Genomic DNA, 243,793 nt, shown 5'->3' with positions numbered 1-243,793 from the left:
CTTTAAGAAGATGTTGGATAGCCATTTGTCTGGTGTAGAGTTTCCTGCCTAAGCAGGGGATTGGACTAGAAGATCTCCAAGGTGCCTTCCAACTCTGTTATTCTAAATTCTGACCTCATCTTATCCCAATGCCAGGTGTAAGAGCCTGTTTTAAAGTGCTCTCCAGGATATTGGGGGGGGGGGCGCTTTTGGATTTCATGTGTGTGTGCGTGTGCATGTGCGCCTGCCTTCCATAGGACAGAAACTGCAACAGAAAAAAGATGCTTCTGAGGACTTATAAGATGGCAATGGGAAGTGACCTGGCTACACAGGTGTCTTATCTACTCTGGTGAGATGGACAGATGTCTTCAGGGAAGAGACTTAACAAAAGACTTAAGACAGAATGTGAAAACTATTACACAATAAACTCAATTTCACGTGCTAGCAAAATAACACTTAGGATTGTTTAAGGCAATTAAGATCCAGCCCGATGTGGAAAAGGAGAGGGCAGATACAATGCAATACAATAGCAGAGTTGGAAGGGACCTCAGAGGTCTTCTAGTCCAACCCCCTGCCTAGGCAGGAAACCCTATATCATTTCAGACAAATGGCTATCCAACATCTTCTTAAAGACTTTCAGTGTTGGGGCATTCACAACTTCTGGAGGCAAGCTGTTCCACTGATTAATTGTTCTAACTGTCAGGAAATTTCTCAGTTCTAAGTTGCTTCTCTCCTTGATTAGTTTTCACCCATTGCTTCTTGTTCTACCCTCAGGTGCCTTGGAGAATAGTTCAGGGTGGCTGTTGAAAAGGCCAAGGAACACGAAACATTATTGTTGACGCACACAGAATAACTGAGAAAGCCAAAAGACTACCAAAAAAGAGTCATTATGTGCTTTATTGATAATAGAAAAGCCCTGTCAAGCTCGTCACGTCAAGCTGTGGAATGTGCTTAGAAAAATGGGAATTCCAAAACATCGCATCGACCTCCTATTGCCTAGCAGTAACATAACGTGGACACTGCTGTACCACGCTTGGCGGAACGAGAGAGATTGTACACCTATTGCCGGTCAATAAACAACGAACTGATGCTTCGGAACTGGAAGGCCAGGTAAACAGGAGCACCCAGTGGCCAAACAGGAAAACAGCAGAAATATTTCCCGCTGGAAGTTAGCTTTTCTCGCGAGTCTTCCAAGACAGGCTTATTCGCTTAGTAAACCAGACCCAGCGAGCACGGGGGAAGATTCTTTCCGTCGGCATCGCGTTAGAGTCCGCTTCGCTGGAACGTCTGCGGAAACCCAGGGCCGCCGCCTTCATTGTCACACGATGGTTGGGGAATTCTGGGAGTTGAAGTCCACACAGTGTAAAGTTGTCTAGTTTGAAGAGAGAGAGAAAACAACACTCGGGCTAATCCGAAGAGGAAACGACTCGCCGGCACTTCATTGTCACCGACAGCAGCCGGAGCTGCTTCAATGATTACTTCCGGCCCCTCCCCTCGGCCAGGTCGCTGCTTCCTCAGTTTTGAAAGCCTGGATTTTGCTGCAGTCGCTGCTGGCGCCGGTTTTAAATGTGAACGCAGGCTTATAATAGGGAAGGGGAAACAAACGGCGGCGTTTCGTATCCTCCCGTAGCCAAAGCTCGAAAAAGGTGAACTGAGGAGGTCGCGGCGTTCAGGGAGGTGCATAACGTGGGAACCTCTAGGGCTGCTAGGTTCATGAGAGTTGCTATCCATTTGTTTTGATTCACGCACACAAAAAAGGTTTATTTTCGTTATCCTCACAGGATTTTTTGCTGGTTTATGAAATATCGACTATGAGTGGAACAACTTGCTTCCAGACGTTGTGAATGCTCCAACACTGGACGTTTTTAAGAAGATGTTGGATTTGTCTGAGGAGGTGTAGCGTTTCCTGCCTATGTAGGGGGTTGGACTAGAAGACCTCCAAGGTCCCTTCCAACTCTGTTATTCTATAAAGGAGGAATCTCAGCGCAACCGTGCAACTAGTTCATGGTTCCGTTGCTTTAGAATTGGTTTGTTGAAAGGGAAAGCCTTTCCCTTTGCTAGGTTCAAATTTCCCAGCTGGGGAATATGGGGAAGGATTCAAGGAGCAGCTGCATGAAAGCTTTTTATTTGTTTATCTCAAGAAAGCAAATGGCAGACGGGTCAGCGTTCCTGAGGCTAGTGACTTCAAAACTCTTGAGTAGACCTTTTTACATCCTTCAAGGTGTGTGATTGATTTAAAGTCCTGTTTTTCTGTGATCAGGTTCTGATTTCAAGGTGTTAAATCCTGTTTTCCCTGTCCCGGGGTCATCTTGGCAGGATGGAAGCAGGGGTGAAATCCAGCAGGTTCTGACAGATTCTGGAGAACCAGTAGCGGAGATTTTGAGTAGTTCGGAGAATGCCACCTTTGGCTGGCCCCAGAGTAGAGTGGGAATGGAGATTTTGCAGTATCCTTCCCCTTGAGTTGGGTGGGAATGAAGATTTTGCAGTATCCTTCCCCTGTCACACCTACCAAGCCACGCCCACAGAACTGGTAGTAAAAAAAATTGAATTTCACCATTGGGCAGAATTCAAGTGAATGCTAGCATTTTTGAGTGAGTGATGGTTTTATAGTACGGTCTCCTTTTTTCCTAGCCCTTTGTTGGTGCTTGGGTCTTTTCCTTCATGATCTGCATTTGTCATTTTCCATCTTTATTAGCTTGTTTTGTTATCTGTACCTTTACACACACACACACACACACACACACACACAGAGACTTCAAACTTTGCAATTTCTTAATTTATTTCTTATTTCATTTAAGAAATAAGATATTTCATGTTATCTTCCACAAAATCCAGTGAAATCTGTTAGGCTGAGTTGATGAATGGATATTTAAATTTCTCATATTCTCCATCTAAGACTTTAGACATGGCCTCAGAGCGGTTTTTCTTTGCATACAGCTACTTCTTTCTTGTACATTGATGGTACTAGTGATTACTTAAAGATCCATACACAGACAACATAAAAGATAATGAAAGATAAAGGTACATTGTTCCTATGTATATTACTTTCATATGTGTATAAAATCAGAGCAGATTTTTCAGTTCTGTGACAAATCTGTTGTTGATATATAAAAAATCAGAGCAGATTTTTCAATTCCATGTGTCAAATCTGTTGTTGATACAGATATTCAAGGACGCCTGTTCAAAAATAATAGATTTGCAATTGGCAGCGTCCATCTATATTTTGGCAGTTTCTTAGGAATGGGGGGAAACTCACAGATCAAACTATTTTTCTTTTTTCAGATGTCAGCATTCCCTAAACGGAAAAGAACTGCAATAAAACTAAACATTTCAGAAGATGAACTACCTTCCTTCCTTAAATCGTGAGTTAAACTTTATGATCAGTGTGTTTTATTTCTATTCAATCCTTGTACCTGGATTTGGTACTAGGACAACATCTAGAGATTGTAGCATTTTGGGATTGGTTGAAGTTTAGAGGCATAAGTGTGTACATACACTGGTAATACCTTTTTACCTGGCTTGTTTGACTTGTTAATAAAGCCTAACAAAACTAATAAGTTTGAAAGAAGAGTGAGATTATCAGATAAATCAACAGGATGTTTTGCATACTGCTTCACTACGTTCACCGTTTCTAGGTTTGGCTTCTCCTCTCCTATGAGCTCACGATATAAAAACAAGAAAGGAAAAAATGGATAAACACAAATATGAAATTTATCCAAATTAAAATGCCTGCTATATCCTGGATATGGAATTTAGGGATGGAATTTCAAGAATTGTTCTTTTTGTGCACTTTGTTTTTGTCTAGCCATATTAAACGCTGTTGCTGGTTTTGTTATGTTTTTTATTCTTTTAGTTTGTGAAATCTATGCAGAGAAATTTTGCTATGGATTGACTGCAAAAATGTTTGAATCAATGCAAAGGTCAAAATACAATTGCAAGGTCAAAATACAAAACCAGGCTATGAGTAACTCCTTAAAATTATACAACTTTGTGTAACACTGGAGTGCTTCTCCAGCAAAATTGCTAGTGGCAGTAGCTAACTGCCTACAATTTATCCACAATGCATAGTGGCAATTTCCTTCTAGAACATTATGTGAACTTTGAAAAGACAGGTGCTTCAGGTGTTGGGCAGGATGTTCTAGAGATAGACAATAAAGTCACAGATTAAGTTTCATTGGCATTCTATCACTTGTTATAAATAAAATATAAGTTTTCATTCACCATGAATTTTGATACTTTTCTGTCAAAAATTCATTTGCCGATTGTGAATTGGATTACATAATTGTGAGCTACGCAAGTCTTTTGTCTAGGACAGCGTATACGTTTTAGGGTTTAAATATTGTAATAATAATTGTAATAATAAACAATGCTTGTTTAAATATTGAGGCCTGCATGTTTTAAGGACAGTGCTCTGTATAATTCCATTTATTACAAACTTTCCCATATCTTGGGCAGATCTTCGGAATCAGAAGATGAACAATATGAAGAGGAATGGGAGCCCCCAAAGAAAGTCCCACGTAAGGCCAAAGTGCCAAAACCCAAAGTGCCAAAGGTTGAAAAAAAACCATTGACCAAGAAGAAAACCACTGTAGCTAAGAAAAGTACTAAGAAGCTAATGATAAAAGAGGAGCTGGTAAGTAATTGAAGCTAGGAAGCCATTTAGTTTTCAAAACATTTGAGAGAGTAAGAGAAAGCAAAGATTATATTCTGGAGATTTATCTGTGTTTGTCACTATTCCAAATTCCCCTGATTGGTTCAGTTCTTTTGCATAGATTCAACCACCTGGCTTACCTACTGAAACTTCTAAATTATCTGATTTATTGGAATAGAAAAATAGGAACTCCAGATGCTTGCACACCGTGCTACGTGCAAGAAAGATCTGCCCTATGTTTTTTTTTTCCTGAGTCACGTTAACGTCTGTAATTTATTCAATTTATTGATGCTAAGTTGCTTGGAATATTCATTTATATTTGCATTTGAACCTTTGGGTTGTATGTTGGAGCATCTTATCATAAATCAAATAGAAACAATAACTTGCTCACCTCATACTGTCACACTCTATCAAGGAACAGCAACCAAAATTCAAGTCCTGCTGGAAGGAATTCAAATAGTCCTTGGCTTACAACAGCAGTTGAGGCAAGAATTGCCATTACTAAGCTAAGGGGTGGTAAAGGTGAGTGTCACTTTACCACTCTGCATATCAATGACTATTCCAGCAGTCCTATTTGCCATAGTTAAACCAGGACCAGCTTCCTGTAGGCTTCCCTGTTGATTTCACTTGTGGGAAATCAGTAGGAAATGTCAGAAAACACAATAACACGACCATGGGGCTTCTGTGATGGCCAGAATTCCAAGGACAGATCATGTCCCCTTTGCTCAGCACAATCACAACTTTCCACTGTCGCTGAACAAATGGCCATAAGTGAAGAAAGGATTGTGTGTGCAGCAACAAGAGAAATGGACCACCATTGCCTTTCCTTCTTTCTAAGTAAGAACCCAAAAGGAGCCTTCCCTTCCAGATCTTACTGAATAGGGAAAATACGCTGGGAAGAGGCAGTCCCAAATAACTTTGCTGGAGTTACACATGTGGTGCATAACACTCTTAATTGCAATCTGTTACCATAGAAAGCAAATTTGATTACGGCTAATAATTTTTTGTTCTAACTTTGTGACCGAAAACTGATTCACATTTGATCTTGGATTAAAGGAGAAAATAGGTTGGCTTTAAGAGCAGTTATCTTCAGGTGCTTCTGATTGTTGACCTGTAGGCAGTGACAGTAACAATGGTCTTTCCTGAGGCACTCATGTTTTCTGCACTTACATTTTACTAAGCAGAACATTGTTATCTGTAGTAGCCTTTCCCCTCCTTAATGACATTAGTTCCATTCTTCCACAATCCTAAAGGATATGATGATAGGTAGAAAGTCATTGATGGTGTTTATGTTCATAATAATCTTAATGTGTTTTGGTGGTTTGAGTAGGACTCATATCTGCCTATTGCCATACCTGGAGGAACAGAAAAAATGACAGAGGAAGAGGTCAGTGTGAGATGTTCAACCAAAAAAACCCCAGTGAAGAAAGTTGGCAGCATTAAAGTTGAACCTGGCTTTGTAAATGCAGATAAACCATCCACAAGTGCTACAGTGTCTAATCAAAAAATTAAGGTGGAAGAGTCTGAAGAAGATTTTACATTTGATGAACCTCCCTTAAAAAAAATTAAAACAGGATGTCCGCAGGAGAAATGTGTAAAATATGTGGCAGGTGACAAACTGAATGGGGACCATAAAATGAACTGGGACATTGTAGAGGTATGTAATGCTTTGCTTTTTACAACAAAACTAACATATGTTTAAACTGCAGGAGGAAACTCTCTAGAGCAGGGGTGTCCAAACTTGGCAACTTTAAGACTTGTGGACTTCAACTCCCAGAATTCCTCAGCCAATTCTGGGAGTTGAAGTCCACAAGTCTTAAAGTTGCCAAGTTTGGACACCCCTGCTCTAGAGTGAAGTTGTATGTTCATTTTATTTCTGATGTATATCAGTCTGGATTTATTCCAAAAAGTATTTCGTTGCCTTTATTTTTATAAAAACAAAGCACATTGTCTTCTCTCTTTATAGTGAGAATTTATCCTGAGCATTAGCAATGGAAGATTACATTTAGTATTACTTTTCACAAGAAAATATAAAAAAAAATGTTATTTTGTTATTTGTAAAGAAAAAATTCTGAAAGACTATTTTTTAATGCTGTCTTCAACTTTTGCTGGTGAAAGATTATAAAATATTCCAGATTTTAAACGTGGTAAAAGAAAACATTCCAGGTTAATCGTAGTTTGGTTTATGCTGTACTAAAAATATATTCCAGCTCCAATGAAATATTTTTTATCACACTAAAATGAGATAAATGTCTTTCACTTGCAGGTCTACTCTCCTCCATGCACAAATGTAATTGTCCTTGTTTTTTCGTATGTATGTGTGTCCTATGTGTATTTTATCTTTTTGACTGTACGCCGCCCCGAGTCCTTCGGGAGAGGGTTGCGGCTAATCAAATAAAATTTGATTTGATTTGATTTGAGAGGCACTCAGTTTTTTGAGTGTTTTGGGGAACATATACAGTGTCTTTTAATATTGGGGAAGGAAAGGTTTATCATTATTTTAATCAGATGAATGAAGGGTCCTTCTATTTCTTTTTTGTCTTGTAATTTAAAAGAAAAAAATACTAATCATTGTAGTGGGTGGTGAAGCTGTTTGTTCAGCATCTCACACATTTCCAGGAGCATGGTAGGCAGTTTGATGATATGGTCTCCTATTATATAATAAATGTTTTCCCTCAGTTGCTGAGGGAAAACTTTATTTTTTATTAACTTTATTTTTTACAGTAATTTTTAAAGGAAGCTGCCATTCTAATAAACGTCCTCATCATTGCTTTTATTTATTTCTCCTAGGCTTAAATTCCTCTTTCTCCCTTTTTTTCCATTCTAGCATCTGCTTCAATGATATTCTTTATTTCTAAGAAGCTTCAAATCCTCTTCCCTCCCTCCCTCCCAACATTGATTAGTTACAGTAGGCCAAAGTGCTGGGAAAAAAGAAAATTTAGTGGAAGCTGAAATGTAGACAGTGTATAGAACTGCTCCGCTAGTAAATGGATGGATGCATGCTTGCCCCTGATCACCCAAACTATAACAGACATTTTGTGGGCATGTTAGAATTCTTTCAACTTTTGGATTGTGGCTCTCAATTCAAAAGTCTTACTTTTGAAACTGGATTGATACCTGTGAACATTTTTTTCTATTAGAACTCCAGGAAATGCCGTTAAGATCCTGTGTTAAAAGAGTCACCTGTCATGAGTAACAACCATAGGTTTTTTTTTTCATTCTCTTTTAATGAGGTTAATGATTCAGGCCTAGTTTTCATTTGAATCATTTTGGGGATATGGTTTTAAGAATGAAAAATGAGTAAGGTTTGTAAATAAATAGAGATCGATATTCTTGTATGTTTGTCTTATTAAGTAGATTGCTGTAAGATGATAGCTGCAACCATTTCTTTTCCAAGTTTAACATTTTCAGAAACTTTTGTAAGAAAGTCATACTTGGGCCTTTTTACTGTGGGTTGCAGGTTTTGTCGCAAAGGACTGACATTGAAGCATGGGTGTGTGCCAATATAATCAAGCTTTTCAATGATGATAATACAATCCCTTTTATTGTTCGGTATCGGAAGGAACTTATCAATAATCTGGAAGCTGATGTGCTGCGTGAGGTGCAACAAATAATGGAAGAACTACAGTACGTATTAAAAGCATTGGGATGGGGGTAGAAAGGGAGAGTAAGCAGCACCTTAATCAATTACTGCAGCCTTGCAAATGTTAACAGAGGAATTCATGGAGGAACGCTTACAGATCTCATAACTTGTCTGAATTTCAAACATGGAGAGGCTTCTTTTTAAAATTCCTGGATTGATATAAGAAATTATGATATAAACAGCCAGCTGAAAACTTTGCAGTTATCAGTGAAAATATTGCCTCTCTATATCAGGGAACCCAACTGGGATTTTTTTTTTTTTGAAAGTCTGCCCCAAGGCTGATTCTAAGTAGAAAATTGTTCATCTGCTGGAGATTTTATAACCACATACTTCCTCAATAAATCTTGTCAAAGAGATTCCATGAGAAACTGGTTGGAAAGAATCGCTTTGTTGCTAGGCAGTTGTTAGAGGACTTGACAACCCCTATGCTTTTGCCAACTAAAAAGCAGCCTTTAACAAAATTTGGAAACTTCCTAGCAATTCCGCAATTCTTGGGACAGAGATGTCATCCAATAGTATCTATCAGCAATCCCATCTCCATCTCACTCACTTGCATGGCCAGCATTATCATGAGGGGAGTAAATGCAATAGAGAAAGCAAAACTAGCTTTGATTTTAGTTTTCTTTAAAATTCAAGGAAACTAAAATAAATTTGTTTAAAACTCAATCACAAGATTTGGGCATAACGTGAAACTGAGTAATCATCAGAATCCAAATCTTCCTTTTCTTGTTTGTGACTACACTTGAGAAATGGACAGTTTTAAGTATGTGAGTCCATGGCCTTTCTAATCTTCCCATTGTGACTTTTAATAGCTCTTCATTTTATCTCTTAGGTAAATTTAAATAAAAGAGTACATTATCATTTAAGTGATTGACTTGAAAACTCATTCTCAGTGAAAACTGATTACCTTTACTGTGTTTCTACAAGAAGAAGCTACTCATCCATTGGTTATGATTTTCACTTGAGAGTGCCTTTTCTACTGAGCCAATGGAACTGTTCAGTCTGAGAGTCCTATGAATATATATGGAAGGTTTCACAGTGAGGTGATACTAGCTCAGGGATGCACCAATGTTAGGAATAGTATTTATATAAATGTTTTATTAAATACACATTTTTAATTCTTCTAACTATGCTTGGTTTTAGGACTTTAGCAAAAAAGGTGCATGCCTCAATACAAAAACTTGAAAAAGAAGGAAAGCTGTCAGAAAGTGTTTTAACTGCATTATTAAACTGTAAAACTTTGGAGGAGCTGGATCATGTGGTTAGTATAATATCTTAATGGAAATTTTCATATAACTTATTGTGAGCTGGATTTTTTCCAAACATTGCTAAACCCTTTTATGGAAATGGTGGCCATAACTTCTTAGAAGCCATTTTATAATAGGTTACATCATTACTATATTATCTAATAACAGTTCTACACAATTTAAGGTTTTAATTTTCCCAGTCTTATTGGAATAGCAAAGAACTGGGATCTCTTAATGCAGCACATGTGAAATATGCCACTGAAATATGGCTCGATCCTGGTTCATATATGATACGAGCTATTCTCTCAGGCAAGAGAGAGTTACAAAGGCAGATTACCAAAAGCATAAAAAGCAAGGAAGAGGCAAGGCTCATGGTGGTTACTGGAAGTGCTTTTAATGGACTAATTGTGGAAAGGAAGAATCTGTTATTCAGCAATGTCCATTGAATTAGAGCATAGAGATTTTAGTATTAATGTCATGTATATTATTTTTCCATTTTTGCATCTTTATAACATTATACTAGTGATGAAAAGCACAGTCAAAGTGATCTGTTGCATGTGAAGTCTGTCTCATTAAGCTTTGGTAAATATAGGTTTCACTGTAGTTATTATTATTATTTGTAAAGATGGTTCTTTGAATTTCACCAAGGCATATTTTTAATCCAAAATCTATTATACCAATTGGAACAAAAATAGATCTGAAATAGAAAAAAAGTAAGGCACTTTCTTTGCTATTCCACGTAGTGAAAATCGAGTTAAGACTGCTTCAGTCTTAGCTGAAATATTTCTCTCCTTTCAATCAGCATAGTATGTACAGAAACATGAAAATTCTTTGCCTTTGAAGGAAGCATTTGCTCAAAACATTCTCATTGCATAATTGCTTTTGGTTAGCAGTTTGAAGCTGGCTTTTATAAGTCACATTTTTATTCCCTGTGCACTAAGACTGCTATTCTATTCCCCTCCCTCATAGTATGGGGATTCTCATAAAACTCAGTGTTATATTTTCATAAGTATATAGAATTATGTTATAAACATGTACTCTAAAAATTTGACTTGAAATGTCTAATTTTGGAGTTATGAATCATAGGACAAGATTAAAGAATATGAATGAATTCCTACCTTGGAAATATTGTTAGCAATTATTGACCTTTTTATTAATAAAGACTTCCTAAAGGAAGCCTTGATTTCATTTTCCGGATACATTCTTGGTCTACCTTATTATATAATCCCAACTTTAGAAATAACATTTAGTGGACTTCAGTAGGGTTTACTTCTAGCATTGGAGTCACACAGACACAATAACTATATTTTTAAATAATTATTTTTAAATAAAGCAGTTTAAGGATAAGCTATGGGTATACTGTATATGGCAGGCTTGCTTACTGTGTGGGTCAGGAGGGCTTTGGCTATTTTCACTGGGATGTCCAAAACAATTAAGAGGCAACACTGTAATGTTAGATTTAACAAGGAAGGTTTATGACTGAATGTTAGAAAAAAAACACCCTTGAAATGCTTTATAGTAGTCCTCAACTTACAATCACAATTGAGGCCAAAATTTATATTGTTAAATAAAAAAATTGTTAAGACAATTTGTCCCATTTTATGACTTTACTTGCCACATTTGTTAAATGTATCACTGCAGTTGTTAAATTAGTAACGTGGTTGTAAAGTTAATGTTTGTTGACTTTGCTTGTCAGATGATCACAAAACGATTCCTAAACTCTACAACAGGGGTGTCCAAACTTGGGAACTTTAAGAGTTGTGGACTTCAACTCCCAGAATTCCCCAGCCAGCATGGCTGGCTGGGGAATTCTGGGAGTTGAAGTCCACAACTCTTAAAGTTCCCAAGTTTGGACACCCCTGCTCTACAACCATCATAAATATGAATCCGTGATCAAACACCTGAATGTAAATCATGTGGCCATTGGGATACGGCAATGATCTTAAGTGTGAAAAATGGTCATAAGTCACTATTTGCAGCGCCATTGTAACTTGGAACGGTCACTAAATGAACTGTTGTAAGTCCGGGACTACCTGTATAGGGAATCAATTACCTAGGAGGCCATTGGACCAGTTAATTGATCTCTGATAACTCTGTGATTCTAGATACTAGATATCATCACTTTGTTTTCATCCTGTAGACCAGAGGTGTCCAAACTTGGAAACTTTAAGACTTGTGGACTTCAACTCCCAGAATTCCCCAGCCAGCATGGCTGGCTGGGGAATTCTGGAAGTTGAAGTCCACAAGTCTTAAAGTTCCCAAGTTTGGACACCCCTGCTGTAGACAGACAAAGCATAAACATTTGAAAATTTGTTACAACAAAATTACATACTGTACATACACATGCATGAACAAACACATGCACAATAGTGTTTGTGTGTGTGTGTGTGTATCCATCCCTTATGCTTAGACATATAATATTATCTATTACAGTCTGCACCCTATAAAACTGGAAGCAAAGGAACTAAAGCACAAAGAGCTAAGCAGTTGGGCTTGGAACAGGCAGCCAACTTGCTTATTCAGAATCCGAAGGAACTCAACTTACTCTTTTATGTCAAGTCCAACGTCGAAGGTAAGCATGTATCTTTTATACGCATTAGAGTATATAAACAGAAATACTTTACTGAGTAAGAGTGACTGTGAATATTGTCTGAAGTGGTGTAGGGTTTCCTACCTAAGTAGGGGGTTGGACTAGAAGACCTCCAAGGTCCCTTCCAACTGTTCTGTTCCATTCCGTTCCATTCCACTAGTCCCTTTTGAGAACAGCAAAAGCCTTTGTAGCAGATCTCACCTTTTTCTGAATTATATATTGTCTTGGTTAGAAATTCTGGAGGCCTGGTGATAATCAATAGAAGCAGCATTGGGTAGATTAACTTGGCTTGAGATAATATTCTCTCTATGTCTGTTCTTCAGATGCTTGCTGAATATGAACAGAAACTAATTAGGTGGATGGGAGAAATCTTCCCCCACCCCAATTCACTGAGGTTCCCTTTGTCATTTTAAAATACTGTATATTGTTGGCTCTACAGTATGAAAGCTGCTTGTTCATGTATAACATTTCCATTCCTCACCAATAATCCTCAGGCTTATTCAGGCATACAAACGTTTTTAAATATGCTTAATGCTCTTGAATAAAATGACTGAGATTTACTTTGACAAAGAAGTTAGTTCCAATAAAGCAACATGTTTTCTAGCAGGCTGGTAAAAAAATCATGTGCTGTTTTCTATCATCCCTAGAGATGTCTAGGGTGGAAAGGCTGAGGTAAATCAAGAACGCCTAAATGTCTTTGATCCCAAATGAGCCTCAACAACATCAGTTTCCTCCTGATTAATGAAAATATTTAGAAGATAATGAAGTTTGCATCCCTGTTTTAGTATGCTGCCATAAGTAGATTAAAATAAGGAGTTTCAACACATTGTAATATAAAATATAGAAAGATTAGTGACTGTGCTTCAGAAAGATAAAAAGAGGCAAATCTGCACTTAATCAATAAGGAGATGATTGAAGGAGATAGATGTCAGCTCTTTGAGAAAGATCAGGTTAGGCATAGGCAATGTAAAGATTGCTGGAACTCTAGCCTATTGTTGTAGGCCCAGAAACAGAATCGTGAAAACTTGACGGTTTCCATCTGCCCCGTTTTTTTACCATATAAAATCAGAGTGATTTCATTTTTACACTCATTTATTATCTCTCTCTCTTTTTTTCCTGTTAGTGGTGCTTGGATATCTTTGCTTTATCTCTGTTTTCTTCTATAGTAGGACAGATGGTTTGGGAAGGAGTTAAGGAAAGCGGGTTTGGGTCTGTCATTCATTCCATAACACCATTCCAAGGTTTTCTTTGCATGCAGGAGGGGAGACTGAGTATAATGGAGCACAGATATGACCTTAGGTAAAGAATGCAGTGACTACGAGTAAACATTAATTTAGATCAGAGGAAACAATAATGCTTTGTGGTAACGTGAGAAAAAGAGTGTTATAGACAAGACAATCTCTACATCTGCTTTCTCATAAGCCAGATTGTTCAGGCCTGGGGCCCTAAAGGAGTCATGGACTGTAATAATCATATTATTTACTACTTTCCCCACAGAACAGTTAGCTTGTTAATCATTTTCCGTTAAGATTTTTGTTAATTTATATACTAAGATAATAAAGCTGATGGGCAAGTGTTGTAATTCACTGCTTCTGTCCTCTGAGACAAAGAAAATTAATTTTGAAAGATGATTTTTTTTTGTTTCATATGTTGGAGTATAATGTTTACACAGTACAGTGTAATTATAGATAAATCTGTAGGGGGCAATCTTAGATAGCAAAATGCACTGATTTTCTTTTTAATATGGAAAATGACCTAAAGATATTTTCCAGTTCATTTTTAACAAGATTTTTTTTTGGAAAAAAAAATGCTAATATTTACTAACATTTTGTTAAAAAGAATTCTGTAGCTGGGAGGTACTGTTAACTGAACTTTATGATAGTTTCCACAAGACTTCCTTGTTGATTTTAGCAACAGAAACATTATTGGTTCACACTTTTTGTATAACTCTCTCAATGCCTTGTCATCAGGCTAGGTCTGGCACTCATCAAAAGACAACTAGAGGTGTCTATTCTGAGTGTATTTTAATGGGCAGGAAGTAGGTTTGAAGCCATCAGTTGTTGTTACACATAGGCTGACTGTGAAAGGGGAATTATATGGTTGAGTTAGCTGTGAAATGTTTCAGTTCAGGTGCAGCATAGAAGACAAATGTGCAACATTGTTTTTTGTGGCTGGGAAAAGGATGTGAAGTGCCTGGAACATTTAGGCCTGGTGTAAGTGGAAGTGTGACCTTCTCCTGCTTGACATCAGAACAATTCTTGCTGTGTGTGTTGTATAACTTTCATCTTCAGTTGATTTTTGGATTTTGTAAGCTCCCCTTAAAGCAGTGGTTCTCAACCTTCCCAATGCCCCAACCATAAAATTGGTGTCTTAGTTCGTAAGACCATCGGAAATATGTGTTTTCCGATGGTCCTAGGCGACCCCTGTGAAAGGGTCATTTGACCCCCAAAGGGGTCCCGACCCACAGGTTGAGAACCACTGCCTTAAAGCTTCTTAAAGCCATGTTTGCAGGGTATTCTATTTGGTACTTAAAACCAAGTATTTTCCTTTAGGACTTTCCACCATTGAGGAAGTAAAATCTGGAGTGCAGCATATACTGGCTGACATGGTTGCTAAAGATAAAGAAACCCTGGATTTTATCAGAAATTTGTAAGTAATTTTGTTATAGACATATCCTTTTGTTAGAGATTGGTAACATTGCATTTTCCCAGTCCTGTAGATTTGCTGAAAGTCTTTGGTTTCTGGGTTGAATATATTCTTCCATATGATCAGACAAAATTTTATGAGGAAGGAAGGAAGACTTTTGATATTTATTGCCAGCTTCCCACAAGGAAATTCAACAGGGAAGCCGACAGGAAGTCGGGAGTTTTTCCCATTCCCACTAATTTTTTGCATGCCTGTGGTCATTCTGTTTCTCTACTTAGGAAAGGAAGGAAGAAACAGGAATAAAGGGATGGAAGAAGTGGACGGGAGCGAGCAAGAAAGGACAGGGAGGGAGGGAGGGAGGGAGGGAGGTTTCCAATCTCCCTGCCAGATTTCCACAAGGAAATGCAATGGAGAAGCTGGTAAGGTAGTCAGATGTTGCTCCCACTGCTTTTCCCCCCCTGCCTGTGAATATTATGTTTCTCTATTTAGGTAAGGAAATAGCTCTGAAATGATGACCCAGTGAAACACCAATTGTCTAGTTCTTCCTAAAAGTTAGAACAATTAATCAGTGGAACAGCTTGCCTCCAGAAGTTGTGAATGCTCCAACACTGGAAGTTTTTAAGAAGTTATTGGATAACCATTTGTCTGAAGTGGTTTAGGGTTGGGGGTAGGCAGGGGGTTGGACTGGAGGACCTCCAAGGTCCCTTCCAACTCTGTTATTCTGTAAAAAAGATCAAGTTGCCTTAAAATGAACTACAGTATTGAATGGCATTTAGCCAATGCAGAATCTCCCCTCCCCTGCCCTCCCTTCCCCTCTTTCATCATAGTATAGTCTCAGTCATACCTTGTACCAAAATTCTCTTTCGCATTTCCTCTATCATTTCCTCTCCCTGAATTCGCCAATAAACTAAGAGACTTTATTGGTTCTGCATTTTGCCCACTTCGTTGCAATCCAGTCCAATGATCTTTATTCCACTGGGCAACCAGACCCTTGGTCAAACTGCCCACTAGATTCTCAAGAAACTCCCCAAAAAGTCCTCTGAAAGCCGACAGGATATATTGGAAAACATTACAAATGACGTCTCACATCTATCTATGAAGAAGCATCTTTTGAAGAGCCATGGTGGCGCAGTGGTTAGAATGCAGTATTGCAGGCTAATTCTGCCCACAGCCAGGAGTTCGACTGGCTCAAGGTTGACTTAGCCTTCCATCCTTCCAAAGTTGGTAAAATGAGGACCCAGATTGTTGCAAGCAATATGATGACTCTGTAAAGTGGAGCTATTCATCCCTCCAATACCAAATCTGAAACCTAAGTAGGCAGATTTCTGAGATTGGAACTCTTTCCTCCTCAACCAGCCAGTTTTCAGTAACATAAGGCAGGCAGTCTTGCCCTTCAGTCTATAATTAAATTGTGGCTGTCCCAAAGTCAGGAGACTTGAAGGCCTAGGATTATTCCAAACTCCCCACGGGATCCAAGGCAGGTGAGATCTCCAAATACTTTTGCACGAAGCCATGATATATATAGATTGACTTTGTCTTACTATACTATTAAAAACTATTTTGTTTGATTTGTATTTTTTTTTTCTTGGAGAGACTTTAAGCTAAGACAAAAGCAACAATCCACAAGATCATTTGGCACAGGGGACCTTTTTTGGAATGAAAACAGTCCTCCGATTATAAGGGCCATATCAAAAGAGTCTATTCCAAAGACTAATATGTAGGATCAGAATGAAAAAAATTAAAATCAATTTCCTTCATTTATATGTAATTAAAGTTAAATGTAATAGGCATTAAATAAAGCCATGCTTTTAATAATGTATCCTTTTATGGCATTAAAATTTCTATTTTGATATCAAATGTCTATAGAGATTCTCAATCATCCAGGTCATGGTTGTCCCAAAGGTGCTTTTCAAAAGACAACTGGACTTTCTTGTTTGTTTGTTTTTGAAAATGTTTCACTGCTCATCCAGTAAGCTTCTTCAGTTCTGACTGAATGATGGGAAACGGAAAGATTTATATTCCTTAGCAGTCATCTGGTCATTAAATTATTATTTTTTTGGGGGGGGGATCAGTTTTTGGAAAGCACGTAACACATTTCTAACTTGGCATTATGAGTGAAATATATCAAATTAATGTTGTAAAATAACTTTGTTTTAATCTACTATGAAATTTAGAATATAATGAAGTCATTTTTATTAATGTTGCTATCATTCAGATGAAATTTTCTTGACTAAAGGATTTTTTTGTTTTAAACATGCAGATGTCAAAGAAGATATATTTGCATTCAGTCATCTCTAGCAAAAGTGACTTCTAAAAACGTCAATGAAAAAAATGTGAACAAATTTCATTTGTACCAAAATTTTTCTTGCAACATAAAAAGCATTCACCATCACCAGGTATGTTTGCAAATTGTCCAAAGAAGTACCTCTTAAATAAATAAATAAAAAGACATGTTTCTTGTAAGAAATTTATGTGCTATTGTAATCAAAGTGTTGACTATTAGTGGGATAACCTGGGATCTAGTCCATTCTCAGCCATGGAAACGTACAAAGCAGGCTCTGTGGCCCTTAAGGCAACACAATAGGAATAAAAGAAGATAGAATCCCCTCCCAACTGTCCAATGTGGATTTAGCCAATCCGCAGGTGTGAAGATGTTGTTTGTAAGGGGCGCTCTGGGAAAATAATAAGACTTTCTCAGGCTTGCTTCCTGAATGATGCAGTCCACATGGCTCTCCCTCCCTATCCATTCCCCAAAAGGTGAGAAAGTGCCCGGCCTCTAGGCCCCAGGCTAGCAGTTATAAAGCGATTAATTACATGGTATTGGATATATTGGAAAGAAGGGTAGAAAGGTTAAAGGTAGTCTGGGGTCCCCCTCTTCCCCCGAAGAATGGCAGATTCACGGATCTGACATAGTCACTCTCCGGCAGTCCAGCCTACTTCAAAGAGTTGCTGTCTTACGGAGAAAAGGAGCGGGGGAGTGAGTACTGTACCTGTAAACTTGCGGTCCTGAATGAAAGGCCAGATATAAATACAGTAGATAAAATAAACAATCTAGTTCTTGAACTATTTTCCTGTTGCCTAGGCAGTCTTGTGCATGGAAAAGAAAACATGTTTTGTTTCAAACCTAAAGCAAGAAAATTGTGGCTTAGAAGTTTCCCTATATTCTTCTGGATCTATCCCAGCTGGTCAAACCAATATTTGGTACATTTGGATTCTTCCAGATTTTAACTGTAACAAATTGTGGACAAGTCTTAAGGAGTGAGTAGAGATGAGTTGGTGTGCCTTGCCTCTCTCTTCTCCTTGCCAACCTGCTCTTTGTTCCTGCTAATGCCCTCCTTTCCTGCTTCTTCGGCCTCCATGCATCATTTTTGAAGTCAAGCCTGATATGTGCATGGAGAAGACTGGATGGAAGTAAAGTAAAGTACCTTGTTTGGGGGGAGGGGTAAGCCAGTGGCTATGCCCCGTGGGTTTCAGGTCATGGTAATACAATAAACCGTGATTTGTTTTTATTGTATTTTATAGAATAAGCCATAGAGGCTCAGTAAGCTATACAAACCACAATGACTGGGATCTCATGTGATAGTAATGTAAATATGAATGGAGGGAAACTCTTCGGGAGTACTTTATTGTGCTCTCCTCAGATTGGCCATGTTCCCGTTGCTCTAGGTAGAGAGAGATCCCCCTTATTTAGTTATTTACTGCCTTTTTTCTCTTACACTGTAGTGCAGCCCAGCCCTAGGTGCCAGAGATGTAGCTCTTTGACAGGAATCAGAAGTAAATGGCAAAAAGTAAAAGTAAAGTTCTGGCAATCAGGGTCTGGAACAGCCAATGCCAACCAAGAGGCTCTTGTGGCTTCACAATGAAGGGATAAATTGAATCTGTCATTCAAAGAATTTCCAAACTCACTGCCTCCTGTCAGCTGAGTTCCTAAATGAGGGATGTAAATGGAAGGGATTGACTTCCAAGAATCACTGTGGGAGGGAATTGGGCTTTGGGTAGAAGAAGGGCGGATAGAGTGAAGTTCTGCTTTCTTACCCAAGTACATCTTTCTGCAATCTGAATGAATGGTTTAAAGCAAGCTCCTCCAGAAGAAGTGAACCATTACTCTTATCTTTACAGATAGACAAAAGGCTGCGCTCTCTAATCTCTAGTCCTTGTTATAGCTATGGTAAATAAGCTCCTTGCAAAAATACTGCCTTGCTATTCTTACAGCACTATGGTAGAGATTTTTTTAAAAATAGAAGTAGGTTATCATCAAAATGTCTTCAGAAAAATATGGGGACTTTGCTGCTGAATTTTAGTTTGAATTCCTATTGTACATATATGTATGACAATATAGTGTGCATATCTTGTATCTTATTGAGAAGGTGTAGTATCAGAGATACAGTAATCATACCTCCATTTTTCACCTCTAAAATGATCATATATATGTTTCTTTGTTGAGATTTGTGACTGAAGGAATATAAATTATCCAATCCAAGCCCAAATTGTAAACTTCATTGGATTTTTCAAATTTGCTGTTTAGTCTTTCTCAGCCCCTACATGAGTTGCTCCTAAGATCAACCTGTGCTGTCTAAGGATTTTGGAAATTGACTTATTTTTCAGTAAGTCACTTGACCATTTTGAAACATATCTAGCCTATGGACATCAAACAATGAAGGAGAAAGTGCAGCTGTGGTCTAAAAGGGGTAGATTTTCCTGTTAAGAGTTGTGGCCATTAGCCAGGTGAAAAAGAGTTGCATTAGGCCTTTTCAAAAAGGGAAAGTGTTTTCTCCAGAGATAAAAGTGAGCTTGTACCTTTTATTCTAAGATAATGGCTGAGGAAGATGGAAACATTGTAGATTTCCCCTTGGGACTGACAAGAGTTCAAAATGTTTTCTTTGCTCTTTCTGCCCATGTTTAATCCCATACAAAGTTCACAATTGTTTCACTCTTTTCTACATGGGACCATATGGAATCATATTATTTGGTCTTGCCTCCCTTCAAGGTTTCATGGAACACCAATAGGAAGGGGGCTACATGGATTTTAGAGGGGACCTCATTCCAAAGAAAGGTACCATAACAAGGCAGGCATGCTTCTTGGTAAATAACACTGTTTAATGAAAGAAACCCAGAACATACCAACTCTGCCAACATGTCCTGACTGGGCAAAGGCCATAGGAGATAGGCAGTCTTTCAAATAACCTGCTTTTATGCCATATAGGGCTCTCAGGAATATAAGAGTCAGCAGCAATCAGTATGTTCACTGCCTTGAGTTCACCAAATATATTTTTAAAAAGGTTAATAGTAATAATAATAATAACAACAACAAAAACACTTTGAATCACACCTGGAAACATACTGGCAGCTCATAGAGTAGAAGTGTCTTGTGGGCATATTGAGGGATGCCCATCACTGTACATGTACTGTATTCTGTACAGGTTGAAGGCTTCTGAAATGTTTTCCAGGGCAGTCCCATGTAGAACAGATTGTTGTTGTTTTTTTGAAAAAAAATTATTGGTTTTTACAAATTTTTTAAAGGAAAAGGGGTAAAAAAAGGTATAAAATTTTTTGACAGCTACATCATGCGGGAGGTGGTAATCCCCCCAAATCTCGCAACTTTTACAAAGAAAAATAGGAAAACATCAACATTTGAATAAACATTGGCAGCTTTTGATTTTACATTAAATCATCAGTATATTCAATCATTTTTTGTATCACTTCCAACAATTACATTATAACAACAATTGCAATAATGTTTCAGCTCATTTTTGTGACCTGAGTCTTCTCAGTGTTGGATCCTCCCCCCTGTCTGCTGGCAGAGCCTCGGCCCCTCCCTCCTTCATATCTTGTGTACTGTCCCCTGTTTCGGCTAGGAGGGCATTGTGTTTTTTAATGAAAGCCTCCGCCTCCACAACTGTATTAATTCTAATTCTGCTGCCCTCCCAGAAAATCAGCATACCTTCTGGCGATAACCATCTAAACCAGATTCCTTTATTATATAATTTCTTTGCTAAAGAGGAATATTTCTTCCTCTTATCTCTTACTTTCTTCGGAATCTGTTTAGGAATGGTTATTTCTTTGTCTTTATATTTTAGTGGTTCCCCCCTTTGAGCTCCTAGGACCTCATCTCTTGTGGTCTTTCTAAGAAATTTAACATGGATTTCCCTTGGAACATTGTGTGTTCTAGCGTATGCTGAGTTGATCCTATAAATCAGGTCAATATCCCTCCACAGCTGTTGTTTATCTCTTTTAATGTATTCTGCTAAGATTGTAGTCATAATCTCCTTAAGATCTTCATTCTTCGTTTCTGGCAGGTTTTGGAATCTAAGGAAAAAAGACATCCTTTCAAATTCCATCTTTATCATATAGTTTTCAAATTCTATATTCTCCTTCTGAATTGTCTTAACCTCCTCCCTCATCCCAGCCACGCCCTCCTCCAGTACACCTATTCTCTGTTTATTTTGTGTAGCTTGTTGTTGCGCTTCTCTGAGCTGGTCATTTAGATCTGTCAGTTGTTTTTTCAATTCATCCTGTCCCTTTAAAAGAGTTTGAAGCATTTGGTAAACAGATAAATCTTTGGATTCTCTTCGGGAGCTTTAGGTTGTAGAAATGACACCAGTTGTGTCTGTTGGGTGATCGGGCTGGACGCAGAGGATGTCGGGGCCGAGGATGCCTTACCAGGCAGTAATTTTTTAGGGCCCATTATGAAACTCAGAGATAGCTATAAGTCTGTGCAGAGAAATGGCGTCTGTGGAAAAGCACAATCGGGAGAGATCGCAATGCAGGCAAGCCCAGAAGAGAATGTTAGTCTTCCTGTGCAGCACCAAGCCAAATAATTGAATCAAGTATTCCAAATCCAAGAGAAATACGTGGTAGGAGAGGCTCCTGGAGGTCTCTGGGGTGTAAAATAGTACAAAGCCAGAAAATCTTTCAAGAGAGGAATCTCATTCGTAAAGGCAAGGAAGAAGGAGGAAGTTGGCCGTCTTGGCTCAGCCTTCACAGGAGGTCAGAAAGCAAAAGTCAAAAGTTCCCATAAATAGTTTAAAGGAATCAACTCAGCTATCCTTTCTCTCGCAATTGTACTAAAAAGTCATTCTCCCATTGCTTAAAGGAAGTGAAAGTAAGTTTTTAACTCTCTCTCTCTCCTCCGAGAGAGAGAGATATTACGAATGCCACTTTTCCAAGGGGGGGTGGAACCCCCTCTCCAATCTTAACTCTTCCAGAGATTGAAACAAAGCTTTAAAAAGACTGCTGTTCATCAATTGGATAGATTAGCAAGAGATTTGGGGAGACTTCCCACCTCACCGCACTTCAACTGTAGCCTTCAATTAGTTGTTTCCTTCCAGGCTCCGCTCGGCGAAGACGCGCGGTGACATGACAGCGCCGCTGCGCACCCCCCACGCTTCCCGGCTCCTGGGGCGAAGCTGGAGACCCCCCCTTGCGGCCGCCGCCAATCCAGGGGGTCCCAACAAGCCGCCCTGTGGCAGGGAGCCCCTACAAGGCCCCCTGTGCTCCCAGAGGAAGCCCACCGAAAAGACGAGTAGCGGACGCGCCCATCCGTCGCCTTCGGGGACTGGAAGTCATCTCATAGAACAGATTGTTGAACCTTGAGGTGATTGATTAAAGGGCCTCCCAATCTAGGAAGACGTGCAACTGATACACCTGATGGAGCTGTGCAAAAGCTTCTTTGTGCATAATGCCATCAGCTCATCAAGACAGAACATCAAAAGCCTGTTAACCAACCTGAAATAGAAAGGTATAATTGGTACCATCAGCATGTGGACAATACCAAATCCCAGATTGGCATATGACCTCACCTGGCAGCTTATTGTAAATGTTAAATATGAAAGGAGAGAGCATTGAACCTTGCAGCATCTCACATAAGGGTTTGATGCGCATCTCTCCTTCACACCTGCCAATGCCAACTGGTACTAGCCATTGAAAAAGGATTGGAGCCACATAAAAAGCCATAGAAGAAACATTGGAGCCAGTACTGAAGGCTACTGAGAGATAAAAGAACACTAGGACGGATGCCCTACCTCTATTCTGGATCCATCAAAGTCATCAACAAGTACAACCAAGGCTATCTCAGTACCCATATCCATTTGATTTGGGTCTAATAATCTATTCCAAGATTCCTTACAACTGCAGACTGCAGACTGTCTTCTTAACAACATTCTCCCAAAAGGGAAGGTTAGAGAAAAGTCAATAGTTGTCTAACATAGTTGTCTAAAATCTAAAACAGGAGAGGGTGCACTTCTGCTTTCTTCAAGACCAAAGGCACCACCCTTTCTCTCAGTGAAGCCAACACTATAGTCACCAATGTATTTAATCTCAACTGCCTTTGAAAAACCAGTGCACAAAGTAATAATATCTAACCAATAATGAATTACAGATAGACAGCCGCTGTGACACATGTATCCAGGATCTGTCACATTTATTGTAGCTCCAGCATATAAACGATGAGAGTGAACCTTTTATAAATGTTCTCAATGAATGTTCCAAAGACTACAGAATATTTTTTTCTTGCTGAACTAGTTGGTTTTAAGTCATACAAAACAGATATATTATTCTTTAAAACTGAAACCAAGTTAATAGAAGATAGACCAAATCTGTATTTCACATGTTATTGTTGCATGTTGTTCATATTTATTTTTGATGGTTTTTTTAAAAAAATCTAATAAAACATTGCTAATGTTACTTCAGTGGAGGCTTTCTCCAGCAGTCTTAATGTCTCTGAGATTTCAGAGGCTGGTGATGCCTATGAATTGCGTCTGATGATCTGTTTTGTCTTAAAATGCAACTTCGATGTCACTTGAGGGAGATATTTTAGTTTTCATCCCTTGTCACAATGGATAAACCTGGCAGCTCTTTGCTTGTGAATGTGCCTCCTCTTCCTCAAACTTGCCCTTTGTTTTGGCAGTCAGGGTACCTGATGTTAAAATATTTCACATGCAATTTTTATTGTTTGCTGTACTGTTCAGTGATATGTCAAGCCTCTTATGTCAACAAGCACCAGAAAAGCTGAAGAATATAATTTGGTGTGATGTCTTCAGGTCACTTTTAGACCATTGTGTTTAACATATGTGGCATGTCTGAGTTAGCTAGTGATTGAATTAATGTTCATGATGGACAGGGAATGCTTGCTTGTGACAGGCAGAGGCCTATAGCATCCATCAATGTGTGCAATGACATGGGGTATGTCAACTTTTAACAGCTTTTTAATGGTTTTTGCAAGTCTAATGTATTAAAAATGCATGGTTTTGTTAACATTTAGGCGCACATGGACAGCAAGTGTACATAGCAATCATCTGCTTTCTCTCTCTTGGCAGTTTAAATGCATGTTTGTTTTATTTAATGGAAATCTCCCATCAAGTGAATCAGAAAGTGAACATAGAGAGCAACCTTATACAATTTTACACATTCTAAATGTTTTGGACAGCAGTTCTCATTATCACTAGTCAGCGTGGCCATTGGGATGATGTTAGTTGTAGTGTGACATATCTGGAGGATACTGGTTAGGGAATACATGTAGAATAGTGGTTAGCTTGCTGAACAAGGTCTAGACAGACTTTTTCTCAGAGCAACTAGGCGGAGGTGTTCTTTGTGACAGTCACACTATCTCAGCTGGAACCAACAATTTATGATTGTTCTGAGGGAAAACGGGGAAAAAATCTTGACAGAATTAGTAAAAATAACTATTACATTTTAGTCTACGGAGATTCTCAGTCATATTACATGTTAGCAATTTCTTTGAACATGCAGTGTTGTAGAGGATACCAGGTACAAAATGTAAGAAAATTAATGATAAATTATCAACTGAATATCTGGAAAAGAATCAAAATATGTTTAAAGAAACACTGTACAGCTTTGGGGAATATGATTGATCTTGCTTGCTCAAGTATCCGTTCAAACATGAGATATGAGTATTTGAATATTAAGACTAGAAAACTATAAAAGGAAAATTTATATTGAAGTCAATGAATGCACAATTTAGAGATTTCTTTTTTTAATTGTGTGATTGAGAAAGATCTGCTGACCAGTAATATTGCAATGTTATAGAAATAATTATTTGAATATATGAATTCTATACTGAACTCACTTGGAATCCTTTGATACAATTTTTGCCTTTGTAACCTGGAATAGAATTTTGCTATTCTACTATTTAATTATTTAATTAATAATCTTTATATTTTATATTCTATATTATTTATAATCTCAAGATGACATGTCCCCAGAATTTAGCAGTGTCCTTAGCTGCTTAATTACATCTGATTATTCAGTACCTCAGTTAAAGGAGATACATACAAAGGAATGTGTCTGTTTGTTTAAATATTACTAATCTCTATCTTTCTCACATACTGAGTTAAATGCCAATAGTCTGCATAAAATCAGTCTAGTATTTAATTTTTACAATGTGATTTATCTCTATCTCAGACTGAAAGGAGATAGAGATAACAAAGTTTAATAAAACATTAATAAACATTATTAAATTACAATAATAAGTCATAATAAGGAGTCCCTGGTACTCTCTGAGCATGGGTGTTTGCTTGTAGATGTTTCATCATCCAACTATTACCTAATCAGATGACGAAACAACAAGTTCAGACAGGGCAAAGGAGTCCACAGTTCAACTTTGGACCTCATACATTTTCTTTTATTGAAATAAGTCATAATGCTTTATCTAATATAGATATGGCTCCCCAGCTAATCCCCCAAAGCCCTTGAAAGAGCCAGCTTTTTTATTAGCTTCCAGAAAGCTATATCCATTGGTGCCATCCTTTTCTCAGGAGTAGGTTGTTCCTTAAGAGAGAAACCCCTACAGCCCCCTCCTGCTGCAAAGGTGAGAACCCTCGGTAGATATTCCCAGGTATCTAAATAAGGTGGATAAAACTATCTGGAAAAAACAATCTCAGAGATACCAAGATCCTCAGTCATAGAGGTCTTTAAAAAGCAGCACTATAATTTGCACTCAGAAACAAGTTAATCAGTGACCTCCGGTTCCGGCGGCTGATGGCGACGGGCAAATCTTTGCTCGCTCCGGCTCCCCGGTGGGCTTCCCCACTCCTTAGGGGGCACAGGATGCCCCGTAGAGGCGTCCTGCCGGAGGGGCGGCACCGCGGGGGATCCCTAGATCGGCGGCGGCCGGCGGGAGATCCCCCGCATCGCCCAAGGCACCGGGGAGCAGATCGGAGGGCGCGTGGGCGTCTTCGCTGAGAGGCTGTGCGGAGAATGACCAAGCAGAAGGACGCGGCTGCGGTGCGGTGAGGCGCAGATCCCCCTCCATCCCCTTTACTGAGCTGAAGAATTTGCCAGCAGTTTAAAACTTTTTCTTTTGGCTGATTTGAGAGGCACTGCTGGAGGGAGGGGGATTTCCCCCCCCCTCGGACAGGCGGCTTGGAACAATTCTGCTCTCAGCCCCAGGGGAAGGAGGAGGGGGGAGAGCCAACCATTGACGCCACACCCTTTCTTAAAGTGATTTTTTTTGAACTTAACCCCATAATATATTGATGATCTGAGAACTTTGGGAACTTTGAACTCTGAAAATTTTGTTATGCCTCTAAACCCGAAGCTGATAGGGCAAGATGGCACACTTCCGTTGTCTTCGTGAACTGTGAAACCTGACTCTACCTTTAACAATTCAGCCTTCCGGTCTTTGTCTCCGTGCTACTCAGATAAATCTCTTGTGGATTGCTACTCTTTGAGCTCTCTGGAGTGAAAAATTTTGCTCTACTGCCAGGGTGATTAGAGAAACTCTCTTCTGCCTGGACCCTCTGCCTTCTGGACTCTTCTGGCTGCTCTGCCACTCTGACTGTCCATTCTCTACACTGACTGAACTCTTTATTCTATAAACAATGTCTCCTAAAAGACCACCCCCTGGAAAGCCTGGCTTTGCTACCTCTGCCCCGACATCAGCAACTTCCAGCCCTGGTACACAATCAACGATAACAGCCCTGATGCAACCTAAAAGTACAGAGATGGACTTCCAACAAATGTTTCAACAATTACTACAGGGACAAGAGGAAATCAAGAAACAGCTAAAAGAGATGAAAGAAGATATTAAAGAGAATCAAGCTCAAATTAATAAGAATTCACAGAGACTGGACCTCTTGGAGGGTGTGGCGGCTGAGATGAGGGAGGGGGTGGAGGGGGTGCAGAAGGGAAACAAAGAACTTGATACCCAACAGATGAAAATAGAGTTTGAGAGAATGTCCTTTTATCTTAGATTCCAAAATGTGGAAGCAGATGATGAAAACATAAGGGACATAATGACAAGTATTTTGGCTGAATACATCCATAAAGAAAAACAACAGATGGGGTGGGAGATAGACCTGGTTTATAGAGTGAATTCAGCTTATGCTAGAACACACAACATACCCAGGGAGATACACATTAAATTCCTTAGAAAAAGCACAAGAGATGAAATTCTGAGTGCACAAAGGGGGCAAGCCTTGACATACCAAGAAAGGGAAATAACCATTCTGAAGCAGATTCCCAAGAAAGTGAGGGAAAAAAGAAAAAATTATTCGCAATTAGCGAATAAATTATACCAGAAGGGGGTGTGGTTCAGATGGTTGATGCCTGAAGGTATGTTAATATTCTGGGAGGAGACAAGAATTAGAATCAATACACCCATAGAGGCACAGGCCTTTATGGAAAAAAACAAAACACACCTAGAAAAAACAGAAGATCCTATAACAGACATGCAGGACACGGGAGGGGCCGGAGCCCTGTCGGCGGGGGGAGATGGGGCAATACCAAGAAAGCTCAGATCACAAAAATGAATAAGAAAATCTTTTTGACATAAACTGACCGAAAGTACTAATGGAATTAATATGCTGACTATATACTACTATGTATTAATGATTTTTATCTAGATGTATACTATGAGTTTGGAGGGAGAGGGCGCCTACCGCACATTGCAACTGCCAAAATTTGTATACCTTTTCCACTACCTTTTTCCTTGTAAATTAAAAAAAAAAAAACCAATAAAACTTTGTTTAAAAAAAAAAAGAAACAGTTAATCAGTGTAGCTACTGCAACAATGCTATAATGTGGCAGTATCTTCCCTGTGACCACGTTGAGCCATTGAATTCTGGACCAACTGAAATCAACAAGAATAGCAATTACAACAATATAACTGGCAAGGGCAAAAGTGACTGTATCACAACATCCTAGTTCAGATAAATAACAGGTGCACCAGCTATGACTGATCATTACACTAATAGTTGCAATTTTGCCTGTTCTTTGGGCAGAAGATAAGAATCTAAAAAGATTGTGAGCCTGCTCTTCCTGGAAAAGCACAAATCCATTGAGGAGTAAAGTTGGTACAATCCTGGAATTGGTAGATTTTTGAATTAAAATCGTCATTCTATTTTGCTTGGGTTGAGTCTGTTTTGGCCACTCAAGATTCTGACAATCTCCAGACACTGAATGAGGACTTCTCATTAGGTTTGGGATGAGGTTAAACAGCACTTTGACACTTCAACACAAACCAACAAATGACTACTTCCAACAGCCTCCTGATGTTAACTGATAGAAGAAAAGTTCAAGCCCGGAGTCACCCCATAACAAGGTGCTTGTTGGTATTTCCTCTTAACTCCTGAAGAATTGCTAACTGCACTTTCCACTCAAAATGGTACCTCCAATCCCTAATCCTCACAAGGAGTCCAGAACAATACTATGGTTGATAGTATCAAAGGTTGCTTAGAATTCTAGGAGGAAATGTTCCTTGCTTCCCTCCAAGTTCCATCATAGGTCATCTATGAGAGTGACCAATACAGTTTCCATGCTGTGCCCAAAACCAGACTGCCACAGGTGTAAATGTTCCATATTTTTCAGAGGTATAATTGCCATTTCTTCCATAGTTACAGTCCCCTGAATGGAGAAGTTGGAGATTGGAGGACAATTATCTAGGTCCCTTGGATCAAGGATTAACAGCTGCAATTATGCCATGGATATATGTCCATATAAAGCCTGCAATCTAAGCATCACAGACTCTATTCCAAGAAAAATTGGATCCTGCCATTTATACATGTTATACAAATTCAGCTGTACAGTTAATCTTTATTTGTCAAAGTTTTATTTTGCAATTTTGTTGTGGGAGAAATGATAACTAAGGATATCATCTCTGAGTCCAAATGAATATTTTTCTTTAGTTTATCCTGTAATACAGATTTATAGGATTAGGAATTCAGAAATATTGATTGGCTGATACTTTTAATCTTTTATTTATTTATTTATTTATTTATTTATTCTTCGCATTTCTAAACCGCCCCCTCTCCCAAAAAGGGACTCGAGGCGGTGTACAGTCCATACAACAAATAACAGATAAAATACAAATATAAATATAACTATAAATATACGTATATATGTGGAGGAGGTTAAAATTAAGAGTACTGTACAGAAGAATAAATATGGGTCTATAAGTGTATATCTCTATCACTATATGTCATAAATTCTCTCTGTTTATTTTTGGGATTTAGATCCTGGCTATTAACCGAGGAGAGAATCTGAAAATCTTGAAAGTAAAGGTCAACGTTCCTGATGGAGTGAAGAATGAATTTTCTAGGTGGTGTGTAAATGAAAGGTTTGTGTAGGGATATAAATATATCCATGTCAATATTCTGTTGTTGTTCTCATTAATGAAGCATACTGAATGCATTTTTAAAAATTTCATCTGAATTTGAGTTTTTCAAAATGAGGATAGGCAATTGTATTTTGGCTATCTGCATGGTAGGAGTTCTGGCTTCCCAAATGGAATAGGGAGTTGTCCAGCATTAATTCTACCCTGTGTACACATAGTCCTCAACGTATGAGTATAATTGAGCCTGAAGTTACAGTTGTAACTTCTTGTGGTTGTAAAGCAAGGCATCATGTGATCAGACCCGATTTTTGGGAGGAGTCAATGAAGCAAATGCTGCAGTCATTAACTGAATGTAGAAGTTGTTAAGCGAATACATCAGTTATCCAATTTCCCCCAATGGGCTTTTTTTTTTGCCAGAAGCCAAAAGTAAACCAGAACCAGAAGTTGGCAAAAAACATCACATATTGCAATCATGTGACTGTGGGACACTCAAAGGGCTGTAAAAGTGGCACCCAAGATATAATCATGTGACTATGGGGTCAAGATGCACATTTTCTGTGTAAGATTTCCTATCTACTTGATTCTAGTATCAAATATTAAAGTGCCAAGAATTAGATACTTTTTGGGTGTCAAAAAGTGGATGTTCTGAAAACATTATTTCAGAATTTCAAATTATGAGGTTTCATTTTGTAAATACTGTTTAGTTGTCAACTCATTGATTTGTCTTTTTAAAGGAAAGAAGTTCCACTAATTACAGGGTTTTGAGTTATATGTTGCTTATTCTTTATTTATTAGCTCTTCTGCAAATATTTACATATCTTAGTTCGTGAATCATTGACATTTGTATGTGATACATCATTAACAGACAAATTATTTTCTTCATTCCCCAATTTACTATTTATGAATGTTTTTTGTTATTTAAGGTTGACTTTTGGGCCAATGAGAAATAAGTGTAAACCAGTTATTTTTCAAATGTAGTAAAAAAAATTCTAATGAATGCTTGAATTAGCAGAAATTAGAACTAAAACTCATGGCCACATTCATGTACTATCTCAATATCAAATGAGGAAGAAGAGTAGTATTAGGGCTGATAATGGAATGGGATAGGGACAGAGATAACAATAGGGATAAAAGAGACCCTCAATTATACCCATAGGGAGGTTGGTCAAGATCTGACCTGGAAACTGCTAGCTCACAAGGCTACCCATACTGGGTATTATAATGATTGACAGTTGTCATGGACATTATGTGGAAAAGCACTTCTTAAGTTCACTTAGTGGGTTTACCTATTTACCTATTGTTATTGATGTTTTTGACATGGCTTGATTTAAAAGATTACCAGAGTGACTACAGTTTAAAAAAAAACCTAATTTACAGATGGAGACCAAAGGCCTTTGCCAACCCTGAATTAATGGAACTACTGCGCTACTCAATAGAAGATTCATATAAGCGTCTTATTTATCCCCTGCTCTGCAGAGAATTCAGGTAAAGCAATATATCCTCATTATTAAAAGTAAAACTAAGTAAAAACTTAGTAGTCCTTAATAGTCAGACTACAAACCTAGCAAATCTAGCATTCTGTTTTTCAGAGGGGCTAAATCTTGTCTTCCAAAAATGATGTTCAGTGACATACTGCCTCTTGGCTATGAGCTTTGGATAACTTACACATACCAATTTCTCTAATTTTAAAATAATTGAAGCTGGATAGTTTTGACTGAAATGCACTGAAAGTGACAACCCCGTGTATTGCTGGTGGTCCATGCAACCATGCAAAGGTGTATTGTCTGTTTGACTTTAACTTAGGAGATCTTGAAATAGATGCTGAGAGATACCATACCAAAGTTCCATATGTCTGTTTAATCCAGATTTTGCTATAATACCGTATTCTCACCAATAGTAAATTGATATATGTTATACTTTCCCCAAGTTTATCCAGACACTCAAAGTTACATGTTAATGTTCACTAAAATCCATAGGATTTATTTCCAAGAAGGTTTGTAGGACTGAGATAGCAGAAGGTTTTTTGACGCATGTTGTTTTTCCAGGAACAGTTTCATACTTTGCTCTTCAGACACTAAGAATTGCAAGCATTAACAAGTTGAAGACATTTTTTTCTTGATAGTTCAAAGGGTAAAGGCGAACGTGGAAATGGAAAATGGGGAAATGGGAAATGTTGACAGTTTGTATATCCAAACTGCAATTTGCTTATGTTTTTAATGATCATGCCATACTGTGTATTTTTTTCACCTCCGCTATCATTGAGTAAGATTGTTCTAATGGTCTAATGGTCTTGATGCAGACTGCTGAGCTACTAAAATTATTTTCATTATATCCATTTTACAATCGCTATTTCAGTAGTGCTCTCCATGTCGATCTAATCCCATTTGTCATACTTCTTTTAAGAGAAGTGGGGAGACTAATTGCTCCTGCTATAAATATCTTTGTGTCTGTCATTTTTTATTCTTAGATTAACAATCTAATTGGCATAATATTGGGCTCAACTTTGCTATGTAATGACTACAGAGTAAGAAGCCATTCTGTTTTATCAGTGATAATATAATGGCTTCTTTTTACTAGCTGAAATTGCAATTTTTGATATTGTAGGAATAAATTGTGATTTCAGGTTCAAACATGTAAATTCAAAATACATTTATGGGCAGCGGTGTTTTTGTGAGTCCTTCTCCCAGATAAGTGGAAATTAAAATAAAGCTTCACTTGAGTCAAGTTCAAGAATCAAATGTCTCTTACGTGACTATGGCCAGGTGTATTCGTTTATGAAATAAACTAAGAGAAAAGTCATAGAAAATGGCCTGGGAACTTTTCAGTGAAAATTTAAAAAAATACCATTTTGCATATTTATGAAAAACTGGACTTTTTTTGCTCCCTTATCAGATCAAAACTAACTTCAGATGCTGAAAAGGAATCAGTAATGATGTTTGGAAGGAATCTTCGTCAGTTGCTTCTAACAAGCCCTGTGAGAGGGCGGACAATGATGGGAGTTGATCCTGGGTATAAACACGGCTGCAAACTAGCAATTATTTCACCAACCAGTAAGTCTTCTGTGCCATCTGAGAGAAGTGCTACTTGTCATATAGGATATAAAACATCTTTCTTCAACAGATGTTCTCCAGATTTATTTGAACCTGGCATCTTCCATTCACACATAGAAACTTATATCTTTGATATGGGAAACTAAATATAATGCACTAAGGCTATCCATATTAAAGCTGACAGTTTTTAGACTTGCACATGTTAAAGAGATATTTTGAATGATATTCAGTAAATGTGGCTACTGTGAACTTCTTGAGAGAAAAAGAGGTTTGATAACAAATGAAGACTTATCTCACTTCCCTTTTTTTTGATAATGAAATTGCTAATATAAAACCTTTGCTCATGAGTCTACCAATGGCAGTTTGAGTCAGACAGCATCTCTCATTGTTACTGGGAGAAAGGTCTGTGGCACCTTCTTAAATCATTCTGTAGTAGAAACCAATGAATAATCATAATTACTACTTGCTCCCAGCATTTTTATCAGCTAGGCTGCCTTCCTGGAACAGAATGAAAGCACATGCAATATATTTGAAAAATTCATATGAGTGTGATTTAGGCAACAACTGGTTCTAATGATATTTCTTCATGCTTGCTTTTCCAAATAAGAAATTTCATAGTTGTTAAGCATATTACAACAATTTGTGGTATGTGATAGGAGTTTTCACCCTGCTGGCCTTAAAGAAGGCATTAGAAGCCTTGTTTTTTTTCCCCCTTGGCATTTCAGCCTGGATATTAGCTCTGCCCATCTTGGGAGGTAGTATGATGTGTTTGATAGCCAGAATGCATATATGTTTTTATTTCCATTATTGTTGTTAGCGTTTCATGTTAGCTACCTAGAATTGCTTTAGGGAATTAGGCAGCTATGGAAATTAAATAAAACTAGAATTCATATTTCTAAAACTTGAATATTTCAACAAAAAATGTGATTCACAACAGTATTAGTAGCAGGGATACTTAAAACCTGTAGTGTCCTTTACCTTTACCTTTATTTTCGATTTTTATACCGCCCCCTCTCCCCAAAGGGACTCGTCACCAAAAAAAATCAAGTAAGTTTGCCCTTTCTTATCACCTCAATATCACACATTCAGGACTCAACTTTAAATAATAACATTTAACTAAATTGCCACTGTTGAGAGATGATGGACAACATCTTGCACATAAAGCTGGATAGCATTTCTTGAAAATAAAAGGTTGGAAAAATGTTCTCGTTGCTTTTCTCAGAGAACTGAAGACACAAGAAAAATAGTTTGATACCCAATGGATGTAGATAGTAAAGAATGAGGAGTATGTCATCCTTACATCCTTAATTTCCTGACAGTGAGAACAATTAATCAGTGGAACAGCTTGCCTCCAGAAGTTGTGAATGCCCCAACACTGGAAGTCTTTAAGAAGATGTTGGATAGCTATTTGTCTGAAACGGTATAGGGTTTCCTGCCTAGGCAGGGGGTTGGACTAGAAGACCTCCAAGGTCCCTTCCAACTCTACTATTGTATTATTGTATTACTTAACTCCTCCCATTTCTAATATCGCTGGCACTTTACACAATCAAATAATTAAAATAATTTAAAAGATTTTATTAGTTGACGAGGCATTGGCTGCAGTCCTAAAACTGTGGCCACACTTCTGTTGAGAATGCCAGCCTGTTGATGCCACTCAGTCCTTTTCCTCAGCTTCTTCTGAACTAAACAGGTACATGTATCCATAAAATATTGGGAGAAATTGTCATGCATAATCCACAGTCATTGCACATTTCCCTTTCTCTCCCCACGCCTTCTCATTCTCATACAACTGGATGAGTTGACTAGATAACACCCTTGGTAACAATATCAAACAAAAAACTACACGTGAACAAAAACTTGGTATCTTGATGATATGATGCCAACTCCCATTAAATTTATCTGTATTGGTTTGGTTGAGGAAGGTGATATAAATTATTTGATTGCTTTTGATTCATTGAATAATAAAGTGGGAGGTGGGGAACTGGGGAACATAGATGCCCAAGGCTCTTGTTTGTTCCCGCCATGTTAAACCATAGCTGTTATTGATTGTAGGAAAATAAATGTACATTTCTTTTATTCTCACCTTAGGTCAGATACTCCATACAGATATTGTCTATTTGCATTCTGGTAAAGGAATTCATGAAGCTGAGAAGATCCGGAGACTTCTATTGGATCACAAGTATGTTCTTCATAATGTTGCTTTTCCCTATACAGTATGTTTTACTGCTGATCAGCAGCATCAAAGACAAATTAGGTTGCTCTCGATATTTTAGAATTTTTATTGGAATATTTGGAAAAATATAAATGCGTTAATGAGGTAGTGAGGGCTACTGTTCGGTGTCAGGCTCTGCTAATTTCCTAGAGGGAGTAAAATGGTAAAGTCTAATTAGAGCCTTCTGTATATATTTCAGGAATGCCACAAATGAAAGAGAAACGTGATTATAAATGAAGGCAAAAGGCCTGTTTATATTTCATTTGAACCAGAATAGTGAGTTTGGTCCTTTGTAAAGGAGGTACTACATTTCCTCCCTACTTCAAAGCAGAAAGTTTTCAAATTGCTCCATTAATTTGGGGGTCTAGCCAGGTAGAACACATTTGATACATCTGTGGTTATGAGAGTAGCAGGTCTCATATTCCACTTCCTTCTGTAATGTAAATTTTCCATATTAACAAAGCAGCTTCTAGTTGCAGGAGTTCACCTGCAACATGTATTAGGTCTGTGTGTCAGATGTGGTCAGCTACTAGCTACTTTATCTTTAATGTGACGTGTCAAGAATTAGATGTAAGTGCATTTGGGTTTCATTTCCATTACATGCTCATACATATGTCTCATACCTTCTTCACTTATGTTCTATGAGTACTTTAATGAGAAAAGGAAAAAGTACATACAACTCTTTTTGGAAGAATGCAAAGCCTCCATATTTTTTAAGGCAAGCAGATTTCCTTTTCGATATTAGAATTGGAAGAGGTTTTGTGGGAAGGGAAACAAAAATGGAAGACGGAGGATATGATGGCCTTAGATGACCTTAATTTTAAATGCTAATTCTTTCTCTCCCTCCCTTCCTCCCTCTCTCTCCTAAAAGCTGTGTCACTATTGTGATTGGCAATGGAACAGCTTGTAGGGAAACTGAAGCTTACTTTGCTGACTTAATTATGAAGAAATACTTTGCACCTTTGGATGTCACTTACTGGTAAGAAAATACAAAAAATAGTATTTCATTATTTTAATTGGAGTCCAGTAGAATGTGTTTTTATAGACATGTTTTGGGATGATAAATCCTTTACATATCGTATCACCATCTACTCCGCTGGGCTGTTTTCAGATCTAACCCATAATCCCAGGTAAATGAAATACTATTCTTGTGCTCATATAACATGCCATAACTGGACAATTACACCAAAATAAGACATCCCCTAATAGCTTGATTGACATAACAGTGGGCCAGTTCCTATAACATACTGAACACAAACAATTCTGGAAAATGTATGGACACATTCTTTATGTTTAAAGATAAATATATGTCTAAGTAATACCAAATCAGGTTTTTTTTCTTTCTCATGCTTTTTGAAATATCCTTTTTATTAAAAGACTTTGAAAAAAAAAGTACATTTCTTGTGACTTTTGAAACAGCCAGATAAAGAGGTTGTTCATACAAAATTCATATTAAGATAAAATTAAATATAAAGGCCATGTTTGTTTGTTTTTAGAATGTATTGTATTATTTGGTGTAGGATAGCATAAAGGCTATATTTGGTGATGCTATTTGGTGGAATTCCTTAGATTTTGGGACAGATTTATTAAAGTAGACCTACCAACTATTGCCAGCATTTCTCCCTTATTCCAGAGTAAGTCATAGCAGAATTTAGTTTCTCTTCCAAGAAGAATCAGAGAAAAAAAAATAGCAGCTATCGCAGGCATTGATGGTGATTATTGTGTTTTCTACAGAGTGTCTAGTGTGGGTGATAGCCCTGCTAGAATGTTTGCCCCCCCAGCCAAGAACTTCCTGATTGTTATCATCACCTTGTATTAGAGCTAGTGCTGGAACCCCAAAAGGAGGAAGACTTGCACACTGGATATTTGGCATGTAAAGTCTGTCTCAGCCCAAGGGAGTATATGAAGCATTTCAGAAGGCCCCCTCCTCTAATTTTCCAGAGAGTAAAAGAAGAGGAGGGAGAGTTAGTTTGGTGTAAAGGTTAAGGCATAAAGCTAGAAATTGGGAGACTCTGAGTTGTGGTCCTGTTTTAGGCATGAAATCAGCTGGGTGACTAACTCGGTCCTAGGAATAAGGCAATGGTGCAAACCACTTCTGAAAAACCTTTCCAAGAAAACTGCAGGGACTTATCCAGGCAGTTGTCAGGAGTCAGAGTTGACTTGAAGATTCACACAAAGGAAAAGGAGAGGAGAAATATTTTCAGTCTTGCAAGATTCTGTTCATGTAAGCTTATAATAAAAAAAGAGTATTCATTGTTACGCTTCTTGCCTGTACTCTTTCGAAGGGCAAGGAATAACACTGATGGTTGCAGAGGACAAGCGACATACAAACTTTCTTGCTTTTATTTCTTTTGTTCGTTTGATATAAGCTAAATTCTTAGTTTATGAATCTGGTTTTCATAATTGTTAATAGTTTTAAGGTCCTGAGCATAACAATAAAGTATGTGTCACTAAAAAAATAGATGTAAAGCTTTTGACACTGTGGTTAAGGAAAAGACTAGGGGGAAGCAGACAAGGTTACTGAAAAGACCAAATGCAGTTTTTAAAAAAACAGAAAGTTGAATGTTTAAGATGGCAGTCTGTGCTTTCAAGATATCTTGAATTATTAATCCCATAATCCTTGTTGTGTATACTGAAATTTGTGGCAGCAGAAGTCACAAACATCTACCTCCCCTTCTGCATATATGTTCTGAATTAGCTCCCATTGATCTCAGTGGACATTCTTAGATAGATGAGTCTAGATTTACAGTCTGAAATAAATAATTATGTATAAATATTTATTTTAAATAACAATGAATCACATGTACCATGATTTAAAAGATATTAAGCTTCTTCCTAGATACACTCAATGGTTTCTATGGTGCATTTAAATAAATATTTTTCTTGGCTTATAATTGATTAAAACAATGTTAAAGTGTATTTATTTACTTTATTTATTCAATTTGTATGTTGAATAAACATGCTAATTCTGGGCAGCTCGCAACAATAAATTACATAAAAACATAACATAAAAACAGCACAGTACAAAAAATGATTCAAGTACAAAAATAACTACAAAAAAATATCACAAAGCAAATATTAAAAAAATACTAAACAAGGGAGTCCCATCTCCCTGTTATAGGCTTATATGCCAGACCCTGAGTGACTTATACATCCTATTTAAAGATATAAAAATTAAATTATGTAAGGTTAAAAATTGCAGAACTTAAAATACAATATTTATATATTTATTTAAAATATAACTCTTCTACTCTGGACATCATACAATATTAAATATTAAAAAATAAAAGAATAGTATACTATCAGATGAACAGTTAGCTAGCTGTTATAAATCCTGTGGGAGCATGGTGCTCATCAAAGCCTAAAGCTTAAGGAAAGACTTTGTAGCTGGTTTTCCTGTCACCTTTTCTAATTTGAGATGATTTTTGTTGTGCTATTAATTTTAGATTTTGGTCAAACTTCCTTTTCCTCCCAGCCCCCCACTTCTCTAGAAATGGGCAGCTATTGATCATCTTTTATGTTGCCAAAATTGAGAAAACTGCACCTGAGATCTAATTTCCAATAAACTGTATTCAGTTGCTGAAGCAACTGGAATATCAATAATAAATGCTTTGGGCTTTCCTAATGGGGTTGTATTTTAGCTTTCATTTGTGAACACTTTGGTTTAATGTTCTAATTCTCCGACATTTCATAGTTTCCTGTGTAAATCTCTATGCTCTAATTTTGACTCTAATCTGTGCTATATTGCTGAAGATCTGCCTTATTCTCTCTGGATTTTTTTAAGAAATGCCACTTTCGAGTCTTCTTGCTCCCTCTATAATATATCTAGTATTTCACCTCGCCTAATTACCTTTACTTTTCTGCTTCACAGCACTCTCTCCGTTTGAAGGGCAACTTAACATTTAGGTTCACATTATGATAATTATATTTCAAGACCATGGTTGGAGGGATTAAGAGGTCTTTGCTCTGGTTGCAGATAAAAAGGGTTCAGATCCACTTGTAAAACTAGATTGGTTAACAGCCCATAGTTTTCATTATGTTTGCTACTCATGCGGCATTAATTCTTAATTCATCAGGTACCCAGGGTGCTGTAACTCTAGAGGTGACCTTGGGACTTGATTTACCTCCGCTCAGTTTTCTTTGTTAATGTACCATGAAAGAAATACATGAAAGATAGCCAACTTCAAAGCTCCGTTTAAAGTAAAATGGCTGATACAAATCCCCTCGCGTTTAATGATGTCTGTCAAATATTTCAGCTGTCTTATATTCTTTTACAAGCTTTTGCTTGCTACAACTAAATCAGTTTGTTTCATGTTTGGTTGGAAGTATAAAAGGATCGAAGGGTGGAGGGTTTTTTTGTTTGTTTTATATTTTCAAAATTATGGTGAAAATTCATTAAGAGTACAGTCTCTTTATCATTGCCTAGAAATGAACTCCACTGAATTTAATGGGGCTTACTTGCAAGTAAGTGTGTATGAGATTGCAGCCTAAGATTTACTTCACAGTAAATATCCGGTAGATGTTGCAGTCAACATTATTTGTCCTTCTGTAGGAAGCCATGTTAGATGTACAAAAATGGGCAATTAAATAAATGCATTAGTAAGATTTTTTAAAACTGGAAATAGATTATTATAAATCAGTGGTCCCCCAAGGACCACTCGCACCAGAGTCTGGTTTCATGGAGGACAATTTTTCCACGGATCGGGGGAATGGTTTTGGTTTCATTTGCTGACCTGCCGCTCATTTCCAGCTGTGCAGCCCTGTTCCTGGTACCTGTCTGTGGCCTGGGGGGAGTCGGAGCCCCCTGTTATAAATGTCAGCAAACCTTAAATACAGATTTTGCTTATCAGTATTTAGGAAGTTTTGGAATATTTTTCAACCTTGCATGATAAGGTGCACCCCCAAATTCTCTGTTCAGAGTTAGAGTTATTAAAAACAACATTTGCCATTCTTTTCCTTTCAGCCTAATTATTTAAAAGTATATATGAGGAAAGCAGCCACAACAAAATTTTTGCACATATAGAAATAAAGAAATAAAATCAAATAAAAACTGGCACAAGGTTATAAAACAACAGCCCTGGGCTTCAGCCCTGCTAACAGCTGTATGTTTTGAGCTCCTTGGGTCCCAGAACTGATATACAACTACTTGAGATTCAGGTGGTAGCTAAGTCCACAGGGTCCTTCGTATAATTTAATAAGCCAGTTGTGCCCATTTCAGGATTTGTATGCCTGCTCATAGTCATTCCACTTTAGTCACTTCCCAATTAGATTACTGTAGTATGTATATATAGGGGCTGCCCTTAAAGACCATCCAGAAGGTACAATTGTTCCAAAATTCAGCAGTACACATTGCTATGGCCACTACTTTCTATGTCTATATGACACCACCATTCTGCAAGCTGCACTAGATCATAATTGGCTTCTGGATAGGTACAGGTTATCTCCTTTAAAACCCTACATACAACCAGTTACTTGAAGCCCACCTCTTCAGAGGACCTATACACTGTGATAAGGAAAGCAACTTCCATTATTGAAACAATGTCCTCTTGTAACCAGGAGGACCAGACCCTAATTTATGGAATTACCTTCCTCCTGATACAGTATATGTTGGTCTCAACCATTTTCTCTTTAGAAAAGCTATTGATAATCTTGCTGTCTTGAGGTCAGTGTAGTGAGTCATTGAGAAGATCTTAGACCAGAAAGTTGTTAGCTTAGCAACAGATATTGAAATAGGCTTTAAGATGAGGAAAGTATAAGAAACTCAAGATTGATGCCTCCCTGATGAGTGTGGGTATAAGTGAGAGGGAAGGAAAACACATATTTTCAAGATTCTGTCACTATAACCTATCTCAAGAAAGAATAGTCTTTCTTGTGCAGCTTGTCGAATGGTGGTGTCATATAGACAAAGCAAGAAGTGTCCATAGCAACCTGGACTGCTGCATTATGGAACAACTATAGCTTGTCTTTTGGTGAAGTCAGTTTCCTGATTAGGTCTATGTTGTAGGGCTGACTGTGATGTGTTGGGGCCCTGATTAGATGATGATGCTATATATGTTTGGATTGCCACTATATTTTTTTATTGTTTAACTATTTTTATAAGTTCGTATACTATGGTTTTGTGTTTTTTAAATTAGGGTGGGTTTTTTTTGTAAATTGTTCGAAGTCACTTTGGTAGAATTTGACAATCAAAAATCAACTATTTTAAATGGTTGACCTACTACAAAGAACTTTCTATAAAATGGGTACCATCAGTGAAAAGTCACTGTTACATACGTTCAGTTTACAAAACCTCTTAGTTTAGTAAGACAAAAATAGATGAGGAAGGATGCGGGGACTATATTGTACTTGAGTGTCGAATTTGAGACTAAGGGCCCGAGTCTCTATGATAATGATAGCAGAGAACTTAATGTGCTATTCTTAAAAGATTTCACATACCAGGCTATTTGAAAGTCTATGGAGATTCTCCATCATCCAGGTCATGGTTGTCCCAAAGGTGCTTTTTCAAGAGGCAACTGGACTTTCTGATTTTTCTTTGAAGACGTTTCACTTCTCATCTAAGAAGCTTCTTCACCTCTGACTCTCCCACCATCCGGTCAGAGCTGAAGAAGCTTCTTGGATGAGAAGTGAAATGTCTTCAAAGAAAAACCAAAAAGTCCAGTTTCCTCTTGAAAAAAACCACCTTTAGGCTATTTGAAAGTGTGTCTGCATACGTGCTGTAAGAAAGATAGAGGCTTTTTACTTATTTCACAAAATAGCTAAGTAGGTCATATATAGGATATGAGTTTTGCCGTTCAGCAGTTGATTTTTGACTGGTAGCTGTTTCACTGCAAGATTTATTATTATTTTTTAAATACTGCTATACCGTGGAAGAACTATCAGAATTATTTTTGTAATGTGTATATCAAATATGAGGTCAACTTCCCACAACCTGGCACCCTCCACTTATACTGCTATAACAAATTTCCCAGAATTAGATATTCTGGTTAAGTATCTGAAAACCCTTGGTAAATATCAGGGTGATAGAGGTTGGATACAACTATGGTCATGATAGATATTGCTTTGGAATGACATAAAATCTTTGGTGGAGATAAAATCAAAATCAAAGTGTCTTTGGCTCTTCCTCCAGGTCATGATAGAGTTGGATAGTCTTATAAGTTTATTAAATAATGCTTTGGTTTGAATCAGTCTGAGCCTTATATTTCAACCTGTTTTTGGAACTTTCTCTTTTTGGATCAAAAAAGACATATAATTTTACTTATTTATTTATTTTATTTTGGTTTGTCAAGCATGTATGAGAAAACAAGTATGAGTATAACATATAAACATATAAATATAACAGAGTCAGGTAGTGCATTCCAGGCATTGAGCACTCTGTTGCTGAAGTCATATTTTCTGCAATCGAGTTTGGAGCGGTTTACTTTGAGTTTGTATCTATTGTTTGCCTATGTATTATTGCGGTTGAAGCTGAAGGAGTGGTTGACAGGTAGGACGTTGTAGCAGACAATTTTGTGTACCAAGCTTAGGTTAGATTATAGGCAGCTTAGTTCTAGGTTGTTCAGATCCAAAATTTCAAGCCTAGTGGCATAAGGTATTTTAAGTAAATGTGACATGGGAATTTTTTAAATTAGTATTTCCATGTAGTTGTTTTAAAAATCTGAAGAAATAACTAATTACAGCTTGCCTCGAGTTTAAAAGATTCTTAAACATGATCCTCCATGATGCCTGATCACCATTACAAATTTCTTGCAGTTCTCTGAGTAATGCCATGATGTAGGGCAATATAGCCATGTGGAAAATCTTTAAATGGTGGGTCGATAAGTATCACCCTAAGTAATATGTCTATCTGGAGTTCATGGTCCCGATTGATGTTGGCTTATGTTGTGTTGTGATGTTATGTTGGACTATGTTGGGTGTTAATATTTTTCTTCCAATCCAGTTCCCTAGTCTAAATCTCTGGTAGTATTGTTGTTTATATAAGTGAAGCAATAGGGAAAAGATACTTAAATTTGAGAGGGCATGGGAAGAAATAATCAAATGACCTACCTAGAATCAATTCTGATTGACTGCAAGACATTAAATAAAAAAATAAATAGAAACGTGGAGATCTTAATCATGGATTTTACATGTCATGTTTTGGTGGGGGTGGAGTGGCTGATCTAGCCCAATATGGCATTGTTCTATTCCCAGGCATATCTGCTTAGGCCTCATGTTTGTCATTTCCTAAGATGCCTTAAAAGAATGTCTGAAGATCTACCCGATTACAGTAAATGTATGATGTCATTGAAACAACCTGGGCTAATTTTATTAACTTTAATTTGAATCTCCCAAAGCAAGGTTATATCTCTGCTGTTGTGTCTTGGAAATCAGGGCAGTAAGGATTCTCAGATTACGTGATATTTGAGGCCAGTTTGGATTCAAATCTGGATCTATCATGACAGATGCTGAGCATATGTAAGTGGGGAAAATATTTGGTATTGTGACAATGATACAACAATGAGAAATAGCAGAGAAGACAAGGAAAGATGCTGCATATTTTCAGAGCTTTTCATAAGATCCGTGTATCTAAAATTTGGCTGATGGGGAGGTGGTGACAATAGGTTGTCTATCGGGTTGATGAGAAATGCTTCAAGTTCTGCTTTAAGCAAGTATTTTTAAATATGTGCTTGGAGGTTGGCTGTCCATCAGTTAACTGTCTATTGATGTAAGCTTCAATGTTATTTTTTCCCTTCAGCTTTACAGTAATATATTCTAGCTGAAGATGCAATTTGAATTTTGAGCCTGGTATTCAATTGCTGTTCTGCTGACTGTTAAATATATTGACTGGATATGCTCAGTCCCATTACTGCCTACAACTAAACAGCAATATTTTTATGAGACAAGAGGGTTTTTTAAAAAAGAAAATCAGTGATATACACATGCTATAAGCAATAAAAGAGCTATTATATTGTCTTTTTAGCATTCAGTGAGCAAAAGAATGTAAAGAATGTAAAATGCGAAATGCATACTACATATCTCTCTCTCTCTCTCTCTCTCTCTCTCTCTCTCTCTCACACACACACACACACACACACACACACATACACCACACACACAAACACACACACACACACACACATATCTATATATCTATATCTATATCTATATCTATATCTATATCTATATCTATATCTATATCTATATCTATATCTATATCTATATCTATCTATCTATATATATATATATATATATATATATGTTGTAATTGTACTGATAAATAAATAAAGACAGTACAAATGCAACACAAATATAACAAAGACAACATTAAAAACATGGTTTTCTGCCTGCATGGTCTCCTGGAGTGAGCCGAAGGACAGAAAGGGGAAGCAGTGTGTTCCCTCCCATATTTGGGCATACCAGGGTTGTGACACAATACATACATACATACATACATACATACATACATACATACATACATACATACATACATACAATGAAAGAGAGAGATATACAGAGACTTTGGAATGCATGGGAACACCTATGCAGCACCTGTTTTCAAATTATTCAAACAATGGTGCTTTTTCCAGGCTGGTGTGGTTCCTTAGGAAATTGTCCCTATGTGTATAGGCAGAGCCACATAGCTTTGCCGATAAAAATGTGCAAGTGGAGATAGCCAGGAGCAACTTTCAAACTAGTTGCGTGAGCCTGAAAAAAAGACACTTCTTCACATTACAAATTTTCTCTTTCAAAGGATTCACATAGCCCTATTAAATATCACATTTTAAAGTTATAGCACCAGAACTTTTATTTTGCAGATTCTTTTGCAAGAAGCATTGCCAGAACCAGCTTTGTTATGATAACAGCATCTGGCCCCAACTGATTTAACAGATTCTGAGATTTGCTCTTTTCAGATATGTATTTGTACAGCAACCAGTGTGCCATTCTGACATGGCCACATACTGCTGGTGGTTTTTCTGCCTCTGAGCACCACATGTGAAGCTAATGCTCTGTGACACCTGCCATTTGCACCCCTTTCTTACAAGATGAAGACAGATATCTGACCGTTCTTCTCTTTACAAATACATGCTGAGGGCATGGTTCATAGATGAATGGATAAAGGGTTCCAGTGTCACAGTTGCACAGTTTGTTTTTATGTGGTAGAGCTGAAGAACTTATGGGAGAGGTTTAGTTTGATAATACTACTGAAATTGTTCTGCTGTTTCCACTTATTTGTCTGAGAATAAATAATTAACAGTGTGAAAACTGTAGCTTTATTACACTGTCTCTTAAAAGAAGAATGGAGTCAATGAAATCCTGTAATGTTTTTGTAATAGTCATGTTACAGCTTAATAAGCTGGATATTATGAATGAGCTTTTTATTAGACCTTGCAGTTCCTTTCTTCTTTTCTTTAAAGAGAGGCCAAAAAATAAAACCAAATAGCTTCTATCATGGTTTGAAATTAAAATATCGTGGCTGACCTATTTTTGAGGAAGAGAAAAATTATGGTTAACTAAAAGCTTCAATTTCATTTTTAATAATGACCCATATGAAAAGAGTAGCTATGAATTTGGAGGCTTGGAGGAATGGATTCATACCTCAGTTTGTTAAGGAAAAATATTATTTTTTGAGCTGAAAATTATCTGTCATAGTATAAAGTGCCCATTGTGCTTTCTCTCACGCCTGGAAGAGATGAGAAACTGATTTCACTCTGGCTGCAGTCTCGCATGAATATCCCATGTGGAGCATGGCTGTTACTGGTTAACAATCAGTGAACTATTAAAACAAAAACATACAATGTCAGCATCACTCATTTTGTAAATTTATGCTTTGTACATAACAAGAATTTGCAAACTGCTTGACAGTTGCTAGGGCTTCTTTAACACTTAAAAGCAACAGATCAATTATGCAGGGCATATTTTAGACGTGCAAAGCAGGCTTGCTATTCGTCTTGGTGCAATGAAGGGAGACAATGCAAATCCTTGTGAAGGACTGCAGCTTGTTTATTGTTTCTTTAACCCAATGATGGTTCCAATATTTAAATTTTGCTTTTGTTGTTGTTATTTGTTTCAGGTTTTTTTTTTAATATTGTTAATTGCTTTTCTTTCTGTTTCTTTTCAGAAAACCTGTTGTATCTGAAAATACTATTTTATTTGTTTAATGTTATATTAGAAGATTTTTTGCTTATCATACATTATTGAATCATTGAATCATAGGGATAGATTCAATGGTACCTTGGAGGTCTTCCAACCCCGCCCTTAGCAGAAATTGGACCATCCTAGATAAATGTCTATAAAACCTTTGTTTGAAACGTCAGTGATTAAGCATCCTCTATTCCAGGAGGCAAGTGTTTTGCTGCTTAACAGTTTATTTTAATCAATTACTACTTAGTTTAAATTAACTACTTATTTAGCGTTCAGATCTTTCTTCGAAAAGCTTCCAGACATTGGTTCTAGCCCTAGGCTGAGGCATTACAAAGAATGAATGAATCACTCACCCATAATGTATTGCACGTGCGACTCTCCCCCTCGTCCTGTACCTGCGTGTGTGACCCCCCTGTGCTCCCCCACCCCTGCACATGCACGCACCCCCCACATATGCGCATGAGATATCCTGCCCAAGCACCTGTGTCTCACACATGTGCCTTGCGAATGTGCAGCAGAGACCCGAAAACCAGCTGGCCAGCAGGAGGTACATGCGGGCATGCATGGTGACCTGAGCTGGGGCGATGGTTCACATGTTCGCAGAGAGGGCTCTCTGTGCCATCTGTGGCACGTGTGCCATAGGTTCGCCATCACAGCATTAGAATATTGTGATGATATATGTCCTTAGACTACTCTTTTTTTAGGCTATCCCGTTCCTTTAACTATTTTTCATAAGATTTTACCTCCAAGCTGTTTATCATCTCTTTGCTCTTCTTTTTCCTGTTCCTTGGGATTCTTCTTATGTTGTGGCAACCAAACCTACACACAGTATCCCGGGTATAATATGACCAGTGCAGTATAGAGCAGAACTGTCATTTCCTACGATCTGAACATTTTGATTTAGCTCAACATTGCATTTGCTCTTTTGGCAGCTACAGTGTATTGCTGGCTCATGTTTAATAATATGTAGTCCTCAAGGATACTAGATCCTTCTCACAAATCTAACTAAACCAGGTGCTTATTTTGTACATGTACATCTGATTTTTCCTATCTAAGTGCAGAAATCTACATTACTGGCTAACAAACTGCATTTTCTTGGATAAAGTCCATTGTACAAGCCTGTCAAGAGCCCTTGCAACCCACATCCTGTCTTTGGAAGTTTTAACAATCTCCACACACAGCCCAGCTTACTTTCATCTGTAAATTTATTGAGCATCCCTTCTATGTCATGCAAGTCATGTATAATCATGTTGAAAGTTCTGGACCCAGGACAGAATTTTGAGCTATTCCGCTTCATATCTCTGTGTAGCCATACATCCATTAAGTCCCATGCATTATCAATGGATTTTTTAAATAAGAACTTGAATATCTTCTTGCCTAAACTGAACGGCGTCCAATACATTATTATTCCTTGTAGGACCAGAAATAATAAGGATATTAGAAAAAAATCATTCTGTAGTGACTGACCTACAGCCTAACCAGCATGGTTGGAAAGTCTATTTGTCTGGTTCTCTTTTGATAATATGATGCTTTTTTAGCCCCATTCTGACCATTTTGTGTTATTTGGAAGTCGGACTGTAGTTAGCAAACTTAGTGTTCAATAATGGAGCAATATATTCTCATAACTAAGCAGGACCAAGACAAAGAAGACTAAAAAATACTTTCATGTTGGTTTAATTAAATCTTAAACAATGAAAATAGATATGTTATGTATACAGTTTAAGTCAATTAAATATTGTGATAATTTGTGACATTAATTAATTATTATTTTTGCAAGGACTTTAGCTTGTTTTTAAACTAGCTTTCTATAGAAAGGTGAAAATATCATTTTGAAACCTACCACCACATGGGTAGTGTTGTGCTTTGTTTCTGTATACAGTACATATTTCTATATTATGTCATGACCCACCATAACATTAATCTAACCATTGCTCAAATATTAAAACCAAACAGTGATAACAGTATTGATATAAATTCATGACATAACGTTTTTCAATTCCTTTTATTATTATTATTATTATTATTAGCACTTATATACCGCCCCCTCTCCCGAAAGGGACTCGGGGCGGTGTACAGTCCGTATTAAAAAACACCAAATAAAATACATGTATGCATAGGAGGAGGATAAAATAGACCAAAACTGTACAGCTAATAAATAAACAATATAAAATTTAAAATATCATACAATTTATACACTATCCCTCTAAAAGCCAGTAAAAAGTATATGCCAGGGGGGGGTAGACGTTGTAAATTATGCCAAACCAGCCAGTCGGAACAGGTGTGTCTTCAGTTTCTGTCGGAAGGAGCGGAGGTCAGTAGTGGTTCTAATGTCGGGGGGGAGGTCATTCCAGAGGGTTGGGCCCATCACAGAGAAGGATCTACTCCTAGGTGTCGCCCGCTGGCATTGCCTAGCGGACGGCACCAGGAGAAGGCCCTCCCTGTGTGAGCGGATAGGTCGCAGGGACGTGTGTGGTAGGATGCGATCCTGCAGATAACTAGGTCCTCCGCCATGGAGCGCTTTAAAGATGGTGATCAATACCTTGAAACGCACCCGAAAGGCTACAGGTAGCCAGTGCAGCTCGCGCAGGAGAGGTGTTACGTGGGAGTAACGGCTTCCGACCCGGGCACAGCACGGAGACGGCCTTGGTCGCATTGGTCGATGATCTCTGGAGGGCCAGAGATAGGGGTTGTTCCTCTATCCTGGTCCTATTAGATCTCTCGGCGGCGTTCGATACCATCGACCATGGTATCCTGTTGCACCGGCTAGAGGGGCTGGGAGTCAGAGGCACCGTTTTACGGTGGTTTGGCTCCTACCTCTCTGGTCGGACGCAACGTGTGTTGACAGGGGAGCAGAGTTCGACCCGGAGGCCACTCACATGTGGAGTGCCACAGGGATCGGTGCTCTCGCCCCTCCTGTTCAACACATATATGAAACCGCTGGGCGAGATCATCCGTGGTTTTGGAGTGGGATATCATCTGTATGCTGATGATACTCAGCTATACATTTCCACTCCGAACCACCCCAATGAGGCCGTTGAAATGATGTCCCGGTGCCTGGAGGCCGTACGGGTCTGGATGGATGGCAACCGACTAAAACTCAACCCTTCCAAGACGGAGTGGCTGTGGCTTCCGGCCTCCCGGTTCAACCAGGTGCTTCCATCTCTGGCCATCGGGGGCGTCCAACTAGCCCCCATGGAACAGGTGCGCAATTTGGGCGTCCTCCTGGATACCCGGCTGTCCATGGATAACCATGTAACAGCCGTGGCAAGGGGGGCGTTCCATCAGGTTCGCCTGATGCGCCAATTGCGCCCCTTATTGGACCGGGATGCCCTACGCACAGTCACCCATGCGCTAGTGACGTCTCGCCTGGATTACTGCAATGCTCTCTACATGGGGCTTCCCTTGAGATGCACTCGGAGACTACAGTTGGTCCAGAACGCGGCCGCGCGGGTGATTATGGGGAGGACCAGATACTCCCCTGTAACACCTCTCCTGCGCGAGCTGCACTGGCTGCCTGTGGTCTACCGAGTGCGTTTCAAGGTTTTGATTATGATCTTTAAAGCGCTCCATGGCACAGGGCCTAGTTATATGCAGGATCGCATCCTGCCCCACACATCCCTACGACCAATTCGCTCACACAGAGAGGGACTTCTCCGGGTGCCGTCCGCCAAACAGTGTCGGGGGGCGACACCCAGGAGCAGAGCCTTCTCTGTGATGGGCCCAGCCCTATGGAATGACCTCCCCCGTGACATCAGGATTACTTCCGATCTCCGCTCCTTCCGTGTACAGCTGAAGACCCACCTCTTTCAATTATCCGGCCTGGCTCAATCGCAATCGTAATTTTCCCATTCCTCCAAACTGTTTTTAAATTGTTCTTAAATATTAATTTTATTGGGTTTTTACAATTGGGGTATTTTAAAGTAGATTTTTAACTGTCTATTGATGTAATTTGTTTCCTCCTCCGTGTATATGTATATGTGTTGTGTATGTATGTACGTTTGGTGTTGTTATGTATTTTATGTTATATGCTCCATTGTACGCCGCCCCGAGTCCTACTTGGAAAGGGAGCGGCTAATAAATCCAAATTTATTATTATTATTATTATTATTACTTCCCATAATAACCCGCACGGCTGCGTTCTGAACTAGCTGCAGTCTCCGGACGCGTCCCAAGGGAAGCCCCATGTAGAGGGCGTTGCAGTAGTCCAGGCGAGACGTCACCAGCGCATGAGTGACCGTGCGCAAGGCACTCCGGTCCAGTAGGGGGCGCAATTGGCGCACCAGGCGAACCTGGTGGAATGCCCCCCTTGCCACGGCTGCCACATGGTCCTCCATTGACAGCCGGGCATCAAGGAGGACACCCAAATTGCGCGCCCGCTCCACAGGGGACAACTGTTCGCCCCCTATGGCCAGCGATGGAGTCAGCTGGCTGAACCGTGGTGCCGGCAACCACAGCCACTCGGTCTTGGAGGGGTTGAGTTTGAGTCTGTTGTCCCCCATCCAGACCCCGACGGCCTCCAAACACCGGGACATCACTTCGACAGCCTCGTTGGGGTGGTTTGGGGTTGAAATATACAGCTGAGTATCATCAGCGTAGAGATGGTACTCAACCCCAAAACCACGGATGATCTCACCCAGCGGCTTCACATATGCGTTGAACAGGAGAGGCGAGAGGACCGACCCCTGTGGCACCCCACAAGTGAGTGGCCTCAGGGACGACCTCTGTCCCCCTGTCAACACACATTGCTTCCGGTCGGAGAGGTAGGAGCCGAACCACCGCAAAACGGTGCCTCCGACTCCCATCCCCTCCAACCGGCGCAATAGGATACCATGGTCGATGGTATCAAAAGCCGCCGAGAGGTCTAATAGGACCAGGATAGAGGAGCAACCCCTATCTCTGGCCCTCCAGAGATCATCGACCAACGCGACCAAGGCTGTCTCGGTGCTGTGCCCGGGTCGGAAGCCGGACTGGCGTGGGTCTAGATAATCGGATTCGTCTAGGTGTCGCGGGAGCTGCTGCGCCACCACATTCTCAACAACCTTCGCCACGAAGGGGAGGTTGGAGACTGGACGATAGTTAGCTAGCTCCATTGGGTCGAGCGAAGGCCTCTTGAGCAAGGGTCTCACCACCGCCTCTTTCAAGGCGGTTGGTAAGTATCCCTCACCCAGTGATGCGCTCACCAGGCCCAGGAGCCAGCCTCGTGTCACCTCCCAGGCTGCCAGTACCAGCCAGGAGGGGCACGGGTCCGTTAAACAAGTGGTGGGTCGCAGCCGTCCACGTAACCTGTCCAAATCCTCGGGGGCAACAGAGTCAAACTCCTCCCAGAGTGGTCTCTCAAGACTCGCTGTTGGCGGCTCGTCTGGTCCACTGACGGAGGTCCACCCGCTCCGGATCTGATCGATTTTGTCTTGCAGATATTCTCCAAACTCCTCTGCTCTTCCCTGCAAGGGCGCCTCCCGCGTCTCCTGGAACAGGAGAGAGCGGGTCACCCTAAACAGGGCGGCAGGGCGGTTATCCGCAGACGCAATGAGAGCGGCACAATGCCTACGTTTGGCCGCTTTCAATGCCACAAGGTAAGTCCGTAAAAAGGCTCTTACCTGTGTTCGGTCAGATTCGGAGCGTGAGGACCTCCACCTGCTCTCTAGACGTCTCCTATGGCGCTTCATCACCCTGAGCTCCTCGGTATACCAAGGGGCCCGGGTGGCTCGCTGCCGCAGGAGAGGTCGCAGAGGCGCGACCCGGTCTAAGGCCCCCGCCGTCGCCCTATTCCAGGCGTCGACTAGGTCCTCCGACCGAGCGCGGGTTAGGGCTACAGGTAACGGCCCAAGCTCCGCCTGGAACCTATCCGGTTCCATCAAGTGCTTGGGGCGGTACCAGCTTGAACATACTGGTTCCGCCTCCTCGCGGTGGAGGGTAGCGCCAGGGAAGTCGAGCTGGAGATATGAGTGATCTGACCATGACAGGGGCATAATCTCTAAATCCCCTATTCCCAGATCACTCGTCCACTGTTCAGATACAAAGATAAGGTCCAGTGTGTGGCCGCCTTCATGTGTGGGGCCCTGAATTAGTTGGGTCAGGCCCATGGCTGTCATGGAAGCCATGAACTCCCGAGCCACCTCAGACGCTGCTCCCGTCGACGGCAGGTTGAAATCCCCCATAACCAAGAGTCTGGGAATCTCAACCGCCGTCTCCGAGACCAGCTCGAGGAGCTCGGGCAGGGCCGCTGACGTATAGCGAGGAGCCAAGTATACAATCAGCAGACCCCACTGCCTCCCTGGGCCCCATTTCATACCCAGCGACTCACACCCGGGTATCTGAGGAACAGTGAACTCCCTCGGCTCTAGACAATCCCGTATAACTACCGCCACCCCACCACCCTTTTGACTTAAAATATAATCAAAGAACTATGATAGATTGGCCATCACCCCATCTTTCTGTTATTTGATAAGGGCTAAGATCTACATAGTTGGATTTTTCTCCATCACCTCCTCTGAAGCAATTTATTTTTCTGTGAAAATAAAAAGGAATCAAATGTTATTTGTGATTCTTAGATATAGCAAAGACATAAGACATTTGTTTCCATCACTGGGTACAAATGTTGTTGAGACATTATGTGCATTTTATTATTTACAGTAAGTATGCAAGCTGAATTTAAGCTATATACATTCAAATTCATAAATTTATTGCTTTGAATGGCTTACGTAGACTGAGAATCCAGATGTTAACTGCAATTTAGATCAACCACAATCATGATTAATAAACGTAATAAGAATTATTGATTAAAACTTTTGGCAGGCTAAATGTGGTAAAGTTTGCTTTGGAGATTCGTTGGTGCATTGCTTTTATGATGGTACCTAAGGATGTATAGAAGGGGACATGGTGGCTCAGTGGCTAAGACGCTGAGCTTGTCAATCAGAAAGGTTGGCAGTTCGGCGGTTTGAATCCTTAGTGCCACATAACGGAGTGAGCTCCCGTTACTTGTTCCAGCTTCTGCCTACCAGTTCAAAAGCATGTAAAAAATGCAAGTAGAAAAATAAGGACCACTTTGGTGGGAAGGTAACAGCATTTCGTTAGCCTTTGGCATTTAGTTATGCCGGCCACGGAGACGTCTTTGGACAGGGCTGGCTTTTTGGCTCTGAAACGGAGATGAGCACCACCCCTAAAGCCAGAAATGACTAGCACATATGTGCGAGGGGAACCTTTACCTTTAAGGATGTATTGCCTTAAATCTTTTGTTCCTCCATGGTAAGCTGATCCTACGTCAATTTTGAACAATTATCCTTCCTTGGTCTCCCCAAAGTAGAATGAGTTTATTTCAAAGTTAGTGTCAAATATTGATGTTTTTGTCCCATGATGAAAGTAAATGCATATTTTTTTGTTGTTTGGAAAGTTACCAAAGATTTTGACAGCTCAGTGGAGCTGTCAAGTGGGGAAGAGAAGGAATGGGAAGATTGGATGACAGTAGGGTGTGCCACATAGAAACATTGACCATGGCTGAGGAGGGATACTGGGAGGAAATGGGGAAGCTGGTAGGCCAGGTGAAAGCAAGGAGAGGCTGAGAGAGAAGATGACGTACATACTGACTTTGCCTTACTCACTTTAACCAAATTCTGAAACCTGGAACAACTGAAGCATTGGTGTCAGGAAACCTGTTCATAAAAATTTACCATTCACTTCCAGCCTATGCAATTCACAGTTTACAACGTTTACAAAAACAAACGCTGTTGCATTACATAAAGGTTGCCACCACTGTGAGTACTGGCACTGAGAAGTTTAAACAAATGGTTATTTTCTTTTCAACCATCTTGCAGAATCCTAGTTGAGAAAGACTGTACTAGAAAATCTGGAGAAAGAAAAGATGTCCCAGGCATTCAGGGGCCAGTCATTCCCTACTCCCTGTGTCTGGCTCTATAGGTACAATGGCTTTCCGAGTCACTTTGGCTCAACCTCCTTAGAAGAATAAGCCATCTGAAAGGACCATGACATTAATAGGTCATCTTGTTGAAATTGACATTTATCATGATGTTCAGATGTGTGTTGGGCTGCTATTTTTTTAATCCAATGCATTTTGAATTCTGATTGCATCTGATGGATTTTTACCTTACACACACCATGTTTTAATTTATGGTGAAAGCTTTATCATCTTCTGTGCTTTGTGAGAATTGTTCACAATGGAAAGCAGCAGCATTAGAAATAAGCTCTACGTTATTGCAGTTTTCATGTTGCTTTTGACGGAGGGTAATACTGAAAATCTGTCCTCCTTTTGTGTATGCGTGGCGATACATAGTTGCAAATGTGTGTTCTTTTCACTCACCTGCACAACATTTACAGGGCATAATCCCGAAAACATGTTTTCGCAAAGCGTTTGTATTGCTTTATGGGAAGAATAATGAAAAGTGATGAGTGAGCTCAAGTAGGGATTTAAATCCAGTTGAGCACTATATGGAGTGCATTTGTTTCATAAGAGGGATTTTCTTTTTTAATTTAAAGCTTTGAGAATGCACTCCCCCCCCAAAAAAAAAAGATGAATGAGATGCAGTGATATTTTGGCATGTGCACGGAGAATGGTTCTAAAATGGAGGCTGATTTTTGGCCAAGCAAATGTGCTTATTAGGGGTAGCCGAAATAGATTGAAATGAGAAGTGCTATAGCAAAACACAGTAAAAGAGTAAGATGTTGGGGCACTGAATGGATATCAAAATTCAGTATATATGGTGTTTAATTTACCTTGTAAACAGTGGTAGGATTCACTTACCTTCCCCACCGGTTTGTGAATGTGAGCGCACACGCAGAAGGTCGTGCATTACATTGGGGCGGGTGGGTGTAGCCTCCCACAACCACTGCTACCGGTTCGCCCGAACCGGAGAGAACTGGCTGAATACCACCTCTGCTTGTATATAAAAGGGGTGTTGTTTTCTCAACAACAGCTGTTTCAACAGCTGTTGAAAACTACCTGGAAACTAAATTGATGCAGAATGCTGTAACCTGCTTGCTAGCGGCCATCATTCTGCAGGACAGTACATATACTGCAGGCTCTGAATGGAGTGCCAATTGGGAGGAGGTGTATGTGAGAGTTTATTGGCTTTGTCTTAATTCATGGCAATTGCCTGGACAAATCTCTTCAGTTTTCTTGACAAGGTTTTTGGAAATTGCCATTGACTTCTTCCTAGGATTGAGAGAAAGCAACCGGCCTATAGTCTTTTAGATGGCTTTGTGCCTGAGGGACCAGGATTCACAATTTTCTGGTTTCTGTCCAGTGCCTTGAACCAGAGTTTCCCAATCTTTCCAGCTTTACAAACTGGCACGGAGTGGGGGAGAGGGGATGGTTTTGTGTGAGTGGCCGGCAAGTGCATGCATGCGCAGCTCCATTTGCATGAGCAGCGGACATGCACACCCGCTGCTTGTGCAAATGAGGATGCGTGCATGCATGAACACACTCACCCGCTGCTTCCGCTGCCGGTTCTGAAGAGCTCATGGCCCAGTAAAGGGTTTGGCCTAGTAGTTGGGGACCTCTGCCTTAAGCCATAATGCCAAACTGTTTACTGAGTATAATTAAAATTATTGGTATAAACTTTTGTAAATCTTGATGGGCCAGTTTCGTGTTATCTGAATGGTTCTCTTCTCCAACCAGAGCTTGCCTATGCTCTGCATTTATCGTGTGAAAGACACTTTAGATTTAATCTCCATAGAATGGTAGGAGAGTGGAAGCCTCATAATGCTTTCTTGGTAGCAGCAATTTTGGAGAATGCCTTGCTTCTTGAGGTGCTGATGAGATATAAAATCCATTGCTGTCTTTTAGGAAGATTATGAAGATGGTGTTTCTTTGCTGAGTATTCTAAACTTTCTTAACTGATTATGGGTTTACTTGTTTCATGAGGTTGTTATTTTGGTTCATTGCACTGTGAGCCAGATGTGTAGACTGGATTTGGCATCCATCTGTTGAGTCCTTCACAAGGATCTGGGATAGGCAGATGTTGTTTGATGGTGTAAAGTTCCCTTTTGCAATTGATTGATGGTGATTTATATTCTTTTGCCATAATCTATTTCTATTTGCAGGTTTTCATATTTTGTGTTCCAGTTCTTTCTCTTCTTTCTTTCTTTTTAATTTTTCTTCTCAACAATTATGTCTGGGGTGTTATGTTGGAGGTGTTTGTCTGTTTGAATTCTAAAATCCTTCAGCTTAAATTTAAATCAGCTTAAATTTAGCTTCTTTATTTTCTATTACTTTGCCTATTTTGTGGTCCCACCAGCTCTTGCTTGCAGGCAAATGGTATTTCTTGCAAATATTCCAATCACCTTTGTTGCTACTTTGTCATCCCGTTGTTTGTAGTAGTCTGTGCAATCTTCTTGCAGCAGCTTATCAGGAGGTCCACTGTTCCTTTAGCTTCTTTGCAGAGGTGGCATTTGCTGTTTGTTTCTACCTTCTCAATTCTGGCTTTGTTCTTAAGGCTTGGTTTTGTGCAGCCAGAATTAGCTCCTCTGTCTTTTTCTTCAAATTTCCTGCTTTCAGCTTTTACCAGATCTTCTTGTTATCTGCTTGCCTATTTTTTATGTATTTTATATATTGGCATGTAATAATAATATTTTGCCTTGCCATGTCCCTTTTCTATTCTCCATTTGATCTTTCTTTTACACTAATTTGGTTTCTCCATTATTTAGTAATCCTTCGTGATACACTAGCTGCAATGCATCTTTTTCACCATCCTTCATACATTCTTCAAATGCTCTTTTTTTCTTCTTCAGCTATCTGGTTCATTTGCAAAATGCCAACCTATTTTCTCCATTGTGTTTGGATTTTAAGATTTTCTTCACTCTCATGATATATTTATTTCTAACCTTCTTGGTGCAGTGGTGAGAATGCAGAATTGCAGGCTAACTTTGCCACAACCAGGAGTTTGATTCTGACCAGTTCAAGATTGACTCAACCTTCAATTTTTCTGAAGTCAGTAAAATGAGAATTCAGATTGTTGGGGGCAATGTGCTGACTATGTAAAATGCTTAGCAAAAGCTCTAAAGCACTATGAAGTGGTATATAAGTCTAACTTATATACCTATAAGCTATTGCTATTACTATTCTTCTTGATTTCAGTGTTTTTGATGTTGTCCTCCAGACTTGATGGTATTTCCATAGGATACTTGGTTCCCTTCAGTTTTCACTGTTTTTCCCTGGTTGATGGTAAGAGGACCCCTTTTTTTCCCAGTCCAAACTCCTTTGAATATTTTGTCTGTATGTCCAGTTTTGAGCAGCAACTTTCTTTCAGATCGTATTTTCCCATAAAGCCACAGATCTTCCATGTAAAGGATGTGAGATAGCCTGGCAGGTGTTTTTGTGTTTAACAGCTAAGGACTGACCTTTCAGTATTGTTGATAGAGGGATCAGGGCAGCTGCGACCAGTAATGGTGAGAGTGAGTCTGAAAAGACAAATTTATGTACATTAGTTAATTAAATTATGGTTTCATAAAAAATATTCAGCATTTGGATGGGTGCAAATTAGAACCAAAACTTACGGTCAAAAAATGTAGATGGGGGTGCAAGTTAATCTAAAATAGGATGTCCATATTTAACAAAGCATAATATAAAATTACATCAGTTGCTAGAAATAAGATTTATACAAATGATGATAAAAAATAGTATGTTGCTGCAACATGCAAATATGGACATTGAGATCTGCATTCTTTATAGAATATAAATTTTTACTTATAGAATGAAACGTTTTGATACCATTCCTATATATGGCAAAGATTTAAAGCAATGAAAGTGATAAAGGATGATTTCGATTGATAAATTTAGCTTAAAAGCAGTTTGATGGAGTGTAAACGGCATTAGTTTGATAGTTCATGTATTTATAAGCGAATTTGTCCAATGTCTGTTGAAGCACTCCATATTTTTGCAGTATTGTAGATAAGTCACCAGATGGTGCCAAAACAACACTTTTAGACATCTAAACTCTGACATAACCATTTACTTCGTTTTAGTTCATACCAGTATTCTTTGATTTAGCTTCTTTATGCATTATTCAAAAGGAAATTCTGTGTCGGTATTTGAATGATATTTGGTGGTACAACGTGAAAATATGACTTTGAACTCTTGTATGGGTAACAAGTCAAATGATGCAGAGGATGTCATATATGAAGCATTTCAAGTAAAGTTATCTTGCATTGAATAGCCTTAATTGAATTGTATTTAGATCTATATTATCAGAAAATTATTTAGGATGGAAAGGGGATTAATCCTTTTCATTGCTTGAATTATACTTGTCAAAAGCACCTGTATTTGTGGGTAACAAATAAATGTTTATTCTTTAAAGAAAAATACAAGGGCTCCAATATTGTATGGGTGTAATAATTTTGTATCTCTGGAATATATTTTAAGAAGAAAACAGGAAGAACTAATTGCCTTAATACACACTGAATGAAATCCAATAGCACATTAGAGTTCTGGGCATGATTTTTTCTTCTCCGGCTTTCCTTAAATCCTGGCCCTGAAGGATTCATAGAGAAAGTAGACAGTATAGTTACAATGATGTGTAATAACTTTTTATTTTGTGTTTAAGTAGTACTGTTACTACATCACCCAGATGTTTTGTGAGCTTTATAGAGAACATATTGATTACATTTTTCTCACTACTGTTATAAAATATATCTCACACAGGAAAGTTACAGCTAACAAATAGCTTTTTGTTTTCTTTTTTCCCCTTTCTTTAAGCACGCGTATCTTTGATTTCCACACAAATGCATTTCTACATCTGTAGGAAACTTTTTTTTTTTTTGGTAAAATGTTTTTCAAAGCTATTTTAATTCCTTAGGTCAATTTTTAATGCCACACATATTGCCATTTGAGGACTTACCTGAGAGAGCAAACCCAGAAAATATATGCATTAGTTTTTATCCATACTTTTCAGTGGGATACTAGCATTATACTTTGTTTACAAAATTCTCAACTAGCATGACCTTTGAATAATAATTTTGAATAACTTTTATGTAATACAAAACTTATTTATTCCATACAGTGAAACTGGTTTCAATAAATATTTTCTACTTCACCTGTTTTATATATTTTCACTTTGTTTAATTCTAAGACATACAGAGAATGCCAAATTCATCCTCATTTTTTTTGCCATTTTTAAACAGATTAAAATCCAGATGATACACACTTTTTCTTGTATTATTTCTAAAATTTGATTTAAAACCATTGTCTTCCACTTATTGAACTTTAAAGTTAAAATATAAGGATTGCATTAATTCTAGAAACCTGAAGACGTTTATCTTTCCTGAATTTGTTTTTAAAAATTATCTTAAAGTCTAAGCTGTTTATTATTGTTTGTTTATCACTTGTATCGATCTGTTAATGTGTGAAGTGCTTTACTTTTATCTCATTCCAATGAACTGCAGTATCGTCTTTATTAATATCTCTCTGCTTGAGGGCAAGCCATATTCCAAATACAAGATTCTGTACTTGTATTTCTCAGACCAGATATATTGATAGCTCAATACAGAAAATCATCCTTTACTTCCAGCAGTTTAATGCCTTGAACACAAAATCGGTGTTGCCTGATCATCTCTTTCTGGTGGAGAAAGAGAGCTTTCCACAGTGATTATAATAATTTAGTACAGATTGATCCTGTTCTTCCTCCAAAGAGCTCTGATTATAAATCTGAGTTTGCCACACCCTGTTTCCAATTAATCCCACTATCAAGTAGAACTGGATCAGGATGACATAAAAAAATGTTAAGTGTGGATGAGGATTCAGTATCATGATTCCCCAACTGGATAGTCTCCAGATGTTAGAACCACAATTCTCAAAATTCCCAGCCTAGTTAGCCAATGGCATGTTTATTAAGAATTGGAAGAATGATAATCCTAATAAACACAAAGGGGTACAAGCTGAGGAAGATTGCTCCGGATACTGTCCCAAAGTGCTTTCTCCAAAAGGTAACTGGACTTTCTTGGGTTTTTTCTTTGAAAACATTTCACTTATCATTCAAGAAGGTTCCTCAGCTCAGTTCAGAACTAAAGAAGCTTCTTGGATGATAAGTCTGATGTTTTTAAAGAAAAACAAACAAGCAAGAAAGTTTAGTTGTTTTTGGGAAAGAAGCACCTTTGGGATAACCATGACCTGAATCATTGAGAATCTCCATAGACATTTCGCTCTGGAGACTGCTGCTTACTAGTAATAATTTTTATAATGGCATTCTATGATTTTAATGTTCTGCAAAGTTTGTCATTTTATGATGAGGAATCAAAACTTTTGAAATACAGCAGTAAAGTATTCTTATAATTTATCATAAGAATATATTTGTTCTTTGATACAGTTTTCCTGATCCTTTTTTTATTCAGTTCAGTTCTGAATGTTTCTAATAACTAATTTCTAATTTCTAATAATTTTTTTTAGAAGAGATGGTGTAATTTCCAGTTAGATTTAGTTGTATCCATTGAAAAAAAAATCAAAATGTCTTAAGTCCCAAGTTTCATCCTTTCCATGTTTTATTCCACTTTAAGCATTACCGAGGATCAAAAGATTGCCATCTGTGACTGCTGGTATGTTGCTAGAAACATGTGTAATTGATAACTGTAATCAAGAATAGTTAGACCCTCCTTCTCTCTCCCACCCCCATCCCTGCCTCAGTTCACATGGGCCGGCTTGCCTACGCGGTTTGGAAATAAATCATAGTAAGCCAGTAAAATCTTGGCTAAGAGGGGATGAAATTAATACATATGTTTTTATAAAGGTGCCTGTTCACAGTATCGTCCAGTTTCACAGGAGAGTTTTCAAATTTGTGCAGTAATAAATGTAATTATTTTGGGGCACGGCATAATTTTCATCAAAAATTATGAAGATTCCTGCTCAGTATTATTTTTATTTTTCCTGCTAGTAATTGGGTGAAATAATTAACATTTCTAGACTGCATTTGCTACCGTGTATTTTGATATACCAGTTGCATGTTATGGATGTTTTGCAGAATACAATAAAAATCGCATTTCTAGATTAGAGTATTTTAAAATAATGTACATTCTTTGCTTGAAAGTATGTTCCATTTGCATCTTGGACTGTTCTAATGTTTCACAGCTGAAAAATTGTAAGATTCAATATGATGCAATTAGGAAACTTAGTATAAGTTTTATATAGATATATAATGGAAATATAAACAATGTGTATCTCCATTTAAACAGTCCCCTGTTCTTCTATTTTCTAATTCTATTAATGTTTGTTTTGAAATTTAATTAATTTTCCATAAATAATAAAATAACATTTTTAGATTGAATAACTTCATTATGTAGATTTAGAATAACATGTCATCTTTATAAAGTAAAGTGGCTTTTGTATACTGGTTTTGTTTTGAATGTAAAGCATTCACAAGTAAGCACATCTGTGGCAATAATGATTTGAGGATAAAAGGACCTTATTGTGAGGAATAGTGATTTGATTATTTTTTTTGCTACTGCGACAGAAACACTATTAATCTATGGATGCTCTTTTTATATGCTTTGTTTAAAAGAAAGTGCACTTTTATCAGTTGTTCAGAAATAATTGACAGTACGCTGGGAGAAATTACCCGAAAGGTAATTCCTTTTAGACTTCCTAAAGAAAATATTAGGACAAATTTTCTATGCAATAGTTTTAATACTGCCGTGTGGGCTCAATTAAAGCCCTCTTTATTCATCACAATTTAACAGAAGTAACCTGGGGTTGTAGCAGTCTTAGGGTAATTTTAAATGTGATACTAGAAACAGCTTGTTTCTAAATCATAGCTTGTAGAAAAAGGATTTTCTGAAACATAGTAAATGCTTTCACCAATGCTGATTTCATATTTTAATTAGCAACTTGGAAAGGCAAAAGCAAAACAGGCAATTTAAATTAATTAGATTAATGACAATAGCTAATTATTTCGGTAACTTGTAAAAGTTAATTTTTCATGTATTTTTTTTAACCAGGATAAAATGTAAGGTAGCTGGGTCATATTCCTTGGGTATCTTCTTAATTAAACTTTGCTATTCAGAACAGTTTCATACACACACATATATATACATTTTTTTCTTTAAAAAATAATATTTTAGTTTTTTTTCCATGCCATACCTCTGTAATTTTTATATAACTTTATATATTTTTGTTTGGAGGCAGCTTTTAATATTTATTCCTAAAATACTTTACGATAAATGCTTCTTTATCAATAGAAGCAATTGTATTCAAGTTGCCTTTTCAGTAAATGGATAAAATTGAATCCAATTGCCTCTGACCCATAGATTTTGAAGGGGCTGGTTCTTTTCTATGAACAGAAATGCCATTGTTTTCTTTCCCGTGCATTTAGCCTGAAAGTTTGCACTAGTAGGTGAAAAGGAATTCATTTTCTCTGAGCCAATCCCCTCTTCTGAATTTCTGTGTTAATCTTTTAAAATAAGATTCAGTTCTGATCCTTATTTCAGTTCCCCTTTGCATCTGCCTCTGTTTAAAGCTTTAGAGGCATTTGAAGGCATCTCAGCAGTGGATAACTGATACTCCTGCCATGTAAGTTTGCATTTTGTGTTTGTAACTTCAGTTATTAAGGCTGGCCTTCAGTGATGCTGTAATTCGGATAGCTTTCAGAAGAGATTTGGTTAGCTTTTGAAGGAGATAATGGTGGGGATTATTGAGACCAAGTAGTTGGTTTTATCCAAATTTAGGAAAGTCATGTTTAATTTTATATTGAGGAATGCTGTAACATAAATATAAGATACATTTGTATAACCTTGTTATATGGATGCATACTGCCTTTTTGGAGTGACAGGCATGTTATTGCTGCAGATGAGTAGCTGCTGTTAAAACTACAGTTACCTACAATTTCAGAACCATAGTTCAAAATGCTAAATGTATCAAATAAGAAACTCACTCATTAAATGTTCTGGTGAAAAGGGACAATCACAATCATGTCACAATCATGCCATACTGGCTTTTATACAATGGCCTAAATCTATAAAAATAATACAACTTGAATTTTGTTAATGTTTGTCTGCTGCTGTTTTGTTCTTTTCATCTAAATATCTATATTTCTTTGACCTCTTTTACTTCAATTACAGCTACATACTTGATGTGTTCCAAATAAAATGTTCAATTACAAATAGTATAAGAGTTATATAGTGCAAGATATTTCAAAGCAGGATGTAGCGTTGTCAGGTTTATTCACAAAGGCCAAATAAGGCCATCTACACAAGTGAAAGTATTCTAAATAGGTGGCCTTCACATAAGTTTAGTGTTTGGTATTCAGATTGTAAAGAGTGGAAATATACCACATACATTTAAATTTGAGAATACACATACAAACGTACAATCTTGCCAAGTTTCTCTTTTAGATAATGGTTGATGCCTTTTTGTCTCTACGAGCACTCTGTTTTTATCAACCTTTGGTTTTTGTTGCTCATTTTTTAAATCATTTTTATTAAAATATAAGATATATTCTGTGTTTTTTTATTTTACAGCATTACCAATGAAGCAGGAGCCTCCATATACAGTGTTAGTCCAGAAGCTTGTAAAGAGATGCCTGATTTAGATCCTAACCTACGAAGTGCAGGTAACTCTTGCTTATATTCTTACTCCTTTCAGAAATAGAATATATGTGTGTTATAACCATTAAAAAAGTGACTTGAGCTTTAGACAGGGAGATGTTCTCCTTTTGTGAATATTTACTGAATGTGAAATTCTGAACAGTTTTATAAAGCCATACAAATAAATTATAGGAAATTATATATAATTTCTTTGTTTATAGATCTTGAGTACATTTGTTGGCTAATCCAACATATGCTTGAGAGAAAAATTTGCTCATTATTTACATGCTGTTACATGCCATTTACAAATAGAAAACTGTATCTAATCCTATTATACATAGCCTAGCATACCTTCTGTCTCTCATTGTATAGGGCTTAGTATACAATATTTTTATCTTTGTTTTATTTTATTATACCTGTTTCTTAAATGAGAATAACTAGAATAGGGAAATTAATAGAGGAAGGATGAATGATGAGAGATACACTTTTCTTTCTGTTTTAATAAAGGCACTTGAGACCCACATACTTTTATAATGATAGAAAATTTTCAGTCTTCCATTCTTTTTTTGTTTAATCTGCTTTCCTAGAAATTTTAGCAGATTTACATCAGAATAAATAGACAATATGGAATGAGCTGAGGAATAAATGAGCTGTAGGTTTTGTAAATCAATTTCAACTTGAGTAAAGAAAGTTTCGTAGGACTCTCCTTTACATAAGCACACATTCGTTCTTAGTATTTCCATTGGCAGTCAGAAACATACGTGATCTTACATAATGTTATTGAAAATGTGGTTGCAACTCTATATCATTGAAGTTTTACAATTTGTTTCTACATTTTTCATGATCTGTCTCTAGACCTATCGCTTTCCGCAGTTTTCTAAAATGGAAATGTATATCTTTCATTATATTTTTCTTTTCCAAATTGACTAAAAATTCCCATACTAATCAATCTAAGGAGCATCAAGTTGGAGAAAACTACTTATCCTCTTGTTGTCAGTTACTTTGTTACTCTTAAACTACATGTTAACTTTGTGTATTTCTCTCCTTTTTCTTATTAATTCATATCTGAAAAATATTTTCATACAGTATGTAGTCTTTTTGGGAAGGTATTTAATTCTCTTCTAAATCAAGGTGCTGTCAATCTTTTGGTTTTGGTTCAAGTAACTTCTCTTCTGGCCAACTATATTACTCTTCTTTGATATATGTTTTTTTTTAATGTTTCAATTTTAAACAACCCAGTGTTGGCCAGCCTTGATTAATTGATTCTTTGATTCATTGAATGAATGAGTGAATGAATGAATGAATGAATGAATGAGGCATTACTTCATAACAGAGACCAAAATGGAATCTGCTATGACATCTGTTATCAGAGAGATTGGAAAGAAGTCCAGAAGTTATGTTTAGCATACTTTTCCTACCTTATGTATTGAGCTATAATGAATATGCATGCCTGGCTTGAATTTGCTTGCAGATATGTGAATAATTTAATCACAAATATAGTCTTTACCATGTGTTTAATTAAAACTGAATGAATATAGAATATATTAGAATATATGAGTTGTTTAGTTCTATTGATTTATCTCTCTTCACGAAAATTTAATAAATGGAGCTTAAGTTGTTTAAGTCAAAATATCAGTTTATTTGAGCTCAACCAATCTCATTGTACATACGTTGTGCACTGACAATAAAGAACTATTATTATTATTATTATTCGATTGTATCACAGCGGCCAGTTGTTTCGCCGGATTTGGCATTAATTACTAGTCGGGCCCCACCCAGGGGCCTAGGACGTCGTAACGTATATTATTATTATTATTATTATTATTATTATTATTATTATTATTATTATTATTTATCCTGCCAGATAATCTGATACATACGTATTCAAATGATTTATATTATTAATAATCCAGAAGGTTCTGTTTCAGTCCCATTTTTTCTGTTTCAGTAGTTCAAACCTGATTGCTGGCTAGGAATCCAGCTAACAGGTGTAATATACATTGAATATTAGAGTCTGAATGCTTCTTGTAACAATTAGGGAGAAGCAAGTATGGTGGGAGAATGCTCCTTTACCAAGCAAATAACACATGCCTTATCTAGGCAGAGCTGAATGCTGATCAAAGATAAACAGACAAATTCTATGACCTAAAGAACCCGGAGATACTATTTTAATGTTGGTAGACTTGTGAGAAGAGATAGAAGAAAAGAGAAGATGAATAATTAATAGTTGTAGAAAACTGGCTTGAAAATTATTATTTTAGTAAAATGTACAGTATATGCCAAATGTTTTTGTTCACAGATTTGTAAATTTCTGAAAGAGAATGAAATGTGCACTAATTTGAAACCGTATAGATGACTGTGCTATAATACCAAACAGCTGTTATTTGAGAGTAGCAAATATGGGAATTTCTTCCTATATCATTTCTGAAATCTTAATCAGCATCTTTCTTCCAGATGCTAGTGACTGCTCTTACCTGAAAATAAAATAATCAGTTTTTTAAAATCTAGAAGTAGTTAATAAGTAGGTTTGAACAAAGAAATTCCTAATGGCTTGTTTTAATTTAGTTGAATTAATTACCCTGAAACTGCTTGCTTGCTTGCTTGCTTGCTTCCTTCCTTCCTTCCTTCCTTCCTTCCTTCCTTCCTTCCTTCCTTCCTTCCTTCCTTCCTTCTTTCTTTCTTTCTTTCTTTCTTTCTTTCTTTCTTTCTTTTTTCTTCAGAACCAGTGGAAAGAATAGATGTAAACCACATTCTTAAAATCTCAGTATGATTCAGAGAGGTGAACAGTAATCAGAAAAATCATAGTCTTGGCCATTCTTTGTCCAGTCTCCTGCATTCCCCAATTTTTTTCTTTAAAGATAAGTTCATTTTCTTGATAGGAACTTGGGTCTCATTTCAAATTGCTGTTACCAAGATCCTAATATTTCAACCAAGATCTTTGCTCCTTTGATTAATATCATTAGTTGTAGTTCTGCTTTTTAGAGAATGAGATATATCTATTCAGATACTGGAGGTGAAGATACAAATACTAGGTAACTCTTCAGCTACTTGATGAATGCTGTTGTGTCTGTCTGTGTCAGGGTTCCTCTTTTCATGAAAAATATAGTTGGTGCCTTCAGCCTGTCCTACAGGATTTGGTTTCCATACACCAGACAATATTTAATTGTATCTTCGGCCTATATTCTATGTCACCTATGCCACAGTTTTCAGCATAAGGTAATGAAAACATTTCCATTGTTTAAAATGTCATGTTTTCATTTAAGAATGTCTAAAATTACATTAGCCTTTTTCGTAGCCATGTGCACTATTTTGTGTATAGTTTATGATTAATTGTAATATCACAGTAATAAGGCAGGGTCATAAATGCATACACACTCCCATCATCCTCTGTAATCCAGTCTTCATACCTACAGGACAAATGAGAAAACTTATCCCCAAAAGTCAAGCTTGTGCACTGCAAAATAATAATTTGAGGTCAACACTTGTCCTGATCCACTTGTGTGCTAGTCCAACATACAACTTATTTAAAATATATTTTCAGCATTAGTACATTTATACGACTGTTTGAAAAATTAGAATGGCTCCCAAGTTTTATTTTAAACATTCCATGATTGCTTCTCTTGAGAAAAATCTAATATATTTGCAAGCACTGCATAGTATGTGTTTGGTTCTATAGGATAGAGATCAGAAATATAGTGAAGTGACTTCTCTGCTTGCATAATTTCAGCAGCAACTTATTAAGTGGTGCATTTGTTTTAGCTACTGAATAGAGGAGAGAACTTTTTTAAAAAAATTCTTTTATTTTTATAATAACCTGAAGCAGTTGTACTGCTGCCAAATCATGGAGATGAGCTGCCTTAAAACTGAATGTGGTAATGGCTGTTATGAATTAGTAAAATTATTGAAAAATTGCCCTGTGTGTTTTGATTGGCAGTTTCTGCATTGGTTTAAGAATTCTTGCTATTTGAAGGGTATTTCGGTACAGTTTTCAATTTTGTTTCACAGAATAACAAATGCCTCCCTTTCCACAAATTTCTGTGTGTGCTTCTTTTAATATATATAAAAGAGACCAAGCTAGCAGCTCTGTGCTTCATTGCACTAAATCATAGAAAATAATATGGACAAGCCACAGTACAAAATTTTCTTCAGACTTGGATAGGAAAGGACATTTCCTCTTAGTGACAGTGACATTTATGCTGGCCTGTCTCAAAAATAACTCCTTGGTAAAGCTTGTCTATGTAACTTGTATAAGTCAGTGCAATGAAGCACAGGGAAATACTTTCATTTTAATTTCCATTTCACTAGTTACATCAGAGATTGTACTGTACACTTTTCCCCCTTTGTTTCCCAACTGTGAGGCCTGCAAGATGAACTATTTTTAAAAGCTAATAATGAGAACTGAGATGTTTAGGTCAGGTATTAAAACAGTGTATTGTCTTACCATGTCTTTTTGCTGATATACCTTCTTTTCTGATAAGTAATACTCTTCCAGTTGTCTTGGAACTGTGTCCAAAATTTACCCAGCATGCTTGTTATTAAGAAAATGTGTGTTTTGTTTAAAATAATTATGCTTGGATGAAGTATGCAATATCTAGGATGTGGCAATTATAACAACAACAATAACAATGTATTACTACTAAATGCAAATTTGAAACCTACTCTCCCTGATCCTTGTTTTGTATGTTTTTAACTGATTTGCATGTGCATTTGGAAACATCATGTGAACATATGACAGAAACAGTTTGATAGAAACATAGGTCATCTTCTGGAAACATCATGTGAACATATGACAGAAACAGTTTGATAGAAACATAGGTCATATTCTGGTCAAGCTTCTTGCTCAACTGAGTTTTGCAATGCAATTTGTTTTGTCCAGGGCACTTTCAGTTATGTGGGGTCCCAGAATTTTCCATCCTAGATTTTGGCCAGATAGAGGGCACCCATGGTGGATAAGGGTGACCTTCCTCTTTCTGATGTTTCCCCTTCAGAATCCCATTGTAAATACCCGTAAAGAAGAGCTCTCCGCCTTCCATGGTAGGAAATGATTCGAAAACATTCCGCAAAATCATTTTTCTTCCAATTTTATATTAATCCTATGAATTAATTAAAACTGCTCATCTTCTTCATACTAACCCTCAGATATATGACAGTGTTTGTCTTGTCTCTTGCTTGTGCCCGAAGTCAGTGTAGGTATCAGTATCTGAAATCACAATTGCAAATGATGAGAGGCAGTTTTGGTCTATTGACTAAGGGACCAGGCTAGAAAGTAGGAGAATGTGAGCTCAAGTCCTGCCTTAGGCATGAAAACCAGCTGGGTGACTTTGGGCCAGCCATTTTCTCTCAGCCCAATCCACCTCACAGGGTGGTTGTGGAAAAAATAGGAGTAGGAAGGTATGTTGGAAAAGTTTGCCACTTTGAGTTACTTATAAAAATAATATAAATGAGATATAAACAAACAAACACATACATACATACATAGCAGTTTGCCCAATAATTGCTTCATGAATATACTCCACCACATAGAATTACATAATGTTAGCTGGAGACATTTTTACTAATCTGCCCTTTCCTGCATTTTGGGCAAATGTTTCTTAGCAAGTTTCCTTAAAAAATAATCTTTTTTTATAATCTAGCAGTTCTGATTAAGAGACACTTTTATTTTAATTCTTCTGGCAGGGTGTGTTCATTTCATTCTAACCCTATAGACTTGCAGTTACCAGGTATCTTAAAGTTTTCATTCATGTAAGATTTTGTTTTTGTTTTACTATGCCACTATAATATTTTCTACCTTTCTGTTTCTGCACCTATAGGGATTGACTGCATATTCAGTTGCAATGTTTTAAAACTAGAGAGCAATGTGTGTGTCAAAAATAAGTCAAAAATACCACATGAGTCTTATGAATTAGAAACATTTGAAAAGTGGGAGAAATTAGGAAAAGTGAAAAGTATAATGTACATAATCGGTAGAATTCTTTACCATGAGACATAGTGATGACCAGTAACATCAATAATTTTAAGAAAATATTGGGTAAATGTTATTGAGGTCATGCTTATCTGGGAGTATTAGTCTTGAAAATTCTATACAACTTTCTGATTGAGGACACTTTGCCTCCAAATTTCATTTGCAAGGGAACTATTTTTGAGTACAACAGAGGTGAGGTTCTGGTCACTATGATACGCAAAAGATGTTGAAACCCTGGAAAGTGTACAGAGAAGAGTGACAAAGATAATAAAGAAGCTAAATCATACGATGAATAGTTGAGGGAGCTAATGAGGTCTATTGAAGAGGAGGATTAGAAAGACATGATACCTTTCTTCCAGTACTTGAGGGGCTGTTATGAAAAGGAAATTATATTTATTCTCTAAGAAACTAGAAGGCAAGGACAAGAAGTAATGGGTGGAAGCTTGTTAAAGAGAAATTCAGCCTAGAAATAAGGAAAAATTTTCTGATGGTGAGAACAATACAATAATACAATGCAATGCAATAGTAGAGTTGGAAGGGACCTTGGAGGTCTTCTAGTCCAACCCCCTGCCTAGGCAGGAAACCCTATACCGTTTCAGACACATGGCTGAACAATTAATCAATGGAATAGATTGCCTCCTGGGGTTGTGAGTGCTCCATCATTGGACGTTTTCAAAAATAGACTGAACAACCATTTGATTGGGATGACATAAGGCTCCTGCTTTGAGCAAGGGGTTGGACTAGAAGACCTCCAAGTTCCCTTCCAGTCCTAAGATTCTGTGGTAACATCATACAGCTAGAGATTTAGGTGAGAGTTTTTGCAGTTTAAAAAGCAGCTTTTGAATGAAAGAAAAAAAAAGGAGAGCAAAAGGTCACACAAGACAGCTTTGCTTAGGATTGTCAAGTCCCATCTGCTTGTCTTCTCTCCACAGGGCAGAATTCATTGGATTATTGTACACTCAAAAGTTCAGCAAACCACTTGTACTTTTCATTGCAAGAAAATGCCTTTTAGGTATTTGAGGCTTGTTGGGACTTTAAGACTGTCATGCTACAGGGGCTTATACCCTTGGGTGCTTCTACAGATAGAGACACACTGTTCAGAGCTGTCACAATGCCCCCAAAATGGAAAGAAAAGATAGGAGACAATATAATTTCTTCTGACTATCTCAGATAAAGTAAAATTGTTTGATGATTAGATGTGTGGAACATAGTGCCTTTATGTCTACTTGAGCTAATTTCTTTAGCTTCTTTCAAAGATCATTGGTCCCCTTTGGCTGCTCCAAAGCGAAGGTCACTTTTAGAAGACTTTATCACTGAAAAAGCCAGAGACTTAACATCAAACTCTGGAGATGGGTTGTTATAAGTGGATAAAACTTGTAGGTAACTGTAGAGCGCCAGTATGAATTAATGCAGGATTAGAAATACATTACCAGGATTTAAAAATATTATTATACAAAAACCTGAATAACTTGCTGTCATGTGCTGTCAAGCATTTTCAACAGAAGTGCAAAAGTTTCTCTGAAGAGTAGATGTAGCATTTTAATACAGAAACAGGAAAACCAAATTGCAGCCACAAACGAATATTCACATCATATTTTGATGGAAATGGTTCCTTAGCTTAGAATATAATTTATTCATCGTTACTTTTGAGTGTCCATTTATTTACTTACTGGGTATATATGTTCAATCATGACTGAGCATCTAACTTTTTAAAAAAAAAAACCCATAACATGCAAAAATACCCATCAGACAAAGATGAAAAAAAAAATCACACATTTTAGCACAACTAAGAAACAATCTCCATTACACACTCTGAGGTTGTGGGCTTGAGCACAGAGTCAGATTTTCAAAGCCTTGCAGAACGCCAGCAGAGTCAGGCCAAATCAGATCTCTAAACAACTGATATTCCAAGGGAGGGTGGCACAATAGGAAAGGCTCTCCTCCAAGGCCCTGCAAAGAACATTTGTAGGGGACAGGATTGGGGTGGGGTGGGGTGGGGGCTAGAGACGACCAGTCCTGTAAATAATTTAGCCCAAGACACAAAGGGCTTTAAAGGTAAATACCAACACCTTGAACTGTACCCAGAAGCATACTGATAGCTACATAAGCCAAATGACAGGCACCCCAACTGCCTGTGCAGCTACGTTCTGCACTGAATGAAACTTCTGAATGCCTTTTAAAAATAGTCCCATGTGCAGTGCATTGCAGTATTCTAATCGTGAGATCACTAGAGCATGGATGACTATTGCAGAGCCTCCCCATCTGGGAACAGGCACAATTGATGCACAACCCATAACTGTGTAAGGGCTCTCCTAGCCAAAGCATGAGCCCAAGACCAGGAAGACCTCTAGATTGTGCACTAGTTTTGTCTGAAGCAGTGCAACACCATTCAGAACCAAAGATGGAAGGTCCTGTCAGCTTTTTCAGATAGAGCAGACGGGGAAACAAATCATTGTCATCTACATTAGCAATCTTGAAAGTCTGAAAATAGAGATCCCCCACTATTTTACAGCCTGATAGGTTAGGGAACATCCTTTCCGAATTTCTTTCTCTGCCCATTATGCAGCTGTGAATTCCCCCCTCTTTCCATCTGATTGTTCCCTAGGCAGCATCTCTTCCCCAAACCTCCCTCTTGTTCCATTAGAGGTTTCCAGAACTGTACAAAACCTGGTTTTATTCAGTTTCCAAGGGTTGTGGGGTTAGGCTATAGCCAGTTGTGCCCCATCCAAACCCCCACAGCTTCCAGGCACTTAGACAGAACCTCCACAGCATCTGTCAGATGACTTGGGGCAGAGATAGAAAGCTTGATATCTCTGCCCCAAGGAGAATGTTCCACCTTTTCCGAAATGTTGGCTCAGATAGACTTTACAGGAAAAATATTTACAAGCTTGAAATATACAAGTAGTCCTCGACTTACAACCATAATTGAGCCCCGAATATAGGTTGCCAACTCCAAGTGAGAAATTGTACAACTTTTCTTGCCACATTTGTTAAGCGAATCAGCGCAGCTGTTAAATTAGTAACATGGTTGTTAAGTGAACCTGGCTTCTCCGTTGACTTTGCTTGTCAGAGGATCACAAAAGCTGATCACGTGACCCCCAGGACCCCGCAACCGTCATAAATGTGAGTCGGTTGTCAAGCCTCCAAATGTAAATCACATGACCATGAGGAGGCTGCAATGGTCATAAGTGTGAAAAATGTCATAAGTCACTTTTTAGTGCCATTGTAACTTCCAACGGTCACTAAGTGAACTGTTGTAAGTCGAGGACTACCTGAACGGTGAAGCTTAGATCAATAATAATGTCTATATCCCTTAAAGTACACTGCTTTTTTGAAGATTTAGATAGTTAGCCCATTGTTGCTGGACTATACAGAGACTATAGTACATTTACTCCAGCCTGACATCCCTCAGCTATGCTAGAATTACGATTCCTGAATATTCACCCTGCTTACCTAGAACTCTGTGGGCTGACCATAGTACGAATTGCAATGCCAGGTTGGAGAAAGATTAAGTATTCTGAAATCTTATCACACATTAACTATTTAGAATCTTTGAGATTGTGGTGGTAGATAAATTGCATAACTCAAGCTAGCCAGTTCAGCTTGAGTCCAAAGAACAATGAGCAAATTCTGTTAGCATAATACAGCTTCTTTGTTACTCTTGCAGCCCTAAAATTCTGCTTTCAGGATAGCTTGTGGTGCAGTGCCTTTAATTAAACCTTGGCAGCAACTGTTGGAATTCTGTTCCTCCATCCATTGCACAAACAAGAATGTACGCTGCTTTTTAAAGGAACTTTCTGGGCCCAAGCCATTGTATATATTCAATAAGCTGCAGTGTAAAGACATTCTTACTTGAGTGAGACTAGTATCATCCAACTAAGCATCTGGTTTCTGCCATGCTGTATCTAAGTTCCTTGGACTCAAAAGCAGAAGTTTATACCCTTCAGCCAGCACTGGAGGTTATCAAGACTAATTGGAATATTGCAGTGTATTAACATTAGTTGTGGTACATTTGTATATAACTAAGCGAATGAGGTTGATTTTAAACTGAATGCTCCCTTCAGACAAATTAAATGGGAAATCATTGTGTGTCCTGAAGCAAAAGCTTAATCCAAATCATATGAGGCAGCTCTCATTCTGAAAATAGAGTTTTGAATTAAAGTCTGTTGTGATTAAATTTGCATTTCCTTGGAATTCATGAGAGTTTTTCCTATGGTTCCATTGGGTAGAGTCTGTTCTGCATAATTATTAGAAAACCTCAGAGGGAGTCAAAATATTGGGTATAATTTACACTTATGGTGGGGAGAAATAAGGCAAGAATCTCTGACAAAATAAAATTAAATGATCCTGGTAATAGGATAAGTAATTTGCATATGCTACTATTCCCAGTATTGCAGTCTGCCACAAACTCTGTAAACGTTGTAAAAGGGTGTTCAGTTTTTAGATTAATTTTACTGATAATTTTGTCCTGAGTTAACAAAACTTACCTAACTTGAATTTAACTTTGGATGTATTTCATACTTGTGATATTTAGATGGTTACCAAGAACAACAAATATCACCAGTATGTTGCAAGATGTTTAAAACTCGGCTCTGTCAGCTCTATTCCTGCTAACTGCAGAACATCTGATTGGTACACTAGGTTGAACATTAGCCTCAGTCAGCTCACAAAATTCCAGAAAAAATAACAATTGGCTCCTGCAAGCTGGTGAACGCTGGCTCCAGCAACTAGTGACCAATATTATATACATATGTTGTTCCAATTACATTTTATTCTGCCAAAATATTATGCTAGAAAATTAGAATTAGCTCCATTTAATTGGGATGACCATCTTCAAATGTTGAACTTCAGTTCATGTCAGCATTTGCCAATGTGTCCATTGGTGAAAGATAACGGCAGCTGCAATCCCTGCCAGAAAATATTCATAATAATTCTGAGTCAGTATGGAGCATAAATGCCCACATGTCATTGATTTATAACTCCAGCATTCTTCAATCCCATTACTATGGCTGGGATTGCCATTTAACAGCGCTTGAAGGACCATAGTTCTCCATTCTTACATTAAATTTACAGATCCTTGGATACTGAGAGGAAAAATGATTTCTAAACATAATAATTAATTAACTATGAAACAAGTACAAAAAACCACTTTGGAATCAAAATGAAAATGGTACATTAATAATGTGCTAAAAGTAAATTAAGATGATCAGTATTATCTATGAAAGAATCTGAAAAAACCTATTACCAAACCATGTACATATTTACTTGAAAATCCAATGTTTTCAGTAGGAGTTATTCAGCATTATCTCTTGAAATTAAATAACAAGGAGAAATAATATTTTAGTTGGCACAAGTCAGAGGGATTGCTAAATTTAAATTTTCCACATTATAATTCATCTTTAAAATGCATTGTGATCACTTTGTTGAGAATGCTTAAATGTCAATGTTTCATTTTTAAACCAAGATTAAAAATACACATTTTAGAGAGTTTTGCTTTAAAACATATGGTTTACATTTGTACAAAAACATTTCAAAGTTTACATAATAGTTTTGTGTATTACATTTTTATTTGTGACTGTTTGTATTTTATTCAGTTTTTTTCTCTAGTCCAAATCAAGAAAAGACTACTTGCTTAAGCCATAGTCATATTATATGTTATTGATTTTATCATGTAAGAGATCATCCAGATGTTTAATCTTTTCACAATAGAAACTTAACAATTGCTATAGAATTTTGGACAAGCTATAGCTGTTGGGCAGCTGCTTAAATTAAGTCTATTTGGTACACTAGAATTCAGATTTGTTTCTACAATCCTAACATATAGAGAAAAAAGTTCTTAAGATGAAAACTACTATATTCTTCTATATACTATGTTGAAATGCAGGTCTACAGAAATTCAGAATTCTGGTTCATAAGATGTTTGAACAATAAATAGTGATACAATATCACATATATACCATTGTGCTAGCAAAAAATTCCCTGAAAATTGACAAATAAGAAGAGAAGCTGTGATGTATGCCACATCATTCTGGTCCATATCATATCAGCTCTCAGATCCCATTTGGAAAGCTATATATTTGTGGTCTTTCTTTTCACAGAATTCTCCCAGCCTTGCCTTGGTCTTGTTGTATTTGGGTCTTTTCCCATGTAAGATTGAGATTGTCTTGGCAACATTTCGGTGAGGTCTCACTCGCAATCCTCAGGCTGGTGTTTTCGGCTTAAAGCTCCTGAAGAGAGTACAAAGGACTTATCTATTCACCAGATGCTTCAGTCTATCTTAAAGGGACAGGACGAAATGAAAAAAACAACTGAAAGACTTAAATGATCAGCTCAGAGAAATGAAACAACAAGCCACACAGAATGAACAGAGAATAGATGTACTGGAGGAGGGTGCAGTTGGGATGAGGGACGAGGTTAAGACAATCCAAAGGGGGAATGTAGAATTTGAAAACCACATGATAAAAATGGAATTTGAAAGGATGTCTTTTTTCCTTAGCTTCCAAAACTTGCCAGAGGTTGAGAACGAAGATCTTAAGGAGATTATGACCACAATACTAGCAGAATACATTAATAGAGATAAACAACAGCTGTGGTGGGATATAGACTTGATTTATAGGATTAATTCAGCATATGCAAGAACACACGATGTTCCAAGGGAAGTTCATGTTAAATTTCTTAGAAAGACTACAAGAGATGAGGTTCTAGGAGCTCAAAGGGGAGGACCACTAAAATATAAAGATAAAGAAATAACCATTCTTAAACAGATTCCAAAGAAAGTAAGAGATAAGAGGAAGAAATATTCCTCTTTAGCAAAAAAAATTATATAATAAAGGGGTCTGGTTTAGGTGGTTATTACCAGAAGGCATGTTGATTTTCTGGGAGGGCAGCAGAATTAGAATCAATGCAGTTGTGGAGACGGAGGCTTTCACTAAAAAACATAGTGCTCTCCTAGATGAAATGGGGGATGTTACACAAGAGATGAGGGAGGGAGAGGCTGAGGCTCTGCCAGTGGACGGGGGGGAGGACTCAGATCACAAAAGTGACTTGAAACATTATTGCAATTGTTGTTATAATGTACCTTTACGGAAGTGATACAAAAAAAATGATTGAAATATACGGATGACTTAGTGTTAAACTTAAAACTGCTAATCTCTATTCAAATGTTGATGTATTTCTATTCTTGTCTGTAAAGGTTGTGAGACTTGGGAGGATTGCTCTCCCCCGCACGATGTAGCTGTCAAAAAAATTTATACTCTTTTTAACCCCTTTTCGCTGAAAAAAATTGTAAAAACCAATAAAACTTGTTTTAAAAAATGCACACACACACACACACACACACACACACACACATCACCCCGAAAATAAGACCTCCCCCGATAATCAGGCTTTTGAGCGCATGTGCTAAAATAAGCCATCCCACAAAAATAAGTCCTACCTGAAAATATTGCAACACAGCAGCAGCCATGAGGTGACCACACCCTCCACCTCAAAAATAAGCACCTTATTTTTGCACCTCAAAAATAATAAAACCTCCCAGTTTTTGGTGTTGCCCTTTAAGATGTCTATAAATGCATTAGAATGTTTATATCATATAAGCACAAGCTTAAGGAATTAAATGGAAGCGAGGCTTACCCAGGAGGACTCAGGAGAGTCTAAAAAGAGAGGACACATTTTTTCATGAAAGAAGGCAAGCACTTGTTTTGTCTTGCTATAAGTAACAAAACTAAACCTCCCCCTTAAGAACACATGTCACATAAACATTAAAATAAATTATGAATGAGAACCTGTCTTATTTTGATACCAATAATCGAAAGGATGTTAGTCCATTGTTTGTCATTGCTTCAAATAACCTGCCAATAAATATACTTAATTTATTTATATAATCAGTTAGAAGTCACTTTCCTTCATAATGAAACAAATCTAATCAGTAATTGAAATGAAATAACATTGAATATTTCATGGATGAATTGAGATGAATTTGATTCCAAAGGCCCCCCCCCCCCCCAAATCACAGTCCTTTAGGTGACAAATTCATTATGGATAAGTGCGGGATTTCATTGGTAGGGAACTTCTGCTAAAGTTTATATAAATGAAAATAATTGTCCCAGCTCTTGAGAACCATTTGGAATACTGGGTTCGTATCTCTCCTTATTTATTCATTTCAGTCCCAAGTAGTACTATCTAAAATTATATGGAATTAAAATATTTTCTGCAAAATGTATTTACTACTTTAAAAAAAATGGTGTGCCCAGCTCCGAAGACGTTGGGCAGTTTATATGATGTACATAACTGTTCTTTTTTTCTATCCCTTCTTTGTATTTATATAGTTATTTTAAAATTCTTTTAATGGCACCTTTTAAAAATATCAAGCTAGGTTTTTAAAATCAAGGGAATATAATCTACAAGCAGTGAACATATATTCTGTACTGGAACACTTCAGCATAAAAAATTCAAGATTTAAAAAAATATAGAATATTCTTCTTTAGGGGAAGATTGAGGTTGAACTAATTATATCCTAATAGCTTGTGGTTGACATATATTTGTTTATATGTTCATTTGTAAAAAAAAATATGCTCATTCTGCTAGCATCTGGAAATCTCATAATATTTAAAATACGCAGTTCTTGTTGTGTTAAACCGTTGAAGCCATTTTGATGTTGCTTGGAAAATAGAGTGATTATGTTTAGAGCATTTGGTTTATGAAAAAGCAGAAATCAGGAAGATACGTGATTGCAAACATTTTATCTGTCCAGAAGAATTAATAGAGGGGAGAAAAAAAATAAACTGACACTGTTTCTTCCTATGGAAACTCTTTGCTGTGCTTGTCTTAAATACCCTAATATTTTAAAAGGAAATCTTATTATTTGTTTATTTGTTTGAATTTACTGGTGCTTCAACTTCGTGAATTCTGGGCAGCGTGCAATATTAGGGGGAAAAACTTTTAAAATGGCTAAAATGTAAAATCAGACAGGTAGCCCAGATCATTTTTCCTAAAATGATCTAAGAAAATGTTATTTTAAAAGGTATAATGCTATTTATTTATGTGTTTAATTTCTTAGCATTTTACGATAAATCAAATCCATGCTATTATAGTAAAAATGTTCTTTATTCTTCCCCCACCTATATATTTGCAGTTACTCTTCCAGTTATGTTAGTATTTCATATATTGTTTGGGGGGGGGGGGGGATTTGGCTATTTCTTTTCTATCTCATAAAATGACGTACATTTAGTTTTTTTAATGTATCATGCATTTTAGAATCAGTTTTGTTCTCTTTTTGTTTTGTTTGTGTTTGTGCTTGCGTGCTATTTGGTATCATTTGGCTTGATTTTCTTGGTAGCCCTGAATGGTTTAATGAAATAACAGCTTTACTGTTGACAAATAGTGCTCTAAACAACTTGGAACCAGAGTATATCTGGGTTCATTATAGGAAAAAACCCACAGCAATTTGCAGGAACTCCTCTTTATGTAGCACCCATACTTGGAAATATGTTCTTCCTTGAAATAAATGAGGGACCTACAATTGCCTCTTTCAGTCAACTGTTGACTATTGGATGAATGTGTCCCTTTGGTCTTTGTGTCTGCCAACATTTTTAATGAACATATTTTTACATTGTTTTGATTTATTATTATTATTATTTTGTATTTCAAATTATTTTATTGAAAACTCTTTTGAATGGAAATGTGTATAGATGGCCAAATAAATGGGTAACTTTAAGCCAGCAGTCCCCCTCCCTCGGTTCCCCAGTGCCCTCCAGATGTGCAGGGTTTCAATTCCCAGAATTCTAGTCCACGACAACTGCAAGAATTTTAACAAGCAGTCATCTCTAATTTAAATCTCCAGCACCGACATTGGTGTCATTAAAATTCTTCCTGAACAAAATACACTGGATGTACTGTACCTGTTGCTCAATTCTCCTAATTACTAGAAAACTCTTCAAATAGAAATTAAAATTGGTATGGCTTCTCTTCCCCACTCCAAGATGTCAGAAATGCAGTCAATTTAAAAATAATATATAACACAAATGAATAATGAAAGTTTCTGCTTTGGGTGCTCCAAGGCGTTTCATATGGTAGGCTAGGTAAGGTCTCTAACAGTTGCCACTGAAGCAGCTCAGGTAAATGACTCTGTCTCACAACAAAATGCCAGGGAGTGCTGAAGATGCCAGAATCAAAAAATGCATTTAGAAACCATGTATATGCCACATGCACATCGGATATGCAATATTGGTGATATTTATTTATTTTTTCTCTTTACCATCAGCAGCATCATAACTGTCTGAAAACAAACATACTGCAAACTAGGTAATGAGATTAACAGTGACAAAGCCTTGCCTGCAGCTAAACCATCTGATCGAATGTATAATGGAAAGGAAGGAAGGGGGAATGCTGGCAAAGCAGGGTGGTGAGAGCAATTCTTCCATTAATAATTAAAAGTTGGCAGTCAGAAATTTAAAGTTATTAATTAATGCCATGTGAGCTATGAGAACATTTGCGGTTTTTGTGATGGTTTTCGTATTCTTGATTGTAAGGTATTTCGTAGGATCCGTTACTGTTATTGTAAAAAAAAAAAAGTTAAAATATTAATCTATATTGTTGTGGTTAAGTAGCACTTTGGGAAAGAAGAATCTAAATTAATTTGATGATGGTCATAACAGACATAAACAGCCAATATTGTTTGGCTTGGTTTGGGTTTAGGGTTTTTTGCTTTTTATATAAAACAGCTTCTGCCCCTGCCCACTTCTTCCTATTTCCTACAGCAGTGTCATTGCACTTTACTGTTTATTGGCAAAAGCATTATGCTAGATAGTGGCTTTGTCATATCAGATTTGCAGCAGGAAGTGGGCTGAGACCACCATACTGTAGTGAATTGCTTATTTGAAAGGTGCCCCAAGCACACCAGGAGATAAGAGGATTCTTGCTGAAAATCTGCATCGTATGCCAGAGATGCCAAGGTGAAAAGTGTGTGCATGAAAGTAGCTTTGCCACTTGATTCCTCCCCTTTCTTCCAGCTAAGAAGATGTAAACAGACTTCCTGCCTGACAGGACAATATGTTGTTGTCATACCAGATGCTGCAGTTGTGCCCTATTCCTAATTGATGACCTAAACGATTTTGCCTCAATTTGATAGGAAAGGTCTTCGGGTGATGTTTCCTAAATAAACTGAATTAACCTTGCATAAAAGTCAAGGAACTGCATCAGTCTCGCTTTGTGTTTTTTAGAAATAGTGAATAAAATCTTTTTTGAGCTTTCATTATTCTTTTTGTTTTCATCCCATTAGTCAAAAACATCTTATTTGAACAATAGTATTTTTTTTTAAAAAAAATATGAATAATCCTAAATGTTTGACTTGGATTTAAAAGAACATTAGAAATTCTGATACATACATACTTAATTATTATTTGTATCCTGTAGCCAGAAAAATAAAGTATTTGAAAATATATTTGAGAGTATTATAAAAAATGAAAAGTGTGTGTGGGTGTGTGTGGGTGTGACTATCATAAAGTTATTGTAGAGTGTTTCATTTCATTCCCTTTTTATGTACTTATGTATTTTAAAACTTTTAATATTTATTGTACTTTTTATTAATTTGTTTTTATGTTTACAGTGACAAATAATGTTCTGTTCTTCAAAAAGAAAGATCTCTGATATAAATTCCAGAAGCATAAAGATCTTATTCCTTAAGAAATAGTAATGAGAAATTATGTCTCCTAGTATTATATGATATTAATGATATTAATTGTTAAAATATTGTTTCCAACTCTTAGCAACCCCACTAAATATATACATATATATAGTACATGCTATATCTGTGATGGCAAACCTATGCCACGTGTGCCACAGGTGGCACATGGAGCCATTTGTTAGGGCACATGGGGCGTTGCCTGTCAGCTCCAGGACGCATGCATGCGCTGGCCAGCTGACTTTGGCCTTCTTTTAAGGCTGTTTTTTGTCCTCCAAAGGCTTCCGCCTGCGCTCCCCTCGTTTTTGGCATGCATTGGGGAAAAAGTTACTGTGCATATCACTGTGATATGTTAGCGAGGTACTCCCACTAAATCATGATTTAGTCTTTATTTTTTTCATCATCCACTTTCGTCAGCTTTGTTCTTGATTGGCAAACAATGCAGTAGTTCTCAACCGGTGGTGGGTTCGAATGGGCGTGGGGCGCACGCATGTGTTGTAGCTTCAAATGACGCTTCCGCAAGCTTCCATAATGCTCCAGCTGCTCAGCAGAGCGTCGTGCAGATGCTGAATGAGCCATGCACGTGTGTGGAAGCGCCAACAGCTTTAAACCACGGTAAGGAGCACGGCCGGGTGGGCCCTCTGGAGCACCTTACTGGAATGGTACCTGGTGCTCCAGGCAGGCTCCGGTACGCCCGTACCAGGGCATACCGCCTGAAACCCACCACTGTTCTCAACTGACAATTGGGACTAAAAAATGTGTTGTTAAGCAGTGCAATAGTTAAGTGAGGCATGATTGAACCAAACTTTACGACCTTTTTTGCTACAGTTGTTAAGCAGCTTTGTTCTTGATTGGCAAACAATATAATGATTCTCAACTGATAATTAGGACTGAAAAATGTATTGTTAAGCAGTGCAATAGTTAAGTGAGACATGATTGAACCAGATTTTACAACCTTTTTTCTACAGTTATTAAGCAAATTGTCACAGTTGTTAAGTGAGACATCGCAGCCCCCTACTGACTTTGCATGTTGCAAAACAGCTGGAAAGCTCACAAATCGCAATCATGTGAGCACAGAACCATAGTACACGTGGGCCAGTTGTCAAGTGCTAGAATCACGACTATGTGAACGTGGAAGTGATCCAATTACGTGGAAGTCGTAATTTTGAGGATGAGTCTCATAAGTCACTCAATGCACTAAAGTATTCATATTACCTTATAGTTTGCTGTGTCTTGTTTGAGGGCTTCCTTATGTTTGAGTTTGCATGTGCAAGCATGTGCTCAGAAGATCAGCAAAGGATTTTAAGTTGTACTTTTGAGAACCATGACTAATTCAGCACTGTGAAGATTAAGAGTTGTGATTTGCACAGACCTACTTGATATAGAATTCCAACTTTGTATACATATCTTGCCTGTTAGAGTTATGCTTTGTGTTCTGATTCTTTGTGCTATTTTATTCCTTTTTGGTTTCTTTCTGCATATTCTGCTGAGCATAGTCATGGAATATGGCACTGCTATTTAGATCAGTCCTCTCAACCTGGTGTTTTCCAGATACGATGAGCTTCAATTTATCATGGGATTTAAAATCTAATCTACTTTGACGGATGCTACATTGGGGAAGATTACTTTAGATAGTAACTTCATTTTGTATGCTCAAGTAAATTCATTTTGCAATTCTGCTTTTCCTTCTATTGTATATGTTCCTCTTATTGTTAACTTCACCCATCATTCTTTTCCTCTCGTTCTTTCCTAGTAAAAAAATACTATCTTTTAAAAGTTGTCCTTGATCCATATTATCAGAGTTCCAATTGGTAATTATAAGAGAGTTTATTATAGGAAAGCATTTCTTTTGTAGGCTATAGTACTGTACTTGTACTGATTAAGCTTTTGTGATTTTGACAAGAAATGCATATGCGAAGTCTTTGAATTCACAAGTTCTCTGTTATAGAAGCCGACAGATCAGATGTCACTAGCATAGTTGTTTCTAAGTCAGGCTGGAAGCTGCCATTGTTCATGTATGTTCAAACTTGTATTAAAGGATGTGAAACCTTGTGTGTGACCGAGCCATGAACTTTAAATTTTAGTATATAACATTTCCTTTTACAAAGGAAGAATATGCAGACCTTTGGAATAAGAGATAGGTCATGGCATGTATTAGTTGCATCTGAATGTGTGGCTTATGTTCTGGCATTTGAAATATTTCAGATAAACAACTGAGTGTTATGTCCTATATTGTAAAGCACCTATGAACCACTCTAAGAATATAAATCAATAATAGTAGGTATTCTTCAGGTACTGTAAATTTATGTCATCAACATAATAGAATGACAGCATGTAATTTTCCCCTGATTCTTTATTTTCCATCACTATCTCTCCCATCACTCCACTTCTGAGATTTCTGAGGCATAGAATGAGGATATTTGTGGAGGTAGATTTCATATTTATTTATCACTTTTAAAACCACCCATTTCCCTCACAAAGGGATTCTGTGCAACATATATTAGCCCTATAGCTGAGTGATGAGAACAGGAATGTGAGACAATTAGCATACTCATTTTCTCTCTCTCTTCTTTCTCCTTTCCTCCTTCACACATCATTTGTGTGCTTTTGGTAGTTAGGCTTGAATGATGGGCAACCAAATGTAAGCAAACTGACTCTTAGTGTGCCAGTCCTGTCATTTTTACTATCTTTAAAGCGCTCCATGGCACAGGACCTAGTTACCTGCGGGATCGCATCCTACCTCATACATCCCTGCGACCAATTAGCTCTCACAGGGAGGGACTCCTCCAGGTGCCGTCCACTAAGCAATGCCAACGGGCGACGCCCAGGAGTAGAGCCTTCTCTGTGATGGGCCCAACCCTCTGGAATGACCTCCCCCCCGATATCAGAACCACTACCGACCTCCGCTCCTTCCGACAAAAACTCAAGACCCACCTGTTCCAATTAGCTGGCCTGGCCCATTTATAGTCCCATTTTTAAACCTCCTGGCAAACATTTTATTCTGGGGTAGTTTTTAGGGGTAGTTTTTAATGCATTTCTAATTTTAATTTTAACTACTATTGTACAGTTTATATGCTACCTCCTCCATCTATATTTATATTTATGTTTACTTAACTATATCTGTATGTATTTATATTATGTTTTTAATATGACTGTACACCACCCTGAGTCCCTTCTGGGAGAGGGCACGGTTTATAAATTAAATAAAAGTTAAAAGTTAAAGTTTTAAAAACTGTTTTATAGCTTATACTTAGGAACTTGGAAGCTGACATTATTTGAATTTTCTTTTTCTTCAGAATCCTGGTTCTTTCTTTTGATTGCTGGGAATTGTTAACACTGAACTAGAAACCTTCGGTTATGGTTGTAGATTGTAAGGGTCAGGCAGGAATGTGTGATTCTCAGACCATAGAAAACTGTTTTGCAATGGATAGCATAAACCTTCAAGGCTAGGAAACAAGTAGACGTAAACAAGTAAAATCAGCAAGGGAGAAGGAGATCCAGAATTCAAGCTTTCATACCAGCATATGCATATAGGATAACATTTCTTGGTGTTGTTAAATAGAGAGCATCTTATAAGTACGACTTGATAAATTTTTTACTATCTACTCATTCTGAGTCACTTTGGAATTGTGGAATCTAATTGTTCTATCTGGTATCAAACCTTGATATAGATGCTCCATACTATGAGTATAGAACATGATTTGGTTGTATAGTGCTCAGACTCTTGGCTGGCTCTAGTAATTCAAGCTGGCCGCTGAACTTTCTTTGTCAGAAGGGACTATCCAAGTGTTCCTATTTGGTCCTGGAGTAACTGTAATATGCTATACTCTTTCTCAGAGTCTGTAAATTACAATGATTTCCAAATGACCTCTCCAAACATTGTTTTGATAATCTTATCAAGATGCATCCAAGTACAGCCCAGTTCAAAGTGAATGTGACAGATTTTATCAGTAGGATACTTAGCGGACATCTCTCATTGGCCTGTTGCCAGATCATCCTACCTGCCCCTCCCCAACAACAAACAGACTACCCTAATTACTGATGCCAGACAGTGTGTGAAAAATTGTAAACTTTTGCTGTTCTTATTGCTCATGGTGCAGGCCTGAACATGAGCGCTTAGCAGTATTAGTTCACATTCATTCCTTGTCTTTCTCCTCAGAAGCCCTAGGTATCAGTTCTGTTGCATCATCTATTGCAGTCCTTTAGTAAAACAAGCAACTTCCTGGGATAGGCACAGAAAGAGAAGCTATTTGGAAATCATTACTGAGTATGTGGTGGAATAGTCACAATCCCCAACACCATTATTCCTCCAACACAAGTTAGAACAATAGGCATGCAAGGCCAGATCTACCAGGCCAGTAGGTTCCCAAACAAACTCTTTCCCTCCCGCAGTTGCAATTACAGGAAAGGAGACTTGCAATATTGATGTCAGACCAGACAGGAAACATGACAAGATGGACTAATTCTATCTTATTCTAAGCTACATTTGTCTATGCAATTATTTATTTATTAGATTTTCCCCCGCCTTTAGTACTTTATAAGTAACTCAAGACAGTGAACATACGTATATTTCTTCCTCTTCCTATTTTCTCCACAACAACAACCTTGGGAGGTGGGTTGAACTCAGAGAGAATAACTGGCTCCCTTTTTGCCCCTTCTCACAACATGAGAACAGTTGTGTTCAACTCTTTTTCACAAATTTCTATGCCTCTTGTCTATACCCTATTATATCTTATTGTCATCCTGCTCTCCTCTCTCTCTTTCTTTCCACTCTCTTATCACTCATTTCTGTTCCTTCCCCTCCTTGTCACTTTGTTTCTCTGATCACCACTCTCAGGTTTTCCACCTTGTTCATCTTCTACCTTCTTCACGCTCTGAAAACAAGAGTGACTGCAAACTATAACCTCTAACCTAACTGATGTAAAAACAACGAATCCACAGTATCTTCCTGAATCCCCAAGTGATTGCCAGTCACAAAAAGAAAAGAAAACCTACTCAGGACATCCTTGTCACTTAGGGGACCTGTCCACAACCCTTGCAGCTTGACAGCCTGGTGGATGGGGGAGGGGAACTGGGCCATGCAAGCGGCAGGCCAGTGCATGAGCTCAACTTGTGTGAGTGGCGAAATGGCTTGTGTATGCATGTGTACACCAACCTACCATTCACGGTTTTGAATAGGCCATGGCCTGGTAGTGGGCCACAGCCCGGGGGTTGGGGATCCCTGACCTAGCGTTATATTTATTTGCTATAATGCAAATGAGAATACACTTAAACAATTTAAGCTAAAAAAAGTAGTTTTTCAAAAGCATAATTGTTGTATACTTTGTGTTGCTTAAAATGAATAACTGGGGCATCCTTTATCAATCTAGTACCCTTCAGGTACTTTAGAATCAAAGATTTGATGCACTAATTTTAAGAACCCTGGACATGTTTGTAGTATTTCCATAATTCAACCTGAAAGTCAAATTTGTAATTAACATTGAATATGAAAGGAGTTAATTTCTTAGAATTTGCTTGTTTATTTATTGAATCAATAACTATACCTGACTCCCAACAACCCTTTGTACTGACTGAAACTTTTTTAAAAAAAATTTCTAGTGATCTACTGTTATGTTGTATGGCCATACAGCACAGATTTTTCAGTGCTGTTTTTCTGTAAAGATTACTTTACATAAAAATTTGGCCTCTGCCTTTGTGGCATTTATGTTGGTATTTTGTAAGCTGTTTTGAGTTGAGGAAACAGGGACCGAGAGAAAATATATGGCAATAGAGGCAATGAGAAAACACAAAAATTCCAACTGTTTATATAATTTGTCTAACCTAATTAATGTTAATACTTGATTACTCTGGCATGTGGTCCTCTTAATGTGTTGTTTGCATTCTTACAGTATAATCACTCTATTTTTCACTGTATATGCCTGGTAAGATTTTTTTCAAGTTAAATTAATGAAAACATGCTGCTCGCGTTCACCACAATATGTATTTTCTCATTTGAGAGTTAATTTTAACTTACACTACAGCTTTATTTTCTGTGCAGTTAAAAAACAGAATGAAAATTCATTCCACTAAGTAAACCTAATGAAAAAGTACAGTGATTGTCTTTGTCTTGCATTTCACATAATACCATTTCTTGCTCTGTTTTTCCCACTCAGTTTCCATTGCCAGACGTGTACAAGATCCCTTAGCTGAGCTAGTGAAAATTGAGCCCAAACATATTGGAATTGGAATGTACCAGGTAAGGCAATGTCAAGTATTTTAGTTGAAGGACTGTTGGACTAGTCTTTAGTTCAATATGATATGAAATCAGTGCTTGGTAATTGTCAGCTAGTTATACGTCTCTTTTAAAAGTTTCATAGAATATTAATACATATTCTTTCTAGGATTAAATATGAAAGTTTAGGATTGCAGCCAGATTAATTGCCTATTAAAAACATCAAATCAGACTTCTAACTTGATCTGCAAATCTTTCTCTCATTTACATAGGTGCAATGGTCATTTTGAATTTTTTTAAATGTCTTTTTGGAAAATGCTGTAAGATTCAAAGTTCAGACAATTGGCCTCTGTCCTTTTTTGCAGTTTTTTTTTTCAGAAGCACTTACTATACTTTGTTATTTTCATTAATTAAATGGCAAATTAATTCATTAATTAAATTTCATTAATTAAATGGAAAGCTTTTAGATTTTATATCTAAAAGATATAGATATTTATAGATATCTGACTGACTGCAAGGCTGATCTGTGTACACACACACACATACACACACACATACAGATTAGATAGATAGATGGTGGGTGGGTGGGTGGGTGGATGGATGGATGGATGGATGGATAGATAGATAGATACAATACAATACAATACAATACAATACAATACAATACAATACAATAGTAGATTTGGAAGGGACCTTGGAGGTCTTCTAGTCCAACCCCCTGCCTAGGCAGGAAACCCTATACCAGTGATGGCGAACCTTTTTCGCCTCGGGTGCCAAAAGCACATACGTGCGCGCTATCACACGAACTCGAGTGCCGACCCACATAACGTAATGTCCCCGCTCACCTGTGTGGACCGTGCATTTTTGCACAAGGCTTCCTCGCCACTCCCTGCTCTAGCTGCTTCCCCTTGGATAACACCCAGTGAGGGGAGAAGTTGCTCTGCCACTAACAGCAGAGATTGGGGTGGGGGTGGGGGGATGCTCAAGTGTGCTCCTGTGTCAAAAAACCTTCCCTTATCATTTTCCTGTGTAAAGATTGGGCCCTTTTTACAATGGCAGGTGTGAGTCCAGTTGCTAAATTCTCCCCTTCTATTAAAGAGGATCCTGGGCACTACAGTCAATAGACAAATGAGGAAGGGAGCTGCTGGCACAGGGGAAAGAAAAGCAGCAAGGAAATAAGGAAAAGCAGCTTTTTCCCCTCAAGGTGGCTGCTCTGTTTCCTGCTGGCAACTCTCCTAATTTCCCTGTGGATTCAAGCGATCGGGCAGGATCCTTTTTAGTAGCAGGGGAGGGAGGGGGGAACAGAGCAGCCAGCACGAGTGAAAGAAGCCTCTTTCCTTGCCGCTTGCCTTCTCCCCCCCCCCCTTGCTGGCAACTCTACTCATTTCTCTGTGGATTCAAGCGATCGGGCAGGATCCTTTTTAGTAGCAGGGGAGGAGGGGGGAACAGAGCAGCCAGCACGAGTGAAAGAAGCCTCTTTCCTTGCCGCTTGTCTTCTCCCCCCCCCCCCCCCGCTGGCAACTCTACTCATTTCTCTGTGGATTCAAGCGATCGGGCAGGATCCTTTTTAGTAGCAGGGGAGGAGGAGGAACAGAGCAGCCAGCACGAGTGAAAGAAGCCTCTTTCCTTGCCGCTTGTCTTCTCCCCCCCCCCTTTGCTGGCAACTCTACTCATTTCTCTGTGGATTCAAGCGATCGGGCAGGATCCTTTTTAGTAGCAGGGGAGGAGGGGGGAACAGAGCAGCCAGCACGAGTGAAAGAAGCCTCTTTCCTTGCCGCTTGTCTTCTCCCCCCCCCTGCTGGCAACTCTACTCATTTCCCTGTGGATTCAAGCGATCGGGCAGGATCCTTTTTAGTAGCAGGGGAGGAGGGGGGAACAGAGCAGCCAACACGAGTGAAAGAAGCCTCTTTCCTTGCCGCTTGTCTTCTCCCCCTCCCCCCTGCTGGCAACTCTACTCATTTCTCTGTGGATTCAAGCGATCGGGCAGGATCCTTTTTAGTAGCAGGGGAGGGAGGGTGGAACAGAGCAGCCAGCACGAGTGAAAGAAGCCTCTTGCCGCTTGTCTTTCCCCCGTTCCGGCAGCTCTCTCCTCATTTCTGGTTTGCATTGGGCTGTTTTTCGCCCTTTGGAGGCTTCAGGGAATCCTCCGAAGATTTTTAAAAAAACTATCGAAAATCAGCTGTCCAGCGGGCGCATGCGCACTGGAGCTGACAGGGCAATGCCTCGCGTGCCCTCAGAAATGGCTCTGCGTGTCGCCTGTGGCACGCGTGCCATAGGTTCGCCATCACGGCCCTATACCGTTCCAGACAAATGGCTATCCAACATCTTCTTAAAGACTTCCAGTGTTGGGGCATTCACAACTTCTGGAGGCAAGCTGTTCTACTGATTAATTGTTCTAACTGTCAGGAAGTTTCTCCTCAGTTCTAAGTTGCTTCTCTCCTTGATTAGTTTCCACCCATTGCTTCTTGTTCTGTCCTCAGGTGCCTTGGAGAATAGCTTGACTCCCTCTTCTTTGTGGCAACCCCTGAGATAGATAGATAGATAGATAGATAGATAGATAGATAGATAGATAGATAGATAGATAGATAGATAGATAGATAGATGATAGATAGATAGATAGACGATAGATAGATAGATAGATAGATAGATAGATAGATAGATAGATAGATGATAAATATCCAGTGATTTTTGAAATTGGATGTTGAAAATTATATGTGCCATAAGTATATATGATATAAAGCCACTGATATGTAACACACATTAAAAGATAATTAAAAACAAACAAACTAGAAAGATAAATTTTTCAAACATATGAAATCTGATAAGGGGCTCAATGCCCATCCTAACCCAGGGTGTACGGGAACAGAGATTCCCTGGAGATTATCAAGATGGGAGTCATATAATCTATTGATATGTCTTACCAAGATATCAATACCAATTGCCATATTTTAAGGCAATTTTCTGTTATTTATTGCTGTGCAGACTCTTAGAATTTACTGTTGTGTAAATGTTGAGGCATGCAAATACACACATATGCATATTAATACACACCATAAGCTATAAGCAAATATTTGATGAAAAATAGTTTCAATTAGTGCCACAGAATTGAGGCCTTTAAACTATGGTGCTGGAGAAGACACCTGTGAGTCCCTTGGACTGCAAAACGATCAAACCGGTCAGTTCTAGAGGTCAACCCTAACTTTTCTTTAGAAGGCCAGATCCTGAAGATGAAATTCAAATACTTTGGCCACCTAATGAGAAGGAAGGATTCATTGGAGAAGAGCCTAATACTGGGAACAATTGAGGGCAAAAGAAGAAAGGGATGGTAGAGAATGAGGTGGATGGATGGAGTCACCGAAGCAGTAGGTGTGAGCTTAAATGGACTCCAGAGGATAGTAGAGGACAGGAAGGCCTGAGGGAACCTTGTCCATGATTAATATTAGTTAAAAATGGAAACGTAATCATTTTGAAAAACACTTTGAAGAGCTCCACCATCAAATGGACAGGGTGCTACTTTATCCCCCTCATAAATTGGATCCTGTTTAGCCACTTGCTAATTTCTAAACAAACAGAATACCAGGTTGCCTGTGACTTCTTCAGCATTATATTAAGTTTACTTGTGAGCCTGAGAGAACAGAGCTTGCTCTTGAATATGACATTGCATATGTTATCCAGAAATGACAAAAACAATGGTAATCCTTCCGAGGAAGGGAGTTACATAGTCAGTTATTACAGTAACTGACCAGAATTGTAAACAAAAACACATTAAAAATAAAGTAAAAGCTAGATAAAATATTACAATTAGCAGTGGGTTTATCAGTGGACCATAAAAGTCTGCCTAGTTGTACTTGAGCCTGAGTATAATTTTAGTGCTGGTGGGATAGGCTCTGTATTCTGCAATGCAAAGATTGAATTGCAGCTGCTTTTTTGGAGCAATTTGTTTAACAATAATTTTGGTGTGTATGCTGTTTGATTCAGCTATATTTAAAAGATTTCACTTTTGCCATTTATTCTTCAGGCATGCAGTTTAGGTCTTGGGATCTTAGTTTTACTACAGTTTTACTCTGTTCCAAAACTGGAGTAGATTCTGTTTCCAAAAAGCCATAGTTGTATGCTTTTATAACTAATACAGGGAAGATGGTCAGTATCAAGTTGATTCTCTAGATTAAATTTCTATACAAGGGTAATTAAATTCCATTGAAATTAAAGTGTAATCAATCAGGGAAGACCTTGAGCCAACCCAGTGGGAGAATTCATCGGGCAAATCACTATTGATAGATCCATTCAATAGATATAAAGTTTGGTAATGAACCCTGCCCCTTCTAATCCACTTTTGAATTTTTAGATTGCTGGCTTTGTAGAGGGGAATGCAACTATTTCTGAAGTATTGATGGGATTGAGTAAAAAGCATCTTATTGTTTGCCCTGCCTTTGCATTTAGATAGTATAGCCTTTATTGTCATTGTACAAAATAAATACAACGAAATTGGTTTTAGCAATCACATGACAACAAATACAAACAACATAAATAGTAAAAAAGAATAATCCCAATGCAAGTAATTAGGTGAAAAGAAAAAAGAAAAAGAAAGAAAAAGAAAAACTAGTCATACATTTCCGCATGTGCGTGGTGTGATTGTGGTTGTGTTTAAGAGTCTGACCGCCCAAGAATAGAAACTATTTTTAAGCCTATTTGTTCGGCTGGCTATGCTTTGATGTCTTCTGCCCAATGGTAGAAGTGCAAAGAGACACTGACCAGAGTGTGAATCATCTCTGAGTATCTTCCTTACTCTGCTAAAGCAGCGAGACCTGGTGATGTCATCCAATGGCGATAGAGGGCAGCCAATGGTTACTTGTGCAGAATTGATCACTGTACTGCCTTCCTGTCCGCAGGATCACCAGAAACTATTACATATTGTAAGAAGATGAGTTATTAATCATAAGGCTACTAAGGTATGCTTCAGATTTGGTACATAAGTAATAGAACATTATTAAATGTTAGCAGCACAGACATTGCATAGCACTCCCATTGGGTTTTAACTGTATAATTTTTAATTGTAGTTTACTTAAAGTTAGTATACTTAAGCCACCATCCAAGAGCTGCTAAAAGAGAGACCAACTTCCCTCCCTGCTTGTAAATCAGCTGTTTTCTTGCCAGGTGTCTTGTGTGTAATAATATCAATATCAGAAGAATATATTCCAGGGATAGCATAAGGCCCAAAGCCAGACTTCTCTCTGTAAGTAGTAGATAATAGCTGGGATAAGGGTTCTTTTCCTTTGTCAGTTTGATCTTCAGCATCTCCATCTAGCTGCCTTAGTAATTTAAAAGTAGTTTCAGTGGAATATAATTGGAGAGCTACACTATGGGAGGTATTGGTGTTGAAAAACATGTCTGGATCAGATGAAGGCGATAAATTAGCTTTTTTTCCATGTTCTGTGTAGATTCTGTCATTGAAGTAACACTTTGTCAAGCTGAAGATTGTCAGGATTAGACATTAAAAGTTCTCCATTAGTGGTCAGTGTACCCAGGCTTTTTGTGGTTGTGGCAGCATTAGCAATTTGTTGATTGACAGTCCTGAATACATGATAGGATAAAATTAATTAATGGTTTTGCTATAGAAACTATTGTCACCAATGTTTCTGTTAATTTATCCAATCTCTGTGTGATGTCTGCTTGCTCTGAATCTGGCAGTGTACCAAATGAGTCAATCATCTTTTCTTCCAGTGAGTCCTTGGCAGACTCTCTAGCTGTACATAATGCAGTCTGTTGATTAGAGCTCTTCTTTATTAAGGTCACTGCTAGTGAAAGATCCCTGAAATTATATGGATTCAAATTGTTAGATTTAAAGTGGCAATATCCTTTTGGGAAAATGGATACAAAATTGGGCTAGCATGTACTGGGAATATTGAGAAAGTGCTCAAGAAGGGCTTTATGTTAAAAAGCATGCTGTGGATTTTAAATTGCTTAAATGTGAGCAGAAATCTCATGCACTCTCTTTTATATGGCAGCCATTGGGGTGTAGTAGATCTGTCAAAGAGCAGCTGGGTCAGTCAAGGCTAGAATATCTACCTTTTTGAAATCCTTATCACCCTCTATTCACTGTATTGGAAATCTGCAGAGTGGTCTGATTAGTCTATAAGTGATAATTGCACTTATTTCATCTCTGCCTTTTTTGACTTGAGATTTAAGACCTTCTCAGGTATTTCTTTCTCTCCTAGTATATTCAGGAGTGGAGTTAGCTCTAAATTTCCGTTAGCTGCTTGTTGCCATGAGCAGCAGGTGTCTTTACAGCTTCTGCTGCTTTATTTGGGTGACTGTGAGTATACTTTACAAAGGACTCTTCTAGTAGTCTTATTTTTGACTGAAGTCAAGGGTTCAAAGATTATGATGACAGTTTGTGTTCTGATCAGGCATTGCCATCAACAGTTATGAACTGTTACATTTCCCCTTTTTAAGTTCATATCATCCCCATCTTGCATAAGCAATGCAGCTGTTGAATAAACAGCAGCAATCTGGGGAGGGGAGAGTATTCTCCACCAGTGAAGAAGAAAATTTTCTAGCAGATATTTCATTACCCTAATTAGGTAACATCATCAGTGCTGGTAGGAGAGTGACTTACCCTCAATTTATATTCTAGTGGTTTGCCTGCCCTGTCAGTACTTTGAAGTTTTCTATATGGCCAAACAGACTGTAAATTAATAAAGAATTTAATGTAGAAACTGAGCATTTGATGGGTCAGAAAGATGAATATTTGGTCTCTGTTCAACATCAGCATCTACAATCTATGTTAGTTAGTAGATACTGATTTAGTGTTAGGAGATTCACAATCTTACAGGAATAGATGAATCAAAAAATGATAGGAAGAATCTTTCTACTCCTGATGGTTGCTCTAATGTTGATGAGAAACTCGTCAGAACATTTTCCCTTGTGATAAAGGTTATATAGGGTCTTTTTGAGAGGAGAATGTGTTGAAATGAAATAAATGTTCTGATGTAGGCATGATGACAAGTGCGCCTTGTGGTTTATTTTTAATCCTGCAGTGACAAAACGGAATAAATAATAGCTTTAGGTAACCCAAATTGCTTGCTTGTCAGAAGTTTTTAAACAAAGCATCACCCTAGAAGATATGTAAGATGCATGTTCAGTGATGTAAAGGAATTGTGAACCAATGGAGCATTCAGCACAATGACACTTTCACAGACAAATTGTTGAACTTGTGTGTCAAAGGAGTGATTATCCTTGGGCACAGAACAAATCTAAAAAGAAAAAGGATTAAGTGATTGTGACCTTTCTTCCTTTAATATAGTTAGGTATTTGTTTTAACAGAAAAGTTTAAGGGCAAATAAAGAAGGAAGGCTTGTAGAAATCTGGGTAGAAGCAAAAATTCTCTATTTAATAGTTGCTGTTTAGTTCCAAACTTTTTCTTTCCAATTTTGATGAGAATTACAGAAATTTCACTTGATCCAACATAGGAGACTCATGGAGTAGGAAACCAGATATTCTGCCACTGATGGTGTTCTAAAAAAAAGACCGGTGATGTATGTGCCAAAGGGTTTATTTATTACAATAAAACTACTTAATTGAAATGGAAAGGAGAAGCATTATGGTGCTTTGTATACCATCGATGTAACATGAGTAATAATATTCACTATTTTAGATTTTATTGTCAGACCATGTATAAACAAAATATACATTCTTTTAGCAATACATTCCTTCATGTTCTGTATACTGATATATATATTTTCTCCTTGGTGCATTTGGGAAATTGGCATCTTTTAAATATATGAGAGATAAAATTCATAGTTTTTTAACACTAGAAGGGAAACATAGTTCATTCCAGATGTAACTACAGCATTTTGTGTCAAATAAAATCTGTGAATAATGCTTCAAAACATAGGCCTCTTAAAATGAAACAGTTACACAGACACATACCTTCCTGGTTCTATGTATTGCTTCAGGATCCTGATCAAATAAGAATTTTATGATGTATAATAGGAATGCTTTATATGAATGCAAGGTTCATAGAAGGTTCTGCTATACCTTCTCTTGATTTTTCTTTTGCCTGCTTGTCTTCTCTTGGTGGTTTAATGTGTATGATATTTTTACCCTTACTTCTTTCACTCTAATTTTAGACATTTTGTTCTGCAACAATAACTATTGTAAAATAAAACTGGATATTACATAGAAATGCTTTTGAAATGGATGGATGGATGGATGGATGGATGGATGGATAGATAGATAGATGATAGATAGATAGATAGATAGATAGATAGATAGATAGATAGATAGATAGCCAAGAACACGTTAGCCAAAATGAATGAATGAATCAAGTGTTCTCACTCAAGGCACAAATGGCCAGGCTAAAATTATCCTACTTTGGGCATATTATGTGAAGACCTAGCTCTCTGGATAAGGATCTAATGTTGGCAAAAGTAAGAGAAAAGAGAATCTATGTGGTCACTAAGAGTTGACACTGACTTGATGTCACATAATGGATCAATCAGAGAGAACAAATATGAATGGTAAAGGGTCAGAAAGCTATTAAAATGTAAAGATATACCATTTTTCCTTTAACTGGCTTTTGGGAGATTTAATTGCCTCTAATTTTTTACATATTTCATGACCATAGGGTAATTAAAGTGGCATGAGATCACACTGAGAAGTCTTGAATTTTTTACTCCTAAGAAACAAAAGTTTTCTAACATCCAATATAAAATGAAGTGCTAGTGCCAAGCCAGGGATAGACAATTAGGATTTGCATGACATTCCTCCCATGTAACAACATTTTTCCTTATTTTATACATTTCTTTCTTTTATTAAATAAACTTTCTCAAGAAAAAATTATAAAAAAACAAATGGCTATATTCCTCTTTTCTTAATTATTAGTTGTCACACCCAGCTCTTTATAGACTTGTTAAGCATTCTTTCATATCCTTCATTTAAGTCAATGATACAGAAGCTGAAGAGCTGAGGACCCAAGGATTGTGACACTCTATACCATCTCTTCTAAATTTGATAAGGAATATTCTTGGAATATGATTTTTTTTGGTTACTATTACTCTATACTTAGCTGAAGTGCTAATCAGAATATCTTTTCATATTCTTGGAATATGATTTTTTTTGGTTACTATTACTCTATACTTAGCTGAAGTGCTAATCAGAATATCTTTTCATGAAGTAGTATAGAGCCCCAGTTTGATGGTATTTGAATCTTCACTCTGATAAAGAATAAAAGTAAAAACAAAAATATAATTACACATAAATAAATTCAGCCTGAAAGAGCTTTGGTTATTTTAAGAGTCATAGTAATTTTAATAGATTAATTGATAGAGGGTGGTACAGTGGTTAGAATGCAATATTGCAGAGCTAACTCACTGCTCACTCCAGGAGTTCAATTCTGAATGGCTTAAGGTTCACTTGGCTATTTCTTAAAGGACCATCATTTTTTTCCAGTTAATGCAAAAACAATAAAAAACACTAGTTATTTCAGTAAATATCAGAGAGATTCTGTGCTCACTCAAGGTCAAAAACACTTTCAGAATCATTATCAATATTTTCACAGCCATATTTATTTTACCATCCCCATTTGTATTAAATGTCACTATCTTATAGTACCCAATATAATACATCTATCAAATGTTTTTATAAAGCATACATTTTCTTTTTCTTTTGGGTATGCATTATTATACGATGATTATCATTGTTGATCTTTACAGCAACAAAAATAGGCATTTTTTAATCAGTCAATCTTTAAAATTTCATTTTTATTCTGCTTTTCATTACATACCATGAATTATATTAAATTAAATTAATGTCTATTTTAAACAAAAATTAAATATACCCTAATGCAGAATTACGTTGTTTGCTTTTACAACTGTAAGTCATAAGCAATTCATTCTCCTTGGAATTAATTTACCATTCCCAGTAGCATCATATGTTGATACTGGGTTAAAGATAGTTTAGTGTTTTTCTTCAGTGAGTTGGGCTCAACTTTGGAAGATTTCAATTTAAAGGAAATTTTGAATATTCTTAACAGCCTACATACAAGATTATTTAAGATGAATGCTGCCATTCTTACTGTCATCCAGATGATTGTTCTAAATCTGTATTCAAGATTTTTTTTAAAATGTAAAGAGAATCAACAATTCTTTCTGTTTCATTTTACATATTTTCCAATGTTTCGTTCAACAAAGGTTGACTATATAGTTAAGTAGGGGATCTTAGTTTTCATTTTAAAAAAGTAAAAAAAACCTTTGAATCAAGCTCATCATGTTTCAACCTTTAAATTATATTCATGCCCCTTTGATAGAATTCAACAGTTTATTGATGCTTGTATATTGACAAGTATTTGTGGGAAATAAACAAATGAATCTGAATAAGTAGAAAAATACTCAATAGTAGATATACTTTAATGAAAGCATTTTTGTTGCTTAGACTGCAGCAACCATGCTTTTGTCAATTCTCCTACTTACTGCTCTAGTCTAGAAGCATCACAATGTTTACTTAAGGACAAAGTTCACAAAAGTAGAGTTGTGGAAGTGATATAAGGCCTAAGTAGTAATACCGTAGCAAATATTTGGTGATCCAACTTTCTGTTAAGATAAATCACTTTTTTCAATAGTTTCTCTATTAAATATTAATGGATGATAACTTGGATATAACAAAATAAAATGCTAGATTCTTTAAAAGCATGTTGAAAATGCTGATCATATAACCGTATTTTTTGGAGTATAAGACACACCTAGCTTTTGGGGAGGAAAACAAGGGGGGGGGAATGTGCCTTTGCCTCCTTACAGCAAACAGTACAGACGATATACACTGTTTGTGGTGTTACATTTCAGACTATACTTGTACAGATGCTGTTAAAATAGATGTGGCTTTCTGGAATTACACATTATTCTCTGCTATTTAAAAGAAGATATAATAGCACTGGGCCTCTTCAGATCAAGCATTTATTTTAAAAAGCTTCTTAAAAGCTTTTTAAAAAGCTTCTAAAAGCTTTGTTAAGTTGTCTACAACAATAATAAAGCAGTCTTTAAAAAATAAGTCTAATAATTTGAACATTCTATAGACATTTATAGTTATTGACTTAGGTCCTTGCAGCAAACAACTCGTTTCACTTTCAATTTCAGTTTTAGCATGGGCTTCCCGATGATCAGCTGTTTCAGGCTGCAGGGATTGCCATAGCCTATTGCCGCCCCTGCAAGTCCCATTTTCCTGTTTGCTGCAAGGAGGTAAATTGCTGGGAGGCAGAGGCCAAAGGGTGGGGGTCAGTGGGTGGGTGGGGCTCCCTTTGCTGTAGAAGATGCACCCAAATTTTCACCCTCTTTTAGGGGGAGAAAAGGTGCTTCTTATGCTCTGAAAAATACAGAAGTTTCGTTTAAGTTTGTCTTGGCTTGGATATTAGAAAAAGTCTTGGTTGTTTATTCCAATTTATTATTCAGATTTCATAGTTATGATGTACACTTTTAAGCGAAAATGATATGTATTACAAGAATAACAACTGGAATGGAATAATGTGCCATATTATTTGTGCCACACTAATTTTTTATAACAACATACAAGTCTTAGAATACCACTTAACAAGACTCGGGTTTAGAAGTACTAGATTTGGGGGATTTGATATGGCTTTATCCAGGCAGTCATGTTTCTTTAATTGTGCATTTTAAATGTTGTAAGCTGCCCAGAATCTTTTTGGAGTTGGATGGCATCAAAAATCCAACAAATTAAATTAAACTAATTATAGCTTAAGGCTCATGTTAGATTTCATGTGTGATAAATTTCCTCACTGATAAAGACTTTTTAGAGCCAATTTAAAATTTTTCAGAATTGAGACTACCTCCCAGACTGAATCTTTGAGAAAAATATTCATATATAAGGACTTTTTTTCTTTACCCACTGCCCAGTTTTCTAAATCTTTTTCATTTATTTTACCTCCGCTACTTGTTTAGGAAAGTCTTCATTATTGAAACATCTGTCTCTTATATTCCTTTACTCCATCTGAATCAGTCTCCAGTATAATTTATATTGCATTCTCTGCAATTTGGTCTCACCAGCTGTTCTTAATGTTCTGCCATGGTGTTATCTCCATAATAAAATAATTATTTTTAGATGATGTAATTCTGGCATCAGGCTTTCTCCCTATGCATAATATCACATAAAATCATAGATAATATGGGCACCACTTTTCCTACAGTCACTTCCTTCGTTGCCTACCAGTCTCTGTATCTCATCTAACTTTAATTTGTTTTTAAATTCTTCTAATTATTTTTTAAAATTACAAACTAATAAAAGGTTTTTGTGCTAGAAAATGAAATGCCAGCCAAAGTAATAACCAACTACTTAAGGAACTCACAGCTGATGGTGAAGAAATAATGATGCTAGTTTATTTATTTTTTTAGAATCAAGAATAAAGATGATAATGTGCTGGAAAAGTAAAGAAAAGCTTAATAGAGAGGAAGGCAATTACAGAATTACGCAGCACCATGAAGTATAAAAATACCAAAAAAATTGTGGGGTGTTTTTTTTTTTTTTTTGCAATAGTAATGTACAGCTATACCAGCTAAACACCGAAAAATAGCAAGATAAAGAAAATAGATTTCTTCAAATTACAGATCTGGAGACCCTTACAAAAGTACCAGAGACATCATGAAGAATTATTCAATGGATTCTGGTTAAAATAAAGACTGACTGTTCCCTTTAAGGCAAGGATGGCAAGCAGAAACCTCTGTCCTTTGGTCATGTGGTATAAGCAGACCATAGCCTTAAAAAGGATGGCATTCCTGGCAAGAGTAAGTAAAGTAGAATACAGTAGAGAGGCACCATTGGTCATGCCTGATGAGGCATGGGATGAAGATGGTGCATTAATCTTGATACTCCTTGATCTCTCCGTGGTTTTCATGCCATTGATTATGGTATCCTGTTGGATCATCTTCAGGGATTAGAATGGAAGCCTTGTTTTGCTGTGGCTTTCCTCCTTTCTACAGTGGCTGAATTCAGTGGCATTGTAGGAAATTGCATCCTTGGCTCCACACTTGTGGGATGCCAGTGGGGTCAAGTCTTTCTGCCCTGTTATTTAACATCTACATGAAACCACTGGTAAGGTCAACTGTCAGTTTGTAATCAGGTATCATCAATATGTTTATGATACCCTTATATATAGTATATCTTAACCCCAGGCTGATGAAATCCTGACCCAGTGCTTGGAGGCTGTGCAGGTCTGAATGGAAAAAAAAAACCAGAGCTGCTTCCAAAAATAGTTTGCTTCCTAGGACTTATCAAATGTTTTGGCCTTCTTTGCCTAGAGCAGGGCTGTCAAACTCACGGCCCGTGGGCCGAATACATTACGTACTGGCCATGCCCATGCCCAGTTTAGGGAAGAGGAAAAAAGTCATACTACGTCACATGACAATGCTGGTACGACACAAGTTTGACACCCTTGACCTAGAGGATAGCTCTTAAATATTTTTGTCAAGGTTATCTCTCATACTATCTATCCTTCAGACAACCACTTATGCCTTGATCACCTCACCATTGGATTAGGATAATGCTCCATCCATGGTATTGCCAATGACAATTACGTGGAAGCTACAGCTGCAGAATGGCAGTGGAATGGGCTGTCATGGGTATGCTATAGTATGCAGTTGTGTCCTCACTGTTTTATAAGATGCACTAGTTACCAGTTGGCCTCCAGATGTAATTTAAGGAGTTGGCTCATCTGTAAATCCACTAAAATAAATAAATAATAAATAAATAAATAAATAAATACAAATATCGGTTTAAACCAAAAAGCCAGTATTATTTATTTAAATCATAATCACAAAAAGCTGTCCTCAACTGTCCCCTTAAAAATGTGCTCTGGAATTGTCATGACGGGGGAGGGGTGCAACGATTTAATTCTACATTTAAGCACCATCCCTGGAAACACTTATTTTAGCTTGGCTTGCTTTAAAAAAGAAAGAAAGCAAAGCAAAGCAAGACAAATGGTCTTAAAATATTATTTCTGCCTGTTGAAAACACTACTTTATTTTGTTAATGTATTATTGTATGAGTAGCGTATTGAATTCTTAATGATTTTTAATAGAAAACTGCGATGAGATTAAATGCAGTTGGTTTTATTACTTAGTAAACAAACCTGGTATTGTCCTGCATATTTCTTAACCCATAAAAAGGAATCAAACATCATGGCCTGTAAAGAGAATCATAAAAAAGTCAAGATTAATAAGTCATAACTTAAATTCCTTTAAAACACTTATGTGGCCTTTTAAAATATACTGCAGAATCACAGTCTATTGAAACTATAAGGATAGGTATCAGATCTCTGTTTAAAACAAAAACACATGCTACTGCTTTTACATCTGCATTTATACAAAGTCCTCAATTTACGACTATAATGGTGCCCCGAATTTATGTTTTTAAGTGAGATATTTGTTAAGTGAGTTTTGCCCCATTTTACGATCTTTCTTGCCACAGTTGTAAAGTGAATCGCTGCAGTTGATGAGTTAGTAACCCGGTTGTTAAGTGAATCTGGTTTTCCCATTGACTTTGCTTGTCAGAAGGTCATCAAAGATGATCACATGACCTTGGGACAATGCAATCGGTGGTGGGATTGACCCAGATCAGCTGAACCGGTAGTAGCAGCAGCAGGAGAGTCCACCCACCCGCCCGGACAAATGCGCGCAGGAGGATGCCCAAACCGGTAGTGAAAAAAATTGGCAACCCACCACTGACTGCAATGGTTATAAATATGAACCAGTTGCCAAGCATCTGAACTTTGAACAATGATCATGGGGATGCTACAAACAGTAACTGAAAAACAGTCATAAGTCACTTTTTTCAGTGCTGCTGTAACTTTGAACAGTTACTAAATGAACTGTTGTAAGTCAAGAACTATCTGTACTTGAAATAGAACTGCATCATAAGCAGAGCAATCCTGTGAATTTATAAGAATTACAAATTGTGACAGAAGAGCAGCCATACTCAAAATGCTACTGTTTTGTTGTCAAAACAGAAAAGAAGGAGGAACGTTTTCCTTTCTTTTTTCTTCTCAACTTTTTTTCTTTGCCAAATGTTCTTTGTAAATTGTTAGTCCTAAGACAATATGTACATATACATCTGTAGCCTTTTCCTTTCCATAACAATTTATACACAATGCCAAAATTATAGAACAATTTCAAGTTGCCTGTAAAACAGCCATGAATAGTGCAAGAAGATAGGAATGTGGAATGAATTCCTTCAAAAGATAATAAAATCACTACAAAGCTACTAAGATAAAATCGCTACTAAGGAAAACATACTTGAATAGCCCTACGGAAAACCCTCTTTCCCCAACAATCAATCAATCAATCACTCACCCACCCAGCCTCTGAAGACAAAAATATTTGAAAGCCGTATATATTTGCTTAATATTCCTTTTTCTATATTTTTCAGTACAATGCAATACAATAGCAGAGTTGGAAGGGACCTTGGAGGTCTTCTAGTCCAACCCCTTGCGTAGGCAGGAAACCCTATACCGTTTCAGACAAATGGCTATCCAACATCTTCTTAAAGACTTCCAGTGTTGGGGCATTCACAACTTTGGAGGCAAGATGTTCCACTGATTAATTGTTCTAACTGTCAGGAAATTTCTCCTCAGTTCTAAGTTGCTTCTCTCCTTGATTAGTTTCCACCCATTGCTTCTGGTTCTACCCTCAGGTGCCTTGGAGAATAGTTTGACTCCCTCTTCTTTGTGGCAACCCCTGAGATATTGCAACACTACTATCATGTTTCCCCTATTTCTTTCTATTAAACTAGAATACCCAGTTCCTGCAACCGTTCTTCACATGTTTTAGTCTCCAGTCCCCTAATCATCTTTGTTGCTCTTCTCTGCACTCTTTCTAGAGTCTCCACATCTTTTCTACATTGTGGTGACCAAAACTGAATGCAGTATTCCAAGTGTGGCCTTACCAAGGCCTTATAAAGTGGTGTTAACACTTCAGGTGATCTTGATTCTATCCCTCTGTTGATGCAGCCTAGAACTGTGTTGGCTTTTTTGGCAGCTGCTGCACACTGCTGGCTCATATTTAAATGGTTGTCAACTAGAACTCCAAGATCCTTTTCACAGTTACTACTGTTGAGCAAGGTACCACCTATACTGTACCTGTGCATTTTGTTTTTGTTGCCTAAATGTAGAACCTTACTCTTTTCACCATTTTTGGGAGAGGGGGCGGTTTAGAAATGCGAAGAATAAAATAAAAATAAAATAAATTGAATTTCATTTTATTAGATAGTGCCCAATGTTCAACTTTGTCAAGATCCTTCTGTATCTTAAGCCTGTCTTCTGGAGTGTTGGCTATTCCTGCCAGCTTGGTGTCATCTGCAAATTTGATGAGCTCCCCATTTATTCCCTCATTCAAATCATTGATGAAAATGTTGAAGAGTACTGGGCCCAAAACAGAGCCTTGGGGTACTCCACTGCATACTTCCCTCCATGTAGATGCAGTTCCATTGAGGACTACACGTTGAGTGCGGTTGGTCAGCCAGTTACGAATCCATCTGGTGGTGATGCTGTCTAACCCACATTCTTCTACTTTATCTAGTAGTAGGTTATGGTCTACCTTATCAAATGCCTTACTGAAGTCCAAGTAAACTATATCGACAGCATTCCTCTGATCCACTAATTTTGTCACATTATCAAAGAATGCAATAAGATTAGTCTGGCATGATCTGTTTTTGACAAACCCATGTTGCCTTTTGGCTATTACTTTGTTTGCTTCTAGGTGTTCGCTAATTCGTTGCTTGATTATCTTTTCCAGAATCTTTCCTGGTATTGAGGTCAGGCTGATAGGTCTGTAGTTTCCTGGATCTGTTTTTTCCCCCATTTTTTGAAGATGGGAACTACATCAGCTCTTTTCCAGTCCTCTGGTAGTTCCCCAGTGCTCCAGGATCTCTGAAAGATATAATTCAGTGGTTCTGAGATCTCGTCTGCCAGTTCCTTCAGAACCCTGGGGTGTAATCAATCCGGTCCTGGTGATTTGAACTCGTCTAGGGTAGACAGGCGCTCCCTTACCATTTTCTTCCCTATTTCAACTTGTGTTCCTAATCTGATTTTTGTGGTGCTGTTTTTGATAGGTTGGACTGTTTTATCCCTTTGTGTAAAGACAGATGCAAAACATGAGTTAAATAGTTCTGCTTTCTCCCTGTTGCTTGTCACCTTCTTGCCACTTTCTCCCAGCAATGGACCAATTGTTTCCTTAACTTTTTTTCTCGTTTTTAACATGTTGGAAGAAGCTTTTTTTGTTATTTTTTACTTCTTCACATTCACATTCTTTACATTCTTCATTATTGTGCATGATACCAGGCTCAAGTAAATTGCCTCTTCTAGATCAGGTTGTATTCCTTTTCCAAAACAGGTGTTTTGGTCTACAGGTGCTTGCAAATAGTTGCTACTAGTAGCCCAGTTGCAGATAACACAGCAAGTGTTATCCTGTGGTGGTGCAATAATTGAAATCCAGTATTGCAAGCTAACTCACTGCTCACCATCAGGAGTTCAATTCTGACTGGGTCAAGGTTGACGCAGCCTTCCATTCTGCCAAGGTTGAGGGGCAATATGCTGACTCTGTAAACTGCTTAGAGAGGGTTGCAAAAGCACTGAAGAGGAGTCTAAGTCTAAGTACTACTACTACTGCTATTTGAACCACTCTTCTGAACAAGTATGGCCTTATGTATTGGTTCAAACTGCTGTAATACATTTTATGTAGGGCAGCCCTTGGGAATTCTTTCCAAGCTCTAAGTACTGCAGAATATAATACTTAGGCTGAGTAAGATATCTTTACCACACATTAGAATGTCTACTCCAAAAGACCAACAGTGCCTGCCAAAAAGTGTCATTTTGGTTTATAAGGTTATAAATGACTCAGAATTAGATTATTGAAGAACTGACTTTTTCCATATGGCCTTGCCTAGTCTTTATAGACTACAGAATATGATTGGACACAGTCTGTTCTTACTTCTTTAGTAATTGGTGCCCCATTATGTAAAATTGTGTCTAAAGTAATATTATAAATGTCCCTAATGTGATGTGCTTCCTCTAGCAATGTTTGGGTGTTCCCCTGAAATCTCACTGCAATAATCCATAGTATTTAATTGTTTACATTTCATTTTGCTACAATATATTGTATTTTTGCTGAGTTAATTTCAACTCTTTGTAATATAGTAATTTTATTAAATAATTACAATTTCAAACAATAAAAACAACTAATACAAAGTATGAAAAAAGATTTTAAAAAATAGTACAGAAATGGAAAAAACAGAAAAAGAAAAATGGAAAAATAAATATAGCATGGTAAAGAAAAATAAATACATAAAGTTTCATATTGTAAATCTTGTTGATCCAAAGATTCCTGTTAACTGAGAAGCAATTTTTTAAAATGCTAAGGAAAGGAAGTATATGGCACTGAGGCACTTAGTGTGTGAGTGGGGGAGGCACTCTGTATGACAAGTTTCAGCACCATAGTCATTCCCTTGTCTTCCAGAGCTCTAAACTGCCAGGGATCACTGTCTTACGCGCTTCTTGTAGGAAGCAACTGTGTGGAGCACCTGTGGGTAAACTCAAGTTCTCCTCTTGTCCAGAAGTGAATTCTTTAGAGCTGGTTTACTTCCAAGTTCTTTATTTTGCTGTGGATAGGTTTGTTTTCTGTAGAATTGTGTTTCAGTTCAGCATTTCACGAAGTCTCATTTAATTATAACACTCACACAACAATATGAACAGTAGTTCAACACTACAATTAAATGAGACTTGGTGAAATGCGTGTGTGTGTGTAAATCACAATCAGCAAGTCAACCAAATACAAACTCTCATAGGCTTTTTTGACCTTCAGCTTTAAATAAAATATCTTTGTATTAAGAACACAGCATATTAAATAGAGATATTGAGGATCCCAAATGCATTTGTAAAAGTTTCATACACAGAAGTTTTATGATGCTTTTGTTCTGTTGCATCTGACGAAGTCTGATGAAACTTGACTAACAATTGTAATAATTATGTACATTTTAAAATAAAAATAAACATTATAATATTACAATAGCTTTTTCATATCCCCCACCGAATAAAAGACATGACTATGATTACTAATTTATTCATTCATGCAAATACAACACTATTTCTCAAAGGCACATTTATAAAATAAGCAGTGGCTTTTTTGAATTGCAACGTTGCTGCCACTGGAGTTTCGCCTTAGAGACTTAAATATAAATAAGTTAAAGTAATAAGGGTAATATGTTTTATGGAGATGTATGAACCTGAAAAAATTCTTCTCCAGGCTAACAACATTTTGGCAAGTGAAAAGAAGAAGAAAATAATAATTTTGAATTCCCTAGCAGCCAGAAAGAGACAAAAGGCAAAACTGAAGTCCTTGCATTTGTAATATTTTATGTCAGTGATCCATGTTATTATATGAGCGTAAGGGGTACAGTTTTGTGTTGAAGACACATGTAGACTAGACTGATCAGTATGAAAAGAAATGAGGTTAGCAGATTAACCATCACACGGAGCTTAGAGAAATATACTCCTTCCTTCCTTCCGTCCGTCCGTCCGTCCGTCCGTCCTTCCTTCCGTCCTTCCTTCCTTGGAGGGAAAAATCATATCTAGGAGATGTTTTTATAGTACCGGTTCCAAACAACAGAATAATTTCAATGAGTCCAATTCAGTGAAACATGCTGTAATATGTGTATTAGATGCTTCCCTCTGAACCATCAGACTTTCACATGTTGCGTAGGAATTCTGAGAATTGTGGTAACAACACATTTGGAAGGCATCAAGTTGGGGGGAAGCTAGCATGGCCCTGACTATAAATGCCAAAATCTAATTATTTCCAAGCAATTTCTACATTTTAAGAATGTCTTACAATATACTACTGTTAGTGCAAAATATTAATTAGATATTAATTGGCATTTTTAAATGACCTTTAAAAATGAAGGCTGTGAATTCCCTGATTTGAAGAAAAAGGCCTTTTACTTCTGTGCTGAATCAGTTCTCACTTTTTATGCAGCTTCACTTTGCATCTTTTAAAAATGCATTAAAGATTGCATTTAGCAATGAAATTGAACTCATGCATGATTCATCCATGGATTTAAATGCTTTAGGGTTGTTTACTTATTTTTGTTACTTGAATCATGCAAAGAAAAAAGAAAAGGTATTCCACTAAATAAAATCAGGGTTGGGGGTTAACAGTGGCTTGAATTTGCAAATCAAAATGCTCTTTGAGATGGCATGACTGAATTGGTGATCGCTTTTGAAATAAACACGGGAGATGTAAACTCTAATAGAAGGAAAACATAGAGGAAAAATGAACAAATAACATACAGTGTCTCTTGAATGCCTCTGCAGAGGCCACCAAGAAGCCTGAAGTGATTGACAGTCATCCTGGTTAGTATTTTTTTTCCCCTGAGGCAGCACTGAAGTCAGTTAAGTCTATAGACAAAGTGAAGTGAATACCAGTTTCCCCAGTACAAGGGCTATTTTTTTTAAAGAAGTCTAACTGAAAGCAGATGTCTTGCCTAGACTTAGAGTTTGTTTCTGCCAAGCTTCTCATCAGAGGTCAGAGTTCTGGACTCAGGGCTCTGCTAGAATTCTTTCACAAATTGCTATTCGGTGAGGTTTTAATCCTAATGGAAGGAATAATGCGCTTGTAAAATATGCAGTTATTACAAACAAAATATACATATTGTGGACTTCAAATGACTACATATTTCACTCCCATAAACATGGAATGCAGATGAATGCTAAATATAGCAACTTTGGACCTTCAAACCAAAACCAAGTTTATACCACTCTTATCTTTAACACTCAAAACAGTATGGTAATAGCTTAAAAAAAACATGTTCTGTGTTCAATCTTGTATGTAATATTTTGAAGTATATATTGTTTACATTTTTTAAAATTGGAAATTTGCTATTAGGTTGACAAGTATTCTTAAAGTATGTCAATTTATTTTTATAATACATGCTTGAAACACACAGCAGAAACAGCTGATAGCATTTTAAGAAAAAAGATTCTTTCTTTAAAAAAAAAAAGCAACAACACAACCAAAAATGCTTTGCTCCCTTTGCAGGCTTCAGTCAAGTGAAGCCACATATTATCCAAAGTCAGATAGGTTATATTGATGCATATATCCAGAAACTCTTGCGGTAATAATAAATAATGGTAACCTTATGTTCTTTCATAACACTTTCATCCTAGTCCTAGAACTACAGGTAGTCGTCAACTTACAACACACCTGAGCCCTGAATTTATGTTGCTAAGTGATAAATTTATTAAGTGAGTTTTGTCCCATTTTACAACTTTTCTTGCCGCATTTGTTAAGTGAATCACTGCAGTTGTCAAATTAGTAACATGGTTGTTAAGTGAATCTGGCTTCCCCATTGACTTTGCTTATTAGAAGGTTGCAAAAGGTGATCACGTGAACCTGGGACATTGCAACCATCATAAATATGAGCCAGTTGTCAAGCATCCGAATGTACATCATGTGGAAAATTGTTATAAGTCACTTTTTTCAGTACCATTGTAACTTTGAATAGTCACGAAATGATATTTAGGTTTAAAGATAGTTTCTATCCTTGGGATGTCAGGCTTTTAAATACAATCACAATCACTCCATGCACATGCTAGTTTTCTTTTTCTTTCTTTTTTTTTTTTGTTTCTGCTATAAATTTGCACCAGTGAGGTTAAAACCAATTTCGTTGTATTTAAGTACAATGACAATAAAGATTATACTTATATTGTAATGAAATGAAATTGTAAGTTGAGAACTACCTGTAATTTTGTATATGTTTTTTTAAAAAAATCTGTATAGCATGCCACATTTAAAATATGTATTTTGCTTTATTAAGCAAACCAAAGAAGAATAGTTGTAACAATATAATTGTGGAAAAAATACAAATATCAGATTTTCATGTTAAAGTTACATATTTAAAAACTGTAGATCGAAGTAACATCAATATTAACACCTACAGTAAAATGAATGGGAAATCAAGGCCTGGAAACTTGCGTCATAGAAGAACTTGATTACATTGTTCATAAGTTAAAAATTTTGAAAGATCCACTGCCAACGTATATCAGCACAGAGCTAGTGTGGTACTGGTTAAATGTTGGATTAAAACCAGGAAGACCCACGTTTCTTCAGCTATGAAAACACATTGTATGACTAAGCAGTCATTATCTCATTCAACCTACATCAGTGGGAAGTGAGGGCTACATTTAATTTTTTTTAAAAAGGAGATGAAGGCAGCAACGCATTGGCCAGAGGTTGGTAGAACTGAGATTTGTAGGAGGCAGTGTGAGAGAAAGTGACTGTTCTTTATTTTGTAAACTATATTCTGACTATTTTAGTTTCCCTGCACAAAACGGTGGGAATCTCCATTGCCAATTTTCATCTGCAAAAATGGCTTTAGGATTGTAACTTGTTCACTCCTACTGTAATGCCTCAGTCCAGGAACAAAGACTATCTCTCTTTGTAGAGCTCTAAACTATACCAAGAGTTTATAAAATTGAAAATAAAGTTTTAATATATTGTATTTTATACAATAAATCTGCCTCCTGCTTTTATATAGCAAAACTGTTTAGCATGGATTATGGCAGGACTGAATTCAGTCTTTAAGTGAATTGAGTTCCATCATAGCTGTCAAATTTTTCACAACCGGTGCCATGTTTTTTTTAAAATCCCTATATTTTGTATAATAGTGGGTGCCAGTCAAATGTATAGATCTCTGATTTTGACAGAAATGTCCTTAGTGATATATCATTATCTTAACAAAGCCATCACAATCAGATTAAGTTCTGCTTATTAGTATTTTAATTATCTGCAGCAGCAGATAATTGCTGCTGGTTTTCTCTTTCACTGAATGTTTATCTTATGACTAAAAAACAGCTTCTTCTGCCATATTGCTTGTGGTCCTACTAATCCCATCCTGCTTTGTAGCTTCCTGTTCATCATCATAATCTTCCAACCTTCACATGAAAGAAAAATAAAAGCAATCTCAGAGTGGTAATTTATTGCTGATGTCTTAGATTACGAGGAGCTGATATTTAATGTATACTTATTTATTTGTTTGTTTTAGATTTTTAATCTCACATTTATGATTATAAATAATGATTTATGTTTAAAGAGCAATTTATATTTTCATCTTCAATCTGAAATGGTATTTTATTTAATTTATTAGATTTGATATGGTCTCACATTGGCAGCTTACCAATCTGCCCACAAACCCAGTAAAAACAATTAACAAAGTTAAAAGCCACATAAACTGACAGCCCTGACTAAAAGTACAAAAAATGCAAGAACCCTGCCACTTCATAACCACAATTAACCCCAGGCCTGGAAACAGAATCAAGGCTTAAGGGCTTTCTGGAACCCTAAGACATTGGGCACCATTTGTATCTCTGGGAGAGGTGTGTGTATCACAAAAAAAAAGCTGAAATATGCAGAAATACATAAAACAAATATTAAATAATTAGAAACTGATCAGTGTCAAAATTTATCCACTTGCCTGTTCAATACTAGTAATTCTTTGGGAACATTTTTTAAAAAATTGAAGCTATTTAGTTTTTGTTGACATTTAAACCAATATGATATGTAATACATTTTTTTTGCCTCCAGTACCATTTTATAAAAAGATTTTTGATGTTTTTATTCATATTATTGAATTTCCATTTGCTTGGCAACTGGAATTCACCACTTCTCAAACAGTACTTTTTAAAGCATGAGCAACTTTGTTTTGTATTTTTGCTCTTGGTGTTGCTATTGATCTTGTTCTACAGTTACAGGACTGAAAAGAGATCCCATTCAGATATCTTTTATTTTTTTCCACTTTCAACAAAGAAGATGAAAAAATGTTTTTCAAACCTGCAGCTAGTTATTTCTGCAGGAGTTCCCACTTATATTCCATCTTGATTGACATTTTGAAATGGCAGCTTTTCACAAAAAGCTGTTAACTTGTAGAATTTGGTTATGGTACTAAGACAGACTGACTTTGTTCTACTGTTGGGACTTGTCCAATCTAAACAGAATATGCATTTGAATTTAATAGTGCTGCTCAGTTTAGACTGTGAGTGCCTAACACTGGTCTTTCTGATTCATTCTTATACATGACCCACTGGATATTCTTTTGGAAAATCTTTAGCTTTATAATTACTGTAATTTGATTTTCTTCTTTCTTTGCCTTTCATTGAGCAGATAATTTTTCCAAAGTTTGCCTAAACAATAGAAGATACATAATATGTCTTGGCAAATAATGTCTTAAATGTACTGTTTCTATACATCACTCTTAAAACATTAAATATACACAAATCCTGGTAGCTTTTTTTCCAATCTATTTCAGATATGCTAAACAAAACAAAAAAGGTTATACTCTTAACCAATCATTTTAACATGATTACATTTTAATTTACAGTTGAAAACTGGAGATCTAGTGAGCACTATATCATAATTTTCTCTTAAATTGTTGCCAATCATTTCTTTAATGGCTTGCCAGCTGTTTGAAAGTCAAGCATATAAAGAAGGAGTTTGATCCAAATTCTCAGTTTTCTTTTTACATCTTCTCTTGCTCAAAATACAGAATGCATGGATGTATATTTTGAACATCAATTTGCTTGATATATGGCAATGTCTAACCTGCAATTTAAGGCAAATGTCTACAAATACTAACTCTATTGCTATGCCATATGCAGTTACCTTTCTTTGAGTTTTACAGTTTCTCATATGTTAATACCATGTAATGGTTAAGCTTTTAGATTTATAATTGATGACAAAATGGGGAATATTGTGGTTTGAGAGGGTTATCATTTTCATTTTTATATTTTTATTGCTGTTGTTTTAATTGATATTAGTTTCTGATAGACAAAAACTAGATACCTAGGAATTTTCATGGTAAGTTTGTTTTGTATAATCCATGTGCAGCTCAGTCTGCGGCTATGGATATTTCTGATTTTGTACATTTTATTTCTTCTTGTTTCTCTCAAAAGCAGTGATATTATTTTTGAAAGTACTTCCAGTTCTTATGAGCATCTATCATATCATGAAATCCTTACTTCCCAGTATGTTACGCTGGTGTGCTGACACCACATTTCCAAAGAATACTTAGATTAGAAAACATTCAGAGGAGGGTGACAAAGATAACACAGGGTCTTGAGGACATGGCTCATAAAGACAAGCTGCTTCTATATTCTGAAAAAAAGAAAACTGGAAAACACATTACTGTTCAGATAAATAAAAGTGTTATATGGAACATAGTCAGGAACTACTTTTGTTTGCTATAGAAATTACACCAAAATAATGAATATAAGTTGCAAATTCCTAGATTTTGTTTAAATGTAAGGGATAATTGGTAAGACGGACAGATGGTGTGAGGACCAGTATGGAGTTTGTAGGTTCTTCATCTCTTGATGAATTTTATGGTCCCTTCTACAAACAGTGGAGAACTGTGATCTCCACAGTTGTGTGATTTTATGGCTACAAAAAGTTATGTTTAGACCCACTCCAGTCAAGTACACAAGAATTCCCATTCAGATCTTTCCATCCACATAGGCAAAGTTCTTTTCACTGAAGAAAACACCACTATGCACAAGTCCTTTGATGTGCATTTAATCCTTAACCAGAGTTACTGATCATTCTTACTGTGAGCAAGAATTCCAAGTTCTAATATCTGTTACAATCTTTTTGCAATTACCTTCACTGTAATATAAATGCGAATTTTTGCATTACCATTGAAAAGAATCAAATTAATCTTGTTACAATACTTCTATCTTGCCTAATGATATGTAAAATATTATAATCTATCACTAACTGAGACCAAGATATATATTACTGCTATTTTTCAAAGAGCATCCACTGCTGGCATTGCATTCCACATACAGGATTGAAGAACAACACAGTTCAGCTTGAAAATTAGAAAAATGCTGGTTAGCTCCAGACGTCCCCTCATATATCCCCTCACCAGCTGGGAAAACAAAATATACAGGGTCCCTGCTAACAGATGGAGCTATTGTCTTAAAAGTACATTACCTCAATATAATTATTGGTTTTCTAGTTTAGACATATTTTGCTATATATCAGAGAACCTTTCAATTATTCACCATATTTTCTCTTCCTATTAAAATGGCAAATTATGTACTGATACAAATATTTCTAGCAAAAATAATGTATTTCATTATTTCTAAAAATTGTAACAGAAGAGACTTGGGTAAAGTAAGAAAAAAATAGCTCTGTACTTTAGAGCAATATTTAGAATATTCATCTATTGTAATGTTATTTGCTTCTTTCTAAATATATATGGGTTTACAATCTTAAAACTTAATTGATTTTTTTACAATTTGGGTGAGGATACATTACTCCAATGACTTAAATTGTTTCCATGATTATTTCATAATAGTTTTATTTTGATTGTTGTTTTAAATAAAGAAAATTTCAACCTGAAGTAATTACTGGAAGCAAATTCACAAATTACACGAAATTAATCAAAATCAGGATATTCTGTTTGTAGTTTTCATATACAACAATATTCCTACATTCAATTTTACATTCATTTTCCTTTGTTTTTATTATTCTCCCATTATATGCATTTCTCTCTGTGTGTGTGTGTCAGACTTTCATAAATATATTTTGTACAATTTTTATTCATGAACTGATTTTTTAAAATTCTGAAATCTGCAGTTTATCCTGAGTGTATCATATATTACATAATTTTAAAAATACAAGAATAATTTGTCTATCATCCTTAGTTCAAAGTGCAGTTAAGTGTGCTTCTAAACCTGCAAATGTTACATCTGTGAGCTGCCAATTAACTTCTTCAATTCAAAGTGCTGGTTATGATTTTTAAAAACCTGTATGGCATGGAGCCAGGTTATCTAAGGGACTACCCCTCCTGAGATATATCTCCCATCTCATTTGAAAAAAGGAGTATGATGTGTGTCCCATTGACCAAGAAGCTTCATTTGGTGGGACTCAGGAAGAGAGCCTTTTCTACTGTGGTACCTGCCCTCTGGAACATCAGTCTCCCTGAGAGAAAATTGGCCTCCAATATATTGGCCTTAGGGGACGCGGTGTCTCAGTGGCTAAGACGCTGTTGATCAGAGAGGTCAGCGATTCAGCGGTTTGAATCCCTAGAGCCGCGTAACGGAGTGAGCTCCCGTTACTTGTCCCACCTTCTGCCAACCTGGCAGTTAGAAAGCATGTAAAAATGCAAGTAGAAAAATACCTTTGGTGGGAAAGTAACAGTGTTCCGTGTGCCTTTGACATTTAGTCATGCTGGCTACATGATTATGAACACGTCTTTGGATAGCGCTGGCTCTTCGGCTTTGAAACAGAGATGAGCACTGCCCCCTAGAGTCGTGAACAACTAGCATATATGTGCGAGGGGAACCTTTACCTTTACCTACCTGCCTTAGAGAAAGCTTTTAAAAATATGGTTCTGCATCAGGCCTAGGGATCCCAGTACGAGACCTGTTAAATGCTGTACTGAATGTACACTTAGAGTGCAGGCACCTCTATCTTTTTTGTTATTATAGCTTTGAACCATTTTAACTGCATTTTAATGTTATATTTTAATAATGGCTTTATGTTCTTATTTGTATGTGCTGCATGAGATGGTCAGCTACATATATTAAACAAGCAAACATGAAAAGAGAGAAAAGTAAAGAGACCACGTAGAGACCTATCATTGTAGGAAGAGTCTTCTTTTAACCATATAGAATTTTCATACATTTTAGCTTGCTAGAAAATCAGGATTCTGAATAGTGCAGATTTTTTTTTATAAAAAGAAGAATGGATGGAAGCCTCTGAAGATGAATGGGCAAAGGGCAACAATAGTATGCTTTTCTCCCTCCATTTGTGCCGACACTTAAAAAAAGGTCATTGTCTTTCCTCATAACCTAAACCAGTGTTTCTCAAACTTGGCGACTTTAAGTCCTGTGGACTTCAACTCCCAGAATTCCCCAGCCAGCTATGCTGGCTGGGGGATTCTGGGAGTTGAAGTCCACAGGACTTAAAGTCGCCAAGTTTGAGAAACACTGACCTAAACCATGGCAGCTTCTACTATTTTGCTAAGGCACCATTAATAAAGATTTCTTTCTTGGCATATATAAACACTTAAAAGTTTTTTCTGGACCAGTCTATTAGGCTTCTTTCTGAGTGGATGGATAATGAGTCAACCCCTCTGCCAGTGCTCTTGAATATTTCTGTGATTCTATTGCTGAGTGGAAAATTTTTACTTCCAAAATAGGCAGTTATTAAAAGAGGAAGAAAGGGGACAAAGATAAATAAGCACTTTACTGTTAGTTTCCATAAAATTTAAGCCAGTTCTACTTTTCTATTAAAGAAGGTTGGAGAACAAGATGCGCCTAGAGGTAGGCATGATTACAGGAATATATAAAAGTGACTTTGGATGTACTTTAATGGTGAAACATCATGACAGACATTTTACATATTCTTTTAATAGGCTCATCTGTTTAGCTACAGGCCTAAGGTGCCAAGAATTGTTGAAATAGACATATTAGCAATTATTTTAGTGTTATTTAGTTCCAGGACACATTTGGCTAAGCCAAACAGACATTGTTGCATTAGATTTTGCCTTTTAGCAGTGTGGTAGAGTTCAAATTTTGGCAGGAAAAATGTTTTAGAATCATTTTTATAAGGAAAGAAGATATGAAACTTAAGAAATAAAATAGCCAATATTTTTATGCATTTGTGGACATGGCTGATATAATGAAAATTCACAATTTTTCCTAGCCTAGAAAATATTATTTAGCGCTACTTCTGTAAAATGCTTAGTCTCAAATGATATATTAGTGTTGTGGCCCAGCAGGAGCTGTTGCCGCTGCCACCAGACTCCGAGAGTGAGGGTCCCTATGAGTCGGCTCAGGAGGATGTGGAGGACCCTGGAACGGGTTCTGACTCTGAGCAGGGATCGAAGAGTCTGGTCGGCCACCAGGAGGCGCCTGAGGCATGGAGCAGTGGTGAGAGCCAGAGGAGGAGGGATCCTGATGCCATGCCTTGGAGTCACGAGACAGTGAGTCAGAGATTAACAGGGAGTTCCTGGACGCCCGTTACCGCCGCGCCCATAGACGCAAGGAGCGAGGGCGTAATTATCGGCGGTAAGGGCTCTCAGCTGTTGATCAGGAGACTCCTCTTCAGGCTATAAAAGGGTTGACTTTGCATACGCCCTTTGCAGCAGTCAACAAAGAACTCCTGCAAGAAGTTTTGGTCTTGAAACGTAGCAGGCTGGATAGCTGCTTTTGTGTCTTGTATTTGTGAGCTTTGTCGTGGTGGTTTACTGCCACGGAACTTTCTTTCTGTCTATAAAATAAGCCCTGTTCATTTGTATTGTTCCGGAGCGTGTTCTGTGTGGGCGAAGGAGGAGGAAGGGGGGGGGGGTCAGAACATATTAGAATATGAAATGGGTTATTAACAATATCAATGGCTATCTTTCATAATGGCTGTATGATTATTGGGTACCCTGGTATACCCTTACCAGTCCATCCATCCCCCGCCCCCACAGAGAATTGGGTATAAGAGACATAGATGACAAGGTATTTTGGGAGTTCCAAACCAAAATATCTGAACTGCATTAGGTTGCCACCAGTGGTGGGTTACGCCCGGTACACCCTAGTATGGGCATACAGTGCCTGCTTGGAGCACCAAGGACCGTTCTGGTGCTCCGGAGGGCCCGCCTGCCCGCTGTCCTACCTGTTTTTGACTCAACTGGGCCATTTGCGCATGGAGCATATGGCGCCTGCACGATGCTCCGCGAGCAGCTGGAGTATCGTGGGCTGTGGGTACGCATGCACGCTCAGTGTACGTGATGGAAGCCCGGCCCTGTTGCAGCGTAAGGGTTGCAACGGGATCCGGAACCCACCACTGGTTGCCACTCACACTTTATATAATCCCATGGTTTACCGAAGGTGTGCCATTGAGTATTGATTGATGGGGATCAACATCAGAACAGATTGTTTTCTTTCATTAGTTGGGCTGCCATTGGCACGTTATTAATTAAGATGGAGAAGCAGGATGCCAAGTGAGATGAACTTTTGTTTTTAGCTTCATACTGAATACTATGGTAGGATAAATAGTGACCTTCTCATGGACTGCCTAGAGTATTTCACCATTCACTATGTAATTATTTAGAGAAAAACCTCTATATCGTAGCATTTTCATTCTATAATAATTAGCAAATTAACAAGGATAAATCTAAAATATTACAATCAATGAAATAAAAATGCATATTATCTAAAATAAAATAACGAACGCATAATAAACCTGAACTGATGAATAAAATAGAAGTAGTTATTTCTATGTCCAATGCTTTATTTTCATTGTGGCAACACAGAATTGGACTGCTGCACAAGTGATAAAAGGATTTCAAATCTTCACATACTGTCTGGAAAAACCGGACAGTTTCCCCCATGAATTTACATATTAGGGACAAAATATAAGCAGAATTAACATCCCTGTAGAATTTACAGTGCAATAATGTGTGAGAAACAAATTAGATCACATGGCCAGGTACTCTTGTATCTGCCTTGCAGAAAATGCAGTTGTCAAGATATTATGCCTGGCTTTGAAGAATGCTAACCTCAACTTGGAGAACGTTAGATTTTATTTAAGTATTTTACTGGTTCCCCAGAACTATATTTATTCTGCCACATTGGAATGACTAGTTTTTAAGCCTTAATAATAGGCTTAAAGGGGATATATTTTCAACAATGAGGAGTTGTTTAACTTACCCTAAATAAATTAGGAATGCATGGGAAACCTGTATAATGCCAACTTCTGCTCCATGGTCCATTTCCAGGGAAAAGGAAAATTGAACCTTAAAGGTGTCGGGCCAACTGGAAATAATGTTTAATAATTTATCATCATCCTCCAGGCTCTTACCCAGGAGTGTGGGTGTTTCTGTCTCAAGCCTTTATGGTGTGTTTGTTGTTGCACTGGATGCAGTGAGGATCAGTCTGAAGAATTTGGTTTCTCCTGATTCCAATGCATCCTTTCGGCATAGGATTTGTACATTATAAAGGATTGGATCAATGATTTGGCCTCAGAAATTTTAAATGCTGGGTGGATTAATTGTTCTCTGCTTATGTAGAAGAAGTGCTTAAATAATAGAACTTCTTGCCATTGCTCTTTTCAGCCGTATAGTGGAATAATAAATAATGGCGGCGGCGGCAGCATAGAGGAGTATAAAGATTTTGCATCCTGCTTGTTTAGGAGTGTGGCAGTCTAAAGAAGTGTAAAGTAGGTCCATCATTGAAGAGAGGGGTTTGAATATTTACTGTAATTGAGAGAGACCCTTGGCGATTGTACTTCATTCTTATGGTGGTGTTGGAATATAATTTCTATATCAGAAAAAAAATGAGTTGCCTATCAAGAGGTTTTTTTTTTAATTTTTCACATTTCTGGAAACTGAATTGAGAGTATATTTAAAATTTAGAAAGGTCACAAAGTTGGAAGAATATTTTTATGGGTGATTTTTGTGTGTGAAAGACAAGGTAGAGCACCAATATATGGTCTATTGTTGACCTCCCTATTCTTAATCCTGTCTACTTCTCTTGAATTATACCCTCTGCCTTTATCCAGTTTTGCAGTTTATGATTTAAATGTTTAGCACATAATTTGCTAATTCACTCAAAACTATAGGTATTGTAACCATTGCATAATAAGGAAGCTCTTGAACAAAGACTTAGAAGGCTTAATTTCTCTACTATTACTAGAGTTTAGTAGATTTGATTTTGGAAGCAGCTGTAAGAAGATATTTATTTTCTACAGCTGCCAGGTCTTTAAACTTCTGGAATACTATTTAATATTCTTCCCTTCCAGAACATTACATTCAGAAGCCTGAAGGGGATAACACAGTTATGACTTAATTGAACTTGCCTGGAAGAAAAAAAAAGTAAATCTTAAAAGTAGAAAATGAAACATAAATTTTATCACTGAAATGTATATTTAGGCAAAATTGGAAGAAGATGAGAGGGTTATAACTAACCTATTTTATCATGTGTTTCTGGGTAAGCTAATGGTTTATGAGAAGGCTTCCTAACGAAACTCTAGCTTTCCCATTCATTGTTCAAAACAATTTCATTCAAATTGGTGTGTGTCAGAGGTGGTATTCAGCAAGATCTGACCAGTTCTGGAGAATTGGTAGCGGAAATTTTGAGTAGCTTGGAGAACCAGTAAATACCACCTCTGTCTGGTCCGCCCCCATCTATACTTTGCTTCCCAAGTCCCAGCTGATCGGGAGGGAATGGGGATTTTTCATTAATCTTCCCCTGGAGTGAGGAGGGAATGGAGATTTTACAGTAACCTTCCCTGCCATGCCTGCCAAGCCACACCAAGTCATGTCCACAGAACCGGTAGTAAAAAAAATTGAATACCACCACTAGTGTGTGTGTGTGTGTGTGTGTGTGTGTGTGTGTGTGTGTGTGCGCGCGCGCGCGAACGCACATTGCAAGCCAATCAGCAATGAATGGAAATCTATTCCTATTATATATTAAGATGATGCTGGGGATTTCAAGCTCTTCAGAAACACAATGCTCACACAAGACTTCAGTTGGATGCAATTTATTAATGATAGCACAGATGGTATTTCAAGTGTGTTTATTAACATTGCATTTACTTTTACTTTTTCCTTTAAAATTCATGAAAGTATGAATTAAAATTAAAACTACAATCCTGTAGAGATTGTATAAAATTCCATCAATAAAAACATGCAGGTATTTTTTGTGAAAAAATATGCATATTACCGTGTTTCCCCGAAAATAAGACAGGGTTTTATTTTCTTTTGACCCCCGGAATAAGCACTTGGCCTTATTTTTGGGGAGGTCTTATTAATTTTTTAGGTGCAGGAAGCAGCGAGCATGGTCACCTCATAACCGCTGCTGTGTTGCAATATTTTCAGGGAGGGTTTAATTTCAGGGGAGGACTTATTTTAGCACATGCGCTCAAAAGCCTGATTGGGCTTATTATCTGGGAAGGTCTTATTGACAGGAAAACAGGGTACTTTTATGTCTGCTCTTAATTAGAAAAACAATTTTATTTCACAATATTATTTTTAGATTGTTAAAGTGATCAAAGCAAGCAAACAATAAAAACTAAGATATAATAGAGCAGAAGAGGAAAGGTTTTTTTTAATAAATATATGCTGCTGTTAAAACATGCTTTATATGATTTTTTTTCAGCTCCCATTGCAGGTAAATCTAAGGTTCTTATGATGAGTCTGATCACTAATCTGTCTTCAGTTTGCTATTCTCCTTCATGGATCCAAATAGGTTTTTTTTCTAACTCTTGTTTTTAGATGTAACCAACCTGAATCTGCATCTTCATTCAAATAAAATCTTTGCACTACCAATAAATAATTTTCTGTTCTCAAAATACAAAAGTGTGTAGTCATTGCAATTAGTTTTAGACATTTTAAATCCTTAGCACTTAATCAGAGTTTCTTCTATGATAGAAAACATCATTCTCCAGAATCAGAGGTGTGAAACTGGTGGCCCGTGGGCCGGATGCATCATGCACAGACCAGGCCCAACCCAGCTCCACAAAGGAAAAAAATGTCAAAATACGTTGTGTGACATCAATGTGACACGGCGAGTTTGTCACCTTTGCTCTAGATGCTATTGGATAGTTTCTTCTATCTTTTCTTCTCATGGTCTCTCTTTTACTACACCCCCCCCAAATAAATAATAAGAATTACTTAAATAGGAACAGAACAAAGAAATGATGCCACCTTTGAAGATTTACATATATTACTAAATATGTAGGAATCCTTTCCTTTCTTTCATATAACAGATGAGGCTTAGAACCAGAAACTCTGTCATTAAGTAATTGACATAACTGCCCACCAGTTTCAAGGTGCTGAAATCTCAATCACATTATTGTATGGATGCTGTGATGGTTTTAAGTGCAAGGACCGATCATAAGGTTACTTTTCCAGCATCATAGTATCTTTGAATGTTTGCTAAGCAGTCATTAAGACAACTGAATGTTTCGGAGGATCACTATTTGATCTTTTAAAAATACTTCTTAAGAAAACTAAACTTGAATTGTATGTGTAGGTTTCGCTGGATTCTAGCCATTACAATGTTTAAAAAATTAGTGAGCTATATATTTGAACTCTATGTTCCTTTTATGTAGAAAACCTCAGAACTCCAGGCAGTATCATATATGGTTGTTCTTGATACTGTCTTTGAAAGAGGCAAGCTGTGACTTGATCACAAACTTTAGATATATTATTTGAACTCAGATCTTTTCTGAACTGTTACAACATGATGCTGCTAAATACTATAGATAAATAAGAAAGGACTAATCTCTTGCTCCAAAAGACCATGTGGGACTGTTAATCTAATCTACTGAAGCTAAAGCACATATATACTCACAACTGAAGAGTCAACTTAATCAGCATTTTATCTTCCCTTAAATTTACCCCAGAAAGATGCTTGCATTCCAGTTGCAGTTAAAGCATACTGTTGTTAATTAAACATTATGAGTTGAATACTTTTGATCAAACTGTATGTTCTCCTCAGAGAAACTTCAAATTTCTTTGTCCTACTTTTACCTTTCAGTTCACACTATTCTTCTTAAGACATATTGTAATTCAAGCCAGGGAGTAAGAGATATATTTATTTGGGAATTAAGGGTCAGATATAGTTTGATGTTCTCTTGAAAGTTTTCTGTAGAGAAAATAGGAGGTGGAAACATTATGTATACCATCTGGAATTGTACAAAAATAAATGGGTGTAAATCAAATAAATATTCATTTTCAGTTTTTTAGTGTCAAGAGCTTACAGTATATGCATATTATATAATAATTACAGATGATCAATAAAATATGGGTTCACTACAAATCCCATTATCCCTAAACATTGGCCATTCTGGCTGGGGCCAATGGTATCTGCATTGAAAAACGGTTTGGCTGGAGATATGAGAGAAGGATCCAAAGTTTGGCTAAAGATTGGCTTGAAGATGTTGTACTGCAGTCTTTTCCCCTCAAATCATTTTTTGATTCTAGAAAGCATATTTTGGTTGGGTCTTCTAAAACATTCTGACTTGCCAGTAAGATTACTTTCTTGCCGTGAAACAGAAAACAATTAAAAAACAGTCATATTACTTAATGGATGTTGCAATTATGAGTTATTAGACTGAACAGACTAGGTCCATGAAACAAATTGTCTAATTAGATAACTGGCTCATCAGCAGCCTGAAATGGTTGTGGGTTATTACCTGAATGTAGTGATATACTTCTCACCTGCACAAGGAACATAGAATGTATAATATATGTTTTGTGCAGTCATTCACATCTTTATGTGACAGGCAGAATGCGGGCACTACTGCAAGACTTTCCTGCTTGGATTTGTACAGTACAGGAACAAATACCGTATTTTTCAGAGTATAAGACACACCTTTTCTCATCAAAAAAGAGGCTGAAAATCTGGCTGCGTCTTATACATCCAATGCAGCATTTTTTTGCCTCCTGAAGCCCTGCCCCCTTTGAGAAGGAATGGAAAGTTTCCCTTCCACCTTCGATTGAGGTGCGGACCGTCACCCCTCCTTGTTAGCATATCTCAGATAAAAAATAAAATAAGACCCGAGAACATGTTCTAATGAAAACAAAATTTAATATGAAAATAAAAATAAACAAAATCTTACTATCTAAATTAATTACATCTCTGCAGAGCTATGTGCCTGCCTTGGCAGGCGAACAGAAGATCAGAAGTCTCTGGAATGTGTGAGCAGGCGCAGTACATCACTTGGTGATAAGGCCTATGACCTGCGCAGTAAATCTCAGCACGGCTAGCAAACAATTAACGCAGTGACACCCTTCGCCCAAATGGCCGTGCATAGCCTTATGGAGGCTTTCAGAGAGCTCCTGGGGGCTGGGGAGGACAGAAATGAGCCACAAATAGGCCTTTTTTGTCCTCCCCCCCGGCCCCCAGCAGCACTCTGCAAGCCCCCCCAAGACTATTCATGCCTTTTATTTGAAAAAAAGGGCCATTTTTTAGAGGTTTGCAGAGTGCAAAAACTTTTTTTTCCCTTTTGGAAAGCTCTTTAACTGATGAGAATTACATTGATCAAGTGCTGTGCCAGCAGAAACAATGTCTTAAGGTTTGTCAGTGATTTCCTTCTCCAGCACATGGATAAATACATCTACCTACCTACCTATCTACTCTCTCTCTCCCTAGCTACCTACTGTATTTCTCTCTCTCTATCCCTCTATCTACCTACCTACTCTCTCTCCCTACCTATCTACTGTATTTCTGTCTCTCTCTTTCTATTTCTCTCTCTCTATCCCTCTACCTACCTACACACGCTCTCTCTCTCCCTACCTACCTACTGTATTTCTCTCTCTCTCTATCCCTCTATCTACCTACCTACCTACTCTCTCTCTCCCTACCTATCTACTGTATTTCTGTCTCTCTCTTTCTATTTCTCTCTCTCTCTCCCTCTACCTACCTACACACACTCTCTCTCCTTACCTACCTACTGTATTTTTCTCTCTCTCTGTCCCTCTACCTACCTATCTACCTACCTACTCTCTCTCTCCCCCTACCTATTTACTGTATTTCTCTCTCTCTATCCCTCTACCTACCTACCTACACACACACTCCCTACCTACCTATTGTATTTCTCTCTCTCTCTATCCCTTTATCTACCTACCTACACACTCTCTCTCTCCCTACCTACCTACTGTATTTCTCTCTCTCTGTCCCTCTACCTACCTATCTACCTACCTACTCTCTCCCCCTACCTATCTACTGTATTTCTGTCTCTCTCTTTCTATTTCTCTCTCTCTATCCCACTACCTACCTACCTACACACACTCTCTCTCCCCTACCTATCTACTGTATTTCTCTCTATCCCACTACCTACCTACACACTCTCTCTCCCTCCCTCCCTATTGTATTTCTCTCTCTCTCTCTCTCTCTCTCTCTCTCTCTCTCTCTCTCTCTCTCTCTCTCTCTCCCTTTATCTATCTACCTACCTACCTACTGTATTTCTCTTTCTTACTCTCCCTCTCTATCCCTCTATCTACCTACCTACTTTTTTTAAAATTTGCCTCTTCAAAACCTTGGTGCGTCTTATACTCTGAAAAATATGGTAAATACTGTGGTAGAAAATTAGTGGATGCCTTATACTGCAGAAATGTTTCTGTAATTAAGAAAGGTTTAAGTGCACAAAAACCGTTCATTTGGAATGCTATTCTTTTCTACAAATTTAGAGCTAACATTGTCTATACATATAAATATGTATATGTATTAACCATAAAAAAATAACGAATACTTTTGTTTTTCCAGATATATCTCCAGGGATCATATATTTAGATAAATCTTTCTTAATAAGATTAATTTGAGATAATATGTCTGTGCACTTGAAACTTTGAGGGAGCGAGCGATGATTAATTGTATTTGTATATTTTAATTTTTAAAAATGCAAACGTTCAAATTATATTTTAGACAATATGTGTTTGATCAAATAAGTAGTTCATTTATATTTTAAATTTCATGTTACCAATTTTCTAATATGTATGTTACTTATTTAAATATATTGTGTAACTATTTGAATATGACCGTGTGTATGTTTAGGCATGTAGTGTGTGTGTGTGTGTGTGTGTGTGTGTGTGTGTGTGTGTGTGTGTACAGAGAAGGAGCATATTTTTATATACCCATAAAATGTATAAACCCAATTAAAGTTATACTGATGTTTATACAGTATTGTATATGTCTCTAAAAAAAACCACAAGGTTCTGCATGATTGGTTGCTTCTCAGTGATAGCTCTCCCCCATTCAGACTGATCTAAAATGGGAAAGCAAGAGTCGTTTGGCAGGATGGAAAAAATATTGGCTGCAATTAGAACAGATTCTTGAACTGATATGATAAAGGATGCCAGTAGATTGGAAGTTATTGATTAAAATTAAACAAGAAATGGAAAGTGTATAGCAAAATTTTGTACAAAGAAATGTCAACATCCTAGATAATATAGACAGAATTCTCTATTTACAAGAACCTTTAGTGCCAGAAGATAAAGTTAGACTAGCATTCTGTCACTACCAAGTTGGAAAGCTACAGGAATTGATGGAATATCTACAGAAATACATCAGACAACATAAAAAAGAAATAATAAATGTTCTAATGAAACTTTGCCAGCTAGTCTAGAGAATTCATTGCCTGGAGGCTGTCAGGCTCGAGATATTGATTCAGGTTCAGTCTATGCAAAATGGACTAGCTGCTTGATTCCAGGACACCTCCGGTATTGACTCTAGATAAGGTTGTGCTGTCCCTGAAAGAACAGACTAGCAATCTGGGGATATTCCTGAACTCATGGCTCTAACTAAAAGAACAGGTGGAAGACATTTCACCTGCTTTAGCTGCAGATTCATGCCCAGGTTATCTCTCAATATGACTACTACAATTCATTCTACATGGAGATATTCTTAAATACCTAGACATTCCTAACAAGTGCAGAATATTGTTGTTGGCTTTTTAAGAGGTCAAACCCATTACTGCTCTATTACATGTACATAACAGAAGTCTCACTTGCTGCTAGCTAGTTTCCAGGTGCAAATCAAAATGTTGTTTGTTATAATATAAAGCCACTTTGGGATCCGATGGCTTCTTACTCCCCATGGAATCTGTATGCCTTGTAAGAAGATGTAAAGAGACTACTCATCTGTTGGAAAATCCAAGAACAGGTTTTAAAATAAGTATATTCTATAGGTTCCAATTCTATTGGATAATTTTCCCCCAGAGATAAGATTATTCCAATCTCTAATGGTATTTAAGAAGCAGGTGAACTTCAGAAACCTCGTGACCTTGGGATATTTGTCTTGAATATAAACAATGATATGGTTTGACGATATTGTAATTATCATATTTTTCGGAGTATAAGATTCTCCAAAGTATAAGATGCACCTAGATTTTGGGAAGGAAAACAAGGGGGAAATATCTGCCTCTGCCTCCCAGCAATTTGCCTCCTTGCAACAAACAGTAGAGACAATATACACTGTTTTTAGTGTTATATTTCAGACTATACTTGTACAGATGCTGTTAAAATATACTTTCTAGAAGTATAGTTATTATCTGCTATTTAAAAGAATAGAACTTTTTAAAACAATAGCACTGGACCTCTTCAGATCAAGCATTTATTTTAAAAAGCATCTTCATTTTGTTAAATTGTCTAGAACAATAATATTTACCTCCTTGCAGCAAACAGCCTGATTAGCACAAGAAAAAATAATCTGCCTCCCAGCAATTTGCCATGTGGAGCAAACAGCTAGTTTCACTTTCAATTTCTCCCTATCATCAGCTGTTAGAGGCTGCATGGATTGCTATAGCTTATTGAAGCTTCCGCAAGTCCCCCTTTGCTGCAAAGAGGTAACTTCCTGGGAGGCAGTGGCCAAAGAGTGGGGGCCAATGGGTGGGTGCGGCTACATTCGGTGTATAAGACGCACCCAAATTTTCACCCTCTTTTAAGGGGGAAAAAGGTGCGTAAAAATACGGGTATTGTGATTGTTTTCCCTTGTTACATTGATTTTGTTGGTTGCATTTTTTTATCCACTATTTTGATTTTAAGCTGTTCATCATTGGTCAAATTGAAGCAGCATGAAAATCATAGAAATAAATCAATTCAAATGATATGAGTGCTCTATTGTTTTATATTGTCTACTTTGATAGGCAACAGCTCTCTGGGATTACCATCCTTCTTGGTGTATCTAGAGATGGCTAGCATTGTCAAAAGGTAATTGACTATTGACCACACCTGGAGATTGACATTGAATTGACAAAGAAGATATCAAAGTGGTGGATATCTTCTACCTTTTAGGATTAACCATTAAAAGTCAAGAAATAATAGTCAAGAAATATACCAAATTAGAAGTTAGTACTGCAAATATAAAGGCCTTGGGAAAGATACTCAAATGCTGCCTCTAAACCTGAAATACCAGATTGAGGATAGATTCTCATAGTTGACAACAATTTGATGGCACAAAATTAGTACTTGGGGATACAGAACAAAAATCTTTCTAAAGTGGCAATGAGTTGGAGCACCAATTGAGTGTTAGGAGCTGAAAAAATGGCTGAATACAATATCATTGTCATCAGAATGCTTGTCCATTTTGCTTAAAGTCAGATTTTCTAATAGTATAGGTAGCAGTTAGAATATTTTTCCCATCACATTTATCCTTTGTTTACCTAGAAATGCCAAGGACTAAATCTGGCACTCTGTAAATCAAATCTTCTACAGTTGACTTTGTGTATACGTTTGTTGTTGTTTAAATTATCCTTAGTGGTAAGGTCATCAGTCACAATTTTACAGTGCCAACAAATTTACAATGAATAACAAGTAGGAATTAAAAATATTTAACAAAGATGATGAAACTGTTTGAATAGTCTCTTTCCCTCTCGCCTTCTTAGAATGGTACATCAAATATACATTTATATAGTAGTATAGTATTTGAATTTGAATTCAATTCCACTGCTTATTTTGTAAGCAGCAAATGCAGTTATACTCAAGACATATGGATTGATAGTGTTTCATTTTGTTTCAAATAAATGGTTAAGGTAAATTCAACAGAGATTAATAATCCAGAACACAATTTAAAATGTAATAGTATTTTCAGGTTTGTCAAAAGTTTTGATTGATTGAAATAAAAATTGATTTTTTTATTTTGGCCTCGGGGGATATTTTCAGGTATCAACACTAGAAGCATTGCTACAAGAAACAACCAGGAATTTACTTTGAAAAGCCAGCAAATGAAGCAGTAAAAGTACAAACTGGGGGGGGGGGGGGATCCCTAATTTGCCCCCTTCTGTGTATTTTTAAAAAAATCTTCAAAGGGGAATGTTGAAGTAAAACTCTTTTATCAAACATCAGAGGACTATATATTGCAGGAGTTTTTTTCCAAGAAAAACCAAATATTCCCATTAATTAAAATTTATAGTCTGAATTTTCAGTAGTGTATTCTTTGAAATGTACAGTTCTTCCCATCCCTCGCCCATTGATTAATTCCACATGAAAGTGTGGAAAATGTTTGTTGTCCACCATTCAGTCCACTCAAGGGGTAGGTTCCTACCAGTTCTAACCTCTTCTATAGAAGAGGTTCCATAAATCTACCATGCTGTTTAGAACCGGTTCCAGCTCCCTCCCCCTGCCCGTCCGCACCATGCTTGCCCCGCCCACCGCTCACTGATTGGCTGGCTCACCAATCGCCCCGCCCGCCTCTAAGAGTCCTATTTAAACCTTAAAGTCTTAAAGCTGTCAAGTTTGAACACTCCTGGGGTTTGTTTCTAAAGGGTTAGGGGTGCAAGGGTCTTGTAACTTGACAGCTTTAAGACTTGGGTGCTTCAAATGCCAGAGTTTCTGAGCCAACATTTTGGTTGCTAAGCAAGAGCATTGTTAAGTGAGTTTCATCACATTTTACAAGTTGGCCACGCCCACCCAGTTACATGACAAGCCACTCCCACTCAGTCACATGGCCGGCAAGCAACTCTCACAAAGCAGGCCACACCTACAGAAGAGGTTCTAAAAAAATTTGAAACCCGTCACTGGTCCATTCATATGCAAAATTTCATGTATTGACTAAACTTCATGCATCAGTAGCCATTATGTCCTTCACCTGGTGAATTGCCTTATATTTCTATTTAAATTCTAATCTTCATGTGTATTCGTAAAGTTATTGCAAATATATATATTCCACTTTATCATACAAGTATGAGAGAATAAGATGATATTTCTTCACTCTCTGAAGGTCAACACACTCTGACTCTGTCTTCAAATTTTGTCTGGAAGATGGCTAATATAACAATATTTTATTCACTACTTTATGTATAAGTTATCAAGAATGGAATGGAATAGAATAGAATAGAATAGAATAACAGAGTTCAAAAGGACCTTAGAGGTCTTCTAGTCCAACCTCCTGCTTAGGCAGGAAACTTAGGCTGAATTAAGCATGGATGTTTACCTTGTGGTTTGTGAACACAGATTCATCATCCCCATTTTACGTATTAAGATGGCAGATTTGTCATGGAAATAATGTAAAGCAGTATCGATGCAACCCAAAATGTCTTACAGTATTTCTAACTTCAAAGGAAAACAAGAATAAAACCAGGTTTACAAGCTGCTAGTTATATAGCTTAAGGGTTAAAGTGTAATTCTAAAATCTGGTCCCTTTGATGATTAATCACAATATATAACACTGTTGTTTTTATTGCTGCAATTGTAAGCAGATATTTCAGTGATCTGCCCTTCAAGATTCCCTGTTTTGCTTAGGATAGCCTTAAAATATACGAAAGCCCAAATCTTATGTGCAACCAAACTTAGAAAATGTGTTGTTGGCATAACAATATATTCTGGATATTGCCTTTTTTAAAATCATTTTTTTAAAGATACATAATTCCACTGTCAGAAAGTCACATGTATTATGTTCCATTATTTTGCAACATTTGACATTTTGGAAATGGAAGATCATCTCCAAGATTGTCATCATTGTTCTTTTAGTTGTTTAGTATATGTGACTTCCTAACTTTAGCATTTCTCATTTAAGATAATTGATAACAATTTGGAAGGTGGCTAAGTCTCTCCATTCGCATCTAACTTGACTATGAAACTATAAATTATGATTATTATTCACATGTATACCCAACTACATAACAACTATAAGCAGTTTACAACCCTAAAAAGAAAAACAATATAATACAAATCAATGATGTGTGGACATAGCAATGAAATATACATATGTCTATAACACCCACCCTAGCCCAAAGCCTGAGGGAAAATCCACATTTTAAGCAACCATTTCAACAAAGGTGGAAAAGAGGGTGTACACTTTCAGAGAGCAAGTGCTGCGTTAGAGAAGGCCTGTTTCCTGAGTCCCATTAAATGACACTATTTGATCGAGAGGACCTGGAGCAAACTGACAATCATGATCAGGATAGGCCCCAGGAGACAGATGGTCCCTCAGATAGCCAGGGCCTATGCACTGAATGACTTTAAAGGTGCTCTTCTAGATAGTTAACATCTGGACTTGCACCCAGAAGGAGATTGGCAACCAGGGCAACCAATGAAGCATGCTCATTATTACCCGTGCTGGTCCATTTTAAATTAGCTGCAATTTGAGTGATCTTTAAGGGCAGCCCCACATAGTTACATTGCAGTAGAATACAGATGATGCTTTTATCTTCCATTTAATGAATTACTCTTCACAGTTCTTTCAGAATTTTGGATCATGTGTTTTAAATGTGTTTACTCTGGAAATGCTAGGGTAGAATTTGGCAATTATCATTACAACAGACATTTTAAAATCTCAAAAAGTTTGAGGGGACATCATTTGTGTGTGGGTGGGGGGGACTAGCCTTAATTGTATGGGCATATAAAAATGTTCATGTTTTGTGGACAATAGGCCTCTACCTCACTGAGGTATTATAGAGGGTTGATGTGTTTAAGAAACTGCAACTGATTTATAACAATTCTATTTTGTGGGAAGTAGTCAGTTTTGCCCTTCCAAACTAATTTCATATTCTTTGAGTATATTCAGCTTCCAGTTCCTTTTTATGTCATAATAATACACTTCTTTCTTAAGATGTACAGGAAAATTGCTTCTATCAAGTCAAGTACCCCACTGTGTGGTATAAACTCAGGGGAATTTATTGTCAAAAACCTTCATTTCTGTTTCAGAAGGTAAATAGAAAGTTGATTCAAGATATTTTGTTAGGCACATTTATGGCCAATAAAAATCCCTTTCTATTCTGATAGAAAAGCTAAGGGTGTCTATGCAGAGCTCCCTAATGAGAGGGATAAAAATAGTTCTGACTTTTTCTTTATTCTTTTATTGTTTTTAAAATCATGATGAAAACAAACAAGAACAAAATGCATTTAAAACTAAAAAGATGATCAAAGAAAGAAACCATTAAAAAGTGCATTCAAATATTGTACATTTTTTTAAAAAAGCTAAGTACAAGAGTTGCATGACAGTGAGATGGGTGGCATATAAATTTAATATAATAAAACAAAAAGTACAATATATCACAACAGTTAATAGCTACATAGCCATCTAAAGTCATTATTATTCAAATACATGTATATATTTCATAGATTTATATAACTATCATTTTTAAACCTGTGTTTTGTATAAATGCACCCAATATTTCATTATATTTGCCCATGCAAAGCTCTTCCTAAGGGCACTCCACTCATAGGTGGCAAGTGCAATCAGGCTTCAATCCATTGAGTAAAAGGACCCATAGGTTTATCTTTGCAATGTTGCAATATCAGTCTTTTGGCCACAGTAAGGGCATGGAGAGTCCATTTACATTGTCGGGTTGTCAGATTCAAAGTACTAGGTATATAATACAAATAATGCCATCTGAAAAGTGTAGCTTTTGTTTCACAGTTATATTTATATAGCCCATTATTTCCTCCCAAAACAATTATCTATTTTTTTAGCTTTAAAAGATTTAAAAAGTTGTCATCTCAGATATCTCGGAAGCTGAAAATGCTGCTTTTTCAAACAATGTTGTTAGCAAATGTAATTGTAATGCCACTGTGTTATATTTGGTAGATAATAATGGCCTCTTAACACAAAATATGATAAAAAATTGTCATCATGATCTATCAGTTGACCCAAGGTCAATATCCCAAATAATTTCTTACTAGCTCCAGAAGTTGTCAGAATTTGAATATTCTCACATTATTATTATATTTGTTGTATTTTAGATTTGGAAACTGTAATATGCAGGTTTTTACTGTACATTTCAAGATAAAATTACACAAAGTGGCCTCAGAGATAAATAATATATATTAGATCCATGAGTCAATTGATGTAAAGGAGAGATGCATAACTCAGAGAGAATGTGATATCCTAAAAATGCCTTTTTTGTGTGAGCTCTGCTAAACTCTTCAAGATTATGCACATGTCTTCAGTATTGGTGAAGAGATTTCTTATAAGTGATAAGAAGTTAGATACACAGTCATGTGCCGTATTTTTCAGAGTATAAGGTGCCCCAGTGTATAAAACGCACCAAGATTTTGAAGAGGCAAATTTTTTAAAAAAGTTTTTGCACTTGCACTCTGCAGAAGAGCCGTTTTTGGGAAAACAGGCCCTTTTTTTTTTTTTCAAAAAAGGGGCATGAATAGGAGGCTTGTAGAGTGCTCCTGGAGGGTGCCCCCCCATGAGCAAAAAATGGCCCATGTTTTGAAAAATGGGCCCGTTTTGTGTCAAATGAAGGGCATACATAGCCTTTAGGAGGCTTATAGAGTGCTCCTGGAGGCTGGGGGGGGATAGAACTGAGCAAATAATGGCCCATTTTCTGCTCGTTTCTGCGCTCCCCAGCCCCCAGGAGCACTCTGAAAGCCTCCTAAAGCCTCTGCACGGCCATTTTAGTGAAGGGGTAGGGTTTCGGGAGGCAAAAATACTGTATTCCGTGTATAAGATGCACCCAGATTATCAGCCTCTTTTTTGAGGGAAAAATGTGCATCTTTTACTCCAAAAAATACGATAGTTTTAGCATTCCTAGAATAGAAAGACAAAACAGACTTCCACCAATTGGCTATGTCCACTTGTGTGATTTTTCAAAAAGCATGAAGTCATAGTGATGGGAGATTTTAATTACACTGGCATCTGTTGCAAAAGAAACTTTGCCAAGGATGAATCTGCCAGGAAATCCCTATATTATCTAGCTGATTACTCTTGCCCTTAGAAAATGGAGTATGGCATAAGAGTTAATCTGAGTTAATACTAACCAACAGGGAAGAGGCAGTGGAGGAAAAGAGATAAGGGGAAAAGATGGCTATTGAGTTATTGGTATTAAGAGCAAAAGCTAAATATCAAAAGCATACTTTGGACTTTAAAAAAGGAGATTTTAATAAATAGGATTCAATGGTGGAAGAAACTAACTGGAAAAAGATTGGTGGGAGTAACTAAAGAAGAAAATATGAAAAACATAATTACAAATATAATCAGAGCTGAAGTAGCTTCTTGAATGAGAAGCAAAACGACTTCAAAGAAAAATCAGAAAGTCCAGATGCCTCTTGAAAAAGCACCTTTGGGACATAATTAGAAACAGTTCCAATGAGAGAAAAATGGAGGACAGCTAAATAAAAAATTTAACTATATAAAAGTGTAGAAAGAATCTGAAAACAACAAATATAGAAAAGGGAATGAAGGTAAAGTTACCAAGGAAGTGCCCAGAACAGATGTCATGGAATTCTAAAGTGTGTCTTAGGAAAGCTAGGTTCATAATGAGTTGAGATTATCAAACAACCAAAAATTATTTATTTAGATATATTTATAATCAAATAAGCATCCAATTATTTAGCTTTCGGTAAGATTTGATTCAGATTACTCTTCTAAAGCTTTTGAAATGAATGAATAGGCACAGACTATATTAATAATATATGGTGCAGAAGTGGAAAACAGATTAAAGTGGGCAAATGATTTTGGTAATCTATACATTATTTTTAAACCCCAACCCCTGCTACCTTATATTTAGCAGATATTACTGTTACAAGATTTCAGTTTTTATATGCTGTTAACACTGAGAATTTGTTTTCTCACATTTTCTTTTTAATGTTTTTTATGAAGCTATTGTGTATTCTTACCATAAAGCTTTAATATAAATCTATTTGCTATCATCTGCAGAATGCAAAACTTTGTAATATAAATACTCTCTTAAATACTTTGCTGCAAATTGATATCATAATATGAACATTAGAGGAAACTGGCATGTGCAAAACCAACACTTCATTTCCTCTTTTTCATTCTTAGAGAAAATTGCATAAAATAGGCATGTGTCTGGCCCTGTTATGAGTCTCTGTTTCTAATGGAAACATGATAGGCTGTATGTCACATATATGGTGCCTATCTGAAGTTCTTGCAAACTGGTTAGAGTATGCAATTTAAAAATAAATTCAAATGAGTTCAACCAGTTCCACAATACAAACAGTGGCAGTATATCAGATATTCATCTCTTGAGTTCTTTTATGTGTCAATATTCTACCCACAAATGTTTTATTAATACTGCCTCTCTCTGGAATTCCCATTTCTGAATAGTTTCCATCATACAGTAATCAAATACTACTCAAGTGTTATTGGATTTCTCTTTCCCTCCCCCTCCCAATTTACAGCATGATGTATCTCAGACACTACTCAAAGCAACCCTGGACAGTGTGGTGGAGGAATGTGTCAGCTTCGTAGGAGTCGATATTAACATCTGCTCAGAAACTTTATTAAGGTGAGCTTGAAAACGTTCACTTAGATAGTTTCAAAACTCAAGTAATTCATACAGTGGTTCTATATCTTTGGACTAGTGCCTTGGACCCTACTTTTATTTTTATTCCTATGACTGCAACATTTATTCTGTAAATAGAATCACCTTCCACAAGTAGAGCCAAAGTTACGTCTGCATCCACAGATAACGTCAAACCTTTCTTTATTACTTAGCGGTGAGTGTGCACATCTGAATGTTCTCCCACTCCCTTTCACCAACAGCACAGGCAAAACAGAAATAGCCATTTGCGGTTTGTCTATGGCCTAGAGTTTACAAAATGCATTTCTTTGTTTCAGGGTTTATATCCTCCCCTCGTTCACAACAGTATGGATAGCTATCAGACCAACAAATCCAGCCAAATATATAATAAGTTCAAAATACATATAAAATAAAAATACTAAAAAATAATAGCCTGATGAGACATGGCCCATGACAGGAAAAGACCATCTTTGTCTCTTTACAAGCTAGTAATGTAGGAAGTGGGGCATCAATACTTTGGGAGGGAAACTGCCATTAAAAAGGTCTCTGTTCTGTGTGTTTTGCTCAGATAATGCAAGTAAGTCAGAAAGAAGCTATTTCCAAAGTGGTCAATAGGACAATTTATTGAGGCAGAAGTTTTGTGGGATTCGGATCTTGTTTCTTTGACTGCTTCGTTGTTGTTTTTTCTTTGATTCCTATTTCTATCCTTGGGGAGAGGGGGCGGTCTATAAATTTAATAAAATAATAATAATAATAGTAGGAAAAAGTTATCACATTCTAAAAGATTTCTTCTACATACCAGTCTGACTCTCTAAACATTTGTAGCTTAACCACTTTGGTTTCAAGGGAACTGACTTGTTTCCTAAGATCCAGGGCTTACTGCACCAGTCACAAGCCCATGATCTAAGGCCCAATAGGCAGATAGTCCTGGGTTTAATACTCTGCATTGATTGGGAAATCCTTTACCTCCTGCTGGTTTTCTTTGTTCATGTTGTTATGTTTACTGGCTTGGTTTTGTTTTTTTGAGTTTGGCACTATAAGATAGTTGTATGTTTCAGTTTTACAGGATGAGGCTTCCTCACATAGTCACTAAACATACTCTGAAGCTTAGTTTTATAGTTGGGAAGTCATTGTGCTCCTCACCTGCTAAAGTCCTCTATTTTCGATTCCCCTACTGGCTACTATCTCTCAAGTATTTTTCCTCCTTCTCCGCTGTGTTTTTCTTAAACATAAGTGTGGTAAAGTTTCATAAGTATGAAACCTTATAAGGAAACCAACCAACGCTTATGCTTTTAGTATTAGTAAAACTGCACCATTCTGTATTATTAACTGAAGAAGCCATTGTTTGAGTGGAGATCTCTGGATTTGTCACTTCTATAGTAGAGCAACTACAATGAAGCTTTTTTTCAATCCTCCTAGAGCAGGGATGTCAAACTCGTGACCCATGGGCCGGATGCTTCACACGCTGGCCATCCCCATCCCTGCTTTAGTGAAGGGAAAAAGTTGTGATACGGCACATGATGATAACAAGACGACACAAGTTTGACATTCCTGTCCTAGGGCAAGCAGTATCTGTATTATGTTGCTTTGATAGTACTTACTGCTTCCTTTTATGAAATGTGATTCCAAATCTCCTTTTTATTATGCTTGTTAGACATATCGCAGGACTTAATGCCAACAGGGCTAAAAATATCATTGAATGGCGACAGAAAAATGGACCATTTATCAGTCGGGAACAGCTTAAAGATGTCAAAGGATTGGGACCAAAATCCTTTCAACAATGTGCTGGCTTTATCAGGATCAATCAAGAATACATCAGATCATTCTGCAGGTAATATAAAAAGGGTGTGAGGTTGATTACTTATTTGCCACATGTAAGTAGAGATTTGAAAAAATAAAAACTCCAGTATGTAATAGGTCAGAATCCTTGACTTAAGAGTCTGCGTTTAGGGTGAAGAGTAATTTGTAGTCTGCTGATTAGTCAATTATAGCATAAGAGGGGTCATAGAAGGGCAATGTGATTTAGGGAGTAGAGTCATAGATTCACAGCTATGAAGTTCATAACTCAGCTTTAGAGATATTAATTACTATCTCTTAACATAATGAAATAAACATTCAGATGGAGACACCGATCCCGCTAATCTTCCACTACTCTAACCTCCCATCCATCCTCATCAACTGCCATATGGGAAGACATGCTGAGTTTTTATATGTTGATACCATTTGTTTTGGATTTATAAAATAGTAAATGTTGCTTATGAATAACCTTGGAAGGATTTGTGTCATACAAGTTAAGATACTGATCCATCTAACTTTAATAGATATTGTTTCCTCTGACAAAGAAACTATCAAATGTAATAAATCAAATTAAATTTGAGATGGTGGTCTAATATTATAGACATTTTATTGGGAGTATAGAAGGAGAATAAGCAGAGTCTCTTCTTTCCTCTCTTCTTTTTCCACATTATCCCACCCATATGTTGCAGCCCTCAATAGTAATAACTACCCTAGACATATTTGCATTATATAATGTCTTACGATGCCAATTTGACTTTGACCCAATGATGAATATTCTCTGGCAAGTAAAGACTGTATGTCATAATAAAGTTTCTCATCATTTCCAAGGAAAGAAACTCCAAATGACAGTTCAATTAAATTTTAAGCAGAACAGAAATATAATAGCAATTTGATTGAACACGGTGCAACAAAGCACAAAGACCCATTTCAGAAGCCGAAGGTTGACCCAATTTTGGATCTGGAGATATCTTAAATACCACCACCACCCCAGTATTAATAACTTTGAACTTGCCAGCCTTAGATATCTTAGGAAGCTGTAGCTACATTTGAGTCTCAGTTGGTATAGTCTACACAAAAGAGGGAAAAACACATTGTAAGATAGTGCAAGGAATTCTGGCTCTCATATTGATACACATGTTTTTAATATATGGAGTCATATCTTCCGATCTACAATTGGTCTTGGAATTCAATGAAAACCCATAAAAACTAAATAAAAATATAAGTTGATAACAGTTCTATGCATAGACCACTGTGCAATAGTACGTTTATGAGTGAGGTTTTCTTTGGCATATAGGACGGGATATAAGATACAATGACTATGCACAATTTACAAAAACCCACTGATTTAACATATTAAGATTTAAGCAAACACACTCACCCACACAAAAGCAGGGAAAAAGAAAAGAGATCTCAGTTTAATGTCTGAACTCTTTATAGGAATCATATGAATCAGTGTTAAAACAGTTCTAACCATAGCCTATTAATTAAGCATTAGCTATGCAGACCAGCAATATCATTTCAAGATTTTTCTCAGAAATTTGCCAGAAATTGAATCTGGTGCCCTCAAACTACAAGCCATGTGTTCTACAATTGCGTTGTGCTTCATGAGTGAAGCTATTTACACTATTTTCTGTGATTGAAATATTGAATCTGTGTTTTTTTTTTAAAAAAATGCTCAATTTCAATGGAGCTTGACAGAAATACAGATAATTAAATTAGAGCATTTCAGGTCCACTATATGCAGAATTTTTGAGGATTTGATAATTATAATGCTATTTGTTAGCAATGTTTGCAGAATCTGTATATAGAATTTGAGGTTTTGCAGTTTTGCCCATTGGGCAGAAACAGAAAAGATGCATATGATATTCACTGCTTTAATGATAACTACATCCTTTTCTTTCATGATTTTGGATCTCAGTCAACAAAGTGAGCTTGCAGCTGGGAGTCATAAAGCAGTCACAAATGAGAAACGGTGTAAAAAGAAAACCAAAGCTGCAGCAAATGTCATTCAGCAGCCAAATCCTTTGGATCAAACATGTATCCACCCTGAATCATATAATATTGCAATGAGGTAAGCAGTGAAAAAATGAATATGCAGTTAGCTCTTTTAGTTTTTAGTCTGGGAAGTAATATTTCTTCCAGATTACAAAAAAAAAACCTCTTGGAAGCAGGGCGCTGAGTATACTAATGCTGATCTTAGAACAATGGTTAAATGAGTTCTAGATACTGCAGGCTTGTTCTCAACTCTATGTGAGACGTGTGTGCGTGTGTATGTAGATATGTTCAATTACACTTGTAATTATAATTATATGTGTAGGCTGCATTATTAGCTGTCCGGGATCACATGTGACCTGTGGGCCACAGGTTAGACATGCCTGAACTAAATGGAAGAGAAGGAAATTTAACCCAGAATTGTTACTAGCATTTGTTTAAAAATGACCTGTGCCTGTGTCAGGAATATATATAATATAAACTATTTCAAGTGAAGCTCGTTTTGCAATGGTGATTTTGTCAATGGTGTTCAAGTGATGTGCCAGTTGTTTTAGGATAGTACCCAGGTTCCTATTATTAGTGGTATTACTTTGGTCTCTTTAGCCATTGTCATTCTATTTCTGTTTGCAGGTCTTTGTATTTTGTAATCTTCTCCAATTCTTTCTCTTCTACTCTTTTGTCTCCAGGTAATGCCATGCACACTATCCACACCTCTCGTCTTTCTTATCAACATTTGTTAAGCCTGTGGTGTAATGTGACAGATGCTTGTCTGTTTGAATTCTAAAGATCCACAACACTTTAGCTTCTTCATTTTTTTATTATTTTCTTTCTTTTATGCTCCCACCAGTTCTTGCTTGCATCAAATGATGTTTCTTGCAGATTTTCCAATGCACCACTGTTGCAATTTTGTTGTCCCATTGCTTGCAATCAGTCTGAGTGATCTTGCAGCAGCTAACCAGGTGGTCCACTGGTTCTTCAGTTTCTTTGCATAGGCAACTCTTACTGTCTGTTGTTGTCTTCCCAGTTCGGACTTTGTATGCATTTGTTCTTATCAAATGGATTTGTGTAGCCAGAATTAGCCCCTTGATCTCTTTCTTCAAATTTTCTGCTCCTAACCATTGCCAGGTCCTGTTATTATCTGCTTTCCCTGCTACTTGTTTAATATATTGACCATGTAATGCTTTGTCTTCCCACGCCGCCATTCTCTGTTTCACTTGGTTTTTCTTGTAGGTCAGTTTGGTCTCTCCAGTACAAAGTAAGCCCTCCTGATTTACTTGCTGATGTAATTATTATTTGCATCCACTTAGCAAGCTTTTTTGTCTTCTGATAGCTGAATCACTGTCGGTTTGGAAGCAAAATGGATTTTTCCAAAATTAAGATGATTAAATTAGTTGAGATATAACTATCTGTGAATAAAATCTTTATTTAAACATCAAAAAAATGCTTGATGAGAATAAATAACTTTATACTTTATGCTGATTGCAGACAGAGAAGGATAAAACCTGAAGAGTAAAAGCAGAACAATTGGCTTTAATGGATTAGTCCCTTGTGCAGGACCATAATCCTTAGCATGTTTACACAGAAGTAAAGATATTTGAGTGAAACGGGAATTTTTGACTGATATCAATTTCCTCTTAATGATTTTAGAACTAGAAATGGAAGCAGAAATATTTTCATCAGGATTACAGCAGGAGATTTAGGGTTAAATTCCCTTTCCTATGCTTATTCTGATCATATTCATTATCAATTAATATTAGATGCAAATACTCACTTAATGCCAGATGTCATCTTGCCTTCTAAGCAGGCATGTTTAGAATTACATAACGTGTCCTTCAGGGATCAGTTGTTGCAACTTTTTCCATACACACTGTCATAGATATGTCATTTTAACTCTGCCAGAAAGGGTGGGAGGGGAGACTTTAACACTTTTTTGTATGCAGCATAATCCTCAAAGCATCTTCTTGTCAACACCCACTATGTTTCTGACATGTCTCAAGTAAGTAGGAGAAATAACCAACTAGAACTTATGGCATCTGGCAAACAACGTGTGCCTAATTATTATATTATGCTCTTCCCCCAAAAAAAATTCTAGTTAATTTCAGTTTATAAAGATTAAATCTAACATAATAATGGATGCAACAATTAACTGTCCTTAACTGAGTACTGTAGAGGATCCCTTTATCCTTTGACTTCAATGCAAATGTAATACAATTTTGAGCTAAACTGAAATCTTGTGGAATAAATAGTATTTTAAATTTTGTTTAATTTAAAAAAAAAGCCTCCCCAAACCCTTTCAAGACAGTGGCTTAAATCAGGGTTCCTCTTCCAATCTTTTCCCATGTCTGCGTGGAGAATATCAGACTGTAAAAAGCTATCTTAAAGAGTAGTGCCAAAGCCGTATTCTCCATTTCATATTCTAGAATAGTCTGCATAGCTCTGGGTCCTACTGTGAATATTCTAAGATCTATGTGATGATATATGTTCTTTGGTCGCTTATGTCTATTTCCGTACTTTTAATCTACCACCCTTCTTTTCTTGAAGCACAAACTGTAAACCTCTTTGGATTCAGCCTATCTTACTTTATTTCTTAAGGCTAAAGCAGTATGCATATTAACTGTCTAATAAAAATTGTAGTAATAGCAACCAATGGGCTGATTACAAGGATTACATTTTTTTAAAAAAATCCTTGCAGGAAGCACCTGCAAGGTATCGCTTGGTATCGGCTTTCTGGAGTTTCAGCAAAGCAGCCATTTTTTCCACTTAAAATAATATTATTAAAATAAGGGAATCTTTCTCTATTTCATGACTACCTAGTGATAGTAACATTTGTTTGGTATCAGTACATTTAAATAAGATGTATTTCAGCACCATTTATTATGATAATAGGCAACATCCAGTTGATTCATTCAGCAAAAGCAAGGCTTCCTATTTCCCTCTGTCTACCTTGCCTCCTACAAGAGCTAAAAGGCTAGGTACAGTTAGAGGCAGATATAGTTCATCCTTGGACAGAAAAGTACCTTTACCTATATCAGATTTGCTCTTCTTTCACTGCAATCCAAAAACTAGATCTCAAGCCTCCTACGGAGTCACTCTAATACTCAAGAAATTCTTTTCTGAGAGGCTGAGGGACATGAAAGAGGAAAAGTAGGAAGGTTTGCATTCTATATCTTATCTACAGAGCAAACAGAAATGCGATCATATAGTATGGGATATAAGTGAAGACATTTGCTTTTTTGTTATTTTAATTGTAGCTAGTAAGTTAGTCTTTGGAATAGATTGGTTGTACCTTTTGCATAGTTTTAGACATAGTGTTTAAACCAAGGAAATTTGCAAAGTATGTCTTACACTATTCTCTTAGCAGTCAGTATTTATTTAGATATTTGGAACTCTAATATTAGCTGCATTCAGATCCTTACTCTACCAGAACAATTAGCCTATTTGCTGTATCAAACATGGTCATTTGTTAGCAGATCTTTAACTTACGCTATTCAAACTTCTGGAAAAAGTAATTTTTATTCATCCCAATTGATGTTCAAGCGTATTCATGATCTTTAAAAATTGTAACATGAACTGGCATTTCCTTTTATTATTGAAGCTTCAGCAAATTCACTTAGAATGCGGGTAACATCATGAATTATGAAAATAAATATTAACTTGCAGATTACAATGACTGTCCAAAATATGATGAATGCTGACGTTTGCATGATAATATTGACACTCTCAAGTAAAGTTTTCAAAGTTGGAGTCCTTTAATAACTTACTTAAAATAAACACTAGCAGTGTTATGTGTCTACTGTTACATTCCTAAGAATTAACTTCTGTATCTACCTATTGAAAAGTTAGCTCTGTTTGATTCAATAGGGCTTACGTCTACATAATAGGAAGTAGAACTGTAGCCTAAGTATCTAAACCTCCAACATGCATCAGTGAATTTTTCAATACACTTAATTATGAATGTCAGCCAAAATGGGAAGGTGAGAGAGATACCAGGTGTTTTCTCCATTATTGCATTTTCATGTGAGATCATCCGTATTAATAAAATTAGAATATTTCTTGAGCATTCGATAAAAAGATTTTACTATTTAACTTCTAACACTGATCTTTTAATTTGTATTTTGGCATTTAACATATACTTTCATAAACTTTAAATATTTATTTGCATAGTATGTCTTAATTTTGTGCATGTGTGCATTTTTTTTCAAATAGTTTGAAAATAAATTATTAAATATAATTTATTATTAGCAATCACGTACAAATTGTGTTGTAAAAAAAGAGATAGTTATTTATTACAATTCCTATCATTTGCTTTTAAAATATTGCAAGCTGGAAGTTTTCCATTAGTGCTCTTTTGTCGACTCCAGTATATCAGTTGTTCCACCCAACAAAAAATAAATAAAGACAGAAAGAAATAGTTGCTTATAGCATTATTCTTCCTTCCGCATAGCGTAGCATAATGATACTATGCTGTTATTCCATTTTCTGTGACCTTGGTATAATCGCGGATGTTTTTCCATACCCAAAAGGATTTGCTTTGTTCTTAGCAATGACATTTAAAAATAGAGGAGATCAATATGCATTACTGCTAAGATGGAGTTTTGTCTTTAATATTGATTTCTCTTCCAAGTACCCGTCAAGGCTGTTTATTTGGGTGAAAATGAGCCATGGGAAGGAAGGAAGGAAGGAAGGGCTTTCACTAAGAACACGGTTTATTCGGAAATGACTATATCATATCATATCCTATAACTCTAAATCAGATGTAGCTCTAAAAGTATACAATGAAATGGAATTGTTTCTTTGAGTATAAATTTATAAGATTGACTGTAAATTCTGAGGTTGGCTGTTGGATTTTTCCACAGATTTGCATTCTCCTCCTTAGATGGGCAAATTGGTTAGAAACACCCAATTAATTTTAATTTGCTGCAATAAATTGGAATTTTGCCATGAAAAGATATCAACACATAACAAAGAAAGAGCTGTTAAATCAAATCTAATTTTCCATTAACTTAATAAAGGTAAAGGTTTCCCCTGTTTCTTGTCTGACTCTAGGGGTCAGTGCTCATCTCCATTTTTAGCATTGTCCAAACACATTTCTATGGTAATCTGGCCAGCATGACTGAACGCCAAGGAACACGGAATGCTGTTACCTTCCCACTGAAGTGGTACCTATTTATCTGCTTGCATTTGCATGCCTTCGAACTGCTAAGTGGGCAAGAGCTGGGACAAATAATGGAAGCTCACCCGGTCCTGCAGTGTTCAAGTCTTGAACCTGAGCTGTTAACTTTCCAGCTGACCAGCTCAGCATCTTTTACCACTGAACCACCAAACTAACCTAATCAAAGTAAATATTTTATTTGATTAAACAGATTAAATTTAATCCCTCTCTGAGGCTGAGAGTTCAGGTACTCTTTGATGGTAACTAAAATTGGGAGTGCCAACTCTGTCATTAAGTGTAGTGGTCAGTAAGTGAAACTGACAATATGTTTACAATATTTCAGCTTTCTTTTGCTTTACAAACCTGCAAATGTCATAAATGCAGGCTATTTCCTTTTTTTTGTTTTTAAGGCAACCTACAACTTACCTCAACTAATTGAATAAAGAAAAGCTTATTTTGGAACTTATATGAGCAAAAGCATGTATTAAACTTTGGAGATTGTGATGTAGAGAAATTGTTTGCTGCACTTTTCTTCAAAGTCAATGACAATTCATCTGGCTAATTCTTGTTGCTTTGTAAATGACCTAGCCAATATTCAGAAGGCAGGAAATAAATTTCAGAGTGATTTTGCTAGGTTAGAGATATGGGATGAAAATAGAAAAAAGTAGTGGATACATGTGCTTTTCATTTTGAAAAACGAAATCAAATGCCTTGAGAAATGATAACTGGAAGAGATAATAGAAATCTTCAATTAATGAAGAGGTGTCATGTTGTGTACAATGTGTACCAGGCTTTTTTTGTTCTTATTGTTGCTACTCTTGCTGCTGTCCCAAAGTACAGGACACAGATTAATGGATTTCAGTTAGATGAAGGCAGATCTGAATCAATTTCCAACAGTAACAGTCTTTCAGCAATGGAATCACCTACCCACAGAGGCAATATTGAACTCCTTTCACTGGATGTGTTCAGGCTGAAGTAGAAAAACCATCTTGCAGAATAGTACAGAGTTTCAGCTCAAATGCAAACAGCCACCGCCACTGCTGCGGGCATTTGTTCCTGGTGCCAAGTAATTGTTCACAAGGTCACAATGTGATTTTGAGAGGGGAATTAGTTGCTCGTCATTCTTTGCATGCCGAAATCCACGCACAAAGGTATCCCCTAAACTTTTCCCAAATAATTCATTTTGCATTGGAAAAGTTGCTTAACATTTGCCAAAGACAAGCGCTAGGGAATACACCAGAGTTGGAGCCATAAAAGTAAAAATATAAGGGTCCTTTGTAACAATGAGATGGGTAGCATAGGAATGTAATAATAAAAAATAGGAGCAGGAGAAGCCATCTATTATTCCTTCTTCCTCACTAATAGTGAAACCTTTAGAAGTATGTGGAGTGGAATCCTTGGCTACTCTTAACACGCCCCTCAGTAAGGCAGAAGCAATACAGTAGTAGCAGCTTTAGCCCTCTTCTGCCTCCATTGCTCTTATCCTCTGCAGTGTAGGGCAGTGGCAGAGGCTAAATTAGCATGGTCTTATTAATGGGAGAAGACTATTGCCTAATTTTATAACTGAGGGGGACCAAAGATTCCAGCCATGCCTCGGAATGAAACCCATTGAATCTATAGGATTTATTAGCCCGTCCCACCCATGCTGGCAGAGGTGGCATGCTGCAGGCCCCGTCAGCCAGGATAGTCCAGCTGAGGGGAGGTCCAGGAGAAGAGCCTTATCTGTCATTGCGAGAGCCCTCTAGAACCGTGATGGCGAACCTATGGCACACTTGCCAGAGGTGGCACGCAGTGCCCTCTCTGATGGCACGCAAGCCACCACCCCAGTTCAGCTCTGACACGCATGCACGTGCACCTCTTATGGGCCAACTGGCCTTTGGGTCTCTGCTGTGCAGGGGGGGGCAGGGGGCATGGGGGGTGTCAGGTGCATATGCTTGGGGGGGTGGAGCACGTGCAAGGGGGTCACACACACATGCGTGGAGATTACACATGTATGTGTTGGGGCAAGGCATGTGTGGGGGCGTTCACATGCATGGGGTGGGGCACATGCATGGGGGGCACATTGCATTTTGGGGGTTCCGGCACACACACACACACACACTTTCATACACATTCACCCACATCCACACTTTGGCTACTCAGCCCAGAAAAGGTTAGCCATCACTGCTCTGGAATATCTTACACACACACACACACACACACACACACACAATGTGAGATCAGCTCCAACCTCCTAACTTTCTGTAAGAGACCTGGCTCTGCCATTTGTCTTGGGACACCAACGGAGGGGCTTCATGTTGTGGGGAAGGTAGCTTGATCAACAACAGATTCCACCTTGTTCCACTCTCATCATATTCCCTCTCCATTTTTAGGTAAGTTGATTTTAGGTAGGTTGATTTTATAGTATTGTATTTATAGCATGTATTTCTGTATGTATGTATGTGCATCAAAAGTTATTCCAGCTAAAACCTGTTATTATCTAAAGGATGAGATGCAGATGGAGACAGAGAGGAAAAAATATTATTTGTGCTATATATTTATGCTGCCTATTTAAGCTTTTCTTCCATGTACTATGCTTCTATTTTATACATAAGGTTTTTAACACTTGTTGGAGAAAGTCAGTGCAATATAGGAAAGTCAAAAATGCATCAGAAAGTGAATTCAATAATTGAAAGAGAAGGGATGGATGGAATTACAAAAAAATTGAATACAACGGAACAAACACTACAAATAATAATTGATGGGTTGACTCAGCCAGAAAGTTTTGACATTCGGAAAGGTAAGAGGTTTGATGATGTTCTTTTGCCTTTGATATGTCAGTTTTTGTTTATCATTTTAGTGACATTTCAGTTGGATAGGTACATGCTCTTTAAGCTGTCTGGGAGCAGAAAAGTATTGGACTGCTTTGTGTAGTAGGTAACAAAAATTAGTTTTATCTTTAAGAAATTTTATCCCTATTCTAAATTATGATACTTCAAAACCATAGAAGTATGGTCCTGGTTAAGTTCATGATCCCTGACTAGTAGTTTGCTCTACTGTTCCACCTGACTTTGAAAATGAGTTGTAAATCTTTTCCATTATTCCTGCTTGAGTAGTGTGGAGAAAAAATGAATCTAGCATTATGTTTTGTGGGGATCCTGAAGCGTAGATGAACCAGAGAACATATTTTAGGCTTAGATGTTTGTTGCAAACCATGTTTATTTGTTTAAACTGTCATTATACTAAATTTTTCTAAAGTCACAGATACTTTTACAATGGTAAAACGGTAAAAAGAATGGCAAAAATGTATTTCAGAAAATGCAGTGAGGCTGGTCGGAAGTGATTGATATGGGTTTTACAAACTGGTTGCTAAGATATACAGTATTTATTTATTTATTGGAATCCTATAGCTTCCCTGTCCAACATACAGTTGATGCAGCATACATTATTGGTTTTTTAAATATTAATATTATTTTTTAAAGTATATTCAATGGCTAAAGTTCTCTGGAAACTTTACAATAAAACACACTAAAAATATGCTCTGAGTAAAAACATGTATGATACAATCCACTAAAAATACAAAATACAAACACCATATAAAGTAGACAGCAGCACACTAATCATTTGGAAACTAAAACAATATGAATTAAAAGCCATGTCAAAAGCTTGGGGAAATAGGAAATGTCTTCATTTGTCATCGTAATGATCCTCCTGCCCATGCCAGTTGAGCTTCTGTACAGAAATATATTTAATATAGTATAAGTTAGGGAAGGAATTCCATAAATGGGATGGCACAGACTTCACTTACTTACTTAGTGAAAAGACTTTTAATGAAGGACATCATTAGATAAACTTAAATCCCAAGGGCTACATATGGAAAAGATATTACTTCAGGTATGGAAAAGATATTACTTCAGGTAACCTGGCTCTAAGTTGTTTAAGGCTTTAAAAGTCGAAGCCAAAACTTTAGCAATAGCGGTTAGATGTTTATAACAGTCCATAGTGCTTTGCAGCACTCTCTGAGCGATTTACAAATGTCAGCAAATTGCCCCCAACAGCCTGGGTGTCTATTTTACTGACTTTGGAAGGATGGAACACTGAGTCAACCTGGAGTCAGTCAGGATTGAACTCCTGGCTGCGGGCAGTTTTAGCCTGCATTCTAACCACTATGCCACTATGGCTCCTTTGAATTGTATCTGGAGACAGACTGGCAACCAACATAGATGGGGAAGAACAGGCATAATCTGTTCAATCAGCCAGTCCCAGAGAGCAATCTTGATGTTCTACTTTGGATTCATTGAAATTCATCCATACTGTTTTCAAAGGCAACCTCCTGTACTATGCATTGCAATTATCAAACTGGTAATAGTTAAATCAATTCATTTGCAGCTCATATTACAATTTATTACCCCATAAGTTTATTTTCTTCTTTTTATGCAATAATTGGGGACTTATGGTTTTTTCTAAACAATTTTCCATTTAAGGAAATGACATTTAAATATATATTTCTAAAATACCTCATCTAAAACATGAACTTATTCTATATTAAATATATTTTCTTTCTAAATATGGATCTTAAAACATATTTTGTTACACTATCATTTAACTACTGAAATGTTTAGTAAGTGTGGAAGCTAGTGGTTCTCAGGCATTCTTTCAGGTCACTTCATATCCAAATTCCTCAAACATCCCTAGTGAAGTGTTGACTGCTTTTAATAGACTCAAAAAGCTTTCAGGATCAGATTAACATTGACAATAGGATGCTGTGAACTGGACCATATCTTTAATTAAATTGCACTGAAATTAGGAGCAGCTGTATTCTCGAAACAGGTTTTTGCAGTGTTGCACTCAACTACAACATAGATTATGGCAGTAACAGTTGCTTTAGGAAGTCATGCAAGTAGATTGCATCAGACTGTGGAGATTCATAGGAACTCAACAATTAAAATAAAAACAATTCTGGGATTGAATAGGCGCTGGCTAACTAAATGTATTTTTTAAAAACAGTGGTAGAAAATAAAGCAGGCACCTTTCAGAATGGGGGGAGGTCACAAGAGGAATAAAGGTCAGATTTCAATGCCCTGTTTTTCTAGCACAGTAGCAAGAAGTATGGAAGTTTTTCTTTCATTTTTTAGAAGCCATTGCTGTACTATTTAACTGTTGTTTGAAACGAGCAAACATCAATCTGTAGGTTATAAAACTGACTTGTTTAAACAATCTATGTTTCTTATTAACTGTAGTTCAAATGACATTGTTAATGAATCGTGGAAGCAAAAGTTTTTGAACTCAGAAGCAGAGAAGCCAGAGGATATATATCTTAGTTTCAGTCTAGTTTGTATTTGTCACACTAATTTATGAGCCAGTCCACCAACCCTGGTGACTTCTAGATGTATCACATTACAACAACAACACCCCACCCCTGTATTTCGCCAGCCTAATATAACAATTGACAGTGCTGGTTTGGAGATGGTGAGAATTATAGTCTAATATATCTGGATGATGCAGGATAGGGAATTAGTCTAACTGTGCAATTATAACTGTATTTCATCTCTTTTCCACAGCCATCAATGCACACAAAAACACCTTGGGAGAAATCTGTAAAAGCCCTTGGCTACCCGTTCATATCACCCTTAGACCCAGTACCTGAGCGGAAAAGCAAGTCTTTAATGCCTCCCAAAAGGGCTGGGATTAAATTAATCTGGGTGTGGAAAAATATTATGTCAAGCCTATTGAGGATTTTATTTATTAAATTTTTATGCCTGCCGTCCCCTTTATAAGGTGAAATTAATCTCGATAAATTTCAGATCGTTACTAACAGATAATATGGTTCAATTGACCATGACTTACAACTCTTTCAGAACCGGCCATAAGCGTGTGACGTAAATAAAAAACACATCAGTTTATATTTGAAAAGATGGTTAGATGACATTTGACCTGCCAGCACCAGTGAAAAGAAATAATAGAAGTAATATATGGTAGCAATATATGATTATACAGCAGAAATTTTAATTATGCAGTGGATTGCTCTGTAGCCTGGAGGCCCTCTGTACTTCATTTAACAACTCTCAAGTTCATTTAATAGCTGCATCAAGGAAAGCAGGGAGTCTGGTCTTTAAGCCAGGCTTTTTCGGCTGTTGCAACTTATGACCATAATGGGCAGACTCATACTTCTCATAAAAATAATGGGCAGACTCATACTTCTCATAAAAAACTTGGTCACTGTGTGGACACAATGCCGATCTGATGTACCACTCTGTTAATCTGTTAAATCTGTTATATTCTCATAGTCTTAATGCCATCTAGCATGAAATAAAATTACCCCTCAGAATACCCAGCTACCGTACATTAGACATTAATGATTATGTTTCATCGGACAAAATATTTTAACCATCAGTTCAGGGTGCTTTTCATTTGTGGGAATCCGAACAAATATATAATGAAATTGTGGGTCTCAAAAATAAAACTGAGGTCATCTGTAGATTGCCTAAACTAGAATTTAGAAAGTTCTCTTTCCAAAGTTTTATTTTAAAATCATTTTAAAATCATTTTTATTTTGGTTTTTTCTTTCATACAGATTTTGATCAACCTGATTTCAAAAAAAGCATTGTTTGTCCTGAAGATTTAAGAGTTGGAACTATTCTCACAGGAAGAGTTGAAAATGCTACTCTCTTTGGAGTTTTTGTTGACATTGGAGTTGGTAAAGCAGGATTAATTCCAATTCGTAGCATAACAGAAGACAAACTTTCAAAAGCGAAGAAAAGAAGAAGTCTTGGTCTTGGCCCAGGAGAAAAAGTTGAAGTCAGAGTGCGTGAAATTGATCTTCCACGGTCCAGAATAAGTTTAGAGTTGATTCGTGTATTGTGAGCAATTTTTCATTTTTCATAGTAAGGGCTACAATCTCAACATTGATGAGCATATAGTATAAAAAGGAGGAGCAAGTTAGAATCTTTATTCAAACTACAGCTAAAAGGGCATGTTAGCTATTGACAAAAAAAGCAAAAAAAAAAAATTCTAGTTGTATGAATGACTGTAATCATCTAGGGTGCAAAGGCTATCAACTTAGCTATAGCTGTTTGTAGTGGTTTTATACAACAGTTGTGAAAGTCACTTATTTCTGAACATCCAGCCTTTGACTTCCATGAAATGTATTAAAAGATAGAATACTTTCATAGGCATTTGTGAAACATGTATATGGGTTAATAAGTGCCTGAAACAAACCATCATTCCTCAAGCAAACAAAATGATTAAATCTCAATAATCAAAATGATCCAGTCAAGCTTTAACCTACTACATTTTATCAAGAGTGTACTTGATTTCTAGGATTTTTTTAAACTCCTATTTCCATAGTTCTACATTTCAAATTTAACTTTAAAAAGTAACAAAAATATATTCCTATGTTTAAGTGAGTATTATGAAACTTTGTATCTCCAATTGTAGTTGACAATTTTGTTATGATAGTTCTGACTATTTTCCCCATCCACAATCTTTCATTCTTACTAATGTAAAAAGTCATATTAGAAAAAAATCTTTGATCTGAAATCCTCTATGGTAAACTTGTGCCTGGGCTGTATAAAACATTATCTGCATATAAGAATGTCAGAAAAAAAATAATTCCTTGCTGTTTCTGTAGCAGCTTTAATGTTCTATGAGGAAGGATTTTGTCTGCATGAAGGAATATTCAGCCATCTTATTCCATTACTATAATGTGAAATAACGCAGGCCTGACCTAGTTTTTTTTAATAAAATTGTTTAAATTTCAAGGGTAACTTGAGAAATTAACTCCAGCTCTTACCTTATGTGTAAAATTTTATTAGCTTCCATGTAACTATTGTTCGTTTTTGTTATAGAGAGAATCTGTCCTTTCCTTTGCAGTCTCACCTCAGTAGTATGGATCTGTTCCTAAAAATGTTTCTTTAAAAGGTTTTAATTTACACTTATTTTACTTTTTGCTAGCTGACCCTTTTTAAAAGAGAATAGTAATTATGGAAAGCAAGTTTGTTTAGATCCCAAATTACAGTGTTATATTTTATTATCTCAACCTGGAAAAAATTAACAGCAGGTACTGATTTTTTTTATATATGCATTGAGTTACACAATACATTGTAATTTTGATAAACAGCATTTTCATTTAGAAGAAAATTGACCAATGTTTCCTTGAAAAACATGTTTATTAAAAAATGCATTTGCCTGAAAGTTCTTTTTGTCTTAATTATTATTGGAAATCAGCACGTAAATATTTTTGTGCAAACATTTTTAGAACTAGTTTTGCTAGATAACCATTTTGTGAACTCTGCTGTGGGAACAGTTTTACCAACTGTGATTGTTTTTATTATTCATGCTTCTTTCACATTCCTCATTTATGATTAGTATCAGGGAGACTAAATACCATAGGCATGCACAAGGGGCAGCTGATGATGATACAATACAATAGCAGAGTTGGAAGGGACCTTGGAGGTCTTCTAGTCAAACTCCCTGCCCAGGCAGGAAACCCTATACAGTTTCAGACAAATGACTATGATAATGATGTTCAATATATGATTCCTGCGATGAGATTACTTAGGCCCACAGATGGAAAGATTTGAGACTACCCCCTATGGAGGAATGGTGGTAAAGTTGACAAATGTTACCGAAATGGATAAATTGGCTTCTTTGATTAGAGAAAAAAACATTTACATTTATTGATGACTAGAAGGGTCTTATGGACTTTATGGGTAAAAATGAAAAAAAAAGTAAGGGCAGTGGTTTTTTTTTTCTATTTCTCAGTTCTTTTTGTGTCCAGAGAGAGCCAGGGGGTGGCCATTTCAGTGTGCCCAATCATTTGGTAAGGAGAGGCTGTGGAAATATATGTAGGGCCTCTATGAGGACCATTATGTAGTCATCTGTTGGGTAAACTCACATACATTCATTTTGGAGTTGGAATCAGTGGTACAGTTGAAGTTTGAAGTTGCTTGAAGCTTATGTGGCCCAGTTATCTGGGAAGAATTCAAACATGAATTCATGTTTGAATTCAGCCATGAAGAAATGGGACAGGATCCTGGTTGCTATGAATATATTCTCCTTTGTTGTAGATCCCTGTCCCGCCTGACTGACCACGTTCCGCCAGAAGTGATTGATAGTTGGGTCCAGATGGTAGTGAATGTTTCAGTGTGGGAGAGGATGTAATTGTCACTCCTCCTTAAGAGATCATCATTGGACCCTCTCCAGTGGAACCCCTCGTGGTCTCTATGATCTGTTATTGCTGACTGGAATTTTTGAACGTTATATGTTTTCTTTGTTTTTATTGTATAATCTTTGTTTTGTTTTGTTTTGTGCTGTTAGCTATCCAGAGTTGATATGGAATCAGGTAGCATAAACAATTTCATTGTCAGTTCTGAACCTGGTTGTTGTATCTGTTATCATTAATTTGGTCATCTTAATATTTAGTCCCATTTTTTACTTGTGTTTCTTGGCTTTAATCACAATTGCCTTTTCAGCTATGCGAGTAATGCCATCAGCGTAGTGCAGGTGATTAATGTTTCTTTCTTCAGTTTTAAAACCACACTCATCTTCTTCCAATCCAGTTTCCCTCAATATATATTCATTACTTGACTCCTAACCATATGGTGAGACATAATTTTATGTGGGCTTACAAAGTATGGTTTACGTAAATTATGATCAGTGTTATTCAGGGGCCAGTCCTAATTTTACTTGAGAGTTGGTTAATACCGTTCACTTAACCATAGTGATTTATTTGTCTTTGGCTCTAACTTAACACAGAAACCCATCTACTGTGACTTAGAGTTATTCTGTATTTTAGATCTTGCTGCCCAAGACTAAGCATTTCTTCCATATGCAACAAGATAACTTACTTTATCACATGAGTTGGCAAAGTTATCAACCAATCATTCATTATTACAAACCTATTAAATCCTTTACCACATAGCACATGCCCCTGTCTATAATAAAAGTAAGATGGAATAAATTGAATTTCAATAATACACAGCTGATTTTTAAAAGCTTTATCTCAAAGAAGTGAACTTCTAAATGAACTGGGATGGCTGCTAAAGCTATCTGGTCCGTAGGAAAAAGTCATTTTTTTCATATCATTTACATATACTTAGGGATCAGTCATATAGATTAAGTTTGAGGTCATGATAATAAAATTGCATGAAAAATGTACTAACTGCATTTAAGATGAATAAAATAATGGTTTTGTTAGCCCTTCACTTTCATAGCTCATGAAAAGCTGCAACTGAGAATATGATTTGCTTAAAAAAAAGATATGCGAACACTTCATAATTTGCAAATTTTACACAAAACATGGCAAAAATGTGTTGGAGGCTTTACTTAGATGTTTATCTCGTTCATTTTAAGATACGTTTAATTGTTTTTAAGAAAAGTCCTGAGATGATTTGCGAACATAGGCTACTATGAGAAATAACCAAAGACAACTAGAGCTCTTTTGACGTGTAAAATAACTTACACATAAAAGGTTCAGCTTACCTGAGAAAATATCATCTACTGCAAAGATTCACCTATAAAAAGGTCCAGTCTTTTCAGTAGCTACCATAGCTCTCTGGAAGGCCCTTGTTGCACAGGTGAAGGGCACTATCTTTGAGATGGCTTTTTAAAAAAAAAATCTTGTAAACATCTCTCTTTGGGCAGGTTTTTCTTTGTTGATCTCCTAAATTCATGTTTAATGTTCTTGGTTTTGACTTTTTTTAGATTTTGTAAATGGTGAGATCACAATATTTGAATTGGCAATATTTGAAATCAACCAATAACATTAAAAAACAATACTTTGGCCAGTTGTTAACCCATCTGATGTACAGCCTATCAAATGTGCTGGACTAGGATTTGTGTTATGGATGGGTAGATAGATGGGTAGAGGGGGAGAGAAAGAGAGAGAGAGATGATAGGCAGGCAGGCAGGCAGACAGACTGACCTAGGCATACAGATAGGCAGGAAGATAACTTGTTACTGAGAGATTTAGATAGTTACGGTGCCAGTTGGATTGGATTGGATGTGATGGGATAGAATAGAATAGAATAGAATAACTTTATTGTCACTTTGAATGTACACTAATCGATATACATTATTATTATTATTTTGCATACAGGTCTCAAAGGGTCACCATCGCCAATATACACTACATAAACATGACAAAATAAATAAATACAAAATTATGCATATACTCACCTATATTATATGATCAAGAGAAATAACACATCTAGTTCGGATATATATATGAACATGGCGCAAAAAACAAATCTTGCGAATTTACCAAACAGATGGCATAGGGAACAAAGCTGTTACAGAATCTGGTAGTCCTGCTAGAAATACTTAATAGCCTTAATAACCTTAATAGCTACTATAAACAGCTCTACAGGAAGCTACTTCCAAAACTGAAAGCAGTATGGTTGAGTGAGTTTACTCCTGTGTATAGACCTTGCCTGCAGGGCTTCTGTGGATAGCAAGAATATATATTTATAGGCATAGGTTACCTAGCCCAGCAGGAAGGAAGTGTTCTCTGTGGCAGCATACTTTCTTTGGAATAATCTCTTCCTCACAGGTATAATAATATGCCTTCTTCAAGTCAGCAAAAAACTAATATAAATTGTACTCCCCTAATGGCTGAATCCTACTCTGCTTTAGTGATGATGTTTTTACATTTTTGATGTGGGACACCATAATATCAGTAATTGACAGATTCCCCCAGTTGCATCCCTCCCAACAACATCATTTTCCAGGGTGAAAAACGAGCCAAATGCTGTATTTCACAGGACAGGCTTGCCTGGCTGTGGGCAAATTTTCGCACAAAGGTTCCAGCTACTTTTAAATTGCCTGAAAGACATATTATTGGTGTGGTGACATATTATTGGGTTAGCACTGGAATTGCTAACCCGTTAAGCTATCTCTGACCACAGTTCTAACACTCTTGTGAAAGTATTGGGCTATTTATTCAAACCCTTGGCCAATCCTCTTCTGGAAAACCGCTGAAGACATACTGTATATGAAAGAACCTATGCAATGCCAAAGCTCTTTCTGATCTGCCAGTCAGCCATTACACCAGTAGACAAAATGCCCATAAAAGGCAGTGTCTAGTGATTGAGATCCCAGTCTCTCTAACATCATCAAAGAGGCATGACAGATCATTTGTTGCAGGGGTGTCCAAACTCAAGGGTGCTTAGATCTGGCCCACAGTGCCTCTGCCAGTAAAAATGGAGCTCAGGCTGGCCCAAGCTCCATTTTCGTTGGCAGTGGGTTGCAGGAGGCCGTCCCAGCCAAAAACGGAGCTCGTGAGGACTGAGTGCAGCCTCCTGAGCTCTGTTTTCACTGGCAGAGGGTTGCAGGAGGCCACTGCAGCCAAAAATGGAGCTTGGGACCCCCGCAGAGCACTCAGGTCACCATAGATGCTGCCTGCCATGAGTGATGTCAAGCTGGCCATGCCCACCCTGGTTCCCTGAAGTCAAACAACCCTGATGTGGCCCTCAATGAAATTGAGTTTGACACCCCTGGTTTGTAGGGAGAAAAAACTTGCATTGGGAAGAGAGGGAAAGCAATATTTGGAACAATAATAATGCTGAAGGTAACAATTCTTTTCCTTTTCCCTTCAGCTTTTAAATGTTTTTATACTATTTTATATTTATATTTTATATTATTTATTTCACTCAGGATGAATAGTTTTGGTGATGGAGGACCTCTATCAGAGGGTTTGCAGCATGACTACTATTAGGAGACAACCCAGGAGCAAAACACAGCGCACAGAGACTTAGACATTTAACAGTGGTTTATATACAACATATACAGAAATACACGTGGTAGCAAATACCTCACAAGTAATCAATCTTCTTAACTCCAGACGGAGAACTTAGCAATGGATACCGGACACAAGGAGAGAGAAATAAGTCCTCTCCTGGCTGCCTTATATAAACACCACCTAAAGTGATAAAGACTTTTGTGGACCCCTTCATAGTCTTCAACTGGCTATACCAATGCTGATTCATCTTCTTTGCATCAGCCTTACATTTCATCAGCTTTACAGTTGCATTAGCTTTTCAGCTGGTCAGCTCTTAAATCTCATTACCTTAACAACTTCATTTAAAGTTTCTTGACTTTGAATGAGTTCTTGAAGCAGCAAGGGCGAGACTAGACAGTAGGATGATGCAAAATATGTCAGCTATGTCCAAATATAAGAGTCAGTTTGGAATTATCCATTTTTTCCTGAGTTTTTGGTAGAATTTGTGAGGGGTTTCTTTCTTTCTTAGAACATTAGGTCAGCTTAAACTTAAAATAGTGGGAAATAGTCAATTTCTCACCAACAAGGATAAGAAATAAATCTCTACAGCACTTCAGATCTGAAGACAAAAAGTGTTTGGGGAATGTTCACATGGAACCTGTCCTTTATGCATCCTTTCCTGGTATCTCACAGCTGCCCCCTGTAGCTATGTTTTTTCTTTAAGGAAAAATGTAGTTGGCTCAAGGAGTTGCGAAAATATTTTTTTATGTGCTCTGAAACAGCTTTCCCCCCCTTTCGGTCCAGAATGTCATTGCACATTAGAGGTGGGTTGCAAATCCCAGCACTGGTGCTCGCACACACAGAAGTGTCTGGGCAGGTGGGCGGAGCCTCCCACTGCCACTACCGGTTCGCCCAATCCGGGCCGAACCAGGAGCAACCCACCTCTGCTGCACATCCCTAGTAAGGAGGAAAGGGGCTTACCTAAAAGAGGAGCTTGGTCTTATGGAAATAGTCCAAAGGAGCACTGCACTTCTCCAAACCTGCAGTCACTGCATTTCTCCAGATCTGAAGGCATGGTCTCAGGCTTTCAGTAGGTTCCCTCGTTACCTGCACATTCGTGTGTCTGCATAGAAAACGCATCCATTGAGATATCCACACAGGCAAAGGCAAAGCTGCAGAATTAGAAACAGAAGATGAAAACAAGTCCTCAATGAGAAACAAGCTCTCTATGTCAGAAGAGAGGCATTAGGATATGTGTAATCTTTAGTCCTCCCCAATGCTGCCTGGTACAGGAAGTGTATTTCCCTGCTCCCTCCTCAGTTCGGACACCTATGGCTTGTAGGGGTGGGACAACTGAGATGTGAGGATATCCAAAGATAAGAGGGGAACAAGACTCCTGCTTTAGATAGTTGCCACACCGCTTCTATTATGTCTAGGTGCTGGGCCAAAAGGTCTTTTATTGGAACATGATTTCACCTCGCCTGTCTAGGACACATGTTGTGACTATATGGGACAATACATTTAGCGCTGTTGTTACTACTGTGCTTCTTTCATTCCTTGAATGAGATCATCAGCTGAATGAAGACAAGCTGGCTGGAGCTAAGCTCAGACAATGGGGGTGGGAGGGAAGGTGGGAGAGAGGAAAGGGGAATAATGACTATTTTTATGGCCAGTCTCATTTTCACTAGACAGCCTCTATCCACTATTCAGCTCCAGCGATTCTACATTCTCAAGATCCTTCTGGATTTGTCTTCGATTCTGCTACCTAATCAGCAACAGCTGCTAAAAGCATTTTCTGATTTTTGTGGCCAAACTGCAGCCTATCCTGGCAAGATGCAGCGGTAGTCACATTGAGGTCTGTCTTTATGATTTCCAGGACTGTTTAGCAGAAATGTTTCTTCCCTGGAAAGAAAACCATTGAAAGTGAAGAAGCATCACTTTGGCTGCAGCTAAATTAGTCCTCTCCTTCACAAGCTTTGATTGGGACTGGCTGTGTGGTGCTATTCTATAAGATAACAATTAGAAAATAAACATGTGGAGCTGAGCACCCTTCAGTTCTCTAAAAAAAGTAAAAAGAGACTTGCTCGAAGCTTCCTACTTCTGTATCACGTTTTCAGCAATGCCTAGTCAATTCCTTTTAGGAAGCTCAAAGTCAGGATGCAACACGTATTACATTTGCCTAGTAGTTACTCTCTAGCAGATAGGATTTAGACCAGTGGGGGGTTATGGATCCCGTTGCAACCGGTACATTTCAACGAGGCCAGGCATCCACCACATGAACGTGTGCATCACACATGCACACGCGGGCAGCATGTGCATGCGTACTTACCGCCCATGATGCTCCAGCTCCTCAGTGGAGCATCTTGCAGGCGGCGTATGCTCCGTGCGCATGCGCGGAAGCCCCGAACAGCTCAAATACAGGTAAGGAGTGCAGGTGGGCCCTCCAGAGCACCGGAACGGAACGGTACCTAGTGCTCCCAGCAGGCACCGGTACACCTGTACCGGGGCATACCGGTCGTATCCCACCACTGATTTAGATATATAATGCTGTTGAACTAAAAATTTCAATCAGAATACTATTTCACATTGACTCTTTGTACAAAGCAACACTCACAAGAGGACGATCTCAATTGGTTTGGGTGAACTCTAAGTTATTCACCTTCTATGGAGAGTCAAGAATGAATAAGCACTGAATGAAAAAGATGGAAATCTGTCAGTTTCAGACCAAGAATGACATAGAACAATCCAGCAAATTTCAATTCTTTATTTGCTCACACCATATAAACAGAATTTTGCCAGAGTAAACTTAACTACTCTCACCATAATGGATACATCCTGGGAAATTCTAGGGAGTGGCTCTCTTATATCTCTTCCTCTGGCTCCTATCCAGCTGCCTCTTGTCTCTCCTCTCTCCTTGGAATGTCCTCCCTCCTTTCTGCTTCTATAGACCACCGCACCTCTCCCCTCATAGACACCATCCATCACATATGGAAAAGTAAGTAACCAGTTGGAGAGAGGTGATTTGGTCAGCAAAGAAAGGATGAATAAAATCAGTATATAAAGAGTGATTCTCTCAGGGAGATGAGAAAACTAAGAAAGCTTCGGTTAAATGGAATTGATGCAATTTTCAGCAGGGGTATTTGCAGGTGTAATAATACTGTATGTAAGAATGACCTTGGGAGACAGGGAAAGCCATATCCATGGAAACAGTTAAACAAGAGGCAGCTTAGGCTACAAAAGGATTGTAGGTGAGGCAAATATGTTTAGTTTCTTGGGTTGTAAAGATGAAGACTTTTAGTCTGCTTTAGTCTGATAAGATTCTGTCTGCAGGTGAAGAACAATAAACAAAACTACTCAGAAGTAACTCCATGTGTTGTTCTTGGTTCTTGGGACCTGACAATGGGTAAGGAACAATAAGGAAATCAGCTTGGAAGAATCATAATATGCCTGATGGTGCAGTGCTTAAAGTGCTGTATTGTAGACAAACTTGGCCCAGAGGCTGGAATTCGATCCTGACAGGGCTCAAGGATGAGTCAACCTTCCATCCTTCTTAGGTTGATAAAATGAGGACCCAAATTGTTGGGGGAACTAAGCACTAAGTAGCAGTATATAAGTCTAGATGCTATTGCTATGCTTGGTTTATGGAACCTGATGGCAAATATCATTCTCAGCAAGGGAGAGATCGGAAGTGTAAAGAGCAAAAGAATGTATGAAGTGATGAATGGATATGATCAAAATATGTCTGGTTTACAAGGTGTGGAAAGGTATCATAAATGGTTTAATCTCAACTAGATTTAGCTATTCGTTGCCTCAAACTGCGAAATGGGCAGCCTATAAATTTAAAAAATAAAATAAAAAAGTTTTCTTTTCCTTATCTCATGCTTTAATTAGTTTGGCTCCCTATTTCATACCTTTTCTATAATTTGCATAGCTTCACTTACTACCAAGAAAATGACAGTATTAGTATATGGCATATGATGTAAAGCGAGAGAGAAAGAATGGTTCAGTTCAAGCCAGACAAGAATTTGGAGACCCTAAAGGTCTTTCCTTTTCTTTTCCATTACATTAGAAGATCAATTCGTACAATTTGTCCCAAACTTTGTTAGCTCTCACAGCTCACCCATATTGCCTGCATTTCATCTTTTAACAAACTTTCTTCTTGTCAAAAGGGCAAGGGCAATGTAGTCTTCCACTTACGACCAGAATTGAGACCAAAATTTCTATTGTTAAGTGAGACATTTGTTAAGTGAGTTTTTCCCCATTTTACAAACTTTCTTGCCACGGTTGTTGCGTGAATCCCTGAAGTTGATAAGTTAGTAACCTGGTTATTAAGGGAATCTGGCTTCCCCATTGACTCTGCTGGTCAGACGGTCACAAAAGGGGATCACATGACCTTAGGATACCGCAATAGTCATAAATATAAACTAGTTGCCAAGCATCTGAATTTTGAACATATGATTATGGACATTGGTCACTTTTTTCAGTGTCGTCGTAACTTCAGTCACTAAATGAACTAAACGTTGCAAGTTGAGGATTACCTGTAGCTAGCTTTGGTGGAGAAACCAGAGACAGTCCTCTTTGCTGTCTGCTCTCTCTTTCTTTGTCTAAGAAGACAAGTCTTAATTTCTTCAGGTGAACAGAAGAACTTTCAAGATTTCTTTTTAACTTGGACCTGTGGAAGAACCACATACAGTTTGGCCAAAAAGAATGGTACCATGAGTTTTAAAGTTGCTATTCGATTTGCTTTTATCCTTATCTATAGGCAGTTTTAGCCGGCTTCTATTTCCATTTTAGGAAGGATTTAGTTTGAGATTAAGATAACAAAAATAGTAGTAGTAGAATGGATTACATTTAAATCAGAGATAGAGTAGCTGGAGTAGGGATTGTACTGGAGTTGCTGGGAAGATTGCAGGGGGAAGATGAAGATTAATGTGTGGGAAACGGACCACAGGAGCCCCACTAACCTCTCTCTAGGATTAAGGATTACATTAAATAGAGTTTGGTGCCTAGGGATCTTGTATTAGGTTTAAAACTAAGATAATAATAATAATAATAAAATTTTATTTGTTAGCCGCACCCTCTCCCGAAGGAATCGGGGCGGCGTACAGTAAAAAACACATAAAATACAAATATAGACAATACATACACAAAAATATAGACGTATACATGGAGGAGGTAGCTGAGATGAGGTAGCTGTACACATCCCAATCTGAAAACAGTAGTGGAAGAAAATGTTACAAGTGATATACTCAGAGCTTTGTTTTGGCTTTTCTCTGGCAGAAGAGTCTTAACAATCAGTCACAGCATCCTAGGTCTGAAGCTCTTTTGAGTTTTCTAGTACATCCACAGCCTATTTATTATTATTTACATAATAGAAGTCCATGCAGGCAAATCAGTTTTGTTTTCCTTTTCCCTCCTCTTCTCCTTTTCCTTTTGTGTGATGTCTTTTTAAAAAATAAGATACAATTACTATTTGTAATTTTTGCTTAGGAACACTGAAAAAATTAATGCAAATGTTTTAAGCAAATGAAGAAGCAAGTGAAACAAAGAAGCAAGCTAACAGATGGAGGAGCCATTTTCTTTTATGTCCTGCTTATAATATTTCATCCTGAAGGCATCTGGTTATGGTTAACAAATACGTGAACTAGCTGAAGGTCTAGATGGATGCTTTGATCCATCAGCACTCCTTATCTTCTCATTTCTGATCAGATCTCCAAATTTAAAGAACCAAATGAAGCCCAGGGAATTCCAATACAAATTAAAATAGTTTATGTTAGAGAAAAGGAATCTGGTCTATTCCCAGGGTACATTCCGTGTATCTTTGTTTCATTACAGGACAATTCAAATGAAAGGAATAATGTGGCAAAAATTATGAAAACATTTCCTTCAACTGGAGTTGGCACTGGAGTTTCTATTAGCAGTGAAAGGACAATCTATTGAAATTAAGTTCAGCATTATGGATATTCCCTTATTGTTTTCTTTACAACAGTGCAGAAGAGATTTGCCTTCCCTCTGACTTCCCACCACAACCTGGAACTCTGGAATTTCCTGGTCATCTCCCATCCAAACGTGTGTAGCTTTTTTATATCAGTCAGGTTAACTAGGAATTCTCTAGCTGAGCAATCCCACAAGAGCAGTTCTACCTCTTCCAGTACAGCCCAGCTCCAGCCTGTTCTGCATGCAGCTCACCATTCTCTGTTGCAGTAGAACTATGGGGAGCAGTGGTGGGTTCTGGACCCGTTGTAACCGGTACGGTTGCAACGGGGCCCGGCATCCTCCACATGAATGTGTGCAGCGTGTGCATGGATCTTATCATCCAGCAATGCCTCTGCAAGCCTCTGTGATGCTCCAGTTGCTCGGCGTAGTGTCGCACAGGTGCTGTAGGTGCAATGCGCATGCACAGAAGTGCCAAAAGGTTTAAAGACAGGTAAGGAGCACGGCGGGCAGGCAGGCCCTCTGGAGCACCATACAGGAAGGTACCCAGTGCTCTGGGCAGGCTCTGGTACGCCCGTACTGGGGCGTACCGGCTGCAACCCCCAACTCATGGGGAGACTTTGTTCTCTTTGTCCTACATGTTTACTTGAGTCAGAAGTAGAAATACTATTTTAGACAATGTGGTTGAGACTGAATTCCAGCTTCTGAAGCTCTGGATGAGATGGATTCTTCAGATTCTTTTCAGTTGAGTTCAAATTCACATTAAATGAAATTTAATGCAGAGAAAAGCAAGGTTTTATACTTAGGCATGGAAAACCAAAGGTAAAAATGCAGATTAGGCAAAACAAAGCTCAAAAACAGTAATTGTGAGAGGAACCTTGGAGTCCTAGTGGACGATCACTTAAATATGAGCCAGCAGTATGCATCAGCAGCAACAAAAAAGCTTAGAAGGCATAGAATCAAAATCATGTGAAGTATTTGTACCACTTTATAAAGCCTTAGTAAGGCCACACCTGGAATACAGCATCCAGTTTTGGTCACCACATTACTTAAAAGATGTTGAGGCTTTGGAAAAATTGCAAAGAAGGGCAACTAAGATGATTAAGGGCCTGGAGACTAAAACATATGAAGAACGGTTGCTAGTCTAGAGAAAAGAAGGACTAGGAGTGACATGATAGCAGTATTCCAATATTTGAAGGGTTGCCACAAAGAGCAGAGGGTCAACTTATTATCCAGAGTACCAGAGGGCCGGACAAGAAACAATGGATGAAAACTACCCAAGGAGAGAAGCAAACTGTGGAATTAAGGAGAAACATCCTAATAGTGAGGACAATTAACCAGAGGAACTGCTTACCTTCAGAAGTTGTAGATGTTTCATCACTGGAGATTTTAAGAAGAAACTGGACAATCACTTGTTTGGTCTCCTGCTTGAGCAGGAGGTTGGACTAGGGTCTTCTGCTTGAGCAGGAGGTTGGACTAGAAGTCCCCCAAGGTCCCTTCCAGCTCTATTCTGGAAGCTTGTTTCAAGCCCGGCTTCTTGGTGGAAGCCACATTGCCTGCTCTTGTGGATAATGTGTAACAAGAAATTAGGGAAATAGTGTAGCCAATCCTCTTGTTAGATCTGTCAGAAGATCAGATAGCAGCAATCAGATCTAATAGGACAGGAGATTGGACTTACATCATCTCCACCTGCCTGGTTCTAACCCGTTCAGTCGAATATCATCTGTTTCGTAGGAGCTGTACTGGTTGCCACTAGGCAAACCAGTTCAAAGTACTGTAAAGCCTTTTACAGCTTGATTGCCTTATCTCCAGGTAGGAATTTCCTTGTGTCTAAACTGTCCAGTGTAGAGAGGATGCAGAGGAAATAAACCTGAGTGGTTTGCCTTATCTTAAGCATGGCACTCTTATCCTGTCACTTTGAAAAAAAGAATTTCTATAAAAAAGCACACAGTTGCTGCCAATTTAGTTTTCCAGATAGCTAATAGGCTTCAAATGGAGAAAATTTCCCTCTGAAACCACTTCCAGTACCTCTATTTGGAAAAGAGTCCTGGTTTTGAAGCTATTTAGTGTCCTACTCTCACTCTTCCTCCTGTCTCAAATAAAATTGGGTGGATGCTCTTCCAGACAGCACTGGGTGAGGGTAAAATGGCTCAGAAACCACTCAAACTCTGCTGGTCCTCTTATCTTCCAGGCATGGTGATTAAAAGAACTTCTCAGCCATAGTAGGAGAGTAGTAACTGCTTGGAGTCTATTTATGGGGACAACAATATTTATTGGCATAAAACTAGTCTTTTGTACACTAGATTTATGTACAGTTTTTGTACATTTCTTTTCTTTTCTTCCTACTGGACAGCCACCTATATGAAATGGTGTGTGGTCTCCTGCTTGAACAGAGGGTTGGACAAGAAGACCCCCAAGGTCCCTTCCATCTCTATTCTGATTGGTTGATTGATTGATTGATTAACTTTCTATCTTGTCAACAGCTTTGCTATGAATTCAAATATATTCTAAAAACACTTGTAAATGACTTCAAAGAACACAGCACCCTAGCTTTGAAGAGAGTAAATCCCAACCAACATCCACAGCATTATAGCCATAAATATTAATCAATGAACATAGAATTTCATTAGCTGTTAAGAAATAGTGCCTGGTGTTTATCTGTAATCCCATCATTCCTTAGATAAAATCTGGAAAATGGAACATGTGAATGGTTTAGGAAGGGCTGAAACGGAAATCAATCCAAGCTGCCCAAAAGAGTTCAGTGGATTCTTTTTTCAGGTGGAGCAGGAAGGCAGTGAATTGGATCCTAAATCTCTTATCGAAGACCAGAAAGCCTTAGAAAAGAATTTGTCAACTCCTTAGGTTGTCCAAGGTTCCAATTATTGCTTAAGCCAGGGGTGTCCAAACTTGGGAACTTTAAGACTTGTGGACTTCAACTCCCAGAATTCCCCAGCCAGCAAGTTTGGACACCCCTGGCTTAAGCAAAGATGTTCATTAATTATTTTGCTTGCTGTTTCATTTTCCTTTTATATTCTGATTCGTTTCATGGCTAGTTGCAAGGTTTATCTGTTGCATGCTTAATTTTTTTTTAACACCATGGGAATAAAGTTTCTTCCTATGGGAGAAGCAGAATGCCCAGAATTCTGAATATGGCCTTGTTGCAATTTAACCAGATGCACTTAAATCATTTTTATGACATCAGTTTATGTAAGGAAAAATAGTTGCGAAGTCGGGATTTCACTAACACTTCCATGCAGAGCATTGCTCAGGGAGCAACGGAAATGCTGTCAGTGGACTGTTCCAGTTTATATGGCTGACTCTATATTGCTTTGTGTTAGTATTTGCCCCCATGAGCTTCACAATTGTGACTTCTCCAAAGATCCTCCCTGCAAGGGACTGATTGAGACTCTGTAGGCAGATGCACTTGCCAGATTCCAATAAAGATGGCACCATGGGGAAAACCTAAGTCAATTATTGATGGGCAGCAGTCCATTAATCAGACAATCTCAAAATTAATCCCATATTCCCTCATTGTATTAGCGTGCCTTCATCCTTAGGTGTTACTGAGGAAATTCACAATTTGAGAAGAAATTCCCTCTGGCCTACTTATGCCCTTTTGAGAGTATTACATTAAGAAGAGGCGATGTATTGAAGATGGCTTGCCATTAGTTTCTGGAGAGGTAGGGCAGGCACTTTGGTGTCAACGTATGATTCATAATCATAAAACTCAGTGCCATTCCTATCAGTCTTGGCTGAATGAGGCAGGGGGAACTTTAGACTCTTTTGCAAAGTTAGAAAGCATGTAATGTGTTGGAGAAAGATGTCTAATTTTGGAGATTTTATCAGTGCTTTTCTTCTTCTTTTTCTTCTTTTCTTTCAGGCGTCTTAGAAGCCTGGGAGTAAGAACTTAAAAAAAGTATGTGAACTCTATTTTAGGAAACTAACCAGAGGTGGGTTGCTCCCTGTTCGGCCTGGATCGGCGAACCGGTAGTAGCAGTGAGCTCTGCCCACTCGCCCGGACGCTTCTATGCATGCGCAGAAATGTCGTAAATGCTCATGAGCACGCACAGGAGTGCGCCTGAATCGGTAGTGAAAAATTGGCAACCCACCACTGAAACCAACTCAAGAGTCTTAATGATGAGTTTGCCTCTAATGGATCCCACTCTGGTACCAGTACTGAGGATTAAGTCCTATGATAGCCTTTGTCAAGCATCTCCTCTGTATGCAAATAACATAGCTACAGAACTGCACACACCAGGTACTTATGATAACTGAACTGCTGTTGGGAGAGAGAAAAAATGCTTTCCAAAAAGTAAAGTAATAAATGGGTTGACATGGCATGTTAAGTCATGCCAGCTGATTAGTATGGATATATGGGCATCCTTCAGATATGTTGGAACTACAGTTCCCATGATCGATGGCCATGCTATTTGGAAAACATGGATTTTATAGCAGGAGATGATATGCCCTTAATTAATTTCATTTTTGGTCTGTGGGTTCATATCTGAGAACTGGTTAAACAATGCATAAAGGAATTAATTTTAAAGAGAACACTAGGAAACCAGAGGCAACCGCAAAGCTTACATGAGAGGCAAATTCATAGATCTTGTAGCAAACAGGAAAAAAGGGGAAACAATAGATGAAAAGCACAACTGGGAGAATAAACACATATAAAGGTAAAGGTTCCTCTCACACATCTGTGCTAGTCGTTCCCAACTCTAGGGGGCAGTGCTCATCTTCGTTTCAAAGCTGAAGAGCCAGCATTATCCAAAGACATCTCCATGGTCACGTGGCCGGCATGACTAAATGCTAAAGGCACATGGAACATTGTTACCTTCCCACCAAAGGTGATTCCTATTTTTCTACTTGCATTTTCACATGCTTTCGAACTGCTAGGTTGGCAGAAACTGGGACAAGTAACAGGAGCTCACTCCATTATGTGGTGCTAGGGATTTGAACCGCTGAAATGCCAACCTTTCTGATCGACAAGCTCAGTGTCTTAGCCACTGAATCACCATGTCCCTTAAACACATATAATTAATCCAAAAAGACAAGTCTAGAAAGAATTGAATAAGGTTAAACCACAACTAGATTAATTGACATGAAGAACTCCAAAAGTAGATACTCTGAAATGTTTAAACAAAATCATTTTGAGAATCCAAATGAATGAGGTAAATTTTGGGCATATCAGGTTAGAAAAGAAAAAGGATGGACAGCAAAAAAGAAAGGAAACAAGTTTCTGTACATAAAACTGGAAATCATAAAATCCTATAATGTTTTTCAAGAAATATTCTATGTCTAATATTGGAAAAACATGTTTGAAAAAAGTGTATTGAAGGGTCAGCATTTATAAAATTTAATGAATAGCACAGATAAATACAAAGTAAACCCATAACCATTAAATAACTAAATAAACAGTTAAAAATATAATAGAATTGGAAAGCCAACAGGCCCAAGAAGGCTGACAGTACAATATTACCAAGGGTTAGAAGAAGTAGTGGTAGAATCATTGACAAAAACAACGGATTAAAAACAAATCAAACATACATACCACAAACATAGGAAGAAGCATTATCTTGATTCAACAAGAAGGGAATGATCCAGAAAAACTTCAGTGATTTAGACCACTTCCTTTATTCAAAATTCCCTATAAACATTTCCTGACAGTATTAGCTAACGTTTAAGGAACTGTTTGCAGAAATAATTCATGTAGATCAAAGAAGTTATATTCACAAGAGGAGAATGGAGGATAACCACAGAATTATAATACTATAAACACATTGGAATATATTAATAAGGAAAAAAAGCAGTGCTAATCTTGTTAAATCTAATTGCGTTTGACAACATGGCAGGGCCATTTTTACTAGCAGTATGAAATAAAATGAATCCTGGAGATTAATATAAAACCCAGGTAGAAAAACATGTAGCACCAGCAAACGTCACAGCTAACTGCAAACTTTTCTGTAAACAAAATACTGGACAAGGAAATCCAATCTGTCTTTTGCTATTTGTGATTGCTTTAGAAATATTACCAGGCAAGATTAGAAAGAGCAAACAAATATCAGGTATTAAAATTCAAGGTGAGCAATGTAAATAGAACTATGCAGATGATGCAACACTATTATGCAACTACAAACCACAGATGATTAAAAACAATTAAAGTTTTCTGGAAACAAAAATTAACATAAAAAAACTAAGCATGTACAGAAAAAGTTTGGTTGCCAAATTACAAAAGACTCTATAAAGGGTATAAAGAAGAGGAACAAAGATGATTAGGGGACTGGAGGCTAAAACATATAAAGAACTGTTGATGGAATTGGGTATGTCTAGTTTAATGAAAAGAAGCACTAGTGGTAACATGATAGCAGCGCTCCAATACCTACAGAGTTGCCACAAAGAAGAGGGAGTTACCCTATTTTCCAAAGCACCTGAAGGGACAAGAAGTAATGGATGAAAATTAATCAAGGAAAGAAGCAGCCTAGAAGAAGAAACCTAGGAGAAATTTCCTGACAGTTAGAACAATTAATCAGTGGAACAACTTGCCTACAGGCATTGTGGGTGGAAGTTTTAAAAAGGATATTGGACAACCATTTGTCTGAAATATTATAAGATCTCCTGCCTGGGTTGGACTAGAAGAAAAACAAAATGTTTGTTGAAAAAGAAAATACTTGATGTCCTCACTGCTGACATTGAGAAGTCTTTTACTGTAACTTTCTCTCAAGGACACCCTGGAGTAGGCTTAGCCCCAAAGACAAATACAGGAAGGTTTTTCCTTGTTAAATATAGCACCAATCTAAATTTTTGACCTTTCTCCAAGCATTTCAGGGCAAATAACTGCATACTTGTCAAACTTAGAAATGTCTCTTATGCATCAGTGGAGGACCATATTACATCAGGAGGACAATTCAAAAAAAAAAAAAAAACAACCCAGAATATATGGCCTTCCCCCAACCCCCAGAATAAGGGTGCAGAACAAAAATGTTTCCAAAATGAACATTTGTGGACTTGCTTTGCCTGCCACAGCTTTTCATATGTGTTTTTCTATTGTGCTACCTAAAGAGCAACACTCATTTGCTCTTTAGTAAATACTGCATTATCTGTATTGCTTAAGAAAAACGCTCACGTTACAGACCAACATTAATGAAGTCCCTGAGCAGTCAGCAGAGTACCCCAGCCATGATTGAAATGCAAAACCCAGCCTTGTTATTTTTATGAAACTGAGAATAATATAAGTATCCAATTGATAAAATGTTATTAAAGCTGACAGCCCTTAAGTGATCTAAGTGGTAAATATTGAAATTAAGTTTCTGAATGCAGCACTAGGCAAGAGAAGCCTAGGGCAGTAATAAGGATTAAACAATGATTTAATGTTCTACGAGGGGTAAAGATTGTGATTTCTATGGAGAGCAAAAGCTCACTCTGTTTAAATAATTAAACTGTGATTTAAGAAATTGATTGGAGAGAGTTGTAGTGGTTTGTTAAAAGTCCGAATGAGTGAAATGAAAGAAATCTATGCTAGAGCAGCTGAAAGCCAAGGGAAGGAACAATTTGAGGTTCCTGATATAATCCTCAGACGGGGTGGCTAACTGCAACAAGCATATTTTATCATCTCTTTTCTAATGTAAACAGACTTTTGTCGCCAGAGGGTGGATCATAGCTAATGAGCAGAGGGGATTCCACAGGGTGCAGATTTTATTAACAAGGCTTATAAGAAATGGAGAGAAATTAAAAATGCAACATCTTTGAGATAATGTGATAATCAGAGTCCCCCAGGAGGAGAGCTTTGCCTATCCACAGCAGAGGGTTGCAAAGCTTAATCACATGTGAGCATAGAAATCTGTAAATTATTTCCTTAGCTACATTTGACAGTTATACAGATGGAAAGAGGGGGGGGAGGAAAGGAAGGGTTAAAAGGAATGTTATTTTTCTAGAAGAATGCTCACACCTCTTAATGATTTTTGCACCTTTAAAAAAATTAATGCTTGGGAAGATTCCACTATGTTTTCTTAGAACAGATGTGCTGGAATGGAGGATGGATTAAGTTCTGATCCAGAATGCAGGTTTGCACTTACTTTGATATAGAAATAAGTGTCATGTCCAAAGGGAAGAGCTTTATTCCAAGGGGGTGGGCAAAACTCCTTTAAAAACTAAGCAATTCTTTGTTGCGTAAATTTTCATTCATTTGATCAAAGGAAAAAATCAATAGCTTCTACACATTGAATCTAAGCAGTATCTAAACCATTGCTTCACAAAGGATATTTAAAATGTGTGCAAAGGTAGTTCATCTTTGCCTCCCTTACTCTCTCCTCCATCCACAACAAGGTCATCTGAAGGAGGGTGTCAAAAAGTCATGGTGACAGTTGTGACTGTACAACCAAAGCCCAACTCCATGGAAACATGCTAGCCAGTCATACATGGGGTATGTGAAAAAGCTGTGTGTCTTTGGTGCAGATTCACAGTTCCATTTTGACTGTTTTGACACAATCCTTGTGGATGACCTATCTCCAAATTTGCCATTTTGACAGCTATCTCTACCATAGGAGAATTGGAATCTACTCTTGTTTAATCATAACATATAGCTCTATAATGAACAAAATGAATCCAGCTGTTGAGTACATGCAACTGTTCAATCAAGTGGATTTTATCAATCAGTTAAAAAACAGTAATTCAAAGAAAATGAGAAAATGTTTTTTTAAATGCTTTTTTGGGGTACCTATTTTTGCCTTCTAAAACCTGAACAAGTACAGGCACAAGAGGAGTATGAAAATGTTACAGGAACAATATATATATTGTGAATATATAACAAAATGACTCTGGATGGTTTCCAGCTTGTATCAGTGGTAGGTTCCTACCAGTTTGGACCGGTTCAGCTGAACCAATAGTGGTTTGGCGGCCTAGTTCCAGGTTTGCCACCCCCAAACCGGTTCTCCAGGTAGCGCCATAGGCACCACCATCTTGTTTTTTGTTTCTGCGCATGCACAGAACAATTTTTATTACACTGCACATGTGCACGTAGTACACATCAAATATGTGTGCGTGCAAAGCACGCCCATGAGCAAACTGGCAGTAGTGACTGCCAGAACCCACCCCTGGCTTGTATGTATGTATGTATGTATGTATGTATGTATGTATGTATGTATGTATGTATGTATGTTTCAATGCTGGAAACCACCCAGAGTCAGTGTGTGTGTGTGTGTGTGTGTGTGTGTGTGTGTGCGTGCGTGCGTGCGTATGTGTGTGAATGTGTATATGACTATGGTAAGGTGTATGTATGTATCTGTATATATATATATATGTGCGTGTGTATGTGTGTATATACATACATATACACACATGACTCTGGGTAGTTTCCAGCATTGAAACATTAAAATCCTGAAAATTAAATATTCTTTAAAAAGAATAAAAATAGAAAGATTTAATATACTATTAAAGTAATATTCCATTGCTATTTCATATTACTAACCCAAAAAGAATCAAAGTAAAGAAATGGGCTCACTCATTGTTTTCCTTTGTGATGGGAAATATATGATCCCTGATTAATGCTAACATCAGGAACATCTACAGAAGGAGGGAGTCAAAATCTGCAACATCTGCAAAATCTTCACGATGTAACAGATTGCAGTTGAAGCCCCACCTCTAGGCACACATGCACATTTGACCACAATGCTTCATATACACTTTGCAGACTTTGACTCATAAATGTCCAAGGGGAGGGACAAATATGTAAAAGGTGTATGTAAAAGAGGCCAGGGCTTTCATAATTGGTTGTGGCCACCATCTTGACTTTTTGAGACATACAACTCATGGATACCTCTACAAGGAATGTTCAAATGAAAGAAATGGATGCATTTTTTTCTTTTTCTTGAGCTTTGAAGACTTAGAAATGTGGTCGCTACAGTTTGAAACATAGTTTCCAGCAGAGCACTTAAAATCATGCGGCCTGTTTCCAAAGGGGAGGGGACCCTGCTTTTCTTTCTTTAGGTCACAGTGACTAGGATTAGTTTATGGGGTTGTCTATTGCGGTGTGGTATTTCATCATGCTCTTTCATGATTTGGAGGAGTCAGAGGTGGAGCAGACCGGACCATCAGCATACTAGCCTCAAGATTAATTAATTAATTAATTAATTAATTAATTAATTAATTAATTAATTAATTCTTAGCGCTTATAGACCGCCCCCTCTCCCGAAAGGGACTCGGGGCGGTGTACAGTCCATATCAAAATACATCATAATAAACAATTAAAATATTAAGTAGATAAATGCATAAATAAGAGGAGGATAAAAAGATATACAGAACTGTTCTGCTAAGTAAATAATTTAAAATGTACAGCATTTAAAATCCCAAAATCCTATAAAATTAACTTTAAAAGAGCATTCCCCTTAAAAAACCAGTAAGAAATATGTATGCCAGGAGGTCGACGTTAAAATTATGCCAGGCCAGCCAGTCGGAACAGGTGTGTCTTCAATTTCTGTCGGAAGGAGCGGAAGTCAGTAGTGGTTCTAATGTCGGTGGGGAGGTCATTCCAGAGGGTTGGGCCCATCACAGAGAAGGCCCTACTCCTTGGTGTCGCCCGTTGGCATTGCCTAGTGGACGGCACCAGGAGAAGCCCCTCCCTGTGAGAGCGAATTGGCCGCAGGGATGTGTGTGGGAGGATGCGATCCCGCAGATAGCTAGGCCCTATGCCATGGAGCGCTTTAAAGATGGTAGTCAGAACCTATTCAGAAAACAAGTCTCTTGAGGCTGATTCCATCAGCAATCAACCAAAGCAGAGATAGGACAGATCAAAGGACAAAAATCCCAATTTCGGAGAACGAGCCAGATGTCGCGATGACACAACGTGCGGTCTCGACAGTCCGAGACCGCCGTTGATTCTTTTACCTGCTGCACGGTCCGTAGGGACCTAAACCATCCTGGATAGACGGTGACAGGGAGACAAATCCTTGCTGGTCTCAGGGACACCGCAAAGTCCCTGATTGACCCAAGGGAAGTTCTCCAAGCCGGCGGTAAACAGACAGTCCCCAGGCTGACAAAGTCAGAGACGGCTCCGGAAAGAAGGTGAAAGTGAGTCCAGCTGGTGAGGTTTTTTTTTCTTTGAGAATGATTGCCCAAAGAATTTTTTTTTAAAAGATAAATTAGTCCTTTAAGCAAAAGAATAAAGCGGCAAAATTTATCTTTATTGGACTGCCTTAGAAAGTTTTTTTTCTCCTCTTCTATGTAACAGCATTTTGTGGATTGAAGTGATTGGAATGCTTCCTGTTTCTCCTCTTAAGTGAATGAATTGATTTTTCCTCCTAATTTGTGCTACCTTTATTTTTTGGCTGATCTGAAACCTTTTTCACTTTAATAATCCTTCCTCTTTCTGACTATTAAATTTTATTAAAGACACTTAAAGATCTTTGTTCTCCTGAAGCTTGATACGAATAAGAGAAAGTTGAATCTGCCATTTGGAAGCCAGAACTTGGTTTTTTTTTCTCCTTTTGAAACAAAGTATCCTTTGCTCTATTTTCTTTGAGTGTGTTGACATTGTAACTAGAGGGTTTGCAGCTTGTCTGTAGAGACTGATACTGGCTCAAGGACATGAACTGTTTTTTTTGCAGATGTCCATGTGGAATATTTTGGACAAGGGAAGGGAAAGAAAAGAAAAGATAGAACCCTCATTTCTTTTTTCTTCTTGAAAAAATTAAAAGGATCTTATGTTTAAGCAATTTTAAAACAAAAAAAAATTATACATAAAAGAGATATTGAAGGCGAGAGTGGCAGTGGATTTTAAACTTTTTCTTTTCTTCTGGGAAATATGCATTTATATACAGATGAAAAAACCCTAAGCTACCAGGATTTTTTGGATGGAATTTTAAAGATATTGGAAGGATTTGAGAGGTTTGATAAGAAGCTAGATAGATTATTGTCTGGCTCAACAAAAGATGAAGGGACTGGAGCCTCAAAAATATATAGAAGATAAAGACAAGATAATAGATGAACCCAATAATGGAGCACCTAAGAGTGAAAGTGGAAAGAAGGGAACATGGAAAAGTGAATTTGACTATTATTACATACTTGAAGATTTGGAGCTCTACACACCCGCCCCCCTGTCAAGATATGGATTTGATGATGGAATTAAGAAGAGAAACAGCCTTAAAAAGACATTGGACAATTAAAGACATGCCAATTTTAATACTAATTCAAGGGCAACAAGACTTTATGAGAGATCTTTCAAGCAAAAAAGTGGAGAGAGAAGTTTTTTAAAACTTTATAAAGAGGTTTATAAGAGAATTGATACAGCAACTGGCTAAAGAGATAAGGCAGTTTTGTTCTTGGAAAGACACAGGCTGATGATGAAGGTTGATAACTCAAAACTTAGTTAACTTTTGGTGATTAATTAGGATTTTCTAGACACTTTTAGAATGTTTTCTTTCAAAAAAATTTTTGTTAATTAATAATTCGTTATGATATTATTATTATTATTATTATTATTATTATTATTATTATTATTATTATTATTATTATTATTATTATTATTATTATTAATAATAATAATAATAATAATAATAATAATAATAATAATAATAATAATAATGTTAACTGGACACAAGCTGATTTGGACATTTTAGACCGAAAAACCAGGAAACTAATGACAATGCACTACAGTTTACATCCACGTGGTGATATTGATAGACTATACCTACCCCGGAAATCAGGTGGCAGAGGATTATTACAAGTGAAGCAAATAGTTGAAGAAGAAAAACATGCACTGGCTGATTATTTAAAAGAAAGTCAAGAACATCTATTGATCGAAGTAAAGAACAAAAATCTATTGAAGGCCCAACAGACGAAACAAGAATACAAAATAGATGTGATAAAATTAAGAATGGAGAGTTGGCAGAACAAAGCATTGCATGGCCAATTTCTGGAAAAAATAAAAGATAAAGTGGACAGTGAAAAAACTTGGTTATGGTTAACAGCAGGTACATTAAAGAAAGAAACAGAGTCACTAATCCTGGCTGCGCAAGAACAAGCTATCCGCACAAATGCCATTAAGACCAAAATCGAAAAATCCTCTGATGATGCCAAATGTAGACTTTGCAAAGAGGCTGATGAAACTGTTGACCACATACTCAGCTGCTGTAAAAAAATCGCGCAGACTGACTATAAAATGCGGCACAATTCAGTGGCACAAATGATCCACTGGAATTTGTGCAAAAATTATAACATTAAAACAGCAACAAACTGGTGGGAACATAAGCCTGAAAAAGTCGTCGAGGGTCAGATGGTCAAGATCTTGTGGGATTTTCGCATACAAACGGATAAAATACTGGCGCATAATACACCAGACATCACACTGGTTGAGAAAAATAAGGTTACAATCATAGACATCGCAATACCAGGTGATAGCAGGGTCGCCGAGAAGGAATATGAAAAAATCGCAAAATACCAGGACTTAAAAATTGAAATTCAATGATTATGGTACAAACCAGCAGTGGTAATTCCAGTGGTAATTGGCACACTGGGTGCTATTCCAAAAGCACTGGAATTACATTTAAAACAGTTAAAAATTGACAAAATCACCATCAGTCAAATGCAAAAGGCCGCACTGCTTGGATCCGCACACATATTACGAAAATACGTTACGACGTCCTAGGCCCCTGGGTGGGGCCCGACTAGTAATCAATGCCAAATCCGGCGAAACAACTGGCCGCTGTGATACAATTCTGTTGATGCAATAATAATAATAATGTAAAAATCTCAATTAGTAAAAATAATTTGGATATAAACTGTAAATTGCGACCTGGGGAAACGATTTATCAATTCCACTAATATATTTTTGTTTAGATTTTATTATAAAGATGCAATTTTTCTTGGGCACTTATAAACTCTACTAACAAACTTTTGGTTAGAGTTTATTATAAAGATGTAATTTTTCTTGGGTCGGTGGGGAGGAGATGTGATACAAAAGGCAAAAAAATCTTTTTTTTAAAGATAACTATAATTTATTTATTATTCATGCTTCTAGACCGCCCCCTCTCCCAAAAGGGACTCGGGGCGGTGTACAGTCCATGCAAAATATATCAAGATACAATAAAAATTGAATATGTACAGTTGGAATGGAGGAGGTTAAAAATGGAATTAAAAGAACTGTACAAAGCAATATATATAAATATAGGATTTTGAACCCCTAAAACACACACAATAAGTTAAAAACAATACCCCTAAAATAACCAGTTAATACATTTACCAGGAGGGACAGTTGTAATTATGCCAGGCCTGCTAATAATAAGAAAATGTTAATGGATAATGTTTAATGATTTTTATATGTCTTGGCATTGGTAAAAGCAATTAGATAGTGAGTTGGAAAAAAAGGGAATATGCTATAAAGGGGTAATTATTGGAGGTTTGTAGGAATAGCTAATGAATGCCAGTAGATGGTTGTGTCTTCAAGTGCAAATGATTCTAGATAAAAACATATTTAAATAATTATAGCTAAATGAGAATGATGGTATATTGATGGTAAAATACATAAAGATCTTCAATTTTAAAATGTAAATTAAAAATATGAAGGATGAATAGTAACGCACGAAATTCATTTGTAACCAATCGACATGTTTTCTACAAGATGTAATGAAGAATGTTTTTTTTTGTATTTTTGTTTAATTAAAACAATAAAAAAAATTCAAAAAAAAATCCCAATTTCAGGCACCACAAGCTGACGTCGTGGTGACACAATGGTCAATCTCGGGGCTCCGATACCACCTCCAAAATTCCAGCCACAGGACACTCCAACTGGACCTAAACCGTCCCGAAGAGACGGTGGTAGGAAGGGGCATATCCTGCTGATACCAGAGACACCTGCAAAGTCTCTGGTCATCCAAGAATAGCCCTTTTGCCAGCAGCTAGGAAGCAGCCATTAAGGCTGGTGAAACTGCTGACAGCTTCGGAAGTGAAAGTGCAGGAGAGAGCGTGTCGTTATGGGGAGAATTTTATCTTTTTTCTGATGTATGAGAAATCCTAAATGAAGAGAACTAATCTAAGATAAAGACTGATGAGAGAGAGTAAGCGGTGAACATAAGGCTACAGTCAAAGTGAAAGTTTTTCCCCTCTCCTTTTTATTGTTGGAAGCCTGACTGGAGTTTTTAATCAGCGCAGTGTTAAATGAAGCAGGCTTTTTTTCTTTTTCGATTTCCTGCATTTTACTTTTTGGACTGTTTGATAACTAAGTTCTATTGTTCCACTGTTTAGGAGTCTTTTTATATACAGCGTTTCTCATTTGGCTTTTTCTTTTTTTTCTTTTCTCTTAATAAGGCAGAAAATGCAATACAGAGGGAAAGCTTTGGATAAGTAATACTGCCACCTAGAGGCTGTGAAACTTTGTTTCTATTTTTTGTCTGAATGAATGTTTGGAAAAGGTTGCTCTCCAAGGTTACTGGCTTAGCCAGGACTGATAGGAGAAGAGTTATTTACACAGGTGCTCACACTGAAATTTTCAGTCCTTGAAATTTTGCCTGGAGAGAATAGATGACAACTGTAAGAGTAAGCCTGGAGTGATTTTGAAAGGCTTTCATTTTATAAAAAATTTGAATTTATTTTTTCTTTTGTTTAGAGAGCTTTAACTGTACAAGAAGCCTTGAAACTATTTCTCTTTCTTTCTTTTTCTTTTCTTCTTTTTTGCTGGTGGCAGTGTTTACTTCTTTTTGCTGTGAAGTTGGGTTCCATATCTGGTTGTTTTCAATTTTTGGTTTTTTTCAATTGGATTATGGCATAGAAAAGATTGAAGATTTTTATTCTCTTTTATGGGTTTTTCTTTTTCCTTTTCACATTTTTGATAGTAGATTTACCTACTATCTCTGTTTTGCTTTCTTGTTTTACTCTTGGCTTTCCCCCCCACAGAATCTGCTTCCCTTTTTCCTCGGCCTTTTTGTTTTCTTCTTCTTTTACCTTTTTTCTTTTTTTAGCCTTTGATCACCTTATGGTCACTCTGGATTACAATTGATTTTTATACCAAGTGGATTATAATATAGGAAAATTTGAAGATGAGTAAAATAATAATAACCACCGGCTCTGCAACAACAACACCCTCCTCCTCACCAGCAGGAGGACAAAGATCAATACAGACAACATTACAACAGGAAAAAGAAAAGGGAGAGAAGGCAGTTACCTTAGAGATGATTATGCAAGGAATTCAGAATTTGCAAGTAAAAAAGATACCATTGAAAAGAGAACAGAAAATATGGAAAAAAGAATTGAGACAATAGAACAATGAACGGGAAACATTGAACAACGAACGGAGAACAACAGAATAAAAATATGTTAAAACTGATGAAAAAATTGATAGTATTCAACAAATGATGAAATATGAAGATAGACTACAAAAAAATGAAGAAAAAGATGACCAAAGAGAGAAGAAAATTGGGGAGATTGATGATAGACTGAGTGTGGTTGAAAAAGATAATATTGGAATACTGAATTGGGAGATTGAATTTTTTCTAAGATTCCAAAACATAGAAGAAGAAGAAAAAGGTAAAAACCTGTTACAAATAATGTTAGGAATCTTGACAAATGTCCTCGAGCTAACCCAAGAGAAGATGGCCGATGCTATAGATGAAACATTTCGAGTTTATACAAGATATGCAGCGAGAAATGACTTGCCAAGAGAAGTTCATGTAAGGTTTACCAAGAAAGCAATTAGGATGCAAATACTTCAAAAAGCAAGAGATAGAAAACTGGAATACTAAGGCAAGGAGATTGTAGTTTTGAAGCAAATACCAAGAAGAGTGAGAGAATCAAGAAGAAAATATCAATTTTTGACATTTTAAAATTCTACTCAAAAAAGGTGTTAATTACAGATGGTTGATACCAGAAGGTTTAATGTTTGTATGGCAAGGACAAAGATATAGACTAGATTCAATTGAAAAAGCAGAAGCATTTTTCGAAGAACATCTCAGAGAGAAGGCTGAGGAGACTGCACATAAAGAAAAAAAATCCCAATTTCAGAATGACCACCCAATCTGAGGTCATTCCAAGAATACCAGATAGTCCTCAAGAACAAAAGTGTTTATGGCTTTAATTTCAGCTGGTAGAAAACTACTCAGTGACTGGTGCCCCAGTTGGAACAACTGCTTCAACCCTGGCCCTATGATCATATCCATGATACCCACGCACTTCCTGAATTTTATTCCTTTAATCCCAGACAGGCTGACTAGACTTTTGTGACATCTGAACCTCGGAGTATCTCCAGGATTACCTTTAGATCAGCTATCCGTATGCTGATTTGTTTTTGTGTTCAACCAATTAGATTCTCCTGTAAACATTGCTTGTCTGTGCGTGCTGTGTCTGCACTCTGCGTGTCTTTTCCTCTAACTGTTCGAGAACTCAAGATTGAATAACTTACTACTCTGAATCAGGACAGTTTTGGTCCAAGACTTTCTCTCTACAGAAGCTTCCAAAAGTTCGTTTTGACCAAACACCTTCAGTTCTATCTGATCGATAATGAGAAAAACAAAGCACTGATATATATATATTTGCATTAAAGATGTTTCTCCTTCTAATATGTGTGTCATGAGACATACTCTTCAATTTATTGTCCTTTTGAAGTGGCATCCCAAATTATTTTACATAGAAAGAAGCATGCAGCGGTATACCCAAGATTCTGCTTAGGCTCAGTACTTTTCAACATCTTTATAAATGAAAGGATAGAAGGGGAACTCATCAAATTTGCAGATGACACCAAGCTGGGGGGAATAGCCAACACCTTAACAAAAGGATCTTGGCAGATTTGAACATTGGGCCCTATCCAGCAAAAGGCAATTCAGGGGTGACAAAAGTAAGATTTTACACTTATGCAAGAAAAATCAAATAAACAAGTATAGGGTGATCTCTGGCTCAACAGCAGTGACTGTGAGAGGGATCCTGGAGTTCTAGTGGACAATCACTTAAAAATGAGCCATTTTTGTGCCAATGTGCCAATGTCAAAAAAGCCAATGCAGTCCTAGGCTGCATCAACAGAGAAATAATATCAAAAATATGTGAAGTGTTAGTACTGCTTTATACTTCATATATTAGAAGTATGCAGTGGCTCAGTGGCTAAGACATTGAGCTTGTTGATCAGAAAGGTCAGCAGGTCAGCGGTTCAAATCCCAGTGCCGCGTAACGGGGTCAGCTCCCGTTACTTGTCCCAGCTTCTGCCAACCTAGCAGTTTGAAAGCACATAAAAAATGCAAGTAGAAAAATAGGGACCACCTTTGGTGGGAATGTAACAATGTTCCGTGTGCCTTCGGCGTTTAGTCATGGCAGCCACATGACCACAGAGACGTCTTCAGACAGCACTGGATCTTTGGTTTTGAAACGGAGATGAGTACCAGCCCCTAGAGTCGGGAATCACTAGCACACATGTGGAAGGAGAACCTTTATCTTTACCTATACTTCATTGGTAGAGCCACACTTGGAATACTGTATTTAGTTTTTTTCACTGTGATACAATGATGTTGAGACTCTAGAAAGAGTGTAAAGAAGAGCAACAAAGATGATTAGGGGACTGAAGTCTAAACTGTATTATGAACAGTTGTGAAAAGTGGGTGTGTCTAGTCTCACAAAGAGAAGGACTAGGGGTGACATGATAGCAATTTTCCAAAATCTAAGGGGCTGCCACAAAGAAGAGGGTGTGTCAATCTATTTTCCAAAGCACCTGAAAGCAGGATGGTAAGATTTGCTGGGCAGCCTGATGGGAAAAGATAGGCCAATAATTTATTAGACTCTGAGTTGGAGGAGATTGTGTGAGGATGTGGGATTGTGTGAGCTCTTGGTCTACCCAGAAATGAGTTCCTTTCTGTGAATTACTGGTTTATGAGAATGAGAAGTTACATTGTCATGTAGCACAAAATGCTTGTAATGGAGAAGAACTATTGTTTCTTATATTTGCTGCATCAACCCCACTTCCCCTAAAAGTCTGAGCTCTTCATCTGTTTATTATTGTAACGAAGCATTTCAGGTACGTCTAAATGCACCATCTTTCAAATTAATTCTGATAGCAGCTTTCAAGCTGCATTTTATCTCTTGCTGCATCAGTTTGAACACACTTATTGCATTTGCAGAATTTATGTGTTTTATAAAGCAAACAGAATGCCTCGTGTAGTGATTGATGGGAAATCAGTTGCTCAGTTGCCAGAAAATGATTGATTTTCCAACACAGCTGCTCCAGCTGTGCTACAGATGCACTTTTCTACAAATATTACAGAGTTGGTATGGCAAACCATTTGATTCGGCCCCCCTAATTCTAATGGTCTCTGGGGAGTTGGTTGTTTAACAGATAATTTGGATAAATGGACCATATGGTACAAGTCCACTATTTTGTTATATTGAATAGGTATGACCATTTCTTTTATAAAACCAACCTTTGCAGTACAATAATTAATTAATTCAAAGTTCAGAGATGAGAACTGTGCCATTCCTTCCATCTACCAGAATAACCTCTGGGTTTTCTTTCCTTAGAAAGTAAGTAAATAGAAACTAAAGAAAGTTACATACCGTAGTTCTGATTCTTTTTAGTAACTGGATATACTATGTTGTATTACGCTAGAGAAATAGGATGAATGAAAAAATATTTTGCTCTGAATCTCTTCCAAGCCTCTAGCTGAATGTTATTCACCCACATTAGATTACAGTGCTTACAGTATTCCATAGTGAATAGATAATAATATCTACCTGAATATTATTTTAATAGATGACAGGCAGTAACCCTTCTGATTTGTGATGCCAAATTTACAGGCTTGACTATTAAGATCATCTGTCAGTCCTCTATAGCAGGGGTGTCCAAACTTGGGAACTTTAAGATTGTGGACTTCAACTCTTAGCTGGCTGGGGAATTCTGGGAGTTGAAGTCCACAAGTCTTAAAGTTGCCAAGTTTGGACACCCCTGCTCTATAGTTTTGTGATCAAAGAGCTGCACATAACACAGGAGACCAATATTGATATAGCAGGCTAGCTCCATGTTGCTGGTTCATACCTGAGATATGGTGGCTGGCCATTTTATAATTCCAAAACAGCTGTGAAAGAAAGTCCATGCTTTAGATTTTGAGGAAAGCGAACAATTAAAAAATAAGCAGGTGATGGAACAGCATTGCCAAAATGCACAACCCCCATGTTGGTATTTTTGAAAAGGGCTTCTAGAACTTTGATATGAGAGGGCATCTCCCTTAATCAGCTTTCCTGAAGCCTTTGACTCCCTTGTACCAAACCTGCAGCTGAACTGGGCAGTTACCAGATGCACCAGATAATCGCATTGTCTTTCTCATTGTCTCCCCTATTGTCTCAGGCTAGAAAATCACCCTACGGCAGGGGTGTCAAACTCAAGGCCCACGGGCCAGATCTGGCCTGTGAGGTGCTTAGATCTGGCTAAGTGGCTAAGACCCTGAACTTGTTGATCAGAAAGGTTGACAGTTCGGCCGTTCGAATCCCTAATGTTGCATAACAGAGTGACCTCCCTTTACTTGTCCCAGCTTCTGCCAACCTAGCAGTTCGAAAGCATGTAAAAATGCAAGTAGAAAAATAGGAACCATCTTTGGTGGGAAGGTAACAGCATTCCGTGCGCCTTCAGCGTTTAGTCATTCCAGCCACATGACCAAGGAGACATCTTCGGTCAGCGCTGGCTCTTCAGCTTTAAAATTGAGATGAGCACCACCCCCTAGAATCAGGAATGACTAGCACATATGTGCAAGGGGAACCTTTACCTAAGAAGGGGAAAGATACCATTTTGCAAGTTTTAGGGGAGGATTTAAGCCATTAATAAATCTGATATTAGTAGCTTAAACTGACTTGTAAAGCAAATATGCATATTTCTGGCAAGTTTTTCAGGTTTTGTAAATTGGGGAAACAGTTTTGGTAAATTGTTTTGACTATATGTATAGAAATTTAAACCAGGTTCATGTACATTTCTTTTTCTTTTTTTAAAAAAAGACTGTTTTAACCCAGCATTCTGGAACTGCAGCTACAAATTCCCTTCATTTTTCATCCACAATATCAAAATCCTATGTCACATTTCACAAAAATGGAATTAGATTAAAAAAAAGTAAACGATGAGATGTATAGTTTTAAAACATTTCTGAATTAATAATGTATTTAAGCTGTAGGAATAGTTACATATGGGTTTTCTTTAAATACAAGACAGAGCAGCCACAGTGATAGAATCACAACTTTGCAGTGTTCTGCTTCCATTTTAACATTTAAATTAATTTTTTACACTTTTGTTGAAATGCAGTAGCCAATGAAGAAATTAGTGATATTGGGGAAACTTTTCTACATTCTGAGGAAAAGGTGACAAATAGAAATCCATCTGTACTGAAGAAACTACTGTGATTTATCCTTTTAAATCAAGAAATAATTTGACACATTTATTGGTTAAAACAGTGCTCTGTTAGAACTGAGGGCATCCCTGAAATTTTAAACTTGAACAGATTTAAGTAAAAAGAAAGGCAGACATTTTTATTCTCCCAAGTCGGGTCTATAACAGGCATAATTCTTTACAAATGGTTCCTTTTAGATGAGGACGTAAGAGGTATTGTATTAGTAAATATTGCATTAGATGATGCTGTTGAGCTGAGTTTGATATGAAACTGACACAACCCATTAATACACTCCAATATTATTTGTTAAAACATTTTCAAAATGATGCAATTATAAAAGGAGATATCCAGACTATATATTACTGCATTATATGTTTCTCCAAGTTGATGGGATATGTTGTCAGAGTTCCAAGTAACATCCCTAACGAAAGAAGACTCTGAAGCCTGAGTTTCCTCAAAGTTCCATTTTATTAGAGATGTCATATTGGCACATCTGGGAAAATCCGAATCTGAAAGTTTTCAGGTTTTCCTCATCCAAAAGAAAGTTCAAGTCCCTGCCCAGCACCCACATGCCCATCACGTGGTCCAATCCAGCACCATCCGAACTGGAGATGCCTCCCAGTCACGTCATTGCAGCTGCAGGGCCAGTTGACCTTGACTTTCTGAGAAAGAGTGTTATTATGGATACGTAGCACCAACACTCTGTATAATCCTCTCTCCCATTTTCTCACAGTAGAAAATGTGGCACTCCTGAAGCCTAAAAGGTAAAAGATGGCTTCCAGATCTGTCAAATGTTGGATTGCAAGATAGTATCTGAATTAACAATCCTAGTTTGCACAGAATAGTGTATCACAATTGGGATAGAATGAGGTTTTGGTTTCACTTCTAGTATAATGGCTAAAATGTCCAGAACTGACTGACACCTGCCAGAGGATGTTGCATGTGGCAGGATATAACTAAACTTATTACATCTTCATCTTATTAAAAAGTAGAGTATTAAGTTAATTGGCCAAAGAAATGTAGACATGTATGGCCCCTTCTGGTGATGATCATGGTGTATAGAAAATTGGAAGGTAAGAGGAGAAAATGTTAAAGAACATATTTAAACAAAAGAAAACATTTTACAGCATGTATCTGTGCATCTAAGAAAAAGAAAAAGGATGAAATAAATCTGAATGAAGATAATCTGATATTATGGAATCAAAGGGATAAATACATGCAAAAATGTGAAGAAGTGATTATGTATGGAGAAGGCAGAAAAGTATGATGGAAAGAATGAACTAATTGCCGTGGGTGTAAATGAAAATATAAATCCATAGGCTAATGATAGCTGTATGTTATGCTTTAGTAAATAGTGATAATGGAAGAACCAAAGGCAAGCTTTGAGAAATATTGTAGAACCGTTTGAATGAATGTAATCCAGGGTAAACATAATTTCCTATATGAGATGAAATAGATAGGTCAACTTATGACCGCAATTGAGCCCCAAATTTCTGTTGTTAAGTGAGGCATTTGTTAAGTGAGTTTTGTCCCAGATTACAATTTTCCTTGCCACAGTTGTTAAGTGAATCACCGCAGTTGTTAAATTAGGTACATATTCCTTAAGTGTATCTGGCTTCCCATTGATTCTGCTTGTTAAAAAGTTGCAAAAGGTGATTGCATGACCTTGGAGCACAGCGACGGTCAGAAGTGTGAATCAGTTGCCAAGCACTTGAATTTTTATCACATGATCATGGAGACGTTACAAAGGTGGTGAGTGTGAAAAACGGTCATAAGTCACTTTTTTCAGTGCCGTTGTAACTTTGAATGGCCACTAAATGAATTTTAAGTTGAGGACTACCTATATAGAGATAAAGCGATTGGTAGGAGATCTAAGAATAAAGAATAATGGTGGCTATGAGTATCTGCTTAGAAAAAAATTCTCCTTGTTTTAGATATAACTTTTAAGCATGGTTCTATTCATAGGTACACATGACAAATACGGTACATATGTATAAATCTAAAACCATTATCAGTTTGACTGCTTATGATGAAGGATTTAGTGATGGATACAAGGATGATGAGAGGTTATGTGCTGTGGTATGAAGATTATGTCATGCTGCTGGCTGAGAAACCTCATGAATTGAAGCGAATGTTACTAGACTGCATAATGGAAACAAGAAGGAATGGGCTGGTCTTTGATAACTTGATAATGTATCAAGCGCCGGGATAGTTTGTGTTTGACAGGGAAAACAAAATGAATGACCACAGATTATATGTAAGTGGCAGTAAACTCAAACAAGTGGATGGATGTGTGTACCTTAATAGGAAGTTTACTATTAATAGGAAATGGATGGATAAATGTAAAAACGTGTGAATAGTGATAAAAGGGTAGTGGATAATAAGTGGTCAATTGTGGGGCATGATTACAGCATTTCTTTTCTCCCTCTAGTTCCTAAAACAACCTTCCTTAGCAGTCTGATCTTGGAACTTTTACTGGACTCTTTCCTACCTGGGTCTCTGATTAACATGGTACTTTGGTTATCTCAACTTAGCACAAGAGACTGAGGTTGGGAGGGCCTCCCCAGGAGGAGAAAAGAAATTAAAGGTACTGCAGATCATTATTTTAAACATTTTTGAATAGCCTTATTAACTCAGGTCCAATTATTTCCCCCCTCCCCATCAGATTACCCAATCCCCATATTAATACCACTGCAGTGGTGGGATTCAAAATTTTTTACTTATACCACGGTGGCCCAGTGATTAGAGTACAGTACTGTAGGCTACGTCTGCTGATCACCACCTTCCAGCAGTTTGGCAGACTGAATCTCATCAGGCTCAAGGTTGACTCAGCTTTCCATCCTTCTGAGGTTGATAAAAATGAGGACCCAGATTGTTGGGGGCAATAGGCTGACTCTGTAAACCGCTTAGAGAGGGTTGTAAAAGCACTGTGAAGCGGTATATAAGTCTAAGTGCTATTGCTATTGCTACTACTGGTTCTGTGGGCATGTCTATGTGGGCGTGGCATGTCCTGGTGGGCGTGGCATGTCCTGGTGGGCGTGGCTTGGTGGGCATGGCAGGGGAAAGATACGGTGAAATCTCCATTCCCTCCCTAGTCCAGGGGAAGGTTACTGCAAAATCCCCATTTCCTCCAGTTCAGCTGGGACTCAGGAGGCAGAGAATAGATGGGGGCGGTGCCAATCAGAGGTGGTATTTACTGGTTCTCCAAACTACTCAAAATTTTCACTACCGGTTCTCCAGAACTGGTCAAAACTGCTGAATACCACCTCTGTATCACTCACTCATCTAACATGCCTCCTTGGTCTTAGGTATCTGGAGCGGTCCATTTTTCAGCTTCTTTTTAGGAGTTTTGCTTTTGTTTTACTATCCTTTCCCAAAAAAAAACCCTTATGTTTCCCACTTAGGGAAAAGTTCATTTTGATAGCCTTATCCTTCTAGTCCTCCTCAGAGAACTCTCTGGCCTCTGAATACTAAGTGTTTCTTTTTTTTCTTATCTCATGCCTTTAATGTTTATTATTTCTATCTTCTTTTTTTCCTCCTTTGAATGTTATTTACCCCCAAGAAGGAATAGTGTGTTGAGTATGTGAGTATGAATAAAGAAGATGAGGAAGGACATGTTTATTTTAATTTATTTTCATCAAGTAATTTGGAGTAGACGGTAAAGGTGAACAGAAGTCATAAGTGATAAATAGCTAACTTGAGAGAAGGAATAGCATTTGGCATAAACACATCTCATACAAATAATAAACTGACTTATAAAGAATTATTTTTAATAAATATAGGCCCTATATTTTATTCCTTTAAAGGGGTTGGGTTGGTTTATTGACCGCATAAAAAAGGCAAAATAAAATAAAGTATAGGATGTACAAATTCATGATGTTTTGCTTAAGTCTCAGAAATATAAAAACAACAGTAGAGACATTAGAGTTTGGAGGACCAGCTGCATTTTTATTGGTGGTCTATAACTTCAAAGATTTTTTTTCTTCAGAAGCTCAGCCAGGTAGCTAGGCTGCCCCAGGTAGCTAGGCTGCTCTTGCTGACTTACTGTTTCTCAGTGTGTTTTTCTTTCTTTTTTCACACGCTATGGCTTTCAGGCTGAATTTAAGCAGCATTTTAAGAGCTATTTTCTCTCTATTCATTTGTCTTTTAAGGTTTAAGTTGTGGAATCCTCAGTGCTCTCTGAGCTTGGTTCGCTTGCAGATGTTTCATTACCAAACTAGGTAAGCAGCATCAATGCCGGCAGGTTTAAAGTGTTCATCTGTTGGAGGGGTTTGAAAATTTTTTAGAAGAATCCTGACCACTCACCCCTAAAGGTACAGTTTTCAAGATCCAGTCTGACCTAATTGTAAAGAAGTCATATCCATCCTAAACATATATCAGATAGCCATTGTTGAAAATTATGGGGACTGATCCACAATGTTTAATGATGGTCAGGTCCAGCGATACTAAGGTTAGGGGAAACTGTTCTGTATATTTTATTTAGTTATTAAATTTATTGGCCACCCTTCTTACCACAAAACAACTCTAAAAGGTAAAGATAAAGGTTCCCCTCGCACATATGTGCTAGTCGTTCCCGACTCTAGGGGACAGTGCTCATCTCCGTTTCAAAGCTGAAGAGCCAACACTGTCCAAAGACATCTCCATGGTCATGTGGCTGGCATGACTAAACGCCGAAGATGCATGGAACACCATTTGTCCCACCAAAGGTGATCCCTTTTTTTCTACTTGCATTTTTACATGCTTTTAGACTGCTAGGTTGGCAGAAACTGGGACAAGTAATGGGAGCTCACTTTGTTACACGGCAACTCTACAGAATACCTTTTCAAAAGATGAAGAGAATGAGGCACTTTGTCTGGACTTCCTTCTCCTGGATAGGGCCTATTCTAAGAGACTTTACCTATCTTCAAGAGCCCTTTCAAATTCAGTCCAGTCACCCCTGAGCTCTCATTCCTCCTGCCTTGTTATGTTGCTCTTCAAAGATTCAACTGAGGTTAGCTCAGTAGGAATTTCAGTAGTGAAAGTGATAAAGTGAATATTAAGATTCAAATAGTAACCGTGATGAACAGTTAGTGCATCCTTCAACACCGTATCTAACCCTAAAGCTATTAATTATTCACCACATTTGGAGAAATGTGGCAGGACTTTCGATGTCTGAAAGCCATAAGAAACTTGTAAACCTTGATGTTTAGTAATGATGGAGCTCTGAATATCAGGACGTTACCTGTCCTGTGATCCCACCGGAATGGGAGCAGTAGAAATTCTCAGGCCTTTTTGCTAGAATATTCATGACTGGGAGAAACATGGTAACAAGGTCAGCCAATGAATAGGCATAGCAACTAAGTCAGCCAATGGGAGCTTAAACAGATCTGAATCTGTGCTGAGAATCAAAACTGAAATTACTCTATCTGATCTGAACGCTGAACTAAAAACTCCTCTCTGCTGTATACTGTTGCCTGTGTTTGCTTGTAACGACTATTACGTTGGAGAAAACCTATATTGGTATTGTGCATTTATCGTCAAGTGTTAATATGTATATAAAGAAGTTAATGAATCCAGTTGAATCAGTTATCTATATACATGCTTTCTGGAATTGATTTTCTGCAACAAACTCTTGACACTTTTAAAGTTTTTCTCCTTTGGGAAAGAAAAGCCCTAAAAAATATAAAAGAAGTCCTCAGTTTTTAAGGATGCTATGGAAGCTCACCCCATTCCCCAATCAACTGTAGGAACTGCAAATGGAAAAGAAGCCATATATGAAGCACAGATTGTGAATTGCATACCCCTGAATTAAACAAAGTAAATGTAAACCTCTCATTGTCCTAATGCTGCCAATCATCCAGTACCTAAAATTCATGGCTGTTTTGCTGAAAATAACCCTGGTAATTAGATCGAAGTGTTTGTTGTTTGAAAGCTCTATCTGAACATCATAATACATGGACAGACTCTTTGGGAAGAAGACAACTCTTAGTTTCCAGCTGTACAAGTTTCATTTGGACTGGGATATGAAATGGGAATCAGGGTATAACTTGCAGCAAAAGACATGCTGGCTTCTGAAATAGGAAACCTGTAAGCAGACATCTTGAGATATCCAAAAACTTTCAGAATTTCACACCAATACATTTTTGAGTCATATTAGCATGTCATCACTTAACTTTCAAAGAAGAATTAGTAGGCTGTACTAAAATGGTCACCTTTAAAGTGTGTCAATTTGCTTTATTGATTACCAATATATTTTACTATGCGGCATTACTTCCTCCAAATTTCCTCCCAGACAACCATCTTTGGGGTAGATTGGCCTAAGACAGTGTTTCTCAACCTTGGCGACTTTAAGTCTCATGGACTTCAACTCCCAGAATCCCCCAGCCAGCTGGGGAATTCTGGGAGTTGAAGTGCCCAGGACTTAAAGTCGCCAAGGTTGAGAAACACTGGCCTAAGAGAAACTTACAAAGTGAGTTTCTATAGCTGAAGGTGGACCTGACTCTGAGTCTTCTTGGTCCAAATCCAACATTTTTAACTATCCCTCCTTACTAGACAGATAGCTGCATTTCAGTTGGCTTTAAAGAGTAAATAAACACCAGCCTAGTATCAGATTAACATATATTTATTTTTATGATTTGGCATAATAAATCTAGTGAATGTTTTTATTCTATGTATTTTAGGAACACATTTTAAAAATCCGAAATAAATACCACAACTGGAAAATCTGTATCCTTTTTAATTCTCTGTTTTCTATATAAAAAAAAATAGCAACAGCCAAAATCTTGGCTTTAAATTCTGTAGGAAAATGGCAAACCCAGGTGATAAGATCTATGAAAAACAAAAAACAAAAGATTGCAAATCTGTACAGTAGAAGCATAATAAACTAGCGTGCTTGTTTAAGCAGACAGGCAATGGGGAGGTGGACACTTTGAAGTTTCAGACTGCCTATAAAAATGCAGATGGCATTCAGAAATTTAACATATCTAGCATTAAGCTTTTCCACATCTGTTCTCTAATTGTAGAACATATTTTTCCCCAAGTCAGGTTCTACAAAAAAAAGATATTTCTTACACTTGGCACATTTAGATTAGACATACATTGCTGCACCTTTGGAGATCCTGAGAAACTTTTAAACTAATAAAACTGTCTTTATCAGAGAAGGCAGGTGACCGTCTGACCCAATAGTACACCCCAACATAACCCTGCATAGAGGGTTTTCAATTATACTACATGAAGCCCTAGGAGCTGGAGCTGCCAGGAAACTGCCATTTTGCCACAAGCTATAGAGCAGAGCAGAATTTGCTATGTGCAACATGGAATAAGGCAACAAACAAGAAAACCAATATAATGAAGTCAAAATAGTGTATTCGTACCATAGATTAGACAAGCATTTCCCACTTTCATTGCAGCTGTCAAGTGTCCCTAGAGCAATGATGGCAAACCTATGGCACGCGTGCCACAGGTGGTACGCGGAGCCATTTGTCAGGGCACGCGAGGCGCTGCCCTGTCAGCTGGCTAGCGCGCATGTGTGCGCTGGCCAGCTGAATTCACCCTTTTTAAAAGCCATTTTTCGCCCTCCCCAGGCTCCAGAGGCTTTATAGGAGCCTGGGGAGGGCGAAAAGAGCCTCCCCTCCCCTCCCCTGGAGCTTCCCTGAAGCCTCCAGAGTGCAAAAAAATGGCCCTACAGGCAAACCGGAAGTTTGGGAACCGACTTCCTGTTTGCTCAGAGGGTCGTTTTGACTGCTCCGGAGGCTTCAGGGAAGCCTCTTGAAGGTCCCTGAAGCCTTCAGAGCACTTAAAACGACCCTCTGAGCAAACCGGAAGAGACATCCGGTTTGCTCCAAGGGTCATTTTGACTGCTTTGGAAACTTCGGGGAAGCCTCCTGAAGGTCCCTGAAGTCTCGGGAGGGCTTCCGTGGGGGTGGGGGAGGCTGTCTTCACCCTCCCCATGCTCCTATATAGCCTCTGGAGCTTGGGGAGGGTGAAAAAAGAATGCAAAAATGGTCGGTCGCGCCTGTAGTGCACGCATGCAAACTGGGGGGTCGCACATTGCATTATGGGTGCAGCATGCCTGCACATGATCCCCCTGCGCTCCCCCCATTTATGGCACGTGAGCCAAAAAAGGTTCGCCATCACTGTCCTAGAGAAAGAAAGATGATGATGATCTCCAAAGAGAGTATTGAAGCAATGAATGCAAAATGGTGAAAAGGTTGGTGGCAGTGGTGATGGTTGAATTTTATACCGTGCAGTGATTGTCAGATAGGCCAGGTCAGGAAACAGACTCCATAAGGCTGATTATAACTGTACTTTATTGATATAGGTTAAAGGTAAAGGTAAAGGTTCCCCTTGCACATATGTGTTAGTCATTCCCAACTCTAGGGGGCAGTGCTCATCTCCGTTTCAAAGCTGAAGAGCCAGCTCTGTCGGAAGATGTTTCTGTGGTCATGTGGCTGGAATGACTAAACGCCAAAGGCACCTGGAAGGCTGTTACCTTCCCACCAAGGTGGTCCCTATTTTTCTACTTGCATTTTTGCGTGCTTTCGAACTGCTAGGTTGGCAGAAGCTGGGACAAATAACGGGAGCTCACTCCATTACGTGGTGCTAAGAATTCAAACTGCCGAACTGCCGACCTTTCTGATTGACAAGCTCAGCGTCTTAGCCACTGAGCCACCGCGGCCCTAGTTTATAGGTCAACAGAACCTTAAAAGCCTGAGTTTTCTTCTCCTCAAGTGAATTAAGAGGGGGAGACAGTCTTAGCTTCTTTCTTAAGGCTTTTCTCTTTCCCATGTTTAATGATTCATTTGTCCAAGGTGGTCATCTTGGCTCCCTACAATAGTGAAGGTTATCTGAGAAAAGTTCTAAATGAAACGATTCAATGAGACAGATAGCATAAAGAAAGGCAATTTGATCCCCAGTTAGGACCATCTCATCATCTCATCTCCTTCTATCTCATCTCATATTCCTTTTTTTAGGGAAGTGGTTGTGGTGGTACAGAGAATGAAGGAAGTAAACTTTCATACTAAGCTCACATCCAGCTACTGGCCTAGAGTTACTTCACTTCCCCCAAAAGACTGCATCAGGTCTTCTTGAATAACATCCTGTACTGGTATTGTAATTTTTGCATGTTTTGAATTGTTTCTCTTCTAAAACTAATATTTGAGTAAATATCCTCAGAAACCATTCTGAATCAATCCAAATTATAGTGATCAGAATGAATGCATTGATCATTCATTGGATTAAGAGCATAGAAAATCTGATATAGTCAGATTTTAAGCTCATCATAATTGTATGTACCCCAAAGTGTTTAAAATCTGTTACTAGGAATGAGCACATCCATTTGCTAGTTAAACAATCTAACCTGTTTCATTTTTTATGCATGTGGCAGGGGAAGAGAGCACATTAAAAATGTTAAACACACTGACATGTTTACAATGTGTTGCAAGAAAGTGTTTAACTTCTTGTGCTCCAAAACTAAACACTTTTGAATTAGAGGGTTTGCTACCTCTCTATTTATTCAGTACAGCTATCACTTACTTATGCTTATTGGTTTAAGTTTAAATTGGTTTGGAGCAGGCAGTAAGTCATACAAACAAGGAGATAATTTTGATTTCAGAACCATATGGGCAAAATTGCATTCACAGCTTCCAGTGAAATAGGTCTCACCAAATGCGTTTCATAAAGAAGCTGGTTATATTTATGGCCTGTGCTTTTTCTTACTCGTGTTATGGTTGAGGATTTTATCACAGATCACCTTCTAATTCATATTCATTTTAAGGGCTGATTAAGAGCATATAAAACCAATTATCTATGTTCTTTTTAAACTACTCATAACAGCTCAATCCAATAGATTGAATTAGGATTCATGTTTGGAGAACACCATGGATAGCCGAGAAAATAAGCACATGCAAATGGATCAATGAAACCCATGATCAGGTAGTAGCACATAGCCAACTTCAGCTGATCTTAAAAGACAGGACAGACTTAACACCACTGCAGATTAGTCTGAGAAATAGAAAAAAAACATAGAAGAAGAAAGCAATAGAAACCATAACTATACAGAGCTCTTGTCAAGAAAATTACATCAACCTGTCGATATAATTATCATGGACAACATGAGGTCAAGTTGGGCTTAAAGAATCTTTACTTTTATTCTGTGCAAAATGGTTTTGCTTGTGTGGGTTGAGAATTGACTAGCGATGTAATGAGTGATGGGAAAGCTTACATTGTTCTCCAAATATATTTAATTCACTTCTGTGGAATGAGACAAATCAGGCTGGCTCTAACCAAAGGACAATTCCTTCTTTCTATGAACAAATTGAATGTCTGTTACCAATAGCTGGAAAGTAGGGAAATTTCTCCTGCTTCCCTCAATTCCATGGCTGAAAAGCAAGGAAGCATCATTTTGGCTACTATCATTCATATGGCTGTGAAGATCATAGGTGGATGATACCTTCAAAGTCCACCAGAACTTTACATGTGCACCACTCCTTTGAAGCCACTCTTGAGAGACAGCAGACGTCTCCAAGATTCTCCCATTTGCTTGGCTAATAGAAACAACATCCAGGAAACTCACCAGCTTCATTGACATGGAGCCTCATAGATTATCTTTTTAAATTAGCTTCACTACCCAAGGTGTATATAATAGCATTGGTGTGAATTTAATTAACACACACCTTTGCCCTGTCAGAGTAAATTATATACATATTTGGCTTACACTTCATTTCTAATGCTCAAATTATGTACTGTGTATTATCTTCTTCTACATTTCTGTCAAGTAAGGCCACATTTTAGTAGTTATTTCTTCATAGAGTATTTCTCAGTTTCAGTTTTTGTATGAATTATGCTGGTTCTTATACAGTAATTTATTCACTTGTGCACAAAAATCACACACTATTAAATATTGGAAGACTTTAATTTAGTTTAGTGATTTATTGATGCCCGTCTAAAGTGTTTTCCCAGTAGAGTTCAGGGTAAGTAAAATCAGAATATTTGTATGTGTGCGTCTGTGTACAATCCACATGTATATAGTCCTGGTGGATTATTGCTTTCAAATATTGGATGGGCTCCAAATTAGAACTATGATCATGTTACAATATGGATTGCCCAAAGCACTTTCATTACTAATTATGCTTATAAAACCCCAGAAAATATATTACCTGCTACATTTTCCAAGCATACACATTACTTTAGATCTAGTGTAGTATTTTAGAATGGAGGCAGTCTAGATGACTGCAAAAAATCAAGTCTTTGATTTTTTTAAAAAAAAATAGACAAAGCATTTAATCTCCCAATTTGGGACATTAAGAATCTACCTTAATTTTCCTTGGCCAGTAGAATTTTTCTTTTTTTTCCCCTTTGCCTGAGTGCTATTTCCACACCCAAGTTTAATCTGCTGTTAAAAGGTGGCATAAGAAGCTCAGGAAGAGACGGAGTTTTGCTTGTTTTTCAAACCTGGCACTTCCAGAGAATTGTTGGCAGGTTGCCTGTACAAAAAGAAGAATATGAGTCAGTGTTATGCTGTGTTCAGATTGGAAAGATAGACTCTGTAAGAGGAAAGCATGTCTGTGAAGGATTTTCCATTGCTGCAAAGCAAAACCATTCCCTCTGCAGCTCTGCAAATCCAGCCGTTGCAGGCAACATGAAACCAGGGTCATGGGGGAAAAAAAAAAGACTACTCACAGGTTTCTGTGTTACAGGTTTGTATTATTATTTTTTTTGGTACTACTTTCCACAGAGCCACTTGAAATGGCCCAGTAGAGAAATGTCAGTCATAAATAAATAACATTCCTGTTGATTATATAACTTTCGAACCAATATTTCTGAAGTAGTTACGTTTAGATTTCTTGAACCACCAAAATATAACTGTAAGTTCCATGCCTATTTCATTCTTCATCTCTGTAACACTATTTCAATCCTAAGGGTTGAGTTGTACCCATTTCTAATTCAGGAGGCCTTGTTTTTGTCACTCGGGCTTTAGCCACCTCCCAGTTGGATAAATTGAGAACGGACAGGAAACAACAGCCTGGAATCAGTTTTAATAAAGACCTGGAAAATGTCAATATGTTCGTGATCTCTTACTAACCGACTAATGGCAAAATGATCATGTTTATATACAGTAGAGAATATTCGTAGTTTGGTTGTAGATTTTGGCAGTAGTTTGTTTTCCAAGCTTCCTGTTTACATTGGAAGAGGTCGCCAGGCTACTGCAACCCCTAGGAATAACAATAGCTCACAAACCCATAGTTACACTCAGACGAGAACTAACAAGGATCAAAGACAGAAAATGGAATGAAGACAGCATCAATGTAATATACAAAATGAATTGCAACACTTGCAACCAATTCTATGTTGGACAAACAGGACTACAATTAAAACCAGAATTCATGAACACCAGATCACAGTTAAGCAGAATGACCTGAAGTGCTTGATTGCTAGTCACATCAAAAATGAACAACACTGATTCGACTGGGACAAAGCCAAAGTCATCAACTATGCCAAAACCTGTCATGCACACAAATTCATAGAATCCTGGAAATCCACAAATGGATCCGCCAACAAAGAAGTTAACTTACAACCAGCATATGAACCTATAAGAAAATGGACCATCCAAATGACCAATCAACATTGGAACCAACCACCTTCTCACCAGCTGAATTTCACACCTCACAAACACAACCAACTGATCACAACACCAGGCAGGACCTATGTAAACAGAGAAGAAATCAAACAAGACACTTCACCCAAAACCTGGCTGAAGATGTTCAGTTACCTAGCTAGGTAACAAAACGTCTGGCAGCCAAACAGCAAATTCTGATAACAAACCATTGTGAAAATATTTATACACAGTATTTGGACAACATAAATACTAATATGTACAATATTCTTGGAAAATAGCAATACATATATAGAGATGCAAACATATTTTAGTACTTAGAAGACATTGTGGTTTCCAGATCTTATAGAAACAAGATGCTTAAGAAAATCAGCAGTGGCTGCAACATTTGTAGGTCAGTGGGCCAACCAGTTCAGTATAGTGAAAGGTGGGGAAAGATTCTGTGTGTATAGATAAAATATGGCTAGGTGTAGCTTCAAAGGGATGGCTTTATTCAAAAAAGATTCCCCCCTCCCCCGTGACTTCTGCATTAATTAATTTCTGAAGGAAAATGTTAGATTGGGTAATGAAAGGCACAAAAGGCTAAGATAACAACAGCTCTTTATTTGGTCAAGTGAGAGGCATCCACTGAGTGAGAGGTCTGGCAGCTCCCTTTTTAAAGGGGAGCTGTCCAGTGCCTCAGCCAATCAGGTCTCTCTATGTTCCCGCCTGAAAAGAGAGGACCTGACTGGAAACTACTATTGTCCTCGCAACAACTAGAGGGGGAGTATCTAACAGAAAAGGATTTTGAAATCAATTGAGAGCTTGAATATTTTGTGAAGTTCATGAGAATATAAGGATAATGAATTTCAGTATGCCTACCACCATTGGAAAAATATACTTATTTTATTTAGAATTTTATTTTATAATTTTATACCCTCTTTTGCTGTAGCATATATGCTATTCATTTGACATTTACAGTAGATTTAGAATTGCTATTATTTTTCTGTAGAAGAAAAGAAGAAGAAGAATGAAAATAATCTCTGAATAACCATTTTTCCCATGCTGGAAAATTTGCTGGTGTCGTAACCACTACACCAAACTGATTTTTGTGTGGGGTCTATGTGTCTTTAAGTTAATGTTGAATCCTGAGAACTCTCTGGACAAATCCTTGAAGTTTTTTGGAAGTGATTTGCCATTGCCTCTTTCCAAGTGTTGAAAAAGAATGGCTGGCCCAAGGACACTGGACCTAAAGCAAGACAAAAGAAGATAGGAAAATAAACAATGAATTCTAGTTACAAAGATGTAAATTTTAGTTGGTCATCAAGCACAATTCCCAAGAGTAAAACCTGTTCAACAATTGAACAGACTGCATTGGGAAATTGTGACTTCTCCTTCCTTGTTTAAACAGAAGTTTGGTTAGCATATATGAGAGATGCTGCAGTTGTGACATACACTGGTTAAGAGATTGGAATATATGGTCTACAAAGTCCCTTTAAACTTTTAAAGTGCATGATTCTGTGAATGAATACTTAGTTGTTTAACATAAAATGTGATCTATGAATTTAATTTCTCTTAAGACTTGTGTTCAGATATGTAGAAATGAAACAAGTGAAATGTATTCAGAATCTGAAGCGCAAAACAGAAGCATTGGAAATTACTCATTGTTACTCCTTAGTAGCCAGAAGCACATAAATCAGTAGCTCAGCTCATTTCATTCAAAGCAATTTCAAGACTTTAGACAATTATATTGCATATCAGCATAGTTGGCTGCAGATCACATTTTCTTCCGTATTTTATACCTTCAGGTCCCTCATTGCTGCATATGTTTCCTGGTCTGTAGAAACTGTTAATAGGTTCCTCAGGTGTAGCATGCCCTTGACTAGAAAACCATGGGAAACACCTGCCTTCTCAACCTTGCCAGATTTTTCATGCACTATTCATTGCTTTGTGCTTATGTCATTTGTAATTATATAAGAAGATTTTTGGCAGCTGTCATCAAACAATAATAGAACTCCAGCTAATACTTTTAAAGCCCACATTTTGGTATGTCAGTGGTTCATAATGTGTGTATTCTGTAATGTTGCTTTTGATTTTTTTTAAAAAAAACTTAATTGGATGAAAAAAAAACCAAACCTAAACTACATTAAATCATTGTCTTTGTAGTCTTTGGATTTGTGCCCATTACTACTTCTTTAGATGCACTGGTTCCTTATAGACTTCCAGGTGCAATTCAAAGTGCTGGTTATTACTTACAAAGTCTTTCATGGCACATGACTTGATTGTTTGTAGGGCCACTTCTCCCCAGTGGCATCTGCTTGTCCACCGTCTTCCAGGGGAGAGGGAGGGAGGGAGGGAGGGAGAGGGAGAGGGAGAGGGAGAGGGAGGGAGAGGGAGAGGGAGAGAGAGAGAGAGAGAGAGAGAGAGAGAGAGAGAGAGAGAGAACAATTGACCTAAGGCCACTTAGCTGGCTTTATATTAAAATTGGCACTAGAACTCATGGTCTCATGGCTTCTAGCCTGGCGCCTTAACCAATACACCAAATTTGCTTTCTACTGTTGATAAATCCAGATCCAGAAGCCCTGCCCAGGTAGAGGACAAGAGAAGCAATGCCTTTTGGTACTAGAAAAGTGTATTTTCCTCAATTATACTTTTGATGGATCTAATCCATCACAGGTATAGAATCACACAAATAAAAACATGATATTTGTATGGTTTTTAATTTGGTACCTGTACACCGCCCCGAGTCCCTTCGGGGAGAGGGGGCGGTCTAGAAATCAAATAAAATAAAATAAATAAATAAATATCCTGTCCAAGCAAAAGCATCACACCCTTGAGACCCAAACTCCAGGTTTTCAACAAAACTAATTTAATTTGTAAGAAAATATCTTCTAATGGTTATGGTGAAAACATTATAGTTCATACCCCTGAAGGTAAAAACTGGACAATCAATCAGAATTGTTAGCAGCAAACATTAATATGGAGAATCCATCCAACAACTCCTTCATCAAGATGGGTGCCAGAACCCCCCCCCACCCCATTATTTCCCTCTAATAACCAGGAAAGCCACAATATTATTATTAAGAAACTGCCCTCCATAAAATTATGTAAGGTTAACTCTGTAACCTGACCTTATTCTGTAACTAAAACTAGCCTGTATAGGCAATACAATTTATGTGGCTTTGCCTTTTTGCTGGATCTAAAATGGGAGGAATTGTGTGACTTCATAACTTATCATGCTTGTTGAGGTTCTTTTTTTCTGTTTCTGGCTAAACTCTGGTGTCTTATCCAAATAACAACTCTACTATTTCCCGATTTGAGAAGGCATAACTGTATCATCTCTTTCAACATTCAAAAATAGCTGGCGGTTTCAAGACTAATCCTTACCTTCAAGACTTAGAAACAAAACTGCTCTTGTTCTGCCTTAGCAGAGTGAGAAAATAATTCTTTGCAAAAGGCAAATACCTCCTGTTGAAATTTTATTGAATATTTTAGTCAAAACATTTCTTTGAAGAAATGTTTCATGTGTGGATTGATGGCCAGAGAGGCTAGAGCAGGGGGAGATGTGAAACAATGAAAGAGGGAGAGATCTGAAGTATAAAAGCACCTCTTTCTGGAGTAAGCCACCTTCCCATTTTGATTAATTGCTTAGCACCAGAAGTTGGGGTGAAGTCCATGGCGGAAATGAACTCACTGGGAATCTCAAAGGCAAAGCAAAAAAGATTTAAAATTGAGGCAAAGGAGACAGCCTTGCCTTGGTATTTGTAGGGTGGGGAAGAAGGGACACGCCATAATGGAAGCCACAGAACGGACACTTTAGAAATATGGAACATTCCAGTTTATCTTAAATCAAAGCTGTTCTTTCACATTACTTCCCAATAGAAGACAAAGCCAGGCATAATGATGAATGCAGAACATTTCTGACCATGGATTATGTTTCCTTTCCTTGTTATTGCTTAGGCAGGGGATAAAGAGACAGGGCAGAGAAAAGTGGAGACGCCGTCTCATATATTTTCATAGCAATGGATCATAGACAGAGGAGAAGTAGCTCAAGGTGGAATCACCATTTTTGTAGCAGTCTTATTTTTGACGACATATCAAGTTCCATCCAGAGAGCAGGACTAGACTTTTCCTTTACCATAACAAGAGGTTGGCATTATGATATAGGCTGGAGCTAGTAGAAGGAAATTCCACAACTTTGCCCTTCCTAAAATTGTTTGTCAAGGAGAACTCTCTGAGGAATGATGTTAATGTTTGGCATATTTGTGAAGAGTTTATGGTATATAATAAGAGTCATTTTTTCTGAGCTGTGGTTTTTATATGCATAGGTAATAGAATGCTATGAAAAAGTGATGGAATGCTATGTTTCTGCCATAATATCATATATTTCTAGCATTTAGCATTATGAATCCATATATATTAAAAGCACTTAATGGAATAGATTAAACACAGAGGTACCCTGCCATTGAAAAGCACTCTTCATCAATGTTGAAAAAATATCACATTGAGCTTATAAGGTTTGAGCAAGTCCTACTGATGTCACTAGAACTATTTTCTAATAATAGAATTGTGGCCTGCAAAAATATAGTTTTGTTATTTTTTTATTGTTATTTTTGGGAGTATGAGGTGTTATTTTTTTATTGCTGCCCAATTTCTCTGAGACACCAGGGAGACTTGTATTGATAAAAACAAGGAAGTTAATTGGCCATGTGTTTCATTCAACCTTGTTAGGTGTTAATACTTAGTTTGAAAAAGGCAATTTAAAATGTTTATTAAATCAATGGTAATTAAGACTCTATATGAAAAATGCCTCCACCACTTTGACAGATATTGTGACCTGAGTGTTTAGGGTTTGGATACCTGGAAGGTGTTATTTACCTAAACCGTATCCAGAATTTTCATATTTAGCTAATTTGTTGAAATCAATGTGATTTAAATTAGATAAGACATTAAGTTAATTCATATGGATTTGATTTGCTCTAAATATTCCAGTCAAAAATTAATTCATTTTATTGAGTCTGCTTTAAGTATAATTAAATCTAAACACCTAGGATACATTTTTCATTCAAAGAAAAATAGGACAAAGGGGGGGGGGGGGAGATAATGTGGATAATGCTATTCTTTTGGATCAGGATTTAACCACTTTTTTTTATTTTAGGGAGACTTCTAGTTTATCTCTTTTTAAAAAAAATGAAAATGAAATAGATATTTCAGGCTTATCCAAGACATCATTATTTCATCATCAGTGTGATGATGCTACCTAGTTGGGTAATGAGACATCTGCAAGCAAGCCACTAAGCTCAGAGAGCACAAAAGACTTGCAGTTCAACCCTGACCTACAAATACTCTCCTCTATTGAAACTTCATCTTCCTAAAGCAGAAAATTACATCTCCATAATCTGGTGGTTTGCTGTTGAATACCAGAAGTATAATATACCAGAAGACCCACCTCCTACATCCTGTCAAATGTAATTACCCAGTAGATAGGACATATAGGATGCTTTCTCTGCCAGACCTGATGGGAGGGGCAGATGTAATCAGGAAGAACTATTCCTAGAGGGCTTTAAAGGTCAAAAACAGCACCTTGGATTGGACTTGGAAGCAAACAGGCAACTGATGCAGTTCATGGAGCAGTGGGGCAACATGTACCACTCTAGGGGCACACATAACTGCTCATGCTTCTGCATTTTGTACCAGCTAAAGCTTCTGGACACTCTTCAAGAGCAATCCCATGTAGAGTGCATTAAAGAAAAACAAACAGAATAGGGAACGAATGAAAGTAAGCAGAGCTCCTCAAACTAGGAACGGCACAGGAATTGAGCAAGAATTGCAAGTCCATGAGGATCTCCACATTGCCCTTTCTAGGGCAGTGTTATCCCATCTAGCATCAAAGTTGGAATAGACTGAGAACTGCAGAGACATTTTTAAAAAGAGCAAGAATAGATGCACAATCCCCATCCTGCTCTTACCAGAGATCATCCAAAACCCCAAGCAATGCTATTTCTGTTCCATATTCAGGTCTGAATCCTGACTGAAAGGAATCCAGGTAATTTACCTCATCCAAAGTCCTCGAAAGCTATTGCACAACCACTTTCTCAATCAGAGGAGGTTAGATACTGACTGAAAATTGTCTGGTATGGTGAGGTCCAGCGATGACTTCTTGAGAAGGGGGCAAACCAAAGTCTATTTAAGATGCAAACCCTCTCATTTAATCAAGAATTAACCATTGCAAAAGCACTCAGACTACCCTCCCTGGGCTGTTTTAACCAGCCAGGAGTGGCATGCATCTGAAGAGCAGATGGCTGAGCTCATGACTCTAAGGACCCTGTCCTGAGGAAGGATATTTCACCCACATCTGAAGATATATTTTTTTCTGCTGTGCAATTCAAAGACTTCATTGATACAGCTTGATTGATTAAAAACTATAATAACCTATTCTTTCCAACTCTGATTCTGCCGCCTTTTTCAGTCTATCACTAGGTTTTATTTATTTTTTCTTATTAAACCGATCAACAAAATGATGCACTTTTGCTTATATCACTTATCAACACTTTCAGAGAGAGTTTTTTGTGAACTAGAGGGGCCATGGTTTCGTTTGCTGCCAGCATCCTGTGGATAAGGCTTCGTTTGTTTGCGCAGCCTGGTTTCAGGCATGCCGCAGCACAGTGCCGGTCCACAGACTGTGGGTTGGGGACCCATGGACTAAAAGAACTTCAAGAAGAACTTCCAGCCCTATAAGTCTATGAAATTAAGTTTAATAGATAGGAGCTACTGAGTTTGTTGGGGAGATGGAATCCGACCTCCCAATTTGCTATATTCTATGGTTTCCAACTTGAAAAGGATAAATAAAGATATAGTTTGGTGAATATTTTTTTTGCACAATTGTGCACAATGCACAATTAATATATTCATCTTTAAAGGGTCAGAAGGTTCAGTTACTTTAGATGCTAATGCTAACCACAAAATGCTGTAATGGAGGTTTTAAAAAATCAGTGTTCGCAGGTCATCGTTTTAAGCATCTTCAAAGAGTGAAACAAATTCATAATTGGAAGAAAATTATATGGCAGATGATTCACACGGACAGCTTCAGTCAAACAGAGCATATGTCTGTCAAAAGGAACAAAAGCACCTGGAAGGTTATTGTAAAAGGGCTTTAGAAAAACAAGAAAGGAAAGTCCCCAAAGACAGTGATTACAGTTGTGAATGGCTTTGAACAAAATAAATAAAATGACCATGGTCTGAAAGACCAGCTATTATATCCCTCCTTCCTTTCCAGGGAGACACCTGTGTGTGTGCTTTTGTTGAGGGTTGTCTGGTATGAGGCTAAGCCAGTCACATCAAAGCCACCTAAGCAGTGAAACAAGTGAGGTGAGTTGATGAGCCCAGGTGACATAAGTCATCTGATATCCTGGGGAGGATCGCAGAGTGGGGAGTGGGCTGATTCACAGGGTCAAGGTGAAAGTGACAGAATATAATGAGTCCAGATGATAGATTTGCTCTAGCGATTTGCATTCCACAAACAGGGAAGTCTTTTAATTCCTGTGTAAGAAAAGAGAAACTCATTTGAAGTGGGAACATTCAAAAATCAAGGGGGATACACATGTCAGGCTTTGGAGGCAAAGTGTTGTAATCCACTTTGATGGTTGCCAAGAAGCGGATGTCTGAGCAATTGGGCTCCTGTTCTGCGCTCTGCCTGGTTTGTTTGATGCTGGAAAGTGCATCTCTTGCTTTGAAAGAACATGTTTTCTCTGTGCCAGCTGCAACTTGGGGGAGGGGTTTGGGGGAGCCTCTCCTAGATTAATCTTACTTCCTCCTTGCTATTGCCATTCAATTGCTTTCTGTCCATAATCCACCCAATTACCTAGCAGGAGACTGCAAGGTAATTAGAGAGCGCTCCTGCAACACTTAAGTCCTTGCTGTGGGCAGGAGAAAAGATATTGACAGTAAGGAAGAAGAGCCAGGAGATTAATTTAGGCTTCAGCAGATGCTTGCTGGTATACTTTCCTGATGCCAGTCTTACATTTGTCTATGAAAAATATCTAGTTTATTTAAGATCTGGAAGCATGGAGAGTAGTGTAACCCAAGAGAACAGCATCAGAATAACTGGTGTAAATAATTTACAGTACATGGATTACAAGACTACATCATAATGGGAATGACACCTTTTGTTCTGATCCTTAAAATAAATATTTGGACCAGCATTGCTGACAATAGTAAATGCGGCAATGTTTTGGAGCGAGCAATAAGAGAACAGATCTACAGCACAACATAGAAAATAAAACAAAATGCACACATTCAACTATACTTCTTTTAGAGGCATGGAAAGCTATTGGCCCCTGTAAACTTTTTGAGCAGCTCTCCAAAAAGGCTGCTTTGGCAGTCTTTGAGAATACAAATGCTATTCTTTAGGCATGAGTGTGTATGCATCCAGATTTGCACAGAGCTATTTCTTCATTGGAGCCAATGATGTAGATCTATGGCACAGAGTCAGAACCACAAGGCTGCATAGATTCTTTTACAGATTCTGTCTGCCCAATCCAGAAACAAAAATGCCTGGAGAAGTTCTTTCACTGTTGAGAGGAAAAGGACGTGGGCATTCTCTGTGGGACTTCCTTCTCTGGAACAACTTCTCTCTTCTCCTCCCCTGACAAGGGTGGTTTTCACCATTTCACCTCCGGTCCTTCCGATGCGCCCTAAAAAGTTGGCTTTTCCAGCAAGCCGGCCTGGCCTGTTAATGTTAATGTTAATTTTAATTTATTTTAAATGTACTGTTTCTTTTTTTAAAAAAAAATCGGTTTGGTCTTTTTGGAATTGGGTTTAATCTTTTTTTAACTTTTGTGATGTGTGTTTTTAATGTTGTACGCCGCCCTGAGTCCTTTGGAGAAGGGCGGCATATAAATCCAAATAAACCTTAAGCCTTAAACCTTAAACCATTACAGTCTTCCAGCAGTTTTATAAAGAGCCAGACTGTTGTAGAAGCAGAGATGTAATTGATATAATATTAGAGGTTTGTGCTGATTGTATTATATTTATTGTTCTGCATTGGCTTGTGTTGCTGTTGCTCTTGTACATTGCTTCAAGTCTTTTGAGATAGCAGCTGCTTATAAATTACATTAAACAAACAAACAAACGAATAGTTTTAAGTTCACGTTATCCATCCATGGTGGTTAGCATTCAAAGCTAGTTTTATTTGCCCTTTCGAACATCAGCATTGGTAGTTGTCAAGACTGATTCCCTGTTTGTATTGCTAGTAAAATCTAGCATTTTTATCTTTTATTTGATAGTGTGAGTGGCTTTCACAGCTAAGTCTGTAACAGTTTTACATATAATAATCAATTTAAAAAGTAACAAAGGGACTAGGTATATCACCTATACTAAACATCATGAAAGAATGGCAATACAGAATACATCCTCTTTAAAGAATTGTATTTTTCCCTTGCCTAAAATCCCAAAGCAAACCATATATTAGGACTATTCCACATCAAAATCCAGTATATAAAAGAACTGAATTGACATCAGGATATCAATTATGCCATCTTACAGGCATTTATACCCTGCAAATTAAAACAGAAATGTGAGAAAACCTAATGCCAGATGAAATCAATGGTCCACCAAGCTTCAGCTATCAGAGCTGCCCAAGACGCCAAAGATGGCACTCAAGATCTTTCTCATTGAATTATATCCTTTCTCATGAAGAGAAGAAGAAACTAGCACCAAATCATGGCAAGTATCAGGATATGATCTAAAAGCCTCACTAAATAGAATGTAAATTATTTCTGCCCAAATTGATATCATAGGATTGTCTTCTCCAAAAGAAGAAAAGAAAAGCTGATCTGTAAGATAAAGTAGATTCAAGAATATCCCAGGATCAAAGCGGTTCTGCATAACTTTTGGCAAATGTCAACTCACCTGGAGCCTGAAGCCCATTCTGTGGCTGTTAAGTCAGCAACATTTCGCCTTGACCTTTCAGGTAAAAATTGAATTGGGGAACATCCTGTAGCTGACTGAAATCCAATACTTCCTTCCTGGCAGGATTACAGTCATATTGTCAATATCATGTCAATGTGAAATGGAAACAGCAATGCTTACAAAATTAACAAATGGACTTCAAGTTAAACACTGAGCAATTTGTGAGACAGTGTTGACCAGTCTCAAGGGATTGTTTGCAGGTGAATATGCTGTTTTTCTTTCTGGATTGACTTACATTAACATCATGTCATTTTAAATTGCTTTCCTTGAGAAAATAGACTGGCGGCATCATTTCATTACCCTGAGTGCTCTTAGTGAGGTTTCACCCTCATTTCTGCTCTGATTACAATAAAGAGGGGGGGGGGGTTGTCACAATGATACATTTTATGTAGCCAGTTAGCAAAAGAAGAATGGGAGTCTATTGCAGACAGTATACACCAGTGATGGTGAACCTTTTTTGGCTTGCGTGCCATAAGTGGAGAGAGCGCAGGGGGGACGTGTGCAGGCGTGCCGCACCCATAATGCAATGCGTGACCCCCCCAGTGCGCATGCGTGCACTACAGGCGCGACCTTCCATTTTTGCATGCTTTTTTCGCTGTCCCCAGGCTCCAGAGGCTTTAAAGGAGCTTGGGGATAGCGGAAACAGCCTCCCCCGCCCCCCCCCCGGGAAGCCCTTCGGAGGCTTCAGGGACCTTCAGGAGGCTTCCCTGAAGTCTCCAAAGCAGTCAAAATGACCCTCGGAGCAAACCGGAAGTCTCTTCTGGTTTGCTCGGAGGGTCGTTTTAAGCGCTCTGAAGCCTTTGGAGCGCTCAAAACAACCCTCCTAGCAAACCGGAAATTCATTCCCAAACTTCCGGTTTGCCTGTAGGGCTGTTTTTTTGTGCTCCGGAGGCTTCAGGCTCATGAAGCCTCCGGAGGGCCTCCGGGGGCGGGGGCGGGAGGAGCTCTTTTCACCCTCCCTAGGCTCCTATAAAGCCTCTGGAGCCTGGGGAGAGCAAAAAAAGCATGCGCGCTGGCCAGCTGACACGGCAGCGCCTCGTGTGCCCTGACAAATTGCTCCGCATGCCACCTGTGGCACACGTCCCATAGGTTCGCCATCACTGGTATACACCATAGATTTTAAAAATACTTCTAACTACGTATGAATTTATTTTAGGTGGAAGAAAAAAAATCAATAGCCAGGTTTGTGGTTAGGCTGCTTTGGGAAAAGGGTGAAAAAAATGAATGGGCCAGGACTCCATTTGAATTTAAAATGGGTAGAGAATGTTCTGCATTTCAAATTCCATAGGCCTCAGTCAGCAAAGACAATGGCAAGGGACTATAGGAGCAGCAGATTCAGCACTCCAGAAGACATCAAGTTGACCACCACTAAAGGGTATTTCAGGAACTACCTGGGCAAGGATGAGTCTTTTCTTTCCTGCTTTAATAGAGGACTGTAGAATGTAATTTATTGAAAAGCCAGACAGTTTCTATCCAAGTTGCTCTAGGAGAAAAAAAAATACAATTTATTAGTGTTACCAATAAGTGATAACACCAGCTATTGTTTCTTGAGTAGCAAGAAACCTCTAGGCTATGAAAGGGTCATCTGGCTGCATTGGGATTTCAAACTATTATCAAAAGAAAACCTTCTCAATCCATTCTTTCTCCTAGCCAACTGACAATCCTACCTTTTACTTGTTTCAACATGTGGCAATTTTTTTTAAAAAAAAGTCAATGCAGGAGCTGACCAGGCTCATGCCCATTATCTCAAAATTATGCTTTGGGGATTAATGTGACATCCTGGAACTGTATTAAAAGATCCTTGCCTTGTTTGTTTACGTTCACATTTTCCTATGATCTTACTTGCTTGAATTTAATCAAGTGATTTTCTAGCTTTTGTCACTCATTTTCCACTCTTTTATCTCTGTGCCATAAATTTTCAAAAATCCAATCCATCAGCAACTGGAGAGTTTCTACAAGAGATCATGTAGTGTCTAGAAAACTAATCTCTCAGACAGACTTGTTGTGTGCACATATTTTGTTAATAAATACGTTCAGGCATGAATTTTGGCAGGGCTTCTTCAAATCTTTCTTGAACTTTACTTGACACATCTAATGGCATGTAATATATCTGAGAAACAATATTTGGGAAGACTTTAATTTTTTATTATTATTATAAATCCAAGGATTCTTTCTGTAAATATTGTTGGAGGACACCATACCCAAAGCACAGATATAAGCTGCAGGAATTCAGGACTATATTGATTTCTCTTGTGGCTTTGGTCAATGCATAGTGTTGGAAAGTCTGGAAAGCTTGGAATATCACAAAACAATGACAAAAAGACATATTTCTGAAAGAATCGGAAACTTGCACACAATTAACTAAAAGGTATTGCTATTCCTAATTCATGGCTGGCTGGGGAATTCTGGGAGTTGAAGTCCACAAGTCTTAAAGTTCCCAATTTTGGACACCCCTGTCCTAATTAAATGTGAATCCTGCTCATTTAAAGGAATATATTAGTCAAGTTCAGCCATCACAGTTACAGTTACAATTAAGAAATCAGATGTAAATGAGGTCTGACCTTGTTCTGTCTCTTCATTGGATGAAGTTCATAAGATTCTAGCAGTGGTATATAATCACCCAGGTATGACATGTTAGGAATTCCTACTATAAATTAAAAGATGAGATCTATAGTTCAGATGGATAAACTTAATGCCACAATGCACAACACAAAGGCTCATGGTAGCAGCCAATATATTAACACTTAGCAAGCTACGTTGCACACAAGTTGGGAATACATTTGGTGGACATTTTGAATTGACCCCAGATGTAAGAAGATTTAAGAGAGAATTTACAGGAATTATAGGATAACTTAAACCAAAGCTCAGAGTTAGATCACTGAGCTACTTGTTGAGTTGTAGTTATGAGCAAGTCACAGACTTACACCTAGTGTTTCTCTTTTTGTACATAGCTTCCATTTCCTATTCTTTCTTCACTCCAACTATTTTTTCTGGGATTCTTGGTTTGAATTAATACTTGACCTCTAATCTAAAATCAGAAACATACTTGTTTTGTCTAAAAACAGGAAAACGGAAGACTTTGGGATCTCATAATATTTCAAACAATCCACAGGGGGAAGGGAGGGACTTCTGTGGATAACCAGAATTGCACTTATATTTGCAGATTGCAAGCTGGATATATAAGCACCTTATATAACAAAGAATAAAAATTTCATTCTCTCTCTCTCCCTCCCTCCCTCCCTCCCTCCCTCCCTCCCTCCTCCCCTCTCTCTTTCTCTCCCTCCCCCTCCCTCCCTCTCTCTCTATATATGAATGAATAGTTAGGCTAACTCTGTTCAGTGCAGATGAAAGTCTCTTAATGTAAGGGTTTGAGTCAGGTCTGAAAATATCAGCCTAATATTGCTATTATCCAGGATTAGTCTGCTGTATGATTAGTGAGATTGTTGTTTTCTTTGGAATCAGGTCCTGAGAATTGGGATAAGGGGTAAAGGTGAAATTTATTCATTTACATAATTATCCATCTCAAATATGTAACTCCAGGAAGATCACAATATAAAAAGCATAAAACACAATTATCATAAAACAATATTACAATATAACCAAGACCCCTAAACACAGTCTTATTTATAAATTTTACATGCATTTTGTACTCGTTATAATTATGATTCATGGTGCATTTTAAACAAAGTTTCAGCAACGTGTATTCACTTAGACTTCTGGATCCATCTAGTTTTTGTATAACTAGCTGAGAACTATTGGTTTTGAGTACCAAGCTACTTTAGGTTGCTGTCCTTCAGTGTAAAAAAAAAACAATATTAAGTAGAAATTAGACTGAGCTATCGCTGTAGCCAACTTCCAAAAAACAGTATGCTACTTCCAACTAATGTAACCCCGTCTATTACTTCTAGCCTCAACAGCAACTATTGCCTAGTAATTTTATATGTTGTTGCATCTATTAGTAGCAATTCTTTGAAGTTAATTCTGGCTTACTCACTCTTTATCACACACAGGCACTGGGATCTAACGAAACAAGGAGTTTTGGAAAGGAAATGGGTTATAGCAGAGATCTTCCTTTCTTTTCCTACTATAGTTCTGTGTTCATATTTGTTTGTTTATTCCGTGCCTTGAATCTAGATTAGCAAATTGGTTTGATCTGATAAAAAGCAAGAAGACCAAGTTCATACAATTATGGATATACTGTAAGTTGGATGTTTATTTTCTAAATTTCTTACTGTATGAGCATGTTTTGTTATATTTTTTTATATTTATGAAAGACTATTGAAACAATAAAGCATGGTTTTTTCTAAAAATAGATGATGATTAAAAGACATAGACAGACAAACAGACATCAAAACGACAACAAAAATGGGCTCTCATTAATATAAATATACAGAGTTTATGGCATGGTTCTGTTAGATACAAATGCAAAATGTGAGTTAAGAAAAGTATATTTGAAGAGACGATTGAAGAAAGATTTATCAGGAATGGTACTGTTGCCCCCTTAAGTGCCTTAGTTACAATCATGAACATTATATTGTGCAAAATCCACAAAAGTGCTACTGTTTATAGTGCTCAACACATCTCTTGAAGAAAAATGTCCCCTTTCGCTCTAGTTTTCCTTTCATCCTTGGCATGAGACTGCCAGCCTCCCTTCCTCTTTGTTGCCCCCTGTTTTTCAGGGCACAAACGATGAAGAAGGTATAAGAGGAACCATTCACTTTCAGGATCTGAAACGGAGAAGCTTCTTGATAGATTTATTGTAAAGTGCTTTGTGCACTTTCAAAACTACATAGAAATGATATCCTACCTTTCTTTTTGAAACTGAAACAGAAAGGTCAGAGATTAATGAGAGATTCACCATGGCAATGGCAAACAGTGAGGTTTAATGTTTCCTATAAAACTAGGAGAAGAGATTGCATATTTATTGGAGTTCTATAAAGTGTTAGTTTCTGCTCATGTAAAACAAGCAATGCCATTTATTTTATAATGGGAAAGGAATGGAAGACACAGAAACAAGAAAAAATGTAATAAATACGCAGTAGATTTTCTGCATTTGTGGGGTTATTGAACCTGGGTTAATTAGCAATCATTCAACATGACCTACAAGAACAGTTTGTGGGTAAGTGATTGCAAAGGATACTATGTGTACTGCATTCACTTTCACATTCCCAGAACAGATCAGTATTATATAGCTATGGCTGGCATCCTCTGGATCTGTAGGTTTCAATCAACTGTTTTCCCCCATGCTTGGATCCTGTAGACATGCCATACTGTTCACTGTTAAAGGGAAAGAATAAACAAATGTAATAAATCTCCACCCTCCACCCCCGGAGCTTTTTCTTCTACACCATCTGTAATATAAGCAATAATAACACTGGCTTGCTGGAAAGATAACTCAATAATGCTCCTGAGCAGTATCATCTATCAATAATTTCGTTTCCTTTTTAAAAATATTGTAGAAAATGCTACGCTTAAGAAAATAACATATAAATCAAATGCATATTGAAAAACACAGCTGGCAGTTGTCCTAGGTAGTCCACAGCTAAAACATGGGTATGCAATTAACACTCCTATTTATGTAAACATCTGATTATCCAGATGTTTTGGAGGCCACACAGGCTGTGCAAGTTACTTAGAAATCATTCGGGCTGGAAAGTACTTACATCAACTGCAGCAAAGGAGATGAGAGTCTTTGTGTGTTATCCTGCAAAGCCCATGTCCATTCAACATAAATGAAGGCAATGTAGTCCTTTAGACATTATATTGTATACATTAGTCAACTTCTAGACATACTAACCTAACAGGCTACTTATGATATACAAACAATATAGCAATCAAGACATTTTGTGCCAAGAGGAAGGAAAGTTCAAATTCTTTCCTCTTATTTTGTCTATTTATAAAATGTCACTGACTTAATGAAGTTGCATTTATCACCACAATTGTTAAAAGCATTGTCCAATCTTATATCCGGAACTGAACACATCCAATGTGGGGAGGGAGGGGGATACAGTATAGATTTTAATTACTTGCTTTTTCCTAAAAAAGAGAATATATGGTAACTTTAGATTATCATCTAGTTCATATTTTTAATTACTGAATTCTAGGGACGACATTACCAGAATAATGTTTTTGACTATCTGTTCATCTAACCTTGCTACTCCTGACTCATAATGGTAATGTTAAGTAGTTGACTTCTGGTTTGAGCAGGCAACACTATTTTGCAAAGGACTTCGTCTCAGCTTTCTGGAAAAAGAAGATCGTGAAAGGTATTCTTAAAAAGCTTCTCTGCAAATCATGTCAAATTATTGGTATCACAAATTATTGTCATTTTCACAGAGATGCTCATTTGGGTGGTTACCACACTCTGAAATCTCCTGGACAACTTTTTGAGTTATTTTAGTCTGGTTTCTGGCTTGAAATTTAAACATCTTGGTTCAGTCTTAGCCAATCAACAATTTTATTTTTCTCCACGGTGTATCTGTAACATTGAATTGAGCCTATTGTGCCTTAACAGTTTCATTCTGATGCAAATGATCTTTTAGATGGAAAGCATGCTTCAGCCTTGTTAATATTAAATGCTGACATGAGTTTCACAAAACAGCTATCATCAATTGAGTCATATCAGGGGTGGGTTGCTACTGGCATTATTGTCGGTTCGGTGCTTGCTTTGCTTGCGCGCACGTCAAATGTGCGCTTTGTGCATGTGTGCATTTACACCAAAAAAAATCTGTGCATACGCAGAACATTAGAAAAGAGGAAGAAATTACAATTTTGCAATGGAGATTGTTTTGTGCATGCGCAGAAGCAAAAATCAAGATGGCGCCGCTGACAATAGAACCGATTCAGGTGCGTGGGTGGCCTAGTTACTACCTACTCGGCTGAACCGGGCCGAACTGATAGGAACCCACCTCTGAGCCATATGTATCAACTGCAAAATCATCTAGAAAGTTATAATCTGACTCCTTTAAGGCAAACATGTTGTCAAATCTGGTTTATCAGAATGTGTATGTGGAGCTACCTTTGAAAGATTATTCTGAAATTAAATTTAGCACTAAAACGAGTAGTTAGGATACTAACTGAGCTCAGGTGTTTATAACAGTGTTTAATACTCCTCCCAAACTTTTTCATCTGTAAAGCTTTAAATAATAATAATGCACAGAGACAGAACAATAGAAGAGAAGGAATTGAAGAAAATAACAAAATACAAAAACCTGCAATCAGAAGTATAACAATTGTGGCAATTGAAAGCAAAGGTAGTACCAATAGTAATAGGTGTCTTGGGTGCAATCCCAAAATATCTAGAGCATCACTTGACTATCATTGGCATTGACACCATCACCATCAATCAATTGCAAAATGCAGTTTTACTTGGAACAGCTTACATCCTGCTATGATGTAAGCTTAAGATCATCAAATATTGGGAAGGACTTGATAGATGGATTTAAAAAGTCAAATCCAATCTGAACATGTGACTGACCCTGTAACCAGCCATAATAATAATCATTATCATTATTATCCATGGATTGCCCTTTTTATAGGGGAGGTGCTTGTGATGTTCTGATGAGGTTGAAAGCTTTGCTGATGGTAGTATATTTTACCAAAAAGGTCACCCATGCCAGACAGGTGTTAGCAGAAGGACCAGACTAAATGTATCCATCCATTTAATATGGTGAGAAAAAAGAAAAAGAATCCTATACCGTATTGGTTATTGCCCAGATCAATGAGAACTGCATTAGATGTTAGAGTTCCTGGACACCTATCAACAATTGGGCAATGGGATTCAGGAACTATCACTGAGCAACCAGGGATAGGCCTGTAGGATTACTGGAAGAAGAAGAACAAGACACAAGGCAAAAATATACAGGATTTGAAAATCCCACTGTTGTGGTCTGCTATTATAAATTGGAACCAACAAAGTGGGGATATTTAAAGCAAATGTCCCAACAGTGGAAAATAATTTATCCAGAGTCAAATATCCCTGAACAAGAATTAGCAGATCAAAGGAGATTCATTACCAGAAATAAAACATTGAGGGATGAAGAACTGGAAAAGATTCAGTAAAATTGTGAAAACAGAAGACCCCAAACAATAGTAGAATATTAAAATGAATTCAGATAAAAACAATTAAAAATTTAAAGAAAGCATTTGATATGAAGTAGAGAAATGATAATTTAGAAGTAATAACATAAGAACTAGTATAGGCCAGCACTGAATCAACTTATAAATTGACCCACACGCCAACAACAAGAAAAACCTAAAGAGAAAATTATGGAATACACAAAATTGCCAGTAGAAAGATAAAAACTGCCAGCATTGAAAGTAGTGCCTAAGAAAAACCTGGCATCTGTAAAGAAGAATACAAATAAGACACTTGCAATGATAAAAATAATGTCTACTGAACAAACCAATCAGCTTGCCTAATGTATGGCAGTTGTAGTTACAGAAGAACTGGTGATCTGTACTTGTTCCTGGTTCTTCAAGCAACAAGCCCTTATGCCATAGAGAGTTTGATAAGTGCCTTGAATCTACCAGGAAGCAAACTGGCAACCAGTGCAGCTTGGAAAGTAAAAATGTTATATGTGGGCATACCATGGAATGACTATCATCACTCATACTGCAGCATTCTGGACCAGCTGAATGTTCTAGGTGGCCTTCAAGGGTAGCCCCATGTAGACTACATTGCTGACTGAGTAGCCATCATTTAAAAGTATTTATACAGAGCAACTTTCCCCAGTCTGATAGTGCCTCCAGATAATATTTTTTATTATACATAGGCAGCATCCATTATATAAATACTTCTCAAATCTTGGTCCCAAACATGTATGATTTCAGAACACTTATCAATTTTATTTGCATATGGATAAAACTTAAAAAGAACTTATTTTTTAAATAAACTAGCATACTGATAGATGCATTCTAAAATATCATAGAAAGATATAGCTGCTGCTCTGTCTCCGTATTTCTACAAGATTTTCTCCTGTTTCCCCCTTGATTCTAAATGCTCAGGTGCAACATAAAAACCTAAGATTGAGTTAGTTCTAGCCAGAGACGCTATGATGTCAAGAAAGTTTAATGATTAGATTCGCTGTGATCTTTACAGAACATGTCATGCAGAAGCTGCTGCTTTTATTTCAGATTATTGAAACGAGATCACTTACAAGCTATCACCTATTGCTCTAATAGCCTGACATTGTTCAAATAATCCCATTGTTCACAGGAAACCTGTCAGCAGAAATAAACATATTGAAGGAGGTGTTTTGAAATGAAAAGGTATGGATATATTGCACAAGTCTAATATGTAAAAAAATCATTTGGAACAAATCCATGCTTTTTTGCCTTCCCACTTTTGGAAAAATGCACAATACATTCATCTGAAGATACATTTAAAGCATACACAAAATCAAGATCTCTAAATTGTGCTGAAACTCTTGTACTAACTAATTTAAAAGATTTGATAACTGGAAGTATCTTAGCAATGAATAGTGGAAAAATTTTTAAAGTATTTTTTTTAATTCTTTGAAATTGCAGTTGCTACAATTGAAGATTAAAATATATGCACCTTTTAAAATACTTTTTAAAATCATAAAAGAATATTTTTATCAATGGAACTTTCACTTTCAGATGTATTTATTTTTTTTAAAAAAATCCCATTTCTGATGTAAGCCACAGGAAAGGTAGCCTTTTCTATTTATGTAAGCACAAAGAGTACAATGAATTACTTTTTGTCATACTTTCAAATGAGTAACGATCTACTAGCCTTTTAGGATGTAATTTAAAAATCATTTGTCTTGTGTGAATAATTAGAACTCTACTTCCTCTTCAGGTAAAGTATAGTCTTCAAGAAAAGAAAGCTGCTAACTATAGTTGTGTTATACTATTTCATTGAGACTGGGAAGAATGTAATCTAACACCTCCTATTTGGCAAATTCATAGTTCAGGCTAAACAAGTGTTGGAATTTTACAGCTGGTTGGATCATTTAAATGGCATACTGTTGCTACGGATATAGCCTATAAGGGCATAGTGTGGGAAAAGTTTGCTCCATTGGGGTGGTTCTGTGCAAAGGTCCTTGCTTATTTCTCCCCAAGTTATATGGATAGTCTGTGAAAGACACAGACCATGATATATTGGTTTTATTTTATTTTTAGACCACCCTTCTCTCAAGCTCCTGAGTGATGTTGCCGGAACTTTAACACTACTGCTTCAAAATGGAATACAAGGACAAAGAACCCCATTCTAGTCAGCAATGGGAGGCCTCTCTTCTGAAATCTCATATCTCACACCGTGACTCTTAAATATCCTTCATTCCTCTAGTCTTAGAAACTCCATGACTTCTTCTATCGTTACAGTTCATTCCTTTTCTCCAAAATTCTCTCCCAGTGTATAAACATCTAGGATTGGATTAACCCATGTCTATGTTGGAAATTTCTACTCGGAGAAAAAGAAGTGCAATAAGTAGCAAGAGGAAAATGTGAAGGAAGAGGGCTCCTCCTTCACATTTTTACTATAAAAGGGGGAAGCTCTGTGCTCATACTACCATCTTATCCTGCTCCCTTCCATATTTATTTCTAAGTAGATGAGAGACCAATTGAAAGTCTAAATGCCTCTTCGGTGCAAGTTTCGGTATAAGATTTGAAGCTGAATATAAATCTTGGCCCATTTCTCAATTAAGAATGTTCTCTTCCAAGAGGGCAAATTGTCAGTCCTACCACCTCTGGATTTTTTTTCCCCAGTCTGAAGCTATGAGTTATCAGGATGCATCCTGCTATATTCTATAGGTAAGTGGACCCATTAACTAGCAAAAAGGCCCTTATGCAGCCATGGACATGTCCTTATTGTGATTGAACATGATCACATTTGAGTTCTTCAGGGCAAGAGGAAGAAAAAAGTGTAATTGTTTTTATGGTTTTGATGTTCAAGCATCCAATGTGTGGAATGAATTGGTTATAGTCAATGGTGAAATTTAAATTATTTTACTACCGGTTCTGTGGGCGTGGCTTGGTGGGCATGGCAGAGGAAGGATACTACAAAATCCCCATTCCTCCCCACTCTGGGGCCAGCCAGAGGTGGTATTTGCCAGTTCTCCGAATTACTCAAAATTTCCGTTACATGTTCTCCAGAACCTGTCAGAACCTGCTGGATTTCACCCCTGGTTATAGTGATATGAATGGTGTTCCTCCCTGCCTTGTCTTAAACTTTGTCTTTGCAAAAAGAGAAGATGAGAAGACATCTGAATTGCCAGATAAGAGAGTTCAAGTTCATGGCTACCGAAATCCTTTGCTCTCGTTTTCTAATGCTGGAGAGTCCTTTGCTCTCTCTTTCCCTACTTAACTTTCTCCCCAGCATCCTGGATGTACATTATATCTGCTCTTTGGGTACTGTGACACGATCCTAATTATCTTTGTACACACTGGTGGTTTCATTGCAAGGGTATTCCGGAGGCATCACTGGTGAAATCCAACACTTTTCTATTTTACAGCTTTGGCAATGGTTACTAGTGTAATAGCTAAGCAAGATTGCAGAGTGGTAAGCCCCTCTTGTAAAGGATCCACTCTCTTTATTTTGAAGGGGTAGGATTTAAAAAAAAACATTAAAAACGAATTGATTTTAAATAGACTTTATATTTATGCACACAGAAAGTTAGCTTGCCAACCGTGGGCGAGTACTGTAATGGAGATATAATTGCGATAAGCGGTAAGGCTGAGACTTAAAGGAGTGGAGTCCTGCCAAAACCAAATTGTCATCCATCTGGGAGAGAGATAATATCAACCTGAGGCTTGGGACTTTTTGGAACTTGTGGCTACATAGTTTGTTTCTTCAAGAATGCTCATGTTTTGAAAAGGAAAAGGGAGCGAGACAGGGAGATTTTGAAAAGAATAGAGGACCATTTCCTCCCGAGTTTCTTTTGGAACCTCTGCAAATGACTCTTCATATAAGGGTGGTGCCGTGACAATATAATTAAGGAATAAGACATGACAGCCAGCGATTTCTGGATTATTGCTGCATGCCTAAGGTGGCATTATAAGCACAAAGCAGAGGCAGAGTGGCTTTAATCACACAGTAAGTGCAATGATAATCCCTTTGAAATGGGCTGTCTGAAGTGCCTTGTTGAAATGGAATTCAGAAACAATATTAAGGAAAACAGACAGACTGGTAAATTCACTGTGCATTAATGCTGACAAAGCCTCAGCTTCTGCGTCAGCCATTGCAAATGCTCCATTTGGGTCAGGTTTCCATAATTAAAATGCCTCCACAGGCTGATATGTGTGTTTTCTTTAAGGGAAGCAAAATTCCCTTCCACAGTTTTTGATAATTTTAAAACTAGTTTTATAGTTTTTAAACCCTTTAATCAAATTTCTTTTAACACTCTTATTTGCTTCTTTGAGATCTTATCTGCTCTTGATGTGTGAAAAGATTAAAATAAGCTTGTGTGGTATACATGGTAGTAAAAAGGGAGTGAATTATATCAGGTGGGATCCCTGACCTAAGGTTGGCAAAAGACTTTCAGAACCTTCAGAATGTAGGACTAAATCTTCTACTACTCCCAACTGAAATAGCTTTCCGGAGGGGAAATCCAATTTATTCACCGGGAACATAAAATATAATTGGCCCTTAAGATACTTTTTTTTTTAAAAAAAAATGTATTTGTTTGTTTGTTTGTTTGTTACTGCCAAGGGCTCTCCTTTGTAAATTTGGAATATTTTTTCTTCTTCCCAGGGCAAGAAAGGATTGCGATCCTTTTGGAGACCAGTAAATCTGTCGCTGTTTGGCAACAGTCCTCTATGAAGATGTTTGCTAACGGATGCCATTGTGGTCTTTGTTTCCTTCTTAACCACCAGAACTGGGAATTCAGGAATGATCTTCAGGATCAAGAAAACGTAGATACCACCAGAATGCTGAACCACTTCAGTAAAATATTTGGTAACTGCTACTAAAATATTTTCCTTGGTATTGAGAAAGGGACATGAAATGAAGTTGTTTTCTTATGAGAATGGCTTATGAGAAGGAATAACTCTAAAAACAATGATTCTTTGAGTTTTCTTTTACTGTTTTGTGCTAAATACTGCATTGCCAGAATATATTTCTGCAAAATGTTTCCAAGTGCTAAAAATAATCCTTCACCGTCTTTCTTTCTTTGGAGGGCTTTATTTTACTTAACATTATAGCAAATCTGCTATTCTGTTAAATTTGACTCTCTAGATTTTGTTTTTTTCTGCTCATGAAAAAAAAACTCTGCTTGTATGCATTTTAAAAATGTTTTGGAATTTCTTGTAATTTATTTTAGTATATTTTTAAATTTATCTTACCTGTTGCAAAGTGATTGCTTGCTCCCTTCCCCCACTTTATTTTATTATATGGGTAACCCTTGATTTATGACCATAATTGAGCCCAGAATTTATGTTACTAAGTGAGAAATTTGTTAAGTGAGTTTTGCCCCATTTTACACATTTTCTTAGTCCAAGTGCTAAGTGAATCATTGCAGTCGTTCAATTAGTAATACGGTTGTTAAGTGAATCCTGCTTTCCCGTTGAGTATGCTTGCCAGAAGGTTGCAAAAGATGATTAAATGACCCTGGGACACTGCGACCATCAAAAATATGAACCAGTTGTCAAGCATCTGAATCAGAGGTGGTATTCAGCCAGTTTTGACAGGTTCTGTAGAACAGGTAGCTGAAATTTTGAGAGTGGGGAGGGAATGGGGATTTTGCAGTATTCTTCCCCTGCCACGCCCACAAAGCCACACCCACAGAACCAGTAGTAAAAAAAAAATTGAATCCCACCACTGATCTGAATGTAAATCACATGATCATGGTGATGATGCAATGGTTATAAGTGTGAAAAAAGGTCATAAGCCACTTTTTTCAGCTCCATTATAACTTTGAATGATCACCACATGAACTATTGTTAAGTCCAGGACTATCTGTATTCTTTTTCCAGATCTGAAAAAGCCCTTGAAATTTTATTGTAACAAGGGAAGTGAAGGAAGCTGCATATTACAGGACAGATAATTATACAATGAAAGAGAGGCCGCATATATGTTCACACATAGGACCATCAGACAACAAAGGCAAGAGTAAACAACCCATAAGTTATTCATAGTAAGTTCTCCCAGATTTTCTACACCTTCCTTCTTTCCAATTGAATGAGATCAGCCCCTCTCCAAAGTGTACTAATTTTTGTCTCTGAACCATAACATTACTTCTTCTGTATCAGTAGTACTCTAGGAGGTAACTTTGGGGTCATTCATTGCCTTTAGACTTTTGTTTCTTCACATTGAAGCATCATAGTTCTTTCTACCCTTAAAGGTGTCTCACTCTTTAAAACTTTAAGGGGCTGCATTTTAATGTTTTCCACTTAATTACAGTATTTAGGTCCCTACCAGAGGATGTATTTATTACGGCATATACACTTGTTTGCTAATCCAGCTGGATCCTTTCAGAGGTGGATTGGGAAACCCAGGAGTAGATCTTTTTAAACTCCCCCCAAAGCCAAAATAAAAACCTGAGTTGACACTGAAAAATAACATTTGCAAATGTTTACCTCTGGGTATAAGTTGGGTCCACTTGTTCCTTACTGATATTTTTCTCCCTAGTTCTATGATCAGAATTGACCAGGGAAAGCAAAAGATTGTTCCAGACAATGCAGTGAAATATAGTATTATATTTCAGAGAAGAAAACAAATGGTTCCCTTGGCTTTTTTTTTTGTATGTGCTTTATGGAAATGTAGATGTTTAATTTTCTATCTCTCCACCTATATAAGAATCAAGCTAGATCAGAGTAGCCGTAAGGGACATTTAAATGCCTTGACTTGAGAAAGTCAAAAGCAGTTTATGTGTGCAAGACGACTTTTCTGCTCGTTTCCTGTAAGAGCTAAAAATGTTCAAAGATTTCTCAGTTTGTGTTTCAATACAAACACATCTAATTTTGCATTTTTAAACAATATATTAGCCAAAACACAGTCCACTTTTAAAAATGCAAAAATATGATAAGAGTTCTCTAATTGCATTTATAACATGCAAATAGGCCAAACATGCAAAAAAGGGGGATTTAAACTGGACAAATAGCACACCAAAATGTTTATAACAAGAAAAGCAAATAGACAAAAGTCTCAAACAATGCAAAAATAGGATCCAATGAATTATTGTAATTAAAGCTTCCTTTTTTTGAACTTCTTGATATATAAATGGTATGTTTTACATTTTGCATTTTTAATGAAATAAAACTTTTTAAATATAATTTCTTAAAGATTTTTTTAAAAAGAAGATAACAACTAATAGAAACTAATATAAGGTGAGAAAAATAAAAGGAAATAAGAAAGAAGCTAAAGTACACTAAACAAGAAACAGTAAAACAGAAATGAAAGAAAAAAGATACCAAAAATAGTTTCGGAACTTTTTTATAGCAGTTTATAAGTACAATTATAAATTTACCTCTTGCTCTGCAGTTGCAGCATAATTCTACTTTTTCTATAGTCTAATCATCAAAAACATAAATGGTAAGCTCTTTTTTTTTCTGTTTTACACAAAAAGTTCATAAAGCTCTTCCAGTCCACAAAAGATGTAGTGTAGAAGTGGACTTTGACAGATTATTGTCCTATTGTCTTCTCCCTGATCTAACAAGTCAACGTAACAATCTCATCAAGTGCCCTCATCTTCTCCAGCCATTCCTCCATTGTGGGTAACACCAACTTTGTGCTGCAATAATTCAATTAATTTTCAGTTGGCTTATAATTTTATAAGGAATTGGAAAAAAACTGAAATTGACAAAGTTATCCATCTTTGCTGAAAGACCAAATGCCTTTGTTATTAGATTTAATATATTGTAAATATGTAGGTAGATTCTTTTATTACTACAACCGTGATGTACTGCCTTACTGTAGTGATGGGATCGTTCGCTGCTAAGCTATGGCACCAGATCAACTCCAAGGTGGTTTGGACTCACACTCAAAAGGATTCATCTTCCCTTATTTCTCTAAAGCTATCCAAATATTGCTAAACGGCCAAAGAATTGTAGAGAGTTAAACAACCACCTCTTCTTGGTAAGAAGAGGAAGTTACATGAAGGAATAAATGCTGCACTCATCAGAATCGCTTTTGGTGAGATGGGCACCTGTATAGATTTGATTACTAATTAAATCAAATATTGGTTTGAAGAGAGAACCATGGATGTTCCCTACAAATTTTGAAAGGGAAAACATCCTTCCTTATAAGGAGAATGATGCCCAGAGCATTTAGTAGGCCCAGAATGCTCAGAGAAAGGGACTGAACAAAGCCTTCTCCCTGATTGTGGTAGGAAATAATCAATAATCTTTCCAATTATTAACTATAGGTCACCTATTATTGATACTATTTCACATTCTGCATACATAAATTGATGGGAGAAATAATACACAATAATATGGTAGTGTGTAAATTAAAAACAAGACATTAATAAAACTTCTCAAATCATTTCAACTTTTTCAAGTTTTACTTGTTCTTCATAACTGAGCTATCCTTGAATCCTATTTTTATTGTTCATGCAGTAGTAGGTGAGCAACTGAAAAGGGCTCCTGAAAAAAACAAATGTCTAACCAATAGCTGGCCAAGCAGAATCTTCTGTGAACATTGTGGAAACTGTGAAGACAGTGGGTGGATCTATTTTCAAGCAATAATCCTTTCATTTGCTTCTTTCTAAAATCCCTTTCCCTTCTGCTTCTGCATTGATCTGCATGTTGTAACCAATTATTCTTCCAGAATCTCTATTTAAATGCTTCAAAACACAGTTAGGTGCAGTGTTTTGCTATTTTGTAAAGAACTGCTCACAGTGTTGACCTGATAACTAGACAAGATTTATCGCCTGCACTAGGCTGTGGTTATCAGATTTTTTTTTTCTTTTTTGAATCACAAAAACTGATCTCCCCCCACCTTTTTTTGTTTTTGAATAGCTAAAGTGTTTCATGCAGGAACTATAATTTGCCCTCTGCTGATGAACAGTATTTCATTTATGAAATAGGTTCCATGCATGAAAACAGGAACGAAAGGACCATTTTGGGGTGGTCAAAGTTCCATTAATGATGGAGAAAAAGTTCCTGGGACAATTTCCATACGGTTGTCTTTGTAAAAATTCATGCTTATGAAAATTCCACTGCTTGGAGATTAAAAGGCTTTACGAGGAAATAATGCTTTTCTTGTCACTGTTCTTCAGTGGCAGAATGAGCGCAACAGCTGGAAGGCATATGCGCAATGTTTACTGGAGCGATTCTTACACTTTCAGACAGAAGGAAATCCTGTGCGGGATTGGAAAGTGCAGAGAACTGTCACCAGGGAATAGGCTGTCTGTGTATCTCTGTGAAATGGATGCTGAGCGGACTAAAGACTCTGCAGTAAGCACTTCCTGCCTGCTTTCCATAGCAAATCAAGATCTTCTCCTCCTCCCTCCCTCCCTCCCTCCCTCCCTCCCTCCCTCCCTCCCTCCCTCTCTCTCTCCCCCCCCCTCTCTCCTTTAAAAAAAGTTTGGGCTTAAATTTCAAATTCAATGATAGAATCTCTAAACTGTCCAGAAGAGTCAGGATTTATTTTGCATCAGACTTCAAAATACTTTTTCTCCACTCTGGAAGAAGACAGTTCAGGAACATTTGCCACCTCCTGGGTTATACAGATTGAGCTTTCCAAACTAAGAAAGCATTTGATATGCTCAAGACTTTCAAGCGGGGAAAAATCAGGGCTGAGTTTGTACTTTGATGAGGAAAGTATCCAGCAAAAACACTACTTTGCATTATTGTTGATATTTTACCTCTTCGCTGCAATGCTTGGCATTTGGTATTTAATCACTAACAAAGAACATGTTCATTATCCAAATCGTGTTAAATCAAACCAAGCATACTTGAGAGAGGTTTCAAAACTAATTACTGTCAATTTGGCTTTTGCCAAAATAAAGTATGGAACAGACAAAGCAGTCTTTTTTTTTGGGTGGGGCGGGGGTGGTCTTGAAATGATCTCTACTCTCTTATTTTGTTGTGTAGTCTTTCTGTTCTAGAATAAACTTCAAAAGTAGCCTATGGATACTGAAATGGAGCAGGGTGAACTTGAACAACAGCCAAAGCAGGATGAAAGTACAGAAGAAGGAGGGTTAAGTAAACTATTAGTTTTTAATTTAAAGTAAATAATTATGTTCCTGAGTGCATTGATCATTCCTGGCAGCTGTAAATATTTTGCATCGATCTGAGCTCTCCTGGTTTCAAAACATTGACTTTTTTAAGTGGCAGAAAATACACTTATTATTTCTCTAGCAGAAACAAATAATGGGGAAATCCTGTACTTGGTTTTCCTTGGAACTGGGTCAGTATTAAATATTATCTCTGTAATAATTTCAATATTGTTGATTTATCACATTATCAATCCATGACTGGGGCAGAAAAAAAAGCATTTTTATTAACAATATGCACACACGTTAATGTTTAAATAAGAACATAGGATGCCGTAAAGTCTTCATACAGAAAGGATCTGGGCATATTCAGAAATAGCTTCTGAGATTGCAGGGTTTGCTATCCCAACTTAATCACATTCTGCCAATGGAAGATGATTTTCTAATAAAAAGGATTTCCCTACTCTCAACACTTCCATACTTCCATTACCCATAAGGGATCAAGGCTCTCCCATATGTGTAGACCGGTATGGGTAGTTTTGGAAGAAAGGAAGATGAGAATAGAATGGAAAGGAAAACATCTCTTTCTATAAGTAGGTGTCTATCCAAACATACTGTAAGTAGCATTATTAGGGAACAACAACTGAACAAACAGGTGGATTAAGTAGTTGGACTTATTTCTGTACTGCAACACAGGAATTGGTGATATAAGGAATAGTGCTTATTGGTAAATACCTATTTACAACAGGCAGGAAATGAATGAATGAACACTTGATTTGATTGCTACTTGCTGACATTGATTCTACCGTTAACATTCATTCTACATAATACATTTGTTAAGTAGGAAATTATGACATTGTCAACCTCCTGATATTTTTGTCATGAGCTATGATACATAGGACACTTTAACCTATGCTTCTCAGCCTTGTCAACTTGAAATGTGGATTTCAACTCCCAGAACTTCCCAAGTGGCAAGCTGGCTGGGGAATTCTAAGACTTAAAGTTCATCTTGAAGTTTTCCAGCTTGAGAAACACAGACATAGACATACTTCTGCCATGTGCAGCGGTAAATTTTGAGACATTTTTGCTGGTACAGTATAAGTGCAATCAAAGACCAGTTTTATGGTAAGTGTACTTAACGTACATTCTATTCTACAACTAGCTTGGAAACTGATATTTTGTAGCCCATTTACTGCTAAATAGAATGAACCTGCCATGAGCTGATATTTTGAGTACAGATCTAGCATGAAATACTCTAGTACAGAGATCAGAACTTAAAGTGTCTTTGACAAAATACCTTCCTTTTTTCACTTGCTGATTTGGATAATGCTATGACTACATCCATAGCAAGTGATAGATTCTAGTTTACCTAGGCTGATCTCCAAACAGGTAAGCAATGTCTGGATGGTCTTTGATAGAAGAACATCATGGAGAGTGACTAAATTGGAAAGTTTAAAACAAACCTAGAAAAAGGCTGAAGGAAAGTTCCATAATGTTACATAGAAAATGTCACATGGTCCAGGGTCATGTGGTCCTCCAGAAGTCACGCTCAACTTAAGATTGTCTTTATGGATTTTTAAAAATTGTTACGTATTTACTGTATTTCTTTGGACAGTGTTATGTGAGATTTCCATGGACAAATAAGTGGTGGCTTGATGTCACTGCAATTTGATGAAATATTTTTAGATTGCTGTCAGCTGTTCACTTATATGATTGTGCTTTTTCCTTAGCTTGGCTGTTATAATTTGTGTACTGTGCCTATTATTCAAAACAATGAAAAGGCTCTAGGGTGAAAATCAACCCTGCCTGAGTTTTTACAACTTCCTTCAATGAGACATGCCTATTCTAAATATTTCATGGCTCCGTAATCAGATAAGGCCCATTTTGTGTTAGGCTTTAAGTTAAATCGGCTAGTCTCCCACCCAACAAAAACATAATCCAAGCTATGGATTGCCAAGTATCCAAGGTTTTAAAACATATTAATGTGACATGGTGATATTAATATGGATGTAGGTATCTAGTTTCAAGCTACAAAGCAAATCATGAAGCAGAAGAACAGAAGTGCTAACCTCTGAATAATTGTAAGACAAGCAGCACTTGTTTATACAAGTAAGTTAAATACTACCTGGATTTATGCAATGTGCTTTGAGCAAAGCACTTTAGTCTCTACCTGGAGTTTCCAACTACTAAACAATGCTCATGTATTAGTCCAATTGAAATCACTGAAAAACTGAAAACAAACCCGCTGATTGCCAGCACTCTTGTTTTTCTTTACAAGATGTTATACAACTACAACCAATTACATTACTATTCCAGTAAGTCCATTCCACTTCCTCAATTCTTCCCCAGTTCCATTCTTTGGCATTGGTCAGTCATTAGGCAATAGCTATGCGTGTTCTCAGCCTCAACTTGAATGCTTTTGAAGTCTCTGCCTTCCTTATACGCCTACAAATTTTAGAATTCCTCCAAACGATCTACTATTACTGTTTAATATTGCTGTTTATTTTGTCTCCATAAAGAGTGCTGTTCTTTGCTTGAATCAGAACCAAACTCTGCATTCTGGAATAAGAAGGTGAGGCAACGTAGCCATTGCATTAGAAATAGAATATAGAAATAGAAATTTAATTTGTTAGCCACACCCTCTCCGCAAGGGACTCGGGGCGGCGTACAATAAAATATACATACATACATATAAACATAAAATACACACATATACATACATATACATACATATACATACATGCATGGAGGAGGTAATAATTAAAACTACATTACATTCATAATAATAAAAATTAAATTAGTCATTAAAATACCCCGAAATAATAATACAATTTAAAAAAGGACTGTCAGGAGGAAAAGGATAAACTACGGTTGAGCCAGGCCAGACAGTTGAAAGAGGTGGGTCTTGAGCTTTACACGGAAGGAGCGGAGATCGGAAGTAATCCTGATATCAAGGGGGAGGTCATTCCACAGGGCTGGGCCCATCACAGAGAAGGCCCTGCTCCTGGGTGTTGCCCCCCAACACTGTTTAGCGGACAGCACCCGGAGAAGTCCCTCTCTGTGTGAACGGATTGGTCGTAGGGATGTATGGGGCAGGATGCGATCCCGTTGTCATCATGATGGTAGAGAGTATAGTGGAGCAATTATGGACACTATTAGCTTGATGAAAAAAATGTCAGCTTCTCAATTTCAATTGATAAGGAGATGAGATTTGTAAGGGGGAAGTGAGGGAGGGAGGGAGGGAGAGAGGGAGGGAGGGAGAGAGGGAGAGAGAGAGAGAATATATCATGTTGCTGCCATCTAATCACACTCTAGATTTTTTGCAGTTCAGATGTAGAATTTTCAATTGATTATCTGCTATTTTCATCCAATAATTCTTGTTTATGTATATGCTGTTATCTAGACGATGCCAAATTGCCTAATTTAAGTTTTAAGAGCTTATTTCTGTATTTTATTTGTTTATTGCCAAACAAAAAGCCCATATAATTAAAAATCCAACTCAATAAAATTATCTTAGAATTAAATAATTCAATATTGTCATTAATATAACAAACACAACAATACATTTAACACAATAGCCTGATATAATAGAGTCCATGTGAATCCATAATAATTTAAAACAATATTATCCTACAATCTTTAGCTAAATTAGGGTAACTTCTAGATTCTAAATTACCTTTTATTAATCAGGTAGGAATCTTTGAACCACTGTTAAAGACCATCATTCACAGACACAAACAAAGGAAAAGAGCTGATTCCAAAGTTGTGGAACAAGATACCTAATTATATTTATTTATTTATTATTATTTATTTATTTCTTAGATTTTTAGACCGCCCCTCTCCCAGAAAGGGACTCGGGGCGGTGTACAGTCAATACAATAAAATCGGTCATAATAATAAAATACATTTAAGATACATTTGGAGGGGGAGATAGGCTGTACTAAGAAATAAATATATTCTAATCCTAAAAACATCACAATTAAAACCCCAAACCCAATTAAAATAGAATAAATCCCCAGGAGGTAAAACTAAGAAAGTGCCAGGCCAGCTGATTGAAATAGGTGAGTCTTTAACTTTTGCCGGAAGGAACGGAGGTCGGTGGTAGTTCGAATGTCTGGGGGGAGGTCATTCCAGAGGGTTGGGCCCATCACAGAGAAGGATCTACACCTAGGCGTCGCCCGCTGGCATTGCCTAGCAGACGGCACCAGGAGGAGCCCCTCCCTGTGTGAGCGGATAGGTCGCAGGGACGTGTGTGGTAGGATGCGATCCTGCAGATAGCTAGGTCCTATGCCATGGAGCGCTTTAAAGATGGTGATCAATACCTTGAAACGCACCCGAAAGGCCACATTATCCAGAAGCTGAATATCTTGTGGGGGCTGGAGGTCTTTAAAAAGACTGGGTAGTCACTTGTCTGAAATGGAATAGGATCTCCTTCTTGAACAAGGGGTTAGACTAGAAGACCTCCAAGATCCCCTCCAGCTCTATTCTGATTAATAGATTGAGCTTGACTCTGGAGTGATGAGCTGCTCAGAGCAATGTATCGAATGAGCAGGTTTATACAATGAGAGATAAGGCCTGACAGACACTGCAGAGTTTGTAACCGTAGGCCTTTAAACACAAGCACCAATAATTTAAACTGGGTTTGGCTCAAATAGGGAACCAATGAAGAGGTTTGTGAGCACTGGGAGAGAGAGATTCAAAACCATCTGAAGGTCATTGTTCTGAACTAAGATGGAGAGAGAAACATAGCTAGGAGACTGTTGAAATAATCTAAACACAAGAAATCAAAATAACTCTGCAATCTTCTCTACCAGAAACTTTGGATATTAAAAATATTAATCAAATGCAAATTAGCAATCCTTTCTGTAGAATCAATAAATGTGTATGAATCTAATTATCAATCAAGAAGCCAAAGCTGTGGGTAGAGGAAAGTGTAGCCATCTGGGAACTCTAAAAATAGTGGAATAACTCAGAGAGTAAGAAGGACAATCAGGCCAAATTTGTCTTAAGGAAATGGGAAGGTGTTCAAGAGAAAATTTTAGTTAGATGTTCCATCAACTGATCAGGCCTTGTTCTTGAAGGGCCCGGAAAAAAATGGATAGACTTGACAATCAATTACATTAGAAGCTCTCATTATGAACCAAGATACCAAAGGGAAAGTATAAAAGAGTAAACACAATAGGAACACAGCATCTAAAAGAATACTTCTTCTTCAACATTTCAATCCAAGTCTTTTTCTGTTTGTCCCTGAGTACTTGCATTTGGCTAGATCAGTGCTTCTGAACCTCAGCAATTTTTTTTCTCTTTATACCTGGGATATTCTGGGAATTAATGTCCACATATCTTAAAATTTCCGGAATTGGTTTAGATATATTAAGTGCTAAGTGATTCAAGATTAGATTTTATTAGGAGGAAGCATCTCCAGCTGTTCTTCTGTGCCATAGACAACTTCCACCCAGGGCCTTGAACATTGTTTCAAGATTTCCTTCTATAGAACTGAGAAATTATAAAATACTAAATGTATAAAAAGTAACCAGGGGACATGTGATAGCAGTTGTCCAATGCTTGAAGGGTTGCCACAAGGAAGAAGATGTGAATTTATTCCCCATATCATCTGAAGTTAAGACCCATTGGTGGAAATTTTGCAGTGAGAGATCTAAATTTGAAATAAGGAAGAATTTCCAGATTGAGATAACTATGAAGCAATAGAACAGCCTGCCTCTTCTGAAGTAATGGATATCCATTACTGGACATTTAAAAAAAAGACGAGACAGCCATTTGTCTGCAGTGGTCTGAAGATTCCTGCACTAAGCAGGGGATTAGACTAGAAGACTTGAAAGTACCCTCCAACCTTATGGCTTTTTTATTAAATGTATTAAATGAAATGATGCTGTTAATTCAAACTTCTTTAGCCCGATTCTATGAATGTCTTTGGTCCATTACTTCTTGACGGAGTGTGGCCTTTCAGGAAATTAGCCCAAGTACACCTCTCAATATAAATAGTTGGGCACCCCTGAGTTAACCAATGAATTAATCTGTTTGATTAATTGGTGTTAATCTCTCCACAGGCATACATTAATCTTCCTTCATAACATTGGGCACTTACCACGAACAAGGCAGAGTTGAACTTGGTAACCAAGAAAAGAAAGCCTTGTTTTATATTGGCATTCCATCATGATTCCTTTTCCATTAAACTGCCGGGCCTTGTGCCTGGGAAAAGAATGAAATTTGGCCAGCCCATTCATCTTCCTTTGGTTTTAGCTACCTTTGGAGAGTTTTCAATTTTTTTTCTTGACTTGGATGTCTGGATTATGTTCCAAGCCTTGCAAAACCTCTTTCTTAACCACTATCACCATTCTGCTATCTTGATTTTTACTTGTGTGGTGGCAATGTGCCATTTCAACACACTTTTACTTGAAGTACGTATTTATTTTTACTTGAAGTACACATATTTTCCTTTATGCTCTGATTATTTGTCCATGATCTTCGGTAATATGCATAGTTTTGTGAGCATGATTTTCATAATACAATGTTTTCTACAGATTTTTAAAAACTAGAAAATGGCATTGCAGTGTCCATGTAAAAGCTGTGTTTTAAGTCTTCCTTCAAGAAATGTGGTTGAATCAGTCTTCAATTAAAACATAAGGAATTTTATTTCTAGCTCTGTTGTTTAGAACACTTAGCAAACATTAATAATTTGTGTACCATAAATAGGTGCAAATATTCATGCCTTTCCATAGTGTGGTTAGACATGTATGAAAGACATATGCCTTAACAGTTTTAATAATATTATAGTAAATTTTGAATTGAATGGTTTTTGGGTAATGTGCAACTGTGCTAACAAATGACCAATGGTAGGAGAACAGTCAAATCCAGAAGTTTTCACTAAATAGTATTCAGCAGTGTCCTAATATTTTTAAATAAAAAAACATGTCTTTTTTAATAGCTGCAGAACATAAAGATAACATACAGTGGAACCAAATGTTGTAGAGAAAAAGAAACACTTAGCAATGGTTATGTTTCATACAAGTATGTCAAAATAAATTAAAATAACTGTTCAGGATAGGAACTTTCTTTAGACATTCAGAATATATTTGAAAGTTCTAGTCTGAAATATGTCAAAACTTGCTCCAGTGAGTCTTTAGGGATGCTCATAAAATAAAGCAATGTAATCATTGCCACTGTCATTTTACATTAATCAATTAAAACATTTAAATTTGAAATCCAAGAACAGATTTTTTTTTAATTTGTAAGATTATTTTAAATACAAATATTTGTAAATACTTGTAGTGTCAAGCACCATGCTAGAAATCAAAGGAAATGTTTCTTCCTTTAGCGGTATTTTGATTACAGGTTTTAAGTAAATAACCATGTGATTATTCAATAAAACACATACTTCAACTCAAAAGCCTAGAATTGGATAACAATCATGAATTTAATCTTTATTGTAAATAAGTTAAAGCATTTTTCTGTTATTGAATTTCTTTTTCTGCTTTTTCTCTTTAATTTAAGACAGTACAATTACTCTCAACTCATAAAATGTTGCTCTTATTGCAGACTGAATTTTTTTAAAAAATTAAAACATGTCACACATACAGAGGTTTTTTTGAGCAATTTTTTAAGAGGAATAAATACTGTGCCAAATAAGTTTTATAAAATGTATTTATTGCTGCAACTAGCTAGCCTCTAGAAATCTTGATAAACTAAAGAGGACATTTATTATATTTTACAGAACTGATTGGGGTTATGAATATTGTTGTGTGCAGTTGTGTGTGTGTGTTTTTAAGAAGTTTTGACTGGGATGAACTGCTTTTAAGTGTGCTAATTAAATCATATTTTGCCTAAATTGATTAACTCCTTTCTTCTTAATTATCTTACATACTGGAGTTCCTTTTTGTAAGAAAATATTGTATTGCTTGTGTGAATAATTTCACATTCCAGTATACTGACATGTAACTTATAAATACTGTAAGATACAAAATATAACTACCGGTACACCTATATTAGACTTAGGTGTTACTTATCTTGAGTTTCTACAAATACTGTTGTAAGAAAATAGAACTTCAAGTTCAATAGTTTTGTAATAAAATAGAGATTTAAATATCTTGGGAAAATAGCCTCTCCTACCAAATCAGTGAGGACTCCAAAATTTTGAGCAGGAGAAAAAGAAAGATTCTATAAATTGAGCAATAAACTTAGCCATCATATTGTAAACCATCCTATGCAATCTTTAATTAATTTTGTTTCAGGATTTCATCCTGCAGACCCAAAGTTTTAAAAGCAGAGAACTGGTTTGAAAATCAAGTTATAAGGTTAAAATGTACCGCTCCTAAATTGCTTGACAGTTGTAGAAATACAACATTCATTCCTATGTGCGATTGGCATGCTTAAGCTCTGTATTTTCTCATTAATGCTGAAAATTAAAAAAATTCTAAATATGATAGATAATAAAATAATTCCAGATTTATGCCTTTTTTTTAACCTTCTCAATTTCTCATGGTCCCACTAACGTTCTTTTCAATCGTGTGTATCCTTATAGATTTAATTTGAACCTGGGCAGAATTTTTGATATATAGCTCCAGAAGTGAGTGTTTTAAAAAATGGTATATTATGAGGTTTCCCTGTAGAAAATTTGTTAAACCTCAGAAAGGAACAGCTAATAAGTCTAAAAGGCCTCGTATTGGGTACACAAGAAATGGTTTTCGACACAATAAGGTCCAAAAAGTTTAAGACATCTGTGATGGCTATTTTGGCTGAAATGCTAAAACACATTGCAGGAATTTTAACTTTATGACATTCAAGAAAAATGGGAAAATATTGCTTTGGTAAAATTATGACCTGTTGTCAGGTATATGAGTTAGTAGCTTTCACATTCAGGTAATCAATCTCGACATTTCCTTGAAATTTGAAAGAAGTTTTCATAGTGAAACGGTAACTTTATTATAACTGTAGTGTAATTTCCTTTTTAAAGAAACCATAAGTGTTTTAAAAATAAAGAGTTGAATTTCCCAATGGAGCAAATAACCTTTTTGCTATACAAATTATTCTTCGCAATATTTTTGTACCAATTATGCAAGTATGTATGTATGTATGTATGTATGTATGTATGTATGTATGTATGTATGTATGTATGTATTGTGTTACAACCCCTGGTATGTCCAAGTATGGGAGGGAACACACTGTTTCCCTTTGTCTTCCTTAGTGGCTAATACATCTGCCTAATATGTAATACAGCCCAGGTTCAAATCCCAGTAAGGGTATGGCTAGATGCTGAGAGCTAAATAGCTTGAAATAGATCTATACTAGTCTTCCTTTATTTATTTATCAGCACAAATACAACACACACACACACATATATAATTTGTGCTGATAAATAAATAAAGTGAGACTAGTATAGTATAGCCTATTTATCAGCACAAATGCAACACAAATGTAACAAAGACAACATAAAAAAATGACTTTCTGCCTGGATGGCTCCTAGGGTGAGCCGAAAGACAGAAAAGGGAAGCAGTATGTCCCTCCCATATTTGGGCATACCAGGGGTTGTGACACAATACATATACATACATACATACACACACACACACACACACACACACACACACACACACAAATATTTATATATACGCACACAAAGTTTCGAGACTTGGAAGCACCATTTTTAGTTTTAAATTTTTTAGATTGCAGAGGCAGAAAATGATGAAAAATGAACGCATGTGGGTAGGCTTGAATTTTTTTGTTTGCTTTTTCCCTGACTTTTTTAAATAGTGGGTTGACAGTCTTTTATATTATAAATTATGTTAAATTTATTTTAAGAAGAACATTGAAATAAATCAAATATTCCCCCTAAGTTACAGGTAGGAAACTTTTGGTTGACTGTTAGGAAAATATATATATATTAGTAAGATCCGCTGGATAGTAGAAGCTACTGCTCAGAAATGTTTCAACATGGTTTCTTCCCTGGTTGTGTTAAAGCAGAAAGTGGACATTAATCTATTAGGTATGCCTTAGGAGACCCTGTATGGAGAAAGGCACTGAATCCCGTTTGTGGTTTTATGATTCTGTGATCCTTTGTTAGTTGTGTGTAATCACATAAGATTAATACATATAAGAGAATAACGTAATAGTTAATGCAACTGGTAATACCATCAAGTAAAGAAATAATCATTTTAAAAGTAAAAAAAGAAGCTTTTGGATTTAAATTAAGGCTTACATCTATTTGCGGTGAGTCGGGTTAGAAAATACATTCTCTAAATGTGGATAATAGGAAATCTGATTTCACACAGCAGGTACAATTTGGTTGTAAGATTTTAAACATCGCCCATATTTTTTGCTTTTACTAAATTTTGACTTTAAATAGTTATCTTATTCGTGGAATACTTTTTATTTTTTAAGAAATGAATGGATTGACTAAATGTTTCAGCTCTAAAATTTATATAAGGAATTTTAAGAGCTTTAGGAGTCCACAATGTGTGGGGCATGACCCACTAGTGGGCTGCGAGGGGATTGCAACTGGGCCGTGAAAACAGCTGGCAAATGTGTGCATGCACATGTGCATCTCACTTGCGCAAACAGCGTGAATTGCATGTGCTCCCGTGCATCGTTACTGGCTGCTCCTGCGGAACCATCCCCTCTCTCCCTTCTGCCAATTTGCAAAGCCAAAAACATTGGGGGACTCTGCTTCAGGATAGTGAAAGCAGCTTTCAATGAGTAGATACTTTTAGATGGGTTAGACTAGCAGTTTTATCAACTTGTTCCATGCTGACATTAATTGTGGGCTAGAGACGTATGGGCACTGTCATCTGACCTGGCTGATGATGGGTGTTTACTTGGGTAATCTAACTTAGAATAAGGATGAGGAATCTCTGGCCTCCTCCAGAAGTTACTGCATCATAACTCTAAGCATCAGAGCTGAAGAAGCTTCTTGGATGAGAAGCGAAATGTCTTCGAAGAAAAACCAAAAAGTCCACTTGCATGTTGGAAAGGCACTTTTGGGACAAACCTTAACCTGGATGACTGAGAATCTCCATAGACATTTAACTCAAAGCATTCCTCCCCAAATAGTCAAGAATTGTTAGGAACTACATTGGGTGGGGCACAGATTTCTTATGTTAGTTCTAGAAAAAGGTATCTGTGATAGTTCTGTTAGGCTGCTTAGCTGAGAAGTGGATGATTGACTCCAGAAAATAACTAAGGAATGTTTTGCAGCAGCTTTTCAGTATTCAGGGTCAAGGAAAAAAGATAACTAATAATTCACATTTTTCAGATAGTATTTGAGTGACTATATTTCCAAGGACTCTAAATACTCTTTAAAAAAATACAAGGTTTTAGCCTTTGATATCATATTAGATTAAAAAATGCATGATGAGACATAAATGACAAGTGCCGAGAGCCATGACCAAGAATTAACAGCTCTCCAGTTAGAAGAGAGTGAAGCAAATGTGATCTTCAGGATAATTTAAGCAAAAGGAATTAGTGTCTATTCTTTCCATGTGAAATAATTGCTTATGTAATGCTTCTTTCCTGCAGGGATGTCACCCTCTTGTCCTAAGCAAGGTGCCATCATGTGAGTAGCAGTTCTTGTAACAATAGGAGTCATGCCCTTACTAGCATTCTGGCATGCCGCTCTAGAAGAATCAAGCTGTTTTCGAGACGAGTCTTAGAAATAGTTTATGCTATATCAGATCATTTAGATGGCAGCAGGCCAACTCATGAAGTATGAATATTATTTGCCTTCCATCACTTTTTTAAAGTTCTAAGCAGGTAGAAGAAAGGAGTATTATCAAGTGCTTGACATTTGACCCATTTATGATGGTGATAACCTTCAAATTGTAGAGATTAACTGTGTGAATAGTGTTGCATTGTTTGGTGTCATGGTTAAGGCATCAGGCTAAAAACTCTGAGATCATGAATACCTAGGAATGAAGCCACCTGGCTGACCTTAGGCCAGTCACTCTCTCTCTCAGTCCTAGGAAGCAGGCAAGGGTAAACCACTTCCCCCAAACCTTGCCAACAAAACTGCAGGGACTAGATCTGGAAGTTGCCAAGAGTCAACACTGACTGGAAGGCATTAGGCCCCCTCTCAAAAACCCCAAAGGTAATAGTTTGACTGTAGCAAATAATTCTGATTATGTTATGACAAATTATATCCCAGTCCCACTGGTGCTGTCAATTGGAGCTTTTTAGTCATGTTTTATTTTGATCTATCTTTGAAAGAGGGACACTTGTTATTATGCCTACAGTATGTGAGCTAGTTTGCAAGCATTCACTCACTTGTCCGTTGAGAAGAAGTGAAGAAGAATTAGTTGCATAATCAGAGAACAAATCCCACGGTAGGGATAATGACAGATTATGCTGCTGGTAACTATTCTCATTTCAGGTTGCCAAACTAAGTTTTCTTTTAACCTAACTCAGCCTTTCTCAATGGCAAATTTTGTTGAGAAAAGTATTTCTAAAGATTGCAATGGATAAGAAGGCAGAGATTAGGAGAAGACAACCAGAGGCAAAGAAAACCAAAAACCTATTTCAGGAAAATTACCACCTCTAAAATCTTTAAAAGGATTAGAATTTTTAACTAGGATTATTGTGTATCATTAATTTTTTATTTTGGCACTCTGTGTGGAAACTCAATATGCTTTTGTTGTATTTGTTTCCTTTACACGTTCATTAACATGAAGTGAGTCTTTCCCCAGAAAATGGGTGGTGGTAACAAAAACTACCAAGACAAGGCATCAAGCAAGTACAAACTTAAGGGACTTCTGGGATACAAATGGCTGGAAGTAAAATGGACAACTACTCATTATTCAAGACCATTGTGAAGCTACTACTTAAAACAAGGAAGACCTAGAAGGTATTTCATATCTTTACATGGGTGGTGCATCATTTTTATCTCAATCTTTATCCATAAAATGAAAATAGTATGTGCAAATGTGTGTTAATCAAAACAGCTGAGAAAATCAGATAGCTGGTATGATTTGAATACTCCATGACCCAATTATCCAACCACTGTCTATCTAATGGACTCTGAGACAATAAAGGCAGTGAAAGAAATGATACAGGTGTTGTCATATTCCAGATATCCTAATCACCACAAGGGAGAAGAAAGGAAAAATGCTTCATCCCAGGTGCCCAACTGCGTCACTTCACACATCAGCTAAATCATGTCAAGCATGATTCACCCCTTCTTCCAAATTTATACATTAAGATTATTCTAATCCTAGGGTCCATTGAATTAGATGCCAATATTCCAGGAGTGCTCACCTTTTGCAAGCATCCCGATGATTGATGCAGTGCCTTGAAGAGGCAAGAAAGAGTTTTGATGATTTATGCAGCTGTCCATCCTACTTTTAGATGTTCTAACAAATACTGAAAAAAGGGACGTATGAAGAGATGTATTTGACTTTATTAGATAACGGATGTGAGGTTCAATAATTCATCTGGGAATCTTCCTGAGAAATTGGTGGTAACATGTAGTACAGATTAAATACTATGGCACTAGCAAGGCATGCCTAAAGTTCTAATCATTCAGCAGATGTGGGCTGCTGAAAACTAGGATGCCACCAGGGATCGACCTCAGGATCACAAGCCTGTTCTTAAAATAACAACAGCAAGAGCTGCAGCAGACGAAGAGCGTAGGAAGGGCGGGCCAAAAAAAAGTTTAAGGCAGAGAATAGGAGACAATAGAAAATAAAGAATGGAACAGTAGGAAACTCAGTACTCTGATTCAATCCAGATGAAATTATTACAGCCAGTTAGGAATGTCAGGAAGGTATTGGTGACGTATGTCCAGTATTGTATAGATTTCTCTAGGGTGAAAGCTTGTATTTCAAGCATGTATTATTCAGGGAAGCAGAACAAGAAACCTTCTAAAAAAGGGTTTCCCATTACCATAAACATCTTTACTAGAATAATGTGCTTATATGGTAGTAGTAATAGGGTTCAGTTCTGAATGTTTTGGTATGTTCCAGAATGGGAAAGGTGTCGCTATCAATGGATGTGAGGACATTCTGCAGCACAGTTCATAGAGGTCCAGTGGCAGATAATGATTTGTGGATCATTGACAATTCTTGCAACCAAATATGCCTGATAAAGATAACATTCTGGCCTGCTCATGACAATTAGGTTGTACAATACTGAACTATAAGAACCAACCAGCTGATTGTTTTGGACAATATTTGTGAAGGACATCAATTTGATTCATTCAAAATAGCAAGAAAGTCTTGGACCTTCCAAGCATAAAATATTCTAATATGCATCTGATCATTTATTGTTCTTGTTGTTTATCTTATTTCTGAAATAATGCATTTTGCTACAAAAGTATACATTTTCTTCATTTTAGTTTTCTTAGGTTATTTTTTTCTTCCTTAGTTTATAATATACTGTATAACACAAAAATACAAAAGAAAATAGTAGGGGAAAAAGAGGGAAAAAGAAAATGTGGGACAAAGGGAAAAAAGAAACCAAAAGTGTTGACTTCCGACTCCCTTTTGTGCAATAGAATAAGATAATAACATTAGGCTTCAACTTTTTACTTTTACATAATAATATAAACTAGCCATTTCTTTAACAACAACACTATCAATCAGTGAAACCCAAAATCAAAGTTTCATTTTTTTCCATCTCAAGCACAAAGTCCAGGAGTGGTTTCCAAGTAGAAACACAAGTAATGGTAGTCAATTGTGCTAACTCCATCAACCATTTTCCATCAGTACAGGCTATATCCTACGCAATAATTCTGAAATAATTTTTGCATAAACTCAAAACATGGACTATTATCTGGCTTGGTTTATCATATAAAGCTAGAAATGTTATAGTTGTGGTTAGATGAGAAGCTGGTTAGCATGGTTACTTCTTGATTAGATATATCTTTTCATATAATAGCTTAACTAATGGTAGGTTATGGTTAAACAACTACTAATCTTCCTCCAAACAACATGGGTTGCTAGAGTATCTATAAAGCAAAGCTATAGTATAGTACATTTCTATAGTATATTCTGTCATCTTCACTTACAGTAACTGCAGCCAATAATAGTTTCCTGTGTTATCAAAAATGCATTTTGTAGGTAATTCCCTCACCCTCATTAAGCATACTTAACTTGTTATGCAATCACAACCATTATCTAAGTACTTCATAGCATTGTTGTAAAAATGAGCAGGAACCACATATAACACATTGGGGGGGGGAAATCAACAGAGAAGAGAACAAGCGGAAGCTTAACCCAAAGCAAGCTAGCTTGAGGACATCTCTTGCTCATAGAACCACTGACTTGATGAAGACCATAATTCAAGATGTTGCCATCTTTTTTTATTTTAGACAGCTCTGAGGGCAAATTGGCGATTCTAGGAGAATTGAGAAGAAACCTGAAAGACTTTCATAGAATACCATGTAGAAAGTGTATATGGTTTGGGCAGTTTATTCTTGGGCTATTTGTTTTTCTTGCTGCCTCTAAGCTTACATGAATCATTGTAATGAGTAGTGACATACCATACTTTTATTTTCAGCTGCACTTTGTATGTTGCTGAAACAGTTCTACATAAGAAAAGCCTAGTCAGAAATTTCTGCTTGGGTTCTCGTAATTTACTAGAGTAAACAAACTATCTAAAACCGCAAAAAGCTTACCCCTCAGACAGAGTAATTTTGGAACAGCTAAATATCAGGGCACATCTCAGCCAAGCGGCTGGTTGGTGACTCAGAGCACAAAGGGAGTTTTTCAGCAAGCCACCAGACAGGACTATTATGAAGGAAACCCAAAGTTTCTGACATTGTTACAGATGGCTTCTGTTATTATTCCTCACCTACAAACCTGAGGAAAGATATGTTATTTTTGACATTTAATGATCAGTTTGGGACTCCCATTTAGATTCAGATTGCTATTTTCAGTTCAAAGCATTTATTTATTTGTTTGTTTGCTTATCATCTTGTGCTTCTGCATGCCTCAGAATAACGAGTCAAGGCACTTTGATTTCTTTGAAAATTAGATTACCAGTAGTTGATTTGGTCAGTCAATGGGTGTCAACAACTGCCATCATTACTCAGGTCCAAACCTATTCAGGATGTTGCTGCTATCGTTGGCTTCTTGCTTCGGATGTTGAACTCCTGTGCTGCTTATGAAAATCACTTTCCCTCTGTCTCACTTCAATTTCCTTTGTGCATCCATGTCACAGAGACATTTTGCATGCTTGTGCTTGGTATGGAGAAATAGGCAGGCAGGAACTGAGGCGAGGCAGGTTGCAGTAACAAACAACCTTTATTTTAACAGCTAACGGTGTAAAGTGCAAGGCAACTCCCGAACCAGCAGCAACAACATTGGTCATCTGACAGCTCTTTATATAGTAGCTGTCAGATGGCTGAACCAATCAGAAGGCTGCATTTTCCCACTGAAAGGCTGCTCGTGTTTTAGCCAATCAGGGGAGTTCTGCAGCCAGCAATGCTTTTGAAAGCGTCATACACAACCACCTCCTTTACTATTCAAAGAATGGTGAGAGAGAGTATAAAATGCACTCAGATTGTGGCCAGGAGTAATAGTAGGGTTACACTTTTCTACAATTTTCAGTTGATAACCACAGTGCTTCCAAAGTGTGATTGTTAATGCAAAACACCATGTTGTAAATAAAAGTCTATACTATACATCACAAATGCATCCACAGCTGACATGGAAACATTATGGAAGTCAACGTTTTCTTTTATTCCAATGGTTAACTTAATCAAAATCTTAACCAAAATTAGACATTTCTTAAAGTCCCAGTTTTTCATGGCAAGTAGGACACTGTGTATTTAATGAGTTCACTCATATAAATGGAGTTTAAAAGTGTTGAACTTTGGCCATATTATGCCACTTTTGTCCTATGAAGCCTGCTAGGGCCCTTAAAGCAATAGAAACTGTACATCAATGATGTAGAATAGGGGTGTTCAACCATGCAACTTTTAAGGCCTGTGGATTTCAGCTCCATGCTGGCCAAGGAATTCTGGGAGTTGAAGTCCACAAATCTTAAAATCTTCAAGGTTGGACAGCCAGCGCGCAGAGATGGAAAGCTTGCCATGAGGCAGAAGAGTGGCATCTACCTTCACATTTACTAATTGAAATTGAAAAATCGGTGCCAATTCCAGGTAAAAATGTGATTCGCTTTTTTTCTTAAATTCTCATTTTCAATGAAGCAGAGACTCCTTCCTTTCAACAGCGTCCTCTGCCTTTAAAAACAGCTAATTGTCTTTGCACCCATAAATCAAAGGTAATTCTTTTGGAGATAAACTGTCATTTTTCTTGTTGGGTCCCCAACATGTAGAATGCTTTGCAAGAAGGCAATTGCTGTGGCAATGGGAGAGACAGATAATTTTCTCCAATCTTGTGGAGATCATCTATCTCGTCATTGGCCACATTGGCTGGAACTATTAAGAGGTCTGAATCACCTGGGCAACATTTGATGCCCACATGCTACCTTGAATCAAGGTGATTGTGTGGTATATAAACTGTTGTAATAAACAAATACAGGTCGGGTTTCTTTTCTCTGCTTCATAAAATAATATGAAACGAAGGAATCAGGACAATGTTGTCAGTTAGTAACTCTTCTTTCCAGGATAGGACTCAGGGGCTGTATTAAAGTAATATTTCATCCAAACTAATACTAAGACTGGGGTCAACAATTTTATTTCACTTGTCTACACTTAAGTCTGAAAGGAAATGGTGTCCTACCCCAAGAAAAGACCACCACTTTATTTAGTAAGCCTTGTAATCCTCTAGTGTAACATGAGTAATAATATCGCATTACATACACTATAACTAGCAAATTACCAAGACCGATCGGGGAAATCCTTGGAGAGAATAACAATTTACTACCCAGTTTAGAACATTTGTCTAATCCAAGGTGCATATTCTAGGAAAGTAGTAGAAAAAGGATTCAGTTGTCAATTATATTGTGAATACCTCTATTCATTACTGCAAAATGTTGTCCTTTATCAACACAGTTATTTGATATTATAGTAATTTAACAGAGGGGACTAACATATATAGACAGCAATACAGAAAAGAACCAGTGTCAGTTTTCCAGACAGCTGTTCAGGAGAAATAAACAGTTATTTCTAATACAGAGAACAATCACCTCTCATTTTAACTTCAGCATATTTTATAATTTGATAACAATGTCTTCCTGGCAAAAAGGAAAGTTTTTACACAAAGCTGACTTTATTCAGCCTTCTGCTTATGCAAGGCAGGATTTATATTTGGTGGTGAGAAAATGATAGAGTGGTTTCTGTTTTCTATATATCTATATATCTATATATCTATATATCTATATATCTATATATCTATATATCTATATATCTATATATCTATATATCTATATATCTATATATCTATATATCTATATATATCATCTATCTATCTATCTGTCTGTCTGTCTGTCTGTCTGTCTGTGTGTGTGTGTGTGTGTGTGTGTGTGTGTATACTAGTCTCCCTTTATTTATCAGTATAAATACAACACAAATATAAAAAGGCAACATTAAAAATAAAAATATGGTTTTCTGCCTGCATGGTCTTCTGTGATAAGCCGAAGGACAGAAAGAGGGAGTAGTGACCTTCCTCCCATATTTAGGCATACCAGGGGTTGTAACACAAATACATACCTATTTCCCTGGCTCAACTGATAAGGAAGAGAACCCGTGGCTTAGTGGCTAAGATTCCTGCCTAAGATATATACAGCCCGGGTTCGAATCCCAGTAAGGGTATGGCTAGCTGATGAGAGCTAAATAGCTTGAAATAGATCTATGCTAGTCTCCCTTTATTTATTTATCAGCACAAATACAACACAAATATAAAAAGGCAACATTAAAAATAAAAATATGGTTTTCTGCCTGCATGGTCTTCTGTAATGAGCCGAAGGACAGAAAGGGGGAGTAGTGAGCTCCCTCCCATATTTGAGCATACCAGGGGTTGTAACACAAATGCATATATATTTGTGTATGTGTGTGTGTGTGTGTGCTGTATTTGTGCTGATAAATAAATAAAGGGAGACTAGTATAGATCTATTTCAAGCTATTTAGCTCTCATCAGCTAGCCATACCCTTACTGCGATTGAGCATACCAGGGGTTGTAACACAAATACATACATACATACATACATACATACATACATACATACATACATACATACATAGTCTTTTAACTATTGTTTTAACCAAATTGATTCCACAAATGAAAATGAAAGAAAAATGGGATCACATTGTATACATTTTACTCCTCTATTGCCACATGGAACTGTTTGTATGATGAAAAGGACTTTGATCCACAAATTTTATATCTGTCTTCCTTAAGCTGGCACCCTCAATATGAGTTGGAGCAACAACTCTTAACGTTTACTATCAAACTACAGTACCTCTCTAAAAGCTAGATAATGATCAACTACAGCAGTGATGGTATAAGATGAAAAGGGAGCACTTCACACGTGTGCGCGTTTCACACATGCCTCCGTCTGGGCCACAACCTGGAAGAGGAGCGTGCTGGAAAATGTACTTCTGGTTACTGCTGCACATGCACACTTGCCGATGAGCTGACCGGCACGTATGCTCATGCCGGAAAATGCTCTTCTGGTTTCCAGCACTGCCGTACGCACAAAGGTCCAGCTGATCATCATGCATGTATGTGCGCCAGAAACCCAGAAGAGGAACGGGTGATGCCACAAGTTCCAGGTGACATGGCTCCATGTGCCGCTTTGGGCACATGTGCCATAGGTTCACCATCCCAGATGTATAGTTTGCTTCAACTCTGAGTCTCTGTCCAAATCCATATATGGATGTCTTTCATATGCAGACACATTTCTGTTCCAGACAGCCCTTGAGCAAGAATTCAGTTCAGTTTTAATTTTATTATGGCCTTTAGACAACAAAGATAAAATAGAGGAGGGAGAGGAATCCAAA

At 37.4% G+C, this 243,793-nt stretch overlaps 1 protein-coding gene across 2 annotated transcripts; it reads left to right on the top strand.

Annotated features, from left to right (window-relative positions):
• Positions 1–1,074: 1,074 nt before the first annotated feature.
• SRBD1 (S1 RNA binding domain 1) lies at positions 1,075–151,434 on the top strand. Of its 2 annotated transcripts, none has more exons than XM_081941366.1 (21): positions 1,075–1,625; positions 3,262–3,341; positions 4,435–4,612; positions 5,961–6,287; positions 8,091–8,257; positions 9,417–9,534; positions 11,954–12,092; positions 14,663–14,759; positions 17,017–17,152; positions 29,225–29,328; positions 30,703–30,810; positions 32,218–32,375; positions 34,464–34,554; positions 35,459–35,566; positions 63,157–63,248; positions 87,017–87,099; positions 134,206–134,312; positions 135,982–136,158; positions 138,043–138,195; positions 145,863–146,047; positions 149,822–151,434. In XM_081941366.1, the coding sequence occupies exons 2-21, from the start codon at positions 3,262–3,264 to the stop codon at positions 150,109–150,111; spliced, it is 2,898 nt and encodes a 965-aa protein (XP_081797492.1). In that variant the 5' UTR covers positions 1,075–1,625; the 3' UTR covers positions 150,112–151,434. The 2 variants fall into 2 exon arrangements, with proteins under 2 accessions (XP_081797492.1, XP_081797493.1); XM_081941367.1 differs by lacking the exon at positions 1,075–1,625 and adding an exon at positions 2,034–2,200.
• The last annotated feature ends 92,359 nt before the right edge of the window (positions 151,435–243,793 follow it).

Source organism: Natrix helvetica, assembly GCF_964273705.1.
Source record: "Natrix helvetica genome assembly, chromosome: 2".
Taxonomy (NCBI): Eukaryota; Metazoa; Chordata; class Lepidosauria; order Squamata; family Natricidae; genus Natrix; species Natrix helvetica.
The sequence above is the reverse complement of the archived record's forward strand: the minus strand, read 5'-3'. Positions and strand labels throughout refer to the sequence as shown.

What these genes read in the sequence shown, in the direction of transcription:
- SRBD1 (XM_081941366.1), top strand. Translation starts at nt 3,262, where the DNA reads ATGTCAGCATTCCCTAAACGGAAAAGAACTGCAATAAAACTAAACATT. An exon ending in TGAACTGGGACATTGTAGAG is followed by an intron (nt 6,288 to 8,090) that starts GTATGTAATGCT and finishes TGTGGGTTGCAG; the next exon opens with GTTTTGTCGCAAAGGACTGA. An exon ending in TCATATAATATTGCAATGAG is followed by an intron (nt 138,196 to 145,862) that starts GTAAGCAGTGAA and finishes TTTATACATAAG; the next exon opens with GTTTTTAACACTTGTTGGAG.